The sequence below is a fragment of the Falco biarmicus genome, chromosome 10, assembly GCF_023638135.1.
Source record: "Falco biarmicus isolate bFalBia1 chromosome 10, bFalBia1.pri, whole genome shotgun sequence".
NCBI classification, from domain to species: domain Eukaryota; kingdom Metazoa; phylum Chordata; class Aves; order Falconiformes; family Falconidae; genus Falco; species Falco biarmicus.
In genome coordinates this window covers 10974779-11263136 of record NC_079297.1, presented here as the reverse complement: position 1 = coordinate 11263136, position 288358 = coordinate 10974779, and the positions used below count along the sequence as shown (strand labels likewise).

At 40.4% G+C, this 288358-nt stretch overlaps 5 protein-coding genes across 9 annotated transcripts; 2 read left to right on the top strand and 3 right to left on the bottom strand.

Annotated features, from left to right (window-relative positions):
- The first annotated feature begins 68670 nt into the window (after nt 1-68670).
- On the top strand, nt 68671-86211 carry APCDD1L (APC down-regulated 1 like). 2 transcript variants are annotated; one of them, XM_056353230.1, is made up of 4 exons: nt 68671-69395; nt 81925-82054; nt 82407-82965; nt 85227-86211. In XM_056353230.1, the coding sequence occupies exons 1-4, from the start codon at nt 69359-69361 to the stop codon at nt 85983-85985; spliced, it is 1485 nt and encodes a 494-aa protein (XP_056209205.1). In that variant the 5' UTR covers nt 68671-69358; the 3' UTR covers nt 85986-86211. The 2 variants fall into 2 exon arrangements, with proteins under 2 accessions (XP_056209205.1, XP_056209204.1); XM_056353229.1 differs by lacking the exon at nt 68671-69395 and having other exon boundaries at nt 69466-82054.
- A 2155-nt stretch (nt 86212-88366) lies between these two features.
- VAPB (VAMP associated protein B and C) lies at nt 88367-128166 on the bottom strand. 3 transcript variants are annotated; one of them, XR_008824200.1, is made up of 7 exons: nt 127876-128166; nt 111504-111656; nt 103569-103672; nt 101270-101350; nt 99516-99692; nt 95909-97385; nt 88367-92136 (listed from the first exon to the last, which is right to left on the bottom strand). XR_008824200.1 is itself a non-coding variant. In XM_056353231.1 (6 exons), exons 1-6 carry the CDS (start codon nt 127931-127933, stop codon nt 97227-97229), a joined length of 732 nt encoding a protein of 243 aa, XP_056209206.1. In that variant the 5' UTR covers nt 127934-128166; the 3' UTR covers nt 88367-97226. The 3 variants fall into 3 exon arrangements, 1 of the variants encoding a protein (XP_056209206.1); XR_008824201.1 differs by having other exon boundaries at nt 88367-89500; XM_056353231.1 differs by having other exon boundaries at nt 88367-97385.
- Nucleotides 128167-131932: 3766 nt separating this feature from the next.
- Nucleotides 131933-153162, bottom strand: RAB22A (RAB22A, member RAS oncogene family). The gene is made up of 7 exons (XM_056353191.1): nt 152964-153162; nt 151014-151093; nt 147008-147089; nt 142780-142851; nt 142548-142654; nt 140627-140736; nt 131933-139055 (listed from the first exon to the last, which is right to left on the bottom strand). The coding sequence occupies exons 1-7, from the start codon at nt 152997-152999 to the stop codon at nt 138958-138960; spliced, it is 585 nt and encodes a 194-aa protein (XP_056209166.1). The 5' UTR covers nt 153000-153162; the 3' UTR covers nt 131933-138957.
- A 112-nt stretch (nt 153163-153274) lies between these two features.
- On the top strand, nt 153275-179860 carry LOC130155694 (serine/threonine-protein phosphatase 4 regulatory subunit 1-like). 2 transcript variants are annotated; one of them, XM_056353187.1, is made up of 20 exons: nt 153276-153407; nt 153533-153577; nt 160338-160470; nt 160825-160931; nt 161504-161646; nt 162140-162286; nt 164252-164359; nt 165506-165571; nt 166139-166297; nt 166768-166961; nt 167300-167733; nt 169591-169823; nt 170903-170995; nt 171495-171680; nt 171964-172125; nt 172701-172801; nt 173941-174061; nt 174791-174925; nt 175670-175811; nt 176760-179860. In XM_056353187.1, the coding sequence occupies exons 1-20, from the start codon at nt 153401-153403 to the stop codon at nt 176912-176914; spliced, it is 2871 nt and encodes a 956-aa protein (XP_056209162.1). In that variant the 5' UTR covers nt 153276-153400; the 3' UTR covers nt 176915-179860. The 2 variants fall into 2 exon arrangements, with proteins under 2 accessions (XP_056209163.1, XP_056209162.1); XM_056353188.1 differs by lacking the exon at nt 153533-153577 and having other exon boundaries at nt 153275-153407.
- Nucleotides 179861-205121: 25261 nt separating this feature from the next.
- On the bottom strand, nt 205122-209485 carry CIMIP1 (ciliary microtubule inner protein 1). Its single transcript, XM_056354477.1, has 4 exons — nt 209427-209485; nt 208834-208915; nt 207677-207775; nt 205122-205277 (listed from the first exon to the last, which is right to left on the bottom strand). Exons 1-4 carry the CDS (start codon nt 209483-209485, stop codon nt 205122-205124), a joined length of 396 nt encoding a protein of 131 aa, XP_056210452.1.
- Nucleotides 209486-288358: the final 78873 nt, after the last annotated feature.

Genomic DNA, 288358 nt, shown 5'->3' with positions numbered 1-288358 from the left:
CCCGCTTCGTAGCAGAGTTGTGAGTGGGGCTGCACAAACTCTCCTGGTGTGTGTCAGATAGTGTTACAGCTTCGTTCCTCTGCTGCTGCCAACATGTGGCTAGCTGGGGGCTGCAGTTACCAGCATGTGATAACAGCTAGCGCCAGAAGTGGCTTCTAATGTCAATCTGAGCATGCTAGCAAAAGGGTGAAGAATTCAAGCTGCCTTTGGAAGCTCTTTGAGGGCAGGGAGTGCAGAGACTGGAATCACAGCTACTTTTATTTTTATTTCAAATGATGCTCTTGATAAGTCTTAGTGACGGCTAAATGCACTGTGCCGGGGTGCTTTTCTTCAGCTGCTTCTGTGCAGAAACCTTCTGGTCATCCTGGCCTAGGTATGCCCAGCTGACCCCTCTGTCTCAAGCCATGAAGGTGGCTACTTGTGGTGCAAAGACTGTTGCGCTCTTCAACATCACTGTGGAGACACGGGCATGGCTTAACCTCACTAACCTAGTGATGAATCTGGGTCTAGGCGAGTTTTCGGCCAGATATAGCAAAAAGCTTGACACAGCTGTCCAGAAACTATGGGCATGAAAAACAACTCGTCTTTGTCAACAAGATGCACAAGTAGGTTGACTGAATTCTTCACATACCTTAAAGCTGGAGCTGGAGTTTGAACATCAGGCTCAGTTGGAACTTTGCCTTCATTTTGAAGGTGTTTGCAGCTGCAAATAATAGTAGTAGTTATTGGCAGGTACCCTCAGGTAAGAAACATTTCAAATCCTCCAGTACACAGAGATAGCTTTGAAAAAGATCCACGTCTGTCACAATTGTGTATTGAAAGCCAAGCAGCATGCGTGCAGGTGTGGCTCTGTTCCCTTGCCCAAGCTGTCACCTGCAGAGTTCATGGCATTGTGGAAAATCGCATACACTGAGTAGGGGCATGTTTTGTTTATCTTGGTAGAAAATGTGACAAACAACCAGCTCAGGATTTGTAGTCATGTATTGCATAAAACGGTCAGTCACCTTCAGCCTTTCCTATGCCTGGAGGAGTCCGGTGCCCACGATCATTCTTTGCTCACTTCACTTGCTTTCGCTGTGAGTCCCATGGGAGGCTGCAGGAAGGCAAAATGGATGTAGCAACATTTCTTGTATATAATAATAACACTGTACTGCAGTGAAACCACTTCACTGTATTTGAATAATGAGGGATGCTCTAATAGCTCTTTTCCCCCTGGTGCTGAAGGTGATTCTCTGTCCTGTAGAATGGGATCAGCCTTGTGCAGCGGTTCTTCGGTGAGTAGTCAATTGGCCCATTTCTGACTGTGTGACCTCACTAAACTTGAAACCTTTTGACTGCAGGAGGAATGAATCTGCCAGGCCGGTAAACAGACAGAGGCTTTTTCACAAGGCATCTGCTTCCAGAGGAAATGAATTTTGCTTTGAGTTTCATGGCCTGTTGAGGGATGGGAGCAGCACTGCAAGGAATCATACGGGATTGGCTCAGAAACAGTTTAATGGTACAAGAGCATCCAAGGTGCTGTCATTTGAGAAGAGAACAAGAACATGCAGGTGACCTGTTAAAGAATATGTCTTGTTCCCAAAGCCTCCAGCTCTCATGCTGGGAAGGGGTATAATTGCAGACAAAATAGGTTTAGACACAGAATAACTCTGCATTCAGTATTACTCTAACTTAACACATTTTTGGGGCAGGGGAAGGAAGGTGAGTGTCCTGCTGCTATTCTTTGTCCGGCTACCTCTTTGCGAGCTGTTTGACCACCTCAGCTTGGAGCTCTCCTCTGAAATGTCTCAGCTGCAAAGTGCTGGATTTATGGAGCTCTGGCAATGGTAATAGATGAAACGTTCTAGCAGGGTGTTATATGGTCCTGCTGTCAAGTCCTTCACTGGAAACCCAGAGCAATTCCAGTGCAGCTGATGGGTTACTGTCATCTAAGTGCAGGCAGCGTTCATCCCTTGGACGTCACCTTTTGGCCTCTTCTGTTGGCAAATGAACCTGATGTAATATTGCAAAAACACATCCTTTGAGTGAAAGTGATAAGAAAGACAAATGTTTGACTTTAGCTAGAGAATTTAAAACTCAGAGTCCTTTGAAGATTGTTGAGTTCTGCGCTGTGTTAGTTGTCCATATCAATCTAAGAAAACACTCGTTTCATCACGGCTGATGACATAAATTCAGACTTGTGAGCAAATGGCTAGGTTGAGTTAAATCACCTCTCTATCTGCTAATGGCATTTTTGCCTTTGCTTGATGATGAAGGTTATCTTACTGTTTGGAAATTATAACCTACAACTGTTAGACGGCATTATCTGCAGACTTGGGTGAGATAATTTGTATGAAAAATCCAGGGAATCTGAAGCTTCTTGGCTTCTATTCACATGAAGCTGAAATGCTTCAAGACTCCAGCCGCCTTCACACACCATGTGCCTCCTGCTATATGGTGGGGAAGGAATAGCAGCTGGCAGATGATGGATAGCAATGCCGCAGCCCGCTATAAGCTTAAGAGTGACATCACTGATAGAAAGGGGAGCAGCTTGAGCTGTTTATAAAACTACAGTTGGGAAGTTTGCCCCAGACTGCATTAGCCCCTGTCCGCTGCCTACCCTGCTTTTCCCCACTCAAATTCCAAGCTCCTTCAAGGGAAACAAACATCTGCAGAGACACAATGTTAATTGTTGTACTTAGCGCTGCTGTTTACATTCTTGGTACAGGCAAGTCAAAGCATGTCAAGGCTATCCTGATGGGTAAAACAAGCCAGAAATCTTGTTCTGGCTGAAATAACAAGGAGCTGGATTCTGATCTCATGTACCAAAGCATTTTGCGTTGTCCCCAGAGGGCGTAAATCAGAATCTGCAGAAATCAGAGGGTGCAAAAAAAGTGGCAAAGAAGCTTGTTAGAGGGTGAATGGGATAGAGTCACCAGGGAAGCATTACAGGGCTAATGTCGTTTTCCATTATCTGAAAACAGTTGGGGATTACACTGCATTTGTAAGCTTAGAAAAGCGGCTTCCCTGGCTTCTGCTCCCATCAAAATCCAGCCTAATGGCTCCTTATCAGGAATGATGAATCGCTCTTGTGCCTACACTTTGGCCCCTAGTTTCCACTTTTCTTGTATCTGCTTAAAGTGCTTTTTAATTTTAACATGTACAGCAGTTTCTGCACCAAGTGTGGCCCTGGTGTTCATAGTCATCTGGTAATTACTGCACTCGCCAGGTCCCTTTAGGTTGCAATTTCAATGGGGTGTGACTTTCACAATATTTTTTTTCTTGTTGTTGCTCGAGCCACTCCAGGAAGGAGCTGTTAAACACGAGTCTCAGCAGGATCCATCATGACTGAGGACAGAACAGAATGTAATGAAACAGGGTGAATACGTGTCTTGCTGAGCAGGATATGTTCTCTTAGTTATATGGTTGATAAAGCTTTGGCTCAGGTTCAAAAAGGTGTTCAGCTTTCATCTCTCTGTCTTCCTTCCTCCACTCCCCTAAATATTAATGGCTGCACTCATACCTCCCGTGTTCGTGACTACTTTAATTGTTTACAGATTTTTTTAAAAAAGGATTTGACTTTTTGCCTTTGCAGTTGTATAAACCTTTCTCTGTCTTGACAGTGATGCCCCCTTCATCACAGCTTGTCCTTGGCTTCCCTGTGCCCTTGCTGGCTCAACCTGATGCCGTGCAAGGGACTAGACACTAAATCACTGTCATCAGAAATATCATGGTGCAGTTTCCTTGCTGAAGAGAAGGAGGGATGGCAACGCGAAGTGCTCCGCTCAGGGTGCGACCCCGATGGCACAAAGCCGTGTGTGGGCAGCGGTGCATCGGTGTCGCTAGTGCCAGGTCGTCTGATGGCTGGTGGCTTTGGCACCCTGGGCTGGCTGTTGGAAATCACACTTGCTCTGTTACTCGCCTTTTGGCTTGGGTGAGTGTGACAAGGCTGTGTGGGAAGCTAAGGTCGCATGGGAAGCATGTGGCGGTGCTGGGAATTGAAGTCACATCTCCTGAGCCCCCACCTGGTCTGTTAACCACAAACCTATTTTCCCTCATTACCTGAATACAAAGAGAACAGTGTTTTTTACATCATTTGTGTGTTGAGACAGCAGAGGCAGCTCTGTGAGAAGGTAACACGGCAAAGGAAAGCCAGCAGGCTTGTGCAGTGCCAGGTGACAGGGGGGTGAAGGTTTCGGGAGGGTCGGTGGGTGCCTGTTTAAACCTGAGCACCTCTGTAAGTGCAGCTTAGCAGCTGGGATCCCGGGGCATTGAGGAAGTGACAGGGCACCCAGGAGTGCAATGGCTGTCTATCCAGATGGATACCCATGCCAGGAGGAAAGGGAGGAGGTGTATCCCTTTAACTCTGGCTGCTTCTTCCCAGCACCAATTGCTTCCTTCATGGGATCCCATTGTCTTGAGACAGACTTCACAGGAATCACAGCAGCTGGGAGTAAAGGAAGAGAAAAATAACTCACACTGTTCTGCTTTGGTCACGTTGTTGTGCTATGTTTCTATATCGGCCAATCTCTGATCATGAAATTCTCCTTTGTCACATTTTTGGCTGTTTGCTCTGTAAAATTATGGTACTTGAATTAGGGCCTGTGTTTATGAAAAGAGATGAGAACAATTAATATTAATGTAAGCATGAATTAAATCAGTATTTTTAATCCTACAGTAATTAATTAAATCAGGGCAGTGACAAATAAGAGCGTAGATGCCCAATTAGGCGCTGTTGCACAGGCAACTGAAGAAATGAAAAAAATTCATCTGATGTGATGTGATTTGGATCAGGTCCTTAAGAAGGAAGAGCCTTTCTGCTCCAAATAATTAATTACTTTGATTGCTATCAGAACAGGAATTTAGTGTTGTGTCTCTGGCCAGCCTGTCCTCTGGATCCGGAGAGACTTGGGTTGCTATCCCCTCCAGCAAAGCCCTGCACATGTACAATGCAGCTGGAAAAAGCTGTGAATGAAGAAGTGTTAGTTTGGTATAATGTCGTCAATAGTTGGTAGCTGCGAAGGAGCATGTTAGTGATGAGATAGAACATTTGTTTTCCCTCTGAGTTAAGCATGTTTAGGGATATGCACAATGTGCAGGGAGATGAACTGGCTGATGAGCCACTATGCCCTGCTTCCTCGAGGGAGCGGGCGGCAGAGTCAGTTGTGCAGCCTCCGCTCCTGCTTCCACATCTGCTCAGGCCAGGAAGGACTGGGATTGTTTCCTTTCCTCAGCCCATCTCACACCACCCGCCTCGCCCCGGGGGCCGGTGGGTTCCAAAAGCAACCCTGGAGGCAGGAAGGCAGGGATGCTGGCGGAGCGGGGGCGATGGCAGGAGGGCCAGGGCTGAGCCGCAGGCGCTGGGAGCGGTGGCTGAGGCGTGTTGGCAGGTGACGAGCGCGGGGGCCCCGCGGTGGGACGGCAGCGGCTGCTGCTGCGAGCGGGGGCTGCTGGCAGGGCTGGGGGTGGGCAGTGCTGCCCAGCAGGGCTCAGGCTGGCCTTCTGCACCAGCATCAGTCCTGCAGCGCTAACTACCCACAGAGCGTCCAGGGAAAGCAAGGGAAACCATGCTGTGTTTGGGTTTCAGTGGCTGGCCGTTTGCATCTCTCTTTCTTATTCTTGGTCACGAAAGCAGTCGGTCTGCCGCGCGATTCACATCTGAATTCTTTAACCTGGAAGGCATTTCGTGGAGTGTAGCCTCTCCCAGCCCATGACAAAGTCAAGCATCACGCATCAGTGATCTTCATTTTCCAAGCTGGTAATTCTGGCTTACCAGAATGAAGAACAAAGGTGCTGAGTAAGTAAAAGGAATGGGGGTGGGTGGGGGTGGAGGGGGACACGGCACCCAGATGGAATGGACGTATTGGTTGAAACATCCCGTTTCTTGAAAAACTGATTTTGAGGTATCTGTCAAAGCAATCCCTATTTCTCATGATTATTATATCACATGGCCTTGGCGTGGTTTTCTGGTATTTTGCGAGGACCACCCAGAAGTGGGCCAGGTTTGGTTATTGGATTTACTAAACAGAACAAGAAACACAGAGCTCCTGCCGGCTGTTCAAAAATAATATCGCAAGGGAAGCAAACCACAGTGAGACCACAGGGAGGTGAAGCCCATTTTCCACTTGCTGAGGGAACTGCCCTCGCTTGCTGCAGAATGCAGTCTCCATATGCTGGGAATGATTCCCAAAAGCACTCCATCCTTGCCGACTCTGCTTCCTTTCAGAAGCTGCATCCACCGGGATGTAGGGTAAGGAAGTGGCTCTGAACAGGATACTCTGGGGTGTTTTCTCTGTGCAGTGAGGTGGAGAGAACAGCCTGTAAGAGAAAACACCAAATGGTGTTGGAGTGGAACAGAGAAAGCCTGTTTCTCCCTGTCAGTGTTTCTGAAATTACGGATCCTGGACCACCCGATGGCTGCAGAGCGCTTTCTGGGGTGCAGCACACTGCAGTAAGGGCTGCTCCTGCGCCACAGGCAGCTCTGCGTCCCCTTTGCTGTTGGGTCCCTGCTCCCTCCCTGCCTCAGCTAGAGGGATGAAGAAGAGGAAGACCATCCACTGATGGAGAGAAGGGAGAGAGTTTGCCCTTCCCTAAGAAGCCATTGAAATGACACATGGAAAATAGGGGAAGAAAAGGATAGGTAACCAGCAGTGGCTGGGAATTTAGGAGAGCTATGGAAAGCCAGGCTTCTCCTTGTGATCTGCAGGAAGAAACATTACAGAAAATTACACAGTTGTGAAGTAAATATAGCAGATAGTTTCAGGAAGAGAGACAACTCGCCATACTGAGGCCCTGAGGGCATTTGGATCTGAAAAGAGAGAGGCACTGGCTGAGTGAAGCTTTGCTTTATAACCCAAGATAAAAAGGACTTCAGGAGTCCCCAGCAGTAGCGGTGGCTTAGCAAGTGGCACACAGGTAGATGTGCTGTGTTGGTGGAACAAGCCCTGAGTGGTCTGGAGGAACCAGTGCGAAGGCCAGGGCTGCTGATCAGCTAGTGCAGGCGATGGGCAAAGTTTCCCCCAGCAGAGCATACGCTCATCCTTTGTGGGTCATTGACATAAGACACCGGCTACACTAAATCATGCATATGTTAACAGAGGTGTAATACTGCTGCATAGGCCAGAATATGTCAGATCTTGATTCCTGTGGGTAGCGATCTCAGTGATTCTTGTCTACACTAAGACATAAACTGCTTTGCAATACCAGAAAACCCAGTGTACGCAGTTAGATGCTGGTATGGATGGGAAGGAAGAAGGCAATGGAGACCTTTAGCCCTCCATACATTGACTAAGCAGCTACTCTTTCCGGCTTCTCAGTAGTTAAAGGGTTAATGAAAAAAAGCTCCCTCTCGTTGACCTTCCACTTCCCGAATGTGTTTGTTGATTTCTTGTTCTCCTAGGCATGATTTTTGTTTGGGAATGAAATGTGCTTACTCACTCGTATGCATTTATTACACAGACACCACGTTTGGGTACATCATCCATCAGTGCAAATGTCACACTGTGTAAAAGCCCGGTACCCAGAGTGACAACTGAGTTAGTGCTTGTGCTGTGGAGCAGCCTCCTCGCCAAGTTTCTGCAGCTGGACTGTTTTACACAGAACTCATTTACGAATAGATCCACCAGCAAAAGAATCTGCAGTTGCATGTGGCTCTTGTGGGAGCTGCCAGGGAAGGGCCACAGAAGGGGTTGGGAGCAAAAGCTGTTCTCAGCTGATCGGTGTTTGACTTCTCCTGCAAAATGACTCATTGCTCTCCATTCTGCTAAATAGATTTGAAAGGTGCTGGTGCTAATTCTGCTGCTGAGCTCAAGGCTGAGGATTACATGGCACGAGAACTCGTCACTGCCATTTCTCTTCTTGGATGGAGCTCAGTTTGGAGGAGCAACCTTTGGTATACAGCAGCGATGGCATGCTTACTTAGGCATATTCATTTCTCGGCATGTTATTTGCAACTCCTGCCTTTATTCTGCTGTGAAGACATCTATTATTTTATAACGATTTGGAGTTTTCATGGCAACAGCCGTGAAAGCCAATGGCAGTCATACAAGTCAAACTTCAAGCAACACTTTGCAAAATACACAGCAATCTATTTTAGTGCACCACATCATTAATTAGAAAAGACAGTCTGGGCAGGTTTGGAAAATATGATCTCTGGTGTGCAATTTTTAAAAAGGATTCTGAGATGGCCATTGAAATTCTCTGCATTTTCTATACATAGAAGAAAATACAGCTAGAAAAATTTGGCCATATATTGATTAATCTCAGAACTGAAATAAATTATTTATATTAGTTACCAGTGGACTCTGTTTGTGACAGTTCTGGCTATAGGCTTATTAACTTAATATGGTAATAATAGGAGAAGCAGAGAGAGGGATTAATGGTATAAGAATATGAAAATCCAAAAATGGTTTCTAAATCTATCCCCATAATTTTGTGCTTACAGTAATGAGGGATTTTGATTTTCATCCATCTAATTTATAAGACACATGCATCGTTCATGACAGCAATCATTTCAATACACCAGTATGTCACCACTTTTGGCAATGACTGTAGTTATAGTCCTACTGGTGACACTATGTTGGGCTCACACATCACAGGCTAGGTTGATGTCTATTTAAAACCTCTCCTTTTATAAATAAAAGCTAATCCTACTTGTAGTTATGACTTTTTTTTTTTTTTGAGGATTTGCTTTTTTTCTTGTAAAATTTTTAACAAGGTTTTCTGCTTAAAATCTTTTCACTTGAAATGTTTAGTGGGAGATTTCTAAAGGTAACAAAATGTCAACTGTTACCTCTGTTTCAAGTGAAAATATTATTAATATAAAAGTCTAAATTGTGCCTGGAAATATCTATTTTTTCAATAGTTAAAAATTAACATTTTCTTAAAATTGTATTTGATCCAACTCCTATTTTTGCTTTGGAAATGCTTTCAGTGAAAAGATTCTAACCAGGCTGATTTATTTTTAAAGCAGCAGTGATCATTGCAGAAGGGTGTAATTATCTTTAGTTCCAAGATCTTTGATCACAGTGTGTTCGCATCTAAATCTGAGTTGGGATCTAGATCTCTTTTTTATGCCTTAGGCTATAATTTGTGGGGCTTCTTTGACAAAATAAATTTCTTTTGTAAGATACACACACGCACACACACAGGAGCAGCACCACGTTTTCCCTCACTGTGTGGGAGTACATAACCGTATAAAAAAATGTATTGTGATTCCTTTTAGTGGGAAGGGAGAAGGAAGAGGTCATGTATTTCAGTCCTGCGATTTTGATATGTTGGAAACAGCGTTGGGTGAGCATCATGTATGCAAGGTTAATGACTGTGTTGTGGAAGCCCATGTGCTATGGGAGTCATTTGTTTCTTGCATAAAGAATAATATAGACGTTAAACTGGGAATTGAAAGAGAGGAGTGGTCTGAGAGCAGTGCCAGGGGGTTGACTGAGTGGTGAGTAGTTCACCACTGCACTGCTAGGATAGATGGCCACACATATGTGTTTAACTGCACGTCTCACCTGAGTCCGCAAAACAACTGAGGCTGTATATAGTATAACTGGAAAATACACAGAAATAATCGCAGAAATGGTCCAGTTGTTCAGCCACTCTTTGCAAAAGATGTTGCTGTATCTGTAGGAGTATTCTCTCCTGTTTAGCTTTAACTCGAGTCCCTAAAATAGACTGCTCATCTTGCCAGACTCCCACAGAGGGAGAGTGGGGCTCTCTGGAGGGTGAGTCAGAAGGACAGAGGGGTCCTTGGCTGGTGGATCTGCAGCATCAGCACGATGCTCCTCCACAAATTTATTTACCAAAAATGCCCATCAATTCCACATAGAGCCTCAAGAGTGGAAATGAACCTTTTCTCATACCATTTTAACTAGCCAACCCACAACTTTCCCAGTGAAAACTGCTTATTTGAATGCAACTGAGACTGGGATTCCTATGTCTTTCATAGGGAAGATTCCAGATTCCTCTGAACTATAAGGTACATCTATATTGCCACATTTTAGCTAACAGACCATAACATGAAAACCTTTACTTTTGAGTTCCCAAATTTGATTATAGTACTTCCATATTAAAAATTACTTTTCCAAGTAAATAACTTGTGTGACTAATATGTCTTTTCATCATCACCATTATTGTGATGATGGATGACAAAAGCAACTGTATTCCTGAATTGTTAGGTTTTGGAAAAAAAGGAAGAAAGTTTTAGATGTATGGTGTATTTTCATGTTAAGTCTGTGTAATCAAGACTGTACAGCCTCAAAGCTTACCACCCTCTACCAGGCAAAATAATTTCATTTCTACTGAAATCTTAAATCATTGTCTGTTTACAGAAAAATGTCAGATGACAGAAGCAGTGAGAGGTAAATGGGAGTATGCTGGATGCTATCAGTTTTAACTGAGAAGGCACAATAAATCTATTCCTAGTAAGAAGAAAATTGTACTGTCAGTGAAATAATATTATCCTGCCTCTTCCAATACGTTTTCACCTGATGGATCAGGGAAGAAAACATCAGTATTAGTGCACAATGTATTTTCCCTCTGAACGAAAGTGACTTTATATCAGAAACACATGCTAAATATGTCTTTTGCATTCCTGCTTATTTCTCAGATACAGCACTGGGCATATGCTCCTTATCTAATCTCAAATGCTGCATTAAACCAACACATGCTATTCTACTTGATCCTTTGTGTAATTTCAGACATGGTTTCTGTTTTCTTTGCACTTCACCAAGGTAGCATATAACTGCTTGGAAAACGTTAACATCTGCAAAGGGAAAAAAAAATGGAAAGGAATTTATCAAAGCCTTGAGATTTATGGGCTAAATCCTTGGACTTTGGTCCAGGTAGTAGGTTTCTCTGCTGCAGCAGCAGAAAGCAGCCAAGGTGCTGCCCATGCAGAGTAAAGGAGGACTGTCCCTCATGGGAGCCCTGGGGCAGGGCAGAGCTGCCCTGGCTGCCTCTCTGCTGTCTGTCACCCGTCCCTGCCTTTGCACATTATTTATCTGCGAGTTCTGATGAACTGAATATGCCTCCCCCTAGCATGGCAGGGACCAAATGGCTTGCTAGGAACATCCTTCTGATGCAAAAAAGAAAATTGGGTAAACATGGATACCCAGGGCAGATTTATTGACCTGTTGAGGCCAACGTGACCTGTGAAATCCCGGGGCTGAAAGCAGTTGTGCTGGGAGAGGCTGGGGTGCAGGGGCTCATTTATCTTCAGGCACCCTTGAAGCTTTTTGCAGTCAGGCTTTACCCCTGATGCAATGCCAGCAAAGAACCCTGAGCCTTGCCTGTGATGGTGTCACCTGTCCTGACATATCTAAGAAGGTAATTAAAAGCTCACATCACCGGTGCCTGAAAGAAATGTGGTCCTGACATGCAGCGTGTATGTTCCTCTTAAACGCTCCCCTGAGGCTCGCAGTGCTCCCTGACATAGCAGTGCTGTGGGAACCTCTTTGCTCCTCTTGGGCAGCTGGGAGGATTTACCTCTGGTATAAACAATTAGTAAAGAAATGATAAAACTTCCTAATGGAGAATGAGGCCTCAGGAAAAACCAGAACTTGAACAAATCTAAACTTGTGGTTGAGGTGTGCGAGGAGGAGGGGATGGGGCTATCTTCATTTGGTCTTTTTTCTATATTTCAACAATCACATTTTCAAAAGCTCTCCTCATTTTTCTTTTGTTACATTTTCAGACATTAATACAGCTGCAGGCAGGGCAGGAACATCATGTATATGCAGCTGCATGAGCTCTTTCTGATGAGGTAAAATGGAGACCCTGAGAAGCTTGATTTGAAGCCCTCAGGGCATGGACTTCCACCAAGGGTATGGTGAAAGGGTCACTCGATGGGAAAGTAGCAACTTCTGTGTGAACCTGATGGCACAGAAAGAAGTGGGAAACCCTTTGAGATCTTCAAGAGTTAAACTCAGAATCACTTTTTGACGATATCCATGGTTTAGTCATCAAATCTTGGGTCTTTCTAGACAGGATTGGCAAGATTAATTGCTGTGCCACGTACAGAAATTTAGTTGTGCACTGATGTATTGCTGGAAGACACTTCATAGTTCCTCTGCCATTGACTGTTGTTATTATTATTATTATTATAAATATGATTATTGTTGTTGCTATTATGTCTTTTGGGGGAATAAGAAGAAATTAAGATTTGAAATGGAAAAATCAAAGTTCTTGGAAATGTTTTACTATTCACAGATTACCTGTGTATTTGTGGTTTCACAAGTACCACTGGTACTTTAACAGTGATACTGTTATAGTCTGCTAGAAACATACACTCAGACTGGATACCCATTACTGGAAATGGTAGTGTGTGTCTGGAATGGAAATTGTATGTTCTTTTGAAAGTTTCAGTTGTCACTGTATGTTACTTGCAGCATTAATATTGCAAATTGGAATACAATGTAGAAACATAAAGGGATTTACTACTACAGAACTGGATGTGTTACGTGATGTAGTGCTGTGATATTAGACAGCATGACATTTCATGAATAAACCAAAAAGATCTTACAGCACTACTTATAAAGGGAAAAAATGGCTTGAAGCTGGTCACATTTACAGAGTGACTCTCCAAGGACTATTTCAAATTCTAGAAATTTAATGATGGCTCTTAAAAAATCTAATTATATACTGACTAAAATTAATAGAATCCACAGGAGCAAAGATAGGAATTAATGAAATAAGATCGGTGCAGATATACTGATGAACAAAAGGATTTATGTTAACATTTTAAAACCATAATAAAACATCATCTAAAGGCACACAAAACCTTGTTAATAGAACTTCAAAGAACAATGATGCCACAAACCAATAAAGATACTTCTTAGATTAAACATAATCTGTCTGTCCAAACGTTTGCTCAGCACACTGCAGAAAGGGGAGCAATAAATAGCTACTCTGGAGCAACCTCAGGGGTGGTAGCCACTCAACCAGAGGCGAGGCATGGCCAGCAGAACATCTCTTGACCACCCCTTCTCCTTCAATGTGTCCCAGCCAAGCCTCTTGCCTGCATGGCATTTGGGAATGGTGATGTGCAACCCCTTAGGTCAACTGCTCCCTTCCTTTGTGCTGCTGGAGGACAGCACCAGGCCAGCGTGGACATCATGATCCATCCCACAGATCTAGATAAACATGGTCTCTGTGGCTACCTCAAAATTTAACTGGCTAGTCTGGGCCTGTCCTGAAGTCAGGGGTATCTCCTAAATCCCAGAACCTTGCATTTGTTATTGCCCTTGTACGCAGGTTGGATTCAGCCTGAGGTGCCCAGAAATCCCACCCACCCTGGCAGGCAGTTAGCAGTGTGGGTCTCTAGGAAAGGTTTCAGGTGGTCTTGTCTGGCCGGCACTGATGCAGGGCACTGGTGCCCAGGCAGGCAGGGCAGAGGGAGGCTGCAGCGCTGGGCATGGAGCTCCGGGCCCCATATGTGGTGGGTGTGCTGTATGGTGCAGGGAGCATGTCACATCCCCCACTGCCGGCATGGCCAGACTCCCCAGAGCTGACTCAGGTTGCTACAGCAGCAAAGTGTAGGTGAACAGCAGAGCTGGCTTTGAGCCCAGCCTGGGTTGTATTTTACATAGATGAAGCCACTGTCCCTATGTGCCACTTCCCATGCAGTGCTGTGCAAGGGCAATGCATTATTCTTCCCGTTATTCTATTACCAGAGAATCATTGTTCTTCATTGAGGGAATATTCTCATGGCTGAGCTCAGACTCAAGAGTATTTTGGCTTCTAAAACTTTCACTAGTGTTGACATGGAATAATTTCCGCCTTATTAATCTCTGGACTTTGTGATTCAGTTGCATATGGAAAATATTAGATGTGGTTGCCTTCCTGTGCTTTCTATTATTTATGTTTTGTTTAGGAAAGTATTTACCCACATTTCTCCAAAGCCACCTGTTCAGTCATGGACTCGGAATTTGCACATTAAGATTTGTGGGTGCTGTCCGGCAGCACACAAGCCTAAGCACACATCCCTTTGTACAACTACTAGCTCACTGTTGATATATGATTGCTGTTGTTATTATTATTATACCCCACTGGGTAATTAATTTCATTATTAATAAGCAATATCATAAGCACGGCCAATTATCAGCATCTGAACCCTAATATCACAGTAATGCTATTCAGCTTTTAGCTTTGCCTCTTGAGCTTTCTTTACTAATTAGCTGAAGACTTACTACAATGAAAATATTTGGCATTACCACGGACAGCATGCCCGACGCAGGCTCTAGCCTTCGTACCTGCCATCCTCCACCCAAACCATGAGGCTATGCCGAGGAGGCTGTATTCTAGGACTCATGTACCAGGCTAATTAATCATGCTCATCAGCTTGCCTGTGCTTAATTAGAAGTTGATGTAGGTTCATTTGCAAAAACAAACTGCACTGTGTTTTAGCATCCCTGCTTTTATTATCAGCTCATAATCTATGATCCCTTTGTCCGCTGCACTGAATTGCTTTGAGAATATTTGTTGGGACCTGCAAGCATTTCTCGTGCTTACACTGTACACCTAAGCAACCCCATGGCAGCTTGTATTATCCTTCCCAGCAGTAAATGCTACGAGTATTGATGCTAGTAGTACTATGAATACAATCAGTGGCACATGTTTGCAGAACTAGGATTTCTCCAGTCTCCTCTTCTATTAGTGAGTTGTGGGGATGGAATGTGTTGGGAGTCACTACAGCAGCCATAGCAGAGCTGGAGAAGCCCTCAGGCTTTGGCATCTAGAAAAATTCCGTATGGTCTTGCATTCCAGGTTGGAAGCTTACTACACATTGGAACATAATTAATGGGACAACTACTGATTTTTGATCTTGAGGTTCATTTTAACCATGTTCAGCATTTTAAAAAGTTGAGACGATGAACACTTGATGTTGCAGAATGGTGCCAAAAATGTGAGTTTCAAGCATTCCTACTCCTGATTTGTTTTGACAGACATTTCATTTTCTGAAGCTGCAGTTAGAGAAATAAAAACAAAATTCACCGCAGAAAAACAAACACCAGCTCCCCTTCCAGCAAAACTGATATATTTTTCGAATGCTGGAAAATTGTACAGCTAGAGCCCATTGAATTTCCACAGGAGGTAAAGCTCATTAGCAAACACATGAAAGACAGCGAGCAGATTATTGCAAAAAAGGTATTTGTACAGTTACTTCAGTAACACTTTATTTAAAGTTTCTGGTTGCTGGCACTTAGACAGTATGTGTGACCTTGGTAAGGGAATGGTTATTGCTGAAAAACAGAAACTCTAAGAACCCTTACAGCCAGCAAGAGAGCCAGAGGGACGGAGTTCAGTGAAAAGGAGGGAAAACTGACATTTCTCTTTTTATTCCACCAACAGATCATCTATTTAAGGAGGTATACGGAAGGAGAAAAGCATCCCTGGAGTGGGAAAAGGAGGGATTGAATGGAGCATGCCCAGGATTGTGTGCTGCTAACAGGGAGGATCTCCAATTTGCTCCCAATCAAAGGGGATTTGTGCTAAGCCAAAGGATGCCGGTTGCTGTGTGCCTGAGGAGCACAGAGGAGCTTTCTGCTATAACTTCCTGTTCTTTGTTTAAAGAAAATACATTAACCAGAGGAAGAGAGTTCTCACTACAACCCTGATTACTATTTCCTTTAATTCTATCAAAATGACTTCTTCCCAACACAGCCTCCCCAGCCAGACGCTCTCCCCAGCCTGTGGAGTGTTGGAAAGCCCTTCATCTTCGCTGCCGTTAATGTTTTGCAGATTTCAGCAAGACTCCTGGGCTGTGTGTATAAAAGTACAGTTTAAGCAGTGACAAATAGAAAGCACATGCTTATTAAAGCTACATTACACAACTCCGTACCACTTTAATGTCATCTGCTCCTAAAACAACAAACCTGTGGGGAATTGAGCATGTATGTGTCTTGGAAAAGGAAGGTGGGTCTGAGGTTATGATGACTCATGAGGACAAGCCGGTGTATGGATTTGGATCCGCGCTGTATATGCCAGGACCGCTGTTAGCTTGCGGATGCATGGGGGCTCAGCCATCACCTGGTTAATAGACACACGTATAGTTCATACGTGTCAGGCTCTAGGCAGGAACAGCATCTGGCTCATCTAAACACATGACAGTGCCCTCACCATGAAAAATGAGGGAGAAATATGGGATGCTGGGCTGGGCGGCCAGCAGGCGCTCGCCTGATTTACTTGCTGATGCTGTACCAACACCTATCTGCTTGAACTCTGGGTTAAGCTGGGTTCAAGTATGTGAGTCCAGGCTCTTCAGGTCAGGTTCACTCTTACTTCATATTTCCTTCTACAGTGAGCAGTATCCTGTTGGCTGGTGGATCTTGCCAGGATCCACCTCCAGGACAGAGTGGGCAGTAGATTAACCTGGCGGTGGCAGATCCTCCTCTGCTCCTGCCCGTGGGGTAAGGGAGAGCTGCTGGGGAGTGGGTGGCTCTGCAAAAGCAGCAAAGAGCCCAGACACCTTCCTCCTCGCTTCTGCTCCTTCCCCCAAGCTTTCCTGCTTGGTGCCTAGCAGTCCTTGAATATTTTCAGCCATCTAACTTTGTTTTACTTAGAGTCTGAGGCAGGCTTCACAAGCCAAACTTGTAATCTTTTTGATTTGAGTCCCTGCGTGCTCAGCAGCACACAGCACATCATTGGTATGCGGCACTGGTAGCATTTGACTGAGACAAATGTTCTCTATGTGAACTCAGAGGCTGTGTCTTATTTAATTTTGTCATTTTCAATTAAACTTCGCCTGTCCTTCCATTACCGTTTTGTCTTCCGTTTAGTGCTAATATTTAATATACATGCACTTCAAAGTGTTTTTCTTATTTTAGCTACATATTTCACACATTCTTTCAACGATAAAAATAAAGTTTGATTTTTAGCTTCTTGATTTCTTTTGTAAGTTTTATCGTTGCAGAAATGTTGACCGATCAGTTCAATTATCATCATACCAGTATTTTCATATGTTTGGAGTGGGAAGGAAGGAGGACAGAAAAACAGCCAGTGAAGGCACTGAACACTTCTACATGTAAAACTAAGAGAAGGGAAGTGAAATAACATGGGATATTATCACAATTTTTTCAAAAATGCTTTCTGAAGTTATCTGTATATTTTAAGTTTCCCACAGTGATACACTTGAAGTTTTTAAAACAACACAAACATTTGCCTTGGCTAATAGCCTAGTGTAAAGAATAAAAATTATCAACACAACTAAATGGCTTAAAAAGACAAGGTATTGTCCCCAAGGAGAAGCAAAGAATGTAAAAGTAATCTGTACAGGCACAATCCTATTCACGTGTGGCCAGCAAAAACAAACCGGTCGAGTCAGCTGTCTCTTAAATGGAGAGATTTCTTTCTTTACCTGTCCATCATCTCTCTAGGATGTGCACATACCATCTTACTGGACTACTTTAAGTACAATTAATATTTGTTCTGTGTCTTGTAGGTGCTTTTTCAGTAATGACATGACATTTATTTATTGCTCTTCTCCAGGAACTAATAAAAAACTCAGAAGGGCTATGGATCTCCTGATCCACTGGCAGAAAGTTGTGAGCAGGTTATCTGAACCATATAAACCCCAAAAGGTCTTTTTTTTTTTTCATGGTTTGGGGCCTACTGCATTCACACAGGTCATCAAAATCCATTTTTAAAATCTCTGTTATTTATTCTTCAGCCTTTTTGTGAAAAGCAGCAATGAAGTTCAAACCTCTGCCACACTGAATTCTTTGGCAGCTTTTTAAAGCTGCCCAGAAACCATTGTGAAAGCTTCCATAATCAGATAATGACTGATATACAGTGCGTGTCGATAGAAGTGTTTGAAAATAAAATGTAGGGTGCTATAAAGTGGCTTTACTAGATAGTTAATAACATTTCAAATATGCTAGGGAATCACATTCCTGCCCTGCTTCCTCTCTGCTGTCCGCCTTCCCTCCAGGATCAGCTCTACTTGTGGGAAGTCCAGCACAAACTCAGATAGTTATGACTCTGGGGAATATTTGCACCTCTTCACATGAGACATAATTTTGGTGTCTCTGTTGGCTGGCCCGTCTCCCTGTGTGGCTTTCAAAGCTGATGGGAAGAGACAGACCCTCCGAAGTCTGATGGAAAGCAGGAGCCTCACTCAGGTTCCCCATCACTCTCACTGAGCACTGAAAAAGCCCAAAAGACCAGCAGTGATCCAGTCCTGAGCAGGAGGGGAAGCCATCCAACCCCTTACATTGTGCTGTGGCCCACAGCTTGCTGTTGCCCTCCTCTGTGCACTTATAACCTAGCAAATTGGCAGAGAGGACGGAAGGGTTGTATTGGTGGGGCATGCCCTCGGTTGGCGGTTGGCCAGCTCTGAGCCATGGTCCCCACCAGCCCCCCGCTGCCCCTCCACCCACAAGCTGCCTCTTCCCCGGCATTTCAGCCCTAAGCTCTCCAGGGGCTGCATTTGTGTTCTGTGTTCACACCAAGCCAAGCATAACACACCTGAACTATCACTTAATTTGTGTGTGCTACCTCATTTTGCAGTTGCCGGGTGAGCCTGGGGGGAACCCATTGCACCAAGAGCATTTAACAGGAGCTGGGGGAGGGAGGGGATGCAGAAAAATGGCCCAGCCTTGGCACCAGGGTGCTGGGTGAAGCTGGGGCAAGGGTGCCCGGTCCATTTGATCCTGTATTACCTCTCTAGCTGTTGGCTCAGATGAATATGAAGTGATGAGAGAGAACTTAGTCCTGATGAAAGATGAGTGCATGGAGTTACTGTCAAAGGTCTTGAGAGGCTGTTTTGCTGCCAAAAAGGAAAAAAAAAATCCAATATATGCAATACAAAAGCAATGTCTGATCAAAATGAAACTGTGACAGTGACCCTTATTTGCATGAAGTTACAGATGAGTGAATGACCAGTTAGGGGAAAATATTGTTTGCCTGGGAAAGCTTAACATTTGAATAAGGAAAAAAGACTCCTGCTTCTCTGTAGCAGATCACTGTGCCCTATTGAAAACACTGCTAGGAATTTTTCTTTCCCTCTCTCTGAAGCTGTTCTTTTTCAGATCAGGCAAAAGGGAAACAAATGTGTAATTGTCTCATACATAATCTCTGATTTCAGTTTCAGCACAAATACGTAGCAGTCTTTAACAGGGGAAGAGAAAAATGTGATTGTTTGGAATGAATGCTTGGTCGCCTCTGAACACAGAGACTATGGCATAGTGTTCATGTCTTGGGCAAAGGATTCTTGTAACTTCTAACTTGTTGACAAAACCGACTTTAAATGTTTTTAGCCAGCAATGAAAATTTATGGGGTCATCTTAGAGACTGGAGCATAGAAAAAAAGACCAAAATCTGTGGGATTTTTTGCATGGAGATGCAGGGAATGACCATTGCGCTGGCATAGGTATTAGTTCATTAAGGTACATATCTCATTTCTGTCTATAAACCATGAAAAATCAATTGAAGGTAATGAGAATACTCTGAGATTTAAAATAGAAGCATGCTTCGTTACTTCCTGGGGCATTAAATGGCTGCCTCAGTGTTGGCTGAGTTTCGGTAATGCTGAAGTCAGCCTACTTGATGCGTCTTGCCCTTTTAGTGTGAAATCACATGTGCTCTGCAAGAGAATTTTGTGAGTGCCTCTGAATGCAAAATCCAGCTTGTAGATGTGTGGATGAAAGGCTCTGTATAAATGTCAGCCTTTATTATTGTTACGAATTTCCGGCTTCTGTTATTAAGACATTTTATATGGATCTTTGTGTGTCTCTCTGTCTGTGAGTTTGGATTAAAAGCCTGCCACAAATCTCCCTGGCATCCCATGGAGGGGGTTGCTTTAACTTGGTGCTCTTCTAACCTTTCCTTCTGTTTGGGGAATAAACCTCCTTTAAAAAAATGACCTCATAAAAATGGAGTAAACTCTGAGCTCTTTGTTTTTCTCAGGTCTAACCTCCAGGAAGACTATAAATTCATTTATTCTATAAAACACGGAGAAGTAAATCTTCAGCATAATGTGTGGGGAATTAGCCACTTAACTCCCATTAACATTAATGGGAACTGAATATTTATTTGCCCCACAGCACATAAATCTTTGCCTTGTAACTTCTACAGTTTCTAACTAAAATGTTTCCATTGTTCTAGGGATCATGGTTGTCCTGCTGGAGTGTTTACTAGGTTGTCAGCCTATGGGAGATATATTGGATGTTTCAGTCCTTCCCTTCAAGTAAGCTGTAAAATGCATTGGGGCTCTGTAATGTGAACTTTCTGAAACCTCTGTGTGATAAGCTCAAATGATTCAAACCTCCCCTGCTTGGTGCTGGTCCCATCGCTCCTGCTGGAATCATTTGACAAGAGTAAACTGTTGTGCTTGATAGACTTTTGGTCCGCGTTTGGGGTGATGGATGGATGGGGCTGAGGCTGTCAGTGCTCTGCCATGAGTCTCTACCTCTTCCAGAATCTGTATTACCTCCTACCTTCCTTCAAACCTGTGTTCCCATTGCAAGACAATTATACTCTCAGCTTTCTTCTCTACTTAGAGTCAAGATCAGGCAAATCAGTCAAGCCCTATATAACTCTGCTCTAAGGACACCTTTTGTCTCTCCCCTGGAGGGGCCGTAGCTCAGCAAGACCTGTTGGAGGCTTCACAGTTGTTATGTGTATCTGGAAGACACTAAGATGCTCTCAGGATGGATGAGCCAGGGGACCCTAACGAATATATGCATATGAAAACTGCCAGTCACTGGCTGAAATCCAGGCTCTGTTATACTCCATGGAAAAACTTCCCATGACTTCAGTACACCGGGTTTAACTGGTGCATGAAACTACTTTTCCCTAAAGCACTCCATAGAAAGCTATTGCTCTTCTGTGTGGTTTATTTGAACCCCTCTGAGGAAGTTCATAAATCCTCCAAAATCTGGTTAAAAATAAACAAGTAACAATGGAACAAAAAGGCTCCATCTTACCTTTTATCGATTTATGAAGTATTTTAGAAATAAAGCCTTCCTCCGCACATAAGTGGATTGAGCAAAAAGAGGTGGGCTTAAACTGAAGCTGGAGAGTTTTAGGCAAGATATCAGAAAAAGCGTCCCAGGGGCGAGGGCTGAGCAGCACAGCTGCAGGCTCTGCAGGCTGCTGCCTCGAGGAGCAGGCTGGGTACCTCCCGAGGAAGGACCTAGAGGTCTAGTCTAGGATGGACCGTTGAAGAGGAAGAGAAGGTTGTTACATCAGACGCTCTCCCTTCCAGCTCGCTGGAGCAAGAGGGGATCCATCAGTTTTCAAGGTTGCTGGATCAAGCCTGTTTAGTTCTGTAAGACTTTTCAATGAACTAAGAAAACTTTATCTCATGCCATCTTTCAAACAGCAAAGAATCTGAATGTGGGGCAGAAATTACTGTGGAATATGGTGTTAAGAGAGAAGAAATCTTGGGCTGTGACTGACCTGTGGCTGAACTCATAGTGACAGTCCTAGGAAACTATAAAACTATTGCAAAGAAGAAAAGGCACGGAAACCTAATCCCCAGGTATACATTTCCTATGTGAACAGTTCACCTCATCTTCTGCTCTGACTTGCCCCCACTCTACATCGCTGTGAGCTTGGGGAGTCACACCTCGTGCCCGGTAATGGAGAACCTTGCCTTCCTTCCCCATTCTCAGCATGTTCGGGGGACCTGAGCCCATGCAGGCATCACACACACCAGCAGCAGAGGATCTCTTCTCTTACAGCAGTTTTACAGACAGCCCTTAACTGAGCTAAGTGTCCGAGCTATGCATAATGCTTTTTTTAACAGTGTACTGAACCTATGGCTTTTATTATCCTGACCAGCTTGCTCACTGCACCTGTCAGTTCCTCCTGAGACTGAAATGAGAGCAGCCTCTGCGCCTGTTTTCACAGCTCCAAAGCAGAGACAGGGATTTGTCAGGAAACCATTAAGCAATACTACACCATTTGTTGTGGATCCATTTTCTTTCCTGAAGCCAAAGTATTTGTTCAAGGTTCAGGGAACAGGATTCTGGTGTGACTTATGCCAATATAAATGCACAGGACCCCTCTAGGCAATTAGTAGAAAGACTCCTGATTCACACACTTTGCTGCACACTGATGCACACGCACCAGAATCTCGTCTATTTCTGGAGCTTTCAAGCCACAGAGTCTGGACCTACGGTTGGGCTCAGGGATGAGAGACCTCTGACCTATTAAAACATCAAATTGTGGATGTTTTTAGGTATTTAAGGCACTGCAATCATAAACGATAGGCAAACAAGCAATCTCCCATGTGCAATGTGCTAATGGCATGTTAAACACAGACCCAGGAGACAGCTTTGATTTCAGGTTTAGCTCCTGTGAAACATATTTACTCTGGAAATCTTTACTCAGGCATGACATTTTTTGTTTTCTCAAATATGGCACTATCAAAATCTTGAAAAAATATCAAACTAATGTTAACTGTGAACACGCACTATTCATACATGCCTCGCTGTACCACACATTTGGTGTATTCCTTCTTGAATGGTCCATTAACAAACTCTGTATTGAGTTACCAAAAGGTCAATATCTCAAATAGAACTTGCTTCACATTGTTCATCTTCCTTCGAGAAAGAAGGATAGGAAATGATGAAAGAGAAAACTAAAGCAAAAAAACAGATAGGATATTGTACATACATAATCTTAAATATTTCCTACAGAAAAGAACATGGTGTCTTTAATTATGAAAAGATGAGATCCCCATCAATCGTTTTGCCTGTCACCCACATTATGGTGCTCTAACCCTGGTCACAAAGGCTCCATCCAGCACAATGGTCACAGTAAATTCCAGTTGCAATGGGTCATGATCCCTTTGCATGATCCATTTCCTTGGAAACAAGGATGCTCCAGCTGGACTGACCCACCAGAGCATCCCTCTGGAACAGCCTGGTTTGCATGAACACACTGATCTAGCCTAACCTGGCTTATACAAGCTGATTAAGCCCTAGCTGATGGTAGCATGGCCATAACAGTTACGTGGTAATGTAAGACTATGGTTATGCTATTGGGCAATATCACTGAACTAGTAGAATTATGTATGTTCCACCAGCAGAGAAACAAACGCAGGAATCAGATATAACCATATTTCTCTCTCTCTTTTTTTTTTTTTTTTTTACCTTTTCTTTCCTCCCCCCACACCCACCCCCCTAAAGTGCTGGAGGGGTTTCCAGAGACAGATAAAATCACTTTTACAAAACTGAAATGCAGCATTTGTTCAGGAGCTTGTTAGGTCCTGAAATCTGTAGGTGGGGTTGGGAAAATGACATTCTCAGCTCTTCGCCAGCAGCGAAGCTATTAGAGCCTTTATAAATGTTACCCAGTTCAGCGCTGCTGCTTGTGCCATATTCCCAACAGCAAATGCAAGCATCGTCAGGATCTAACAGGCTCCCAAGAGTAAGCCCAGCAATTCAACTAAAAATAAATATAATTAAACCATAAAAAGAAAAATGTCTGTAAGATTATCATCCTTGCAGCTAGTTGGAATGTACTTGGGAAATATTTTTGTAGCCCATTGCAAATAAAATATGTTTTACATGGAGAGAATGTTACCAAAATAACATTAAATAGATTTATGAAAAAAAAAAAAAGAAGAAAATGGAAAAAGATAAAATAATACATGGACATAATTTTTTCACATGGTTAGACAAGTTACTTATAAATATTCTCTACTTCTGTTAGAATCAACTACTTGGTGTCTGGCCTAAGGTTGTGTAGATAGCAAACATCAGATGAATGACTCAAGGAATTTACCCATTTTTAGTTTGTTAATCCTTCATTCTTATGATGTTTTAATCATATATGACCTTTATCATAATCCCTCCCCTTCTAAAATTTCCACTGCTGGAATGTCTATGAACTTTTTCAGATTGACTATCAGAGATTTTGGATATCCTGTCTAAATCATATTGTATTGCTTCTGTTCTGTGTCTGGCTAAGCAAAACTTTTCAAACAGGACAGTAATGAACATTACACAAAAAATATTGTATGGCCTCCTTGAGTTCCTTAAATAACTGATCTCAGAGAATCAGTAGTGATGGGTTTACAACACTTCTGAAAATGTAAATCGTTTCATTAATATGTTATCTAACGTTGTCTGAATACTGATAAATGAATAATTTCATATAACACCCAGAAATAACTTCAAAAGAAAATGAGTCAGCAACGGGCTCAACATCTGAAGGACAGAGCCTCTGTCACCAGCCTTTAATCTTGTTAAAGATCTCCTTCTCACACTGCCGTGGGATGATGTCTGGACATACAATCACTGATATGCCCAACAACTTTTATAAGGGCTGATCGGTACCTCTGCCTCCCTTCAGCAAGAATGAATTCATTATCTTCACTTTCAGCAAAGTGAATGGTGGCACCGAGCACCTCTTGTGAACTATCAAACACCTCACATGTCTGGGCTCATTAGCAAGGACTGTAATTAGGGCTCCCATTGCTGTTATTGATGCATTTGATACACTATCACCACAAAGGCTTCCAGTGTTTATTTGTCAGATCAATTTCTCAGTGTCCAGTATATTGAATTCTTTTCTCGCTAAGAGCGCAGGTACGTGGGAAAGCTAACACATTAGGCCAGATTTGATTGCACAAAACCACAAAAGAAATACCAATCTATTGTCAGGTTTGGTGGGTAACTGAATGGGAATCTGACAGGGATTTAATTAAAAATCATGTCACATATGCCCGGTGCAGAGCCATGACTGGCAATTGGCTTTGAGGGAACTAAAAGGCTGAGCCCAAACTTTGCTGGAAAACTCCCTAAGGCCATTTCGTTTACAAAAAGACCAAGCTTTTGAGAGCATATAATTATCCTTTATTCCTGCCATCTTATCCTGCATTAAATTTAATTGCTCACAAAACTTGGCAACATTCTCACACCCATTTAAAGAAATTAAGTGGTTCTGTCATTTTTTAGTGCTCTTGATATGAAAGTGTTTCAACTTTCACTCTACGACAAGAACCTCTGCCTCCCCCCCTTCCCCCAAAATATACATTCTTCCTGAGAGAACTGAGCTCAGAGGGAACAGATGGGCTAAAAATAGTTGATTTTGGCCAAGACTTTCAAAAGTCACCAGTGATTTCCAGTGCCTCTATTTTTAGAGGTGAGTGCTGACCACTTACTGGAAGTCACATTCCTCCACGTTTTCAGAGCTGGGCACCCCATATCTTGCTCTGTCATTTCCAAAGTAACAGAATATGAGCAACAGTCACCCAAGGGCTGTGGTGGGACTGGTACACTGGGCTTTGACCCTTCACCCAGCTCTGCTGTCCCAGCTCAGCAGAAGCTCCCCGGAGCTGCTGGCTGTAGGGTTGGCCCATTGCGTCACTGACCCACCAGCGCGGTCTGATCGTAAGAGCACTAGATGTGATTTGAATTTCCTCTCCACCCTTCACTGTCAGTTGGTCATAATTTTAGAGCACAGTAGAGTCAAACCTGTTACCTGGAAATAAAAGACTTCTAAAATATGAACCACAGAGTAGTCCCAGTGGTATGAGCCATCCACACCCAGGCTTTGTTGCTGGTATGTGTACCAATTAGTTCATTAATACAGTCTTTCCTGAGAGATTGATTTGATATTTTCCTGCCCAGTATATAAAGATATTTTTTTTACAGGCCATGGAGAGGACAAGTCATTTAAATATGTTTCAAAGATAAAAGATGAACATTTGCTACTCCTTTCAATAAATGCGGCATGCGCTATGACAGTGCAATTAGAGATGGGGTGGAAATTTTGAGTTCACTAAGTGAATATGTTAACATTTGCTTTTTATCTACAGACCTACTTTTCAACTATGAAATGCTGTTAATCCATCATGAAGTCTTGTCACGTGCTTGCTAATTTTATGTTTTGTTGTTCTTCAAATGAAAACAAATTAATTTGGGTTTTGGGATGGACAGTGTGTTGGGGAAATTCATTGATGATCAATGAACAATATACTATTGGCACACATGACAATTAAAACCCCTAAATAGGTTTATAAGAGAAGTATTTTCCAATGTACTGAGCACCTACAGCTCCCGTTGTCTTCAGTGTTACATACTGAACTTGACTGGACCCAACACAGCACTACATTAAATAAATGTCAGGTTTTATGTACAGTGTGAAAGAGAATCATCTGTGAAGCAAAGGTCAATGAAGTCAGATTTTCTGCTGTGTTTATTGGCGATAAACATCTTGAGAAAGAATGTGAGCATCTACAAACACAGGGTTATAATGTTAATATAGTCCCTTATCACCTTATAAACGATCTGTATCCTGACACGGGAAGTGAGCTTCAGTCCCGGATGAATTACGAATGAGTGACTCCCTAATATAAATAAAAGCAGGAGGATGGGACTGGTTGAGCAGTCTGAGCATAAGAGCTGGAAATAGGAGCCAGGAACTTATCTCAGCTTTGGAAAGTGAGCTGCTTTGGAATCTGGTCCAAAGCTGGGTTAATTAAGTGGGAGTCTTTCCAGCAACATCAGAGGACTTTTATCACTCTTTATTAGGGCTACCATATGTCCATCTTTTGGTCTCACATTGGCTTCTTTTTCTGCCCCCAAGCCCTTTCCCACTGGATTATTGATAGGTGCAGCCCACATCCAAGTTCCCCCAATGCCTGAAGTGCCTGCGCACATGTGTAGGAGTGGATTTGGTTTGCCGTGATGGGCAGATACAGCATGTCAGTGGGTGCAGGCGGCTGGTGGATGTGGGGAGGTGATGGAGGGTCAGGGCAGGATGGAAAGTGCCGTGGGTTGCCAGAAGGACCTGTGCTGGGAAGGCTGGTAGCAGGGAAAAAGGGAAACTTGGGTATGAGGAAATGGGGAAGAAAAAAAGCTGGAATAGGTGAGGTTGCTGTGGTATAGGAGGCTCTGGGGTGCAAAGAGGGATATAGGGTGGGGGTCCTGGGGTTACTGCCCTGCTGTTTAATCCTTAGTTGGTTCTTTGAGAGGGAATTCCCACATCACTGCCCAGGCTGTCGCTTCCACTTCTCTGCCCCTGCCAGCTGCCACCGCCTGCCTGGGCTGGGGAAGAGAGTGGCTCTGCTCTGTGGCCTTGAAATGTCACCAGCTTCCCTGCTTCAATGCCTCACCTGCACGGCAGGATAAGTGCCATAGTCACCTTCCCATCGGGGCAGCTGTGAGGGTCAGTTCATGGCTGTGAAGATTTAGGGAGAGAATCACATCATGTTATTAAACTGGCCCCTTGGAACAACAGAAATAAAGGTCTGAAGCCTAAAATTTGAGGAAAAAAGTTGTTGGAATAAAATAGCTTAATAAAATAATATTTGGAGGTGAAGGTTTTTCTTGTCATAGCACTGCAGGTGACAGAGACAGTGATGTTTCATGTCCAGCCCCTTCTGCTCCTTGGGATGTCTGGCTGGGGTGTAAGATGTCCATTGCAGACCACCGTGCAGTGGGAGATGTCCAGGCGAGCTTTAGGTGACTTCACCCTGGTGCTGGCTCACCCTAGGCATGGGCACACAGCAATCACTGACACCAGGTGTTGGCTCCTGGGGCTTTCTCCCCACTGCTGTACAGGCACAGTCCCCAGGCACTGCACCCAACCTGCTCTGCAGGACGGGAAGGTGGCTCACAGCCACTTCTCCCCACTCTCTGCCACCATTTGTGTCTCTCTTCTCTCCATCACTTCAGGTCTCGCACAAGACATCCTATGATTTCATCTCTCCTCAAGGATTTCCAGTGTCATGGCTGAAGCTGAACTCCAGTGCACACATGTCTGGAGCTGGAGCTATTCTTTCCTTTGACAAATTGTTCAGACCTCACACCTCTACAGCTAAACAAATGTAATCCAAGCATCAGATCATAAAATCTTGGAAAAAAATTATTTGAACTGCTGGCATGGCTTCTAGTAGTACACTGGGGGCAGCTCTCCTTTCACATGTCCCCAGAGGCATGTAAAGCATTTCACTCCTAGTAACTGAGGTATAAATGTAGGTCTCAAGCAGTGCATGCTCCGTGTTACAATGTGAGAAACCTGAGGGCTTTCACTTTTTGTGCAGGAGATTATCAAAGCACCTTTAAAGGGAGCCAGATTTCCTGCCTCACCTTTCCTCTCCCATTGCTCCGACATCCACTCTTGAAGAAACTAAAAGGTGTCAAACTTTCTTCAACACGTACAAATGAGCCACATTGCCTGGGAAAACAGAGAGGAAAGACTTTGTTCTCTTGAGGGTTTTTGCCGGCTGCTCGCAGGCAGGTAGCAGCTCTCTGGCGATGTGGTTCTGCACTCACATTACCAGTTACAGAAATATGGAGATGAAGACACATTGACAGCCATGGGCATACAGGCTGATTTCCCTAACCTGCTTACACTCCATTGCTATGAAAACCAACATTCTGGAGAAAACAGGTCCCTTCATGTTTTAGGGGAAAGAATGTGATTTTGCAACTTGCTGTTCTGTTCTTCCCTCTGGTTACTTGTGGTGCAATTTGGACTTGAGGGAGTAAGAGCTGAGGGAAGTCGAAGTAACGTACAGGGCTGATCCTCACTCCTCACCCAGCTCTCCCACTCACCTGAACTGTTATTAATTAACTATGAGAAACAGTTTATTAAATGCGAACTTCTGGCTTGTCCTTGCAAATGACCTTGGGAGTTTCAGATGTGCCAGGACTGATGGAGAGGGAGCGTTGGTGCCAGGTCACTGGAGAAGCTGGTGGGTATGACTGTGAGTCGTCAAAGGTTCATTCCCCTACTCCAATGCCAGCGATAACCCAAACACCAATTACCTGCTGTGAAATATGCAGGGTCAACATCTGCTTTATTCTGCAAAGGAATGAAAATTGAAAACTTCTGGGTTTGTTGTTTGTTTGTTTTTTTTTTTTTTAGTTTGGGTTGTTGGTGGGTTTTTTCCCCCAGAAAAATAAGGGAAGTTTCTTATTCTGAATGAGCGCCTGAGGCACCAGGTTATAGAATCCATCTCGCAGGGGGTAGAAACCAGTGATTTCTTTGCTCCCTCATCCATTGGTTAGGGTACCGGGTAAAAGATTTTGCACCATTTCAAAAAAAAAGACTTGAAAATAACTTTCCATAGTGCAGGTGAGGGGCCTGGACACCAGATACTCTCCTGGATGATCAGGGCAGGAGAGACAGAAAGGGGTATGCTCCCACGCTGCTTCCTTGCTCAGCAGTTTCACACCTTGTCTTGAGTTAAATTTAGCAAAACCAATACATTTGCACAGAAAGCTTCAGTTCTAATTAACTGCCATTTTCCAACAAGACAAAACCCCAATTCACTGAAAACTTGCTAGTGACTTGGATATAACTGCCACTGGTTTGATGGTGCTCGTGACATAAGGCAGGATCAAACTCAGCAGTGGAAGGATAAATAATCAATTTTCACATGCTGGAGAAGCGAAAACGCAAACTTGATGTGAAAAGGCACCTGAACAACTAGAGGTTGACATACATAGCACTGGAAAATTCAACTCTAAGACTGGGCACTGAGCTTGAAGGAGCAATGAGAGGTCACACCGCATTTTTCTGTGGGAAGACAGTGCCTGCACCTGCCAGCCAGCTCAGCCTAACGAACTGTGCTGAGGCGGATGGACAGAGCTCAAAGATGTGCCAGTTCTTCTCAGTGAGGTGGCTTTCTGCCCACTGCAATTATGGAAGGAGGAAAACAGCAGTTTTGTGAATAAAGCTGGCGGCTATCCAATACAGCCTGAAGAAATAACCGTACCTTGGAGAACCCTATTTTTTTTCTTTCTGGGTTGGGCCAAGCTCTTTAAAGGAGTTTAGCATTCATGTAGGCATCTTCATTTCAAGATGCTCATTACTGATAAAACCTATCCTGGTCCCTGTGCACTCACCAGCCTGTGCTGGTATGAAATGCCCAAGATGCTGTGTGGGAGGTTTGCCTGCTCTAGACACTTCTTAATCTGTAATGGGTGAAGGTTGGTTTCAGCTCAGAAGCATTAGGTTTAAAAATACTTCTAGGATTTAACAGTAACCATTATAGCTCTGGACAAGTTTATTATCCTATATGGTTGCTGAACGAGCTTAATTCTTGACCACAAAGGCTTCCTCTGGTACTAAATTCTGACTTCTAATCAGGCTTCACATGGAAAAAACCATCCTTGGATCAGTTTTGACCACACTCCCTTTTACTGTGGCTGGATGCATGACGACTTTGTTTTCTTAGTATGAGACATCGTGCACAGAGCTCCTCAGCTCTCTGGATCATGTTGGCTTAAAAGCAATGGTTCTGAGCCTGCCTGTATCTCAGTCATTACAGTGCTTTGGCGGCATCCCCAAGTCTTCCTTCCCCTGGTTGCAAAGCTATGCTGAAATCTCTTTGTAGCCATTGCTGGGGTCACAGACTAAACCCATACACTTTGAGCTTCTCCCCATCATGCATTTTAGCAAGTTATTCTGCAGAGTGATGAGGCCATTGGCCACATCCCACACATCTCCTGACACCAGGGAAGTGAAGTAAAACACCATAAAGGAGAAATAATCCCCCTTATGCTGAGACTGGAGGGGGAGGAACAACCCTGCAGTTATTGCTGCATATTGGCAGCCTCCTGAAAAGTGCAAAGCCTCCTCCAATGGGTTTATGAATAAATCAAATGTATGAACATTGACACCATGTGGTTCTTTAAAGCAGATCTTTGTTCAATATGGTGAGAAACTGTATTACTGAATTTTTGCAAACAGAAAAGACACAAATTCAGTCTTCGGAGTAAGAGTTTTGACTCATACTGAGCAAAAGCCAACATGCATTTGCTGAGAGGTCCTAGAGGTTTTATCTATTCAAAACTAACAGGAAAAAAGATTCAAAAAGCGCAAAGGAATCATTAGAACAGAAGATGAAATGAGAAGGAACAAGAAAGGATGCAGAAAGTTAGAATTTGTTGGAAACAAAAGTTGCATAAAGGTTAAAGCAAAACTGCAGACAATAAAACCTTCGTTGTTGCAAATCCTTTTATGAAATTATGGCAGAAGCGCTAATGAGAAGAACATTATGCAAAGAAAATAAATACTGTAGAGAAAAAAAAGGTGAATCCAGGTTAAGGCAATGTAAACAGCTTTCTGAGATGCACATGCCCTTCATGTCATTCATTCCTTCTGAAGAAAAGTATTATATTTTAAAGTCAATAGATGTGTTTATCCAAGTCACTCCTAGCTCACTTCACGAGGAAGGCTTTGGGTTTTTAAATTTTTGGTTCCAGACAAAGTAATTTTTCTTTGTCTCTCTCTCTCTCTTTTTTTTTTTTTTCCTTTTAGAAAAATGTAATACATTTTTCATATTAAGAAAACAAGAGACTGAAAGATTACTTTTGGCACTTCCCATTCATGACCCCATTTGCTGCTTATTTGAGGGAAAAAAGACAGAAGATGGTTCTTGCTGAGACTGCAGCCCCTGCAATTACCAGATGTGAGTGCAGAAAAGAAGACACTTGTTAGCCTGTCTAAATCCACTGTCATCCCAACGACCTCACCGTGCCTGAAGACACCTGGAAGAACATTTAACCCTTGAAGCATCATCAGAGCCACCTCTTGCAATCTCCATTGCTTACTGCTGAATTTCATCATCCTGAGCACATGGCTACTGCCTGGAGAGGTACAAGCATCCCTGCCAGCACACCTCTGTGTACACAGCCAGCCCTGTGCCACATCTCTTATTCCGGGAAGGTTTGTGTCTTGTCTGTTTGCAATGCTTTAGCAATATCTTTTCTCACTATTTCCTTTGGCAAAAACAGCAGGCCTGCCTGAGGGAAGCAGCGGTACCCATCCCAAAGACAGAGCACCTCTCCCCTCACGCAGCCGTTCAGGTGGTTTTATCCAGTATTAGGAGGAGATTGCCTTTTGCCTTGCTCAGAACTGCTTGGCTGGGTAGGTCCTCCTAAAAGCAGCACCTCTCCTATCACAAGGCCTTTTTTTCCTTTTCCCAGTATCTTCCCCAGTGTACTTTATAAATCAAATTGCATAACACTGATCACAGAATTCCTGATGTGGCCAGATGAAGGGAGCAGTTATCTCCTTTGCTTTGTGACCTGGTCTCTCACCTTTCTGTTCTCCAGCCCTGTTTGCCTGCTTTGCAGCTACTGTTGCCAGCAGGTCTGTTTCCTCTTTAGTTTCCTCATGAACATTTCCATCCAAGGTGTATTTTGGATGTTTTTTGATGTTTATCAGTCCTCCCCAGACGTGTGGCCTTTCATCTATTGACACTGAATCCATATGTTAATCTCAGCAGAGCGTGCAGACTGCAGCACCTTCCTATGCATCGCTGTCGATTTTCCAGCTCACATCCCACCACCATCCCATGGTGCATGAGCAACAGCATCCCTTCCCCTGTGCCTGGACCAGGCTCCATCCTGCACATCATGTAGCAGCCCCCAGACCCGCCCTTCAACACTCCTTCTACCACAGCACTGCAACAAGCCTCTCTTGTGTTTTCCTTTCAAAAAACATTTCTCGGTTATGTGGTGACCACTACTGCCTGCTGCCCAATAGCCCAGAATGTGTGTGACCTCACTGGCACCCAGTGTGGGACCTTCAGTCACTTGGAGATGGCTTCAACCCTCACCAAAATCAACAGAGACTTTGTTAAATTATGGGGATGGTGCCCTCCATCTGCTACCTTGCTCCTGGTCATCCTCACTCGCCTGGTATCTGTAAAAGGAGCTTCCTCCTGCCCTCAGCAGTCGGGTTCCCCTCTAGTGGGAAGGGGATGACAGAGGGCTAGAGGTCATGCCCAAGAGTCCCAGTGTTTTTCCATAGCAGGAATGGGCTCTCCCAGGCTTTTTCAGTGGCTCTAGAAAAGCTCTAATCTATTTTGGCCAGGATTTTTGTTAAAATTCAACCGAAGTGAGGAGCATCAGAGGATGGCAGAGGTGTGGGAAGAGCTCAGCCCTGCCATGGTGCCTCAGATGTTCCTGAGGCATGAAGGTGCCTGGGAACACATGGGGCTGGTCATGCCTTAAAGTCGGCTTCTGGATCTGCTCCTCCGCTGTGGCATGTGTAGCTCCAGCTGACATTAATAGGCGTCACATGTACATCTGGATGGAAGAATTACAGAGTCTGAAACAAAGCCTCGGTGCATGGAAGTTCTCGCTGTTTCAAGGCCTGTTTCTTCCTTGCGCACAATAAAGCAAAAATTCACTTTTGCTCATTTTTGTCTTGGCATTTTTCACAGATCCTGATGCAGTGGGCAGCTTCAGAGCAGAGCCCCAAAAAGGGTTTCTGCTTTATTTGGATTGTGAACTAGTTGTCAGAGAAAATTATGCTGTAGTCCTGGGAGATACAATAAAGCTGCAGGATAGGCCCTTGCCTGTTGGAGGTAATTCTTAATGCAAATTTCACGCTGCATGTGTCACGTGCTAATTTTCCATGAATGATTCCTGAATTTCAATTGACCTTGGTCTTTAGGCTCATGGGACTTTGTTCTGCATTGAAGTCTTCTGGCATTGTGGAGTTTTGCCTGAATAAAGTAGGAAAGAGGCGTCCTGAAAAATAAATTCAGTATGGTTTTGCAGAGGGTGCGGCACTACCCTCAACTGGTACATTTTGTGCTACTTCTACTGAATGGGGAGATGTTCCTGTAGATAAGGTGCTAGGTTTTTAGAAATACAGATTCAGCTTGTACTTCTGAAAGGCCTTAGATTGAGCTTGTAAATGCTTTGGGACTCAACTTTTCTCCTGTAAATACAGTCTTTATTTTTCCTGTTGTGTCTATTCAGGCTGTGCTTTGCAAAGGGACCCGGGGGAATTGCTGTACGAGTCCCACGGAACAATAAGTCTGTTCTAGTTTCATTAAATGCCTCACTGAAGCCCTTTCCTGGGAGAGTAGATCATTCACCCTGCTTTCCTACGCACCGACCTGGTCCTATTTACACAAGCTGACATACTACCTGATGGAGTCATTATTCTCTTTTCATATATAGTCTAAACTATTTCCTCTTGCTGGGCACCGAACAGTTCTAAATCAAGATGTCTTAGTTCATGGAGGTTACGAATAGTCTTATAAAATGCCTTATTTCTTCCTTGCTCCTATGTAAATCTATTTTATTGGACAATTGGAAAACATAACACTTGGCTTGTGTGGATAACCCCCTATGTGCTTCCAAATACAATATACAGTATTTTTTTTTCAGAACAGGCTTTTCATGAAAGCCTGTTGTTCCTTGCATCCAGGCCGAGCTTTTGGAGAGCAACCTGCCCTTCTGTCCGAAATCACACCCAAAAAGCAACCCTCAGCCAGGGGCTCCGCATGAGAAGACATTTCAGGGCTGAAATTCAGGTCACATTGAGGTGGTTTTGTGTGATTTGAAGCTTGAGAATACAGGTTAGACCAGTGCCCTCATCAACGGAAAAACCTCCAAGGGGGTTTATTAGTTCTCTGTTGCCTGCTCTGCCTTGTGAAAGAAGGTGCCCAACCAGAAATTAACCCATAAGGCCCCCATGCCCATCCCTCTGCCACACAGCCTCTCACCGCTTCTCCCTGCCATCCCTCCCAAATGTGTTCAGGCACGCAGAGTTTGTTCTGGCCGGGAATTCAGTTTACAAAGATTAAAAAGACACTGTGTGGTGGGCAGCGAGCCTCAGTGAGTGAGGAGATAAAGGCAGCATTGGAGGCAGTACGGGCATGGTATGGATTGGGGGTGTTGGGGGAATGGGCCATCTGGGGACATGGGAGGCAGTTACACATCCAGAATACACATGAATTAATGATAAATGCACCAACCTCCACACTCTGAACAGGGTGAGCTGGCCTGCTCGAAGCCCCCGTCCCTTATATTTCAGCATCTGGCTCTCTCTAGGCTCTGGTGTGATACAGTGCAGCTGTTATGCTCTGCAAAACTGCTTGTCAACTGCCCAACGGCTATACAAACAAGGCAGGAAAACACTGCTTGAATATTTAAAATCAACAGGCTCCTTTAAACCAGTGGCTAATGCCTCTGGTTGACATTTAGTACTGTGCATTAAGAAAGAAATAGTTAACTGAAACACCACCTCATTTTTGCAGTCAGGCAATATCTTGCACTTACTGTCATTGTAAAATATTATTTTAGCTTAAACTATGCTACTGCAGCATAGAACACAAAAAAAAGGAAAGGATTTACTGCTGAATGCTAAGTCATACTTTATTTTGCTATTTAAGGAGCTAATAGAGTAATGTACTATAGCAAGCACACACCCAAATAAAAGTTCATATGTTACTGCCAGCTCCAGAGCAATTTAGTTTTGTGACTCAGGCAGCATAATTGTGAAATTGGCTTAGAACTCATTACATTGTTTTATTTTTATCTCTTTGTATGTTTAAAATGCATGCTTGAGGTTCATTGCATTTGCCTTAAGACTCAAAGTTTCATCTCAGTCGCATATTGAAGATTTTCAGTGTAATTGTATGGGCTACAAGGATATTTTTTATTGCTGAGCGGAGATCCTTTCACAATTGTCTGTATGATTTGGACTGTGAAAAATGTTAAATGCACCAAAACACAATAAAATGAAGAGGACATGGGAACCCTGAACACAGACACACTGTGGCTCTGCCCACCTAGCCAGCCAGCCACCCACCCTGTTCACCCACGGTTTGCGGAGGGTATGGGGTGAAAAGGACATGCAAAACATCTTAAACGCATTTCCTGAAAGGACACTGAGTATGGATTTAACTCAGTTTGTCTCCAAACCCAGAGACAAAAAATGTGAAATTCAAAAACATTAATTACAATGAGGAAGGCGACAATTTCGTATCGTGTTAGGGTGCTTTTCATAAGATGGTCTCTGAGACTGTGTGCGGGTGCTGAGTGTTTTCAAATGTAAATCTGATCACAGGCTGCAGCCCATGTGGTAGATAAACAAGCCGTATTTTTAAACACAGTGTGAAATGTGGGGGCTGACGTGACCATTATCAGAGTCTCATGCATGAGTTATGAGACATCATAAAATATTTTCATATTGCAACAATGAAAACTGAAGCTGCTCTGTGGTAGGCTTTTTTGATCTGATAGCCCACCCGGCTCCCTTTACTGGGTCTAGCAGGAGGGAGAAATGTTTCTCAAGAGCCATACTTCTGAATGATAGGCTGTTTCCTCATACATTTCTTACAAAGAAAAAAAAAACCCAAAACTTTCTTAGGGAATGACTGATGAGGAATTGACTATTAAGACAATGCAGGTGACATTTTCAGGGATTTAGGGGCATTCCACCCTGCCCATGAAGGAGCTGAACTATTCACCTTAAGCAGGCTGAAACAGAGTTGCAAAGTGAGTGGAAAGAATTAGGTCACCTCCTTTTATTAAATAGTTCATTAATATATTTTACTCTGAAAATGAGCATTCCTAGGGGTTCTTCAGACTAATGGTACATAGCTGGATGGATGTAACAAATGCACTCACTTCATCTCCTTCCAAATAAGCTATCTCCACCCAACTTTGAGACTGATCCTATAAATTAATGCCATAAATTTCCTTTTCCTTTGATGGTCCCTTTCATCTTAATTTATTCTATTGCATTCATTGTGTAAGTGATTATTCTTAGTCTCATTTGCATAGCCAGATTATATTTTACAGAATACCTGCCAGCTGAGTTTCTGTATGTTAGTGTTAGAGTCTGGGTGCATAGACCTTAAGCGTTAGGATTCATTCCTCCCAGTGACACTGCCTTCCTGAGTGATCTTGAACTAATCGTCTGAGTTCACTATGTTCCACTGCCACTGTGGCAGTTATTCTGCAAACACAGGAGATGCAGATGTCTCTGAATTTTGTGAAATTCCTAGCTCCTCCTAGCATATGTAGAAGCTTCTTTTCACACAGCAAAAAGTGGGGTAAGTGGGGAAGGAGAGCCTGTGCCATTGCTGCTGTGAGCAGCGGGGCTGGAGTGCTGCGGCTGCCGAAGGAGGAGCAGGGCAGTATGTCTGTACAAGTGTCCCAGGGGCATTTTGCACTCAGGCCAGCAACAACCAGGCATTGGCTTGCGGACTTGGCTTGGATCCGACCAACTTGGAGCTGTGGCAGCGTGTGGCCGGGTCTGGAAGGGCCGTCGGTGCAGACATAGCCTTCCAAGCAGCGCGTCCAGCTCTGTGGTTTCTGGCACTGCAGAAATGACTTCAATGGCATGAACCCACGGGAAGAGCTGGACCTTGGAGGGTATTGCCAAGAGTCTAATTCGTCTTCCTGTCATGGGCATGAGGTTCAATTACTTTTTCCCCCCCTCGCTCCATTTATTGAAGACTATGATAAAAATGCATGTAAGCTGTTAAATATTGTGAACTGTTTCAGCTTGGCGGAATATCCTTCTTGTCTTTTTTACTTTGGGGACGCACAGGCACGGTCAATTCACGTCTGTGGTGCTTTTGCATCGAGCTGATTCCAGTCAGCCTAATCACAAAGCTGGGCAATGGAAAAACTGAATTTTCAAACTGATGACACATTTATACCAGAATTGTAACTTTATAATATTAATGTATCATTTAACTTACATGTATACTTTGGAATGTTTATAACTACTGTAAATCATAGGCAAGGGCAGCCAAGAGAGTGCCACACAACATTCCTAGTACAACTCGTAAAATAAATACAACAATCGCAGGAGAACAACATTCTCTATTTCAAAAGGGGAAACATAGCTGCTCTGCCGCAGATGGGAAACATGCTCAGCTAAATCTCCACAAAGCCCAGGCAGACACAGAGGCAGCGGCGTGGCGTTCGCCCTGCCCTGCCCCAGGTGCTGCCTCTGTGGTATCCAGCAGAGATTTCAAAGGACAAAATGCCATCGAGCCAGCGCCACCAAAGTGTTGTGTCACTGGGAAATGACATCAGGCATTTGCTGGTGATGCTGCTTCGCATCATTATTCGCTTTGGTATGACAGCCCAGATTCTGTGACATGATCTCCCTCCCTGCCTGGAAGGTGACTGCTGGAAAGCCATCCCCACTCAGCGCGCAGCTCTCTGACCTCTGTCCACCTTGTCTGGCAGATACCTTGAAAAGAACAAAACCTGCTCTTTGCTGACCCATAAAATTCTGTGGCTGATTTCTGACCTATTAACCTTCAGTTTTTCCTTTAAGGTTTACAGTACTTCCACAACTTGACCAGCCGACTGTAAAATACACATTTAAATGCATTCAACTTAGATAGCAATCTCATTGTTAAAACAGCCTAGCTTCTTTGTTTGAGGTTAATCACACTCAAATTCTTCTGGATTCATCAGCACACTTACCAATACCTGTTTTTTGCCCCTGAAGTTGGCAATATAGCATGACACAAAGACCTTCAGTTCTTAAACGACAGTAAAAAAAGATTGCAAATCTTACTGAAAATTCCCCTCAACTGTAGAGCCAAATCTACAGAATAATCAAATCCTAGTTTGAATTCAGGATGCCTTCAAACATTAAAAATGAATAAACTTCTGAGATTCAGGTGAAAGGATAACTGTTTTTCTAGTTTTATTATGCTAAAAATACAGTTGAGCAGCAAGCACAATGTGGTAACATTGCATAGGCAGCAAAATACCAAAATAACACCAAGGACAGGAGACTGTTTTAATGTACTTTCTGGTAAGTTATTTAACATGCTTTTGTTGGCAGGGCAGATGGTTTGGGGCTTTGGATCAGGCCTGGATTACTTTGAGCAGGCAGTAGGCAGTGCCTCTCACGTAATGGTTGTTCCCAAATCCAGCTGAAAGCCAGTGTAATGGGACACTCGGTTCTGTTTCTCTTCTCTAACACTGACACCACGAGTATCCCAGCATGTCCTTAAGTTTGGAAGGAAAAAACCTCACTGTTTCATTGCATCTGCAGATGCTGAACTGGGGTCTTCATCTCACCAAGAGGTCCCAACTGCCCTTATCACTGGCAGGAAAGACGGGACCCAGAGCTCTCTCCTGGGCTGCAGAAGCCATATGAGTTATGTGGAAAGCAAAACTGATGTCAGAAAAGGGTTGGCAGAGCCCAGGGCAGGCAGTTTTGGCACTGCTGTCTGCCAAGGGCAGGTGGAGAAGAAAAGCCATGTACAGCAGAATCAGTACCTCTGTCTCCTTGACGTTGCTGCTCAGTAGCTTCACCCTGGAAACCTGTTGCCAGGTTAACAACCCAAAAAATGTGGTTCCTTTTCTCCCCGGTTACAAGTTTTATTTTAATACATTGCCTAATTTGCAATGGGATCTGTCCATCATACACAGAAATGCTCATTTTTTGAGTCAAATACAACTGTGCCTGTGCTCATACACTTTCTCTGTGCAATCCTTGGCCTCTGCATTTAAGAAACGTGACCCTATGAGGTGTTTATAGAAGGCTAAATATAGGTTTATCTGTTCTAGTCTTTCCATGAAAGATCTTTTTCCTTCAACACATGGAGATTAAATACACGGAGCAATATTGGTTAACACTTAAGTTATGGCATGCTGCGAAAAACGCCAGGAAATTCCGTTTTGAAGTTGATGTTTCAGTCCTAACTCCTGTTGACTTTATATTTCTTTTCTCACGAAGGTGTGAACTGAGGATAGGGTGTCGCCTGAAGCTGAGTGACACTGCTACAGACAGGCATTTGGAGAAGCACCTCACATTGATCTCTTTAAGTGTGCTCTGTGGGTTCATTCGGGCCACGGTGGAAAGCAAGAGCAAAAATCCCACTGTTCTCAGCAGCCCAGAACCTATCTAAAGCAATATCTGTGACTCCACTGTATTAACTCAGAGTTAAATAAAAGAAAATGAATGAAACTTGAGGGAATTTACGTCAGAGCAGCTGTTTGCATGCATCTTCTGCTGGTCTTAACTCTCACACTTTGGGCTTTCCTGTTAGCGATTACAATAACATCATTGCATCATGGTCCTAGTGTTTAATATTCCCTCTTTCAAAATATGAAGTTGCAGCTGACTCCCTGTATCCTTCTGGGATAAACGCAGAAAAAGTTTTACCTAACAGCTGCTATATATTATTATTATTACCTATTACATCATATCTTATTACAGCTCTATTACAAGTTTCCCCTAAAATCTAATCACATTCTGAAATTATTTACAGCGAAACTAGAAATGGGCTCGAGACATAAAGTTCATATCCCAGCATGGTTCTGAACTTTCTTGCAGTTCAGTTTTATTCAGATGCAGCATTTAACTCTCTTGCTCCTGAAAGATGGGAACAACTGCCATTTGGATGTGCATCACAGTACCTCAGCTATGGATACACACTGGGGACACCTGGGATGTGCCTGCAGTGGTGGCAGCTGAGACAGGGTTTTACTTTCTGGTGTGTCCTTGCTCTGAGACTGAAAACCAGAGAGATAAGGAGTGAACTTCTGGTCCCATATATATGAACAGCAAAACTTCCATTGATTTCAGCAGAACCAGAATTTCACTCAATCTGAAGAGATGGATGACAGACAGACAGATAGATACTAATTCATTAGCACATTTGAGCTAAGCTAGGTTTATGTCTTTAAAATGCAAGTGAACACTGACAGAAGTGTGTCATCATACCCATTTTAAGCTGCTTATGGCACATGTCCAGGAGCCTGACGTAGGGAAGGACAGAAGATTTGGAGCAGTTTGACGCTCCCAAGATACAGAGAAAAGCTGTTCTGTGCTCAGGTCTGTCTGCTGAAAAGGGTCCTGAGCCTGCCTGAACTTCCAGAGACCCTGTCCAGTCCCTTGGGAGCTTCACCATGATGCCCAAACTGCTCTTGCCTTCACCTCCCACGCTTCAGCTTTGTGTACACCGTGAGACAGCTCCTTGGTGAGACAGCAATGGTGTTGCTGGAGGGAAGCACCCGCACAGCTCTTACAGGAGCAACTCCTGCTACTGTGGGTAAATCTTCACAGGATGGGTCCCTTAGCAGAAGTGCATACTCATAAAGGTGAAATAAAAACAATCCAGGTCACTAGCCTCATCCACACACTGACATTCCTATAGGTCTTTGCTTTACAGCTATGATATTAAGTAGTTTGGCTAAATTTTTAGAAATGTTACTATTTTCTCGACAAAATGTCAAGTAAGTTTTCAGGGGGGAATACTTCATAACTGAAGTATGTTTTCCTAAGGGCAATAAACCACTAAGAAATGTACTTTTTTCCCACCCAGCCTTTGAGCCAAAACTTTCACATGTTTTTCAAAGAAATAAAATTATAGGTGTTTCTCTGTAGTAGGGTGAAGTACCACCTGGGTGGCAGCGGTAGAAAGCTGGGCAAACTTTATAAATCTAGAAGGGGGAGATTGTTTTGGCATGACTTAGGGTTACAGCCTGGGTTTCCTATGCATAATTTTAAAAGGAATTGCCCAAAGCATTGGGAAACTCTTGCCAGTACACTATAACCAGTGTACGACTCTTACCTCTTTAGACTCATGGAAGATTGCCATGGCTGAAGAGGACTTTTTCTGTGCAATGAACAGTGGAGTCAAGAGGCAGACATTTCATTATTTCTGTATCTGACAAACCCCCACCCCATGCACATGCTGGTTTAAGAGATCAAAAGAATGTAGAGTCAATTAAAAATAGAGAGCTGGTCAACACAGTTGAATTTGGTTCCTGTTCTGGTGTCAAGGAGGGACCCCATCGTCTGCTGGCCGTGAGGAGGGCAGCACTCCTGGTGTCTGGGACACCTCCAGTCTATTCCCAGCACTGCAAAACCAATGGGAGAGTGTGTGGGATCATTATAATTACTGGTAAATAGCTGAGGAACTGGAAATGATCATTTTAATCTCTACCATCGCAATGCTCAGAATGTGAGCGAATATTTTTCTGATTGAAATAATCGGCAAAATGAGTATCAGCTCATCCATGATCACTTTACATCGGAGAGGGAAGGTGTGGAAAGATGAAGGACGAAGAAATTTCTGCTAAAATATCTAATAGTGATGCAAACCAGTAAGAGTTACGAAGTTGCCTTGCTGGGCTGTCTGGCACCCTGACTGAGCAAGCCAAGACCTGAGTATTTTTTTTTAAATATTAAAAAACAGGCAACATAAAATCTCTCTCCTGGAAATCAAACAGAAGGAAAACTAAAGTAAAGCTACAAAGGAAATCTCGTTCCCTGGCCTGCTCTGCGTGCTGGCTTCCTACGTGCCGGGCTGAGGAAACTCTGAATCCTGTGGAAGAAATCCATGGAGAGGAAGCAACAGCCATCGCACAGTATAAAGGATGGGGCTGGTTTTAATCAAGGCTGACTCTTCACAAATAACAAATGGGAAGGAGAGGTTAAAATGGGGCATAAGGCTAAGCCAATAAAGCTTTTTTTGAGACAAAATAAGAAAGGCGTATTTCAATATGCCACAGTGGAGAGAGCGTCAAACGGACTAACGTGTCTAGGATGTACAGACACTGTCTGACTCCAGGCTTATGTTGCCTGTCCAGCTCACGGTAAGCAGCAGGCTCCTAAATTAGGAGGTCTGAGTAACCTTCACTGGAGGGCAGGTATCTTTGACTATGTAACCAGGACAGATCTTAATTGAATTAAACCTCTAAAATTAGACAGTGTGAAAGTTCACACTCCCCCATCCCCTCTCCACCCTCTCAACATACACATTTATCACTTGCCTGGGAACATCCTAGCATTTGCAAACTTTATTCGGGGGGGAAAAGACCATTTTTGGAACTTCAAATTAATGCGAAATGTGTGAACAAGAGCAGTGTTTGGCTCTGTCTGCGTCTAGGATGTGGCGAGCTTTCCTCCTCGGGTGCAAGCCGGGGTCTCCTGCCTCATGGAGTGGGTGAAGGGTGTTACTCATGCTGCTAGTGAATGCAGTGAAGGCTTCCAGTGGATTTAAGTGTGATGTGGATCCCGTGTGCAGTTTTTAACGGTTCTCCTACAGTGAGCATCTAACACTAGCCCTTAAATTGTCATGCTCCTTTTCCTTAAATTCTGGTGTGTTCAGCCACTGGATAATGAGGCTGGAAATGAGGGAGTGCTGGTGACAGAAGGCAACATTTTGGAAGGACATCTTGATTTGATGGCCATGTTGGGGGTTGGCACTAAATCATTTAGTGCTGCAGCACCAAAGGGTAAATAATGATTCCAGCAAGTTGTGTAAATGCCTTGGGTACCAGCTGATGTTAGGGGCCAAGGAAAAAACCAGCTTTCTGGATTCATGTAACAGATATTGGCAGCACCTAAAGCACAATCTTCCAAGACCACAATAAAATTTTCAGTGCTTACTGGATTTTTTTCAACATAAAGCTGTGGTTCATGTGGGTTGCTTCTTAGTGTCTTTCAAGTAACTAGCCTGCTGCTATACAAACATTTGGGGTATGCAGTGGCCTGTGTGGATGCTGTCTTGATTTATAGTAAACCCCGGGAAGAACTCCTGTAGCACCTGAAAGCAATCTTTCAGCAACTCAAGGAAGCAGAGTTGACTTTTAATTCCCCAGTGTTCAGTAAGAAAGCAGGAAACCATTTTATACATATATATATATGAGATAGAGTAGGGCAGGGGAGTTATGAAACAAGAGATATGTAAAATGCAAGCTATTAAAATGCACCTAATACTGACTACTAAATGGCAGGTGAGATCTTTTCTGGGTATTGCGGTATATTATTGGAAATTTATTCCACATTTTGCAACACTGGCTGCTCCATTAACTGATCTCACTAGGAAAAAATCATCTCATAAAATAAATATGACCCCATGGTGTGTGCTAGCCTTTCAAGAACTGAAATCAGTTCCTAGAGATCAAACAGTTTTCATAAGCTTGGAATTTTAAGGTTCATAAAGGGTGAATCTCAACATCAATAATCTTAAATCAGGGTCAAAATTAGCACAAAATTTAACAGGATGATTAAAAAAATATCCACATTTTCTTGATAAATTATCTGAAAAAAGTTGAATTCCCTAGGTATGCAGAGATTTTAATAAAGCAGATCACTGCATTTCCCTGGAAAGAATTATAAGTCACACTAAGCTGTAGGTGGTTAAACAACAGGAAGCTCCTAAAGCCAAGCAGAGCATCAGTGATCATGCAATTTTACAATGATTACTTTACTAACCTGCATTTGTATTGGACCAAATAGACCAAATAATGTATTTTCTCCCAGAGTGACCAAGACTAAAGGGATGTGTTTCTTCTAATGCAACTGCTCTTTGCTGAAGTTGATTTGGAACAGATCTTCCCAAGTATAAACCTTTTACTAAAAAAGAAATCATTAAAAAATGCTCACATCAAAGCTAGAACTCTTGCAGCAAGGCAGTGTTGCCTGCGATTTCCAGGACACCAGAGATCAGCCTGGTCTTCTCCTCAGTGACTCTTACAGTTTGCCAGAGCCCAACGGCTTGACTCAGAGTGAAACAAATGAGGGGTGCAAACAACTATTCATGCAGAAAACTCACTGGTGTAAGACTGTTCCCTTCAAAGAAAATGACTTTTCCAAGTCTGGGTTTTGTGATTCTTCACTCCTGAAGCAAACAATTTTCAGCAATAAAGAAAGGGAAAACCAAGTTGGTCTGGAGTATAGTTTTCATTCCTAGGAGCGAAGGATGGGTTTTGCCAAAAGAAAAAAGACTAAATCTGTCCTGAAGGTGGGAGGAAAGTGTGCAAGTGACACAAGCCAGTGCTTCACCTGCTCTCTGGCAGTGGCAACCACATGCTGTGGAAAGAGAAATCACAGACATGCTGTGAACCCACCATGCAGAAGGTGGGTTCCCAGAGCCCTTGAGGACACATCTGAGCCTGTATTTTAGTGCAGCTGAACCAAGCCATGTCCTCAGTCTAAGAAACTGCACTATATTCATTCCTATCATTAATCTTTCTCTGCACCTCATGTCTTAAGTGGTTTCTGAGGAGGCTTGTGTTGGATTTTTTTTTTCCCCAAAGAATGCAACTTCGCACAGCACGAAGGAAAACATTCATCCAGTAACACCATTAATTGTGATAGTGGCTCATGCAATTTGGATACTTCCAGTCTCTACCTGCTGCTGCACAGAGGGAAGTGAGACTTCCTTGGAGGCAGTGGCTTTCCACAGTGTCACAGGTGCTTCTCTTCACCCTGGCTGGGAAATCTGCAGTGTAGTCACTGAGACCTAGGTATTAAATTAACTCTTTGGTCTTTTGCGAGCTGAAGTGTTCAGCTCACATTTGAGCCCAGGCCATCTACAGGGAGAGCTGACTGGGGTCTGCAAGAGGGAGAGCAATGACATGCAAGCACAGGGGAATAGCCCCCTGGTTTGCGTTACCCCTTTGCTCACCCAGGACCAAGCCATGCTCCCCACAGATCTGAGGACACCCTGCAGTACTAGCAGTGGTTCAGTTTAGGCGCTGTTGAAGGGAGACTATTTGCTTTAATCCTTTGGGTATTTACACTTGAAGTATTTACCCAAGAAAGCATGGAAAACCAGCTAATCTCTACACCCTGAATAACAAAATCCCTCACACTGCTTCTTCCCTCTGTGAAACATGACATGTGGCCCGGTCATTTGGTTTTCCATCCAAAAACCCTGACCTCAAGTTCTGTTTTCTTAGGCACGCTTACATTTAATTAAAAGGAAACTATCAGACATAAAAGTAACCCTCTTAGATATGCTGTATGTAGTCCAAGGTTAGGCCTGCTCATGACTTCGCCATGTACAATTTCCTCCAGGATTCCACCCTAAACCAAGACCCGATGTGATGCAACACCACTTTCAGCACAGAAGATAGGGTAATGCTGGCTTGACAAGTGAAATTAATTACTGCATTCCATTAATTTTGAGTCATGCACCCAGCCCATGGAAGCTAGGAGAACCTTGTGAAAAACAAACTCACTACATTGTACTGTAATATTATTCTTGGCTGGAGTTTTGGGCAGCCTGCTGGGGTCCTCCTGAGCGGCTGAGCTCCGCAGTGGTTTCTCCAATAGCATCGGTAGAGCAGCTGTTGTCTTCAGAGAGAGAAAAAGAGGCTCAGTCTTCAGCTGGGACTGTAATAAGGACAGCAAGGGCCTCCTTGGGATCTTTAAATGCAAGCATGACTTGGGAGGGTGGTGATGTTGGCTCCCAACACTTCTGAGTGTTGAGCTCCAATTACATATTTACTTGTGATTGCTAAGTGACTGCTTTTGAGCATTTTCTGTGCAGAACTGAACTCCTGGAGCGTGCCATAGGAATGGCTGCAGCAGCAAAGGGGCTTTGATCCTCCTGAGAACAAAGTGACGTCCATAAAGGCCCCAAGACAGCTGCGTGAATTCTGCACCACAGCATTCAGCTGAAACCCCGCGGTAGCATCTTTCCAGTTGTAAAGAGGAATGGCTTAGTGTGACTCAGAGGGAAACGCTGCCCATCCCAAATGTCGCATTAAAATTTTGAGTGTGAGTCAGGCCAGTTCCCTCTGGGGAATACAATTACTGTCAGTGAGTGTCTGCTAAGCAAGGCCCTGCTCAGGGATCACATCCATGGGTTTCTCCCATGGGAACCTGTGCTGGAGACACCCAGGCATGGCGCTGGGCTGGCATCACATTGGTAAGGCTGTGACTCATGGCGGTGGCTGTCTTGCAATACTGACTTCATCAAACCACGGGGCAGCAATGTGGATCTACTAGACTTTGGAAGAACGGGATAAAACAGAGCTTCCCCGGCTGGTCCATAGGCTGACCTCATGTTATGATGGAAAGACGGTTTGATCCCTTCTCCTTCAGTAAGGAGAGTGACTAAGAACTGAGGGGACTAAACTAGTGGATAAGAATTTTGCACCATCACAGCAAGGAGCAGACACCAAGTCTATAACCTGCAGGCCAGGGCAACAATCACCATCCCAGTTCCTGATCTTTTCTTTTCGCTCTTTTTCCTGGCAGACTGAATTGGACTGGGCCTCTACATTGACTGACTTCACTCGCTTTGGTAAACAAAATAAATCTTTTGCCCCAGCTGTACAACGACTTGCACTTAGCAGTCCTTTGGGTCCCTTCCGTGCATGCCACTGGGTTGAGGAGACACAAGCCTTGCTCCTCTCAGAGAGCCAGGACCTGCAACGGTGGCTTCCCCAAGGCCACCCAGGAGCCTCCATGCTCACCTCTTCACTACCAATGTCAACAGAGCACTTCCCACCCCACCTCTTTTCCTTATCACCCATTTTCCATCTCTCTCTAACAGATAATGAAGTATATAAGTGCTGTCTTGTCTTGGGTATCTGTCTGGGGCATCAAAAAATCTTCCCTGCAGTGAGCAGAGGTGCTTTGACACAGTTCAGGCAGTGGCTGTTTGCACGCTATGGGCCGCTGGCACGCACCGCTTCTGGCTCTCCTGCTGATTAGCTTTCTGCTGTCAGGCTGCTTGTTTTGTGTGGGAAGAGAAACGAGGAGACTGGTGACAGAGATAAAGTTAACTGCACAGGCAATCTGAAAAGCCTTTTGCTGAGTGCAAGGACAAAGCGAGGATTTATCAGCAGGAAGGCAGCAGAGTGATAAAGCACCTCTCTATGTGCCCCGGAGAAGCCTCCTCACACGTGCCCCCACTCTGACCTTTTGGGACAAGCAGAGGGGATGAGGACAAGCTCCGTCCCCCCAGCACAGCACGGCCCTGCCATTACAGTGCCAGTGCTGGGTGCTTGGCACCTTCACTCCAGGGGTTCCTCCAAGCAGCAAAAAGGAGACACTGACCCCGGGGTGCGGGAGGCTTGGGAAGAGATCCTGTTGACACGTTTTCAGTTAGCAGTATTATTTTAAGGAGATTAGTTCTTTTCTCAGTGGAGTCCCACCTTTTTGAGAACTGAAAAATCTTTAGTCTTATTTCTTCATTTTTTGAGTATGAAAATTCTCTGAAGAATCTTCTGTGGAAATCTCTGGTGTTTCTGTGGCTCTGGCTGCTTTTTATCTGCTTGTCCTTGGAGGAAGAAGAAACAGAAGGACAACTTCCAGAAAGACAGCTTCCCTTCTGGTGAACACGGGAGCTTCTTTTTGCTTTCAATGTCCCCAGACAGGCTCTGCACTTCTGGCTGGAGAAGATGCTATGTTTGCATGCTGGTTCAGACCCTGCTCCTCAGAAGAAGCTGAAGCATCACAGTAAAGGCAATTTGGTGCACAAAGGGCATCAGCCACTTGCCAGCAGGATGCGCAAGCAAATGGACTTGCTGTCTTTAGTAAACAAACCTCTTGTACCAGGGTGAATGATAGAAAAGTCATCCCAATTTCTTGACTTTTCAGCTGAGCATCTCAAAGAAAATTTCACATCTGGGTGAGTAAAATTGCACACACTGTCTCCCACTTGGCAGCCAAGAATCTGAATCTGAAGATGACAAACCCAAACCACACGGAAGACTAAAGCCTGGCTCTTCCCATCCCTGCACTAACCAAGGAGCTGGCAAGAGCTGCCTGAGAGTACAGCCCTGACAGGCAATTCAAATTTATAGTAGCTCACTAACAGTAGGGAACAACCTAGCCTTCTGGGTGCAAAAATATGGGTAATAAATATTAATAGATCAAGGCTCTGAGAATAGCCAGGGAAAACAGATCAGAAACATTTTGCAGAATCTTATTGATTAAAGTGAAGTCTCATTTAAAATAGTCAATAGTGGTAGTTCTGCCCTTACCATTTCATTTCAGTAACGTCAAAATGTTTCAGTCTGGCAAGAAAAAGCAGCTTTATTTTAACACCAATTGGATTAGTTCTGATTTATGTTACACACCAATCTTAGAATAGGTACTGTTTTAGGGTTTTTTAGGAAGAATTGCAGCTTTCAACATACTGAGAGAAATGGGGGGTTTTGACCCAGGACTTTGCAAGGGAGGAGCTTTGTCCAGGGAGGAGCCAGGGCCACATTTACACTGGTAATTACAGACCCGTGATCATCCCACCAGGGCTGGAGCGGGGTTTTGCAGAATGTGCTGATGGATTTGGTAGACGTTTCTCCACATGCTGTGCAAACTGCTGTGGAGAAAAAACCCAGGGAACAACCATGATGGAGTGACTGCCTGTTCTCTGAGGACTCCACGTAAATCTCTGCAGCCTCTGTAACCACTGACCACGTGGTGCCCAGCTCTAATTAAGGCTTTGGAAGATTTTGGGGGCATACAGTAGGATGTCCCTTAATGGCTCCCACAGCAAAACCCCAGCCTCTGTCTTGCCAACCTCCCACACTCAACCGCCCACTGAAGTCAGTAGGAATTTAGCAGGCAGAGGTCTTGTAAGGTCAAGGGTAATATGGATTTTGATCCATTCTGGTCCCAGTTTTCAGGATGGAGGGGTCCAGCATCCACATAAAGGCACTAGCTCACTGTCTGGACTGTTGAACACATGTGAAAAGCACTTTACTTTGAAAGGTTCATAGATGTGCCCACAGTGATATGCTGCCGACTCTTTTATGGGCTATAGTCATATTACACTGTTGTGCAGTTGTAACTGATGGCAATAAAACTTGATGTATTGGGAGGACAAACAATTTTGCAAGTCTGTGAGAAACAAATTATAGCATGACACATATTCTACCAAAAGACTTGTTCTTGCAGAGACAAATGAATAGTTATAAAGGCCCTGAAATGGATGGTACGTACTATTTGATTTTTAAAAGGGAGGTGATCTTAAACCATATTTTAAAACTTATCAGTTCAACAGCATCCTTGGTGTAAAATGCCATGTTATAGTCATTAGCAGGTAGTTTCCTGGGATCACTCACCCAGGGACTGGCCATTTGATGCAAATCCTTGACTGTGACAGATTGTCTTTTAGACTTCTTCCTCATGTCTATCAGCTTGAAAACGCGGCTAATAAAGGCCAGATGGCTGCATGCTCCTTCTCGCACCCATAATATTGATGGGAACATTCTGGAGGGAGTGAATTCTGCCTGAGTCTTTGCCTTGTGCATGACATGATGATAACCACATTTCAGCCCTTGCACTGTTTGGTTCTAACTCGATTCAAATGTTTCCTGGATTTCTAGCAAATGAATGAAGTGCAGCTCAAAAGAAAATATACCCAGCCCCTATTAGAAAAGGTTGCACTCATCATGAATCATCTAAATACCTCATTTCTGACAGTGAGGAAATCCTTTTATTACTGAGTTTGTTTGGAAAGATTTTTAATAGTTGATTACAAAATTGCATTCATCTCTGCCACAACATATAGAAACAGGCCAAGGTCCAAAATCTGGCCATGGTATTTGGCAGAAAATGGCAGAACTACTGGGCAGAATACTTTGACCTAGAATAAAGTAGTACATCTTATCTGCTAATGTAACCCACTGAAGTATGCGCTCCAACACTGCAAAGGCCTTGAGTTTAGGTTCTGTCTGACTACACTAATTAAGAAGACTAATTAATGCCAAACTATAATTCTCTGGAATGCTGCAGATATCACAGATATTGTATGATTGCACAGGATATTGCACAGGATTAGAAACTGTCTCTGTTGGTAAATTCCTTGTTGTTAATAATCTCATCTTTTATATTTAGTTTTTAATAAGGAGCTGGCTTCAGAATGTTTAAAGCTGCAAGGAAAAAGTAATTAAATCTGACAGGACTCACTTTCATGACATATATTGCAGGCTATCTCATGACACAGAGACCTGGTCATATTTTTGTTATAAGGAGCTGATTTATTTTCATCACGTATCTCTACTAGAATCAGAGTTTTCCTGAATTCTGTATTTCTTTGGCTAAACAGGACCCGCTGCCTGCCTCTGGCTTTGTGCTCTGCAGCACTGCTGGCTGCACACCCTGCGTATGTTGACATGTAATGGTTTGAACATTTGACATTTATATGTAGCTGGCATTCATTTTGTTGCCTTGCAACCATCTGGTTCCAGAAGAAACTCATAAACTGATCTTGAATCATGCAACCTCCAGACAGCAAACAGATAGAGCTTTGGACTCTGACAGCACATTTATCACACTTCTGTGATAGCTGACACAAATATTGCACTGCACTCTCTTCTCCTATCTCTGTCATACAGACCAGCAAGGGCTGCATTTTAAAGAGGATTTGATTCTTCACAGCAGCTGGAGCTTACAGTTTGCACTGACTTTGGCACATCCCATGTTTAGGCTTTCTGTTAGCCTGTGAAAGCTCTGCATGAACCAGCATGTGCAACTGGGTCCCTGCATCTGGCATATGGTAACAAGTCACTTTGCCAGCCTGCGCTAGATGGGACAACCCCAAAGCCCAGATTTTGAGCTGCATTTTTCCAAACTCTGGAAATACTAGGGGTCAGATCACAAGTCAGAGCCTTTCATGCTTGCATATGAAAAGAAAATTAAAAGTTTGGAGCCCATGCAGATTGTGGTAGAGTTGGCATACCTAAGGAAAGGGGACTGGCAGTGATGCGCCATTGTCCCCTAGCTCCATCCCCCAGTCCAGAAGGAGGGGGGGGAAGGGGAGGGGGGGGGCAAGCCAGCCTGCTCAAAGGTTTCTACTGGACAGATAAAATTTTGTCCAGAATATTTTTACCACAAAAGCTATATTCTTTATTGTCAAGTAAGTGTTTTGCTCAGTAGATTAACTGATACACGAATGGGAAGTTTCTAGGAACAAAGAGTGTTCTTAAAAAATAGAACAAGGGGACTGCAGTTGCATTTTTCTTGGCTGTGGTTTATTTAGGAGGACAGTGGCTCCCCTGTCATTCCACTTGCTTGACCTCTCCTTTTTATTTTCAGTTCCTAAATCTCTGACACTGGTCTTGTGTCCATGAAGCAAAGAGATCACTTTTCTCAATAAATAGGAGAACTGAAAAATGCAGGAAGACCAAGTTATTAAACCTTAAGAGCTTTTTACTCATGCATCATGTAATACCAATTTAATGAGAATCTGGCTCTGTAATTAAATCCCCATAACTCATCATATAACTGGTACCTCTTCTTTCCAAATTAAACATTGCTTTTTCTGTAATTGGATAATATTAGACTACTAGAGCACTTTGGGTTAAGATTTCATCATTGGCATCCATTTTTATTTTCAGCTTCTAGAGATGTGTACACAAACACACATTACCCACTAATGCAAAAGAATAACTTTTACACTACAAGATTCAGCAGATAAATAGTAGCAGTCACTGGAGGGCACCTGCCTCAAATTCTCACCTGGTTAAATATGCCAGAAAGGAAAAGTAAGTACTTCAGGTGACTGGAAATACTTCCTTTTTAATTCCAATTCAAAGTGCCTGCAAAAATGTTTCATTGGGTCTGTACTGGGTTTCTGAATCTCTAAGGGGTGTGTGGGTGTGTGTCCATGTGTGTCAGTGATGGGAGAGGAACCAGACAGAAGATCTGAGTGTGAGCTGAGTACTCACATTGGATAACCAGGTACAGAGCTGACCAAGGTCAGCCAGGTCAGCATCTACATTAGCATTTACTCTGTTCATTATTCTTATGTTAAAAAAAAAAAAAATTAAATGGGTGCTGTATGCTAAGGTTTTCACAAACATCTAACAGGAATCCATTCCTGTGCCAGGGGTCCTTATATGTATATGGACAAGACAGCAAAGAAGAGGATGAATGTACAGAATGTACAGGCAGTTATTGATGCAAAGCAGGAACAGAGCTCTTTTATCAAGACTGGTCTGAACTTCACAGACGCAATGATTTTCAGTGCCCTTTAATGGTATTGGCTCTTTAGGGAGGGCTTAAAATCTTATTCTTGAAAACTGTGTCTTTGTAAGGAGTAGATAAAAAGAGAAGCATTGCAAAAAGCCAGGGAGCCACATCCAAGTCCTGTGCACTATTTACAACAGCCCCCAAGAATGTCTCTGCCTTCTGCTCTCCTTCAGGGGCATCCACCTCCTGCTCAGGTCAGCAGATCAAACTGTTTTTGTGTTTTTACTCTTTTACATCCTATATCAAAACAGTGCAGGTCACAGCATCACTTACTGATGCTCCAGATTACAAAGGTGTGAAATACTCATCTGTGTAAATGTTCAGAGAGTCCCGGACATGTGAACTCTCCCAAAACTAAGTCATGAAGAACGATCTGTTCTGCTGGCTGACACACTGTGTCTCTCCAGAGTTCATCACATCAGGCATCATCAAACTTCAATAAACAGATAAAAGGTGTCAAAAGGATTTTACAAGAAGAAAACTATATGCAAGAAAAGAAAAACTGCTTCAACTGAAGGACTTTCATAAGTTGAATTATTTGGACTTTAGTTTTATTTTAAACTATTGATTGATGGTTTGAATTCCAGTGCAGCAAAAAATGTACTTCTCTATTCTGTACACATACACTGGAACAGAAAGCTTACTAAAAAGCCAGTGGATGATTTCAATAAGCCGGGTCATTTTGTAGGCTAAGTTATCTTTAGTGAAAAACATATTTACTCTGTTACAATTAAAAGTTCTGTGTTAGTGTCAGGGATACTGTTCAGCCCAACACCAAAGTGTGCAGCAGTCATGGCTTGTACTTCTAGGCAGCATGAAGTGCTATATGCTTTCTATATAGTTAGGCAGAAGCGTTCTGCCTGAAATGAGACTAGCCTTCTCATAGAAAAGCAAAGCACTGAGAAACAGATATGGCAAGTAAATTAGGACAGTTACTGAGTATCTGCTTCCATGTGAGTGTGGCTGCTAGTGTCTATATCGCATCTACATACACTTCAGCAACGGGAGATTTGAGCCTGGCTTTTCTAAACAGCAAACCAAAGCCTGGATTCCTCTTGCACCACAGTTAAGTGCTTGAGCATCTACACTTCCCTCCTTTGTACTTTTTTCTTCTTCAGGTAATGTTGTGCAACTTGATTTAGTCTTTCCTTGTGAAAGCACACAGCAGAACTGCCCTCTGCAGTGCCTCATGGGCCTCGGTTGTTTTCCCACTCAGGCTGCATTAAGAATATCCTCAACACCAGGTATATTGTGTTTTTTCCCTGGCCTCTCAGTTTACTGAAAAGCTTAGATGAAATGCTTCACAAAGAAATGCAGCAAAATTACTCTCCACAGGGAAATTCTTCCTCTTTTAAAAATAAACTGAAAGGAAGAAGCTTTGTGAAATGAAGCTTTGGGAACTATTCATATGGCTGAGCTTTGCATGGCTATAGCTATCCTAGGGCTGGCATGTCACAAATATCTTTGAGTAAAATGACAGGTAAGAGCAACTAGGGCAGAGGAAACCTACCCTGGACCATTTTCCTGTTTGTTCAAACTCATATGCTCACTAGAGGGAACCACAGAAATGGGCACTTTTTATGATGTTATGTATTATAAACCTACATAAACGGGCCCATTTTATAAGCTTTTCACTGGAAACCATTCTTGTCCCTGCCAATACATCTTAGAAGCTGGGATGAAGCACTGGAACAATGGCAGACTGATGATTTAAGGCATGACAGTGAGGGGCTCAAGAGGGAGCCTGCTCCTGAGAGGCTAATGGCAGCAACATTCAAAACATACTGCAGGCTGCAATAACAACGTCTCCCAACAGCACGCTGTGTGCCAGCCTGCCGGGGGAGAGAAAGGGACGATGGCTGAAAACTTCCTGCCCTGAGAAATGCCACAGCACGGGGCTTTCACTCATGCCATAGCGGCTCTGGCAGCGATGCCTATTGCTCAGTAACTCTCCATCGTTGATGGATTTCAGTGATCCCCCTGCAAACTGCCCAGGTGCTTTCCAGCAGAGGCTGGCGCTGAGATCTCTCAGTGGACAGCGCAGCACGGCTGGCATTTAGAAGCATAAATGATGCAAGAGGATTTCTTGCTGTTTGTCGCGGTGACATGACAGACGCACCAAGGTCCTTTTCCAAACAAGACAGAACGTTCCCAAGGTACTTAAATCTAGAGGAAAACCTCTCTACCCTGACTTTCTTCCTGCATATGCCTCTCTGAGGGTATGCGAGCAGCAAACCACAACCAGCTGGGAATACTGGTTGTGAGGAGAGGAAAAAGAAATGTTCTGCAGGCTGCAGTGCAGGGAGGCTCTGCCAGAGCTGCCTGTGCCCTGGTGCCTGCCCCACAGCCAAGATGGGGCAGCTCCTGCAGGATCAGGCTCCAGGGAAAAGCCTGGTGCCTGTCAGCCTGTGGGCTTTCTGAGGAGCTGGGAGACGAGGGTTTGCAGCTGGCAAAAAGTTACTGAGCTCAGACTTGTGGTCTTGATGCCCTGTTGAGGCAGGTTACTGTGGAAGTGCTAACATACAATGTGCCCAACCGTGATTGTCATATGGCCTAGACCCCCTGAGTCCCATGCTCTGTGTTCCACCCTGTTCCCACAGGACCAATCTCAAGATTTCTGAGTAGCTGAGCAGAGGAACAGCCTGCCCCAGTTGTAGCTGGTTAAAAAACCACAAGGGATACCAGTAATTGACTGGGACATAACTCACTTATGCAAATGTCTTTATATATATTTCATCTCTTATCCTGTAGGCAAGAAAGCTTTAAAAACATTTATTTGTAGTTTATGGTGAACCTTCCAACAAATCTGTTACTGCAGAGACCTTGTTATGGCCATGTAATTTTGGTATCATAAGCGTTTTGTTTTATTATTATCTTACTGAGCAACTAATTTGTTTTATAAGTTTCACCTCCTGTATTTTTATTTATTTTCCTCATTTTTTGGTGGTTTTACGCTGGAGGTAAAAAGATTAATGTCTGTTCAATTTCCAGTAACGTAATAAAACACATATCTATGCAAACAAAGGAGAAGTAAGTTCCACATTTTTTTTCACCATCTTTGCAAAAGGAAAGACTGCATTAATTTTTAGAAGGGTTTTTTGTTGTGTTTGGGTTTTGTTTGGGTTTTTTTTCATTTAAACCAGACAACACAAAAGTCATTCTTAGGTAATATTTAAGGAGATATTTCACTCAAGCTCTGAACACTCTTGGAATGTTTTCAAAGGAGAAAATGAAGGAAAGTCCACTATTAACAGGCAGTTAGAGAAATTTTCAGATTACTTTCAGTTTCTTACTTATCTTGACACTCCATTAAAATAATTACATTTGCTGTAGTAACAGAGATTGATTAGACTAAAAACTTAATTGTTAGTATGTTTAACATTATATTTAGCAGCTTTTGATTCAGACTGAGGCACTAACAAGAAAAAATGGAAAGTAATTTCTATGAGGAAGCTTCAATTTTAGTAGCTTTGGTCTAATCACTATAAAGGGGAATTCTGCTTTAATCTAATTTTTCTTGGGATTAGAAGACTTTTAATTATTGCTTGGAATCAAGCTTTCTACCCTTGCATAAAGCTGGGATTTTAAAAGAGCCTAAGGAATATATCTATCATTAAAATTCAATTACACTGCTTAGCTCCCTGCCTCCTTTGAACATCTCAGGGTTTCCTATTAATAAAACAACATCTGTGAAATTCAGAAAAAAATATTAATTTTGACCCCCTCTGGATTTTAAATGGGTATATTGACCCAATGCAAACCTATCTTTCATTCCCACAAGCCCTTCCTGCATATTTCACTTCCCTGTGAGCAGTTTTCTTTAGTGTTAGGGCTTTTTCTTGCAATCCAATGTTTCTACAAAGCAGGAAACTTTCAGGACCGTAATGGGTGTATTCTCAAATAATTTCCAGAGACAGAGAGAAATGAGCATCTGCTTTGGTCGTGGACCACACGATGGAGTGGCTGCAGAGCATCACTGAAATGTCTGGTCCAGAACATGTGTCTGTGTGTGTGAGAGCAAGTCACTCTCGAGGACCTGAACTTATGCTTGTGCTAAAATCTTAACTTATGATGATAATTTTACACACTAGCTAAGTCACCCTCGTACTCTAGCAGACACTCCCAGAAGCAAACCGGCACACTTCTTAGGCAATACTACTGCTGATCAGAGATGGTCTCTAAGACCATGCTCTGCTAGACCCTATGAAATTTGCTTAGACAAAGCTTCTGCAATGAACGTGGCATTTATCTTTAATTCTTTCTCCTCCAGAGTTTCCACTGGATTCCCATTACAGACAGAAAACTGGCAACTGTTCAGATTAAACACCAGAGTGAATTTGCTTGGCTCCAAGGAAGACTTTTCTGTGTCAAAAGCTAAATTATGTTGCTCTTTTTTCACCTGTTAATATGTGGATTATATAATAGAGACTTTTCAATTTTTTTCTTTTTCTTCTTACGACTGCAATGATGTGGAAGATGTAATATTCACAGCTTCTTCTTTGCTTCAAAAAATAATGTCAATGCTTTTGTCAAAAAGATCAAAAAGTAATATCTGAAAACCATAAGGATTTTGCCTGCTGCTTACAGAGATGTTTTAGTGGTAAATCTTACAGAAATTTTAGTCCAGAGCCATTTTTTTAGGTCTGAATCTTTGGCAAAAAAAAGAGCTCAGTCCCAAAATTTGGATGGTTGTGGGTAGCACTGTTGGAAATCCAAAAGCATGGGTCCCAATTTGCATGTGTTTTGGGATGCCCTGACTTCAGGGTATCCAGGCTGTAACATCTTTTGGAACTTCCAACTTCCTGGGATGGTGTAGCCAGAACATTTGAAGATCAGTCCCAATACATAATGAAAGGGCAAGTACATGTGGTGAGATCCCCAAATCAACAGTCTTGACTTGCAAGTTGATAACAGGCTGTGCTATAACCAGTGTCTAACTATTTACTTCAATGGACTCAAGCTACACACACTGTAGCAGCATGGATGTCACATATTGAGTCCACTAATGCAGCTGGGCTTGTTACTTCTTAATCTCTCCTTAAACAAAGTCATAGCTCTTACACAGTCACCTCTGAGACAGGGAGAGAGAGAAATATTTTCCTAACAATTATTGCAGTTGGCTTAGCTGGGCATTTGAAAGTAACAGACATTTAAAAATATACAATAACAGTAATCTTCAAAAATACTTCATTTTTAAAATATTATTTGGGGAAAAAAAGCCCTTGCTCCCTTTATTCAGCAGGAAATGCCACACAATTATCTTTATTTTCTTACTGTTTGTGGGATGAATTGAAAATCGCTATTTTAGATGAATTTACTTAGCAGCAATTAACATTTAATTTCCTTTGAAAATATAGAAACAAGATTAAAATGCCCATTGAGGGGTCAATTGCTCCTCGATTAAAGTTTAGAAGTGACCAAAAAAAGTTGATGTTCAATGCATTAATCAAGAAATAAGAGAATGAAAACTTATGTTTGATATTCCAGAAGCAAACTTAGAAGTAGCTCAGAAACTGTTGTGGTTTTTCAGTGTCTTGCAGGTGTACAGAGGTGACCGTAGCCCACTGAAACAAACAGCAGCCTTTCCACCGAACTCAGTGGGCCTTGGATGGGGCAAGGTCAGAAAGACAGACTAATATTGGTACACTCAGCATTTTGTGTTTCCTTACATGTTAAAGGAAAGAAGGAATTTAAATGTCGTAACCTGTGAGATTCAAATTCTAATATTACTTATGATGATCTGTACTAATACATTATTTCTTACTGTGTCTGACACTAACCTCCTTGTGACCCTACAAGTCCTTGTCCTGGAGTTGCCTAGACAAGGTAAATATTTCTGTGCATACTGAAACCTTTTATCTCAAAGGTTCAGTGGGGAGCTTTGTGAAGGTCATTATATTCTCTTGTCCTTTATTTGGAATCCTTACAAAGAGAAATAATAAGAAACAATCTTGTAAAAATTCTAGAAGGAAGTATGTCACTACTGAGCATAATGATTCATTAAGTAAGGTGGCACTGCCAGGATGAAAAATGATATTTTTCAAGGGAATGTATGGCTGCATACCCAGCAACATTTATTTATTTAACAAAAAATATTAATTTTACACCTTCCTACTGACCTAGCTAAAAGGATTAAGTAGCATGTACATTCTCCAAGCTTAACAAGTTTTTAAAGGATGGCTATGTCCTTACAGTTGCACTGTGCATGGCAGTAAATGCTAATTGCTACATATGTTAACTGCGTTTGGCTGACCAGGATATCTTGAGTCAGTCTGGGTCAAGTCCACACATGAACACTCAGTCATGGCAACAGGCTGTTTGCTGGGGCTGGTCCTCCCCACATATAGTTACAGGGACAAAACCCAGAGCTCAGGCTCAGAGGCAACACAGAGAAGATTCCTCTCACCTAAGAAAGCCAGGATCAGCTTGCAGAGACAGCCAAACTCTCTGTGGTAATGTCCCCATCTTGATGCATGTTCTACTGAATGTGACCCCAGTTTAGACCAAGGGGGACCAACTCTCACTCTCAGCCCATGCTTGTAGATCATACACTGTAAGCCACTGAGATTTTTACAAACTGAAGCACAAAACCAGCTTTTTCCATCTCCTGTATTCTTGCATTGTCTTTCATTAACAACGATGCTTTTGCTGATCATATTATACCTTGTGTGGACAGAAACCACTGTGCTCAAACAGCAGTCTTTTCCATACTGGTAGCATACCGGTATGCAGTAAACACAGTCAGGCCATTCTGATCTCAATGGATCTATATTTTAACCTGCCCATCTCTACAGAAACCCAGAGGTATGCAACTAGTCTCTGTTTCTTCTCTGTTGGGATCTTACGCAGCTCTCTGCTTGTAGGACTGGGGACTTCCATGTACACAGCCGTCATGGAGTGGACGCATAAACATGCAGGAGAATAAAGATGAAGACAGAATCAGGACATTTTTATTGCATTTTGACTCTTTGCAGACTGGCTGAATGATTTGGAATCTGGTCCATGAAAAATAATGTTCCAGATTGTTCAAAATGCACATGCGATTGAATAATCGGTTCATATGTCCAATTATTTGACTTGTGAGTAGATTGGGTAAAACCTGCCATATTTTTTCCAGCATATGGTTGTACTAGCAACTTGTTTGAAAGAAAAAATGACCCAAAATTCATGCAAATATCTGTCCCACAGTTCTTCCTGACTGCCTAATTTTGGCTTTTCCCGACTAGCAATCTAGAGAGCCAATAAACTATTGAAGACTAAAGGCTGATGTAACTCCTTTTTTAGGACACTGATTTCAACAACAGTGATTGTGTGTGAAGAGCTTCTTTTAAACTAGGGAAGAAGAGCAAACAGCTAGAAAAACAAAAATGTAAAGTGCTTATGCAAAAATCTGTCACGGACATCTGGACCACCCTTGTCCAGCTCAGGAAATGTAACACCAGTCATGCTTCTAAGTGAAAAGAATCAATTGCACTTTCTGTTTTCAGAGGACCAAAGGTCCCCTGTCAGCTCTGCATTCAGGCTGAGCAGTTACTCAAAGGGCTGGGGGCTTGGTGTAGGTCTCTGTCTCCCCTCTCTCCTGCAGTACATCTGCCCCTACAGGCTCCTGCTGCTGGCATCTTAAGGTAGTTCCAGCATTTGGGTAGCTGTGACTTCTTAGCAACCATGCAATTGGGCAGGTGTGTTACCATGAGGCTGCAGTGGTGATGCAGAAAACGGGTAAGACTGGCACTGAAAGTCACAGAAGAAATCACCTCTTTCTGTGAAAACTTGACTCTTGAGCCCAACAATATTGTAATTTACAGCGCACATGTAACTCACTGACATACTGAGGTTTAAATCTTGCTTCTGTAAATGCAGAGTATTCCTGCTTTATCCTTAATATTTTGGGACAAAAAGGTAGAGAGCTCAAATCTGTAATTTATTTTTTTTTTAATAACTAAACTGTCATTGATGTGATAGACTGTATTGGCTCCGAAGGACTGGTGTAACTAGAAAGAGACAGTTTGATTTAAGATTAGATACTTTTGTACCAAGAAAGCTTTACAGAATATAAGATAAGGGAAAATTTGCCATATTTATACTTCAATCTCTCTCCCCAACACTGCTGGGTCTAGATATCTGTTTTTCATGCTTAAAATACAACTGCTGTAACAGCAAACCAGTTCACAACTGCAGGGATTGAAGTTGTCTAGAAACGAGAATAAAAATTACTTGTCCTCCACAGCAAGCAAAAAGCACGAGGAAAAAGTCTCTTGCTTGGAAAATAAAACTGGGTTTTCAAAATTATTACAGCCATATATAAGATGGACTCCCTCACCACTGAAGCCACAGGCTAAACGCTGTCTGGAGTACTTTTCATACACTGATCCCTAAATAGCTGGGAGCGATTGGGACATTTTGGGTCATAATGCTCGCAGCTATCCACACAACCACATCAGAAAATACCAAGAAAGGTTTTGTTCCCCCCCCCCCCCCCGCCCCTTCATTCCCCCAGTAGAAGGCTGTACATCCAGTCAAAAAGCAGTTCCAATCCATCACCACCTGTCCGAGATTACATCCATCTTTTCTCAGGTCTATTCTTTTTATAATGAACTGTGCTCTCTGCTGACTTAAACCTCATGAAAGCCATTGATTCACAGTTTCAAATGTAACATGGACAACATGAAAAGAATAATCTATAAAAAAATACATATGGCCAAATTCACTTGCTAACCTGGACAATATTCCTTTAAGTTTAAAGCCTCTATTGTGCTAAATACCCAGATGTTAACAATCTCTTCCAGGGGCTATTGAGTGCAGGAAGGACATGTTTTTTAGCAATTAGAAAAATAGTAGTACACTTACACATGGCAATATTTAGCAGAGTTTGTTTGGTTAATAGGTCAGCAGTTTGGGACAGTTGGTGGTTGTTATGGGGCAGCAAGGAGGGTTTGTGCAACGAGACATACTGGCAAGCATGCTGAACAGCCGGGTACCCATGGGGGACTCGCAGATGAAAGTGTGCTATGTAATCCAAGGCACTCAAAAGACATCCCTTATTCCATCATTTCCTTCTGCCTTTAAAAAAAAAAGCTTTGAAAACAGTTTGTGATAGATTTGAACAGCAGCAGGGAAAATGCACGTATATAAACCAGAAAAAAATGCATAGTTCATATCCTTAAATACTTTTTTGGGTAGAGCAAGACTTAAATAAGTGATTAAGTGCTCTCCTGAATAGGGCACAAGTCTTGGCTGCTGTTTGCAGACTCCTGTAAAGATTATTCTCATGCTTTGCAGGGATATAACATGTGAAGGGCTGGTCTCAAACCATGAGCAGGTGCATACTAACATTGCTTCTAGAATAGACATGTGTCTGCTGCAACAATTTATGATGCGTTCCTCACAGTAGCATGAATTTGGCTGGTGGCCTTCGTAATTTATCTTTACTGATATCTTTATGTGCCTTGAGAACATTTATCTTCCTAAACATAAAGAGTAAATGATTGTTTTAACAAGGAGAAAACAAGCCTTATTATAACAGCCCTGGACTAGGGACCACAGAAAGGCTTGGATTTGTAACACACTCCAATCTGTTTTAACAGCTGTTTATGGCTACTATAGTCACTGAACAAAGATACGGCTATTTCACCTTTCTTTATTGATGGCCCAAGTTCCCTCTTACTTGCTCTGTCTCTGCAGAATGGCAGAGGCCATGCTTGGAGCCACAGACCTTTGGAGTCAGCTGGACCTGCGCAGTTTTCTGCATGCAGTAGTGCAATTGGCACTCCTTACAGTGAAATCTTACACTGAAAATTGGATTGCATACAAGGATGCAAAAAAGGGGCCATATCCAATCTAAACAATCCATCCATTGATCTCAGTGGTGGTTTCCAGTCTTCTAGGATTCATGGACCCCCATGGAGTCACTAACAACAGACCTGCTTTTCTTGGTTATTTTTTGCAGAACCTTAGAATTAGTTCACAGCAACCACAAAGTCCATGGAAAACATACATAAAATCATGCATCTAAGGTATTTACAAGATGCTAGCACCTAAATTCCTACAGTCCTAATGGTGAACACTAATAAACCTTGATTAAATTTTATTACTTGCCCAGCAATCAGACTAGATATATGATTATGGTTGCTTGTTGTTTCTAAGCTGCATGCCGCCCCTAAAGAAACCAGTCTCAGTACAGACTGTCTGCATCTATAGTAGCTTCTCCTCTAAAGAAAGTCAGAGCTAGTCATGATTTTCAAATTCATAACAATAAAAGCGATTTCTTTCCAGATTGTTATTCTTCTCCCTTCCTGCATATGGGCAGAAACAGAAGAGAACAGAACCTCCCACTAATATGAAAAAGCTAAAACCTAGAGAGGAGTAAAAAGAAATTTTAATGAGGAACCAGGGCTTTGGAGGTGTCAAGTGTTGGGATATGACGGTCCCAGCTTTCATGCCACTAGAAGGAGAATGGAAATTAATGCTGGGCTGCTGGGATTGCAAGAAAGCAGCATAACCACAGAATCAGCACCATTTTTTTTGAATACGGGCCCAGGTTTTGCTTTGAAACAAGAACTTGGATTCACATGAATTGTGAGGGCTTGGCCTTGAAAAATCAATGGGTGCTCAGTATCTGGCAGGATCAAATCCATGGTGACCAAGAAACTTGGCCTTGATGTGAAACAACACTTCTTCTGCTTTCCAACCCCATGGTGTAACCACCAGACCACAAACGTCTTTCCCACTTTTTGCTGTTAAGAAGGAAGCGTCAGCTTTCAAGCTTGGAGAAATGTGGTGGACTGAGGGCAGGAAGGATCTGTCATTCATAAGAAAACGTGGGCTAGAGTTTCAAGATCTATTTAAATTTTAAATTTCCTTAATTCTGATAGAGTCTGGGGGCAGAAGAAGGTTCCGCTGCCTGTGGCTTTCACTGCAGCATGCAGCAAGATCTCTCCTCTAGCTGCCTATTAAAGCATCTGTAAAAACTAATGACACACTTAATTCCTTCACACTTCAGAAAATGGTGGCACCCTGCACAAGATAGAAAGCTGGCACATTTTTGATTCTTTCTTCTTCCCTTAGCCCCCAGAGGGACCTTGAATTAATGCACATTCCTGATTAGCATGATGATATAAATCACAGCAAGCTGCTTTCATGTTGAGATGTGAAGCCAGCCACTCCGTGGTGCCCTGCAGTGCATATATTCTCAACAACTTGCAGTGCAATGAAACCAAACAAAGTTGCTTCTTGTGTAATGTGCTACACAAACTGTTGCAATTATCTCCAAGGGCATGGGAGCTTTATCTGTTTCAGACCTTTGCTTCCAGTTAATTAAAAAATGTGCCAAGGGGGAGGCCAGGAGAAACCTTGTTAACCTCTTCTTTCTGTGGTTTTCCCCGCTCATTGCATTTACATTGGCCTTGAAGAACTGGGACATTTTGCAGATGGTTTAGGGTCTATAAATTCTTACTTAAATCATCAAGAGCCAAGTATAACAGGTAGCAGTCCAGACTTCTTTAGAAATGACAAACCCCAGCTAAGCATGTAAATAATACTCCAGTACTTTTTAGCATACAAATACATACACTGAGCCAGGTACCCTGGAAAGTTTATTCATATTTTCCTGTTGTTACTCTGTAAAGTGCACTGGGTGTGCATTGCATGACTCTGCAATACTTTTTTTTTTTTCTAAATGCTGTTTCTCAGTGAATAGCACAAAATAACAGGCTAAAGGAAGGTGATTATTTCCTTTGTTGCTTCACTGTCAGAAGGCCTCGTCTCACGTGGCTGGTAAAGACAACCAAAACACCAGTGATGTCTGTCTGCATTCACCAGCAGCCTCCAATGGCAGAGTCCAAATAGGCTATTGCCAATTATGAAAAAGCAAGAGCAAACTACCTGCCTGAGAACAAGCTGGCTTAAGAAATGAGAGGTGATCAAGGAGGGCAATGTTATGTTTGCTTTACTATTGGTGAAAAGTCTGGCAATAATACAGTACATTGCACAGCAGAGAAGTATTGTTCTGTGCTGAATCAAGAGAAACAGGGTACTCATAACTGCACATTATAGCTGGGAGATGTCCTGAGACAGGCACTGATGGCACCATTTACTTATTTGAGCAAAACATATCATCCCTGGCCCTAGTGGCCCTGTGGGGAAGATAATACTGTCTTCCTTCGGCCATGGTATGAGAGTTAATGAATGAAGGTTCTGTACACTGTATTTCTGATAAAGAATCCTCTGCACATAATAACCATTTTAAGAATGAAAGAAATAGAACATGCACCTTTTTTTGTGATAAATTACAGAATTCTTTGCAGGTTTGTTTATTTTTTATATTTTTTTATATCTTTTTTCAGTCCCAAACATGCCAACTCTGCATCATGGTCCATCTGTTGGTGAGTCAGAGTGTTAAATGTATATAGCTCCCTCCAGAGTTTCCCAGTGAGATTCAATGAAGTTCTTGCCATGAGGGATGCCTAACTCTTCTCCCATAAGCCCCCCAAAACAGGGATTTATTATTCATTCCATCTGTTCTTGGCTGAACCTTGACAAAAGAAGCCATAGATTGGAAGTCATTTACAGGCACTGAGAAAGATGTTGGCTGTGCCTTTAAACTCTATGCTGACGGAGAACATTTTATAGGTGATCATCCATAGCAGCTGAAAATACGTAGGTGAAAACAGAGTCTGAATGTTAAGATCTTTTTTAATAATGTACTTTCACTAACATTTTTGCAGTAGTCTTGTGCCTAAGCATATAGGCTATCCTAGAAAGCTGTCAGGGCACACCAATACCCATAGCCTGATAAAATACACCCCTGAAACTGAAATAGAGTGCAAGTGATTCTAACAGGCTAAACATTAGTTGTAAATGCACAAATGCAGCAGTTTCAGGTCACCCAGTATTTTCAGCTCTGCAAACATTATATCCCTTGGTATTACCTCCTAGAGACTGAACTCCAGAAGCAGAGTTGCAATGGATTATGGACATGGCTTTCTGGGGACCTGAGTGTCTACTCAGAGGATCCCTTTCTTCAGACAAACAGTATTTTCAGAGCTGTTGGCTTACTAATCTTTGGTTTCCTGGCCTGTTGCCTTCATGTGTGGTTGCCTGTCCTTGCTAGTCTGGCAAGGGGAAGAGAAAATATTTGGCCTTCAGGGGCTAGGCAGCTCGCTGCCCTATATTGCTGACAAGAGTGCATGATTCTGAGTTCAAATATTCTGTACCTGTTTTGCACAGGAATGAATATTACACAAGGTGCCAGGCAAATGAAGCATAGCTAATGTAAAAACACCTTGGTCTGGTTCCCAGTTACCCTGCAGCTGTGTTAGTATTTACAGCACCATGAGTAAAGTGCTCCTGAACCAGAATAGGAACAACTTATATTCATTTTGAATGCGTAAATCAGGCCACATAGTTCTGCTGCAATTACAGGCTATTTGCAATCATTTGTCTCCCTCCACGTGCTTTGCCCAGCAGGTAGTCTGTAATTATTTGATAATAAAAATTATAGGCATTTTTACATTGCTGGTCCTCTGCAGGAGCTGAAGATTACCCAGCAATTTTTACATGAGGTGGGAATTTAAGCCTGATGTCCTGGCAGACTTCCAGGTTGGAAGACTCGATGGCCTGCCTAAATCCTCCCGGTATTTCTAACAGGCTGTGGCACTCTTATCCTCCCGGGGCGGCACACTGTGAAACAGCTGCATTGCTGTGCTCATGCGGCTCTGCAACACAATGGTGGCAGGAAGAATTCTTCCAAAGAAAAAGTGCTTATGACGTGTTTACTTTGACAAAGTCCCTCAGGAGCTACAGGGATGAAAGAGGCCATATGAATGAAATCTATCGCTATGTGCCCTCTTAGTCTGACATATGATAAAAGCTTGTGACAGTTTACATATGATAATTAAAATTTTCAAACACCTGTGTAAAAAATATTCTGCTTTGATTTTATTCCCTCCCTCAAACAAATGTTCTTAAAATACTCCAAAAGAAATGAAGGAGATTAGCATTAGAGGTTGGAAATATCACATGAGAAGTACATAGCCAAAATCAAAGTTTGGTACCGGTAGATTACCTCTACCATCATTTTTTCTGGGTTTCAACCAACGATGTCTGAAAAGAGTATGTCCTGCTTTGTAAAGGTATCTTGCAAAATTATTCCTTTCTCTCTAGCATCTTTCTAAAGGACAACTTTTTTGCCTATGCATTTGATAATTTATGTATTTGTAAATATAATAAAACCACCGTGGTTTGGACATTTACCGAGAATGACTGGTTTGGGGAATTTGAGAAACAAAAAGATAAAAACATCAGCTTGGAAAAGGAGTGCCTGCATTACTAATGGACTTTGTTATTTTTATCTTGGCAAGTATCATTAAACTTTAATTCTTTATGCACCCATGACAGATAAGTTTGTCCCACTTCACATTAAAAACATTGTGCTTTATTTTTGACAAAGTAATAAACCCAGTGCACTGAGACCTCAGCCCAGCACACTGAAGCCTCTGCTCAACAAATATGTGATTGCAGAATCAGGCCTCAACTTCTCCTCATTGCAATCAGCAGGATTAATGCTGTGAACTAGGAGAGTAGCTTTCTTTTTTCCCCAACATTTCCCTTTACCCAGTGAAACAGCCAGTTTGCAGGGTCCTGGGGTTCTGCTGGGGGCATACATGTTATTTTAATTTCTTTGCTTCATTTGCAAAAACTGAACTTAGTTTTTCAGTCTCGAAAAATGCACTAAACTTCAGCCTTTAGTGCCAGCACCAGCATGAGTGCTAGACATCAGAGCTACAGTGGCTTGGCCTCTTCCCCTCACTGCTTCCAAGGGTAACCCAGCAGGCACATTATTGGGCCCATCTTGTTTTACTGTGCTTGAAGGGCAGTGAGCAGACTGGTTCATTGCTAATCAGCAATATAGGCAAGAAGTGTTGCTTTGTCCCAGCTATGTCTAAGTTGAAGGATGGCTGGGTAACAGGCATGGAAGGGAGCCGGCTGGTATGAACACAGGGGCACTGGGGAATGCTGCCTCAGGTGGGTACTACCGAGTTGCCTTCAAAGGATCCCATGATTTCCCAGCATGGGATGTTGACAGAGTTTCTGGTGGTTTCATTCTCTTGATGACCCCAGCAGCCAGGGCTGGAGATAAGAGTAGGGCTGTCAGGTACCAGGGCCTGCACTGGGCAGGTGGACCAGGCCATGGGGACATGAGGATGATCTCCTCACAGCATCCCACTAAGGAGAGCTGGCCCAGGCCCCCACAGTGGCCTATGACACCTCTGAGGAGCTGGACCAGCCCCACGGCACAGGTGGGGATGAGGCAGGATGACACCCGCCATGGGGAGCCCCTCAGGCACAGAGTAGCTCACCGCAGCAATGGTGCCCCACAGTCAGGGAAGCTGTTGGGCCTGCTCGCTGAGGGAGAAATGCTGGCCCCTGAGGGAGAAGCGCCCAGTCCCTGAGGGAGAAGTGCTCAGTGACTGAGGGAAAAATGCCCTGCCCCTGAGGAAAACAGTGTTGATCCCTGAGGAAGAAGTGCCCGGTCCCTGAGGAAGAAGTGCCCGGTCCCTGAGGAAGAAGTGCCTGTCCCCTGAGGGAGAAGTGCCAGACCCTGAGGGAGAAGTGCCAGACCCTGAGGGAGAAGTGCCAGACCCTGAGGGAGAAGTGCCTGGCCCATGACGGAAAAGTGCCAGCACCTGAGGGAGAAATGCCGGACACCTGAGGGAGAAATGCCAGCCCCTGAGGGAGAAATGCCCAACCCTGAGGGAGAAATGCCCGGCCCCTGAGGGAAAAGTGCCTGTCCCTGAGGGAGAAATGCCCGGCCCATGAAGGAGAAGTTCCCAGTCCCAGGAAGAAATGCCCGGCCCCTGAGGGAAAAGTGTTTGTCCGACTCTGAGGGAGAAATGCCCGGCACAGGAGGGAGAAGTGCCCGGTCCCTGAGGGAAAATTGCCAGGTCCCTGAGGGAGAAATGCCCAGCCCCTGAGGGAGAAATGCCCGACCCTGAGGGAGAAATGCCCGACCCTGAGGGAGAAATGCCCAGTCCCAGGAAGAAATGCCCGGCCCCTGAGGGAGAAATGCCCGGTCCCTGAGGGAAAACTGTTTGTCCCTGAGGGAAAACTGTTTGTCCCTGAGGGAAAAGTGCCGGTCCCTCCGCCCACTGAGGGAGAAATGCCCAGCCCCTCAGGGAGAAGTGCTGGTCCTTGAGGGAAAAGCGCCCAAACCCGGAGGGAAAAGTGCCCATCCCTGAGGGAGAAATGCCCAGTCCGTGAGGGAAAAATGCGGCACCTGAGGGAAAAGTGACCGGTCCCTGAGGGAAAAGTGCCTGGTTTCGGCAGGCGAAGTGCTCGGTCCCTGAGGGCGAAGCGCCCGGTCGCTGAGGGAGAAATGCCCGGCCACTGAGGGAGAAGTGACAGTCCCTGAAGGAGAAGTACCGGCCCTGAGGGAGAATTACCTCTCCCCGTGGCGGAGGTCCCGCGTCGTGGCGGAGGTGTCTGTCCCGGCGAGGGGTGCCGGCCCCGGCGCGGCGGCGCAGCCCTCCTCCTCCCCCGCATGTGCGATGCGCGGCCGCATGTGGGGCGCAGGCGGCGGAGTCTCCACCTCTTCTGGCAACTTGAACCTGTGGCTGCCAAGCTCCATTAAAGCTATCAGCAGTCGGGGGGACGCGCTCCACAACGAAGGCGGGGTGGGTTGTGGTGTTTTATTTTACGTACATATATTTTTTTTATTATTTTTTTTTTCCCTTCGCAAGGCTCGGGGCTGAGCAGGACGACTGCTCCGGAGCCTGCCCCGCCGCGCTCAGCCTCCCGCCGGCGGGCTGAAGCCGGGGTCCCGCCGCCGCGGGCACTGGAGCGCCGGAGGCGGCCCATGGCTGCCCCGCCGGGCGCCGCGCCCCGCTGAGCTCCGCAGGCACCGGCGGCCATCGGGCCTCTCCTGCCGCCGGCTCGGCGAGGAAACAGAGTGACCACCATGGTCCGGTGCTGGTGGCTCGCTGGGCTGCTCGTAGGTAGGTGGCACCGGCGGCAGCTGCCGTTCTGGGGCGGGTGGAGGGGAGGGGGAGCGGTTGCTCGAGTCGGGGTGGTCCGTTCGGGGGGCTGCAGCCACCTCCCTCGCCCCACGGGCTCTGCGAAGGGGCAGGAGAGGGCGGGAATTTGCTAGGAGAGTGCAAGAAATTAGGGTGCAAGGGGATTGTATGGAAAGTGCAAAGAAATGGCAAGGAGTAAGCAAGAAGTGTCCGAGAAGTGTGCAAGGAGAGCACAACTAAATGGCAAGGAGGATGCAAGAAAGCTGTGAGGGGAGTGCAAGGAGGGTGCAAAGAATTGGCAAGAGGGCTGCACAGGGGGTGCGAAGAGGGTGCGAGAAGATTGCCCGGAGGACGCAGGGAAGCTGGCAGGCGGGTCTCCGTGGGGCCGGCTCTGGGACGGGGTCCCGCGGGTGCCCCGCCGCCCCGGGCAGTGTTGGCGGCGGGAGGAGGCACCCAGCACCCGGCGCTCCGCTCGCTCCCGCCCGGCTGCCCCCCGGGTGGCCGCCCGGCCCGCGGGGCTTTCACCGCTGTGCACAGCGTGCGGCCGGAGCGGCCGCGGAGGAGCCAGGGCAGCGGCCCCAGGCTGCCCTGCACTACCTACTGCCGTTTCCCTCGGAGGGGACGGCCGGCGAGAGCCCCAGAGATGCTGCCGAGCTGTGGGGTCGGGGGACTGCCCCATCGCCGAGGGGCTCCCCTGAAGCCTTTCCCGTGCCCTGCCACCACCACCCCCCCTCCCCCCACCACCACCCCCAACTTTGAACGGCGTGTGGAGATGCCAGAAGGGCTGGAGGTCTGGTGCTGAACTGTCCAGGGCAGTGCTGGGTTGGGACTCTGCCTTTGCCTCCCACCCGAGGCTCCCCGAATGGTCAGGGTCGCTGTCCGTGCGCCCCCCGCCCCGAAACCCTGTCGGGCTTCCCCTGTGCCGTTGCAGCTTGCTCCTGTCCGGAGCGTGGAGCACGGTGAGCGCTGGAGCTGAGTTTAGATCCGGGAAGGGCTCAGAGCTGATTCTCCGTGGCTTTTCACAGTGAATTGGGAATTATCCCTGGGAGGATCCAGCACCTGCCCCAGCAAGGGACAACTTTGCAAGTAGTTGCCCGCTCCCGGGACAGGCCACCAAGCCCAGCTACACAGACAGACCCTCGGAGCAGTGCAGGCTGCATCTTTGCAGCTCCCTTTCAGAAAGGCATCTTTCAACCCCACAGTTCTTGGAGCAGTTTCAGAAGAAAAGGTTCTGGCTTAGGAGACCATATGGGAGAACAAAGACAACTGTGCTGTGAAAAAAAGCAAAATTATTTCTGTTTACAAGTAGCAGAGCCTGAGGGAGGCTTCTTATCCCTGGACAGAGTATTTTCCTAGGAAATGCAAGGGAGACCCTTGGTTGAGACTTTGCACCCCTGAACAGAAGGGGCAGGTGAAAGGAGGGTTGGGAGGGTGCCCCCAAGGCCCCCATGCAGTCTGGACACTGGAAATCCAGACACCTGGGTTTCCTGCTACTAGGTTCCTTCCTACCACTTAATTTACTCATCTGAGGTTTTGGGCAGCAAAATATCATACCAACTTGCCTCTCCAGCTCAGGGCTTAGTTCAGTGTTCATTGCAAAAGAATCGTGTAGTGACAGCTATTGGACGTCATTTGCATTAAGTGTAAAGGACCAGACTACAGGAAGAAATGTCTAAAGCATGGTACTTCTATAGGGTTACTTTTCTGTTCTCCTTACGTGGGCTCTTTGTCATATATTGTTCCCCTAAGATATGGCTGAACAGGTTGAGAAATATGTATTCTCCTTCTATATGTACTTTATTAGCTCCAGTTGCTCTGCTGAGAGATGTGTTATACTGCATTACGTAAGATTACTCACAAGTCAAATTAGAATAATTCTTTCTTAAATCCTCATACATTTTATTTTAGTCTGATCTAATTTAAACCCTGTGCTTCTTCCATCTGATGTCAGTGAGAAAATTTCCATTGATTTCACTAAGAACAGAAGCTGGACCTTAAAACATATATTTAAATAGCAAAGTGAGATCCACAGCTCATTAAAATCAAAGCAAGGTTTACCAGTGACTTCACTGTGAGCAAGACTGGCATCCCCTATTTTGCATAAACCGAACATCAGCATGAGCATGACACCAGTGCATACTTAGTTGAAAAAGCACTTTAGGTAGGTAACTGGATCTGATTTTGGAGTCTCCTCCAGAAAAGAATCACTCATTCCTGGAAATGTCCCCAGAGACTTGCTGAGTTTTACCTAAGCTTTCATTAAAGTCTTTACATTCCAGTAACACCACGCTGATATTTTTCATGTGTAGCTTCTCCTACGTGGTTTTAACATAAAAGATTTATTCTTGCTTTCAATGTTTATTTTTAAATTTGAAAATTACAGTGTTGAGGTAAGATAAGATCAGCAGTTGCATTCAATTATGGGATTAGGAAGAGAATCCCATAAATAATAGTACATTCAATATATATATATGTCTGTGTATTTACACATACATATATATGTACTTACTATTAAATTAACATCATTGTCTTTGGTTCAAATATTTTTGGGGGCAATGTTTACTTTAGTTAATTTATTTTTACCAGGTTGGTGGTTTTTATTTATTTCTCAAGCTGGCCAAAAAATCAACAACTAATGTATTATGCTGGATCATGTGATATGACTCTATTTGTTCTTTTGATAATGATAGGTTAGCCGTGTTTCAAAGTATATGGATATAGATAAAAACAGGGCTGAGATGTAAAAAAAGCACAAGTGAAAAAAATATCGTGTGGTTTCTATATTTTCCCCACAAGCACAAATTGTTGAGTAAGGAGATTTTCAAAACCCAGAAATTGCTGTGAAGAAAACCAAAGCTGGAATTCAATGCTAGGGAAGGCTGCATCTGGCAGAACAAAGTTTGGAAAGAGATTTTGCTTTCAATGGGATCCTGTGTTTCCCCACAACATAGCATATGTCATCTATAAAGACAACGCTTTCATGGATGAGATGCAATCACTGCTAAAATCAACCTCAAAATTAGGGAGCACCTATACAATGCTGTTACACAATTGCTGAGGAAGATAAAGCTATGAAAAAAGATAATTCCTAACTTCACTTTAAGATGGTGTATCTCAGAGAAACAATACCAAGAAACTGACAGTGAGAACACGAGAATTTTAATGTGTAACCCTTCTTCTGTAGCCTAAGAGTGCTGCCAGAAACTGATAATGTGTTTGATAGAACAGCTCCTTCTCTACCCAGTTTAAATTGTCTAAGATTTGAGGGGTTAGTAGTCTGTAATCTGTGGGGTTTTTTTTTCTTTAAAGAGTAAATAGGCCTCGTGCTCTAAAATGCAAAAATTAGGAAAGTTCTGTTTCCGTGTATTAGGAAAGAAACTCTGATGTCTATTTGAAATGCCAAAGCTCTGGAGTGTTAAGTGGTAAGAGGGTCAAAATCCGTCATTATTTTTGAGTTTTAGATGGTGTGATAATCATGTCTTTCATGCTATGTTTTCTCATTTTCATTGAATAGCTTATTAAATCATCATGGTTTGAATTCAGCTGAAACTGAAAATTCTGCAATGAAGATCATCTCCTGTGGCACTGTCAGACATTTGGATCAGTGCAACAACAGCTCTCGACTTACAACTGGTGTGATGGTACATAAATCAGCAGGAGAGGTCTCACCACTGAGTGTTTGAAGAGATTTGCTTGAGTTTAGTTTTTAAAATAATGGTTTAAACCTGAGTGTATCTATTTGGTCAAGCACTGAAAAAGTCCCCTATGGTTTCTACTGGGTTAATAGAAACTTTGACAAACGTGACATTTTGGACGTGTCTAAGTGAAAGACAGATCTTTGGAAGCAGGCTTTCAGCCTGTACTCTGAGATCAATGTATATACCAAGCTCCCCACTGAGACAATTGGATTCACCTTGTTCGCACTTACTAAATCCACAAGTGCTGGACACTGGCAGGTTATGGCTTTTAAGTGTCTCTTCTCCCCTGTTGATACAAAAACACAACAACACGTTATTTTTAAAGCTTTTCAGAGAAAAAAAAAATTCTTACCAGTTAGACTCCCTGGAAAAGGCAGATGAAAATACAAATGACAGCTAAGATTTCCTACAGAAAAACTCCTAAGTTTTGTTAGTTTTGAGTAGCACAAGTCCCATTATTAGATTATGCAGCACGTAGGTTGAATGTCAACTTTGATTTTAGCATCTGTCGGCAGTGTTTAAGAGAACTGGAACACATCAAAACTTGGCTAATGTTGACAGGCAAAACAGTAGACTGAAATTTCAGGCTATCTAGAAACCACACCCAGACCCCAAAACACATGTTAGAAGTAACTTTAATTCTGTGCCTCAGCTGAACAAGTAACCTTTTTCTGTGGTCAGTTGTGATTCTAAGTTAAACGTGTGCTTATTTCTGGTGTGGGCCATGTATCAATTTACCACCTTTCTGCAGAGCCTTTTTACTGAGGATACCTTCCGCTGTGACTGCTTTTGAACACTGTTCTCATCCTTGGCTTTGCAGAAGCCAAGTAGCCTCAGACTATTAGATCCTTTTAGATCCTATTAGATCCTATTTTTATTACTGTAAACAGTATCCTTGCAGCAGCACCAAGAATCCTGTTGTGTTAGGTGCTAAATAAGGAGAGAACAAAAGGATCCTTCTTGCTTTAGTGGGTTTTCTAGTTTCCTGGACTTAGATTTTCAACAATGAGTTGACATTGCAGGGACTGACTGGGATTCCCAGCTGTGCCCAGCAGTTTAGTACTTATTGCAGTTGCTTATGTCTTTACAGACGTAAACGCTTTTGTGTATCCATCCCATATTTCCAGACCCATGGAGGCCAGGCAGTGATTTTGATGAGCAGGATGGTGAACAATGTGCTTACACAGGAGAGCAGCTGTTTCCCGTGGGAGCAGAGAACTGGGACAGGTCCATGGCAGTGGGAGACTGAAAGGCCACTCAGAGTCTCCCGCCGACTCCCTGCCAAGAGCAGGTTATTCCCTGCTGTACTAATGCTTTGTTCGATCCCTCAAAATCCTGCCAAGCAAGTGGACTTGCACTGCCTACTAGATTGTGCCTCAAGAAGTTCACCCTGCTATAGAAGCCACATTTTTTCCTCTCTTCATTCACTCCCAACAGAACCTCTTTATTCACTGCAAGGAATCCCTTCCTTTCCTTGGTGTTTATGCTTTGTGAATATTTATTGGCTGTTATCATGCCCATCTTGCCTCAGTCGTCACTACCAGGCTACATATACTCTGCTCTTTTAATCTTGCTTTGTAACTCAATCCCGCCCACCCCCTAATCATTTTTTGTTGTTCTACTCTCAGTTCCCGCCAGTTCCAGTTGCTCATTTTGCTTTGGGTAAATGCTATATTTATGTTAACGTTATGTGGTGGGTGGTCCTCTCTGCGCTCATGGTCCGTATGAGTGATTTAGACATCTGAAATGAGGTTGGCATTTTATAGCCAAACCATGGCCTGATTACTGGTTCTGCTCTTCAAAGCACTCCAGGAAAAAATATGCTTAGCCATCACTATTAAAAATGGCCACGATAGTCACTAATAAAGTATCTGTGCAGAGGTTTGAGGGACTTGCCAGAAACTGCATGGGTGCTCTATACATTCAAAATGACAGTGTGGCATTAATTTCAAAACCATGTGCTGTATTTTCTAATGAGTTTCCAGCTCATCTAAATTAAGGAAGATAGATGTAATATTTCCCATTTGGTAAGAATATGCATTCCAGTTAGAATTTAACTGAGTCACAATAGTACCCCCAGGGTATGGTTCAGCCTTGGGCTGAGTTGGTTTGCTTTCCTTTTGAAAGGAAATGCTTTCCCCCAGGTGTTCTCACCAATGTCTCACCATCTAGGCCTAGAGGATTAGGGATCATCTCACTATGGTCTCACCTGCCTCACCAAATTAAAATTTAAACTTTCACCAGTGTTCAAGGAGAAAAGCTCTAGTATCACCCTTCTTTCCTTCGGTTTCTTTTGTTATTTGGTTATATATTTCTCTGTGCCAAACTTATGTGGCTGTTTAACATAAGATCAGAGTTTAACACAAGTCATGATGTGTTAGTGTAGCCTGGACCTATTTGGTTTTTCCAGTGCTTGCTGAAAAAATAAGGCACATAGCAATTATCCCATTAGTTCTTACCTCTCCTGATTAACTATCCCTCTCCCTCCAGACTCTGTCCTGTAGGTCTGGTGGAGGCAGTGAGTTGTTGCTGGGGAGCCCTGTGATTTCTCTGCTTTTTTGGCTCACAGCGGGACCCTGTTCCCAGCACTGTTGTCCGCTCCTCAGGACCCCCCAGCTGGACTGCCCAGTGCAGGGCTGGCAGCAGGACAGGGCTCTCAGCTAAGGACCAGTTACCGGTGAGCTGACCACAATGGTTCGGCCAACTGGGGCCATCAGGCCATATGGAATTGCTCAGCTGTTCTCCAGTAATCTTTTGACGTTGACCAGTTTAGATGTGGAGAAAGCATATGACTCCTCTTTCTGAGTCTGCGCAATATATTCTCGGGGTGGGAGGGAGAAACATGAAGTGAAATGGCTCGTGTATTGTATCTGTCAGGACAGCCAGTATGTGGTGAGTAAAGCTCTGTTGTGTAACTGAAAAGCGTGGCGTTTTGATTAACATTAACTGTAGGAGATCTCTTGAGAAGATGTACTCACATCCGCCTCTAGTGCTTTTATTTGTCATCACAAATCATCTAGGCCAACTCTTACATGTCTTGCTTAGTTCATTCCATCTGAGAATATCCCACTTCTCCTTTGTATCCCTTCGTTCTCCAAATGGAGTGTTTACTGTCAGTTTATGGGGGAGCATTTTCTGAATAAGGTGATGATGCTGTGTTGGTACAGTCATGGGATCTTTCCTGTTTACAGACTCCACTGAAAATGGGATCGAACCCTGCAGTCCTATTTAAATGGTCGGCCTGGTTTTCTTCTTTGGGGGTAAACAGCCAGAGAGGGCAGTTTAAGAAGCCATTTTATTTAAATATAGTTTATACTGAAGAAGATCTTTGTGGTACAGGAGAGAGTACCTTCTCCCTTCTTCTCTTCCCTACCACAAATCCTATCTGTCTTGACATCTATCGCTGGACGTGACACTTAAAGGAGAAGTAAATGATTCCGTGATTCCGAGAGCAAATTATTTACTTCTCTGGCACTTTAAAATCCTCCAGTCAACTCACCATGAGTGCTTTGCTATTTTGACTGTGGACATGGGACAAATTAGGCAATGATCACAGCCTCAGAATAAAGCTAGACTACAGCCACAGAATACAGTGTCTGAACCTATTTTCCAATGTTTTTAAAGTATGTGGTGAAAGTATGTTTTGAAAATTTCTCTAAAATCCTGAGCTGCTTGGCAATTTTGAGTCGGCTGAGTTTCCTCTTAGGATCTGCAGAATGTCATACATGATTATGCTCTGTTATGCACAGGAAACTCAAGGTGATGCTCTGTAGTGATAGCTGACATGTAAACACATTTATTGTGCCATCCTTAGAAGAAAACATGTAGTGAATTCAAAGCATTTTGCAAATAGCATGAACTGAGCATCAGGCTGTTGAAACAGCTATGTGTAATTATGCATGTTTTTATACATGTTTTACAGACAAATAAGAGAAAATATGAATAATAGAAATACTTTTCCAGAAGCCAAACAGTACTCCAGTGAAAGCACTGGCATCTTCTCTCAACCACTTGACCACATTCTGGCTTCAGTTCAGGGAGGCATTACTAATCAGGAAAAATGCTCATGCACTGGCTTAATTTCAAGCACATGCTTAAGTTTCACTGAAACCAATTAGACTTAAGCATGTGCTTAAGTCCTGTCCTGAACTGGGTTCAGTTTGCAGTCAGGCAAAATGCAAAGTTCTACTGTGATAGTTTTCCACTCCCGATGGGTTATATTTAAGTTTTATAACTTTATAGTACTATAATATAAAATGTATCTCTTCCCACAAATTGTTCTCTTGGGAATGACTTATTCTGAGTGAATTAAAAGCACCACTAACTTGTATTAGTGCAAGTTAATGCAAGAAAAATTGATTTGCTAAATACAGTTTTTTTCTTTGCTTTTAAAAGAGTGCTTACTCTTTTAGTGGCTGACCCAAAATCCATTCTGCATGCTCTCAGGAGAGAAAAATGCTAAAGAAACACTGTTTTGCTCTGTTAATGAAATCTGTGTGGATAAGTATAATTTGCTTATGCAGAATATATTGATACATTTCTTATCATCCATTTCATCTCACTCTGAACATTCCTTAGAAAATATCAAAGATTTTATGTCTTCTCTAAATGAAGAAATGTGTAATGCTCCATGACTTCAGGCACTGATCTTATCCCTGTAAATGGGTGACTAACTGAAACATTAGAATTATAAATGGGAATAATAAATTCTGGCCATAGGAGGCAATAACATATAACAGATTAAGCAGTGTAGTTTTGGAGAAGAGTTGATCTACAGTAACTAATTTGGTGCAAACTGTAATGCATGCATTTTCTCCTCCATTTATAAAGAAACAGATGTGTGACTCAACTTTGCTTTTTTCCAAAGTAATCTGCTTGGAGGAACACAAACAAGATTTGTTTCCAACAAGGCATATTACAGTCTTTCTCTTGTGGTTGGTATTTTTTTCCTTTAAATGTAAGAAGTGGATCTGAATCTAGAGCATACAGCAGTTATGTAGCACAAGCCCATTGGCATGCAGGCTCCTGTTTTCGGGCTTGGCCATTGCCTAGGAATCTTTCATCTTAATTTTACCAACAATTTACTTTGAGGAGAATTTCCAGTGCTGTCTTTCTATCATTTGATGCCATGGGTCTGATTTTTCTGAAAGTCATTTATACAAAAGAGAGTATGGAATAGTTGTTCAGTGATTGCTGCTGCTGTTGGCTTTATCCAGTTTCTGCTGATTGCAGTGATCAGCTGCCGTTCCCGGTTACCAGCTTTCCTAATTGCCTGAGTGCTTGTACAGCCACATTGCTCGGAGACTTTGGGCCAGTGCTTTGGATGCAGCACACACCGGAAAGCTGGAAAAAGATACTGTTTTGTCTAGCTGCTGTACTGAGGAGCTCTCTGGAAACGCTTGTGGTTAATCGATACAGGCACACGGGGTAATGAGTGAGTGGCAGAGATCACAGGGACTTTTTTAGATTTTTCCTATGAATGAGTATTTTTGTCTTGAGCATGAATTGTGAATAATTCCTTCCTCCTACCCAAGAACTATATAAAGCAGTTAATTTGTGTCTCTCTTAAGATGAAGAGAGGAGCTGCTCTGATGTGCTTCACCAGGGGCTGAGGAACAGTGACATATGAGTGACAGCTACTTTGCACTGCTCTTGGAATAGAGATGTGCCCTAACTACAGATTCTAGGTCTGGAATCGAACTTTTCCAGCTTGAAAGCATGTTTGGATCTGGTGGGGCTGAGCTGGAGTATTTGAGAGAGAAAAGCAGCCACAAAATTTGGACAGAAGCCAATAGCTTTTGGTTTGAGGATGCATCCAGTTTGGAGTCTTGTGTACAGTTAAGTAAGGCAAAATCCTTAGGAATTCCCATCATGTCAAATATTTACATTCTAGAGGCTTCCCCCCCCCCCCCCCGAGTTTGATCCTGATATAAAAAGTCCCTTTTCTGTCGAATGTGTCAAAATGTAGTGATTGCATTGCCAAAGTGACTGTGCTCTCAAACAATGCAGACTTTCAGCGTTTCAGCCAAAAGTAGCACTGAGGGTTCAGTCAAATATTGAAGCTCTTGCTGCAATAAACACACAGAGTGCAGTTAGTGGCTTGAGAGTGGGGCTATATTCTGTGCTGTTATTTTGGTATAGCTCTAGACTACACTGATACCTATAGAGTCTTTCTATGGTTATGAGCAAGAGCAAATCTGACCCTTGTAATCTGTTACTTCTAATACAAATACAGTAATTTTTGAGGTTACTGTATTCTCCAGGATAATTATTTCATGTTTGTTTTAAGTGTAATTCAGTTTGGACTGTCCTTGTACTGATGGCTCTCCAAAAGCTTTGGCAGTAATTAGGCCTCTTGATAGGGCAGTCAGATGAAACTTGGCATGTTCTGCAGGTGAGTAAAAGAAGACCTGCGAGGAAGAAGCACCCAGGAATGATTTGCCTGAGGCCACAGAGCAAATAGTGGGAGACCTGGGATGAGGACGCAGAGCCCTGACTCCTGATGGACTCTATTAAATGGGCACCCATGGGGCAGCCCGCATGCATGCTGCAGCTGCCAAATTAAAGGTTTAACTAATAGCAATGGGGTTTGTCATCTACTCTTTTCCCATTTTCATATGAAGACTCACAGGAGCTGCTTTTTAGGAAGCACTAGTGCAGCAGTTGTGAAGGACCTGGCTATGCCTGTTTGCCATGTCCAGCCCTTAAAGATAATAAAAACCGTGCAATTGTGAGTCTGCTCCAAAAAGAGCCCGTAACACTAATAATGTGTCTTTCCAGCTAGTTTATGCACTCCAGTGCATAGTGAGGTAACAGAAAATCCAAGGCTGGTTTCACTGGCCTTTGGGTAGGTAGGCTGCTTCTGTTACTGCTCTCCTGCTTCACTGGGGGCTTCACTTTCCATGTGTTTATTCCCTTTGTGGTAGTTTCAGGGTTTGCATGCTTACATCTATACAAATACGTTTCAAGGACTCTGTTGCTGTGACGTGTAAAACCTTTGCAAATGGCGGCACCATAGTGAAGTGACTGAATTTGTCCATCAGACTTAAGTTATATATTACTAGGCTAGTCATAAAATACTGTTTGAGTGGAAATCTCTCTGCTTTGCCACATGTTCAGGAGCCTCTGACCCGTACAGCAGACGTTTAATTACCGAGTTCCCATTTGACTTGGTCTGGGGCTTATATGCATGGCAAACTTGGATGCGGAAGATTTGTAACAAGGATTTAACGCTCTGTGTGTGTGTATGATGTGTTGATGCCAGCGATGAGAGGCCCCTGTCTCGGAATAAATCGTCTGTGGGAGTCGGAGGAGTCTCTCTGGTAGACCCCGGCTGTGAATCTCACCCTGAGTATTTATATTTGTGTTTTACCCTGACCTTGTGAGCCAGGGAATTCTGCTGGTGTCGCTCAGCAGCTCGTGGTCTTGCCCGTGGCTTGCAGCAGATCCGTATGCGCTACCTTCGTCTGCAAACACTTCTTGCTGGGATGGTGGTGGCACTCTCCGAGCTGGGCTTGGGCCTTTCACAGTCTCCCCTGTCACTTCTCTCACATGCTGCCAGATGGTTTGGGTTTCTCATCCCAGGGAAGGGTCTGGTTTAGGCAAATCTCCCCCTAAGGCAAAGACTGCAGGGTGGTTAGGTTATGTAGAAGTACCTGTGTGGCACACAGGGACTAATGAGCAGTTTTGACTCTGTATCTTGTGCTCCTTGACTGAGGCACAGGGTGTGCAAACGTTTAGCGTCCTCACTCTGTGGAAAGGTAATAAATACATGTTAGACCTTTCTTTCCAGCTGATAGGCAGGCTGGAAAGCAACCTGTGTCCTAACCATTGGTATGTAGTGAATAAAAGTTGTCTTGAAAATTTCCAGCACACTACTAGGGCAAAATGCAAAGTACAGCTCGAGCGAGCGCAGCCCGGCTGGGCTCATAAACCCACTGCAGTCCTGGGCTGGGCTGAACCCACTGAGCCAGGCTGTGCCGTGCCGTGCCGCGCCTCAGAAAACCGGTGGGGCTTCAGGATGAGCTTCACTGAGGGCTCATGTCATGGAGGTATGAAGAGCTGAACCCCGGGTTTCTTACTGAAGGCAACTCACTCACCCTGAGTGCAACAGAAGTTTGCTTAAGAGTGAATAATATATAGGAATATATGTACATATATATGTATGCATGCGAAGGTCTTCAGGATTTAGCTGAGTGTTCACACATTCCCTAAGCCAATAACATCCGTTGTTATGGGAAATGAGGTAAGTGACAGAATTACTGTCCTTATGGCAGGCGACAGGCGAGTCTAATGTTCCCATGCTGTAATTCCCTGTTCCAGTTACCGCTTCAACAATAGCTTGAGAGGGAGAGAACACGAACAAAGAGCGCTCAGTTTTATGTGAACATTTAATCTGAAAAATAGTTGGATTCAAATGAAACTCAAGTTGGAAAACAGTAAAATGAAAGAATCAGTGTCCTTAACCAAGAGCCTGCCGCTTCGCGAACCCGTTGGGGCTTTCCCTCTCGAGCGGGCCCTTCTCGGGAGCGCGGCCCGAGGAGCTTCTGGGCGCTGGCGCTGGCAGCGGTTCCGTGCCCGGGCGGCGGGCGGGGAGCGCCGGGCAGGGGCCGAGCTGCGCCTGCCGGTACCCGCCGGTACCCGCCCGCCCCAGCCCCTGCCCCGCCGTGTGCGGCGCGTACCCCGGCCAGGGCCCCGCCACCGAGCCCCGCGGCCGCTGCGGGGGTGGCTGCGGGGGGCGCGGGTGGGGGTGGGGCGGGCGCAGGCCCCGCGCTGCCCCGCGGTGCTGACTGCCCCTCTCTCCCCCCGCGCAGCCTGCGCGGCCGCGGAGCCACCGCTGCGCTGGGAGCCGCGGTGCCGGCAGCAGCTCCGCCACCTGCAGGACGGCGCCAGGATCGCGGCGCGGCTGCCGCCCCGCCTGGAGGGGCGATGGGTCTCCACCGGGTAAGGCCCCCCCGTCCCCCGGGAACGCGCCCAGGGCCCCGGGAGGCCCCCCCGGCCCAGCCCCGCGCCGCGGCGCTGCCCCGACCCCCCGGGGCCGGGCCGAGCAGCCTTGATGCCCCCCCTGCCCCCTCCGCTCCTCCCTGGGATGTGCCACAGAGCGCAAGGTCCACTGGCATGTTCTGGTAGCAGGTGCCCAGCTCTTCACTCAGGGGAGGCCACCGGGGGCGGGAGGCTTTTGCCCACGAAGCTGCACCCCCCCATGCTTGCCCCTCTCCTTCCCTGGGGAGGGATTTCACCCTGTGCCCCCCCCAGCCACATGCTGCGGGGGGCCCAGCCCTGCCTTCCTCCCCAGGTGCGAGGTGCGGCCGGGACCTGAGTTCCTCACCCGATCCTACCTCTTCTACGCCAACCGCCTCTTCAAGGCTTACCAGTTCTACTACTGGGACCCCTCCTGCCGCGACCCCTCCTACTCGCTGGTCATCAAGGGCAAGCTTCGGCTGCGCCAGGCCTCCTGGATCACCCGTGGGGCCACCGAGGCTGACTACCACCTCCACAAAGTCGGCATCGTTTTCCACAGCCAGAAAGCCATGCGGGAGGTGGCCGCCTGGATCAACCAGACGTCGGGCGAGGGCTGCAGCGGGTTCCTGCCCCCGGGGCGCACCTGGGCTCCCGGAGCCCTCTACGAACTGCTGAGTGCCAAGACTGAGCGTGACTGCACTGCCGCCTTGGGCTTCGCCATGCACGAGCTCAGCCTGGTGCGGGTGGAGAAGCATTACCAGCCCTTGCTGCAGCCACAGCAGAGCGGGAGCCGGCTGGTGGAGGAGCTGTACCTGGGGGACATTCACACGGAGTGGGTGGAGAGGCTCCACTACCGACCGACTGGTTATCAGCAACCTATGCAGAGTGCCGTGGTAAGGATGACGCCTTTACGCGGTCCCTTTGTCTGTTCATGGCCTTTGCCAAGCATTTGTTATTTCCCTACTGTTAAAATACTGCCTGCCTGCACTTAGCCCCCTTCTGCCCTAAGGACACGTGGATGAGGAGCATGGGGCTGTAGGTGCAGGTTCCCAGGGTGCTGCCTGGGTGATCTGCAGCACGTGGAGTTCACCCTCTCCCTTACCGAGGGACTGGGATGGGTGAGAGCTCAGCAAAACTGGCATCGGAAACAAGCCTGCGTTGGCACGGGCCTGCAGTTAATGGCTTTTCTTTGGCTCTGTGTTTTCCTAGGAAATGCAGTTTCCTAGTTTCCCGCGCCAAACTTGGTGACAGCTTCGGCCTGCACGTCCTTAGAGACTGCCTGCTCTGTCGTTTGTCTTCCTCCCCTCTCTTTTGCTCTTTGTCATGTCCTCCAGGTTGAGAGAGGAGCAAGGAAGCAACATCTGCCATTAAATCATTAGTCCTGGGTGTAATGCCATTAGAAGAGGAAGTTGCCCTGAATACAATTATGTTATTACACAGAAATCAAACTTTCATTTTGACATAAACAAAACTGAGCAGGAGACTTAGTTGCCTTTTATTTTATATTTTATGTGGCAGCAGGTTATTTTTTTTTCCAGGAAAGCACATTTGCATCTGAACCATAGGTAATCAATTCAGAAATGATTGAGCAGTGAGATGGGGTGACAAAACCTCTCAGAACTTTACCAGACAGAATCGAACTGAAAAAAAATTATTGTGGGGCAACATTTCCCCACACCCCAAACTACACCAACTGAACTCTAAAAAACACAGAGCAACACCCGTCTCCCCCATCAAAAGTAACATTCTCAAATTGGTTAAACTTGTGTTATCTTGGGCCAAAACCATATATGTGAGCAAAACCAGATGGTAAACATAAACACTTTTAAAAGCTAATTTCAAACCAAACCTAAAGATACTGAAATTCACTCTCTGAATATAGCACTGTAATTAATCAGCTAACAGCTCTCCAATGGACCAGCACATGATGTCACCACTTGGCGATAATTAGAAGCTGCCATATATTAGAAATAACTTCACACGACTGGTTTAAGCAAGCAAGATTTTTGGCTCCATGTCTATGGTGATAATTTTATTTGGCACAGGGTTTTTCTTCTTTTCTCTGAACTAACATCCATTTGCCTGCACTGGTGAGTTACACAGCTATGTAAGGAATTATTTTTTAACCCTCTTTATGAAAATACTACTCTTTTCCTCTTAAATTTATATCTGTTTTAAAGAAACCCATTCTCCCCAAATTACCTTTCATTATCAAAGAATTTCCTGTCTAAGGAGAGCATATATATTTGCCAACTTCTGGGATTGTTTAGCCATAATGTACTGTGTACTGTCAGCACTCATTAACGTGACAGTAGCAGTAAAGCAAGCTGAAAATGACTAAATTACAGTAGACTCCAATCAACGTGCATGTAAATTACCCACCCTACAGTTAACTACTGAGTTATTTAACCTTGTTGCATACGACAGTTCAGTAAAGATTGGCTCATGTTCTAGAAAACAATATAATGTTCAAACCCTGGTTACTTAAAAATAAATCAGTTGTGATATATGAAGTATAAGAAGAAATTCCAAGCTACACAAAAAACCTCCTGGCACTGGATCAGCCGCAGGGCTGGTTTGACTCAGAGCTCTTGCACGAAGCACAGGCGGAGAAGCAAAGGTCAGGTCCTCCTGCTGCAGTAGGCCCTTCTCCATCTCCAGCGCAGTGCTCATTCTGGCTGCTTGGCAAACTCCCTGCCCGCCTCGCACGGCGCCCTGCAAACGCAGCCACAGGGGTGGGGCACGGGCAGGGGCTCTGCATCCTTTTTTCTGAATCGGTGCAGAAATGCGGTGCTGTAGCTGACATCCCCCAGCCCCCTCATCCTCACCCATGGGTAAGCGCAGCAGCTTGCAGTGGGAAACTTGTGGGGGAAGCAACCTGGATGGCCCCGGGGAGCATTCCCTGCCCCTGCAGCCTGCCCATAGCAGCCCCGGCGCCGGGCAGGGCACAGCCTCAGGGCACAGGCCTCGGTCCTTCCCAGCACACTGGAATAGCAGAGAGCCAGGGCAGCGCTTTATCTGGCTTAGTCTGCTTGGGCCAAGTTCATCGCAGTTGGACACCCTGGTGCGGAAAAGGGGAATTTGAGCTTTTGAAATATTCTGAAAGGGTTTTTCGCTTATCAGTTTACAAAAACTTGTTTCTTGTCTCCTGCAGCATCACGTGCACCCTTGCCCGGTCTGTGGGATTATATACAGAGCTGATGAGCACCACCCACCCATACTACCTGTCAGAGCTCAGCTGCCCATGCAGCTCAGCGGCAGCTGGGTGAGCACCCACTGTGAGGTCCGACCTGCGGTACTTTTCCTTACCAGGTACTTCATATTCCATGGTAACAACCACACCTGGGAAGGTTATTACTATCACTACTCCGACCCACTCTGCAAACAGCCAACTTTCACCATCTACGCATCTGGGCATTACACGCAAGGTATCCCCTCCTCCAAAGTGAGAGGTGGCACAGAGCTGGCTTTTAAAGTCACCCAGGCTCAGGTGACGCCCATGGACCAGGTGACGGTGATGATGCTGAACTCCTCAGAACCTGGAAGCTGTGGGCTGACAAGCTCCTGGAGCGCTGGCGTGGAGCAGGATATAACACCCACAAATGGGTGTCTGGCTTTGGGCATCAAGCTGCCCCACACAGAGTACGAACTTTTCAAAACAGAGCAAGACATGAAAGACCGCAGCCTGCTGTACATTGGCGAAAGGCCCACGGACGGATCCAGTCCCGACAGTCCAGACAAGCGACCCACGTCGTATCAGGCACCTCTGGTTCGGTGTGCTGGAGCGTCAGAGGAATTCTCTAACTATGTTAGTCTAAAATACTTGGGAAAAAAGGATGCTAATGGGAGCGAAGCACTAAAACCTTTGCCTGTGGCCTTTTTATCATTTATAGCACTTCTGTTTTTAAGATAGGACTAATTATCTATTCAGGTACAGCACAGGATTCAGATAGTCTTGGTGCTAGCGTGATTTTTATATCCCTCAAATGAACACATCTGGAATCAGTTTTACTTAGATTTGGAAACATTTTTTAAAAACAGCCAACAACAGTGAGTGAAGCCAAGAAGATACGCCTGACTACATACTGTTTGTCCTGTGGCTTTATTGCCTAACCTTCCCTCTTTGCCTACAAATTTAATGTAGTGACACGGATGCGCTGCACATTGCAATAGATAACTTCGCAATATGAGGGGGGAAAAAAGCGACGTCAATTACAACTGCTGCTTTGAGCTTTTGACGTTGCTGAGATTTAATCAAGAGCTTGATTCAGATGTAATTCAGACATCCGGTGTTGGCTGCTGAGTTTCTTTGAGGTTAAGTTCCCTCCCATCATACTCCTTATTGCTGTTCTTGCAAATTTAATCTGCAGTCAGCAATAGATAAAAAAGTCAGCAAGTGTCCGTGGTAAGGGCACAGTTAATCGTGCCTTTCTCAGTTTACAGACATTTCCTGCAGTTTTCCTATGTGTGTGTGCACGCAAAGATGCAACATACAGTCTTCTACTTAAGTATGTACAAAAACCAGCCCTCACAGAGCATTACCTCAGCAGACTGTTAGGACCAACCCTGGTCATAAAAGAAGATGCAGTAAATGGAAAACACTTCTGTGCACAATGGCTCCAACCTTCAGCATCACGTAGCTGCAGACACTGCGCCCTTGCTGCATTATCCTGGCTTTTCCAGTGCAGTTCCTGGTCTGTGCTTTGGTACATCAGCAATGGCCCCACGTCGCTGCCCATCTTGTCCGGCAGAGGCACAGCCGGGCAGTCACGACTCCTACTCACCATGCACAGAGTGAAGCAAAAGATCACTTACAAGTCTTCTCAGGCTTTGTATTTTCAGTATTTATGTACTGGCATACCAGTTGTTAATCCTCCAGCTCTCATTTCTATCAAAATGTCACTTCAGCCTCATTCCTGTAAAGGTGTTTTTATAAATCTGCCTCTAGTGAACAATGGTCTGAGGAGTCACTCAAATCAGACAGCGCAGTCAGGTCAAACTGATTTCTACTGACAAGAAGGACAAACTAAGAAATTATATTCACTGTCTGCTGCAGCTAAGAAGCGTATAACTTGGAGAAGCCCTCCTCCCAGTAGCTAAATCCTCTCCAAATAAGCCTATCTATCTTACTCACAAAGGGTATTTTGTTAAACCAGCTATGCAATAGCTACCTTCTTAATGCTGTATTTACAAACTTGCAGCTTGTACTTATATAAATTATGGGGTTTATAAGATAAAAATACTTTTGGGGGATCTGTACATTAACTAATAATTCAAATGAGATACTTATTAAATGCATACAATTGTGACATAAATATTCTCAGCATGTTTGCATGTTCCAGGCATGATCAAGTGTTCATCACGCACATAAACAGTTACACTTTTAAGCTGATGCACAAAAAGGCCAAGCTTGGCTACTTTGCCTTCGGTTCCCTCTGCAACCAATGGAGGAGACTTCTCCAGGGGTTAGTTCAGCAGGCAAAACACCTGTTTCTAAGAGCTGCTGTGTTTTGTTGCCTGCTACTGTGTGGAGATCCATGGAGGAACATCTGAAGAACTGGCAGTGCATCTTGGGAGAATGTAGCGTCTCCCCTGGGACGCCCCCGGTGAGAGGCTGAGTCGGGGCAAGGCCAGGGCAGCACAGCTCCCTCTCACGTAAGCCACACACGGGGCAGAACGTTTTCTGCAGCAGAGCAGTTTCCCACCACCATGCTAGAGCGGTCACTCGCTGCAGCCCGGAGGAAAGGTTCCCGTGACTCCCATCAGCCAAGCTACGGCTGTTCTGCAGGACCCACAGATGTCCACGGCAAGGACAGGGAACAGCCTTGTGCTGCCTTTGGAGGGTGGGTGGCAGAGGGCAAAGGCAACTTCTGCCCTACATTAACCCTCAAGAATGACATTTGTCTGCAGATGTGTTTTTTTTTTTGTTTACATCGTACAGAAACGCATTAAGCTTCGCAAGTGTTTGGATACCGCGTGGTGTAAAATCCTCCCAGATCACAGATCCTTTCAAGGTGGTGACGGGATCAGCATGATGCAGAAAGTTACAAGACAACATCACCTGCTTATGCAACGTATGCCACGAGCCCTTGAGGGACTCCCACCTCCTCCCACAGCAGGTTGGCCGCCACTCGGCTGTGGCAGCACTGGGTGCTCAGCTCCACAACCGCGCGGCAGCGGGCTGTGCTGACTCAACTCCCCTGTGAAAGCCTCATCAGGAGCCTCTTTGTCCTCTGTCTCCCCCCACTTTAATTATACTTCTGAAAGAAAAAAAAAAAAGCCATGAAAAAGCTATTTGCATAAATATCATAACTTTTATTGTTCTGTTCACAGTTTTTGGAGAAACATTCCTGAATTACAGTTATTCTCTGTTAAGAATTTGTGCATTTTTCCAATTTGAGTTTGCCTGGCTTTGATTGCTAGACAGTGATTCTTGTGTTGCTCCAGAGCTGCAGTGTTCAGTATTTTCTCCCCGTGAAGGTACTCGTGCACTATAATCAAGACATTCTCAATTTTGGTAGATAAGCTCAGCCAACTGAGTTTTCTCTCTTACCCTCTCTAAGGCAATTTCACACTCCACCAGTGATTGTTTGAATCTTTTTGTGCATCCATTCTAATTACTCAGCTTCTCTTTTAAAATGTAAATATCCAAACTGCATCCAAAATTCCCAGCTCTCACAGCTGAGACATACAGAAGTATAATCACTTACTGCTAACAGTAATTAAAAACAAGAACACATTCTTATTCATTAGTCTTTTACCCTGGGACTGCACTGGGAACACACGTGGAGCTCTTACTCACTCCAGTCCTGGGTATAGATAGTTTTGTCGTGTTAACATTTTATCAGTAGTGATTTTTTATCAATTTTCACCAGTGATCTAGAACCACTGAATGGTACCGGGTCCCAGCAGAACCCTTCCATGAGCATCCCCATTTCATTGTGGTTCTCTTTGAACAACCACTTCTGACACGTGAGATTGTCAGAGAACACCAAGCGCTGAAAGGGCCCAGACATACTCAGTTCTCTAATCCCAAAGAAAACTGAAAACCAAGAGACAATGCAATGACATTATGTGCCTTCATTAACACTCATCTCCTTTCCAGCCCTTCCCTACTAGCTGTCCTGTCCCGTTGGCCATCTTTCCCACCAGCAGGTCAGAGACTGCCCCAGGCGTCTCCCTTAGAAATATGATACAGAGCTTCTAGACCTACTGAATTTAAAAATGTTCATACTCAACATTGCTCATGAGTGATGTCACCTTTCTAGTTCTCTTGCAGCATCACCAGCAGTTTTACCTACCTGCATCTAGTAACGGGTCCTTTATCCTACTGCCAAGATCTACAGATTTCCTCTGAACTTCCTTCAGCTCGTCATCACCCTCTCCAAGTGCTCCAACCCATACATTTTCTCTTCCTTTGGATATTGCCTTTTTTTTAAAATATATTTTATATACTTCATAACTCTCCTTTTGAGTCAATTGCTGCCTGCTTCCCTTTTTATTTGTTTATTACTTTACATCTAGTTTTTCCCTTCATTTCATCATGGAAACAGGGTGGGCAGTTAGCCAAAGTTGTCCCCCTTCTCGTTGCCACAATTATTGGGTTTTTGGCCATTTAATACCTTTCACTTAGAAGAGTGCCAATGCTAGTTCAGTTTCCCATCTAATTTCTTCTTCACTACCAGCTTTGATACAAAATCTGCTCAGCTGTGCCCTTTTGAGGCACCAATTACATTTATTAGCAGTTTGCACGGCTGTGTGTCTAGCCTGAACGTAATCAGAATTCCAACTTCTAGGTCGGCAATTCATTTACCTGACATAAACAAGACCAAACTAAGTAACTTCACATCTAACACTGCATTAGAAAAACAGGTCTAGGACACAGACAACGAACATCAGTCCTGATTACTGTGTTTCTTTCAACTGGAAAATAAATACATACCTTTTTATTGTACCTGTGAAGAAAACCCAAGCTAATATGCGCTGGCAGGTTACTACCAGTTGAAAGTCCGTGGTAACAGGCACATGTATGTGTCTTGGAAAACTCTTCCCCATTCACATCTTCTGTAATACTTTCCAAAAGTTGTAATTTTTCAACCATTCCAACAAGCAGAGGAAAAAGTAAAATAATTTTCAAACACTCCGAATACATTTACTAGCTCCCTGCACTTGAGTCTGAGCATGAGAGTCTTTTGTACCTTCTTTAATACCATAAGCTACTCAGACAAGCTGCCTTTGCAATTTTCTGCTTCTCTAGCAGGCACAAAAATCTAAAGCATGAGCCGAATTTGCCAGACACAAGCCGTGAGTCTGATCTCCACAGCTCAATTAATAGTAACCTGATTTTTCCAATTGGGCATCTTCATGCCCTCCTATTAAAAATACCTTCACCTGTATTTTGCATTCTGGATTTCCCAAACAATTCTTACACCGAAACAGAACACACAAAAAAGTCTTGAAACACTTTTGGGTACATGAACAGCATTGAGCTAGTGCTTCATTTGATGAACAACCCACACAGAATGTAAAATCCTGTTACTTACTTACTATAAATAAATACGCTGCATTGAAACAGCAGAAAAAAAGCTGGAGACCAAAAGAGGATGGGTGACAAGACTCACTGCTGCAACTCTACCCAGGGTGAAGAGAAGGAACAAACTCGCTGAAAGAGAAGCGGGAAGGTGAGTGGTGACCAGGAAGAGGCACCTGGGCCCGGAGTTGGACACGTGTCAAGTGAGGGAGCTGCCAGGCGGCCTGGGACAGGCAGGCAGGGAAGAGCGAGTCTGGAAGGGCAACAGGAAGAAAGAGACTGAGATAGAAAATAAATAGGCAGCACGGAAAACAAGCCATTTAAAGGCGCTCGGCTGAACGTCGGTTTCTTTGCCAAGGAGCAGTGAAGGAACAAGGATGACTTGGACTGAACCAAAGGGCCGAGGGAGGGAACAGAGTGAGATTCGACAGCTCAGGCAGAACAGATCAGAAAAGAAACTGGGGAGGAGAGGCTGCAGCCTTCACAGAAACACTCTTTTGTGCTCAGCCCGTAGCCAAAAAGTCCTGGCTCCGATCACACTTCTGTGTGGCCTCCCAGCGAAATGTGAAAACAAAAATTGCTGCTTCAGCTCAGTTACTCACCATTACACTGGACGCTTAGGTCAAGAATGGACGTCTACACGCAGAACATTTAGGCTACACCTAATACCATGATGCCATTTTTTTAAGTTCAAGTACTAAACCCCTCGTTATATGTATCTTCAGGGAACATAAGATTATATAAGGTCAGGCACACAAAGTCGGGCAGTTTCAGACAGCAACTGGGCAGCCCCAGCTCCCTTTTTGACCCGGTACTGAAGGCCCGATCAGATACTGCGACACGCTCACAACAAAAGTGCACAAACTTGGTTTTGCCATTTCCTAACTCCTCAGTGCTTGACTTTGTACAGCCTTAATAAAGGCCTTTTAAAAGGAGTTTTGTGGATAATTGTGTGTGGGAATTTTGCCAACTCAAACATGAGGGAGTTCAAGAGGCTTTTCTAATCTTGTGAGTTTATCCACCGAAGAAAAAGATTTGATTAAAAAAATGAAGTACAGCTAAACTGGGAACAATACTTCACTACAGGCTGTTCTTCAGTTCTTTGTGGCACTTCAAAATCTTGGGGAAAAAAACCCTCAAACCACAAAATTAGGAACTTATTAAATAAGAATGAAACGTACTGATGCAGAAACATAAACAGAAATGCCAGATATATAATGTCAACTTATAATATGCGGCTTCAATTAATTCTTCTTAATTCATTTGTTTTCTTAACTTCTTTTGTTTTGCCATCTGGAAAAAGCCATTTTCTAATGACAGATCATAGGAGGAAAGATCCAGAGTTCAAGTTTGCTTCAAGGGAAAGCAGCCCTGTTTCTGCGCTCGTAGGCTCAGCTTTCCTTTCTGTAGTTTTCACTCATGCAGAAGCTTCAGGACAAGCTTAAGCCTGGACTTGTAGGCAAAAAGATCTACATGGAAGTTTACTCAAGTTTTCAGAACGTTTACTCTTCAAACTACAAATGTGGAGGCAGTTCTGTAAAAGGAAATGCAGCCAGAGGAAATGGTGGAGTAAATGACGGGCATATATAGTCATTTTGGAAGTGTGCAAGTGCATGCTTATTAGAATATTACGTCTAAGATTGATTTCTGGCTGGCTCTTACTTGTGTTATTTTAAAAAATAATCTACATTTATCCAGTAAAAAAACCCCAATCAACCCATTAATAAAACAAACAAATTTTTTAGTTAAGCGGATTTGAGTATTGGAAACACAATTACTTTGTCCTCTGAAGCTAATCAAAATAAAGTTAGTTAACAGCACAATGAGTAATGTCACTTCTGCGCTGACAGTCTTTAGACAAAGCAATTCAGTATACATGAAGCTGTCAGCATAATACAAAGAAATCTTAATTGGCTGTGGTCAAAGGATCAGGACCGCCCCGCCTGAACCATAAATCCCACTATTTACCTAACTGTAACAGATGATTTATACCAGCGCTGTATTCTACTGTAATCTTTTAATGAAGTGAATCTAGAGACTGCTAGGTTTCACTATACCAGCGAGCAGCCATGCTCAGTATTTCCTTTCTTTCTAAAATGCCTAAACATTGGTTTACACAAATACATTCTCTAATCGGTAAATTAAATATGTAGACGTATACCTAATTACAAAGAATAGGAACTTCCCCATACGGTATCTGAATCAGCCTCACTCACATACAGCTTGCTTTCTTCTTCTTACATTAGTGTTTCTGACTCCCCAAAATCAGAGTCTCAAGTGTGTACACTGAAATTCACTCGCCACCTGCCCCTTCTCAACTTGCTCACTTGAGGATTTGCGTAACGGATGCTAACCCGTTTTCAAACAACGCACGAGCGGCTCTCCAACCCCCAGCTGCTCCAGTGCTGCTGTGAAGTACTATTGCAGCTGTAACACAGCCACAACAAACATGAAGTTCAGAGTGCTTGTTTTACATGTTCTTTAATTTCAAACAGAGGGATTCTGGTTGTGTTTTTTTCTCAGTTACTTTTATACAGAAAACAGAACTCAGGATATGGCATTTCAGGACATCATGTAGAGCAAGAGAAGTATAGTTTCAAAAACTTTGAATACTACAATTAAGTCACCATTGTGCCCGAGAATTAAGGAAGTGTTCCAATTAAGCACTGAAAGTGTCATATACGTTTCTAAAGAAAAGGGATGACATAGTCTTCTTTCATTAGGCAACTGCAACATCGAGTATCTTAAGACAGTAACAATCCATTTTTGCGTGCACACCACTATGTAAATATGCTGACTGCTAAGTCAAGATCAGAAGAATTGCAAATTTACATGTGCGGCGAATAGAAACCCTTATAGTTTATTGGTGACAAGAAACTCTAGCAATTTGCAAAGTGAGGTTCCAACTTTATCCCACTAACAGCATTTCAGGACAAAAAATAACATGGAATACCACCATCAAGCTATTACAATCCTGTATTTTTAGAAAATTACATTATGGTACATCAATCCCTCTCAACATGACACACGTGGTATTATCTTGCTCTTCAAGCCCTGAGGCTATTGCACAGAAACTTGAAACTGGGTGCCCAGCTTGCATCTGCAATTGCTGCAGTTGTGCATTCACAGCTGACAACTGCCTATGCAGAGCAATAGTTACGATCATTCATGCACGGAATATTTGCTTTAAGATGTGGGTAATTACATAAAAATAGTAGAAATAATTTTCCATTCACGTCCCAGTACTAGGCTTCGAGACATTTTAGGTATCTATTTATACCAAATTTGCTCAAAGAGTGCAGACAGGAGTGTAAAGCTCCACAAAATGAAGACTATCTAGGCAGCCTCTACTGGCTCTTACAAAAATTAAGAATAAATGTATATGCAAGTGGGCATCTTAAAGTAAGGATGATAATTAGATTGAGTAATAACTTTGATTTCTACTATCATGTATCAATTACAGTTTTCTAATATCTGGTGTTGTGTGGGGACACCAGACAATAATCTTATTTAGAAACTCTATGTTTCATGCATAACTTCCTAAGATATACAATGCCCTCCAGAATAATTCACTTTCTATGAACATTTCGTGAAAACATTCGCTCTGGTATCATCGTGTAAGAAACAACCTACAAAAGATCCAGGTGGCTTAAGAACACCCATCCAATAAATTTTTGCAATGTATCTACAGACTGGCCTTTTAGGAACCTTGGACATCCTCAGATTTCTTTCTACTGCATATGAACGAAGGGTCTGGTCAAACACAGGTAAGAAGGATTCCACTGATCAGCCAATTTATTTTCAGCTCCACAGAAGCAAAGCATTACCCAGACAATTCACTGCTACCGTCTGCTCAGGCTGTTGTCAGAAATGGTTAGGAAAGACCTCAGAATTTTGTAAAGTTCCAAAATACGAGCAGCTGATGGAACAGTCTTGTCCAGGATCGATGGTGCAGGTCAGCCCCAGCTACAGCTGTTACCAACAGATCCCTAACTAAGGTCCTCTGTTTGCTGCTTTTATCACCACACACCTGTAAGGCATCTAGCAAAACATCAGAGTGTTTTCCGGGATGTCGTTATAATCCTGGAGTGCAAACAACGGGAACAACTTTGCTCACAAATGATTTAAAGTTCCAAGTTGTCACAGATCACTAAGTGACTAGGAAACACTGGAAGGACAGACATTCTGCTGGCTTTCCGTTTCATCTGGGAGCTGCCTATGCCAGCAGAGTCAACTGTGGTAGCTAACAAGGTGTGTAAAATTTGCCTGGGACATTACTACAGATATGTTCACAAAGAGACCAGTTTAAAGCTTCGATCCTCCCCCTCTATCCTGCAAAAACAGTGTTTTTTTTTCTTTTTTTAAACAAACTTTTTTGAGGCTGTTTTTCAGCAGAACGAAGGGCTCAAAAAAAGTTTTGTTTTTTTTTTAAAGCAAATTAGGGATTCACATTTTTAGTGAGATCAAGATACTTGCAGCCTCTTAAAAAACCAAACCTACAGTCTCCCTTCACTAAAGATTTTCTCAAATATATTCTTCAACAAGTTTGCAACATCACGTACAACCTTGCCTTTCTGAATAGGCTCTTACAAAATGTTTCATGTAAGTCTTTAGCTTCTACTGCCCAGAATGTATCCTTTTCTTGATCAGTTCTGCCCAGTTTGTCATAACGCACTCACTCCTTTGTTCTTTCCAGCTCATCTCCCATCTTCTCTGCCCTTTACAGGCACACTTCAGCTTTATCACTTCCATCCTGAGCAGACAAGGCACTAGCTTTTTAAAATGCTAAAGATACACCTCTCATTCCTGTTGAATCTTCCAGGGGTACTCTGAGGGTTGTTCATAAGCTGAACACACTAGTTAAGAGTTTTGCCTCCTATTTTCTTGCTAAACCTCACATAAAATTTCACTTATTTGCACTTGCAAGGGCGGAAACCCTTGAGACACACAAGCGGAACAAATATAAAGGTCAATGGGTTTAGCAGACAGGCTGCAGCCCAAACAGCTTTCTCAAGAAATCATAGAATAATCAAGGAATGAGAGAAGTCACTTTAAAAAGATGTATCTTAATCCTGAAAGGTGTCATAAAACCCTTTTGTCGCTGATGGTTTTTGGACCTACCATCTAAGAACAAACAGGAATTTACCTGCTCAAAGGCTACTTCGTCTGCTGAAGCGCAGCATGTTAAAACATACTGAGTGTATTTTGTATTGAAACTATGCTTAGAAACAAAGTTACCTTAATCTTACTATGCTAACAAGCCTCTGAACTACTGAACCCAACTACACTGAAAAATGGGAAGTTACCTGGTGATGCAGCAGTCAGCATGGTTACTCTGAGCAACACTTGGGTCTATCGGGGCTCATGATGGGGTTGTTTGGATTGATTTTAAAATTAGGCTGGAAAAAAAAAAATCATCCTGAAACAAGGCTGCAAGTTTCCTTATGCAATAAACTCTGTTGACAGAGAATACTTTTTCCTTCCCACCCTCTAAAACTGTGAGAACATGACAAAAGTAACAAAGGAAACATTAATTTGGGGGCTTTATTTAATTTTTCTTTTCTTTTTTTTTTTTTTTTTTTTTTTTTAAGATGCTACATAGTCAAACAGGATTGGTCTTTTACGGCATAGGACTAGTTTACTACTAATATTTTTTCCCCTAGACAGACTTATTTACATACAAAAAGTTTCCTGACCACTGTTTCTCCAATGCTCAGATGATCAAAACTCCCAACAATTCTGTAGTGCCCAAAACACCAGGAGGCAGAAGAATCTTGCATCACTACAGCAGCAAATTTTTAGTTCTAGTCACTGGCTTTAAACAGGTGCCTTTTCATACCATATAGTATTAGTCAATTTTGTGACAATAAGGAAACATGAGATGAAATACATTAAATAAGTTAAATATGCATTAAACATCTCTGAATAACATTTTAATTCAACTAAATGAACCAACAGCAATATAGCTTGGTCCCTTTATGAGAACAAGGCATTGACCTTTATTCCAAACGAGCGTCATACCAGTCAATATATGCCTCTTAATGATGCCTAGCACATTCAGCATTGCCACATACAATTCTTTTCAGCTTCTCACTATTCATTTAAGTGCCAAGAAATTGGTAACTTGCACAGAGTTGAAGACACTGACAGAAACTGTTAAATTTATGAGCAGAATGGCGGATTAACGTATTTTACAGAAGTTATCAACACCTCCTGCCTAACCCAGCTCCAAACATCCAATAGGGCCAGCTCCAGCAGTGGAGGAATAGTTTTTTCTATTTTTCCTTTTTTTTTTATCTTTTTTTTTTTTAAAAAGAGGTAATCCAGCAACATGTACCAGGGTCTAAGAATGTTTAAAATGACATATACAATATTCCATTGTAGTGTTAAATCATTATTTTCTCCCCCCCTTCACCACTGAAGCGTATTCTCTTTCATTCATTCACTCATTGTACATTTTAAACTTTCTAGATTATGTTACATAGTATTTGTGCAGGGGTAATTTAAAGGCAAGACCTGTGAGATGTCATACATTAATTTTTTTTTAAACATTGTTATGAATAAATTTAATCCAATGATATGGCAGAACCATCAAACCAATTTACAATTTCCAGCATGCTGCCTCTACAAGGCTATTTTTCCTATAATTACACCAAAGACAAAGAACAAAACCACCAAAGCGAGTAGTCTGGAGCTGAGCCCTTCGTCCTTGACAGCAGCTGCAGAAGCAGATATTGGGTTGTTTGTCTGGGGTGCCTTCCTCATCCGCAGTCCATCTTCTTCCTAAAGGAAGATACGTTGATTATTTCTACTGAAAAAAAGCTTTCAATAGTCACCTTATCCAGTTCCTGTTTATTTTAGGTGGGCACAATAAAATAGGTGAAATCTAATTTAAAGCTTTACCTCCTAGATAATCCTAAGGACAGGGTAGTGAGGTAGAAGAGGAATTCTGTATCTGCCTGACTAGCAGAGCAAAAACCACGTGCTCTTGGTTTTTTCCTGCTGACTGAGGTAATAGGAGATGCAATGAGGAAGCCTGCAAAGAACTCTTCTCCAAAGCCTGGAGATAGCTCCAGAACACCAAAAACAACGATGGAGGGAATGGCATGAAGATGCCTTTCTTGCTCTGTAAACAAATACAGTGCTGTTGGGAAAAGTGCTTTTCCGTATAACTAAGGTAAGTTGTGAAAAATATGCAACTTTAAGGCAATTATATTCATTATTCCCCTTGTTAGGTGTCACAAGTAAATTTCACCAGCATTTGAAGGGAAATCTATTTCCCCCCATCATATTAATGCTGACATTTTGACTTGAAACTAATGGCAGTAAGTAGGATATTTTCTTGGTACGAGTCTGACAGCTCTCTTAACTTGAAGGTGTATGAGACAACACATAAAACAACATCACAACACTAATTATAATTTCCAGTGGAGATGGTGTTCCCCACATCTTGATTGAACTACTGTGCAGCACAGCCATGTGTTAGCGCACTCCACTCCACGCACACAGAGACCACTTTAGGAGATGGTAAAATGAGCCCTTTGTGACCCAACGTGTACAGCTGAAGCAACAGTGTTAGACTTTTTATGTGATACAGTATTATAGTGCAGAAGTAGAAGATACTGAAGCAAAAGCCTCCAGTCTATACACAAAAAAATGCTCAGGAAATAAAATTGTAAGAAGTTACTGCAGCCTTAAAAATTGCCAGGTAAGTGAAATTCAAAAGGTTCTGTCTAGGTCAGTGTTTCTGACTTCTGAATATAAAGGGGCACCTAATGTTCTGGAGGAAAACATTTTTCATTTTTTTGTTAGAAGTCACAGGCTACCACCTGATACCTCACTACTGCTGTAAGTCTGGATGGGGACAACTGACTTTTGTAAACAATAAAATGTTGTTCACCTATCCTGTAATTCTACTGCTAGGAACAACACATTTTCATGTTAAGTATTTTAACTCCCTTTAAACAGTGACTCTAGCCTGACACTGACAGCACCTGGTGGCTTGCAGCAATTTAATGTTGTTTTCTGATGCTTTACAAATATTTCTAACACTCCACAAAGGGAACAAACAGCTCACTTTTTTAACACGTTACTGTAAGACATTAACTCAATTCTAGATATTTCCTGTAGAGCATTTATTTAAGACAGATTTGAAAAAAGAAAAAAAATCATCATATTGTACTTATAATATTGTGAGACACTGGCAAAACAAGCACACGAGTAGTTAAGGCCGTGTCTCACCTATATACATATATTATTTCTATGTGCAAACCAAAACCTGCTTACAAATGTTTATAAAGTATTTCTGCATGCATCAGCCAGCCAAGCAGCATCAGAGCTGACAGAACAGGGTTCATTGGAGCTGTTATCTATGAAACTAGACATTTACAACAAATGAAACTACTGTAAAAGTGTTTCAGCATGGTGATAAAGGCTTCTCAATTACTTGATTTCACAGCGATGTGCTGCATGTGACAGGAAGTGTATTTCCTATTAATCTGTCTTACTTTGGTCATTTCAACTGCATATATTCAACAACTAGAACACTCAGTATTTGCACAACACTGCCCTCAAGCTCCCATCAGTTTGAGAGAACAGGGCCAAATGTAACACTGAATGCTTAATTCAGACTGAGAAAATTAGGTGGTAAAAAAAAAAAAAAAAAAGAGGGAGAAATTAGTTTGGGTTGCTATCCGATCAGTTTCTCTGACTGCATAACTTATACGCTCCTTTCAAAGGAAGCACTGATTTCAACGCTTTGTCTGTTTCTAGAAAGAAACCTGAATTATCCTTTAATTTATAGACAATATTAAAACATTGTGCCAAAGTCAGGCAACCAAACCTTTAGGTCAGAAGCTTTTTTTTCAGGAAAGGGGTAAATCTGGAAAAAAAAACCCCCGCAAGTATCTTTACCTTAAACTGTTTATTCTCCTCCCGTAACCTTTGAACTTCTACTTGAAGCCTCTTATAGTCTTCCATTACTTTCTTAACTTCAGTGTCATCCAAAGAAGAACTTATTGATTTAGACATTACAGAGGAATCTGTCTTTGTTGCAGTTGTAGATACAATTTTATTTATTTCTATGTCATGCTGTTAAAAAAGGATAGAGTGATTCTGGTTAGTTATTAACACCACACCACACACCTCATATGTAGGAGGAGAATCAGGTAAAATTGTCTGTGCACATGTGAAACGTGCCTGTATCAAAAGAAATAAACATTTTTCTTTCTATAATCTTTACTTCCCCTTTCTGTTTCACAGAAAACACCAGATCAGCTCCAATAAGTGCAGACGGAATGACCTCAACTTTTCAGTCCCTGCACACATAGAAAAGGAAATCTCCTTAGACCATGTCCCACAACATGGATGGGAACTTACTTGCTCACAGTCTGCTTACATTATATGCTCTTCTCACCTTGTGTCCCACCCACCCACCCCTCCAAGCACAACACAAGAAGCTACTCCAGGAAGCAGGGTGTTGCTAGGAGCTACCCACCTGCTCTGCTGTAGTTCCCTCTCTCTTCACTTCCCACAACTGGCTATCACCTCTCCATCTTTCTGCGCTTCTGTGGTGATGGAGGAACTTGCAGCCAAAGTTAGGAAGGAAGCTACAGACATCCAAACCCTCCTCTCTTTCCTGCCTTCCTCCCCATGTTCTGCACTTCAGAATGCAAAGGGCCTAACTCTCACAAAATACAAACCACTCCCCCCCCCCCCCAACCACCACCAAAGTGTTAACATGAAGATTTTATTTATATGAATAAAGAAATTGATCCTGTTACTGTTTGTGCTTTGTTTTGCCCTAATGAATTTTAGAGATTATAGAAAAAATTATGACTAAACAGAATAGAGAAATTTCATTTAATTTTCCTTCCTCTCATCACACCTCTAGACTGACAACGCAGAAAGTACCCTGGCCTAAAGCAGAAGCACCCACTTTTAGAGCAGGTGTTCGCTGTCCGGAGCGGGTAGAGCAGACATGGTGAGACTACAACAATAACATTATAACAGTACCATAATGGTAACTGCAAGCTGTCCAGTGGAAGGTAGTACAATTGTGCCTTCAGTACCTGCACACTAGGGAAACATTTTTCTGTTTATTCAATCCACCATCAGTTCTATGTTTGACACTACATCCTTCCACTAGAAATTGAGGCATTCACTACCCTAACAAAAAAGAATTCTACAGTATTATAGCTGCCAATTGCAATATAACCCCTAACTGCATTTGTGTCCTCCTTACCAGCTTTCTACCAATTTACTTGCTAAAATCAGTGTTGTATCAAGGAAACATACTGGAGTGTTGAACAGGCAAATTTATACTGCTGGTGGTTGTAACTGCTTCAGTATGAAGTCTGAGCTTTATGACCATCAGTCAGCATCTTTCAAAGTTTTTAAAATATTCTTCATCTGAAAACAGATCAGCTCAAAGATTTCTTTGTGCTAGTGTTGCACTCACATTGTTCAAATTAGCTGCCAGTTACATTAAGCATCCCTAAGATTTTAAATAATTTATATTGCGTTTTCAAAGGGTGATGCCATCCAGGCAGTGAAACAAGAGGATTCCGTCTTTTGCTTATATTATAGCTGTCTGTATAAACATGCCATTTTACATGACGTACTGTGGTATTAGGTTAAAACACTCAATAGCATCTGAAAATACTCACAGGCTTATCATTTTCCGCTGGTAGCTCAAACACACACCTAAGTTTCGAATCCATAAGTTCTTCTGGTTTTGCTTCTTTCCACTGGAATAATTTAATATTAATTTAATATTAAACATACTAGCATAATAAGGCAGATGAAAAACGCAGCGTATTAACTAAACAAACCACCACCATCTTACTCAGGAAAAACCCCACAGGCGTTTATATTGTTACTGTTAACCACATACATGATGAAAAATGAAACCAAACGTGTAAATGAGTGGTACCATAAAGACAGACCACATACTCTGAAGGAAAACATGCTAAATAGTCTATTAATTTGAGAGAACTGGGAATTGTGTAAGAGTAATTAGCATAGATAGGGGGAGCTATGGTCATGATAACATTAAAAAAAAACCCCAACCACACGAAACAAGAAGGGGACACTCAAAGGAAAGGAAAGATAGCAACACCTCTGATCAGTTCTAAAGTCTTTGCTCAGCAGAGCACCTATTCAAGCTTTTCAAATTTCACATAAAGTTTTCTTCCTGATTGGTATGAACTACCGGACTGTCCTTCCCCCTCCTCATTTTTCAGCATCAATTAACAGATGTGCTACATACAGAAAAAGGACAGTTTTCCCTCTCATCCTCTCCCCTTCAGCTAGGAAGCCTACCATAAAAAAGTTTCCGTCCAATATTTTAAATAGGGATTAACAGTTGTAAATCTTTGCTCGGTTGTCAGCTGTAACCCTGAACTGAAAGGAATGATTCATAGTAGTGATATACAGCAAGAAGCATCCACATTTATATCCCGGAGTTATCACATGCTTCTCTTCACTTTGACTATACTTCTGGTAGCATGGTATTGCTCAGCATATGTCAAGTAGGTGTCAAATTATGGCTAACCCCTGCGCAACCTGGAGAAGTATCTGTCTCATCCCAAATAGTTCAATCATACTTCAGCTCTTCTGCGGCTGAAGTCAGAATTCTATTTCGAGCTCACTGGCTGCCTGTGAAGCGTTGAAAGCTTTATAGTACTCCAGTAATTTGTCTCACCTGTTTATCCAGAACAAGAAGAGATTTGGAGAGTGGTAACTAAAAACTGAGAACTAATCAAGTGTTACAGAAAAGGAATCACACTGATCTGGAGAGCTCTGGAAAACTGAAAGGGCCATCTAGGTCTTAAAAACATTATGTGCTAGAAGAATAACATTTCCCATGGTATAAAGTAACTCATAAAAATTAAAGAAAGGCAGGCTGGCTTATCTTTCTAGTGATGCAGACATTTTATTACTACTGCTGTTTCTCCCACTGGATCTTATTTTGAGGCCATTAAATAAATATAATTCCATAAATCTCTTTCAGGAGGGAAATTTTCTTAACCCTGCAAATCGCTGCAGCTTAAAAAAGCTATTCAGAAGAAGATGCATATCGTAAAGACTACTATAAAAACACCATGATACATACTCTGAGGTTTTCTGGGTTTTTTTTTGTTTTTAAGTAATACAATGCATACAAACACAGACAAGCTCCACACTTTACAGCAATGGCCTTTTTTTCTTGTGTCCCCAATAGCTACTGGAGTATTCTCTCAGACTAACAAAAGCTAGAGAAAGCGTCCTTGTGCCTTCTTGCTGCAGCAAATCTTGCTGTTATAGGAAAGCCACCAGGCTGACATACTGGTTTGCTCCTTTCCAATTTGCCTTAATGTAGCCTGACATCTTATTTCTATATCTTTTGTCCTCTGCTTCAGTACCTACATGCTTCTGTTACTCTCATTTGTAAGCCACAAGACAAAATATCAGAGGGACTTTCATTTAACTAAGCCACAACAGACACAGGCAGGGAAAAAGAAAAATGCAATACTTGTAAATCATCTTCCTGGTTCTTGCTGGGAAAAGGAGCTGCTCAAGGGAAGACTCAAGATCAAGAGTAGAGGTATAAAATACAAAAGATGCCACAGACTTAGAAGTTATTATATATATTTCTAGAATATATAGTTCAAGTTGGTCCTTCCAAGAAGCGATACACTGAAAAAAATTACAAACTACTGCATGTTTGTTTCATGGCTTAGTATCCCATTACTGGCAGCAGCATCCTAAAGAAGCAACCACAGACACCAACTGTGTTTTTCAGTGCAAGATTCCTGGGGCTTGAAATAAACAGGAGACACCTTGCCATGCAGAGATGAAAATCTGGCAAAGCTTTCAAGGATCGTTCCAGTGTGGTTTAACAACAGCCCTTAAGCATCAGAGTAAAAGACCTTATAAAATTATACAATCAGAAAGAAAACCATTTTAATTAATTTCCATACTTACTACTGCTTCCATATCTGAAGTATCAGCTGGAGCAAACATAGACTGAACCATAAACTTGTGTTTACTTTTCTCATTAGGGTCATAGTCAAAAGGCTGTAGCATCACTGCAAGAAAAACCCGAAACACATTACGTTACATTGCTCTGATGAATAGTCATGTGCTGATGATACCATTCCCAGATCTGAGAAATACAAACATTAAAATGGTTTCAAGTAGTTTGTCCATTATGATCAAAGCAGCAGCTGAGATCAGGAACTGCACTTTAACCCAAAACTTTACAAGAACATAAAAGAGACTTCTTCAGTCCAGATTTTTGTCAGAGAGTTTTGGAAATGCTGATTACTGTACAATACTCCATACAGAACTACAGCAAGATAATAGTAGTAATTTAAAGTAAATGGGATAATTTACATATCTTCTGAGACAGAAGGGAAAATTCTCAGAGAAAGCTTATTTCTTTTTTCCTCCATCCTTGGGGCAGAAGTAACAAGCTGGCATTTTGATTAGCTGTACACACAGTACTGCTGATGGTTCCCAAGAACAGCTACAGAGGCAAAGTCAAACCTTTTAAAGCTTTAAGTTCAAGTCTCAGGATGGAAATTTCCTCTACAAAGTTTAGGAGTCTCATGGTATTTGTTTTATCAGGTACAAGTATTTCTCTTGCAAAACAAGTTGCTGAAAGTTTGTTACCAATTTACAGCTGTAAAGTTTATGGTTAAATGCTACATAAACTTCGCCTCTGAAAGGTATACAAGAAATGTGTTTCTCCCCATTCAAAAATTCAAAAAATTCCAGAATTTACTTATGCAGAAAATAACTTGGTCAGGGGGCAGAGAGCAAGGAACACTACATTGAGGCTGCACGTGTGCGCGCACTTTTAAAACAAAAACATTTTAAAAATTAACTTCATATTAGGAATTCCCATGTCTTTTATTTTTGGGTGAAGAAGTAACATGTTTAAGAAACTCAAAGAGGGAGAGTTAGGCATTTCATTCACATGGAGTATTCTTTAATCACAGTGGCCCCTCAGAACCCTACATTTTGCAAATGACACCTGCACATTCAGCTACTGTGACATTAACACACACAGGTTTAGCACCAACATGAGACAGAACACGTGAAAATAAGCAGTTTACACAAACATGTTATTAAATATTGCAAAAAGCTATTACCCACTCAAATTTAAAGTGAAGCTTGCATATACTGCAATTACTGCTAGCATAAAAAAAATAATTGTGTAAGGTTTAAAAATTCACATTTTACGACCCATAAAGGCTATTCTAGTCCCTCAATTCAACCACTAAGGGAAGCAGTTCAGAGTTAGGATTACTTTCAAGTACCAGTTCTATTAACATTATGTGCCCGAATTCATATGCACTAATCGCAGGGGTTTGACGTACCAAAGCAATATTCAATGATCCCATTTTTTTAGAAATGAAGGCAAAAAAATTTGCCTCCTTCAATGAGCAGAACATGTTATGGCTGTGCTGCCTTTATCAAGCACACAATCTGTGGCCATCAACAACCACATGTCTTTTAAAGATGGAAGAGAAGGAAGACAGCAAATTCTCTCAGATTAGGTGCTTTAAAAATTATCACACATTTTTAATTCACCTTACAGTAATCAAATACTAGTCCAAAACAAACATCTGCAAAGTACAGGCTACTTTTAAAACTTATCTTTCCAAACAGAAGTGCCTGTACTGTGAAAGCACACGTATTTCAACCTTGCATGATACATCACTGAAAAGCAGCAGCGTCATTTTTTCTCCCGTCGTAGAGACCTAACTGATTTTAAATCTACATGATGTGTAAGATCCAACTGAGTAGTCAAAACTATCTACTGTTTATAGAACTTCTCCAGATCTGAATTTTTATCAGTTTGCTTTGCCGAGTGCAACTATAAGCTCATTTGAAAATTATTTCCCAAGTGATAGTGCTGAAGCCATTCTCAAAAGCCAAACAATTGCTGCTCTGAATTCCATTCAGTGAATCGTAAGAGCAAGCAGCTAGAGAGGCCCTGACAGTACAAACGTTGTTAGCACTTGTATTTTTAGATCAATACATGAAAGCCACATGGACACAAATTATTCAGCAAATGTCTGGTAAACCAGATGGGAAACTCAAAAATGTGTACTTTGTTAAAGAGGAAACCAAACCATTTCAACATTTATTCACATACTATTGGAGGCTTCTGTGAAAGGTCACTTCATGTAACTGCCCTAATTGCTGGAGAATTCACTAGTGTGATTCTGGCTCCTCTGTGTTGTCTGGAAGTTTCATACCTTATGCAAGAATTATGTAAAAAGCGTATGTTCCTACAGAATGCCTTATCAAATCAGTCATCTCACCTGGTCAAGTTTCTGACCAGCTTTCATCAGAACCCAGAGTTCTAAGAAACTGAATGATTAACATGATCTTCAAGTTTACTAGTACCAGCATCCATTAGGCAGAGGTATGTACTTCAACCACTTTCTAAACTGATCTCATCACACCTAAAGCACCGAAAGTATTCTACCACAAGCAAAACCTGCAAAGTCATTGAGAAATCAATGGAATGAGGAGAAAGGCAAGTTGTATTGGTTAGCCTACTCGTCTGCCTCAAAATTCAAACACAAAGGACTGACCTTATGTACATCCTGCTCTGAAGTGTTTCCAAAGAAATGGATACCAGTTTTCTCACACATTCCTGCTATACTCCCAATGCTTTACGCAAGGCCCTCTGTAGATAGCAAAGGAGAGGCAGTGACCACCCAATATGCTCTTTCTTTTTCCTACAACAGTTTACTGGCAAAGTTATTAACAACGTCAGAAGCATTAAACACTTCTGGTTTTCCTACAGGAAACCTGCTTTCTCAAGGAACAGAGGAAATCTGAAGCAAGAAACACGGAAGGAGGCAAGATTCTATCCCATAACACCTGCTAGGATCTAACATTCCCTTCCAAGAGCAAAAGGAACAGAAAAGTCCCCCTGCTCAGATAGTCAGCAACCTTCCTCTAGTTTCCATCTACATTTACTAATGGCCTGTTTACTTGGTCCTGGACCAATACTGCCCTTATGCTTAAATATCAAAGAAGGGGAAGAGCCATTTACTTCTAGCGCACTCCAAGACATCAATCACAGCAACTCTTGGCCTTCTGGTAAACTAAGCACGCCAGACTCCGTGGGTCTGCTCTGGGCCAGGCTCCCCATTCATCCTCTGCACCCGTTCTGGCTTGAACTCCTCTGTATGAGCTACTTTGATTATACACTCAGGAAATTTTACTAGTGCCTTGGACAACAGCATTTATACCCTCTTATCTCTTCCATTTTCCAGCCTGTTTTGTCTTATGCACAGATACATTATCTCAGCATCCTGGTCTCCCTAGCCAGCCCCCTTCATTTAACAAGCTTGCAATTATAGCAGGAGTATTTTATTCGCCAAGTACATGATTTTGCAGTTTTTCTGATGAAAGTCATCCTCTGTTTCTGTTACTGTAGCTTTCAAGGACACCCAGTTCTGCTGTGTATCTTCAGCCTCCCAACTTTTCATCATCATCAGTGTTTTTAGCGTACTCTTTGTGCCAGAATTAAACATTAAACAAGATTAGCCCCAAGAATCATTCTGAAGAAACATTGCTAGTAACTTCCTGCTATTACATTTCCATCCACAGTGTTTACTCTTAAGTAGTCCATTCACTAGTCTGTGAATCTATTTTTATTTTCTAGCTTTAAAGATAGTTTTCCCAAATGGCACTACATGAAATTCTTTATGGTCTGGATAGATCCAATCTACCACACTTATGTCACCACTACATGAAACACCCCAAGCAGCCAGAGGGGCAAGCCTCAAGATCATTGTGCAATTTGATCAGCTCTGCTAGAGGTGAACCAAGGACACTTGTATCTACGCAAACAGGCAGAATCCACTGCACCACTCCACACTAGTTCCATGTTTACATAGTTCTTTCTGTAAATACTTCAATACTACTAAGAAACGTTGAATCTATGAAGATCAAGCTAGATTCTCCTAAATCAAGTGGATAAAACCAAACCGAAACGGGGCAGTGGCTATGCAGTCCTGGGGGAGCCGGACGCAGCAGTGATGCTGCCTTGGCAGAGCTGGGGGCCGCAGCAGCAGGCAGGACACCATCGGTGACTGTAGCAAAAGGGGCAGCCCCACTGCCACCAAAGAGAACAGCAGCTGCACAAGCACCCTCCTGAAGGCAATGCCAACCAACTGCCTTTTCAAAGTCAGGCAGGTTTACAAAAACCTAAAAATTCAAGGATATTCGACAGCAGCCTAAGGATAACGTCAGCTTCTCCCCATTTTTAGGAAGCATGTTCAGACTGCTGTCTTCAGCGGGACAGCGTGCACAGATGGTACAATCTGTACTTCCTCTCTTCCCTGTTATATACCTATCTGCAGACTCATCAGCATCTGCTTTCATTTTTTCACTTTTCCTTTGTAATCCATTCATGCCTTTTATTTACATTCCAACCTCTCAGAAGCCACAAAATCAGATATCTTTGTTGAAATAAGGCATGTTAAACAAAAATGGAATGTGTGCAAATACTCTTCGAATTATTTCAGACCAAATGCAATAAAATCCGATGACAGCACACACACACACTTCCTGACAGTTACATAAACTCAGCTGTTAAAATTACATGCAATTATGTAACAGGTGAAAACAGGGGCTACAAACCTGCCATCGCAGTGAGCAGTGCATGCTGACAGGGCCTTAAATGCTGATATTTAGGAAAAGCTGTGAAATGGCATAAGAAGCCAGTATTTGAGATTCCCTAGAATAAAGCAAGCTTTACTATTCCAGCATTTCATATGTTTCAAATGAGCCAACATACTAGTAGGAAATAAAGTGGTATAACATTCTGACTGCTGCCTCTGTCTTAGGGCAGAATATCTTCTCAAATACTTACATCGGAATAGTACAGCTATAGTTTCACAAGAGTGTAACAAATACTACAGCACAAGGAAGATACAACTGCCCCAAACTCAGCTTCGGTCAGTAATATTCTGAGAAACTAATAAATTGTTCTAGAGCTTCATGCCACTATGCTTAGACACTGATTTTTTGGAGAGAGAAGTTGCAGCACCAGTGCACTGCTACCAAGCGGCTGCGTTACAATTCCATCAGCAATTCTCAAGAGGACAGATTGCATATAGTAAATACAGCCCAATTAGTTTAAGTGTCCGGAAATTATTACTGTATTAACTATGTTCTAACAATTTCTCATTGGTAGTATTTTCACTAGTTTTGGAAGAATTCAAGTCCTATTTATTCAAATCCTATTTTTATGCCCTGTGCAAGACTTGAATTACATGACTGAAAAATAACTGACTCAGAGGCAAAGAAACAAATTCTATTTATTTTTCACTTCATTAACTCAAAAATCAGCCCTCTGTTCTTAAGACACTTTACTCCAAAGCAAAGGTTAAACACATCTCCCTCCTTTCTGTGAATTAGAAAACAATTATGTTCTGTAAGTTAATGAAAGTTCCCTCTTTTACACCCCCTCCCCAAAAGATCCCTTCTGGTAATCAGAACCAAAGACACTGCTACCTTTAAGTCCAAAGTTAGGTCCCATGCATGGTTTAAAGAAGCTACCGGGAGTGCAATATATACAGCTCTATTAAAGAGAAATTCAGCCACAGCACAAGATAGCTTCAGTTTAGAGTGTTTTAAGAAATAAAGAATTATATATATAACCCCAGAATTGTGCAACACATCTACCTATAAATTTACCTCTATATATTACCTAAAGAACAATGAACATGTACTGCTTGCATTTTAAAATATGTTAATGTAGAAACCAGCAGTTTAGGATTGTTATTTATTATTACTAAGTTATTATCACCATGAAAATATGTAGAACACAAATGTGAGCTTGTGAATAAATACACCATAGCCATTTGCAAAACTAACTGAATCATAAACCACTACAAATAGTTATCAGAAAAGGGAAAGTTTTTCAAAGCTACGTAAGCAAGAGCAAAGCATAGCTTAGGTTTAGCACAGCAGTCTCTCATAACGGGATACTTTCAGTCAAGTCTTGGACTAGATCCACGCTCTATCTGGTATGCTGCTGGGAAGAACCGGGCTGGAAAAGCGAGCGAGACGTAGGCATGCTGTCAGCGTAACTAAGATGGCTCATACAGCGCTCGCCTATACTGTATTCTGCTCAAGGTAGAGTGAAGGGTCATTGCAAGGAGAAGCTTAAGGAAACAATGTTGAGATCAAGGTGACATTTAAAAAAGCGTGGTACCTGCCTACAAAGGAAGCAAGCTTTTAATTTTGAAGTTCATCTGAAAGAGGAAAAGAATCCACATCTTTATAGCACGAAGATAATTTGTAGCTAGAAACCATACTAATTTTCATTATCACTTCATTGATTTCTATGCATTTAATATGCTTCCTGCAGCTAGTAGAGATATGGATGACAGACAGCTTTACTTGGGAATCATCCCGAGTTTTAAAAATCTCAATTTCTCTCTAGGGAGCTTTTTCATTTACGTATTAGTCATTTCAGAGCTTACTGGATATGTGCTAGCCCTCTCCTGAAGCAGAAATGCTTTGCCTGCGCCATCACATCACCTGCTACCACACTGCACTGGTTATCTCCTCTCCTGACACTCCCCGGATATTAACTGCGAGCGAGGCACAATTCTGCAATCATATGCATGCTCAATTTGACACAATAGAAATCCTAAAGACAACAGATCAATGAGTGTGCAAACGTAGGCATGCACAAGAAGACTTACAGGATTAGAGTCTCTTAATGTTACACTGCAAAGTATTTTTGGGATCAGTTTTTATTTTGTTGAAGCAAGCTCTTCAAGGGCAAAGTTTAAATATTTTACATTTTGTTGAGTAAAAACCTAAAGTCTTGACTTTTACTTTTTTTTTTTCAAGTGAAAAGCAGTAGTTTTAGCTCCCAAATTTTTTTTTATTCCAGGCTAGAAAAGTTTGGTAAGCAGTAACAGCAAATCATATAACCTATCAGTAAGTAATTTTTCTTATCATGCCAATATTAAAATTTATTAGAAATAGTAAAAAATATATCTGTATGTTTATAGAAATAATTTTCTTAATTAAGAAGTCAGACTTCACTCATGCAGTATGCCACTACTACATGCTTTGACAGAATTCTTTATTAAAAACATGGACTGGAGAAGTCATTGAGAAAACAGATCAAGCACGCATCATCAGCAAGTTAATATACAGACATTCTGTTTATGGGATATACTCAGCTCTTCGTGCTTTCAAAGTAAGCCACTCCTTTGCTTTTCCATTACCAAACTCAGGCAAATCAAGAGCTACTGACTCATTATAGAGAAAATCATTAATTTTTCCTATGGAACAGCAAAGATTTAGTCACTTGGCATTTCTAACACCAAAGCATGTTCTATCTTCAAAGAACACAAAACAAGTATGGTTTGAAGGTGAATGTTCTCATTATTAGTTGTATTAGGCAGTTTGGCAACAGCCAACGCTTGTCTAAAACCCCGTGGCTGCAGCCCGCTCAGTTATTCCTCCCTCGACATGCCTGTCCAAGCACTTGTGTGACCCTGCGGTGAGCTGGTTCAGGAAGTTAAGCTGGCAAAAAACTAACCGTACAAAAATAATCCCACAGGGAGGGCAGGGCTGCAGCAGTGGTGGTTTGGATAGGCTGGTAAGGCTGTTAATGAATTATCTTAAGTGATTTATGTATTTCTCCCTTTTTTTCCCTTGAAAACAAGATGTAAAACCAAACCTATTACTGCTAGACCAGGAATAAGGGAAGGATATATGAAATGGATGCTTCCCCACAAAATCACAACCTCTTCCTTTTATAAAGATTCAACAAAATACTTGCAGGTTGCCAAGCATTCCAAGGAATAATTTATTAGAAAAAGCTATTTTCAATCACCAAAAACTGCTTGAATGGCTTACCAGAAACATTAATTGATGTTCCTGCATCGATAATTCCACTGTTAGGCCTTACACAGTATCTACGTGGTGCTGTGGTCTTAACTTTGAAGCACACATTTTTGTCTGTAGGATTGCCGAGTTTCAGGTTTGTAGTGACAACATCTGTGAAAGGACCTGAGGAGAAGAGCAAAAGCAGACTTGAAATCACACAGAAAGTACTTTTCAAGCAGAGGCTAAGCAGGCTCTAAATCTCTTGTTCACAAATCTTATAAAGTAATTAGATGTTCAATTTCCATCTCTGGCACGTACAGATAATCGTGCACGCAAAGCTGTGAGGCCTCTGAGCATTCTGATGTGCAGCATGCTCCAACACTCACAGCACAACAGCTGAAGTTGATCATTAATAGCAAAACAAAAAGGGGGAAATCATTTATACATTGTGCCAACACAACAACATGGCATTCACAAGATGCCAAATTCTCTGCTGTGTCACAGTTACTCCATTCTAACTACTGAATCCCAGTAAACCCAGGCTTACAAAGATACCATATGTACCTACGTTAGAGATGATAAATAGGGGAGTACGGTACAGAATGTTACCTAGAAAGAGAATGATAAAGTGGCTACTACAGGTTCATCTGTATATTCAGGCTGTACATCCACAGAAGGAGGATTCCACTAGGTTTTCAGAAATGCCATACCAAAACCAGCAAGACAAGCATTTAGTGTGTATCCCCTTTTCCTTCCAAGTCTTTTTTTTTTTTTTTTCCTTCTTCTAATTATTCTCATGGCTACTAGAAATGATAAACCGAAAGAAATCTTCATACAATAGCCTACCTCGCCCAAGACAGGAAACAACCATGCGGAAATAGGAAAATTCTTGGGCGTTGAGAGCACTGGCAAAGATTTCTGTATTAGTAAAGCTAGACTCAAACCAATGTCAAGTTCTGCAACGTCAAGTGCAGGCAAATCGAATTCTCACAGGCTCAGCACCTAGTTGAAACTGCCAGAATCCCTCTGGTTACAGGAAAGGCTAGTTACTGATTTTCTACATGACACTGATAAACCAGACAGGTAGCATGCAACTACAGTGCTTGCTCAGATGGTAAGGAAATGTAATTACAAGAAATATAACCACACTTTGATCAACTGTCTTCTGCACAAGAGTAATTAATTTGATGCTTGAATAAAGTATCTTCATCTATCCTCAGGAATAAAAGCAAACAGGTCAAAAAAAAAAAAAAAAAGCATCGAAGCTTTTCTTGCAGAAGGGACAACCTTAATATTTAAAAAGGGTGAATGATGATGATGATGGTAATAAAAATACTAGCAGGCAACATTCCACCATCCTCTTCCTGCAGCATGGTTGGCTTAAAATAATGTTTGTTTCCTTTTCTACAAATTTAGCAGACAAATTTGTTTCCTAAGATGACATTTAATACAGCTGTAAAAGTATTACAGTCCTGCAACCTTTATCCTTGATCCAATTTGTTTTAAGTAATTAGAAGGAGACAAAACTCAAAACAATCAGACACCAAAAAAACCCAACCAGTCAAAAATGTAGCACCATTTCTGCCCGCACTCTGGAAAAGCCAATTTGCATCTACAATGAAACCTGGTAGCAAAAAAATAAAGCGGCAATAAAATTTTCAGATCTCATGAAACATTTCACTAAACCTGTGCCAGATGAAACACTGAGATGTGAAAAGAGAATGAAACACAGCTGTCAAGTTTTCTCTGTTTTCTGCATGCAGAGACAGACTTTAAGTCTAATGGAAAATAACTGGGCAGAAGCAGCCACGAACTGTTAAACAAACTACCAGCATAATCCAGCAAACATTTAGGTGTGTAAAGACTACGTAGCAGATCTTCAGACAGCTCTAACTGGAAGAAGTCTAACATTTCAGCAGAAATTACTTGATGCCTAAGCATTAAGGATGCATCTTTAGTAAAAAATTACAGCTTGAGCTATTCCAGCACAGAGGGAGGGTCGTCTGTACAAAGCCCTACATATGCAGCTGCATCCTCTATAGTGCTTTACTAGTCTGCATGCTGGGATAGATTTCCTGCGGGAAATACCATGTTTTTACTTGGTTGATCCACGAATGCGTGCAGGATTTTGTGCCCCAGCATAGAGCTGCTGTTTATAATAGTAATACGACAACAATTCTGCGTGTAAAATAATTTCCAAATGGAGTTACTTATTGCTAACACAGATCATACCAAAATACTTGGCAGCAAAACCTTTCAGCAGACTGAATTAATTTCTTCTTGTCTGCTTGACATTTCCTCTTCTTTTTTGTCCACTGAACTTCAAACAGTTTCTTTAGATCCATTTTCCCCAAATTACAGGTTTTACAGATTAGCCAGCACAATTGTACTAGACCTCTGCTTTCAGCAAACTTTTGTGCAGGCATGCTCCTTATGGCACTGCTGTTCCAATACTGTAGGAAAGCAAAACAGAGCAGACAAATGGAGGGTTAAAGTGACATTACTGGTGGTTTTGAGTGTATAAAAAAAGAAATGGACAAGAGAGTATTACTCAGGGGTAATTACGGCACGGCAGTGAAATATTATCAGCTTGGCTGGCCTGCCTTTTAAGAGCAAAGCCCATGGACTGCTAACTCAGACTGAAATGAAACCTTGACAGCCTGTTGTTAGCTTACTATAGCCTAAGTTAAGACATTCTGGGGGGAGGTTGGGGTATGGGGGGGAACTGATGCCAGGGTAAACAGAAGCTAATTCTGTACTGGAGATACACCTTTGCTTTCTGTTTGGATTTGCGCACTGCAGGTGAGCTTGGCTTGGGTATTTGGGTATTAAGAGTCATATGAGACACACATCTACCCTGGAGTTCCATTGTTCAATGCAAGGCATTAGGACTTCTGGAATCATACCCACAGATATAGCAAGATAAAATGCTCTACACTTCTTTCCAATGCCTTCGTCCTCATTGCAAATGGATGGACCACTTATACAAGTATATGCCTATGCCTCTAAGGCAGGCTGTAATTACAACCACAATGAGTCAAGACTGTGCATCCAGATGGTACCTGGGTAAAAGCAACAAGCTGACTCTGCAGGGAATACTGACATACTGTGTGCCTAAACAGAAGCTGCACTCTTTTAACACACACAACCTTTATTTCCTAACTTTCAAAACAAAATAATGTATTTTTGATTGTCCTTAATATTTCCACATACTTGAAACTTATATTGGGGCAGGATGCTTTCCAAATGACAACTTGCACTTCTTAAAGAAAAAAAAAAGTACTATTTTTCTCCCATGTTTTTAAAGATCATGAGAAAAATGTCACTGGTGTCATCCCAAGGACAAAGTTATGGGAAACTAAGGGTCTGTACATGCATCATCTGACATGGGGTTGTCATGGGAGCAAGCTGTCTAGAAGGAAGAATGTAGTAAACTGAATTTGGTAGTGGAAGTTTGGAAAATTCCACAAGGGCTCAATGATATTTTCCTGCCAGTTAGAAAAAAGTAAACTTGTGTTAATGAAAACTGGGCATCTAGTGATATGCAAACTAGCAGTACTACTTAAAGAAAAGGAAACACGGCCTCATACACTCATGCAACAACAAACAGCAAGAGGTATCATGGTTCTTCATAGATTCGCTTTTCAGCAGTTTTATTTTCAAACTACAAACTGCAGCTTTCCACCCAGGAGCTACACATACAACCCTTCATGTCTGAAGATGACAGCATTGTCTCAGAATTTGCCATGCTCCATTTCCTATTCAAACACCAGTGCTGTATCAATCTTTCCTAAGAGTTCCATTCTGCAGTGTGCTGCATCATAACATCCTGGATCATTTTAGTAAGAATACAGAAGCCTGGGAATTAGGTCAAAAGAATATGATGTCAGCTTTGTTTAAAATTTAAGTAACTTTCATTGCAATAAAAGTTGCCCACAGTTGTACAAGCAAATCCAGGCCAGTAACTTTTTGATCAGCACAGTACTCAAGTATAAGTTTCTTGCCACTCACTAGTCACAGTAGCCACGTTACACACCTACATCATTTGTACTGAATCTTAATATAATTATTTTCACCTTAACCGAAATCCCATGCTTTAGCTTGGCAAATAAACAATCCTTATACACATCTACTTTCAATGCAGCAAGAACACTGCTGTTGCACTGTTTGGCCTGTGAAAGCAGTCAGCAGTAGCATCAGCAGAGGCACTGGCTTGGGCAGGAACATTCAAACCAGGCACAGTCCTCTGCAGATTTGTATGTGCAAATACTACTACATCTTTAAAATTAACTACACGCAGTAGGTGAGCCACAGTCCTAGGATTGCTTTATGCCTGCATCAGTCCATCTCACTCTAAAGGGGAGGTGGGATAACTTCTAATCTCCACCAACTGCTTGTGCTAGCTGCACCAGTGCTCATCTGCTTGCGCTGAGCTGAAAATTAATCCACTTAGAAGACAGGGAGGGAGGGAGGGGGCAGCAGCAAAGAGACAAAGGAGAATCAGTTTTCAGCCAGATCAAGCAGCACTCAGACACTGGCATCAGGGAAACTGCACCTTTGCACACAGCATTCTGCCAAATTGAGAGAACAAGGTCTCATATTTAGTAGGTTAAAGCTAGCACATCTAGGCATATGTGCTGCAGTCACACTTCTAGTGTTGGCATACTTGTTGGAAGTAATTAAGGCACGTGCTTAATTTTTTTGTGCTTAAATCTAATGCAAATTCTCATATGTGTAAAACCAGGCATCCCCTGAAAAATTCAGTGAAATGGTGCTTTTCAGAGCAAAGGCACTACTGGCAGGAGCACTTGATAGAATCGTAATCATGTTAAACTGGCAACTGCTGATCAACAAGATTAACAAAAATTCTCATCAAGCTGCCCATGTTATTCCTAGAATGTTTCAGATGCGCTTTCATCACTTTCCCTCAACAACTTTTGCCACCCCAACTCAGCCCCACAGACACATATCCAAAAGCAAGGTAATTGGAAACAGGCAGAAATACAGGCAGAGCTTCTAGTGAGACAACCCCTTTTGTACTTCTTTTGTTGAAAGCAACAATAGGAGTGGAAGGATGTATTTCACCATGGTTTAATCCCATTGATGTGTCAGATGAAAGTCATTAATCACCTGACATATTAATCAGCCACAGAAAAGTAACCAAGGTATCTTTAATAAGGGAGATGGTGAAAAGCAGTAGAAGGGAAATTTAAACTGTTTTGTGGCTATTCTCAAGAGCCCAAATCCTACATGTTGATATGCCCCGACTAGTAGATGTCCACATGGAGCAGTAATTCATCCAGCAAAAGAGCTACATTGACCCTGCATGTGTGAGTGGAGAGGGTGGGGGTTGAACATGATACTTCAGGCTCCCTTCACCATCACACACACCATGCTGGCTCCTGCTCCCACGGCGTGAAGTGTCCCCCCACCAGCTCAGTCAGCCCCTCACACTGGGGGTGCACCTTGCCCTGCTCTACCATGTACGAACCTGCCGCAGTCCTACGTGACAGTGTAAAAGCACCACTAACAAAACAACCACCACTCAAGAACACAGTCATCTCTCTATCTGAGTATTTCAGCCTTTCTACTTATAACTTTTCTTATCATCATACCTGAGTTGTTTCTCAGTTCCTTTACTGTGCTTCTGATAGTAACCAAATGATTTCATTTTATATCCACAATTTCTCCGATTTTATTTCTGGGGGTGTCTTATCAGCAGTAGAGAGAGACAGTCAAAATAAAAATGCTAGCGATGAGCAAGAGGTTCAGTAACAGGTGTAGGCTTGACTTACCGTACACTGCTTTTTGAAGTTATATATAAAGTTTATGACCTTTGAAGATACACACTAAAATGAAAAAAGCAGAAATGTCAAGCAAGACATCTTGAGCTATCAGCCAGGTGCCTGCAAATCAAGAACACCCAAGATCCAATCAAACTCTCCCACCATCTTACTTGTCTTTAGACAAATCACTTAAAGACTTGATCTTCTGCTATTAAGAGCCTTAAGAGTTGACAGCAGCTCCACAACAGAGGCAGGTTTGGACCCTTACAGTTTTCCTCTCTGTGAAGTCAGGAGAATACTTATCTAATTACAGAGAATCTTGTGAAGATTAGTGTTTTAAAAAGTACTGTATGCCAAGTTTTAATCATCATCATCATCTGGCTCTGGAGACATTCATAATTAAGTGAGCATCCACAACTTTTGAAATCAAAGAAATCAAAGAAAGAGAAACAAGAAGCATCATGTTGCACAAACATCTGCTTTCACAAGTAATACACTGAGAGGACCCAACAACCCACAACCCCAAATTTGGTAATTATTTTAAAGAAAAACTTAGGCCACTCTTAATGCTTCTATAAACCACTCACAAACCTTTCAATCTCAGCTCAGATTTCAAATGGAAGTAGCCAGAAAACCCCACCCCTGTGGAATCAATTCCTTTACTCTTACCATGACTGTCCTCACCCTAAAGGGCCCTTGAAGCAAAGTGACAGGAGGGAAGTGGTCACTTCCACTTCTGCTGTGTCAAACAGTAGAAGCCCTGATGAAAAAACATTTAAAAATAGATGTGCCATGCAAATCATTCCCCTTGCAATAGATGATGCATTAATTTTTTTAAGATGTATGCAATCAATAAAATTATCTAAGAGAAAAAAAAGCGTAGGAAAACAAAATTACATGATACAGATGCCAAAGGTGGAGCAAGATTGGCAGTAAATTATTCCATTTGGATGGATTAATCTCTGTCCTCCTCTGGCCTATTTTGGCACAAACTCTTTTTTCCCAGAGCATGCCTCATGCTGAATAGGGGAACAACAAAGACCCCCAAACCTCAAAACAACAACAACAACAAAAAAAAACCCAAAACCCAAATATGAGACTGGAGACTATTCTCAGGGTATCTACTAGTATGTAACTTTTGTCCTTTTATTCCTCAGAGGATCACTAACAGTTTGACTTCACAGTTGTAAGAAACGAGAGGCCACACATAAGCATGCCAAGAAACATGAAAGAATATGTCCTTCAAATAATTTTGGTAGAGTGCCATTTGTTTTTTCCAACTGGTCTCTACAGAGTTTTATTACACCCAAACATTACTTACAGCAATCTTCAGCAACAAAACCGCACAACATACAGTATTTTCTCTACATCCTAAACTTAAAACAGATTTCTGCACACAATTCATAAACAAGAGACTAATAGCAGAGCTGGCTAGCTTTTAGAGGCATATCTCTGTTTCAACTATGCTTTCATATTCTTTCAGAACCGAATGCCAAACATATCGTATTACTTTGTTCACTCACAAATATCACATGTACCAACTCTCTCCAGGTATGAAAACAGCTCAGAAAATAGCAGCATACTATCTTTTGACAGCGCAATAGTAGCTACACCTCTTTTGATAAGCACGGCATGGCAAAATGTAACAGTAAGACAACTACTCGCCCTATGTGGCTAGAAGCCTCATTCATGGGGGCTGCTGGGTGGGTATTGAAAGGGTGCAGAACCAAAGCACAGCCCCCCAGGGAGAAGGGGGGATGCAACTTCGAGAGTGGAGCCTAGCATGATGATGGCCTGACGTGCAAGCTGCCCTGGCAAAACCAGTGCTGAAGACAGAAGTCAATGTAGAGTCAATCTCCCTGGAAGAAGCATCGTGATTTTAACCACCGTCCCAAACTACACTTTTTATTGTACTTCTTGAGAAGTCATTTTTCCTGGACTGATGTATTACATCACTAATCTCCATTTCAAATGAACAGTAAAATGGTAGGGAAAGAGCATCTTAACTGCTCAAATTTTATGTTCATATATACTCCTCAAACAGACAAATTTAATGTGCAATTTAAACAGCAACTGAGCAAATATTTTAAGTGCAAAACTATGCATAAATTGGAAATACCAGAAGAAACAAGCAAAACCAGAGGGTTTGGGATGCCCAATAAGTAGCTGCTTTTCTAGTAAGTTTAAAAAAAAAATTACAGGCAGTGAGATACTAACTATAGCTACAAATAAGAAAGGAATCCTGAATTTAGCAAGATACATTTCTGAGGAGCCACTTGAAAACTAATCTATTAACTGTGCTCTCAGGATCAAAGGAAAGAAAGTAAAACACCAAACCAAAACCAAATCAGAAATTTAGTCAGAAGCAGCGAGAAAACATCAGGAAAAAAATACCTGACAGCTTACACTGTCTGGCACAGAACAAGATAGAGATGTGAAGTTGCATCCTCCAAACCTAATAAACCTCTGTAAGTGTTATCTGCACCACCGTATGACGTCAGTAAGTATAGTGTAAAAACAGCTATACACCCACCCCCCACCCCCAAAAAAAATCATCTTACTGCCGTTACACTTTTGCTCCTAGTCTGGTAAAAATGTAGGAAGGTCAGAAGACAAGACCTTGCAAACCAGGGGAAATTACGCACACAAGTATTTTGAGAAGAAGAAGATGCAAATATATTGTTAATTCACATACAGCAAGCAGCAGCAGTTGCAAATATAAACAGGCAACAGCGGCAGTCCAAACATGAAACTGCATATGGGAGAGCTGAACTTCTGCTTGTGTGAAACATTAGAACCACCAGTTAAGGATGAAGTAACTGGTTAGATAAAAAGGAGCAGTCATAAAAAGTTAAATTATTTATTTTTTAAGAAGAATTACATAGGTATTTGACATGCCTTCTACAAGCACAACTAACTTGAATTAGGTCTTTGAAATTGTTTGCAAAAACATAAGATTTGGCTCCATAGCAAGCCCCACACCTACATGATTTTATAATTTGCATCATAAGTAACTGGATCACCAGGCAAACCTCCCCCTTGTCTATTTTTTCCACCCCTGGTGGAAACCAACCAAGAAAACAGGATTAAATTTAGAACGATAAAATCTTTAATCCACAGCACCATGGAATGAGGGGCTTCGTTTACAGCTCTGAGAACTAGACACTAAAGGAGTTTTTTAGTAAAGAGATTATTTTCATAAAGTATTTATAATAATGTTGGATAAAGTACTGCAGGCAGCAGCAGTACCCAATTTGTACAAATGTTTTTGAGGCCAGAAAAAGTTGAAGCAAGCAATTTTCAAAACAACTTTAGTACAGAAAGGACAGAGTTGGTCAACTCTCAGACTGGATTGTCTTGCTAGTGTAAACACTCAATCACTTCAATCGATGTACATTTTAATCCTGCACTGAATTAAACATGGCAATGGTGATTCCCTTTGCATACATTTTCAATGACAGCACGACTGTGACAGCTGTTCCAGACTGATGGCACAATCCCTCTTTACAGAAGGTTGCCTAGCAGGCCAAGCTTTAAATTCAACAACATCCCAGACATCTCAGAAAATATCCTATATGCCTCTACAGACACCTGAGTCTACAAAGCATGTATGAAAGGAATTATATATTGAATAAATATTGGCTCAAATGCCAAAGGAAGAGACTTGGCATGAGTCTGGCCTCTAGTTTAGGTAAACAGGTATTTTAATATTTAAATATTCATGTATGTATGTAGAATAGGCTTTCCTTCTGCCTCTGGTCATCACACAGGAAGACAATTAAAGGAGGCCTCAGTTTACTTCTGGTAAGAACTATGACACCAGTGTCAGAGTTTCCTATGCAGAGAAGAGAGAGGTCTAACTAGAAAAAGAGTTCCTAACTGGGAAAGAGTCCCATACCTAACAAATCAGTGAGGATTTACTTGGAGTACAAGAAAAAACAAACAAAAAACAACACCCCAAAAAAACCCTGGCTCGCAGTAGCACGATCATAATGTTAAAGATCACGTTCCCTACCAATACAATGGTGAAATTTAAGTCTGAAACAACAGCTGTTACCACAAGCAAAACTGTGGCAAACATCATCAAGAAAGCTTTCAAAGCCAACCAACTACACTGACAGAAAAAGCAAAAAGGCTGTTATTGTACCAACTACAAAATGCATTCGGTAGTTATTAGCTGTTCCCAGCAGGGAGCAAACATAAGACCAATATGGTAACAAGATAGTAGAAAATGAGTGTGACTGCAAGATGTGGGCAGAATTAGCAAGGGTCATTTGACTCCTGCATTGTCTCCAGCTAGGCAGAAAGCTATGTTTAGAGGTACTCCAAAAGCAAGAAACAAGACAAACCCTCAGTCACCCAGTTTTCTGCAAAAATTGCATTATAATATACGTAGAAGGTGCTCATTTGATTCAAAATTCATTTGATGCACTCAATACCTTCCAGAGCTGGGTGCATACAACAAATTAAGCTTCTTTTAAAACCGGGTATTTGTTCATAGATGTAAGCTGACCTGAGCTCATAAAGTTGGATCATTCACTATGGTGATGATGCCTTTTTTCCAGCTGAGTTTCAAAACAGATCTGACAATCTATTTAAAGTCTGTAATTTTTACCATCCTAATTCCAAATTATAGTGCAATTAAACAAAAATCAGCCTTGTATTTAAAGGTAGCTAACATATTTTAAAAGAAACAAAGCACTGCGTGACTACTGGTAAGTTTTTAATTTATAAAACTTATGAAGTGAGGAAAAAGGCAATCGTCATTTCATTTCCACTGAGAAAGAACTATCAGAAACTCCTGTGCAAACTTCTACTCCACATTCCTCTTTCACAGGTGCTAAGACATTGCACATGGCATGCAGGGTGGCAGTTGATAAATAGTTTACTCCTAAGCTTCCATGTGAGCCTGCACCCACTACGATACATTACCTGTGTCTTTATTTTGACATGACAGCCACGCTCCTAGGACTTAAGCCAGCCACCCCTTATCTTACATTTACTTAAGTATTTTCAATATAATTTGTAATCAAATATATTTTCTGAAGTGATGAATAGAGGACACATCCCATCAACCAAATCAGACTGGCAGTCTGCCACTCTGATGAGCTTTAAATAACACACGTGACAAACTTTTTCATGTATCATTGCAATGCTTCCATAGCTCAAAGTGAGCTGAAAATTGATGCACAAACATGAGATTCCCAAGGAACAGGAAATTATGAATTGATGTGTTCCATCCCTTACAATAAAGACAAGCAGTCAATCATATTAAAACCACAAAATCCCACAAAACTAAGAAGTAACCACCAAGTAACAGTTGCTCATGCTGATTTTATCACTGCATTAGGACCTTCCTTGAAATAGTAATACTTTGATCCCATTAATGCTCAGTACTTCAGCTGCAGTTCTGAAAATCTAGGCAGTACAAAATTATTCAGAAGTCCTTAACCCATAAGTCACATTGGCCAAAGCCTTCAAGCAGATTGTGAGATTTTTGGAAATATATCTTGAGACCTAAATACATTAATTAAATTTAACAGAAAATGCAGCTAAACCTCCCTGACTGCTTCACACATCTCAAATAACTGTTATTTGGCTCTCTAATAATCCTATTCAAAGTTTCAAATTTCTGTTAGCCCACACGTGTACAATTCCTCCCCTCTTTCCCAGTGGACCTGTTAGTGTCATGTCTCTAGTGTACAGGACACCAGCAGATTAAGGAAGCTCAACAGAAGCACTATCTCCAACATATACTTTAACTTTCAAAAAAATGAGATGTCACAAGACACAATGCATCGCTATCTTGCTTTTATCTCCAGTTCTTCTCCTCCAAACACTGCTCTTTTAAAGTTAAGTCTATGCAAAGTGATGAAGTAATTAAAAAACGGTGCACATGAAATTAGAATAATTCAGCGAGATGCAGCAAGTCTGTACAACTATAATGAACACTTAATAGTTAGAATAAGCTATTGGTTTTAGCAAAGTTGCAAGAATAGCGAGCATAACATGAACTGTAAATATTTAAATGTCACCAGAAAATGACTAATTTTGTTTGATAATTGGGCTACATAATTAGATTTGTTTAGATTTAGGAAGCCTGCCTGTTATTTAAACATTATGTCCGCTTTTTAAGTGTCTGACTTGATAATCAAATTCAACTATGTGGACAGATGTGAAAGTTTACTCGTATTTAATGCAGTAACAATGATTTCACTAGGAATCAGGCTAGACAAAGTGAAGCACGGACTGATAAATTTTCCAGCAGAAACGTAGACAGCCATTGACACAGCAGCTTTCAAAGAGTAAAGAAACCCTAGGACTGACTGCCATTATGCTGTGAACACCGGGAGGGCTTTCATAGTTTAAAGAAAACCACATATAAATTTTCAGCTTAAAAGATATGTATTAATTACATGTAACAGATAACTTCTCACAACACTGCCAGTATTTTACGTCCTTAAACACAGCCTGTTCCAGTGGCAGTGACTAGAAATCCCTACTTATCCAATACAGAACAAACCAGCACAGAGTCAAATCCCTCTGAATATCTTCAGTGCAGGAGTGCTTCAATCATTACAGACAGATCCTGACAGGGACAAAGATGGAATTATTAGTTTAGTTGCAATGTCTGACTAAGTCCTTAACTTCTCTTCTGAGACCTGACAACTGCAGGTTCAGTGAAGACTATAATCTTACACTCCAAACGTTACTGAACTGTTGGACTGAAGAGCCTTAGCCTAGCGCCTGGTAAGAACTGGATATTCATGTCAGACACAGGTTTTGCACACCTACACTGCAACGCACAGATCTGACTATAGTTTACACAGACTTTCCTGAAAGAGCTCAAACTTACCTTATTCGGGAGCGGCAGCCACCTAACCACAGTAACGCAGGTTACACAGGCTGCATGGGACTGTGGCTGAACACTAAATGCTTCACTTGCAGCGCTGCAGATGCACTGTTGGACTGTGCAGATCTACAGGGGCCGAGGCCACACCTTTGGACTGTAGCTCTGCTGCACCCAGGGGACACAGTCGAGCAAGTGACAGGTGACAGCTTGGAAACAACACTGCCAGGCCTCAGGCCAGGTCTGAATCAGTACTATTGGGACTGGAGAGTATTGGCTATTCTGGTTTATTGCTGTGCCCTCTGCAGAAAGCAAAGTTACACAGTGACATATTGCATACGCGCAGGTGCAAAATCACACACTGGGGACAGGAAACAGCATTTCCAACCGGCAGCAACTTGCACGGTTTTGCGAGGAATGAATCCCGCGTTTGGCAGTACTGCTATCTGCCACTTGGGGCGCACCGCAACAGAGTGCTGAGTCACAAGTCCAGCCTAACCTGTGGCAAACCTCTGAAAACATCGCTGAAATGTACCTCAGCCCACGCCACCTCCGGTTTTGTGCTTGTCCCCTACTAAATACCACTCCCGACACTCTGCATCTGCAAAAAATGCAGCAGCGTTTCAAACACCTAAAATCCCAGGCAAGTTTCTAAAACTCTTTACATTTAAGAAAATTTTACTTGCTGACACTAAACAAATTATCTCTATTCCAGACAGGCACATTATGCTGAAATGACAGATCAGCCTCACTGGGTAGCCGTCCTATAAAAGGCATGAGGCAGTGCCCTGCAGCACTAGTGTGGCACTGTCATTAACAGCTGTACCAAAAAGCACCTAGCAAAAGGGGCCAGAACTGCACACCCTTGCCTAAGTCTAAATCTAGTAATTCCTGAAGTCAGAGCCTTGAACACTGCAATCTAACCAATTCTTGGCAGGTTATCGGATGTCATCTCCTAGATTAAAAAAATTAAAAGGGGAAAAAAAAAGATAAAGGAAATATAAATGTAAATGGTGTCGTATGTAACAACAACAGTCTTTTTTACAGCTCATTACCAACAAAGTCTGAGCAGTAAACCTAGCTTTCCCACCTAGGCTGCAAGTCTACATCAACCAAGATGTGGAGGAAGCCACTGGAAAGACAGTAAAGCTCCTATTTCACATGGCATCAAAGACCAGGGCAGGGAAACGGGCACCTCCGGCCACATAATGGTGTCCTGCCTCCCACTGTTCACAGCTGCATTTCACACAGCACATGCTGATGCTATTTTGGAGCATGTGTGTTATGGTGTAGGAGACGTGAGGCGGGGAGGAAAGACACCCCCTGCTCATATTCACACGCTGCAAAAAAAAATATTCCAGAATGAAAAACTCCTTTGATATTTTTGCAAACAAGTCACAAACACAGTATTTTGAAACAGAGTACCAAACAAATCTAGGTTCACTGCAAACCAAGGGGCCGCAAAAGCTTCTTAAAAAAAGGTCTTTGATCCTTTACAAATGAAAGTGCTGGCTAAAGCAGGTTGGTGACAACCCCGTAGTGACTGGGACACATTACAGAAGAAATCCTTGCTTAGGTATCTTACTCCCCCCATCATTTTGCAGACCTAATACTCCCCTCTAGATTTTGTATTTAAGAACTACAGAAAGCACTTTTAACAGCATCAGAGGCAACTCTTTTATGCTTTTTCCTATCTGTATACATTTTTATTTGATCCATTCCCAGTGTCTGTGGAACTTGGTTTGCAGTCCTACCTTACTGCCATTGCTGCCCTGCATGAAGCATCAGATCCTTCAGCACACACTAGCAGGGAAGCACAACCGTACCTGTTAGCAGCACTACTGACCTCTGTCAGTTTGCATCCACTTGTACAGGGCAAAGTAATGCTCTGGAAATAAATGCAACTATTTGCAAAGGTGAGAAAATCATTACTGCCATATTACCGGGCAATACGCCACCACAAAACCAGTAGGACAAGAAATGCTTAGGACAGAATTTACTTTGGTAATACTTCAAATTGGCCTTTCCTGAATGAAGGACAGCGGTCAGCACTGCTTGTTAGAAAGGACCGTAAGACAGAATTTATTGCCAAGGCGTATGAAGGCTATACACAGCATTAAGTCTGTTTGAACATCAATATTTAAACATACTTCTAAACTTAAGCCATTTAATAGCTGCAGTTAGTCAAGTAACATGTTTTAAGGAGTATATGCTGCTGGCTAAAGATTTGGCAACCAAAATCTATATGGTTAGTTGATTTAACTTCAACAGTTATTGATTATTTAGCCCAGAACCTCAACTGAAAAGACAGGCAGCCTGACAAATTATCTTTATTTCAACAAAACACAGAGCTTGGCTAGGTTTCTACCTATAATGAAGTGCAAAAAACCCCCGAAACCCTGAATCACAATTATGTCTCATTAGCAAGTCAGTACCAGTTATGGCCCCACTTTTTGCCCACCTGAGTTTGGATTCACTTGGTTTTTGAAAGCAGTATTACTCAGAACAAGAGCTGATTTTCATCTGATCATACTTAACATGAAGAACGTTAAAACAACAATAGTTTCCCTCTTAAGCATGTTTGATACTGCTGCCATAACAACACGCAAATACCTCAGCTTGCAACAAAGATACATTCATTCCACCCAGTGTTTATTACCATGGCTTTGATAACTCCACTTTATATTACTACTGCCAATATATTTACTAATAAAAACACATAAAGACTTCCCTTACATTTGAAAAGGTACATCAGAGCTTCTATAAGTATTATTTTTACTAGAAGCCAGTAAAGAAATCTGGTTTGTTTGTTTGTTTTTTTTTTTAAATGTGTATTTGCCAGATATTCAAATGAAGCTATAAAGCACCTCTGACTCTAGCAGCATAAATAAACTTGCTGAATGCTTATTTGTAATCCCAGAATATTGTATTACAGTAGTGCGGTCAGGCTACACGACAGGAATTCCAATGCTAGCGAAAATTCAAACCCATTCAAGATTTTTATTTAAAGAACGGACAGATTTTCGCGCACCCAGCGTATTCACGATTGATTTATCTAGATAGCTTGTCAAATTATAATAACAGGAGAAAGGCAGGAAGCGCTGGCCGGCGGCCCTGCGCCTTCCGCCCGGGCCCGGCCGAACCTCCCGCACCTCACGCCCGGCCTGACAGCGCGGGGAGGGCTCGGCAGCCCCCGCCGCAGGGCCGGGGTCTCGGCACCGCCGAGCGTCCGCACCTCCTCCCCTACCACCGCACCTCCGCGGAGGCCGAGGGCCGCTCCCGCCGCCTGGGATACCCCCCCCCCCCCGCCCGGGAGGCCCCGCGGGGCTCAGGGCGCTGTCCGCAGCCCTCCGCCCGCACCCCGCGGGGGAACGCGCCTGCCCGGGGCGCGCTGACCCGCTGCTGGCCGCAGAAGGCGGCGGCCCGGACGCCCCCCCCCCTCCTCCTCCCTCCTCCCCTCAGGCCGCCCTCGGCCCTGCAGCAGCCGCCCGCGGCGCGGGTGGGGGCGGGTGGCGCAGCCGCGGCAGAGGCAGGCCCGGCGGAGACCCCCGCGGCAGCCTCAGGGGGCTTGGGGGGGCCTCCTCGCCCCGCGGCAGGCGGGGGAGCCCCGGCAGGGCGGGGGGCGGCGGCGGCGCTGAAGGACATTTTAGCGGCTGGTCATTTTAGCCCCGGCCCCCGGAAAATGGCTGCCGCTGGAGCGGGGCCTGCGAGCGGCCGCCGGCCTAGCGCGGGGAGGCGGCGGGGGGCGGCGACGGCCGCCTCGTACCTTTGAATTTGAGCTCGTGCTGCGGTTCGAGGCTGAGGACCTGCTCCGCTTTCGCCATGTTCCTCCTCCTCGGCGGTGGCGGCACCAGGCGGAGAGAGGAAGGGACGGGGAGGGAGGGGAAGGAAGGGGGGAGGGAGGGGAGGAGGGAAGGCGGGCGGGCAGGCGCCGGGGGTGGGCGCGCCCGGCTGCTCTATCCGGCCCCCGCCGAGCGGCCCCGGACCGGCGAAGGGAGAAGCGCTGCGGGCGGCGGAGGGGGGCGGGCCTCGGGGTGCGGGCGGCGGCTCGGCGGCTCCCGGCGCGCACGCTGCCCGGGCACGGCCGCGGGGAGAGGGCGGGAGGCGGGCCGGGGGCGGGGTGATGCAGCACGGCGGGCCCAGAGAGAGGCTGCGGCTGACGTCTGCCGCTGGCACCGCCGCCCGCCTCCCGCCGCGGTGAGGGGGCCGGCCCGGCCCGGCCAGCCCTCGGCCCCCTGCGCGCCGCGGCCCGCACTGGCTGCCGGTAGGTGCCGGGCCGCGGGCCGGCTGCCTCCTTGGTAGGGTGCTCGGCCGGCTCCGAAGCTTCTCCCTACACCTGTAACCTCATGAGCGAGAAAGAGATCTCATTAATATTAATGAAGTCCAGTCACCACAGAAAATCACTGCTGGCAATAAATGCAGCACTTCGGCCCGCGGCGGGGAAGGAACGTTCTAGCCCCCGGACAGTCCCAGCAGCCCATACCAGGCTACAGGAAAGACCTAACTTTTTAAAAAATAAAGCCAGGATTTCAGATCATTTTAGTGATTTTAAGACACACATACAACCTTAATTAAACTGTAATCAAAGTTTTGGGGCATTTGTTGTTTATTTTTTTTTGTCTTCAGGTTTTTCTTGTTTTGTTTTTACTCCAACTAGCATGACTTAAAATATCTTTAGAATTTACAGTTTGGTCTAATACGAAGTACTTCTAATACAAAGCACTGCTTTATTGGTAGCCTTAGGCCAGTGTAGTTACAACAGCAGCATACTGTCTTTTTCCCCTTCCCCTATTCTCAGGTTGTTTTAAACATTCTAAAGAGTCCCTAAGAATGTATAAAGCATCCTTGTAACCTGTCAGAGTCGGTGGTGGTGGTGTAACAACGAAGCAGGAGTTTAGGATGCCGATGTTACCAACAGAAACATATTGGTCTTAAAAACTGGTCATCTACATACACCAAAAAGTATTCATTAGACAACTAGACTTAATATATACAGTACATTGGGAAGAGATGCCATTTGCACAGGTAAAAAGCAATTGTATTGACATGAATCAGCTTCCAAAGAACAGCAAGCCAAGGCACAGTTATGCTGAGTAAGTCCTAATCAGCTAAGGAGTAAGAGGTCAATAAAAACATGGTGATAGCAAAACATTGTGAGAATTCATTTTAGCACACCAGTGCCATCTGTGCAATGCAGTGCACCTCACACAAGTTCTTTGTATCATGAATGCGATAAAAAATTTATTTCATCATTGCCAAACACACATAAGGTAGCTAAAAAGATCTGGAATTGGTAACAAAAGGGATTGTTTTCATTTCTGGCAATAAAAGCAGTGGCAAATGACTGATGTATGTTAAAATTAATACCACTAAAGGGGATGTGGACATTCAATGCTCTAAGCACATCTGCAGTATTTATACCACATCTCAACACTTCAGCTGCTCTTGTCCATGATAATCCCTGGTTTTCAGCGCATCTGCTTAACCGCCTCCAATCTCATTTTTTATGTCTTGTTCTGAGACTGCTTTCATTCCATGCCCAAACAAGTCAAACCCATTTATATGTTTAGTATAACTCTTCGTTTTGCATTAAAGCAAGTGAAACCTGCTAACTCCTTCTAACCAACACATCAGGACCAGTTTTTAAAACCTTCGGCAATACATGGCAACACACTCAAATGTACTGCTGTTCCTCCTTAAATTCCTTCTTTGTTGGAGGAAACATGGTCACAATGTCATGAAGGTGTGCATTTTCTTTTCAAGGTCCCCGTTATTCTACTTTGCTTGCTTAGATTTGGAGCCTAAGATGTTCTTGGCTTATTTTTGCTACTTGTGGGGGTTTAATTCATAGTATAAGCTACAGATTATGTCATAACATTTTACTAGATCTCAAATCAGGAGAGAATTTGAGTTCTTACAATTTGGAGTGGAGCTTTCTTTGGCCAATGTTCCAGAAAGGTTATTTTCTTTCACCTAATCTCAGGTTTTATTTTTACGAATGGATTCTCTCACTGAGCTAGGCATTCCAAGTCAGAAAAGACAAGCTTTATACATATCTGCAAGTTAATGGGAAACTAACGGTGAGGAATAAGACAGAGGAAACTTTATACAACATAGTCATACATAATAAAAAACCCTAAACTGTTCAATGTTGCTGCCCAGATCTTTCAGAGTTCTCCTTTTCCTGAAAGTACAAAGAACACCCCTTAAGTGTATGATGATTCACATCTTAAAGGGTTTGGCAAGTTGTATCATCTTACCACAACTGGCGACTTTGAACTTACCTGCTTGTATTTGAAGGACTTGCCCATGTTTTCATCCAGGCTGAAGTTTTTATAAAGCATAGCATTGTTTACTCTTCAGTTGAAAATTCATGAAGTCTAATGAATGTAGGTTGTTAGGCTTTTGTTACATGTAAATAACGTGTGTACATTTAACATTGTGCAGATCAGGTTCATTGAAATGGGCATGCATGAAAGCCACCTGCAATACCACATCCTTACCAATTACACAAAACAATCCTCACTGTATTACCAATTTAGCCATGACAAGACTAGATGGCAACTTGTTGCCCAGGTGGGGTTTTGATTAACAGGAGAAAATAGGATGAACACTACCAGGAAATGCTGAAGAGCACCTGAAAACTTTGTACTGGAACAATTTTAAAGATAAGTTTCATCTGTTGCAAAACTTTTACCTTAAAAGCTATAGAAGACTTGATCCAGGTAAAACATTCTCTCATATTGTGTGCATGCAAATTAGGTAGTCTGCATTTAGTTATCTAGATTCCCTATGCAAACACATGTAAATGTGTTTTCCTCTCTTTTCTAGTACATTCCTTGTGTTTACCCTTCTTACACTTGCTCTGATGCACATTCATACCCCCTTACATAAATATATTTGACATTCTTCAAAAGCAGTTTACACACATTTAAGAGGTTAACTTAAAAATAGCAGGTACTGAACGATAAATTTCAGTTACTCCAGGTCTCTTAAAAAGACGACAGTATCCATTCCCTGCACATGAACTACAACCAGTTGCTTAGTAGAAACCTGTATCCAACACTGTCAGGTGAAATAGTGTCAGACAGGACTTTTTTTATTGATGCTTTCGAAGGCTGCCATTAACTGAACACGTTAGTCTTGCCCCACACATTGAAACAAGAAAACTACATCTTTTAAGCATCAGATAAGACAAGTCAGGTAACAGTAGCCAACTCCATGTTTTCCCACTCTACACAACACCAAAGCAGTGGTGTAAAGAAAAGCAAGCTACCAATCGGCTGGCTGTATTAACAAATAAGAAAGGTTCCCTTCCCAGCACGACAGGCCTCCACAACACTATACAGATATTAAAAGCACTTTACAGTTTTGATTGACAGGAAATTGGCCTAAGCAGTCAAGAATTTCACATTTCATGCAGTCTAAAGTAAAAGCAATATATTCAATAACCTCACCCTGGTAGAATTTGTCAGGCCTTGCACTGGTTTACAAGACTGTGTGTGGCCTGCAGTTTCTCAGACATCATGCTGCAAAGAAAGGAAGCATTGCACAAAAGCTGCATTCTCTCTGCTGCTTTTCCCTATCCCGCCTTTGTACAAGTTTGTCTTCTGCCTTTGTCTGTGTATACATAAACCAGGGAAAAGGTTCAGTTTCAGAATGACTAGCAGTCAGCACTTTTTGGAAAACAGCTATTCAAATCATCACTTAGATTAATTTCTGCCATGGGATTGCTTACATTCCCCTTCTATAATTCTACTGCTACAGAGACTGTTTAAGATGTTGAGAATTTTGGAAGTGTTTATAAACAAAACCAGCACATATATAAACAAAGCTTTTTATTAATAAAATGTTTACACCTTTTTTTTTCCACAATACATCAGACTGGTAGTGATTTAGCATGTTATTACACTATAAAAGTTTATTATGAATGCTTAGGCTGAAAAGGCTGTTTACATTATGCCAAATCAACATTTCTTTATTTGCATTCTATGCACTATATGGGAGTGTAACAATTCAAACAAAAAGGAGAGAACAAAAGCCTGGTTTTCCTCATTAGCATCTACAAACCAACAATACAGACCAACCTGTACACACTCTCAGGACCAGCCCAAGAGAAGATGAAAAAAAAAATCTCAAAACATTCATAAGCTTGGGAATTCATCACTACAATATTTCATCACTAGTAATCTGACTACATTTCATGCAGTGAAGCAATGGTTGTAAATTTGTGCAGTTTACAGTGCCGCAAATGCTCTGTAACTTTGAGCGGCTTAAGTTTGTTTTAGTAAGAGATACTATAATAAGAAGGCACAGACCTCTCAACCCTTGTAACAGGTTAACCCAATCCTATAATGAAAAAGGCAGAACGTTCTTAAGAGGGACAAGAATTGCTGATACAAAGGTTAACCTTCATGCTTAATTTTACAGGCAAACATTTATTACACTGCAAGGGCTATATGCATATCAGGTTACTTTCGTGCCCTGACTACACAAATGCAATGTTTCTTGTTTAGAAGAAACCTTCAGAATGATTTCTTTTTTTTCTTCATTGTACTGGCAGGAGGGGGATACGAGGGTAAGATTGCCAGGAAGTCTTAAGTGTCTTACACCTACAGAATCCATTTCTGTGTCTTAAATCAATTCACTGACACAATTTCAATGTTGGATACAAAATATTCAGAAACAGAAAGTACAAAAAAAGTTAAAAGAGAGTAGCGTTTACATTGTGTTACTACAGCCTTACAATAATTTGCTCCCCCAGGTGAATGTGCTTTTAGCCTTCCTTTTGTGGTATAATAAAGTAGTGGTGTAAGTCTCAGCTGCTACGTTTTTGTAACAGTTTTGTAAGGCTGTACTCAATGAATTACCATTTTGTTTACAAATATTTGCCACTGTGACAGACACTTCCAGAACCTTTGAGAAAAAAAAGACACCACATATTCTTGGCTAAATCCCATAAGGAAACAAAGAACAAATTATCATAAAAACATAATGGATTTAATAGGAAATACATAGTGTAACATGAGTAAAAGCCAGACAAGATAGTAGCAGTGAATCTATCTAGGTGTCAGAGTTACAGCATATCCAAGTGCGACAGCTGGATGGAGTATCACACTCACACAGATGAGCATGACAAAATGAGTGGTCTGTATCCTTCAACATTTAAAAAAGAAGTAGCAGTTGGTTTGTTCAATAATACATATGTGAAAACATATTTGAATAAAACTCACTGTTAGTGTTTAAGTAAAAATCTAAGAACCCCAGCTTGCAAGATGATGTAAGGGGAACAGCAAAATCGTCTCTTCTAAGAATTCTTTATCCTAGAATGAGAGCAGTTCAGCAAATGCTGTCCCAATTTTTAGGGGGACAGATCATCCTACTGCCTTGATTTTCCATGTAAAATAGGAAGCACCGAATAACTCTAAGCCACTAGAACTTTTTAAGTATTTTTAAAGAGCTGTTTATAGCATGTACACCCTGACAACACTATGTTAAAAATTCAGGGTTGGGGCGGGGGGGAAATGGGTGGGGGAAGGAGGAAAAAGCTGACCCTAGGATCATTTTGATATGTCAGAGACTAAGCCCATCAGTATTCTTGGGTTTCAGGATAGTCTTATATCCCTTGAGAGATTTGTTATCCGAGTCACTTTATGGATAAAGTTTGATTTTTTCCAAGCCATGCATTTTTAATTCTAGCTGACCAAGAAAAGATTTGCATTCAAACTTCCAAGACCTCCAAAATATCAGAAGGAATTTTTCAGAAACAACCACTGGTGTCAGAAGGCCTAATAATTTTAGGGAAATATGTTTTGGCACCTGAATACTTGCATGAGAAACAAAGTTGTAGTTTCAAGCATACTTCTTTTGACAAGTTGGAACCATATGACTCTGAAAAGGACAACTGACGTGACTTTTCTTATACTAGAACCTGTATTTCTATCTTAGATTGGTAATTCACACCAACATTTTACTTCAATAAAGCTTCTGTCACCTACCATTACTAGGGCTGTGATCTATTACTAGGAATGTAATCTGAACATAAGATTTTAACAGTTTTCTTTAGAGAATTTTGTGCAGATTTTAGAAGCTTAATTCCATGCACACAATTCTCCTGCTTCAAAGAACTGACTTGTGGCATACAAACAAGTCTCAGGTCACTGTAAAACTTCCTCCTAAAAAAGAAAGTTTGTCCTCCCTTATCCATGATCACACCAGCCTCTCTTTTTAGAGGTTTAAAGAGAAATATACGAAGCTTTTTAGAAAATGAATAGGCAGTGTAGAAGTTGAAGTCTCAATTATTCAGGTTCTCCTCACATTTGAGATGACTTTTTTTTTTTACTTTATGTAGCTATTGCTGCTTGTAAGTGAGGTTTACTACAGGGTGACTAGCTACACCATTCAGACAGCTTCTGTCCTGTAAATCAATTCCCAAGATAGTCTTTGCAGATTGCTGACATAGCACACTACAAATAGACACCATCCTTAATAAACACTAAAGACTGTTTCACAAGAAACACATTCAAACATCACTGCTAAAGCTTCCTTTTCCAACTAATACTCAATATGTTATACTGGAAATTAACAGTAATGTTAAGGAATAATTTAGCATTAACAGTCTAACAAAAATCTCATTGAGGTCAGCTTTTAAACCATTCAGTATATTCAGCCTGATTTTTTTTTTTTTGTCACTAAAATGAAGCTTTTACCATGAATGCAAACAACTCCCAATGAATGCCGTATCTATCAACCAGGTTAAAGGATTAGACTTCCAAATCAATAAGCAGGCAGTCTGCTCTCTTCTTACTCTCCTCCCAAGCATGTAAATAATCTCTCTTTAGCAGGCTGGTAGCATTAAATTGGTATTGTGTACACCAACAAATGCCCCTCTAAACTATTAACTGTCTGATCCTGTAACACTTAAAGAAAGGGTCTCACTCATGTCAGTAGGGATTTGAAGTGCAATGATTTGGCTTGTTTCAACATGGATCTAATAATGTAAACAAAGTCTTTACCTTCCTGGCAATGGCAAAAGTTGTTAGAATTATCTTAGAATTTTTCAAAGCACCTATAACAATTTTCAGTAGTTTGACCACTAGATGCTTCTGTTATGAAACAAGCTTCCAGATTTCACCTACTTAGGCATTTAGTACACCAGTTTTCAGCATGTATATAAAATATACTACAAAACTACCTAGAGCACAGATTAAGAGCCTGGCAAGTCAGCTAAGAGACTGCTGTAATTTAGAAGATCAGATGAAGACATCCTCCAAAACTCAGGGAGCACATTTAAGTTGCTCCAAAGCTTAAGAACTAAGCATTTATCAAATGTCATTTTTCTACAAATCTGTAACTTTCATGGGAAAGAACTGGTGACATTTAGAAGTTAAAGTAGTTGTATTTTGCCAGTTAAAAAATGTTCGGGATCAATGAATGCGATATGCGCCTTGTTATATTTTTATGTACATGATACTTTACCCTTCCAAACTTGTTGTGCAACAATTAATTCCCTCCAAGAGTATCTGAAAGCCTGGTCTCTATGACGAGCTCTATTCATTTAACAGAAAAGCATTAGTGGAATGAAACTTCAGTCCTCAGCTTTTCCAACAATTTCTTAACAGAAAAGTTATTAAAAATTTAGCTGGAATGGTGATAATCAGCACTCCAAACAAAGGCCAATGCATCTCCAAATAGAGAAGCTATGTTAGAACAAAAAATAACCAATTCCAGCAAGCCTAGTGCAAGATGAAAGCAGATGGCCTAACAAATTAATACAGAAGAAACAATTTTTCTCCAACAAAAGTCAAACAATGAACATGTGCATCTCATCCAGGGAAGATTGCATTCGAGCTTTCAGCTAGGGCCAAGTGATCAATAAACAGTTATCTTGGCTCAAAAGAACTTGCCATCAACAGTCTGTTATTTTAAATAGGCACAGGTTAAAAAGCAGCCTCACTTCAGTGTTTGCAGCTTGGACAATCTGAAACACTGGCTATTTCCATGTTTTCATTAACTGCAGTAATTCAAGACCAGAACTGAAAAAAAGGACATGAAGCATGCTGGCATTCCACTCAGACTGGTTAACAAACCATAAGGAGTTTGAGGCACTAAGACTCAGCTACATTTGAGAAGGGCCAGATTGTTGCTGCTTCTTTATAAAGTTTTGGTGTGGGGTTTTTTTTGTTTGTTTTTAAAGTCTAATTTTGGTGTATAGCAAATAAGTGAAGAAAGATCAGAAAGCCATTCATAAAGATTTGCTAGGATAAATGTATCTCTCCCCTGCCTGAAGAGAACTACAACTACCTCAATACTATCCTAGCTCTCAGCCTTGCCTGGAGTCCAATGTTTTCTTTTCAATGAATGTTGGATAAATACTATTAAACCATTTTTATTATCTCACTGAAAAACAGATTTAAACTCCATTTTCACCACATGCTAACAGGCAATAACAATAATTTAGAAAGTCTGACATTCCTTTTTCCTACTAATCTACATGAAAGATATTCCCGATATCTGAGACTTTCCTTCTCCTACTATGATCTTTCTCAGTTGAAGAATTTCCAGATTTATTACTAACCAACTTTAATAAAAGCAGTAGTTTCTGTATCACAGTTAAGATACTACAGTGCCCAGTATCTTAGTATAGAATAGACTTCTGAAGCACTATGAACACAAAATGCTTTAAAAATCAGTTGAATTAGATAACCACACAATTTATTTTTTTAAAAATTTGGCAGGAGTAAGAATTGCGCTATTTCAAAGAAATTAGGGATTTCCATGATTGCCACTGTGAAAGTTCTATATTTAATTGCCAATCTGCATTTTTTTAAATTAAAAATATGCCCAAGAGCAAGTTTACTCTGTTCTTTCTTTATTGGCTGTATTTCCATTAAGCATTTTGGAGGAGTGCGTAAGTTTTCTGTTCATAAGTTATTTGCTTTGAGTGATAGATAAAAAAATATATTATACATCAGGCTGAACACCAAACACAAATCTGTCTATACTATTAGATGCCTTCTTAAGGACCAATGTTTCAAAGGGGCTTCAAAAAGCCTTCATTTGATGATGTACTACTTGGGCTCTTTAGAAGCATGTTGCCTGTACAACTGCAGGAAAGGCGGCATAACTGACAATGCAGGGTAAGTAAAAGGTGTGATAAAAATGTAGTCACCAAATTTCATTAACACATACTGACCCATCCAAAATCTCACTGTTACAGTTCACCTGTTTTGCTCCAGAATAGCTCTACAACAATTTTCACTAATACAACCTAATCTGTCCTTTCATTTCTTACAAACTTTTCTACCTTTCCTTCAGAGAAAATACTTGAGATAATAGAAAACCACATTACAAAGAAAGAATAAGCATCATCAATGTGACCTCATTTTGATACTAAAGCTGAACAACATTTTAATATATACTGAAGTCTATTAAGCTCTTTTTCTTCAAAAGTATAAAGTCTCTCACTAGTGCTGGTAGGAAACAAAAAGTAAAAATAAATAAGATAGCACAAATGGGTATGGTCAACCTATAGTTTAATTGAAAGCGTACTAAACGCAATACAGAATAAGCTAAACACTGATCTGCTAAAAACCCTCAGAGATGAAAAAGCCCAGGAACCAAGAGGTAATGATCTACATTACCATGTCTTAAGGTTACTTCCTATTTGTATTTTTGTGCCCAAGACAGGAAAGACCTGGTGGACCACAGATGAAAACTTGTTTAACAGACAGTCCTCATGCTGCACCAACAGCATTCTCTATTGGCCCTTGCAAATGTTATTGAAAAAGAAAGAATTGCAGCCTGCCTCTGGATGAACTCACAGTGACAGTACCTACAATACAGGAAAAAACCCCCACAACCTGATGGAGATTCCCCCCAAGTTTATCCACAGGTGTGGAACGGAAGGAGTGTATAAGATTGCATTATTTTTTACTGTTTTTACATAATTTATAGTACTTTAAACACTGCTCTCATAAATATAATATGAACACTTTACATATGCCAAGCAATTAAAAGCTTTCCCCAAAAACTTTTAGGTCTTATCAGAACCACTGGCATCACCTGTTTACAGCAACTGTTTCTAGTCAGTAACCACTTAGTCAGAACTACAACTAAGTTTTCTTCAACCAACATCTCAGTATTAAAATACTTGTAGGAACAAAAAGATGCCTATAAGCATATCAGTTTGCCTTAAAGTGATTAAAGTCAGCATGAAAAAAAGATTGTCTGTGATTTAAAATCTGTTGCTTGTGTCCCCACCCCCAGCGCATATCATCTTTAAATAAAAAGTGCAAATGGGATTTGGGGACTGGATGGACTGATTTGCCTATTATTTGTCTTCAGTTGCTTATTCTGTAGCCACCTCACATCAACTGTCCTATCATACTTTGGATTAGCTACAATGAAATTTAAAATAAGGCTCACTGAAGAAAAGGAAGAAATGACATCTCACTTCCAGACTCCTCCCACCCTTAAGTCCCACAAAGTGCTCATTTCCCTTTTTTACAAAAAAAACCCCCAAAAATCTTGATTACAAAACTATTAAACATTTCAGTTCTACCATCCATATAGTCACCTTCCTGTCAAGCAAGGCCAAAAAAGTGATGATGGATTCCCTTTGAATGCAAGAGATACTACACTTTTTCTAAGTAAACAGGCTGACATTACAATTGCAGTCTCTTCTGCGAGTGTACAGATGTCAGATGAACCAGTCCATTTTTGTGGGACCTTGGCTGTATGAACACCGGCAGATAAAGATCTAAGACTGATAATATAAACCCAACATGAACTATTAACTTCCAAGACCACCTACTGTATAAACAAGTTTGATTTGCTAAGGGATCAGTCAACAGCAGCTGCGCTTTGTCACCGATGGCTGTCTTCTAAGTTTGAAGCCCTTACCACTAGACAGGGGGTTGGTGTCAGTTGACGGAATTCTGCGACCTGCAAGAGGGCAGAAAAAAAAATATGGTAAACATTATACTTGAAACTAATTCTAAGCATTCAGTGTATGCTTTGTATACAAAACTGCATCTTCAATTGGTTATACGTCATTAGTGATGACACCCCCGCATAACAGACGAACAGCAGTTAACAGTCTATACCAGGGGTCCTCAAACTTTTTAAACAGGGGGCTGGTGCGCAGATGAAGTGGCAGGCAGCCATCTGTGGCTGCTTGGTTTCCCCCCCCAACCCCCGGCAAGGGGGCGCGGGGGCGGGGGTTCTGTAAATACCAGGGGCCAGACTGAGGACCCTGGGGGCCGTATCTGGCCCGCAGGCCCTAGTATGAGGACCCCTGGACTATACCATGTCTGTAAGAGGTATGGTTACACAAAAGACAACTAGAGGCAGTTTTAAGCTAATTTTGCAGCATTTACGCTTCAGGCTAATCTAGACTTGGAGAACTAAACTATAAAAGCACCCAGAGAATATACTCTGCAGAATGCCATCTGGAATATCTTCACCAAGAACTACCATCTTGACCTTTATTTCCACAGCAGATCACCTGCATCAGGCTTAGCACATAACTGCTTGTAAAGATAGCTGCTTTAGTCATCTAATCAGGCTTTTAAATTGACTATTCCTAGTCAGGTATTCTTTTCTGAGGAGGATTTATGATTTTTGTCCCCCCACAGCTTATTCAAGATCAACTTCAGAGGGCAACTATTAAGTCAGTAAATCAGGAAGCTGATCTACAGCACATCTAACATCAGCTTCAATATAGGGTCCTTATAAGCAGCTGAATATCTTTTTCTCAAGTCTAACATTTCTGTAGCTTTCCAAAGCTCAAGCGCAGTGCACATACACACAAGAGGAATGGATTGCCGTTTGTCCCCTTTTCACAAAGAGGCTGACATAACCTGCACATTGGTGCTGCTGCCTGAACATATCCTGTAAATAATACTGCACGGAATTCACTTTGGAATACTGTCTGCTTTTCATTCACAGAAAAAATTGTCATTTTCATTCCTGCCACGAATGAGACAGAAAAGATTTGCAATTTAATTAAAAAAAAAGCAAACACCCAGGGTATCACAAAAATACTTGTGGAAAAAAAAAATCTACACACAATAGTTGCTGTTTCCCATGCAGCAATCTTGCATTTATGATTTGTTGTATTTTTGGAAATAGACTGTTTTAGACTTCATTCTTTTTCTCAGCTGTATAACGTTTGGATCTTCCTCATGCCATTTCCTTCCCCTTCCATAACCTTGGAAGTACCAACTGCAACATTCAATAACAAATACAGTAAGATGACACCGACTTCTGAAATGAGTCATTTGCTTGCTATTTATCCAACAGCATCACAGTAAGCTTAAAACCTCTAGAAGGAATATTAAGAGGTCATTAGATGACTAAAATTTTATATAGCTTGTTTTGCAGTTTGTATTCATGTCCATTTATAACAAATTCAAGTCAGTATAGTCTCACCTTAATAGCACAAAAAATACAGTAATCAAATCTCTACTTGAACTTCTTTCAGAAGGAAGCACAGTAACTGTTTAAATACTTACTAATTTCTATAAAGAGTTCATTAATGTTTATTGCATTTTTCGCACTTGTCTCTACAAATATTGCATGAATGGAATCTGCATAGTCTTTAGCATCTTTTTCCATGACTTCTCTGGAAAAACAAAGCAAAGAAAAAACTGTGAATGCAAAAATATCCTATTATTCAAAATCTTAAGGGATAGGTTAAGCTTTTAAGTGTCTTATTAAATGAGTATTTTTATTTTACTTTTTGGCATCACAGTGCTCCCTCATCCTGAGACTGATGCTCATTCTTTACTCTATGCTGCCTCCCTGCCTTGAAGTATGAGCATCACTAAGCACAATTAAACTAAACAAGGCTTTAATCTATCTGACAACATTAGTGTGGGGTTTGTTTCTTGAGTGCTCTAAGCGTAGGTCTGCAGTCAATCATTATAGGGTGCTTTATTCTTCACACACACAGCAGTTTTAGATGTACTGAGAAGATCCTAAAGCATTAGTTGCACTAATCCAGCTGTTTACAAAGCCAAGTATCTCACAACGCTGCACAGATCATTAGTATACCTTATACATTACATGAAGCATGGCGACATAGCTATAAACAGGAACATATTTAGACTGAGCACACAACAGAGCTGAGAAGTGAAAAAGTTACTCCGCATCCCTAAGTAGTTAAGTTGATAATTAAGTTTGTTTCCTTAAACAACATGAAAAATCCAAACATCATAGGTGGAGAGAGGACCGGACTATACTTGTATCAATTTACATACAATTTCTAAAAAACATAGGCTACTTGCAGTAACAAGAGACTTTAGGATATCAAAAGCACAGACTTTGATCAGTGACTCAAATATTGCCTCTGACTATAAAGTACAAGGAATTTTGCTCATTAGCTTGAACAGTAATGTTTACATAATTTATGATACCACCTAAGCACCAAGAAACAAGCATTGAAACTTAGTACTGCATACTTTATATTTGTCCTCTATGCCGTAACTTTGTAACTTTATGCCGTATTTCCTTCAAGAGATGTGCTACTTCTAACAAGTTATTAGAGCTCACTAGATAACTGCTATATATTAAAAATTTTTACAACTATACTAAGAGCCAACTTTGTAGTGGTCCTTTAAATACATAACCATCCTTTAAGACACCAGCTGTGGTGCCTTTTCCAATGAAATCAAAATCCAAGAAGTTTGCACACACCTTTCTGAATTTTGGTTTAACCAGGACATCAATCAAAAAGTGCTTCTTTTGTTTTTAGTACATGCCTTATGTTCATAGTTTCTCAAGAATTTTCCCTGCTCCCTGCAACTATTTCAGCCACAGCCAATTCTACCCCAATATTTAAGCAGGGAATGAAGGCACCTGAAAAAGCAAGTCAGAAAAACCTACACAATGCTTTCCAACAGTCTTCTTGTTTTTCCTACCAAAATGAGGTGCTACAGACTGACAGGAATACTTCTTATAAAGTGAGGTAAACATCTTGTATTACACTGTAGTTTCACAGGCAGTTTGGGCTTGTGTAACTTAGCACTGCCACCAGAAAAGGTAATCCTGTCTCCCTGTAAACTGCTCATTCCCAAACCGGCTATCTCCCCTTTGTTATGCCAGCAAGTGTCCATGGTGTGAGAAAAATAAATACACTTGGATCAGTTTTCCTTTTTCTAAATGGTTAGTTTTAATCTGAATCCATTTTACAGTCTGATATACTGCCCAATCACGCACATACTCACACCAGCACAGGGGAGGAAGTGGGCAAGACTGTCCAAGGGCAGACTCCCAAATCTTCTGACAGTCGAAACAGCTCAGACCACTTGTGAAAATACAATGCTAGTGCAAGACAGTTTAAATTGCTTTATACCTTTCACCTGCTCTGAAATCTTAAAATATTTAGTACTATGAGCTTAAGTGAAAATCTCCAACCTGCCAATGATTATTTACCTTACATCATTAAGATCACACTTATTTCCTGCAATAGCTACAACAATATTTGGAGGTCCATGCTGTCGAAGCTCTTTAACCCAGTTCTTTAATGTTGAGAAAGTTTCCTGAAGGTGAAGAAAAAAAAAAAAAGAAAAAGAAAAAACACAGAAGGAATTAAGAGTCAGAACTGGCCTGTGACAAAAAAAACACCCTAGAAACTGTAATTCTGGGTCAAGATCAAATTTCTTACCTCTTTTGTGATGTCATACACTATAATGGCTGCCGCTGACCCTCTGTAATACATGGGGGCTAAAGCACGAAACTGAAAGACAGACACCATACATAATGAATCTGATCCTCCACTGAGCTCCATAATTTCCGTATTATTATTATCAAATAAAGTGAAAACTAGCTTTAAAATTCACATTACCAGAAAACTTTGTTCTTTTCAGTTACAGACAGGCTTGTGCAGTAGAGTACATAAACATCCATGAAAGTACTGTTTTACAAAGGCCAATCAATAAATAGTTTAGGGATCAGCAACATACCTGCTGCAAAAAGCAAGAAGCCAAACTTGACCCCATTTTGACTAGATTAAAATCTCTGATTTAAAAGACTGTAGATCATACATAGACACAAACCCACAGGATATATGCTAAAGTTTAAACACCAAAACTAGTTGCAACCCGAACTCACTTCTTCCTCTAAGACACTCAAGCTTTTGGACAAAAAAAATACTTCCAAGAAAACTAGCATATACTACTGCTGATCTGAAACGTTCAGAAGCTGGTGTCAGTCAACCTCTAGCCCCATGGATCCATCATGGCACTCTTAAAAGCTAGAAATGTTGGTTTCTTCATAATCTAACAGTTTTAGGGATATCTCTTACATTTTTTGCCTCAGAAGTTAGAAGCATGTTTAAAACTAAAAACTGCAAAAGCCCTCAACTACGCGACCTGTTGCAAACAGAGCTTTAAGGAACACGTTAGATAGTAAAAGGCTACAGTAATTTTATTCTAATCTTCAGAATTAAATCGACAGCAGGCATATTTGGTTGATAGTGGGTTAATAACCCAGAGTATAAACCAGACCTGTACCTTTGCATGGGCAGAGTGTTATGAATCCAGGACTGAAAAAAGTGACAGTACACAATTAAGTTGCATCAAAAATATCAGTCAGTCAAGCATTCTTAAAAAGTGAGACATTCTGTTGATTTAAAAACAACGAGACAACTAATCTAGGAACCAAAACTCTCAGTCAAAGCGCAGAGTAAACTGTATGTACTGCTTCAATGTCAGCATATGTGATTTAAAGCTTTTGTGCATCTTATTAGTCAGCATGAAAATCATGACTAGAATAAAGTTTTTCTCAAAGGCTTATTTGGTTCTAATAAAACACCAACTTCCTTTTGCTTAGTACAGTTCAACTGTGAGCAATATTATAAAATCATAAAAATCTTGCTATAAAGCAGAATTCCAGACCATCTACATTTGGCTCTCAAATTCTGTTTTGAAAACAGGATTTTGAACACAAAGGTCAGAATATAAAAATATTTAATAGTGGGAAAGGGAAACATGGGCAGGCATTCAGTTCATGATGGGACATAATCCCTCTCTTCCTCCTAAGTACTAAAATGTAAAGGGAAACATATTTGGTAAACCACCACTTGGACTGGTTGCAACCTGGCTTTTTGATTATTTGACTATTTACATTGGGAATAAACCAACTTTCACTTGCTGATTTTGTATTACTCTCATTTCCTGCCTGCTAACACTTAGATACTTTTTTCCACCTAAGAGCAGTCAGCAGATAAAATACAGTAACAAAGCAGATGTTACCAGAAACACTGAATTTTCCTTTTGCTATTTTTTCAAAGACTTCAGCTTGCCCTCCAGCCTCCAATTTGTGTTTTGGCAGAATTAAGATGACATAATGTAATTATCCAGAAAAACTCAAAATTGTTAAGAAGGCAAAATCCCAATTGCTATAAGTAATCTCCTATCAACTTTACTCAGTGTAGAAGAAAGAGGGTTGTGTGATGTGGGGGGTGTGTGTAGGGAAATGAGCTGTTGTGAAATGAATTAGTGCAGGGTTCCACTTTCAGAACAAAACTAGCCAGCCACTCCCCGAAGCCATTTAGATCAAGTGGATTGCCCAGTGTAGTGCAGAACTATTCACTGCTGGGCTTTGGAGGTGGAAAATAGCAAATGCTCCTCAAGAAGCCAGGACTATGAATTCTGTGCATTACACTTCATAGCTCAGCAGAGACATTTTAGTTCCAAGAATGGTGTGGATGTTTTTGGTATTTGAAACGTGGACATTGTTTGGTGTTCACCCACCATGGAGGGGATCCCTTTCATAACTCATTGTCAGATGAGTTGCATGACCAAAAAATTGTGCCAGATTTCAGGGCAAGGCAGGTAGGTATGCAGACCATTTATGACTAGCAGTAAGTGACAGTGGTGTTCTGCTTTGGAGGAAAAAAAGAAATCTATGAAGATACTGGCATCATTTCAAAGTAAATAGCCTTGTTTCCATTTCACTGGTTTCCTTGGATATGTTGGAGCCTCACAGTGACTTCTCTCAGGTGTGGAACATAAGCTTCACAGATATCACAGCTCCTGGATCAGAGCCCAGGTAAGACATTTTTCCTTTTTCAATTTCAATAAAGATACCACGTAACTTTATGGAAGAAAATTAAAGAGGTATTCCTCAAAATCCAAAAACAGGACGACAAGGAACATGCTAGTCGTGCACAGAGATGCTTCCTCAGATTGTATAGTGTTCTGAATCCAAATTACAGTGTTCTGCCATTGCTTGCAAACACAGCTGAAGTGAAGAGCACGGAACGCTAACATGTAATGGACATTTCCTGCCAAATTGCAGCATGTATGTTTATAAAGCTTTCCATTTAAGAGTACCAATCTCTTAAAATTCATACTCTACCTCTTAGAAGACTCATATTCCAGCATTAACTTTTCAGAATAGACTAGGATGTTCACTTAAGACACTATTTACAGCAAATGCTGACTGACTGCTAGTAATGGAAGGACTCTGATATTTCCGATAACATGGATTCTATTTGACATATCACTGGGACACATCCCTGACAATGTAAGATTGCTTTATATGTTGCTGCTGGAAGGAAATAAATTGTCACTCAAAATCTAGAGCACTGAAATGCAATACAAATACTCAAGTTACCTTCTAGCCATCAAGGCTGTTCTCAAGCTGAAAAGCTAGCAAGTCAGTTCCACCAGGAGTCCAAAAGGTCAAGTGACCCTCAACAGGGATGACTGAGCCTTTTCAAAGGTTTGGGAATTTTTTGTTTAGTATTTTTTTTTGTTTTGTTCTTTGGTTTTGTTGATTGGTGGGTTTTTTGGGGGGGGTTGGGGGATTGGTTGATTGGTTTTTTTTTTGCTTGGGCTCTTTGTTTCTCGAGCCAATCCTGACAAATAGTACAGTTGCCTTTGCCAGTCATTATCCTGAAGTAATAAACCAACCTGATCAATCTGACCCTTACTGGGGACAGCTCTGGTGTCTACCTTTGTTACAGTTAACTCACATCCTAAATAAACTCATCATGAATAACTGACAGCTACCAGTAGTTAACAGTCAAGAAACTGCAAGAATAAGCACTGTTAATACAGCTGCTGTAATTTCTACAACTGTTACTAGCAATCCATAAACAAGCAAGTTAACTAGCAAAGCTTTCCTTTTAAATTTTAAGTAAAAATCATGCAAATTGTGATTTCATTTTACTCATCATTATCTTGAAAGCTTTTGTTACCTCCCCTCAGAGCCATGCATGCTGCAGAGAACAAAACCCCAGACTACCAAATTAAAATTTAGATTTCAAAGTTTTCTTGACATGGCTAACACTATCAGATTTGAGAAGTAAAACTTTACAAAATAATTAAAGATCAGTTAACACCGATAACACTGCTTGAAATGCTGCTTTTGAAAGCCTAAACCCACATCCTACTCACATTAATAATCGTAACACTGAAGCTAACAGAATGTATTAGCCGTTGTCTATTTTTCCATAATCAGGGCCTTACTTGTACTATGAAATACGATTATTCATTTAACTTTGATCCTCACATTGCCAGTTGCACTGGCTGCAAACACTGCAGTTGAACATTTAAAACTCAAGTAGAAATAGTACTAGAGACAGCTGGGGGCTTCCCCCTCCCCGACCTTGTTTTCTTTTGAAATGGCACTCCCTTTCAACGCATCTAAACCCAGTCTTTTGTTTTATAAGCTCCTCTTCTTGGGTAATCATCCTTAACTTCGTACTTTAACTATGATAATAAAAACATATTTACAGCACCCATATCTTGATAGAAACCTGCATAGAAACAAACATTCTAATACATGTTTGTAAAACCAGATCACACTGTGACTTTCAAGGGCAAGGTTGAAAAGCAGCACGAACTCTAGCCAAAACTATCACCACAGATATTGATTCTACTTACCCGCTCCTGTCCAGCTGTATCCCAAATTAGGAATTTATGCAGCTCATTTTGATACTGTACAGTCTTGGTCATAAATGAAGCTCTGGAAAAACATTACAGCTTATGCTTTTCAGAATATACATTCTTAGAACATTACTACTAAGAACTTTTAAAATGGTTTACATTCCAATAAAAGCGTTTTACACACACACACAGAAATAATGAAGATTTTCATGCATAAAGGCTGAAATTAACAAGGTAAAAGATCTCAGAGGATGAAATTTCCTTTTAGAGGATGAAATTCAACTATCAAAACAGAAGTAACACTAATGCAAATTATAAGCTTTTATTGTTGATAAGCTTTTAATAAAAGGATGTATGACCAAAAATAATCAGGAATGTCAGCCTTTTTAACAACATTCTTCCTAAATGGGGGAATCATCACACCAAATCATTCAAGTGTATATCGGAAACTTCCGGAAGGGAGGAGATCAAATCCTCTCCTTTTGTATCAGCTTTTTCTATCCCTGTACTAACATTCAGATAAAAGCTGTAAAGCCCATACTTGGGAATAAAATATGGGAGATTGTTATCACTATTGGTAGGTATTAAGAGGACACAGAAATCAATGAGTAACTTTTTGTTTGTTGTCCGTACAGCTCCCAAATCCTACCTGTCATTACACACTTCAGTCTGCAGACGTTCTTGCACTTCTAAAAGATAAACTTTCTTCCTGTGCTCCAGCTGCCTCCCCTGCCCCCAACTTTAGATGTTTCACACTAAAATATTGCAAAACATTACAAAAATACTTTTGTGCTTTATTTTATCTTCTTTCATGAATCAGTGTACTTCCCACAAGGAACAGGAATCCAGAGACCTAATCTGCAAGAGGGAGTTTTTTGCTGTATCTATTATGTGTAGGCACATTTTTTTACTAGAAAAGCCCCACAGTGAATTCAAATCCTTGTAGAAGAGGAACTATAGGTGCCATCATTATTTTAAGCATATGACATTGTATGTTATGATCTTGAATATCTTTTGTATGCTTAGTCCCTGTCAGTTGAAAATACTACAGACTTCCAAACTTGTTCTACTGTCAGTTTTGGACAGGATTCAGGATAGGATCCTAGAGGTGGCCTGTATTGAAGCTTCTTACAGTACACTAAAGCTTGCTGTAGATTCAGAATCAGAAAGCAAGAGTCTTTCAGCATGATCAACAACATTAAATACCTGAGTCCAAGATTCAACTTCAGTTCATCTTGGATCTTAAGTACCACCAAGGCATAGATTTTCACAATGCCCATGACACTTCTGTAGTTAATATAACTGGAGTCTTTGGACACGTTTCAACATTATAGGAGGACAAAAACCAGCTATCTACATTTTAAAGAAGGAAAGGGAGCAATCACACAATGCTTTGAACTGTTAGGAGGTAACCTTCTCCCCATTCTTTAAGCTCAGACGATTTGCCAAATAGTATGCCCATCTCCAAAGCTGATTACTTTTAAGAAGCCAAACATAAGGTTGCAACATCCCTAAAAAGAAAGAGTCCAACTGCAATGCATTTCAACACAGTTAACTAGATGATGTATTTTAGCAATGAGTAACAGAAAATAAACTGATAGGAGTTTCTGTTGTAAAGCACAACAAAGACTTCCACTTCCTTAACACTGCTGCAAATTAAGCATCAATTCTGAATTCTCTGGCTGATATGGAAACAATTTCCTAAATCACAGATTCCCGCTGAAAATTATCTTACTTGGTTCTATAAACCAAGACATTCCTGTAAGTCAACTTGAACTGAACAGCTGTGTTGTTCTATTTCACATCACAACTAAACATCCCAGATGGTAGCTGACAACGGAGGTTAAATGCTTCTACTTTCAAAGAATTTGAAGAAGCTTTCATTGTGAAAAATGTCCATTACATAAAAAAAACCACAAAAAACCCCAACCCAAAACTCACCAAAGAGCTCAAAGACAAACGTTGGGTCAACAAAAGTCTCCAAACTAGAGCTATGTTCGACATCTTCTAGTAAGAAAACAGGCATTATCCCTACTAAATTTTCTAGCTGCTTTTCCCAGCCAAGTAAGCAATAGAACTGTATGAACAAGATGCACCTGAAAATAGTTTTATACTCATTCGTAACTCCTTTTTGATACTGTGATGAAAGACTAGATATTCTACAGTACCTAGAGATACGTGCTGGTCAGGCAAAGCAGAATGTGTCCTCAGCATCCTGAGGACAGAAGTTCCAAGACAGGGTTTCTACATCTGCCCATATTTGAACCTGAATGATGAACATTCATGACAACAAAGTATGATAGCTCAGATTGCTAAAAGGAATGGGAACAGGACAGGAAACAAAATTGTATCTCATTAACTCAAACCCAGGAGTAAACGTATGAACATTCTCATCTTTAGTTTTGTAAGATGCTCAAAACTCCTCTCTAATCCTTGCTTTGTTCTTCCCACCTCCTAGTCTCAATTAGGAAATAAAAACAAGATGTAGAAAAAGTTTCAAAATGAGTTTGTTTAAAATTGTGGGACTGTATCTTACTGGAGATTCATACAATCCCTGCATTTGGGAAGTTTTGATTCATTTAAACTACTATAGCAAACTACCAAGATACCAGGTCCTCAGACTAATGAATGATTTTGTTAAAGACTGAAAAAATAGATTTTTTTAGGCTGTCACTTCAAGAAAGTATACTCGTATACCAGTAAAGTGTCCCAGTACTGTCATTAGGCCCATGAAACAAATTTTATTCTACACATTAGCCTCACTACCAGAATGGCTAGCATCTCCTAACAGCACCTGACTATATAGTGACATATATATCTGTGACAGACATTCCTCTGGGAAGACATGCATGTGATCTCTTTGGGTTTCTGCCTTCAGATAGATGCTATGTTGGAGGGAGGAGTAAAAAGAAAAAAAAGAAATCAACCCACACACTGCACAGTCAGAAGACTACCAGATAAGAGAAACTAACTTTTGGAAGGAAGACAAGATTTGATGAAGTTCTTTCCAAAGGCTACTTTTGTTTACAGGGAAATTTAAACAAAAGCCTACTTCTGACAGCATATCTTATACTTCAGTACCAGTATGTACTCTGAAAAAAAGAAGGGGGGAAGAGACATATCATGGAAACCACATTTTTTAGGACAGGATGAGTCACAGCTGATCTTTATCAGCAGGATCTCTTTTGGTCAAAGCTGTAGTAGAGCCCGGTATGACACCTGAGACAGGAAGTTGCACTGACACCCCCACTCACACTTCTCAGCACCAAGTGAAGTCATGTCCTGTAAGTAAAGAATTGTTTCTGAGCAAAGCAACCCATAAGACACTTGCAAAACAAAAAAGACAGAAAAAGAAATAAAAAGATCCAACCACTCCAAGAATTCCTGATGCTTGCCCTTTTATCCATTTGAAGATTTGAGCTTGGTAACATTGCTACTCTGAGGCTCAATTTTCCAATATCCTTACCTGTGAGACCAATTGCATTAACAATTTCATCGGCTACTTGTGTGTGTATTGCATATAGATGTATAACGTTAGAACTAATTAATGAAGGGAGCTACAAGCTGAATTAGTATGTTAACTACACTCAAAAATCTAGGAGACTTGTTATTGTACTTGACTCTTAAAAGAAAAATCATGTAGTTGCATAACAACTTGGAAATTTAAGAGTAGTGCATGAGAAAAAAATGTTGTTATTTTAACAGAAGCATCTACAGTGCAATTTATTAATAACCCAAGACTCCTAGCAGGATGTTGTTAGCTTAGATTAACAATATACAAAATAGGACCAGATCTTACACAAAAAAAAATGCAAACTACAGGAGTGCACTCCTATATTCCCTAAAGTAACTCACAAGCTAATTAAGGCTGCAGTTGTGTTTATTACCAAATTTAGCTGCCGCACATGGAGAAACCTCAAGTGATCTATTCAGGAGGTACAAATATATATTCATGTAATTTGGTTTTATTCTTGAATAAGTCACCTTTACTTTAGTTTCTTACCCTATTGTTGGGTTGATATTGGGATCAAAGCTATCTTCTACAAATCTCCACACGATGCTTGATTTGCCTACACCAGTGTCCTGAAAGAAGAACAGAAAGAGTTGAGAGACACATTAGTTACTATAAACAGATGATTCTTTTGTCCTCAAATTTTGCAATACACTGTGCATGAATAACATGTTCCTCAGAGATTTTTACAGAAATTAGATACTGAAATAAATACTTCAGGTATTATATTAATTTAATAAAAAAATAAAAGGTTTCCGATAACAATTTTGTTTAAAAAACCTGTAGCTTAAGATGTTTATATGAATGACTATAAAAATCTGCATTCATGCTTATTATTAATTATACAAACATTTTCTTTTTTTCCAAAACCATGCAGAAATTGCATTTGTACAGGAGCAAGGAAAGACCATCTACCACTTTTAGTAAAATATACAGCAACTGAGTATGGTACTCCATCTTTGCAAGACGATTAAGCACATTAAATTATACAAGCGTGACACATGCATTTCAACCTCTGACTAATGCTGTCCCACCCTGCTTAATGAAAGACTTGAAATTTCTTGTGACACACCTGAAACATGTTTCTAATGCAACTCTACAGAGCTACAAATGGTAAAAAAGGAAATGTAACACAAAAATTATGTCATATTTGTATTCGCACCAACTCCATAGTTTAAAAAAAAAATAAAATATAGAACGCATATTTAGGAGTGAAATAACTCAATAAGCTATTAGCAGTTCTGTTTTCCACAGCAGCTGGCCATTTTAAATGGTTATTTAATTAAGACAGGTGAAGACAAATTTTTTGCTTTACAGTCCTTAAAATTTTAAGGGCAAAAACACAACCTGAGGAACTGCTTCATTGAAAATGAAGTTTTATGCCATTCATACATCTTCTTGAACCTTCTGAACATTGTAGTAAATCTGGGTACAGAACATATGCTTGTGTTTATCTTTTCAAGCTGTCTTCCTCTCACAGAAAAGTGTATTATTATCTCAGTTCTGTATTTCACAACATTTGCAGTCTCAATAAGCAGAGCAAGTCTTTTTAAGAGAAACACCGATGCAGTTCCTGGTTCTGGGAGTTCAAGGACCAGTTTTCCTGGATGCTTACTCTCCTTATGTGACAGAAATACCTTCATCACACAAAGAGCATAGAAACACGTAATTATTCCCTCTGAAGGGCAATGTGGGCACTTAGAAGCAGAACACAATTCTGCCAGTTGTACTCTGTACAACACAGGATTTAGAAAATTGTTGTAATATCTAAATTGTTGTAGTCGTAGTAACAGGAGTTGTCTCCACCTGTTCAACCCAAGGTTATCCAGTGAGGCCCTCCGACCAAACCGTGCCAAGACACAGCTTTACAAGCCTTCATTTTTTTAAATTTCGACATCAGGTTGCTTGGTATCTTCTCCTTCCACCACCTGTGACATTTAGGGCACTTTCAAATCCCACATATGTTGCATCAAAAAAAAAAAAAGTTCAGGCCCCTCCCTCTCTCCCACGAGTTTGATTCCAGGTGCTTTTATTTATTTATTTTTGTGAACTCCAAGCCCCAACCAGCTTGCAAGGAAGAGGGATGCATACGTTGGACGTTCATGCTTCCTCTCCTTTCTTTTTTTAAAGGAAAACATGGGAGAAGAAGGAGGGCTAATTTCCCTCAGCGAACGCCTCCCCGCCGCGGAGGGGAAGGCCCCTCAGGCCGCCCGCTCTCCTCAGGAGGACGCGGCCAGGCAGCCGGGCGCGCTAGCAGCTCTCGCGGGGCGAGGCCCACCCTTCTCCGGGGAGAAGACCCCCGAGTTTGCAGCCCCTCTGGGGCTCACGCCGAAGCTCTCCGCCACCAGCGAAAGCTTTTCAAGCCAGCCCCTCAGTGGTCTTCCTCCCGCCGCCCCCAGCCCGCGCTGGGGCCCCGTGGAGAGCCGGCCGCAGAGAACTTACCCCCAGAAGGCAAACTTTCAGCTCCCTCAGAGCCATGGCCGGCCAGACTGCGGCTTTAACGAGCGCCTGAGACGCAGCCCAGTACGATCATAGCCCTTCCCGAGGCACGCGTTCACCCGAGGCCTGCGGGGACAGCCCCCCGCCTCCCCTACGCCGTGGTTACCAGTAAACCTTCCTCCTCAGGCTCCGCGGACGCGACGCCATCTTGGTCGGCCCGCCAGATCACCTGACTGCACCCCCCGCCCGCCGCCGCGGTTTTCTTCCCTCTCAGGAGGCGACGGCGTCTGCTAAGGGGCGACTCGCCCCCCGGCAGCGGCTGTTTATTACACCGGCCGTGTTTCGGCGGCGCGGGGGCCGACCCGGGGGCAGGAAGTACCCCCGGCTCCTCCCTTTGCCCTCCCGCTCCCCTCCTCCTCCTCGCCCATGTCCATTCCAAGATGGCCGGTAAGTGGGGCTGGCGGTCAGGCGGGCGGGGAGCGCCGGGGCGCCTCACCTGGGGGCTGCCGCTGTCCTCGCCGCAGCCCTCCGAAACCAACCCCCCGGTATCTCTCTTCTGTTCTTGTTTGTAGGGATCCCTTTGTATTTTGTGGATTTGCAGGATGACTTAGATGATTGTGAGTAACTGTTTTTTTATTTTTCTGCTCCCTGGTTAGGCCCTCCCCCGCTCTCCCACCCTGGGTCCTTCTGCGTCCTGTTTCTCTCTCCGTCTGTTTATCCAGGTTAGGCTGAGGGGAGGATTTTGAGGCAGTTTGTGCTGGTAGGTGAAGGCTCGCAGGGCGTTAGGGCTCATGAGTTAACGAGCTGTTTGTGTGCCCGCAGGAGCGGGGCGCTGGCAGAGGGAGCGGGCTCGGTCCCTCCCTCAGCTCGGGCCCTGGCCGGCGGGCCCAGCCGCCGGGGGACGGGCGGCTGCTCCGAGCAGGGTTTGGCGGGGCGGCTGGGCCTGGGGTGGCGGCTGGGACCGGCCGGCCGAGAGACCCTCCTCGCTGTTTCAGATGGGCGCTGGACGAGTGTAAACAGCACCTCCAACAATGGCCCGCGATGAGCCTCTGGGAAAGGAAAGCGGGTCTGGCCGGCGGTGCTTTGAGGGGGTTAGTTCCGCGGTTGTCGTCGGTGGAAATGACCCTGGGGTAGCCGAGGGATTTCCTCGCTGCAGTAGCTCGGGCGAGCGAGGCTGCCGAGTGCTGCGGAGGCTGCTGGGGCCGCCGCGCGTTTTGCTGCTCCCGCATCCCTGCGGCACAGGCGCTCAGCGGGGGGCGGCTGCGGCGGGGGTAGAAGGAGAAGCGCCGTCGGGTGCCCTCCGGCTGGCTAACGCGGGGGGTGCGGGCCAGGTACCCGGTGCCCTCCGGCTGGCTAACGCGGGGGGTGCGGGCCAGGTACCCGGTGCCCTCCGGCTGGCTAACGCGGGGGGTGCGGGCCAGGTACCCGGTGCCCTCCGGCTGGCTAACGCGGGGGGTGCGGGCCAGGTACCCGGTGCCCTCCGGCTGGTTAACGCGGGGGGTGCGGGCCAGGTACCCGGTGCCCTCCGGCTGGTTAACGCGGGGGGTGCGGGCCAGGTACCTGGTCCTAGACCAGGCAACAGCTCCACCTCCAGCCGGTGTAGTCCAGAGTTGTGTTAGAGTTGAGCTGAACAGTTATTAGCGTGGTAAGAAGCTGTTACTTGAGGAGATAAATGTTTTTGACTAATGGTTTCATGAACTTGTGCTGCTTTAAAAAGCAGCTGTGTACGTGGGGTGGTTTCATTGGCACTTTGGGTACTGGATTGACTTTTCTGTTAAAAAAATACATGGAAACAACTTGAGTTTTTTTCTTGACAGAGTCTCTTACTTGCTTACCACAGTACCGTTATTCTTTAATAGTACTTGAAAGCACGTAACAGATGGATTTGTTCGTTCCCCCCAGTCTGGCATGAATAAGCTAATTTAGGAAGAAAATGGTCTTCAGGAACACCGGGGAAATGTTAGAAAAACAGATCTAAAGTATTTACTTGGAAAGATGCGCACAGATTTTACCTCTGTTGGGCAGGAGGTCATTCTGCAGGATTTTGTTAGTTGCTCTAAGGTGTTGTTGCTCTCAGTCTTTGAGATTTCTGCATTTCCCTAGTAGTTAGGCAGAAGAAAAGGTGCAGTGTTTGTATTTTGATGAAGTTTTAGAAAGAAAAGCTTAGGGTCTTTTGTGATGTGAGTGATGTATAAATGAGATTGTGTATGTAAGAGTTCTTGGTTAGTTTTATGGTTGTATTTTTGTGTATTTGAAAAGATTTTCAACATTTCTCTTATACAGATAAATGCTAACTCTTGAGTCGTAATGAATGTAAAGCTACAATTAAAAAGTATCCTTAATACATTTATCTATTTGAAAAACTAGAAATCTAAAAAAAAGGTAGTAAGTGGGGAGGCTAGTACCTGAAATTTAATACACAAGGATTTAAAATTTTGATAACGCTGTAAGAAGTTGCTTAAAAAGAGGTACTAAAGGTTACTGCTTGCTGCAGTAAGTAAATGTAAGGAGTTTTCAAGTAGTCATCACCTTAGATAGCAAAAAGCATGTATGTGTTGAACAGGATATAAGTGAGGACATGAGCTGATACATCTCAATGTGCTTATGCCAGTTTAAAGACTGTTTTCAGTGAGTTGCAGAAGAGCTGCAGCAGTTGTTGCTGTAGGACCATATTTAAGAGTTGAGAATATCTCTGCCCTAATTAAAAAAGCAACAACAAAACCCTGAAACCCTTGATAGTGCTAATGAATGCTTAGCTATTTGAATTGACTGGGTCTGAATTGCTCCTGGTTCCCTTTCCAATTTTCTTGTCTCTCTAGTAAGAAAAAACAAAATAATAATAAAACCCAGAACACCTAGCATGTCATTTGAGTTCTGTTTGCTGAGTGTGTAAAGTGCAAGCAGTGAACATAAATGCAAACTTCCTGTAGTGTTCTGGTATGGGTCTTGGCCTTGAACCAGGGGTGACTGTCACTAGGAGTTAAGTATTTGTTCTCCATTAATGTTCAGGCTTCGGCTGTTCTGTTGAGACTGTAATGGATTTGTCTGGTAAGTTGATTAAGAAGTTTGATGCTTGTAGGCAAAACTCAATAGTTTGAGTCACGAAGTTAATAAAAATGTTGAGATAAAGAAAATTTTGCTCTAAGCAGTAATTAATAAGCCTTTTATATGGGTCACTATAAATCACAAAAAAGATTTGTGTAAAAGAAATCAGTTTCAGGATGAGCATATAAACAAAAGTGCCTTTTAGAGCATTACTAAAATCTGATTTCATGATTTAAAAATATTCTTTAAGTTCATTAATTTGCCAATGAAGTTAAATAATAGCATTGAAACTGTCTTCTATTTCTGTTAGCATAGTTCAGGTGTCCCATTAGTCACTACATTAGCACAACTATCTCGGTCTGGTCTGGCAAAGAGTTCATGATGCATCTTAGGAAAATCTCAGTGAAATCACTGGAACTGGATTTTTACTTAACTAAATTGGTGAATAGCGTTATGCACATTGAGGGTCAATTAAATTGAAACAAACGGATGGGGGGTGTGTGTGTGTGTGTGCTCCTCTGAATATGGGGAAAAGCTGTGGTAAAATCTACCGAAATTCATTAAGTACAGCTTGAAACTTGTTTTTTGTAAGATGAGATATTGGATCATCTGGAAAAATAAGCTTAATTATGCCCTTCTTACAATAAAGAATATACATTTTAAAAATTGGTTTTCAGTCTAAAAACAGCAGGAGAGAAAATTACTTCCTTGAGTTCATGAAATCCTTGCACTCTACGCTAGTATTTACTGTTTTGTATTGGAAAAAGTGCATAGTGATACTAGCTAATGATGTTGAATTGCATAAATTCTGTCACCCTGTAGGTGTTTCTTACAGACTCGAAGCAGCCTTTGAGTCCGAGTCAAACTAAGGTATAGTGAACTCAGGTTCAGCTGTGAATATTTTTACATTTACTCTTGCTTATTGATGGACAGATGCCATTTGGTTGATATCGTTAGAGGGGGAAAAATACTTAATGTTTGATTCACCTATGAAAGAACATTAGATACGCAATGCTAGTTCATTATTTTTCTGCAATTTCTAGTACTCTGGTATATTCTGAAACTTGTAAGTACTTAGGGCTTTTTATTTTATGGAAAAAGAAAATTCTTGAGAGAAGACAAAATGGATTCTGCCATGACTGTTCTTTACTTATGTGTACTGAGAGTGTGTGGAAAAAATTTCAGGTATTTAACTCTCTTGATCCTGAGCAGTAGTAGTTTGCTCTGCTTCCCCTCTAGTCCTAGAAGCACTGATGTGTGCTTAGCTAATTTGAATGAGTAACAGAAGTACTCCAAGTAGTAAAGTTAAGCATATTCATCATGTTTGCAAAATTTATTCCCAGTTTTAGTATTGTAGTCAAAGTTAGAATTGAGATTTACTTCATTGTTGTTTGAATTGGTAGGGATTCTAAAATATTTGAAGTGAACTGCCAAGAGCCTTCCTTTCTAAAATGTTTCTTACTTCAAAAACAGGGGGGCACTAGATGAAGTTAATGGCAAGTATATTGGTTTTTATTTTGTTTAAGCCCTGATAAATCTGTCTTCGTGTAACAGGTGGTTAGCCTCAAAAATTAGGTAGTGAAAGTGTGTCCGATCTGTGTGGATTTAAAAATATATATATGTATATATTCTAATTGCATAGATAATAAGGATGGTCAGAGTTGGGTTTGGATACGGGGAGGTTGCAACCTCAGAAAGGAAATCCGCAGCCCTACATCTGCTGCCTAACTTCCTGTGAGCTTTCAGTAATACAGTAGGTTTCTTCTGAAGCAGCAAATCCTGGATGCTACCTCTTCAGATGCTGAGCTTGGTGGGAAGGATGGCCCTAGAGCATGTGGGTAGATCAATCCCAGACAGACCTGTGCAATGTAAATTAAGTACACTGGTGCAGATGAATGTTTTGAACCTGACGACTACTTAAAGAGCAGCCACTAGAATAATACTGACTAGTTGAATGGAAGCAAGGGTTCAGTACAACATTATAAAAAGCCATGAATAATTAGCATATGTTTCTGATGGTGTAGATGTGGGTTCTCTTGTAGTATCTGTATACATTTGAAATGTATTTATTCTAATCCCACAATTTTCTTCTGTTTAAATTCCATTAAACTTGTTGCTCAGATCATATTGTCTGCAAGAGCAGCAGAATTCAGAATTGCTCTAGTCTTTTATGCAGCTGGGTTCCTTGGAGACTCTCTGCCTTCTTAAACCAATCTGCTTTTTGTTTTTTTCCCTGAAGACCCAGGTATAACGTTTTGCTGCAAGTATGTCAGGATGATTTCTTCTTTAAATGAACTGTATTTCTGAGAAAGTTTTGGCTCATGTTAAATAATTGGAAAACAGAGTTTTATATGTGAAATACGAGTTTTTCTGTAGGAAGAAACCTGAGGCTTGGTACTTCTCATTAATAGCGGATTTTTTAAATATAAAAAGTGATTTATAATGAGTATTAATGTAGTTTAGAGCCGAAGTTCACTGTGCCAGGTCTCAGATAAGAGATTCTTCAGGGAAGACTGTTTATAATATGAAACTGGTAAGATAAGACTGACGGTAGAGCTGAAGCTTAATTATCCTGCTTAAGGTACAGCCACTTCAGTCCTGAAGAAATTGTTATATTGGAAATCGTGGGATTACATATATATGTAATTTAACCCACTGACAATTTGAGTCCGTTATGAAATAATACACTTTAAGATGCGTAAAAGGTTTGTACTGGTTGGGATGACATGTTGGGAAGGACTATAGTTATTTATATATTGTTTTTTTATTAAACGAGAATACTGAAGATAGGGATTTTATAGTACCTTATATACACATTTCTTAATCTTCAAAGTGTGTCAGTGGGAGATGGTATTCCTCTTCTTCCCATTTTACGAACTGGGGGAACTGGTGCTATAAATGAAACTAGTCCTAGTTTGCTTTTGGGTCTTAGGCAAAGCTCTGATGTTTTTTAATAATAAAACTCTGTAAGTGCCAGTGCGCAAGGACAGGAGGGTTCTGCCTGTAGAGGCATAACCTGCAGTGCTGAGACTATAGTCTTACAGGCACAGTTTCAAATACAACCTATTTGGCTTGTCATTGTGCTTTGAAGTTATTACCTGTTTTGTGCTTTCTTCACTGATTTAAATATCTAATATTGTCTTCTGTCAAGTCAGAAACTGGCTTGTTGTCTTCAGTGGTTTTTATTCTCCTCACATATGCTGGTTTGAGAGACTTACTTCTTGCATATGAAAAGACCTATTGGCACAATTCGCATGTACTTAAATAATACAGCAACTGAGATCATACTTACGTGAACAAAGTGTGTATAAATCTAGGAATGCTTGATTGGGGAAGTTGTAAACCCAGAGCAGGAGAATCAGCTACTTTAGTACAACTCTTCCTGTAGGTTTGGTCGCTCTGTGTTCCTGTATCTGTTGCTGAAATGAGAAAATTTGTGTGAAAGATTGGTGTTACAGACACGTTATTTCACTGTCTTTGTTTAAGGATGAAGGATTACAAAAATTTGGCAGCAAAGTTATCCTATTCCCTCTCCTCTTCAGTCTTACTTTTTGCCTATAGTCTGTAATCGAGTGCATGTTACTGGATAAGGTGACTTAGATTTGGTGAAGCAGACATTAACAGTTGATACGGTAATATTTGGTAAAGTCTGAAGCTGCAAATACAAAAAAAAAAAAGATTTAGAAAAAGAGTAGGTTTACATGGGAAAGTCTGTAGTTGATAGGCCTGCAGTAGAAGGCTCCCAGTATGTTCCCAAGTAGAGTAAAGCTGAAGTTTTTCCCAGAACTACCAGTCTGATTTAGATGTATGGGACAGATCCAGTAACTACAGTGAGAAAAATGTACCTTGATAACTTCGAAACAGACCCAAGAATTTGTTTTTTTAAAGTAGTACAGTTTGGGATTTTCTGTCTTTGTGAACATTTCAGTTTCTTTTAATGGGACTTACTTTCCTTTTGAATGCATTGGTCAGTTCGTGGCATGCAATTTTGTCAGCTGAGCCCTCTTTTAACTCGTAGTACATGTGGCTAGTCCACTGAAATTGCAAGTAAGATATGTTAAAAGCCAAGGGGTTTATGACCTTTTGAAATTAATTACATTCCAAAGCTTGAAGTAACAGGTCTATATGCAGTGTTGCTCTTGACTTCATTAGGTACAATTCAAGACATGGGGTTTTTTGTAAGCAGTTTCCAGTGATGTACAGATAATTTTCCTTTGAAGAATAGCTCTGAAGAGAAATAGTTACTGCTCTGGTGTATTTTTCACTGTAACATCTCTTGCTGACTCTTGGATTTTTTTAAATTTTTTTTTTTTGGGTTACTCGTCTTTCAAGTTGGGTTTGAAGATTATGGACCAGACTGCGATAGCATGAGGATAACTGCTTTCTTGGATATTCCTGGACAGGATAACTTGACTCCACTGGCTCGCCTTGAAAAATATGCCTTCAGTGATAACATATTTAACAGGTAAGGGTACAATGGCTACACGTTATATGATAATTGAGTCTGATAGCATTGTGGATGTTAAGGTGTCACTACTTCTGTTGTTATTCTAAGTGCATGCCTACTATTATTCTGTTTGAGTAATTTCTGTATAAAATTTCCATAAAAAGTTTTATTTCTTGATTATCTGAATAAGATCTCTCGACTCCATCTTTGTTTTGTTGGGATGGTGGAAAAACTCTTAACTAGTATGTCTGAATGCTCAGAGAAGAGCTTGATCTTTAAACTGCCTATTTATATCTGACAAGTTCCTCTTGCATGCCATCTACATTTCATTGGCAAGCTATTAAGGCAATTAATATGTTGTTCACTCCACAGGCAAATTATTGCTAGAGGTCTTTTGGATGTCTTTCGAGATTTCAGTAATAATGAAGAAGACTTCCTGACTGTGATGGAAATAGTTGTCAGGCTCTCTGAAGATGCAGGTTTGAATTTTTTTATTTCATTAAATTTCTGTAACTTCTTTTACATAAGCTGCAATATAGAAGGCAATGAGTGAATTAAAGAAACTAAATCATATAACAGCAGTATCTGTCAGTGAAGATGACATTAATTTTTTTCTCTGTTTTGAAGTACTTTATATGGTAGGTGCATAAATGAAAGGCCCTTACTTAGTATAGGGCCTGAAGTAATATTTTTCAAGCAATTTGTTACATCTAAACGTTTGTGGTATTTGTGGCACAGAACAGCTGTGCATTTTAATGCTTCATACATTCATGCGATTGGGTTTTCTAACTGGTGCTTTCATTTTATCTGATTTGTTTGGGAACTGATTCCAAGTCTCTGGACTGTGATGATGTATGTAAGGCTGTTCTATTTTATTTAGCTTTCCTTTTAAGTAAAGGCAGTCTCAGTGGTGATCCTTCTTTAATGTTCTGAGTATTTTAATCTTCCTTGTTTTAAAACATTAAACAAAAAAACCCCTATTTTTTTCTTAAGGTTCTTGATCTTAATTGTTTATTTACTGATGTAGCTTTTACTTTCTTTTTATTACTAGAGCCAACTGTACGTACAGAGCTGATGGAACAAATACCTCCTATTGCCATTTTTCTGCAAGAAAGTAGACCAAAATTCCCAACAGCATTTTTTGAATACCTTATGCCCATAGTAGTGAGATACCTCACAGATGTTAATAATCAGGTAGGAAAAACAGACAACATGAGTTTGAATCATTGGAAAATTCTTTGTGGTTTAGTGAATTTAAGGCATGAGGAAGAGAGACTAGGAAGTTCTGTGTTGCTTGATAGCTTTTACATGGTGCTTTGTTTATTGGATTCAGCACACTTTGTTAGGGAGTTCTGAACTATTTTTTTGGGTATAATTTCCTTAGCAGAGCATGGGAAACGTAGAGAACTTGCCTAGCAGTATATTGACACAGTCTGTTACAGGAGTCCTGACTTACAAGTCCTGTCTTCTACTTGATCATTTGGCTTCTCATCAGAATTTGATGAAATGTCATGTAATGATTATATTTGAAGTTCTGTATTTACTACTAATTCCTTATGATGTTAAAACTGAGAGGGTTTTTTAAACTTGTGTCTGTGTGTTCACTGAAAACATGCCTTTTATGGTTCCTCTATCAGCAAATGTTTTTATAGTGACATACTTTTTAAATATTTGTTCATATTAATAGGTTAGAAAGGCAGGTCAAGAAGCACTGCTTATACTGCTAGAACAAGATCTTGTTGCTCAGAGTGACATTGAAAATAAGGTGTGTCCAATTCTGTTGGACCTCTCAGCTCCCGACAGTGATGATGAGTACAAGGTGGAAGCTGTGAATGTAAGTGAATTTGGAAGACATCTTTTATCTTTACTCCTTCTTTTTTAATTGCTTTTGTTCTTTATCTTTTAGCAGTGCTGTAAAGCTCTTGTAGAATATACAGCTTTGTATGAGATAAATTGTACTTGCATTCTTAGTGTCTTGAGAGCTTTACGTTAATCATTGAACTTAAATATCATTACTGTTTCAGTTTGATTTATTCCTTCTCTATTTGTTAGTCAGTCTGTGAATTGAGAACCTGCTGTTGTGGTCCAGTTGACGCTGAAGTGTGCTAAGCCATTAAGCCTTGAATCTGTAGGTTTCCTAGTGGTTTCTAGAGTTGAGTACCATTGTTTCAGTGTGAACTCTCAACGAATTTGAACAGGGTCAAGACCTATTGCACCATACTGAGAGGTTAAAAATTATATTAACTGAATTCAAGAAGAAAGCAGTTGCCCTCTGTTGTACTGGGTACTACTTACTTAATGCCCTTGGCTAAGTGTAGAGGTACTCCAAGTAAGCTTTCCCTAGGTCCTGTATCTCTTGTGAGATGAAAAAAATTTGGGCTTCTGCATCAATTAAGTGCTTGAAGAATCTTTTTGAAACAGTGGTTCTTGAGAATTAAACTATACAGTAGAGTGATTGGGAACAAGAATGTTACTGTATGCTTAAAAATGTAAAGTATCGTATCTCCAAACTCAGCAAAAGTTTTTCCCAAAATGTTGAGGGTCTTTTTCCTGTAGATGATTGATGATACTGAGGATTAGCAAGAACTGCTCCTTTTCACTTACAACAGTAATTAAGATGATGCCCAGGAATAATGCTGATGTCAAATAAAATAAACAATCAAACCTTTTGTGTTTATTGATTGATATATTTGAATTTTTAGTTTAACACAACAAATCTTTCAGTTTTTATTCTGAATTTTTGAAAAAATCACGTTTAAAGAGACCATCTTTATACTTCAGGATGCTAAATGATACCAAAATGGTAGCCAAGTAACTTCAAAATGCAGCTGGTTCTTGGCAGCCTTTTTTTTAATTCTTCAGATTGTTATGTTCCCCCACAATGTCTTTACAGTTGCACTACCAGGTTTCACAGTAACGCTTTCAAAGTATGAATCATGACCTGATCTTAATGCTTAAGCATTTTGGAAAAAAAAAAAACCAAACCAAACATTCCCTGTTCACTTTCAAGAAGTCGGTTGACTCCACAGAAAAGGGCTGGTGTGTAATTACATTTCAGCATGGATATCTGACACTTGACCTGTAAAATAGTTTTACCAGCTAGATTTTCCTCTTACTTGTTTGGGAGTTGTGTATTGCTTAGGCAGTTTTCCAGGGTGACATCTGAGCACCAGATGCCTTTTAGGAGTTCTAAAAGTTGCAGGAAAGTCCTTGAATGGTGTCTTCCTTACTTCTTATTTAGCATTCTATTATGAAGGCAAACATTTCTAGGAATAAAGCTTATTTTTGTGGAGGTAGAAAACTTCAATAACTTTGTAAAAATAAATACAGATGAATACAGTTAATCTGACAACACTTGTGTAAGCATTTGAACAGTTCTTTTAAAGCTAAGGAACTTACATGCTTAAGCTTGAGATATTTGTAATACACTTAAAGATTGTGGCTTGATATGCTGGCTAGTGCAATGGAACTTTAGTCTTCTCCATACAAAATACCAGTGTATGCCACATTGTAAAACCCCTTGAAAATGCACTTAATACTAAAAGTCTATTTAGCAGGATAAAAAGACAATTAATTACGTGCAGAAATGTTGGGCACAGTGATGTTGAATGATTTTTAAATAAAAATTATAGTTGTGCTTCACATAGAACATATTTGAAAATACAAATAATGTGTAGCAGTTAAATCTGTTTGATGGATGTTGCTTGTACTTGGAGGTAATTTTTAGGAGGAATATTTGGCTGTGTTACAAGATTTATAATTTTATTTTCCTCACACATATTCCTTTCTTGATTTTTAGATAATCTGTAAAATGGCTTCTATGTTGAGCAGAACAACAGTTGAGCACATGCTGCTTCCTCGTTTCTGTGAACTGTGCAGTGATGGGAAATTGTTTCAAGTACGAAAGGTTGGTGTGTTTTCAACCCTAAACCACTTAAAAATGAATTTTTATATTGCTGTTCAGATTAACTTCCTGAATAACGTAGTCATAACTTTAGCTGATGAACTTTGAGAGAGTCTGGAAGAGCAGTTCTAATTTACTGACGTGGCTGTAGTTTCTGTAGTACAGTAAAGAAACAGGTAACAGTCCTTGGTGAATAGCTTTGGTGTAACAGTTAAACTGATCTTGCACATTTTAATAGTTTTGTACAACCTGTTTTTTTAAGCAACCATGCTTGGTTATAGGATGCAAACAAGCTACCTGATCTCAACCATCATATTTCAAAATGAGAAAGTAAAAAGTAATGGATATTTGAGACATCATTCCCTTAAAGGAAAAACAAAAATAAATCTGGTGTTACTGAGAAATCCCAGAAGTGTAAGGCTTATTCTTACTCATAGTCGAGGGCGAAAGGAAACTTACAGCATAAGTCTTAAAATGTTTGAGTAGACTTGAGTCATGCAGAGCTTCAGCTTGGGTCCTTATGATAAGCTGTACTTGTTGTTGGAATTGGAGCTGCGTTGTGGCCTTTTAAATAAGCATAGAGAATAAATAAGTCCTGTATTAATACAGTGCTATTTTAATTGATTTCAGATTTTGGCAACCTCTTTCTCCAACATGAGGGAATGTCCCTTTTGCCTTACATTATATCATTTGTAATGTACTGTGAATGCCACTAACTTGAGACCTTGATTAAACTTCGCCTCAGCAAAGTACTTAAGCCAGTCTCAGCCATAGTGAAGGTAGTTCTGTCAGTACACCTAAGTCCTCACCCTCGTATCATATTTTAATCTGCTTTGGTTTTGACAGCTGTTGTTCAAAGTAATTTAAACTTTCCAGTAGGCTTATTGTCCCTTTTAGTGATTACTGAAGTAGAAGATACTCTTCATGCAGAAACCTTTATTACTATTGATTTCAAAGCCATGTGGCTTACGGAAGGTTGCTCTAAGGAGTCTTTGCTCAGGATGAGTTAGGATTACAGGATGTAGTTACATGGCTGAAATTTGAATAAGCAAATGTGCAGTTGTTACATGGGATAAATAATGCATGGTGAGGTTGACAATAAGACTAATGCACTTGAAAGAATAAAAATATTTTTTTATTATTTCTTAGATATGTGCAGCTAATTTTGGTGACATTTGTAATGCAGTTGGGCAAGAAGCCACAGAAAGACTGCTGGTATGTAAAATCAAAATCAATTTACAAAACTTGTATTTCTCATTTCAACAGGTTTAATAATGAATTCTTTTATTGTCTTCCCTGTAAATTAATTGATGTGCATACGTATTTTTTTTAATTGATTTTGCTAAGGCTTTGGTTGCAATTATGTAGCAAAACTGGGAATGAATTGAAATGCAAAGTACTTGTTTTGTAAGACATTTTTAAAAATATATTTGGCAGCATGTATACACACATGTACTCTTACTTTAGAAATACTCATTTTTTTTTTCTCTGAACTAGACAATCAGTCAAATTACAATTTCAGGAAAAATAGACCATTAGTAATTCTTTCTATTTCCTAGTGCATAGAGTTATCTATAAAATCCTAACGAAGTGGGACACAGATAGTTTTTCCAGTGTCTTCAATTAATATATTGTTTTTAACCTGTCCCTGTTTCTTCTTCTGTTCTTCATTTATTGTCTCTTGAGTTATCATTATCTCCAGTTTTCAAATATCTTGATAGTATGTTGCTGCAGTCTTTGTTTAGTCTTTAATTAGTCTTGATTTTGGCTTATTTTTGGCAGATACCCAAGTTCTTTGAACTATGTTCAGATAATGTTTGGGGAATGAGAAAAGCTTGCGCTGAATGCTTTATGGCAGTGTCTTACACCACATCCCCGGAAGTTCGCAGAAGCAAACTATCGCCGCTGTTTATCAGTCTTATCAGTGACACTTGTAGATGGGTAAGTAACTCTATAATTGATGCATCTTCCCAGGCAGATCTTACACAAATAATGGCAATTCAGAAGTGTGCTGTAAAAATTCTCTGAACAAAATTTGCTGAGATTAGAGTAAAATCTACTAAGATCTAATCTCCTCTGATAAGATAGTATCTTATTTTTCCTCTCTCTTACTACTTAGCATTTCTATCAACAGGTTTTCTTAGAACAGGTAGCTTGTGTTAAAGGTATTAGTTGAAGTAGACAGTGATGTCCTTCAAATTCATAGCTTTTAAAAAAATCTCCTTACTATGATTGTAGATACATGTTTAATATTCTGTCTCCATTTGCTTATGTGTCACTTATTTGGTAATTGATAGTTGCTTATATTTGATATTAATCTGTTCCAATTGGTAAGAACCAAATTTTTATTTTTCAGCGTTAGCTCTGTGGGAGTTGTATGAGTCCTGACTGTTGTCTTTATGCTATCACAGGTTCGTCAGGCTGCTTTTCAGTCTCTTGGCCCATTTATTTCTACCTTCGCAAACCCTTCAAGTGCTGGTCTTTACATTCGAGAAGATGGGACACTGAGTATCCGACCACCAATGCAAGATGTGAATTCCAGTTCCTGTCAGCCAAGCAACAACATAACTTTAATGTCCTCTAGTACAAATGCTGTGTTGCCCAGGTAAAAGCATGGGAAAGATGTGTAGTGGAAGGGAAAAAAAATAAGATACATCTTTTTGCTGCTCTTCAGGGCTAAAAATACAAACTTAAGAAAAGGTATGAAGAGTGAGGTCATGCATGTGTCTGTTTAGGTGTAGTCACTTCATTGAAAAATTCACTTTGGCTTGTCAGGAGGGTAAAGGGAAAACTAGTGAAGTAAACCATAGTGGTAACAAATCCTGTCTTTCTGTAGAGAAAATAAGCTTCTGTAGTTGATGCTGTATTTTATGAATTATTTCACTGAAAACTACAGAGTACTGTTAAGTTTTATTTTGCATAACTGTGTGTGTCTGTTACCAGTTCAGAACAGCCAAGGGAAATCAAACCAGAGTCATCGACTGAGGAGGCTTCAGCTGAAGTTAATGCAAAGCTCTCAGTTGAGAACCTAAAAGATACACAGGAAGAAGGTTCAGATCGTTGTACTAATCCTGGAGAAGATGTGTCTCGATCGTCTCAGGGTGACAGAGTTGCTGCTGGTGTCGTAGAAGTCACTAAGGACAGCAGTTTTCCTGGAGTGAACTCAAGGCTACAGTCTGCTGAGGATGTATTTAATACGTTTCTATACTGGCGCCCTCCTCTGCCTGATATAAGTCACGATCTGGAGTTGCTTCAGTTCAAGACTGAAAAGCACAAAGATAGCTGTTCTGTGCCCTGTAATAACTGTGTTGCTAGTAATGAAATAAAAAAAGTTCTAGAAAGCTTACAAGAGCACATAGATGATCCAGATGTTCAAGGTGAGATTGTAACAGTAAAACTATGTTTTCTCTGAGCAGGTTTTCTCTTGGCCTTTACAAAACCCTTGACTGTATTTTAATTGGCTTGGTACTCGTAAGGTGATGATACTTCCTTGAGTAGTAAATTATAGTAGAAAGTTATGCAACAACCTTTTCCACAAGACCCAAGTTATTTCTGGAACAGGTGGGGAAGTGTTCCTTGCTTCTGTTTGCATGAGAAGTAATTTGGAACTACAAAAGGGAAAAGAGCTTGTCTATAAAAACTGTCTTGTAATTTTAAGTACTGTAACCAAGTACGGTGGCTTTAGGGACAGATCTGTCTTGTCAGCTGAATTCATCTGACATTTGGTTGAATGAGAATAGCCCTAATTTTATGTCATCTTTTCTTGGTGTCCCACATACAAGCCCATTGATGAACATACTGAAGTGGTGATGGCCTGGTAGTGGGATGCATATGTGTTTCCTGGGCCAAATCCCTCTTGACAAGCCAATCATCCGTAGTCAACTCAGTTTCTTGATCCACTAAGTTTGAGTACTCTAGTGAGTTAACAGTTTTCATCTGCCTGTTTGTTCATCCCTTCTCTGCATGCAAAGTCATACCTGCGGGAACTGCAGCATCATTTGGATTCCTCGCTGTAGCAGTAGTGAGTAGTAAGCTGTCTGGCAGCATGGCATATTTAGGTGGCTCCGCATGGCCATTTGGAAAGGTACCAGGAAAAAGAATAATTCTTCCTGTGTGAGAGGCAAAGGATCAGAGGGGAAGGGAAAGATGTAGAAGTGGAAGAGATGAAAAGATTGAAGTAGTAAAGGAAAAAGTGGAAATGGAAATGAACGAATATAGGGAAAAAGTGAATTTTGGAAAGAAGTCAGAGTAAAAGCAAAAAGAAAAGAGCAAAAACCCCGTTATGTAGAAATAAGACAAATAAAGAGATGTTAGCTTGACAGCTGTACAGTGAGAAACGAGGGGTTCGGAGAGGTATGGGAGAAAACAGTGAAGATTTGAGATGTGCACACAACCCCCATCCCACCCCGAGTTTAGCAGAACAGTTGTCCCTCCTTTCTCAGAATAAGGAGATGTGGATGTTAGTTTCTGTTCTTCCTCCTGCTCTAACTGCTAGAACATTCATAACTATACTTGTATGTTCTGCCTTTTTGTCTGTTTCCTTTATTTCTAAAGTATTGTAGTATTCTTCACCTTCAAAGTATGCGCTGATGTTTTGTGTTAAGACTGTATGTGCTGTAGGCTTGCGCAGATGTAGCTAGCAAAATTTCTGCATTCTAAACTTGGTAACTTCATGATCCTAGCAGGAATGTAGCGTAATGTCCAAATACAGTTTGTCCTGACTTTATTGGTGATACAGTGGTAAACCCGACCTTTTGTTTTCTTATCTGCTTCTGCAAAAAAATTCACAGATGGGTTTACTGATTCCCTCCTCTGGATAAAGTTTTTCTCAGCAATGTTTTAAATGCACATTGATGCCTTTTCCAAGCAGTAGAATCAATTAAACAATAAAACAGAAGAATTTGTATTAAAGTGTTTGACAGTATGAAGAATGGCAGGTGAGCCAGTATGCTGCAGTACCTCATTATAGGGGTTTACTAGAAATCTCTCTCAGTAGTAGAAATTGGTAGAATGGTTCTGCTCAGGATGTTAATACATCCAAATTGTTGCTCTTAATTTGCGATGGTTTTGTGGAAGAGTAATGGGCCTTTTCTTTCTAGGAGCCAATGTTTGCTAATATGTCGTTTCTGTGTAGCTCAAACTGGGCTTCTTTTTATCTTTTTGGATTAACTAATTAAAATTTTAAAGGTTTTAAGTGTGGAAGGGAGACTAAATAGCTGTCTTGTTTTATACAGCTCAGGTCCAAGTATTGTCCGCTGCTCTCAGAGCTGCTCAGTTTGATTCTGTTGGTGACTATGAGACCAAAAAAATGGAAGAAAGCAGTGGCAAACTTCAGAACAAAACAGTTTCAGATGAAACAGCTGTTTCAGATGCTACCTGCAGCCAGGTGGTGGAGGATACTTTCTCATCCGCTGCTGGCCAGGATAACATCAGTGATCAGGCTACCACAAGTATCCCGAAAAGCACAGTAAGTATGCGTTGTGCTCCGTGTCTGAAATGAATTCTTATCTGCTGAAGTACAGCGTGTGTTCATATTTGAACATAATTGACCCACTTCTGAATCTAAAGCCTTTGAATGTTACCACACCATAGCTATCATACGCTACTTACTTTAATTAAAAAGAAAAGCTATTGGGGGCTATTACTTCTGTTTGCACACAAGTTACCAAAGAGTTAAAGTTTTGCTGTAGTCTTGTAGGTTTTTGGGTTTGGGTTTTGTTTTTTTGTTGGGTTTTTTTTTTTCAAATTAAATGGAGCCACTACCTTCTTGCCTCTTCCTGTAATGAATCTAAAATTAGTTTTTTATCTCCAGACAGGAGGCTGAATCAGTTAGTGACACATACTCAGTTCCTGGTTACTGTTTCTTGGTTATAATGTACAGATAGGGTTGGAAAAAAATAATGGTTTGCACAGTTGCTGGAGCTAACTGTGAAATATAAAGAAAAGCTCTCCTTGTCTATGAACGACAAATTGCACATAAAACCTGTACAAATGAAAATGTAAAATACTGTGTGAGCTTTTGAACTTTGGATGGTTTTGGTCGCTTAAACCTTTAAATTCTTCTGAATTTTTTGTTGCTATTTGGGGGGAAGTGCATGCTTCATAATTTGATAGGCTCAGGATGTATGTTCTAAAATAATTAAAACTTTTATCGTGGTATTGACTGACTTGGATCGACTGTTAAGCTGTCTTGTTTAATACAATTTCAATTGATCCCAAGAATAAAAACTATTTAAGAGTATGGTAAAAGAAACCATCCAGAATCTGTATGAATGTTGGGTTTATTGTCTTAAATTAGATTGCTTTTTTTTAGAAGTAAATCTAGCCTTGTTGCTGCTGGGGTCTTAACAGTGTTTGCCTTGGTGTACAACTCTTTTTGTACTTGTATAATACAGCACACTGAATAAGGCTTTGCCTGTGCAAGGCATTGTCTGTGAAAGGCTCTTCTGTATATGAGTCGCATTGTTCTGTAGCGTGATGCTTTGAAATAACTGAAACAGCAGTAAGTCTTAATTCATTTTCACTAGCTAGTACATCCTTTTACAGGACTCGGAGGAGCAACACAGAGGAACCAAAGTGTTTTTAAAGAAAGAACAAGAAAACAATTCACCATTTGAAGATGACAAGTCAAAATTACAGGTGATTAAAACAGCATCTAACTGCATTAGTGAAGTAGTTGATATAGTTAACATACAGCAATAACTTTTGCAATTGATCAGTTGCCAAATATGAAGAAATGTTCCAGCCATTTGAGGATAACTATTTTAAACCAGAAAGCTAGAATAATTTTCGGTGCCTTAGAGGCAATCTGTGCAACCAAGGTGGGCACAAACTGGACTATTTTATCACTAGATTTTCTGTTTGTCTTCAGCAAGGAAGTAATTTTCAGTTTGGTTTGGTGCAGCACATTGATAAAGTAATCCTTACAGTTCATTGCTGCCTGCTGTGTCCTAATGAGTGGACAAATAACTATAGAGGTCATTTACACTTTGTAAAGCTAACACATAAAAGGGTTGTCTTGCCACTGTGTGTGTTTTGTTGTTAGCTAGTTGGTAGCAAGAGAATACTGTAGCACAACAGATGTATTTGCTTTCTGATTTTAAAGTGTGTATTGCTGATGCACTGTCTTTGTCTATAGGATATCATACCTCAACCTTTATTAGACCAGTACTTGTCAATGACCGACCCAGCTAGAGCCCAGACTGTTGATACTGAAATAGCCAAACACTGTGCGTATAGTCTTCCTGGGGTGGCCTTAACACTGGGCAGGCAGAACTGGCACTGCCTGAAAGATACATACGAGACGCTGGCCTCAGATGTACAGGTAAAAAAAAAAAGTTTTTAATGATAAATCAGAATTTTGATTAACTGCTTTGTTCAATTTTCACTGAAGTTGTAACACTGTATACTTACAAGAGATGAAATGTGCACTAAAAATATGAAATTCAGGATTTAATCAGACTTCATAAATGTGATTAACATTTTCTATTGCTGTGTAACTAGCCCTGTTGCTTCTGCTCTCTCAGTCCTCACACAGGTATAGTTCAAAAAGCTTCTTTATTTTAGTAACAGTGCCTAATCTAGTTCACTTCTTAAACTGTTTGCAGTGGAAGGTACGTCGGACACTAGCTTTCTCCATACATGAACTAGCGGTTATTTTGGGGGATCAGCTAACAGCTGCTGATCTGGTGCCAATCTTCAATGGATTCTTGAAAGATCTGGATGAAGTGCGTATTGGTGTCCTTAAACATCTGTATGACTTTCTGAAGGTAGGAAAGTGTAACTTAATTTCTCAAGATAAATTTTTTTCTGATTCCATTATATTAAGAGAGCTTTTTAATGAGATGTGCAGGTACCAATACTTATTAACATGTTCAGTTTTGTGCAATACTGCCATTTTCTGTGTGTCCCCCATTGCTTTCTTAAGGTCCCTCACTTCTTTCTCATATCCCAATAAAATCTCAAAACTGGAAACCCTTTGTTAATGCTACGACCTGTTGTAAAGGAATTAGTATTTTGTGCTGTCCAGCTGGGAGGTTGGACCACTAGCAGTTTGTGTTTCGGGGCTGGGAGAGAAGAGAGCAGCTTCTGGTGAGCTGCTGTGTAATAAACACAAATTTTTAATTTTTGGTTGCTTGGTCTTATGGCCAGAGATGGTGCTTCGATGGGCATCCTTGCAGAAGTGATGACTTAATGTGCATATTCGGGCACTTGACTGGTTGTGTGCAATTTTTAGTAAGCATCTTGTGAATGATCGCTTGCTCTCAAGTAGGAAAATGCATATAGAGAGAACTGCAAGTATTTAATTTTGTCAGTTTTATACTAGCAATATTTTTCCTTTTAGTTACTTCATGCAGACAAAAGGCGAGAGTATCTTTACCAACTTCAAGAATTTGTGGTGACTGATAACAGCAGGAACTGGAGGTTTCGTTACGAGCTGGCGGAGTATGTATTTTTTTTAACTTCTGATTTTTAATCTGTTACTAAATTGGGAATAGGTAATTAATTACATTGGAGGAAGTTAGCACACCCTAATTGGGGAGCTAAAAGATTACAACCATTCTTTATCAGGGAACTGAATTTAAAAAGCTACTGGTGGTTGGTGGTTGGTTTTTTTTTGTAAGCTGTGTTGTAATCAAGTGTTACAAACTTAAATGTCTGTGATTATACCAAAATGGAGATTGGGTTTGCTTGCAGTTTATGAAATATGACAGTCTGATAGATACTATTCAGTGAGGTTTCAGATTTTATTCAGTTCTAGACTGCCTTGTAAGAATCAGTGAAATGTATGTACAAAGTAACTTTTCTAATGTGTATGAAAGAAAAAACAGTTCTTAAATTAGTTTATTCATTACATATTTCCATATGACTGGTTGTAACGGAGATAGAATTAACATCTGAGAAATCTTTTTCTACAAGTCCTGTTTATTTGAAGATTTATTTATTTATTATTCACCCAAAGGATGTCCATAGGCATAGTTTGCAGCTAAAATCTGAACGTGATGTTTTTGGGCTATTGAGGATTTACTCTCCCCTTGTAGTTTGGCACAACAGACTGGATCTCTCTGTGGTGCAAGAATGTCGTGGTAGTTCCCTGACATCTAGTGGAGAGCTGTCACTCAGCACTTGGTTTGTGTGTGGCTGCTGGCTGTGGTGTGGCTGGTATGAGCTCTGTGCAGTTGTGAGAGAGAAACAGAAATATTTCAGAAATAAATATTTCAGAAATATAGATTTCTACAAAAAAATCTTCGATTTTTGCTTTGCAACAATGTACAGGATATTGGTCTGAAGTTACAAAGAAACTTTTCTGTTTGTAACTTTTGTTATTATTTGGGATAACTTTGATTCATTGGTTCCTGTAGCTTGGATAAATTTTCTCTTGGACTCTGATGGATTAAAGCACATGCCTCTTTAATATGCACATGTACCTTTATAAAGTAAAGAGAAGAACAAACTGTTCCAGTGTTTTGTAATAACCATGGCATTTTTGAGGCTACAAATGATCCTTTCCTATAACAAACGGCATAGCTGCAGCAGGTTAAGTGTCGCACTTGCTAGAGTTAATCACTTTCTCTGTGTTCCAGGCAGCTGATCCTGATACTGGAACTCTACAATCCCAATGATGTCTATGACTACTTAAGACATATTGCACTAACTCTCTGCTCCGATAAAGTTTCAGAAGTTCGGTGGATCTCCTTCAAACTGGTAGGGGGATTTAGTTCACTTCCTGGCAGGAGAGGGATTCCTGAAATCACTCTGTTTCCTTTCAGACAAGCAGGGTGAAGAGAGACATGGTTTTGATAAATATTCTAAGTGATATGGAAAAAAGTGAAATTAAAAATTCATAAAAAATACTTTGAGTTGTCAGACTTCCACAGATGCTAAAATCTTAGTCTGTTGGATGTATGTGACTGATAAATGTATTTTCAACTCTATCAAAGCTGGGGTGTAGAAGATTTGAGAGACCTTCCCTCAGTTCTGGGGGGTGTGTGTGTGTAAATAAAAAAAAAAGCAAAACACCCAAACTGATCTTTTCTCAGAGTTAATTTAATTTGTTGGGAACTTCATAATAATGCCATCATCCCATAAATGTCCTGAAAGACAGCAGAAAGATTCTTTCAATCTCTTATTTTCCTTCATACCATTGAGGAAAGGGGCATTATTTTAATGGTTGTTTTAATTTCTTTTAGTGTTTTTTGTTTAACCTGAACACATAGCTTTTTTTAAAGCTTATGCTTTCTTTTCTCCAGAATAAACACAGTAATTTATTAAATCCTGCAAGCACACCTGATTATGCTGAATACAGTTTTTGGTGTCCCTTTGTTAGAATTTAAATGAAATTATGCTTTTTTAACTTTAAGGGGGGCTACAGCTTAAGTCTTACCTTTTTTTTTTCCACTCCTTTTTCGTCTTCCCCCTTCCTTGGCTTCACAGGTTGTAGCAATACTACAGAAGTTCTACGCAAACAACGCAAATGCACTGGGATTAAATTTCATTAATGAACTTGTTGTACGGTTTCGTCACTGCTCCAAGTGGGTTGGAAGACAAGCTTTTGCCTTCATCTGTCAGGTTGGAATGTTCTCTCTCCCTGGGTGTGCATTTAATTCGGACCTGGTTTGGGGCTTTCCAGCAACATGGGCAAAACTGACATTTGGACTCACCATTTTTTTTGTCAATCCATGGGTTCTGGCAGTGTCAGGGTCGCTCCGCTCTGAGGACTAGCGTATGGCTACCCAGTTTCAAAGCTGTGGTCCTTGTTTTGGTCTGTGCCTCCAGCTGAAATAGCCGATCCTTGCACTTTATAGTATCCCAGTAGCAAAATTGAGAATTAAATCCTAAACGCAGACGCATTTTGTAATACTTTGATGTGCTAGGAGAGAGATTCGCAAGAGTGCTGCAAACTGCCAACGGGTGCCAGGCACCAGGAACCATTCCCCTCTTCATTGCCACTTACCCACCCCTCTCCAAACCGAAAATGCTTCTTACTTCGGTAGCAGTGAGGAGCAGGGGTGGAATGTTGGAAGGCAAAAGGCTGATGATGGGCAGAGGAGCACTATTGCCTAAAATACACTTGAAAGAAAGGTACCTGAAAGGTACCCGCTCTCAGTGGGTCATCTTCAGAATGGTGAGATGTGTTTTCGTAACAGTATTTCAAAGGTGGTGCTTGTTTCACCAGCATAGGGTGCAGTTGTGCAGGGTGAAACACTGGCTTTTTTAATAGACGGCCCAAATGAAGGACAAGGTGGAGAGGAATGGCAGCTAGTGTATTTGTAACGTAAATCTTGTTTCTCGTGTTCTGTGTTTATCCTGTAGGCTGTAGTAGAAGAAGAATGCATGCCTGTCGACCAGTTTGTTGAACACTTACTCCCCAGCCTTTTAAGTCTCGCTTCAGATCCTGTGCCAAACGTCAGGGTTCTGCTCGCCAAGGCTCTGAGGCAGACGCTGCTGGAGAAAGGTGTGCTCGCTCGCTTCCTCTGCCAGAACTCGGTCTCTCGAATGCTGTCCCGCTGCTGCCGGCGCAGCTCTATACGTTGGCGCTGCTGGCAGAGGCCGTTTGGGTCTGGTTATACGGAAGCCAGAATTATAGCCTGTAATCTGGGACGTTGCATTTAAATTGGGGTTTAGGAATATAGATTTAGAAATGTATACTACAGTGGCTTTGCTTTTTCTTGGAATACGGGATGCTCGTTCCCGAGGGCCCGCGCCCGCAGCCGGAGGCGTGTCGCCTCTCCTCCGCTAGAGGGCGGTGACGTCCCGCCGTGCGGGGCGCGGCGGGGGCTGGGGAGCGTTGCCTTCCGGTAGGCTGGGTGTGTATGTGTATATATATGTATGTATGTGTGTATACATATATATACACATTTCTGTTAAGTGTGTCTTTGGGGTCCTCCCGGTGAAGCGTTACACCTTTTTCTGAAATGGTTTGCTTTGTCATTGTAGTCGCAAGTGAACAGTTGCACTGTATTTTGTGTCCTGCCGCAATTTCTGGTGTTACGTCCAGTTCCTTAAAAACAAATAAATCAGCTGGTCTCTGATTATGCAAAGGAAGATGCACAGAAATCTCTACTCCTGCCTGTCTTTTTTTCAGAATAAAGTATGGAGAATGTTTTGTAATGCATTGTACAGTGGCAGTTTCTTGAGCTTGCTTTTACTTATTGATACTTTTCTATTTAGGGCACAGCAAAAATAATTTCTCTTAGTAATGTTTAAGTACATAATAAGATGAGTAAGAAGCAGCATATTTGTCTTTCTCTGTCAGCTTCCTTAGCTTCCTGTAGTTTCTCTAAAGAACCTATAAATTGGATGAGTTAACCCAGATGTTTTTGCATCGTCTGTATTTCAGCACTACTTAGGGGTTTATTCTTTTGGCTTTGATTAAAATTGTCCTTTTCTCCTCTTATTCTAGCTTATTTTAAAAGTGTTGGCAACCCTCATCTAGAAGCAGCAGAAGAGACCATTCTAGCCTTGCAGTCTGACAGAGATCAAGATGTGTCTTTCTTTGCCACCATAAAACTGAAACAGGGTAACGTGGACAGTACTAGCATTGAAAAACAAAGCTAATGTCTCCTTCTGCAGTAAACACCAAACATCAAAACGGTTATTCACTTTGTTCGCCGTTAGTATGAATAACATGGACAAATAATGCAGCTTTTGTTATGTACTTGAGCTGGAAAGGGTATATTGAGAAATGTCACTGTCTTCCTTTCATGACCACATTTCATCTACAGCTGTGTGTTTATCTGAGATGTGTGAGTAATTCTTTTTGGTTTTTTTCTTTGTGAGTGGTAACTGATCTCACCTGCAGTTAAGTATTATATGCAAAGTCCTGCATCATACTCAGTGTTCCAGTGTAACTGAAATCCATATTTCATTTTTTAACAACACATTTCCTGTAAGAGAGCAGTCTGCTATAAGCTTAAAATGGTTTCTAAATCTTAAAACCTGATTATAGCAAACTTACATGAAGATTTCTTTCCTCACTTTTGTTGTAGTTTTTGAGTTGTTTCAAGTATTGCGTTTTAACAGAAAGAAAGGTGTGTATATATGTGAATAGTTTCAGATTTTAACAAAAAATTACAAACTTCTATATCAGTGGAAAAAAGCTCAAAAATAATTTCATTTTATAAAGTAGTTACTGGAATTAAGGCATGGTTAATTTTTACTTAATGTGATATTTTTCAAAGCACAGAGAGCTCAAGATTCTTTGTATATGGTGACTTTTCTATTAATTTGTTATTTCTGAGCTATACGCTTACAGGTGTGCTAACATGTCTGGTTTTGTTACTGCTGGCTCTTGTAGTGGTAGGTAGACTGTAAATTTCCCAAACAGAAAATTACTCATTCTGCTCTAGCAAGAATAACTTCATTTAAGGAATTCAGTTCCTGCAATATGTGCGGTATCTGTAGAAGGGTATTACAGAATTTTCCAGACTTCAGTGTTTGTTTGTTTTACATACACACGTTATTTAAAAAACACCTTTTAGCTGGGTCCAATCCCAATGTTCAAATCCCAAGCAGCCCCAACAACGCACCTCTAAGTTCTGAAAAACCCCAAGTAACAAATGTTGAGGGGAAAGGCAGTGATGCAGTTTGATTTGTAACTTCCGTTGATTGTATCGTTTGTTTTGGGGCAAGCAACGAATACAGGTTATTGAGATGCTTAAGTAGGACATCATCTATGTATTTAAACAGGTCTTTCAGAAGAAAGAAAGGATATACAGATAGAACCAAGTTCTGTTAAAAAAAATGGGATATTTTCTGACCGGTTTAAAAAACTAAATTGGATCCCATCTTCTGTTGTGTCCCAAATCTGTAGATAACGCGGGGCCTGGAAAAAAAAAGTCTGACTTTCTAAGATTGTGGATTGGGACTTTGTTCAGTTCAATCGCTTGAAGAAATGGTTTTATGTAATAACAGTTACTTTCTCTCTGTGAACAAAATACTTCATGATAAATAACCTGTGTAAATACTGCCTCTTATTTCACTGTTGTACTAGTAAGTAGTTCACATTGGTGAATGTTTTTTCAGACGTTACTTTTTCCTTTGTGTTTTAAATCAGGCTTGGCTGCAATACAGCAAGTAGGTTCCTCGGCTGGGTTCTGTATTTTTGGAGGGCTCAGTTTTGTGTAAGTTTAACTACTCTTGTAATATAATATGTACAGTATTTGTAACAGATTGTTTTCTTGTGAGATCACAAAATGCTTTTTCAAAGTTGCAGGCAGAAATATACCCCTGCTATTACAGCAAACAGTATAAACTCTGTAAATTCTGCAACATTCTACATTTAATTTTTTACAGTTTTTTTATAATTTAAAACAAATGCTTCTTCAGTACAGACTTTTTATGATTGCAATTTCTTAACAAAAAGACCCCTCAAGTTACTTTTTTCTAGTTCTAATATCTTTTTCTAATGCTGGCATTATACGTATTTTCTAACAGTTCAAATTTTCTAAGGCCTTTCTGACAAGGTTTTACTTCTGTTTTTTATTATTAGTTCTCAGCACTGAACAAATTTTTCAAGTGTGTGTATATGTAAGTATGTTTGAAACGTCCTGTATATAAATTAAATACTTTGAGTGTTAACCCAACCCAGGTTTCTGTTTGTCAGATAATCTTAGTTACCTTTACTTGCAATAATCCACTGGAAAACACAAGCTTCCATATGTTTTAGCATGTTTGGTTAGTGTTCACTAAGAGGTTTTAATTAGTATGTGTGAAACAGTAAGCCACCAGCTATAAAAGTTCATTAAAAGGCTAAACAAAGTTCTTTGGTAACAACATTTTGGTACCTCTCTGGCTCCAGAAGTCATGTCTGTTTTAAATGATATGATTTCAGTAGAGTGTTTGAAAACTGTTGTTAAAACTCTGCAGTTGCATGCACTAATGAGGGTCATCACAGTTTTGGGGTGGGGTTTTTTTTTTTTGTAGACAATGTGCAGGTCTAGGAAACAGATTTACCCTCTACAAGGTTGTCTTTTTGCTTTAGTTTTAAACTAGAAATTATTTCAGCATGACTTAAGACCACACTACGTCTTGTACTAGACAAACGTATGCAATGAGTAAAGCGGTGTGTTCACGTACAATTCTCTGCGTTGTTTAAATTATGCAAAAATTTGTATTTTAAAGTCCAGATGGAGCAAAGTTAGGTAGTTGATCCACTTTCACAGCAGCAGTAAGAATATCACTTGTAAACATGTCTAGCTAAGGAACATGAAGGTAACGTTAGTGCGTGCAATATTGCTTGGATGCTATAGCAAATAATCGAGCACTTGTAATCCAAAGCATGTTAGTCATGTTGCTTAGAGCTGAGACTCCCTGGTGTCTCCTGCGTGATGCACACGTGGCATCGGCCAGGCTGCTGCCCTAGAGGCAGCGGTGTCTGTACACGGTGGTGGTTAGAACCCAGTTCAGTGGGGACACTCTGGAAGTGTCATTCCTTTGTCAGAACAGAGAATCTATGTAACTTTGTATTTATCTCAATAAATCCTGTGACTGTTTTATAAACCAGCTTGTGGTAACTGACTTTTGTCATAGGTGGGGGTGAGTGTATTCCTTCGGTGAATGAAACCTCTCCCTAGTGTAAACACTGTCATCTGCCCCACCAGGGCTGAGTGTGGAATTCTTCGTACTGTGTAGTAAAAAATTCACTAGATGTCCAGAAGTTTGAAGTAGCTCTTCCTGCACTTTTTCCTTGAAGTGAGCATGCCAAAAGTGCTTTGAAATTCTGACAAGGTATTTTAAACAAAGAGAACTTGCATGGGGTGAGCGAGACTGGCGTTCAGCTCTTGATCTTAAGTCCTTCCCTCTCCAAACACTAGCCTGGAAAGACATTGTGGACATTTTTTTTTTCCCCAGTGTGGCGTTGCACTCTGACATCCTACTTTAATGAACTCCATGATTACGCCTCGGGGAGTGTGTACATGGGAAATGAATGGACACCTGTCTGGTTGCTTTTGCTTCTGGTTTCAGGAGTTTTCTATATCCTCTGCTGCTGCAGTCGCCCTTTTGGCTGTTTCAGGCCCTCCCTGGCTGCCCCATCCTGTGCTCTAGAACTGCTGCAAGGGAGTATCTGAGCTCCCCTCTTTCTTGGTGGGATTTTAGCTGATGCAAAAGTGAGGAGAATAAACAGTGCCTGCACCCCCTGGTGAAGCCTACCCATATGCTCCGAGTTAGGGCACAAGACCCCCATGTTGTAAACTGGGAACGCAAATTAAGCAGCCATATGGTGTTTTTATTATGCATTAGACTAAACGGGTAGATTGAAATCTAGACTTTAATGAAGAAAACAGGAACATGAAATACAGGCAGCTCTGGGTATTTACCCAAGTTACTACTTTGTTTTGCTACTGCTTGCCTTCCGAGTCGGTTTATGCCATCCTAGTGAAAATCAAATGATGGGCAGGAACAAAAATCCTTTTGTAATCACTCTGGCGCGTTACTTTCTGTGGTGGTCTCTAGCCTGTATAAGCTATTACATCACACACGCAGGCTCTATGTCCCTGATGTCGGTTTATACTGCTCGGATACTGTGCTGTGCTTATGGTACACGGGGATCTGTACTTGGAGGGCTTTGGTACGAGGGGAGGTCTAGGGGAGGGAGGACTTACTACCAGGTGTAGACCCCAGTCCTTGTAAGGATTCCAGGTCTCACAAACACAAAGGAACCACTTTGTTGCCAAGCTGCACCTGGCTGAAACTACAGAGATCTTTCACTGTCTCGATGCCAAAATAACTTGACTGAAGAAGTATGAGTCCCATTTAGGATTGCTGACTGGGGTTCCCCCTTCATTTCCAGTGGCTTCAGCACCTGGATGGAGATGAGAACCTGGAACTGCTGGGAGTCATGGAAGTTATTCATAGTATCTTTACCTGCTGGTTACAGCTGCTTTTAGGTCCTGGATGAAGGTCAGGGTGCTGCCTCCCTCTCTCTACTGTACTGCACTTGGGGTTCAGCTCTTGACCGGACCGTTAACTTTGCTTCCTACTCCTTAAAGGCCATGGCCTGCACAGCAGCATCTCTTTAGATTAGAGATTACGCGGGGATTTCGAGGTCAGCACAGCCTTGCCACCGGCCCATGGCGGTGCCTGGCTGGGTTCACCTCAGCCTAGAGCAGCCCTGGCCGGCCCCTCCGCAGTCGGACACGTGCGGAGCAGCAGTGGCTTTTCCCATTGTGAGCTGAATGTGTGGTGCTGGAATACTTGGCTTTGGAGGTAACAAGCAGAGAGCCCTTCAAACTTGTTTATTTTTTTTCTTCTTATTTATTTTTTTTTAACACTTTTTTCTTTGATTTCTCAGATCGAATTTGCTGCTTTGTTCTTAGAATAAAGACCCCATGTATGTATGGATACATTTCAGTTATGTTTCTCCTACAGCCTTGGTACTTCATGTTAACTGTGGCTTTCTGTGGGTTGCACCCACAGTTCACAATGGAAATTATAATTTCAAGGGGGCTGGTAATCCAAAACCAAGGGGTCAATCCCTAATACAGTCTGTTCAGTTTAGAAATAAGACTTTTTGGCTGTTACTAGTAAACAGCACATATGCTTGGAATGAAAGTTCTTTTCACTGTTTTATAGCTTGATGTGAGTATACTTTCAGAGTACTGTTCTTGTCCCTGCTTATCCTGATGTCTGAAAAATGTTTGCATTTTTCATTCAGCTGCCTGCCATTTACTCTTCTGATGTGTTCTCAACAAAATATACTTAATCCCTGTGTTTTTTATATGGACAGGAGAAATAATACAAAGTATGTAAACAAGACCTTTTTCTTGGCTGTCTTAGAACATCATTAGGAGATCGAGATTATCTGTTCTTGGGTGTTCTGGTGAGGCAGAGTGCCTTGTCTGTTACGAGAACTGGAGGCAGAAACTGTTTCAGAGCCCATCCCCCTTCAGCCATGCTGACTCTGGAATAAGAATGGGACTCCATATGTGACAGTACCAAAATCAAGACTCGGAAGTTGTTCTTCATCTCATCCACTTTACCTGGTGCCAGTTTACGGACCATCTTCAGTTTACGATCCTGTCAAGTCTGACCACTAAGAAAGCTTTGATTTTTATAGAACAAATCGTTTCTGTGGTGCTTTGATAGAGGGCATGCTGCTTGCTTGATTTAGGACTGAAGTGTTGTCTCAGCAGAAAGCCAACGTACTCTAGTGCTCTGTGCTGTACCCCTTCAGGCCTGAGCAGATGTGTTCATGAAATATCCTTTGGCAGCCTTTCATGCAGGACCGTTATCTGTTGTCCTGGCCAAATTCCGACCTGGCTCATCCCGTTCTGTTCCTCTGCGTTTCCCCAACGCTGCAGATGGGTACCGCTGGGTCCTTCTCTTCCTTTTAACTGTTGCGTAGTGTTGCAGTTCATTGGCAAGCAGCTGTTCCGCCTCGTGCCGCAAAGGGCTTGTGTTTTCCTACTGGGCAAATTGTTCCTTTTGTTCTGTTTGGGGTTTGCCCATGTTTTGAGTTCCCTAGTTCCCTGTGTATTAAAGATTCTTCCTACTCAGTGTAGAGCAGGAAACAGAAGGATGTGCCACGAAGATGAATGGTTTCTTTTGAAATGAAAGGTGTCTTGGCATAAGAGCCCCACAGAAAGCTTGTTGACACTGTTGATTTTCAAATTTAAAAAAAAAAAAAAAAGACACCACAAACCCAAAGCTTCTTTTTAAGAAATAACCCTACAGCTGTTTTAGTAATGGGCTTCCACTTACCAAATGAGAACACGATGGCACACTGCGGAGGATGCACCCTGACATGGAAATGGTTTCTCAGGAAGAAGAGCAGCATGAGGCAGCTGAAAATTGTTTCCAAAATGCCTCACAGCAACACTTGGGCTGGTGTGTTTGGGCTTATTACAAAAAAAAAAATGTTCCTCCTGGGAAAGAATGTGATAGAGGACTGTTCCCTGAGGTGGCTGGGGTTTGAGTTGCCTGCTGGAATTAAGGTCCAAAGTCCCAACTGCCTCCTAAGGAACCTGAGCTTACATGGCCAATGCTGAGTCCTCTTTCACTAAAAGCTCAGGTCAGTTCCCAACAAATTTGAGAGAAGGACAAGGATTGCAAAAAGAAACAATTTCTAGAAGATTTTGTAGTGCTGCTTAACTGCATATAAAAGGAAAACCCAAGTTAACATTCCCTCCGAGGGCTGGCTATGGATAAATACCATTAGCTAGTACAGAATCAAGATGGGGCAGAAGAGTAAGAAACAGGTATTATTTAGCTGTCTTGGAGTGATGTATGCAGTGTGCAAGCATCCCCTAAATACAGGTATGACATTTTATTGATACCTAAAAAGAATCAGACTACTGTTGTGAAAGAGACTGGAAGGTTTGTGCTTATTCTGCAGCAAACACCCCACCTGGCAGTTAAGCAGCTTTGCCAGCACCGTGCCATACGTGGAGTTACTGGAACCAGAGCAGAAAAAGGAGCGGGCAGCGCACCGAGCACTCGTGGCACTGCTTGTGGCCAGCCACAGAGGTCGTGGTGAAACTGCCAAGTTTCTCCTGAGACACGGTAATGTTCTTAGAACTCTTCTCCAGCCATGGCTGTAGAGCACGCCACCTTCCTGCTCACCCAGGCCATGGATTTTTACCCAAATGGCCTCGCCTATTTTGTGTCTGAGGTGGAGAACGTACTCAGCACATCAGTTCTGATGGAGGCTTGAAGACAATAAAAACTGCTGTTCATGCTGAGTGTAATGACTTACGGTGTTGGAGCAATTCATACTGGCAAACAGGATTCTGATTATTTACTTCCCTCTTTGAGTCTCATTTATTTATTGCTTTTTTCTTCTTACCTAGAAACACTTCATTTTTGTTGGCCGCTGAAATACAAGAAGAGTGGTAAGCACTAGTTCTGTGGCTCTGACATTTGGGGAGTTTGTTGCTTTGCACTAGAAAAGCTGCCTTTCTCCAGAAATCTGCATTTGCACAACAGACGGTCCTTTGGGTTGGCTGAGGTCACTTTATTGTCCTGAATAAAAAGACATTTGTTAATGAAAGGACATCTGTTAATCACTTTTTTTTTTTTTTTTTTTTTTAAATCATCGAAAGGGAGTGCTGAGCAGGAAATCCCGCCTTGTCTGACAGTGCTCCCTTCAGCCCGGGTTCTGGAGCCTGGCCTCCTCAGTTTGTCCCTGTGAAAGGACGTTGCCCTCTCCCAGTACATGAGAGCTCCTGGTGTGAAAGCGATGGCACTGCTGCGCTGTGGCCACGCTGGCCACGGTCCCCTGAATGTCAGCTGCGGGCAAGCAGCGCCAGGAGCGCTTGTTCACTAGGCAGGTTGGCTCATCCCACCGACTGGGTGTGACTAAACCCAACTGCATCTGCCTTCGGAAAAAGCTGTGTGTGATGGCCCGCAGGTGGCATTACCTCCTCTCGTATGCCTTGTCCTGCTCGGCCAGGTATGATCATTTGCAGGTGCAGATGTGCCTTCTAAAACCCACTGGGAAGGACTGCACAGAACCGCTCCTGAGCGATGGGCGAGAGCTCTTGGCCCTGGTGGCGAGGGACAGAGGGGCCAGCCTGGCCCGCCTGCGTGGCCAGCAGCAGGGTGAATGCACTGGTTTGTTTCCAGTGGCGGAGGAGATTCCCTGGCATCGTGCCACCCTCCAGGCTGTGCCCTGGGCCTTGCAGCAGGCGTCTGGTCCCGCACCCTAAAATACCTGCGGACTAACTTGATTCTGGCACGTTTCAAGGTACGGTCGGTGAGTTTCCCAGAGGTCCACACTTCAAATATAGGTCACTGGGTGGGATCTGTAGGTTTTAGTTATGACATAAGCTCGTGTACTTGTGATGTTGCAGCTAAGATGACAGCTCTCAAACAGGCTTTTAATTTGTAGCTTAAGTATTCATGGCGTTGTTCTCTAGCTAAACTGGCCGTTTAGTTACTACAGTTTGTAGGAGAGCTTGAGCCTGACTGCACTTTCTCTTTGGAATGCTCCTTGCTAGGGTAATTTCCTAATAGTTGGCAACAGACCAGGGCAATAGAGTTTTAATGGGTATTTTCGGGGGACTGGAAATCCCTAGATCTTTAATCCAGTTCTGGCCCTGACTGGCTTTATTGCCTCTGGGAGATCAGTTAAGGGTTATTTTATAAGTAGGGCAGCTTGTCTGCCATGGGAGAGTGCAGGCAACGTTGATGTGCATGTAAATGGCTAATGACGATTGCCCAGTGCTTGCTTAGTTGTCTCCAACATTTTAAGTCCCAGGGCTTTGAAGGCTGGGGTTTCCTAAAGCCAGTGATGGGGTGAAGGGACTTCCTTGCCCAGCCACTTTCAAAGTTTCTTAGTATCCCAGATTCCTTAGATGCTTTAAAAATAACAATACAGTCTCCTTATGCCTTTATGATCAGTAGAAGGAAGCTGAGCTTCTGGTTTGTTTCCGAAGGGCTTATTAAGGACTCAGTCTTGAGTAGTTTCCATTGTTTTGCTTAAAGAGACGTTTTTCCAAAGAGCTTGGCGTTTCCAATTAACCACAGAAGAGGTGGTTCTCAGTGGGAACTGAGCACTCCTGAGAACTTGGCCCACCACCTTTTTGCTTGCAAAGCCCCATGCATGGCTGGGAGACTCCACAAATAACTGGCTACGGTTGTTCCTGTTTCCTTGCATCAGAGCGTTTTCTTCAACTGATACCAGGACTGCTACAAAAACATCCAGGTGATTAGTGAATTTTGGCCTAAATACTTAACTTTGTGTTCCAGGTCAGTGGTGGGAGCAGCCATATCCAGAATGTGATGAAAGTCAGGTCTTGTTGTGCAGCGTTATCTTTTATGAATAGGTGAAAGGAAGATCAGGAAGATACTGGCTGTGAACTTGGATACCTTCAGTTTATATCCCTTCAGGGAGAGATTGTGGCTAATGATGTGGACTAAGAATTGACTGGGATGCTCTGCTCCCAGCTTTGCTTTGTGTGCACTGAGTGAACGGAGGCAAGTTACATAGACCTAGCACTGTAGGAAGGGCTGCAAAGCAGGACGTCGTAGTGCCCAAGCGAAGGTACTAAAGAAAACCCAGGAGATCTGATTAATGTTCCCACGTACGTTTCTTGTCAGATAGTTCCAGACAGAAATACGGAGCGTTGCTCAGGGTAAGCACAGTAAGTGTGACGTGGCAGGTACCCAGGCATGTGGCTGCCCAGCTCAGAGACAGATCGTTGAGTCTGTCCAGGGAATTGTTTCCTGGGGCTCACAATCCGCAGCTTCCTGGAAGTAAGTCCCTAAGCCTAGTTTCCATGTTAGTAAAGTTAAAATACTCACCTGGAATGCTTTAAAAATGCAGCTGCATCCCCTAAGCACTTGTCTGCCTGATTCAGGGTGGAGGGTTGGATGGATGCCCAGTCTGAAAGCAGGACTTTGCGCCTTCCTTGGATGTTCCTTGCCACTGGACTATGCACTGTTCTGCGAACAGCCTGCGTGAACCAGGAATGGAGACTGAGAAATGAAAAACACAGATCCAGCCTCTAGAGTGACCTCGGAAAAATATCCCTTTACTTCAGCTTTTTTTGTAAACTGAAAGGGCTTTGGGGTGATGGTTTTACATCTTTGCTGCTATTGCTTTCCTTCAGTTTAAAAGGGCACACAGCCTAAAGGGAAAATCCCTAGTGGCTGTTTTGAATAGCCTGAAGTTACGCAACAGAGGTGGCAGGAGTGGGAAATGGCCGCAGTGGGCAGGAGTGGGGCCTCTGGAGCAGTCTGCGTGGGTCTGCAGGATGCGTCTGCCCTCTTGTCCTCGTGTCTGTGTCATGTTCACCATTCCTGTATGAAAAAATCACCGTATGCTTTTCTTGAGCCACATCTCAGTTGCATCCAGCTGTGAAAATAATAATACCCAGAGTTTCAAAGGCAGCAGCCCTGTATTCCTTCTGAATTGGTAATTGTGCTTAGTCTTGCAAAACTAGGATGATAAATTCTTCTTATCTTTCAATTCCTCATTTTAATCAAGTAATAAAGCAAGGTCCAGAACTTCAGGCTACAGGAAGTACTGCTTCTGAAGCCAGTTACTGTGATTCTGGAGGACACGTAGCAATGCTCACACATGTTGACATCAGCCTGAACAAATAAGCACAGAATTCCCTCGGTTTGAGGGGACACTTTCATGGTGTCACTTAAGCAAAGTTCACTCAAGTGGGGTTTATGCTGATTATTAATTTTATGTGACTTAAATATATAGTTGTTTAATAAGTGCTTAGGAGAGTGAGAGGATCACAAATTTTATTAAAGTGATTGGTAGACAAGGTATAAAGGAGATGGTGCTTCTGGCATTTTGCTAAGCAATTGAATATTGCAAGCAGGATTATACAGAAAAGTCTTTAGAAATCCTTTATTCTTTCTTCCTATTGTCTGTCTAGACTGTCTAATCTGTACCCAGGCTTCCAGAAAGGGGGAGAGGATTTGTCGTTGCTTTCAGCCATTATGCAGCATGCTGCATAGCTCTGGGGAAGAACAATGAATGTCATATGGAGAGAACTATGTGACCTCAGGACAAAGATGCCAGGAACGGCAGGAAGTTATGTGCTATGTGATGATGTAGTTAGGGACAAATATTAAGTATTTTTTCCTGGAAGCTGGAGGCTCATCCTTTGGGAAGAACAGAACAGAAGTCACCACTGTGTTGCAGCTGGGAAATGGATTGGTGTGCACAAATCGGAATTTGATTAGTGGAACAAACCAGAAAAGAATTAATGCCTGGGTGAGACAAGCCCTGGAACAGTGTGTGTGGTTCTGGTTAGGTGAGGAAGGTGAACTGAAGCTAGAAGAGATCCCTAAATTAACCAGGGGAGAGAAAAGAGTTCCTCTTCCTGAGACAGCCAGGAGGGTAAAGCACGGCTGACAGAAAGGACCATGCAAGGACAATATTGCTCTCTATCTAAGATGATAAATGGCAGGGAGATAAATGAGCTATTTACACTAAAGGAAGCTGCTGAGATAATAAGACCAGAAATCAGAATACACTTTGCAGGTCTTCTTAGGGAGGAGCAGGGCAAAGAGACCTACCCAAATGTGTGCGCCTTTAAGAATGCTGTTGTGTGATATAATGGTCTGGAAAACTGTTTGGACTGCATGGAAGCATTGTTGGATGCTGATTTTATTTGTTGCAACATCATGTTTGTTGTGTAAGGTTTCTATTCCAAAGAATAAAAATTGGATGTAGACAAAGCAAATTGCCCGTCTTAAAGTAACCGGCTGTGCTGTAGTACCCATGAGAAGTAGATGCTGGGGAGACAGCAGACTGTGATGCAGAGCCAAGACAGAAATGTGGCTGTTGAAGAGACTGAGGCTCTGGATTCCTGAAATCCATGTGCTCAGCTCTGCCACTGCTTCATACATGATCTGAAGAACTTGACTTCTGTCTTACATAGTATCAGGAGTCCCTGCAAATGTAGTTTCTCTGTTTCACTGGTGTGGAATAGTCTCTTTCTAGAAGGGATGCTGTAATAATAGCCTTTGCAGTAAAGGAAACAAACATGCAAGCAAAAGATCAGTGCATGATTGCAGCCATTGCTTTTTCTCTATGCTACAGCACAGGGAAGGACCAACCTCCAGAAGACTTTAGCAAGGACTTGTTAATGTATGTTGGGTTCCTCAGATAAAGAAACAGGGAGATCATTATGGAGAAGAAAATGCACTAAAAATGCCTTGAGTCTAATTATGCCCAGGGCAGGACAAACGTCACAACTGTCTCCTAATATTAAGAAATCCAGAGCAACTCTTTTGGAAGGACTGTGGTTCCCCTGGATGCAAAAGACAGTAACTTAAATAAAGATGACAAGCACAGGAATAATTCATCACACTTTCTTATCATTATCAGCTCACCCACTTCCCTTGCCTGGGCAGACTCCCAGTATTGCTCACAGCCGTCACGCTGGCTGCTGTCCCCCCAGAGCCTTGAGAAAGCTGAGGCCTGGCCAGCCTGAAACAGTGACTGCTGCTGTTTAGACAGGGAGGGCCTTGGATGTCTCTGAATTGTCACCTTTCATACTTGCAAACATTAATGAAATGTTTCCCAGACATTTCCTCTTTCTCTAGAAATGTTTCTAACTTCACCTGAGTTACACCCCAAAGTAAACATAAACAAGTTTGTCCCTCCAGGCTCCTCCTGTATGGATGCTGCAGAAGAGGAAGGCTTGCTGCTGTTGTCAAAAGTGAGATGCTACGTGGATGTGCATAGTGGTGAATGGATATATCATAAGGGAGTAGAAGTACAGCAGAGTCTATGTTGCAGCATGAATCTTCAGGCACCTTGCTGCTTCATGTGCCAAGGCCCCCAGGTGAAGGATGTGTCTCCCTCGGTAATGCGTGGATCCCACCCACAAGAGCTGGGCAGCAGACCGGCCTCTCCCTCCGCTCCCAGCTCACAGCCCTGAAACTCCTTTGGCATTAAAGTTTCTTTCAATGAGGACAGAGAGGTCATTTCTTTCAAAATGTGCTATTTATTGATGGAACTTTCATAGCTGTGGGGACATGTGCCCCTCCAGACTCAGGCAACACCTGAGTAGAGTTTTGTGCTGATGTATGTTATCAACACCCCTGGGGCCTAACACCACTGTTAATCTTGTGAAATGTAGCCTACAGCAGACCTCCCTGTGGAAATGGAATATTAAAACTTGAGAGCAAAGACCTGTCATTACTTTGGCATTGCACAAATAACTTGTTAGCTCAGTGAATTTTTAAATAGAAAAAAAGAGCAAGCTTGTTGTTATAACTGTTCCATATTTATCAATAGACAACAGTAGTGCAGAACGTTGTGGCAATCATTACATTCATTTCTTAAAGTGAATCAAATGAACAGAAATTGTTAAATGCCAGAGTACAATATAGCTTATAAAACCCAACAGACATCAGGAAACTTGCACTGATTGGGCTCTTAGATGTTGTTTTCCTCTAGCTTAGGAAAGAGAATTGTAGTCAGCTTGCAATCTCCCTGACATTGTTCATGAAGGAAGCAGACAAAAAGTACCAATGAAACAGAAGGGCAGCAATTTAGTTAATTTATGCAAAACAATCAGCATTCAAACTGGGAGTTACCAAGCAGGAATGTATTGATAGAGAAACCAAAATATTATCTGTGCATAAATGGTGAAATACTGAAACAAATTTTCAAAGAGACTCCTGGAACTCTTTCTGCCTCAAATCCCTGAAGGCTCCAGTCCAGTGTGTGTAGTTTACCTCTGTCTACAGCATAATCTCTGTCTCTAGCAGAACCCGTGTATGTATGCTTTCTCTGCCTCAGCTTGTTGAATTTGCAGTGTTCCCTGAGTTGTAACCACCAACTGTGTTCAAAAACAACCAGAAGCCAGTTGTGAACCATGTCTGAGGATCATGCTGACCATTAACATTTTGAAAGGATAGCGGTTTGCGGAGGGAAGCCAAAAGCTATTCATTTTCTACTGCGCTTCCAGCGTCCCGTTTAGGTTGGTTTCATGCCTAACCTAGGCTGCAATTGAGGTTAGTGCTTTGGTTTTCCTTCAAGTTCCAGTTCTCCATACACTGTTCTGTTTGCCACACTTGCTTGACATGACTGTCTGGTATGGTTTGATGGTGTTTTGCTAGAATTCCTGTGTGTACAGAAGCTAATAAAGCAACTGTCAACTCAGAAAGCCTATCTTAAAATATGGTCCTACTGGCTTGGGATAAGAAATGCAGAGATCCCTTGCCCAAGCCTCTTCCATGGAATTTGTGATGCTATTTCAATTCCTTTGGTTTCCAGTAACCAAACAACCATTGGGGTCAAGCAAAAGTCAAGGTATAAAAATTCACTGCTATGAGCCTCCTTACCTTAAGCTGGCCATATGTTAGAGAAATGGTCTGGACTATAGTAGCTGTCTTCTATCTTGATGAGTCTTTGTGTGCATAATTCAATTGTGTGTGTGTTTGAATTCCAGCTTATATTGATTGAATTGGTCACTGATAATAAACATTATAAATAAATCAGATGGGAGTTAAAGCATTGATGTGCTGCATGGGGGGTGAAGGGGGGGTTAAATTCAGTGCAGTGACCTTGAGTAGAACATAATTTCAAAAGTGCCTTAAATATGCTGATGACGTCCAATAAGGCTGAGGAATTTGGAGGGGCAGGAGGGTAGGGGGCAGAGGAACAAAACAAACATTCAGAATTATTTAGATTTATCAGGATTGCAGGCAGATAAGTGGCTTGTACAATTTATTGTACGGAAATGTGAAGTAATGAGACCACGGACCAAAAGTAATCAGACCCTAGTCAGCATGAGGGCAGTGTGGAATACAGATCAGAGCACGGCAAAAAGGGCACATGCAGCACTGGGGGAAGTCTTGTGTAAGGTGAATAGCCGTCTTCATGCTTCTCTTCGTACAGAGATCAGCTCTACAGCTGCACTCACTGCAAGGCTGAGAAATAGCTGGTCCTGCTGAAGAATTTCCTGTTCAGCATTGTCAATTCATGAACTGGCTTGTAAGTGAGAGCTGGGTTTAAAATGATCTTTCTCTTTGAAGATCTCCAAATACAGTTGTACCTCTTTCTGGGAGTAATCCAAGTAAAGCAAAGAGGAAGATGGAGGGAATACAGCCATGCCAGCATGAATTAGAGGGACAGAGTCAGGCCTTCTCTACTGGTGTGAAAACATGCAGGAATTCTTTCATGCTGGTTTGACCAAGCAAAAATCCTTCAGAGGCTATAAGATGCATGTGTGCTAGCCGCAGATGAAGAGAGGAGAATCCAGTTTTTGATGTTACAGGAAACATGATCTGTAACTGAGCTGCCTAATAGTCCATCACACTGACTTCAGACTAGCAAAACAAAAAAATGCGTTGTTTCAGACTAATAAGCACCCTGCTGCGCTGCAGTACAGCAAAGAGAAATTGGTGAATCTTTCCAGTTGGCTGATCTGGAGGTAGATTCCATGGTTTTGAAAGTACTTGTTTCCTTCTGTCTTTCTTTCCTTTTTTTTTTTAGTCCTAATGTCTAACTTCATATTTTAAATGTTTCATTTGTTCCCTAAATTGTAAGCTTTAGATTTTTCTCAGTTGTGGCCAAGTAGCTTTGGAAACCCAATCAAAGGCAGAGATAAGTCTGCATTGAAGCCTGTTGATGCTCTCACAGCTTGCTTTATTCTGTTAGGTAAAATATTAACCACCCCTGTTTCAAAGTGCTTTCTCAGACTTGACCCATATCTCTAAACATAAGTTTTACATTTATGTTTCCCTGACAAAATTAGATTATTTGAAAATATAATCTTCCTGTCTTACCTTTCGCTGTCCCAGTTTAATTTATGTCTAGAAAGATTCCCAATAGTTGATAATTTCCAGTATCTTAATACCTAGGGTATATCAATAACACATAGACTTCTCTTTTTGAGCCCTCCCTGCTTGGTGCCACATTAGGTGGAAATCCATTATTGTCTAGAAACTTGGATGTGTTATGTTTGCCACAGTTGAGTAAGGCTGTGAGGAGCTACAGGAAAAGCTGAACTGGGAAGGACAGAAGCTAAGGCAAGTCACAAATGATAATTTGATCTCATACCCTAAATCCTATGTCATATCAGAATTGAATCATGAATGGGGAGTGGTGAAAAAGCCTTGGGAAAATAAGATATGCACTCGGAATTTTCCTTTTTTGAGTCTCTTTAGGTTTTTTTGTGGCCTCTGATTAACATGCATTCCGGTTTGGTGTCTCCGCCTGGGATACTGGAAGCATGCTGGATGTGCTCTACTCCCACCCAGAGACATCTATCTTCCTGAGATTGCTTATGTTGTTGTAATAATAATGACGAAAGAAAGATGACTTCCATGTACTTGTACCCCATCTTGCTGTTATCCATTGGTTTGCCACAGCAAATGGTCAGTGTTAGTTCGAATCCGCATGCTTGGAGTTCTGTTGTCAGTTCGGGCTGTTGTCACACACTTAGCTAATACCCTCTAGTAATTTTATTTCTTCTGCACGTGCACACTTAATGTCCTTAGTCATTAGACTGAAAAATGTTAACCTTGTCATACTTAGTGACTGGAAGCAGAAAAGTTCATTTAATTCTCAGGGGAATGAATTCTAATTTTCTGCTTGTCAGAAAGTGACATTTTACATATTTTTCTCCTTTTTCCCACCAGTTTAGTGCTAATTTTAAATGTGTGTGTCATAGGAACAGACCTTTTGCCTGTACTAAAAACCCCAAAAGCTCTGGCGGGTTTCCAGTGTATAAGACTCTTGACCAATAGCTGCTGCTAGACCTCATTTCATGCACTGGAGAGAATGGGAGGCGAGAATGAAAAGTTAGAGATAAGAGGTCATTGCAGAGGGCACATTAGCATTGCACGTCAGAATGCATATTTTTCCCCCTTGCAGCTCATCTGGAATAAAATATCCAATGAAGAAATAAATTACGTTAATCAAGCAGGCTAGTACTAATATTTGTCATTAAGATGTGACACCCATTTAATGTCACAAACTACTGGGAGCCTTTGAAAAATGTACTGGTTGGAAGGCAAGTTGTCAGCAGATACTGAATTCACTGGTCTATGAAAGGGAATAACTTGTGTCTTGAGAAATCGATGGCATTTACAGCAAAGAGAAATAATCCTCCCACAGATTACAGCTGTTCACTGTGTTGTTGTGCTGGTGGTCTTATCTCATCAGTGGATATTTTATAAGTTGTTTTTTTTTTTTTCTGATACATTTCCATAAGGCTGTTCTGAGAAGGACATTGTGTGCTGGGAGATGGATGTATTTTGAGAAAGAGACACTACTACAAAGAACTCTGAGTCTAAACTGCAAAGATGGATGAAGTAAAAATGAGGGATGGTTATTTTGCTTTTTACAGACGGGAACTGAGGCAGGGGAGAGTGACTGTTGTGGCCAAAGTCACCCTGGGAGTCTGTGGAATTGCATCCTGATCTTTGAAGTCCAATTCTAGTATCTTTACCATATATTGTCTTTCTGTTCCCTTGCTGCTGAATGTAGATTTAATATGCACATGTGTAATGAGCCAAACATGTTCTGCATATGTTTAGCCAAATTCTGACCTTAGGGACCATGAGGCAAGCTCTCCCTGATCTAGTTAGGAGTGCTTTCATGTCTGAGCTCAGCCCAAGGACTGCAAAACAGTGTTGGCATTTAGTTTATGAAACTAAAGCCCCTCCTGGGCTTGAAGTTCAATTAATCTCCCCGTTTGGTGTTTTAACAAACTCAAGGTTCTCTGTGAGTTCTGGGGAAGAGATGGCAGGCCAGTGGGTAATAAACTGCATGGCTGATTGTCTGACCTCTTGTATTGCCTGCGCACCAGATGCTGATTGATGATTAGCATGTAGCAAATTAATAAATCAATACCACAAATAAACCATCCATTTCAGTGGCCTGTCAAGTCTCTCCTCTGGGAGAGGAGACAGAGACTTGCAGGCATTACATTCCTCACGTATTTACACATATGTAAATGTCCCTGCACTATGTGGTATCTTGACACCTTGCAGGTATGACGTACAGATGAAATCAATTATATTCGATAGGTAATTTGATATGTGCTGAAAAAAAAATCTCAAATTTTTTTCTTAGTTTTGTTCTACGCAGATGTTCTTGAAGGGAAGGGTGAGTAGTCAGCACAGTAAATGTGGGCTCAGGAGGAACAAGTTCAATATATTGTCTTGCTGTACAGCCCTGACATCTTGTCTTGAAGGGGTTACCTACACTGGCTAACTCAGACAACTACCTTTGAAGTCTAAAGATAAAATCTTATTGCCCAAGCTCTCTGTAGCTTTGTAGAGAAAGCAAGGATCCTGTAGTGTATCATTTAAAGGTCTGAATGTGGACTCCAGTCCTGACTCATAATCAGAGAATTTTCAAATTAATCCATGTGAAATACCAACCATCACTGACTTCAGCATCTCTGATGCAGAATCAAGCAGCAAATTTGAGTTACTGCGTTCTCCTCAATAGGCTGTTAGAAGCACAAAAAACTTTGTGCATCTGGCCTTATTTTTCAGAAATAAAAAACATTTAAAGGTGTTGTGATACATTACGGAATACAGCTAATTAATGCCTTTGTAACAATCAAAGATAAATTCAGACAGAATTCAGAGGTGGTTTCTGAATATTTACAAACACCTTCAAATCCAGAATGAGATAGGGCAGTAAATAAATCCCTGACTGGCCTGACTGATTTTATTATTCTCCTTACCTAGGAAGTGTGTATGTACTTTTGTGCAGTTCTTTGGGCATGATTTCTATATTCCAAAAATTAACAAGTGGATGTATGCATAATTAGAAGGGACAATAAAGAAAAGCAGTTGATGAAATTGAATTATGTGTTATAAAGCTGTAACTTTATAGAGAAGTCTGTAGCCATCAGGAGAGAAAGTGAAGCTTGCTCGTTTTATTAGTGTTGTGAGAGACCTGAGCTGGAACTACAGTCTTATAAGCTTTAATATTTTATGATATCTCATTGTATTACACAGAACTTATTTTCTCACTCTTTATTTCACCCATTTGTGGCCTTTCCTAAAGCAGAATATCCTGCCCTGCACTCTAATCTTACTGGCTTCCTATACTTTTATGCTATTCCAGCTCTGCAGGCCCTGGGTCAACTGTTCTCTGGGCTTAGTTTAAGGTGTTTAAGTACGGCTGTAAATCTGTTCTCTGCATTTTGGACAGATATGATCCTGCCTCACGTGGCAACTTGAACAGAAGATGTGGGAGCCAGCTGAAGTCTAAATTCAGAACTGTTTCTTAGGACAGAGCTGCGGACGTTCACAATCCAGACCAGTGCTGCCAAATAGTAGGTATGATGTTATTTTATGTCAGGTATCCAAAACCCACCAGGTTTTGGTGGTAAGACCAGATGAACCAAAACAGCCTTTTGGAACCTTAGGTATAGGATAAACTCTGCAAACTGGCTGTCACCTGGCTTTATGGGGACCATTCACTATGCATAGGCTTACAAGGCAACAGTGTGTATTTAGCTACTTTTTCACATTAAAAATTGTGAAAATCACCAGCATAGAGCCCTTCTTCAAAACAGAAAAATATTTGGCTCACTAGGTTTGAAGCCCCTTCTCATATTTGGATGCTTTTATCATATCCATAACTGCTATCTGCATGTGCATTATTCAGCTCCAAAACAACTACAGCAACACTGCCAAATACACACATGAAATGGATATGAAATACATTCCAAATAATTGCAGTATTTATGTAATTTGGTGTCTTATGTGTTCCAAAAACCTCAACAGACTGTTAACTCCAGCAGAACCAGCAAGCCGATAGGTGCACACAGCAGTACAGAGTCTGGTTCCCCAGCAGAAAACAGTATGAGCAGAACCAGCCTGCTAATGCCTGTCACTATTGACAGTTAATGACTGAGTAGCAGTGACTCCAACAGTGCAAATGGAAGGAGAATTAAAAGCAGATTTAGGCAATCCTTTCTCCTTCTTGAGTCCTTTAAGTGTAAAATACTGCACAAATGCATGAGGGACATTTTAATTGCGATTTGCTGAGCATGAAGAAGGTTGTTCCCTCTCAAGTTAAAAAGCACTGACCCAAGGTGAAGGAGTTCATCTTGAGCTGTCCATTGCTAGCAGCTATCCCGTTAAAACGCTTATTTGCTCAGCATTCCCACATTAAACAAATAGGACAAACAAATGTGAAAAACTTGTTTTGGTCAGAGCAATGGTGAGAGCTGGTGAAACTTTTCATTTGCATATAAGTAACTGAAACTATTAAGGACACAGCTTCTTGGAGAACAAAAACCTCTGCAGTGCTCCTTGAGAGCCAAGTTACTGTCCAGTTTGCACAGCAACGGGCTGCCTTTAACCTGGCACTGTTCCCTGGTAAGAGCTGGCTCAACACTCCCCAAAAGTGTAGGCTACAGTGAATTTTCCTACCGTAAAGATTCAGGGCCCATCTCCTGGTGCTCTGCGCTCCAGGGGAAGAGCAGAGGCTGTCAGAGTTCTCCCTCCTCCTAGTCCCTGACCCAGCAGCCCCACTGCTCATATACACTCTCATTTTTCCTGTGACAGAAGCAGCACAGCTAGCCTGACTTCTTAGGGCTTGTGCTTGAGCAAGAAGGGCTATTCTGTTGCCCCTACAGCTATGCTGCCATTGAGAACTCCCAACTTTGCCTGTGACTACAGCCAGGAAGGAAATGAGGTGGGGGGCAACATCTCTGTCCAAATGAACCAACAAAGTGTCCCTCCATACTTTCTCTCCAGCCTGTCCGCTGCATCTTGGCTTCTACTAAAAGGCTGTAAATATGGGGTTTGTTCATTAAGCAAATATAATTCTAAGATGGAAGCTGTAATGCACATGATGGGGAGCACAAGAAATTACTACAGCTTCTGTTTAAACAAAGGACATGACTGCTCTGGCAATAAGAGCATAATGGCTGCTTAATTTTTCCAGACAGGGACTGTATCTCACTGGGTTTTTTTGGGGGCTCTTGCTTTGTTTTGTTTTCGCTCCAGCTTTTAAGGATGAGAATGTTGTGTCTGACGCATGTCAGCAAGCAAAGGAGATTCACTAGTGTAGCTGGGTTCATCTTGCTCCCCGGTGAGGAATAAAAGCATTAACCGTCTCTCACTTCAGGAGGAGAAGGGGGGGGGCTGTTTTCAGCCTGCGAGAAGTGAGAAGGCATTGTCAGGTTTAGGTCAGGCTGGAGCACAGGGCTGTGTGGGCTCTCAGCAGGACACATTAGCTGGGTGTCACACGGCAGCCTGGAGGCATCAGTTGGAAAAAGCATGAGACAGAAGTGTGTGGTGTGTGTGTGTGTGTGTGTGTGCACGCGCACAGGGTGTGGGGGGGTGAACGCTGCCATGTCTTGTTTTGGTGCAAGGCTGTTCTCTACAACAATGATCTTTCTGGAAAGCAGACAAAAACGGATCGAATAAAGAGCCTTTATCTGCGAAGATAAAAGAGAAAATGGCTGCTTCTACACTCTCTATATTAGAACTCTAAATAATGCTGTTATTGGAGCTGTCAAAAATATTGCTTAGCAAGAGTCGTGCCCAGCTGTGTTTAATCCTGGTACCTGCAAGGCCTGATCCTGTAGTCAATTGCACCCAGTGAAGCTCGTGTCAGCAGAGCCACCTAAATGAAAAGGATGGGAAGGATGGGTGGGGGGTGGGGGGGTGGGGGGGTGAGAAATGAAGATTCTTCTTGTCCTGTTTATTTCTTCATGGTTGCATCTATTTTTGTGCTTTGCAGTGCTCAGGTTTATTCCACTCTTTAGTGAATCTTTTGTTTACCTCACCTGTTTAATGAAACAGATAAATCATGGAGGGGGAAAATATGAAAGAAAGGGCCAAATCCAAAATTGAGTCAAATTTGGGCAATGTATGCAATCTGTGACCACAAGGCCACAGATATTATTATTTAATTAATAAAAACACATTGTACTGACTAATCACAATTTCAGCCTCAATTCAAGATAGCTATGTAACTGCAGTGTGTACCTCACCTAAAAGAGGATGCATAAGGTTATCACATGATAAAGAAACAACAGAGCTTGTAATAGAGACCTAGTGTGTTGCCTCACAATAAAAATGGTAAGACTACACCTCTGTTACTATTACTTATTTCCCGGACTCCAGGTTTACTGATGCAATCCCTTCTCTCCATTCCAAAATAATACATGAATAAATACAAACTTGAAAATCCCTAAAACAGTAGCTTCCTCCTTATTGCAATAAGTGTGCAATGGGCATTGAATGGCGATAGATTTAAGGTCCTTTGACTTATAGTGAATTCAGAGCAAGCCTTAGCAACTTCAGTAGGTTAAACTTAGGTTTTCTGCCTGTTCTGAAGTTTGCATAGGTATCCAAGTATTCAAAGGTCTGGGTTCCACAGGGCTTCAGGTATGCTTCAATATGGTTTGCAGTGCAACACTGAAAATGCCTGAGGAATATGTAAGGAACCCTGGGATGCTGCTGTCTTCTGTGTCTTACAGACACCTATGAAAGTTGGATTGGAAGGAATTTTTGGACTATCTTCTATTTTAGCCTTCTGTCTGTGGCTGCATCAGTTTAACGCCCGTAGCCTGTAATAACTTTATGCTGTTTAGTTTTAAAACTAAACCTAGTATTTTAAATGTATTGATTTACTGTGGATCATTTTAAGTTGTGGAAAAATAAAGTAAAAACTTGGTCAGTTTTCTTAGTTTGTTACCAGGAAATTGCAAACTTAATATTTACTGAAATAAAAAACAGAAAAGCACCACTCCTGTGAGAAATATGATTACCTTTTTCTTAGCTATTGTTAAAATCCTGAGCTTTTTGTTACTGACACAAGTCAGGAGTAATAAACTTAAATGATATAAGAGATATGACAGGTAATTATCCTCAGAGATACTCTCTAAAAAGATACTTTAATGTATTGTACTATAATATACTTAGCACATCTCTTCCATAAAATTTAACCTCTATTATGCATTTCCAAAGAGTAGGAAGTATGCTTATTCTAAGCTCTGATTCTTCATATGCTCTCATGCCTTAAAAAAAAAAAAAAAAAAAAAAAAGAAGCACCAAGAAGTAATTATCAGCCTGTGATCTATAATTTCTGGTGCTGTTGCTAAACATGCAGTGGATTTTTTGTACTTTTAGAAGGTTCACTAAGGCTGTGTAATGTTACTTTTGAGATCAATTACTGATTTAAGAATAACTAAAGCATTAAAAGCTGGAAAAATCTTACACTGGGGATCAGATATCGCGATGTTCTGAAGAATATGTTGCCTCGTGTTCCAGCTAGAACTTTGCATGTTATAGTAAGTACAGTTGCATTTGCTTAAATGTTCTGACCCCAGCTCATCCTTCTCTGAACATCTGGTGAGTTGCCTCCCTAAATGGTGAGATGCTGTCCATAAGCTACAGCATTGCACAGTGGCCATCTGAAGCCATGGCAGTTTGTGGATGGTGTAGAGGAAAATGCAGATGCCTCAGAACACTGTTCATCAACACAATCTTCAGTTTCTCTGCAAGCCTTGTGCTAGATGTCCAGTGGCTTACCACCATCCAGGGATGGTTCTGGACATTTCATACTCTATCAAAGCCTGTAAAACACAGTGCTCAGACTGATAAGTGTGTCTTACTTCAAAGGTGGCAACACTACATATTTCTGCACTGAGATGAAAAGCTGCCCTGTGGTGTATTAAGAGAATTTCCAGTTGGAAAGCCTTATGGAAATAAATCCACCAGAGGCTACAAAAAAAAGATTTACTGAGGCAAAAAAAAAAGAGCGTTTCTTTAATCCCTTTGAACTGTTCTCTGTGTAACAGAGCAAGTCTTCAGATGTGTGTGAGCAGCCTGAAATCCTAAGGTCAAAATTATCTCCAATTCATCTGACAAAAATAATGACCCTTTCCAGTGTTTTGTTTCAACGGTGCAGCATGAATCTGCAGCAGATTTGTGTTGCTTTCACAACGTTTCTGGGTTATTTTTAATTATTTCTCAATACTGCTGGTCTTTTCCATGTATGGCACAGCAGACTGAAGGGGCAATGTTTTGTTCACTGGCAACCTGATTAGTTTCACAGGGGAATAGTATCATTTTCTAGTACAGTTAAATTTATTACACTGTGGTCCTATGAAATGGTTTAACACACTTTGAACTAGTTAAATAACAATCTGATGGGATGTGAAAACCACAGGAGTCAGGAAGAAGGTATTAGTCTGTGAGTGGACCTTACCTGTCTGGCTACACTGACACTTATGGTTTCAAGGGGAACTAAATACAACACATTCAGCAACCTAATGCAAGAAGTGACCTTGGTTGGGCTTCATATGAGAGTAGAGATTTCTGGTCTGGTTGCCAATGACTATTTTAGACTAGTGTTTGTCACTGTGGTAGTTTGTGGAATGTGGAAGAAACCACAAGGAATCTTTCACTAATGAGGGAAATGGTGTGTGTGAATAGGGAGCCTGCAGTTTCCAAAAAGAAAGAAAAAGGATCTGCCTCTGTTTTGTAAAGCAAATTATCTCAGAATTAAAGTTACTTCAGTCTGACAGAGTAGCCAATAGCAGGAACTGGAGATGGTAATTTCTGCACAAACTTAGAGGACTGCAGTGGGTATCCACTAGGATAGTCACAGCATGTAAACTTGTAGAAATGTCTCATACAGAATAGTGATTACATTTATTCTCTAAGTGGCCACCTTTTACAGTAGGTAGATCAACTGCTTGGCTGCTTTTCATTTTGCTTCTTTCAAAATGTACACCACCACTTGCATGGTGACTACAATTTGAGTAGTGCTACTTACTCAGAATCACCATTTCACTACCATCTAATAAAAAATCTTTATTCTCCGATGCAAAATGAATTTAAAATAAATTATAATCTTCCAATAATCTCTGAGCTCCCAGTAAAATATCTTAATGAAATTATAAACAGCAAGTGCCAATTCTGTGCCAGTTCTAACAGCACAGAAAAGAACACATTGTGAAGGAAAATGCACCAGTTTTTTGTCACCCAGTTTTGTTGTTTATAAAGCAAGTGCTTGTGAGAAGGAATTTCTGATTTCATTGTTCTTTAACTTAAATGCAGCTGTCATTTAAGCCTCTGTTATTTCATTACACACCCAGGAAAGTATATGCAGGCACGCATCAACGGTGGCAAAAGAGGTATGCCTGACTTATTTTCATGTATTGCTGTGGTGACTGTGTATAAAGTACAGTAAAATTTTTGCATATGCAATTCTGAAAGCATCATCCATTGTTCCTCTTTAAAATGAGCCTGTTACCAAAGAACTAGTTTATCTGAAAATAACAGTCAAAAGACAAAGATGACTTCAGTTTTCTGAAAAATTTTAGTCAGCTAAAGAGGAATTGATATGCATACCAATGCTAATGTGAACCTTAGACCACCAAGGGCTTTACAAAAGACTACAGCAACTGAAATTTAGATTGAAGCACAGAAGATATCTAAATACAGTTGCATCATGTTTTCAAATTTTGGTTAAAAAGAAACTGCATAACTTTTTATATATGTTTAGAAGCATCCCATTCTGCTCTGACTTGCACAGAAGCACAGGTCTAAGACTTTTTATATAGAATTAAAATTGTCTGGACTTCTACTGCATTTTGGAAATGGTTTAATTTTGTTTTGAAGCATTTCGCCAGTGTGCACACTGAGTTTACTAACACTGTCTTGACCTTGGAGATAGTGTGATATTTTACGGTGTGCAGTGACATTTATGTGCCCAACTTGGCTCCAATAAGTAGGTTAATTTCTGCAAATTACATTACAAGACAATTAAATAATTCTGTATCGGCCTTTTAGATTCACAATTGGGGCAGTTGACTGGGCAGTCCTTTGTCAGCTGCAAATCCACATCTTCTACACAAGTTTTTCATGTATAAAGGGTCAAGCTAAAAGTGTTGGGAAAAGAAATACTCATGTTTATAGCTTCACATATTCTTGAATACCAAAGCCCCAAATACATGGACCAATTAACAACTAACAGAATTATACTAGAGGAATAATGCAAATTTTAGACAATACTCCTTAAATATGCCAAATTAGGCTACATCAAAGTATCCCCTGAAGTAAAGGTACCTGAAATGATAGAAAGTATAATAAAAACCCCTTACTGTTAGTATAGAGTTAATATTCAGACACTGGGAATAAGAGTAAGAAATGTCCAACTGTAGATGCTGGATAAAGAATTTATTTTAGTTTTAAAAACAAAATCATGACTCATATGGATTTGGATTTTACTTCATACAAACATACACTGGATATTAGGTGCCAGCCTTGGTTCTTTAATATAACATTTTATTAAAAAACAGTGGTCTTGAAGCTTCCCTTTCATTTGGCCTGAATTAATGTAATTTTGTTGCTACTAAATTACATATAATCTTTACTATACCTGTTTATATAAAATCAGACAAGAATAAGAGGATCTATACATGACCTCAAAATAAACTGAAGGACCACATGATAAAAAATAAATAGAGCTACAAACCTAGCAATGACAAGAAAGCACACTGATTTAAAATATTGTTCTTACAATTATCTTGCTTGTTCAAAGAACAGTTTACACAAGTTATAGTGACTAGCTAAACTCAAGTTTATCTTAAATTTCCTTAAATTAGAGTCCGATTCCAACTTATTCTTTATCCTGATTTTTAAGCAATGTGTCTGAAGTTACTTCTGCTCTGTATTCTCACTCTTGGGTAATCTTTCCAAGGGATGTGAGTCACTTCTCCATTATTTGTAAAGAATATGGAAAAAGTAAAATATTATTTTGTGGGCATTTGGAGCTGGATGGAAAAAAAAATAGGTGGGATGTTGATCATTGTGAGTCATTTCTTGGGAAGAAGAAAAGAACAAACACTAGCTGCTGACCTGCTGCTATGAAAGCCAAGGACTTACTGCTGACTCAAGAAGTAGGTAGAGATAGCTGCAGAATACAAAGGAGATCTTGCAGCAGGATTAACAAGGAAAGTCTTTCCTCTTTAAGTAATAAGGATTTATAAGGAGCTGCCTGTGTTGATTTCTTGGAGGTTGTTATTTGTTTAAGCAATCTTATAGTTTAAATACGTTTGCCAATTAGAACTATATCCTGAAAACAGTTGCTACAACTAAATGAGTCTCCTTCTGAGCTTCCAAAAAATCCTGGCAAATCTTCAGGTAGGTAATGAAATGCAAGACTGAACTCCATAGCACCCAAGTAGCTACACCAGTAACTCCCAGTGCAATCCCCTATTGTTTCTGAGTCTTTCACCAGTTCTGGTTGGTATAAACAAAATTGAAGCAACATAAATACTTTGTAACACATTTGCATTTTGATCAACTAACTGAAAAAAACCTCTGTTTTGATACCAAAACTGATTTTTGAAAGTGACTTTTTGTCACTGTGGACTTTGTATACTTTATTTATAGCAATCAAGCAGCTGCCCCAGGAACTCCTGAATTACTTATGTGTGTAATTACACAAAACACCTGTAAAGCACACATAACACAAAATTATATTAACTATTTTACAAATACATATATTATATATGTATATAATATTAATAACTATAGTTATGATTTGCCTGATTTTTTCAAGCTGCAGTGGACACACTATGATGAAGCCTGATAATTACCTTTTCTGCAGGTGTTTGTTAGTTTGTTGTGTTTTGTTTCTTAATGAGGAAAACTTCTTTTCAAATGCAAGGATGCAATTCCATGGCAGCTTGAACCAATTTAAGTCATGCCTGCTCCACTCCTCTACCTCTTCTTAGTCTCTTTCTGTACAAAAGAGATGGTTTTGTACTAGCACAGGCACTTGAGCAACTCAACAGTGGGCCAGTTCAGACTGCTGCTTGAAAGCTAGTTCTAAACACAGGCAGGTAAGCAACGAATTGTGAATGTACAGCAGGGTAGGATTGCCAGGAACATGGCAGTCTGTATTTATGTTTGAAAAAGCTGCTGTAAAACTGAGTCTGAATGGAGGCTTTCATGGAGAAACAATTATAAAAATGTGCTCTGTCATCACAAAAAAAAGTTTTTTAAATACTCCCAATAAATATTTTAAAATCATAGTCTTATAATGCTAATAAAAGTAGTACTTGCTCTGTGATCTTTCTATGAGTTTATTCATCATTACTTCTAAGTAAACCTGAAGCGGTGTTAACAGCTTGGATGCCACAGATTTCAAAAAATCAGTAACAAGTAAAATGCTACATTAAGATGTTTGCAGTTTACCAAAATGATTGTGGATGTTTACATAATTTTTTTAAAGCATAAATTGTTTTATAAGCATCAATGTTTACCAGTCCAACAGTCCCCTATGGAATGTTAACTTAGGGATGCAAATAGATCTATGTGTCTAACTGTTAATGTCTTAATGTCAGTCAGAAGGCTCACATGGCCACTTCAAATCCTTAAAAAAGGTACCTTTACAGCTTTGGATTTGCAAACCACGTTCAAGTTCCAACCCCGGGACAGCTGACCTCCAGCCAATAAATCCCTGGGTAGTCTTAGGTACTGGAGGAGATGGAATCACCTATAATAAAAGTAACATGTACAATTCAATGATTAAAAGGTTTTTCGTTGTAATTTCTGTCATGCAACATCATATTTTGTGTTGTAGTGTGAATGGAAATGAGAACTTACAAAAAATAGTGGTTTTAAAAGCAATCTGCTGAATGAATATCCCGAACACACACGGACCGTAATGGAAGGAAAGAACTTCAAAAGATAGCCCAGTTACATGCAAATTTGATTTATAATACAGTTTTAAAAATAAAAAGTAATTAGAATAATCTAGGTTCCATTCTATAGCAAGGCACAGGGAAAGAGAGAAGTAAAATGGCCAAATTCCAGTTAACTAACTTGCATTTACCATCCTTTTAAAAAAAAAAAAAAAAAAAAGTCTTTTAGTGCCTACATTGGTATGTATAACAGGAAATAAAAAAGAAAATTATTGTTTAGTAGTCGGTGTTAGCATACCTTTTTTAAAAAAAGTTTTGCTCAATACTTTTTCTAAGGGCTTTACTGGCTTCACATTATAAGGAAAATTTTATCTTCACCTTTAGCTTTTTTCATTATAGAATAATAATACTAATAACAACTTCTCTAAACAGGAGAAATAGTATTTTATACTTGCTGTACTGTATTTGGTAGCAGTGCAACTATGGAATAACAGTTTTGTGCCCAAATGCTAAAGATGTTACTGCCCAAGCTGGCTTTTGCATCAAGAGCTACTTATTCAATCCACCTTTTTTCTACTTTAAAAGATGCATAAACATCAAGTTAATCTGCAACTAATCTAGCTAAAAAGGAAACAAAACAAAAGCCAACAGTCTCTGTTCACCGACTGCTGTGCTTACTTTGGCTGAATCATCTCAGTTGGGCATGTTATATCATTTTAGCATCTGGGGACTTAGTAGAGAAACAGTCAGCAAGAGAACAATGTTTCAGTTCTTTTGCCAGAGTTGCTTCACTTTGTTCTGTGGCCAAGATTAGAAAATGTTTATGATATTTAGGTGGAACAGTTCCTCTGAAAAGATAATTTTCATGGCCAAAAGTGCCACCCACTGAGAAGGATAATGAAGGAAATCATGCCCCATTTACAATCTGGGGGAAGGGACTATGAAAAAGCAATTATTAATCTAACCTAGAGAGAAGAACAGATATGATGACTGTGATCATAAAGGTAAACGTGCAGAAAGACACGCAGTTCTGAATAAGAGCGTAAGAAACTTTACTCTGAATCTGTAAAGAGTGACCTAAATCACAGCTAACCTTTACCTTCCTTAGCAAATAAAGATTTGATGTGAAATTGAAACTATGATCCCTGTTTCAGTATGCACCAGGCTATGCAGGCTACTTTAGCAGCTGATAACTGTATGCGTGATTTGTTAGCATACATACATCCTCGCTGTGCTGAGGCAGAGGTAAAATTGACTGAAATTGGAGGCTTGAGACAAAAACTGAAGAACAAGTAGCGCTAATGGCAGAAATGCTGCCATTTCATTTCTTTGCCACACTCAGCACTAGCTCTTAATTTTTGTTTCAATTTAATCTCCGTAAAAGCTTTTACTACTTCCTCACCTTATCTCCTCGCCCTTGGAATACTTTGAAAGAAAGCTAGTTCAGTAAGTAGGAATTTCCAATCTCTTTTGTTTCCTTAATCTTCTCTAGGTGGACTAACTTTCCCTTTTGTTAGCATATTCTGCTTCCCCTTTTTACAAACATGTTCCTCTCCCAGTGTCACTGATTTAGCTGATTTACTTATCCTATTCATTGGTGATTCTGACACTGTATATTTGTAAATCAAACCATCAGTCACATTCCACTCTCATTTCCAGCTGTTTGACAACTTTTAGACTCTGAATATATTAATATAAATCATATAATGTAAACTCAAAGACTTATGATTGGCTCATTAGAACTGACTTCTTACTAATTTGTGCCACTGAAAAGGACAGTGGCATTGTCTCTGCCACAAAGAAGACCATCTTAAGGTTAGAAAAATGACTGCATCTTAACCAGTAGTTAAAACTGAGAGTTAAGGTTATGATAAGACTTGCAGAGAGACATGTGTATGTATATTTGAGCAATGAATGGTCAGCAGTCATAGATGGCTCTGTGAGCACTCTTCTGTACTAAGCTGTACAGTTGACTGTTTTGTTAGTGGATGTCACAGAGGAGCGCGTGGGGGAGGTGCTTCACAGAAAGATGATCATGTACACTGAAAGCTCTGTGAACTAACAAGCATATCCAAAGGGCAATCCCTTGTCTTAAATGAATGCTTTTAAAGCATTGCTTGAGTTGCAAATACAATTTACTCTGACCTTTAGTTAAAGGCCCACCTCTACAAGACAACTGATTTTTTAGACCTTGTGTGGTTTCTCAAGACAGATATTGCTGTATTGCAATTTTAAAATCTAATTTTCTAACCTTAATGTATTTTTCCACAGGTGTCACAGGTCGAACCTGAAGATGCTCAGGAAGCTGTATCTTGGGCTTTGTATTTTCTTTCTTTTCATCTTCAATCAACTAAAACCAAAACATCAACATTAAAACCAGGACTCTCTGTTTCCTGAAATAGGCTGTAATATCCTGTATCTACACCATACCCCTCATTGTTGCATCTGAACTTCCTGTTCTTTCCCTCTAAAATAGGACTACTTATTGTAGTGTTTTGGAAATTATTGTAACTTATATTTTGGTTTCAGAAAGTGATGTCATTCCAAATTTCAAATGAAAGCCTAAATATTGCTGAGTGATTCCAACTCTCTTAACTACATCACTGGTCCAAGAAGGGCTAGAAATATATGTTATGTGACCAGAAAAGAAAGATTAAGAAATGGTAAATACACATGTTCACTAATAGTAACAATGCATAGTTTTTCAACTTTTCAGCTGCAGATCTATTAATACTGTACAAAGGTGTTATAAATGACAGATTGTAGTTATCAAGGATGGATGTTGAAGCCTAGAGGACCAAAGTTTTCAAAGGTGCTATCTGGATGCCTACAGGAATTAAAAAAAAATCCTCAAACATATTAAGTACTCCCAGCCCCTTGGAAAGTACATTTGTAACTAATTCAGAGGCTGCATCAATCCTGTTCTTTAGCAGCAAAATGCTGGCATTCCAAATGTAACATTATGTGCTACTATATTCTAATATCTAAACATCACTGAGAATAGACATCTCTCCAAATATTTTCATTTGTTGTAAATTCCCCCACTGAAAATTTAATTAGCTAGAACCTTTTCCCCTAGATTTTTAAACTACCATATGGATAGTCAAAGGGGAAATATTTTCCTGTCAGTGTGCATCTAGTACTTGTTAACACCATTGGGAGTCATGTTTCTCAAGAGAAATATACCAGAATATGCACAGAATATAAATTACCACTTGCTGTATTTTATTCAGAGGAAAACTGAAACTCTGAACTCATCTTAAAAGTGGTACACTTGTTACCTCAGGACCTAGCTTAGTAAGGCATACTCAGTACTTTTCTAGTCATTGGTGCTCTCACAATTTCGTGTCCAGATGAATTTGTGAACAAGTAAATTTCACATGTGGCTTACACGCAAGCCAATTTTACCTCCTCAAGAGGTGTTTTCAAGAATCCCCATTTGTGAGACCATCTTCTCGCAGCTTCTAGTTCATGTTCAACGTATTTTTTCCTGAAACAAACAGGGAAATATTTAAGACTACTTTGAAAACTTCATTTAAAAAACCCCAACAAACCACATGCAAACTCAACTACTAATGTCACAATGCACAGCACTTTAGCATGAATCTTTAGACCTTTACCTCAAAACAGCAAGTTTGTGTAAGAGTTAACAATTGTCTGACTTGGGGGTTACGGCTGGAAGTGAAACAGTGAGCGTGAACGCGTTTCCTTCCCTGCACATCATGTTTATGTTTAGAATAAAGAGGAGGTTATGACACACTTTTTGACAAATTTGAGGAAGTAAGCACCGATGTCCTTTCATACATCATTTCATTTAGTACCGAGCGATGAAATGGCCTCTTGTCCCCACTCCCTCTCACCCCGCGAGGCAGGGGGAGGCCGGTGACAAACACAGGTGAAGGGAACATCGGCACAAACTCCTCCAGCCGCTGCCTGCCCGGGCGCGGAGCTGCCGGGGGAGGCCGCCGAGGGTGGGAGGAGGAGGAGGCTGGGGCCGTTACCAGCAGTTGTCCCGCGCCACGAAGCTGCAGGGCGGCGGGCCGGCGCTCCGCTGCGCCATGGCCGCTGGCGCGTTGCTCAGCGGGGGCGGCGGCGACAAAAGGGCGGGGAGGGCAGGCGCGCGCCCCCTCAGGTGATGGCGTTCCCCGGCCGCGAGGAAGTGCACTTGGTCTTGTCAGTTGATTTTTCCTGGTGTGTGTCTTGGAGTGGTTTTGGGTTGGTTTTTTTTGTGGGTTTCTTTCTTTCTTTCTTTTTTTTTTTTTTTTAATGTTATTCAGTAGGAAAGGATTTTTGGATTAAGCTGATGAACAGCTGTTGCGTTGCTCGAGGAGTTAGCCATATTTCAGAGGAAGAGGTGTTGTCTAAACTCTGTAACTTACCGATTAGCCAGGCTCCCCTCAGAAGAAAACAAATAGCTGGACACCTTTCAGGTTACTGAGTTGTTAAAAGTCTATTTTAAACTTGGACAAGGGAGTTTTTCAACAGCCAAAAACTTGCAGTATTTTTAATCCTTTGTAATGAACATGTAAAATGGTTGAAGGATGCTGTGGGTTTTTTTTTAATTATTTTATTTTGAGAAGAATCAGCTTGTTAACCTGTGCAAAGCATGGACCATAGTATGTGCTATGATGGCTGTTTGCTCCTGTTTCCTAGTTATTTAACCTGCTATCTCCACTTCCTACACTTCCTAGCTCCTCTTGGAAACTATCTTTTGTTAATTTTAGTGGGAAATAACACTGGCCCTGTGATGTACAGTGTCTTTCTGATCTCTCTCTTTTTTTTTTTTCTTTTTTTTTTTCTGGTAGATACTGTTTATGAACTACATGCTAATATTAGAAGTCCTGAGAAGGACCTCGACATACTTTATGGGTTATATGTGAGGACCCCAAAAATATTTACAGCTTGTAAAAAGTTCACTGTGTTCCAATATATTAATATTTTTGGCTCTCCATCAGTTTTTTGGTAACTTTATTTTCTTGCAGTTGCTTTATAAAAGTTTTCAACAATTACTGTAGCCAACTGGCTTTTTGCCCTTACGGGTTTGAATAGTTCCCTGATCCCTTTCTTTTTGTCTGGAAACTGGCTTGTGCAAACACGCAGTAAATAGTTAATGTGACTCTTTCACACCATTGGACACTTATCCTTATTATAAAATAAATGCAGAAAGGTTTTGACTTGAGCTGAGTGGTTTATAGGTAGTGTGTTTGAATGCTTAATTGATAGCTTTTTATTTGTTTTTTTAATAGAGAAAAGGATCTAAAGGCCTTAAATGTTTGAGTATGAGAAGGCGGTATATACATTTATTGGTCATTTTAGAAGTACTAAGGACCCCTATTTGAGTAAGAGAAGAAAAAAACTCAAGGAAACTTCTGTACTCCTAAAATAGAAATTAATACTGCTCTTCTGGGTCTCTAAAAATCATTAAACTATCAACAAATAGAATATTTCACTTACATGCCATTTCTTGATTCTCTAACGATAATTAGACTAGCAATTAAATCAGCTGGGTCTCCTATCACATCCGTAGATGCTTACTCATTGTCCCACTTAATTAAGTCCTGCTGCTTAGTCACATTTATTTCAGGAGCCCTCTCATTACAGCCTTGATGCTTTCTGTGAAAAAAGTAATTTGTTAATGAAAAAAATCAAATTTATATTTTTCTGTGTGTCAGGATTTAAACTTTAGTAGCATTTATCAAGAAAGAGTGAAACTTCTTATACTGATACTAAAATAGGACTATAATATTATTTTTGTACTTTATTATTTTTCAGATGAGTAGTTTTAGGTCTTACTAGGTTCTTATGAGCACAGGACAATATTAGAATTGCGCTTGCACTATGAGAAAAGAAGTGAAATCTTGCACTATGAGAAAAGAAGTGAAATAGGATTTTAATGAGTTAATAACTGTACTGAATAACTTAGCGGTACAGGTCCATTGAGATTCAGAAGTCATTTGCTGAAAGTCTGATTCTTGTAGCTATGTACAGCAGCATTTGTCATTACATAGCAAATGTTGAAGTAGACAGTACATCATTCAAAATACATGTTTAAATAGAATCAACACTAAATACCTTAGTGCTTCAGATCTTCTAAAATGGGTAAACTCTAATCTGGGTATGGCCATAAATGCTGAAATCCTAATGCTTCCTGCTTTCTTCCAGTTAGGAATTATCCAACTGTTGAGAGTTGCAGATTACTATCTTGAGCTTCAGAAGGCATCACCCTACCACTGGGGAAGTAATTTCAGTCTTGGTTTTTTTTCAGACCCTGTAGTCCCTTTGCTCAGCACATAGTAAAAGTGCTTGTGGTGCTATGTTCTGATGCAGACTGAGGTACTGGTATGGATTAAAACTAACCAAGTGGAAAACAAGACGCTTTAACCCAAATACAGTTTTTCTGTGTAGCTGTACAAATGCTTCCACTGGCACATCATGGGGTAATGTGTGAGGGTTTGGAGGAGGGTGGTGCAATGCTAGGTCCAAGTTTTTAGAAAGCTACAGCCTTAGGATGTTGTGTTGACACAAATATAGGTGGTACTGCTCTGCAAAATAGGTCAGGGAACTAAACTGGCTTAAATAGACTGCAGAAAGAGAAAGTCAGATTGCTTTCTTAATCTGTTTCACAGAACCGCTACACAAGCAGTCGTGCTTCTGCAATCAAGGCAGCAGACAGAATGGAGACAGGAAGAGGTGATGCCTGAGTTGAAATGATCAACCTAGGGTAGGTGAATATCTTAAACATCTACTGCTGCAAAAGACTTTGTGTAATGCAGTGATGCTTTGTTAATGTCATTCACAGTTTTCAAGACGAGTTAATTTTTGGTTTCTGGAAATCTCATGCATCTACCCTGATATGAAAATGTTAAGCCTTTTTATATTGCTTATTTATGGAGAAAATCATCCAAATTAGCACACAATAGCTTTCTGTGTGGTAATATTTGAAATTATTTGAAAAGGAACATTTTTGGGCTCTGTGTGTTTGTAAGTGCTGTTTATGAGCATCTCTACTCCCACTGAATGTGCTGAGATTTTATTCTGGATGATACTTTGGCTTAAGTGCTAAAGATGTAGGTATAAAATACCTTTTGCTTTACAATACTCTATACCAGATTGTCTGTAATTTTCAGCTTCAGTTACAAGGCCAGACCTAGATCATGTTCCTAATTCCAGCATTATGTTATCAACTATGCAGGTTTCATTACACTTAATGCTCTTGCCAGTAGAGACTGGTCTTCTGCCTTTCATCAAAGAATGGGTAGGAAAATTAAAGCAGCAGCTTACTTTTTTGAAGGGTATTTTGAGTATTTTTATATTCGCTAGTTCTTAGGCCACAAATTATTTTATGTTATTCATCACAGAATCACAATTAGATCTAAATCCTTGATCTTGTGAAGAGCTCTGCATTATTCAGGTAGGACATTAACCCCATCCCTGCTCCCAAAAGGCAGATGAGAATCCCCTCTGAGAAGTACGGAGTGATGTAAAAAAATCTCTATTGCTATTTTACTGTCCTACATACAGGCAAGGTAAGCGTAGGCAGAGCTGGCTTGGGGCACTGCAACACCTAATACTGTGGTTGGGCAGGACAGTCACTGAGAAGCTGATCTGCTTGGCTGGACCTAGAGGAGGTCTTAGCCAGGTAAAGACTGTCTCAGCTTTTGGCAGACCTGGGTGTGTAGCAGCATAAAAGTGCTTGGAAGACTTTTCATCCAGTTCTGCCCTCATCCCATGTTATAATGTTGTACTTTATCATAAATGGTAGTAACCGCCATAGTCAATGGGAAAGCAACAATGCAAATGAAAAAGTATGACTGTTTTTCACCTTTGTGATTTAAAAGCTTCCAAGTTGAAAAGCATTTGTCAGTAAATGAAGCTTTGGCTTTTGTACTTGTTTTCTGAACACTTCTGAAACAAACTAGCAACTGTAAAGACCTGCTATAACAAAAATACATTTTCTTATGAAGAGATGGGCATTATAGATAGTAATTCTTTCTTCATGGGAACAGCTATAGCATGGGGGGCTGTGCAGCTTCATTTCATTGTGTCCTGCTGGGATAGATGTTTGTAAATGCTGTTTTCTATCTGAGAAGTTCAGACAATGCAGTGTAATACATGTGCTGTGAATAGCACATGCTAGTGATTTGGGGAATTGTCCCAGAGCTGTGTTGCAAAATAGTATGTGATCAGTAAGTCCCATACGTTCCTGCTGTGTTACAGCTTTTGCTGGATGTCTGGCAGGTCTGTAGAGGCAACTGTCGGTGCTGACTAGGCTCTTTGATGGCTGGAAAATAGAGCAAATGCTCTGCACTGATGGGAGATAATAGCAGTGAGGGAGGGGAGAATGCTAATGTCCCTAAGGAAACCCACAGTGGTGCGTACCAGTCCATATTCTCTGGTTATGTTTCTGAAGGCCTGCACTTCACACTCTGCCATCTTCACATCTGAAAACTTGAAAAGAAGCTTCATTATTTTCTTTCAGCTACACTGATCTTGCTTCTTCCCCTCCAATGTCAGTGGTCAGAACTGCTGAAAATGAAGCTGATTGCTGGAGTGTTTATATATCTGTTTGTGTACCTATGCTTAGACTCTTGCATTGAAAATGTTTACCAAAATGTACTAACTAGTACTGGCACTTCTGTGTTTGCTGCTCCATGGTTTGCAGTATTAGGTGTGGAAGTCTAATAGAGGAGATTATAAACATAACTTCAGTGTCTTTTGCTAATGTTTCTAAATAATATTTCAGATGTAGGCAGCCTGAGTGGTAGACTGCTTTCTTATGATTACTTTGACTTGAGTAAACAAAGTCCCCCTGACACTATAGACTCTGGCTTCATTCCAAAAAAACCTGCTAAAGTCTATCACATCAAGAATATGTTAATTTGAGTTCCTGAATTTCCATTTATGAAAGGAACCCAATGGCCTGGTTAGAACCATTATATGTTGTAGCAAAATTTAGAGATGTCATCTTATTGTGGCTGTAATTATCCAGTGACTTGTGAACAGTGAGTGGCATATCTGTTTTCGCAACAATAATGTTTTCTTTCTATAAAATGGCACTTACAGCTACAGCTTTATGCAGATTTCTGTGCTTGAAAGGCATGAACAATCTTAATTGAAATTAGATACTGTTCAATAATTCCTGGAGTTTTATTTGGTTTTGAGTAGATTAATTGCTTTTTGCTCAAACTAAGTATTTACATGAGATACTTCTTTATATTGCACCTGATGGATGCACTTATATTTGTATTGCACCTGGTGGAATAAGTATACATGCCCTCCAAATAAAAGCGTTTCTGCTACTGACATGGAGGGCTTTGTCACTTTCAAATTGGAGGATATTTGCATTAAAATTCTTCATTAATAGGCTTTGTCTTTGAGCACTACTCCACAGCTCTGTTTGCAGACAGCTTGCAGAATGTTGCCTTATCGCAATTTCAAAGACCGTGGAACATGACCACCACTTTAGCCTGTTCAGTGTAAATATTTCTTGTAAATGCTGATGTGCAACGCTTACCAGAATTTTCCCGCTGATACATGCTGGAGTACATAGGCACAATATGAATTAAAACTGAAAGAAAAAGACCTAATTTTGAAATCAAACTCTTCGTGGTCTTTGAAAATATTTTTTGTTTCAATACTGTGCATGTTTCAAATCAGAGTCACCTTTTTTTCCTTTTGCAAGAAAGGCAGGGGGTCTAGAACATTTTAATAGCTTTCATATCCTACTCTGCAAATATATTATTGCAGCACAATAGTTTCTTTGCATGAGAATTGCTTAAATGATTCAAAATGGATTGAAAAATATATTTCAAGTTTTAATTTTATGCACAGAACATTAATGAGCAGTGCCCCTTAGAGACTTGCTGTCAGTTTAACATATTCACAATAATCTCAACACAGATGTTATTCCATCGAAATCCTTTTAAAGGGAAGAAACTAGTAATTTTTCCTTGGAGAATGTCAGAAAATATGTTATTGTTGAAATTACATTTTGATCCCAGAATGCTATGTAAAATATCATTACTAGCAAGAATAAGTAGCACATTGTTTCTGAGGTAAAATGCATGTGAAACTTTTTTGAGACTCCTGTAAATTTTAAAAGCGAAGATTTTGTTAGTCCCATGCAATTTTGCTTCCCTTGAGGGTGATTGTAGGCAATGATGGATATCGGCATCTAATTGTATTCTAATTTAAGAGAGTATTTGTTATTATAACAGATATATTCAGATATAACAGAAATATTCAGATTTCTCTATTTACAGCTGTAATGTGATGAAGTTACTGTCTTTTCAGACACATTTTCCTGTGTGTTCTCTGAGCACATTAAATAAAATACAATAAATGCATTAAAATACTTGCTAGAAAAAAAATACATAATTACAATAACAGGGGTTTTTTTGTGGGAAAATACTTAAAATACTCGTTCTGTTTTGTGTTCCGTGATATACCTGTGTTCTGTTTTTTCATGAGTTTGGTGCACTCATGTTGCTTAGTCTTACCTGAGTACAGCTCTGACAGTGAAATTATGCTGATGCTATGTTGGTTAAACCACAACATGCTGTAAGAGTGGTAAGTTGGTAAATACCTTGTGGTTACTATCTTGCTCAGTATTGGAGGAACTCCTTCTATTCCACTTAATCTTAACCAAGGTTGATCTTCAGTGGAGAAGCTGTAACTAGTGCCCTGTATAGACCCCCAGCCATATGTAAGTGGTGCATAACTAATGTGAAAGAACATATTGAGGAGGGTGTTGGATGATTCAAAGCAATGGTTCTGCAAATTCCCCAGGTTCTTAGAACTCTTCTAGGACTGGGTAATTACAAGAATAATACTTAGAGTTGCTGATAGTGGAATACATAATGCATCACCAGTTCTGTGCAAAGGTAGCTGGTTAGAATAAACCCCATCAGATTTTTCAGAAGACTTTTGGAGGAGGAGGGAGGTGAAAGATGGGGTGCATTTCATCCATTACAAAAAGCAGAAGGATAATTACCAGTTCCAGTCAAAGAAATGTTCCACTCAGTTCTTGGGAAAGAATTGCCACTCCCACAGCTATTTTGTGGGGACTATTGACAACTACAAAGGTGGCAGTTATGTAATACATTAAGTGAAATTTCAGTTTCAAGGCTGAACATTTTATGAGTCTTGATGCACAAAATGGCAGGGGATATGACTTGCTGAAACTTCAGGATAGTGAAATGGAATATCCTTTATAAAAGTGTATTTATTTTTCAAAAGCAGATACCTTGATATGAAATAGCTGTTCATTTCTTTACCCTGCTGTTAAGAATGCTAAAGGGAAAATGATTGTTAATATGATATAAATATCTGCAAAATGTAAGTGAATACAAAAAAAGTCAGATAAAATTTCCAAACACAGCTGCTGGATTTAAATAGAATATATGTTTTTTGAAGTTAAAAATGAATCAGAATCCTATTCAAATGTAAAGGTAATTTACATAATCCTACCACTAAATTTTTCAAGCTACTAATGCATTTTTTGTTTGAACTTGTAAATGTAAAATTTTGACATGTATTTATATATTAATAGAAATTTGTTCTAGATAGACAAATATATTATTTTGCATTTTTAAAGAATAAAGAATATCATAATTTGCCTACTTTTGTAGCATATTGCTTTAAGTGTATATTAATAGCAGTAAAGGTACACACCACTCTCTTTGGGCTCACTTTATAGTAGTTGATAATTTGCTTCTATTGGTCACACTTACTCCATCTTTTGTTTACATGAATTTTTGTGTGGTTGAAAAGATTTGTACCTCTTAGATGGGACTGAATGAAGTGCATGGAACTTCTGGATCTACTTCTTAAAATCTTTTTTTTTTTTTTTGTATCAATGAAATTTATTAAAATTCCCAGCATTCCTTACATACTTTTAAGACAAGGAGATAGTTACTAAAAGAAAAAAAGCCCCCAAAACAACAAACAAGTCATAAGAAGTGGAAAATTACAGATGTTGGAATTTTTTTCTCATTTTCTTAATGACCTCTCAGTAAATAATTTTAAAGCTATCAGAAGAACATCCTTACATAATTACTGACATTAATAAAAGCACAAGTATTTAGAAAACTGTAATCAGAAAGTAAAATATCAACTGGACATATACTCAATGTTTCCAATAGAAAAGTATTAAAATAATATCTTGGCATTCAGAAGAATCTTAAGACTATTGATATAATGTTTTCCCAATACATGGCTATAGATTATGAATACAATTAATATTTTGCAAGTGTAAGGAAAGGTGAGTTACTTCCAGGAGCATGCTATGCCGCTTTTCTATTAACACCTACAATAGCAATGTACTGGCCATATCTCTTTTCTTTACCAGCCCACTCTGATAGCTGTGGAGGTAACAGCAGAATAAGAAGTTCAAGACGTTTGCTGTAGTGAAGTTGATTCAATGTTCAGGCAGTGTAACTTGTGCAGTGGTTAAGTTAAAATGACATACTGTTTTTACACTGAGAATGGTGAAAACTTGGGATTTTGGATCTGTTAACACATCGTGATGAAGTAAGCATCTATGCAGAACATTTCACTCCTTGTGGAATTCACTGACTGGTGAGTTCACCAGTGAAAAAGATCAAGGTTTCAGTAACAGCCGCACAACTTCTGTATGTTTTCATGGGTGTGACTATTCTGACTTGCTACATTTGATGTTAACTTAAAACTTTCAGGTACTTTGACAGATTGAACCTGTTACAAATGACATTCAAAGAATTATGACATGCAAAGTTTGCTTTGTTTCTGTAGGGAGATAATAATCACGTAAAATTTTGTGACTTGCAAGAAGAGTTCAAGCTTCTGGAGCCTTCTGATCATGCCTGTTGTTCCTAGTGTGGTTTAAATAAATCTATAGGTTTTGTGGCTTTCGACTGTAGTGGGAGAGCAATGAATGCCGTGCTCTTTTGCAAATACCACTGATGCCACCAAATGGAATATCATGTTTTGTAAAAGATATGGGTCTCTCATCTCCCTTTTTTCTTGTTGTCTTTCATTAATCAGTGAACAGTTCTGATGTCTTCCATGCTTCCTGGAATTCTAGTGATTCTGAAAGATATTTTGCTGCTCTCATACCCTTTATATTTGCATCATGTCTGCAAGATTTATTTGCACTTGCAGCAGCTAGTAATGCTGTCTGAAGGACAGAGGTTTTGGTATGTCCAGAAGTGTGCTGAGACATCTTGATTTCTGAGTCAGGATATAAAATTGCTCCCCTTCTGAGAGGTGGGCCCCAGATAGGAAGGGTCTAGTTTTGACATTGCAATGGCATTAGGCTGTAGTCTTATACCAGGTCCATTTCTCATGTTGATGCATGTCCATCTGACACTTGGTAAACATTTCTCAGTCTATCCCGTTTGAATTTTTGGGAATGTCATGTTTCCATATGGTGACTTAATCTAAATATTCCTTTTAAAATTGTACCTCTTAACTTATTATAGGAACTAAATATCCTATAGATTTGATAAACTAATTGAGAGTAAATTCTCTGCCAAGAAGTCATTGAGCTATTTTATGAAGTTAAGCCACTTTCCTTCTAGCCTCTAAATCTATAAAGCATTCTTTCAAAGTGACCATCATTTTCAGTGTTTTAAAATATTTAGATAGCCAGTCTTATGCTGTGTTTTTACTTTACACTCAAAAAGCCTTATATAGGTTCAGTCTGATATAGAAAGTTCAAAGAGAATCACCTGCAGCATATAAACCTCTGTGGTCCATAATGAGGGAATATTGATTCTGAGCAGAGTACCTGTATGAGACCTCCATACTGTCTGAGTTCAGCTTGATGTATGTAGGTCTAAGCAGCCTTCTGGCCTTGAGCTAACCTTTTCAGTCCACAAACTAAGGACCTAAGACAAAATAACACTATATATTGCTGTCTGTGGAACTGCCTGTGATAGAGGATGTTTCATCATATGGAATTAAAGTGTTATAATCAGTTGGCTAAATTTTAAATGTAACCTCCAGAGGGCCTCTGAACTACTGAAAAGAGACCATGGAACCAAATGAATCAGCTTGTGTGTAATACAGGAGTGGGAATTACTTGTACCCTGCTGTATTAGATTGTTTGTCTTTACTGGTTCCTCATCATATTCTGAGCCAGAGTGTAGTTTCAAGAAATAAAGCTGGTATCTGGTTTGTTTCAGTACATCTTAACCACTTCTGTTGGAATTTTTATTAGTTTACATAAATATAAATTCTACAGTATATATACTTATGAAATAAGGTGTTTTCTATCCACTAACAAACCTATTGAATTCTTCTTTTGGTCTAGGAGCCGGTCATAGTTTGAGCAGCTTATGTGATGGGGAAGAAAAACAGATAAATCATTAGTAACATTAGGGGGGAAAGTTTTCAGGTATAGCAGGCTTAGTTTAAACTCCAAAAAGAAAGCATTGGAAGCAAAATTGTATTTAAATTCCCTTGGAAAAAGGGAAAAAAACACATCCTTGTGCTGTGAGGTCTTCCCAGAAAAGACAAATGTCTTCTGCTGAGAAGGCAGCAAATTTTTTCATTGTTTTAGTCCCAGATACTGAAAGGTGATTTCCTCTGTGCCTAAGAAAAATGTTTTCTCTTTCATGGTAAAAATGTCCGTCATTTTCCCACAGCTAGCCACAACTGTAGAGGCTTTGCAAGGTCAGCTTCCTAAAATCTTTTCTCCTCTAACCACTGTAGCTATATCTGAATCTTTATCCTACTAAGCTTGAAGGGATCCCGCTGCTTCTACTGTATGGATGGATACTCATATTAAGATAGATTCTCACAAATAATAATTACAACTTCTTCACTATGTACTTTAAAGCCTTACTGTCTTGAAAAAGTTTAGTCTTTGGGAAGATGTTTCTTCCAAAAGCATGATGATTTTACTTATCATTACTCAAGAAAATTAACAGGCCCTTTCTGCCTATGTGAAATGGCCATGTACACCTCAAAAATGCTGTTGTGTTTCTACATTGTGCTAAGTAGAGAGTGATTTTAGCAGTTATTGTTAGCTTGGTACCTTACTGCTGATAAAAACTGTATACTGGTCTGTGATCATCTATGGAACGGTGTGCTGTGAAAGATGCTTCTCTCTTAAAAAAAATATTCTTGATATGAATTTCTGGAAGGCTCTTAGGATCAGTCCCTGCCTGGAGAATGACATTCAGTTCCTCAATACAATACAAAGCTCTGCATGGAGAATGAAATTCTGTTCCTCTGTAGAATACAAAAAGAAAGAAATGCACTGAGCAGCAGTCTGGGCTTTTTTAATAGTAGTTGCGGGAGGTCATGGGATTTAAAATATTTACAGTGTCATACTTAGTTGCATTCAAAAGGTTCAATATTTAGACATATACTCTATAGCTAATGTTGCCACAGTGAAGAATGGTTGTACAGTGACTGTGTAGTAGAAAAAAATAATGCATAAATCAATTTAGTATTGATTTGGGGAACATATAGGATGTTGGTATTGAATTTAGGTTAGGATTTTGTTGCTTTTGTTTATCCTGAAAGTGAAAAATATTTCTTTTTCCTTTAAAAATTTGGAAAATTTTGTATTGTTATCAATTACTTTATTCAATGTTTGGCAGCTTTCTTTGATGAGATTTGCTGCTCCTTATGTAAACTGCACCTTAGACCATAACCTGAACAGGTTCATTCCTGTAAGGAAAATGAGTGTTTAATGAGGTACTGTAACAAGATATATGCAATAAAAAGGCTAATGATGAAGCATCTTAATGTAGCTATAAACTTTAATTTAATAGATTTCTTACTAACCCAGGCTATGACATATAATTTAACACACGTATCCCAATTCAATGAAACCCTTTTTCAGTAGCATGTTAAATAGTACCCACTCATGCAGGTTTTCCCATTAAAGTAATTATGGGGGAGGGGGAAATTATAAGGACAGAAAGAAAGTTTACTCTTCCTCTTTATAGTGAAAACAAATGTGTTTTCCTCCAGAATCTGCCAAGCCTGTTTTAATGATTTAACAGATGGAGTTGGCACATGTGAACCTGGAAGATGCATCTGTCTGATTTTTCCAGTCTGAGGATTTTTTAACTGCATTAATGGCACAGACAATGGTAAAATATCACCTCCCCAGGCTGCTTTGCTCTCCTAACACATAATGTCTTTTAAGGAAAAAAAAAAAAAAAAAAAAAAAAGTGATAGGAGACTGGGGTGAGGAAAAGGCCAGAGAAAAGAGGATTTGAAAAGTTTAATATTTTCTGTCTTCACTGCATTAGGCTTTTAAGCCTTTCACTTTGAATTTCATGGTATACCGTGTGGAAACAGAAATTCTACCCAGGCAGCATTATCTGTGATCCCAGGGTTTGGTTAATTAATTGCTCTAAATAAACACCATTTGAATAAGGAGACCAATAATAACTAGTGTTTTGCCCTTTGTAATTTAAATAACTTTGTTGCATTTTCAATTTGATAGTTTTACTTTTTTTTTGTTAATTTTTGCAAAAGTTCTGCTCATGTGTAACTTCAGATTTTAGCAATCTCATTTAGTCACTTTTATTGTTCATTCAAGCAGGCATGCACATGCTTAACTGTTTTAACTGTATGGAATGAGGGATCCTATTTTGAATTTCCTTATCTTAGAGTGGAATCCTTAGTGCTCACCTGGACTTTCTACTGAAAACAATGATATGACTACCTGTGTTAAAGCTCCTGAAGACTATTCATTAAATGCCTCAGTAGTGCATAGGAATGGACTAAATTACAGGCTCATTCATTATACTTCTGCTTCTAACCGCTTCTGCAGGTAGCTCTGTAAGAAAGTCCCTGTTCTGAGGAAAGTATTGTCCAAGGGCCAGATCAGTACTTACTCATGTAAAATATCCAGCTGGTTGTGCTAACACTACAGCTAAGCACTTGCTAGGATATGGAAGGGCTTCTCATTCCCTTTCTAAAGAAAAAAGTTGTGATGAAATAAACTAATCTGCAGTGAGCTCTGAACTGTCCAGTACTTGCTTTAACAGCACCATACTTTCTGGTTCACTTCAGCTTTACCTTACTACTGCTGAGAAAGAAGGAGATACAAAGAGGAACAACTGTAATTGTTAACGAAAGTAGCACAGATTTTCTGTCTGACATATTGAAGGAATTTAAAATGACAATGAAAATGGCAGCAAAACTATTGCAAATGCTCTAGAGCTTTTTTGCGGGAGGAAAAACTCTAGTTATACAGATGTACATCAGAAATTACTCTAGTCACGTGCTTCACTTACATGTGGAATCGAAGATACACAGATAACACAATAGGATTTACTAATTGGTCTAATGAGTGATAGTACCTCTGTCTATGAACTTTGCCTTGCCAATGCTATTAGATGATTATGGCTAAAAGAACAATACACAGATGTACAGTTACATATGTTTACATTCACAGACCTATTTGAGACTTACATTATTGAGACATATTTTTAAATAAACATTTGTTGAGACTGCTTCTCCATTTCCTGGTATTTTGTATAGCTTGCATTGCCCCATTTTACGTGTCTAAAAAGAGATATGTAGATGAACTATCGGCATGTTCCACTTGCTGTAGGCTATCAGCCATCATAGGTTTCAGCACCCTTTGGAGGTGCCTGTTTCATTTGGCAATGCAGCTTAGGCAGCCACCTTCAAATAAATTAATAGCTTCTGTTTGAAGTTAGGAGTGCTTAACACTACTTCTGCTGTCTATCATGTAAGATATGTCCATAAATAGGAGGGTTTCAAAATGCCTTTGCACAGTTATTAAAAAACCAGACTTGAGCAGTATATAATACACTTATCTCAATAGTCATACCCTGATTCATGTAGATACAAACAGAGAGTATCTTCATTTTTAGTGAATCAAAGAGTGCTAAGAAACTACTTTCTTCAGAAGCACTTGAGTCCCAAAAAGAAGGTGCCAATTTCCTATAAGCCTAGGACACTGGGAATATCATTGCACTAACCTAGCAGATATCACTAGAACTGTTTGCTTTCTTAATGCCCTTTTGTATTTTAACAAATGACTGTAATAATTTTATTCACAGTTTTTAAAGTTTGATTAATTGGTTCATTGTGTTCTTTCTTCAGAAGAAAATGTGTTACTGATATCCCTTGGTATGAGTGACATATGGGTTCTAGCTGAAGTGATAGAGCGTCCTTTAATTTAGCAAAACAAAAATATGCTTGGCACTCTGTTCTTCTTTGCTAGTATTCCAGCCAAATTTAATTTGCAAGAGTGATGTGGCTTTTTTTGTCATTGACTATGGTGACAGTACTTCATCTGGATGAGATTCTTCATGCTTGTGTGGTGTGGTCCGCAGGGTACTAGCAACACTGAGAAAGGTGACATTTCTCTTGCACTGCTCTCTTCTGCTGAAGTTTTTAATGTTGCAGCTCCAGTCAACCAACAAGTAGAAAAGGATGGAAATACCTGAAAACATGAAAATACCCTAAACTGAATAAGGTCTTTCCTTCCTTTCTATGTTTTCCTTTCAAGTTTTCTGGTAGGTATTTTTCTTTTTAAAATGCTGCAGGTTTTTTTAAGGGACATCTTACAAAACACTCTGAGGTAAAGTCCTTGCTAAGGGAGATTTGTTTGAAATGATGTAATGGAAATTATATAGTCTCCAGGATTCAAACCAGTTAATAAACTGGATGATTCTGAAGTGCTTGTACATGCTTTACCATATGTAAGAGGACATACCACTAAAACCATCCATTTCAAACCAAAACCTTCTCTCAAAATGTTGAACCCTATTATAGATGAACATGGTACTCTTTGGATTGTATCATGCTGTTTATTCTTCGTGTGCTTGTCTCAGCACTATTAATTATGGGTGAACATTTTAGAAATCTTTTGAATGGCATGTACATTTTACCTGTCCAACAAATTCCAAATTGTGAGTGTGTTGAAAGTTCAGGAATTTTCATTAGCTTTTAATTCCTTTTTCCATTATTTTTTCTGAACAATGATAGGTAGCACACTTCATTCATTTACATTGACAGTAGAAAGGAAAAATGTGCCTTCTCCTTAAAGGTAATGCTCACTCTATGTCCATTCCCTACCAAGCTAGCTGTAACCATTCAAACTGGTTACAGTAACAGTTGCAGTGCTGGTTACTGATCAGGCTTGTCTTCATAGGTATTAGGCATTTTGGTCTACTCTAGTTTTCTCTCTGCTATGATATTAAGGAATTAAACAGGATGTGAATATAAGTGACTTGCTGAGCAGTCCTTTTTCTTATTGTCAAGACTCAATTTGAAAGGCTAGCTATACCAGAAACACTGAATTTGTAGGACAGAATGAAAGAACAGATACAAATGTGAGAAATTTTTGATGAACAACTTCCAAATAAATGCCAAGGAGTGAAAACATTACAGAACTTGGAATTTTTCTGCAGACTAATTCCATCATCCCTGGAAGTCAGTGAGACTTTCTATTGATAAATCCATAAGTATCTTCTGCGTCTTCTGTAGTTGATGAAATGTAGCTTTCAACTGTGTAACTGAAATTAATTCCATGCTTCAGAGAAAAGGATTTTTCCATTGCTGAGGGACATCTTAACTTAAAAATATTAACTGCATCATGCAAGCAAAGTATTGAATGTGCATTTAATGTCCAGTCTAAGAAGGGTGGAGTTAAAAACTGCATAGAATACAGGTGGCTGCCTCCCAACTGTAATTGTCTTGTTTGGAATTTACAAGTATGACATGTGAACACCTGCAAGCTGTTGTGCTCAAGGCCATTAATTCCTAGAAAATGAATGAAATCTAATATTGAATGCACCATAAAACAAACAAACAAACAAGAATATATTTTTATACTGGCAGTCATGATTATTGGTAGTTCTGACCACAGGAACTTCTTTGCATGTTTTTTCCTCTACCTATGTCCTGTATAAGGAGAGGTACCTTGGCGGCAATTTTAAGAAACTTCTGAGAGATCATGATTCTGTATCAGTGTATGTTGAGAAACCGTTTGTACTCAAGCATGGGTTTAGATATTTTTGTGTGTGTGTGTGATCGGTTTATTAATTTTTTTCCAAGGAATAGAACAATTTGTGTGGAAAAAAGAAAAGTTTAGTCAATGTGCAAACATAACTTCAACTTCCCCAATCTTATAAACCTCCAGTTATTTAAAGAACGAGTTAGAATGATGACCTGGCACAACCAAGTTTAAAGTATGATAATACCCCATATATGGCCCACACTTACAGGATTTTTTTAAAAATAGTTTACATCAGCTTTATCAAGTACTAAAAAAATAAAAATTAATAAAAATAGATCCCATGGGTCTAGCTTGGGGAACCTGAGATCTTTTTGGAGCTTAGACAGTGAGTTGTTGTATTAGTCTGGTTAAATTATGTACTTAAAACAAGAAAGATCAGAACAAAAAAAAGGACGAGTACTAGAAGAATTTTCTTCCTATCCTCAGTATCAATATCATGATAGAATTAGGTTTAATTTAGTCTCTCAAACAGCAATTCTTTGTAATCAGGAAAGAAAAGAACATGTCTAGGAAGATGAGAGCATTCTCTATTTGCCATCTAAGTTTATCTGGAAATAAGAGGGCTTATGTTTTGTTCAAACTGGTTGTCTACAGTGCAAAGCCAGAACATGCTAGGCAGGGAAGTCATGCTGAACAGGGCCTTAACTTCTTAGTCTTGTTCTTTTTATTTTCCAGTGACCAGATATATCCTTTGAAAACTGCAAAAAACAGTGACATAACTGGATAGTATTATTTAGGCCTTCACATACAGGCCAAATGAACATTGCTTTCTAGAAATCTAGACCTGTTGCTAAACTTCTCCTTTGTTAGCTAAGCATATGCTATAGGTTTGCATATAATGGATTACTTATTTGCTCATCCTTCTGTGTGTACCCCCTCCAGATGGTTCTGCTTGCATAATCACTTTTTGCCTTTCTCTACTGGGAAGCTGTGGGGTTTTTTTCAGCCTTACTAAACTGGCCTTTAAGACAGCTTCTTAGCAATTCACAGTGAGTATCCTTAGCAAGTCTTGCTTTGGTTCTGTAGCACCTGCAGTTCCAATCTGTTATGGATGCCACTAGCAAAGAGGAATACTGTATATTCTGACCCAAAGCAAATTATTAGCAATACATATATAAGGTAAGCTCACCAAATAATAACCTCTGCAGTGGATGTGGCAAATCTGTTACATGTACGGACAGAAAATTAGCTTTGAAAATGAAGTGCTTGCAAACTAGGGAAGTAGTATATAAACACAAGTTACAAAAGGTCTTCCAAAAGTTTATTTGCTATTTGTCTTTAGTCCCAACTATAACATGAAAATTCAGAAAGCACACAAGTCAGCTTTTTTATTTTTTCAAGGCTTCTTTTAACTTGCAACTAGATCATGGGTCTAGATCCCATGAGTCTAGCTCAGGGAACCTGAGATCTATTTGGAGCATAGACAGTGAATTGTTGTATTAGTCTGGTTAAATTATTTAAGGTTTTGTTTCAGTCTTACATAGAGAGGGTATAACAATGCTTCCTTATTTCCATTTCATTTATCTGATACCTTCTTAGGTATTCAGGACAGGACCTCTGTCTCAATCTGTGTTTTTATAACATCTGAGACATAAGGCATCTGATTTCAGAGGGGACATTTGGGTATTACTGTGTAGTACTGATAATCAATAACAAATAAACCAGGCACTCAATTTCCCAGTCCTCACACTCCCTACAACCAGAATGTTTGTAGTTTCTTGTTTTAGCAGCCAGGGTATGCTGTTCAAAGATTTTTGTTGCCTGATTTGGCAGAGTGGACCAGGTAATGTGGAAAATACTTGCTAATCCTTGGAATATTGGGTGTTGTTCTGTCATAGGAAAGGAGATTTTCTTTTGAATAGTGCAGTAGTTATAGTTGAAAAGTGCTGTTTGTCATAGCTTTGAGAATTGACATCAATGCAAGATGAAGTTAGTTTGCATCAATATTTGTAAAAGTATATTAAAACACAGGCTCTATGACTGGAAATGCCTTATGTCAGCTTACATAAGATACTAGTGGAAGAATGTGAGAGCCAGGCTAACCCAATCTATGAAGAAGTCTTCAATCAGTAATTTGAATAAGATGTGTCTTTCACTGTAATCAACAAGCAAAAGAAGAGAGTCAGCTGATAGAAGCTTTTAGTAATAAAGTGTAACTGATGTAAGAGAAATGAACAACATCATGAAAATGTTGCTTGCCATCTCTCTAGTGCTAAATACTCTGAGAGAAGACAAATACTTTCTGTAGCGCACAGTGTGACTGAGTGCCTTTAAGGAATAGGAAGTGCTAAATGACCTTTCATCACTTTAATCACTTGACTGGGTAGAAAAATTTTTAATGAAGGTCATATGGCTGGAAAAGTATCATAGATGATAGTGTAAGTGGCATATTCTTGACTCTTACATGCTCCTCCTGATTAGGGTCTTTTCCAAAAAATTTTTTTGCAACCGGTGTCTTTTGCTTTGGAAGATTATACTTCAGCACAATAATAGTAACAGAACCCTAATGTACTGTGTGGTGTCAGATGGTGAAGACTGGTGATTCCTTAAAGCAGTGGTTGGTGGAAAAAAAAAAAAAGAATTTAAAGACTGTGTTGATTGTTTTTGTAATTTTATTTGAATACCTTTAATCCTGTTCCCACTGTATAAAATAAATCAATGATATAATTACTTGTGCTTCTAAAAGGTCATTGTGGCCTTTAGAAACTGGGCCAGAGAAAACAGTTTGACTGTACACTGCTTTTTTAAAATGTAGTGTCTTTGGATTTTCTTGTGGAGCAGACAAGAACTGTAATCCAGTTACATCTAGACCTTACACATAGGTTGCTTATCTTTATAATGATAATAATTACCCCTTAAAGTGACAATAAGAAGCCTCCTGGGTGATTCTTTTTTTTTTTTTTTTTTTTTTTTTGTGGGCATGAATCAGATGATTCTGTGGTCCCCATTTAAAACAAAAACATATGGGGTGGGAAAGGGCAAGTAGCTCAGTTAAGAGATTAAGTTTTCATAAGATATCATAAGAAGGGGGGATGAAGCCATATAATAAATTGTAGGCCCATGACCTATTGAAGACAGGCTTGGAAGGAGTAGAGTTTAGAGGTTTGGCTTGACATCCAAGTAGAGTTGCTCAGTGTAATCCTATAGGGAATAAGTGCTTATTGTGGACTGAAGAAAAAACATGATATATTGAAATTATGTTAATATTTTCATTTTGGAACATTAGCTCGACATAAAGACCTCTGCCCTCTCCTCTGTAACTATAAAAGTTGAAAGTAAGTTTATTCAACTGAAACATGGTTGGTTTGCAGTTCTGTTTCTTTATTGAAGAGCAGGAAATTGTCCATTGCTGTCAAGAAGATGATAACTAAGAGTAAAAGATAATTCACAAGTTAAATATTCAAATGTAGTAGATCCAAAGCAAGATGACATTCAGCTTTCAGAGACAGCTTAGCTGGTTTTTGTGTAACTCTACAATTAGAAACACTGGTCATCGTAGTGCTGAGACTACATTGTCTGCTGGTACACCCTTCCAACTCTGATTTACCTGGACATCATGTCATGGATCAGTGCTGGTAATTTCTGAATTTCTGTCCAGTTGTGCCTGTATTTTCCTTATGGTCTGCTACTTTCTGATATTCTGAGCACTCTGTTTACATTTACATCAGCATATTTCACAAGATTACCTTTACATATACTTTAAGACTCCTTATACTGTAATTTGAGAGTTGCTTTGTTGTTCCTTTTCTAATTGGTGCAATGAAAGCAGTCTTCAATGAAAGCAGACATCAATATTAAACATCAGAAGACAGTTTTCTAAGTAGAGCATGCATCTGATGAGTCATGTGAGAGAGTTGCAGGGAAATAGGTCTATGCTGGCATTAAATAGAAACAGCCCACCTTGTTTGAACAGAGACAAATGAAACATTTGCATCCTTGCTAATTTGGATGCTGGGAAAGAAGCCTTGTTTGTCAGTCCTTTGACTTCAGACACTGTCATATAATTTTCACTCAGAAGAATATGTACCAAAGAAAAAGGAGGGAAGAGTATGTTTATTATTTCTTTACATGTTCAGCAGGAAGCCAGTGATTTGTTATTCAGACACATCACATTGTTATGCTACACAATGCAATACCGTGAAGTGTGATAGGTCTTGAAAGATGAAAATGTCTCTGTAGGATAATCACTCTCAGGGTATTCATCTATCAGTTTGTATTGTGCCTTTCCAAGTCAAATCAGAGCAGCAGAAATCCCAACATCTGTGATGCGTGTTCTTACTTTTTACAAATCAAATATAAACATAAACAGTAGGAGTCCTGTTCCTAAGATGAAAAATATAACTTTGTCATAGTGTCATTAATATTTTATGTTTCTCAGCACATGCTGACTGTTGCTTTGTGATGCTTGGCATTTGGGCTTCGGAGGAACTTGTCTAAATGTTGCCTTTGGTTTCTGTGTTATGTAAATTCATTCCTTTTGCATCACTTCTTTTCCACCATATTTTACTATCATTTGTAGTTTCCAGTGGACCCAGGCTGAAGGTAGAATGCAACTGGAGAAGTTAAGTTTCCATCTGATTCTGCATGAAAGGCATGTGTGCACATGAATTTTACAGACTCAGCACAAAAACGTAAGGCCTTGAAATTCACTTAAGTAGGCCCAAATCACATACTTGCACAAAGCTCTGCAGGATTTAGTGAAGTCTTTTTACTCAGAGTTTGTCACCTAATTTGGAAGTTTAATTACACTCATGAAACTGCTGAGGTTATTATAATTTACCGTGTTTCCTTAGCTGCAGGTGAGGCAAGGGAAGACAGCAGAAAGAGTTGTGGTAAGGAGACTTTTACTTAATATGCTAAGAGATCTTCCTGTGTTTCTCCCATGACAGCTTGTCTGTCAGTTTACATTCCTGAGCTTCAAATATCACTTCAAGCTAGACATCTCTTGAAACCTGACCCATTTATTCCTTTCCTACTCATCACATTTTGGTGAGGAGGCTAGATTCACATCTAACTGTAGTCTGCACAGGAAAAAGCTAGAGGAAAACACAACTTTCATAAATTTTCACTGAAGGGGAAAAGCTGCCTTGCAAACTGGAATTTTTCTGATTGGGCACTCTGATGAGCATGAGAAGAATGTGAGAGAAAACAGTAAGAACAAAATTCTCACTTTTATGAAATCTGTTCTGTGGTGCTGCAGTGAAGCAGAAAGTTCTTAATGCAAATTAAAATCAAGTCCTAAACCCATATTCTTTTCAAACTATTTTTCTACCTGACCTTGCTGGTGCTGCTTTCTATTTCATTGTTAAATCTGAACTGCTGCATATATGCAATCTTCATGAATAAATGTAAGCTTTTTTTCTATTAAAAAATTGTGAATTGTCTGCTCTCTTGACTTTTCACAAGCATTTTAAAACTAACTTTTACTTACATTGTAGTAGTGTCTGGGAGCCCCTAGCAGTGGATCAGGATTGTATTGTCCTAGATGCCTTATGAATAGAAGTGCCAGCTCTTGTTCTAAATAATTTACTTTGGCCATAGGCACAATCAACTGGTTTTATTTGGCTATATTCTGTGGAACCGTTTCAGCACGTTAAGTGTAACATTATAGAAAACTGACTGTGCCAGTTTCTGGATTCAAACTTGGTTAGAAATTGTGGTATGGGCAAGTCTCAACTATGCATTTTCTACTTTAATGTAAAGATGATCAACATATTGTGGTGATGTCAGTATTATAGTTTTTGTGTGTACTTAAGGTTTTGCTCAAATCTTCATTTCTTGAATTCATGTGGTGGTGATTTTAGTTTACCTTTTAAACCAAGTTTCTAGACTTTATGGCTATTGAGAAGCTGGAAATTCAGAGTAAAATAAAAAAAGTTTTATTTAAACATTTTATTAAAACCTGATCATCCTAAGCATTGTAATTTCTGAATATATGAAAGAACTTAAGAAAATCTCACCGTTTTGTCTAAGAGGGTCTTCAGGTTCAGGAATAGCTTGTTGAATGAAAGTCAGCCTGGAGCAGACACCCTGTGGAATGTATCTGTATTAGTACGTGTACTTGAAGGAGCATGTAAACAGAATGGGGGCTCCATTCAGCTAGCTGTCTTCATGTGGGTGAATTTTACCTAGTCTGTGTGTATCCCAGACGGTAGCAACAGCTGGTGGTGTTATGTCATTAAATAGAAAGTAACTTCAGAGACTCAGAGTCACTTGCCACTTTCAAAGCCAGATATGTTAGACAGATGAGGGAATGGCAGATTGCCTCAAATCAGTCTTTGATTAGTATCTCCTGGGCTATTCAAACAATTTTACAATTTTTACTAAATACAATCTCCCTGTGCTTCATTGATGAGAACAGCATGACTCTTATTTTTATGCCCAGATCTTGCTGAAAGCTAATGCCACCTGGCATAGATGCTGTCTTGTGAAGCTTTTCTTCTGTTCTTTTGCAGCTGCTGCTTCTTTAAGTGCCCACCCCCTGCCCCCATTTCTCTATCTGCAAACTGATTCTATAAACTTTTCTCATGAGCTGCAGAAAACAATGCTCCCAAAAGGAATCAGATGGCATTTCATGTGAGACTAGCCCTCGGTAGGATCTTGGAAGGAGCAACCTAGAGGTTTCTCTTTGAATCTTCACATCTTTTTCTGTGGCTTCAAAACCAGCATTTGGGCATTTGGGAGAGAATGGTTTTACTGACTGCTCAGGGAGGAGTTGGTGTAGTTCTGAAAAGAATTGTGGTTACCTTTGAATTAGAGGATTAGCTTATTCTACAGAAGTTTCTGGTGTTTTTTGGTTTTTTTTTTTGTTTGTTTGGTTTTTTTTTTTTTTTTGAGATAGCAGCTAGGACTAGGGGGAAAACATATTGCACATGCTTCTGCAAATTGTACTATTTTTTACTTTTTGACCTCTTGGACAGTTTTTCGTATGATCCCTTTTACTCTATGACTGCTTCCTTAGCTGGGAGGCCAGGTTAACATGTTCAGCTGGGTCATCTTTGTACATTATCGTATGTAACAGCTGTGCCACTGGAATAAGCTGATGGTGTTTTGATAATAGCTATGCTTTTCCACATCTCACATGAAGGCTGGACAAAAAAAATGGCATTAGTAGCCTTATCTGATGCAACATAACAGTTGAACACCAAACGGAATGTCTCTTGAATTATCAGTGTGTGCAGCCGTGTTGCAGCTATCATGAAAATAAACCAAAACAAAACCCCCAAACCCCAAGGATTTTCTGTAACCAATGTAGACAAGGATGGATCTTAAATTTTGCATTCAGGCATAGTCCAACTGCCACTAAGAAATAAAAGTCAGCATAAAACCTGCAGAGAAATGTTTTTAAGTGTAAATTAAATGTAAATTTACAAAAAGAAAGGTCCAAAGGCAAACACCACCACTCATCTGACATCTGATGAAGAAAGACAGAAGCATGCCTATGTGCAACTGGTGAAGACTTGCTTTTCAGATCTGTGCAGTATTTCTAAGTGAATCTTCAGTTCTCCTAGGAAACCATTATTAGGCTAATTGAAATGCTACTTGTACATTTAAAAGCAACAAACAGTCTTTCAAACCATTGCATGACATTCTTGCTAGGAAATAAGGTACAATACATAGGAACATTTCAAACAGCATGAAATAAACGAAATATTTCCAAAGCCAACAGGCTTTCCTTGTATTTTAAACAGAATATTTTAATGATTTTACAACGTTGCCCAGCAAGATGAGGGTAGAAGTAGAACTTGGTCCCAGACTAGGGACTTCTTTTCTAAGGAGTATTTAGCAATGAGAATTCTTTTCTTCTTTTTATAGGGCAAATGGCTCACAGAACAGTTACTATCACTGCTAGTATATTCCTGTCAGTTGAGATAATGTTTCATCTTCTGATTGAATAAAAACTTGGAACTAATAATATTTTAAATCTTTATGCAGCTTCTTCTCTTGTTGAATGTTTTACTTGTTCACACCAAGCAGCCAAATTCTCTAGTGCATATGTATGCTTCAATGGAAGATAATGGCTGCATATGTTAGAATTAAATTAGGCCAACAGTCAGGAAACTTTACTGAAGGGGCTGATTCTTTTTTCCTAGTAATAACTGAAAAATATTTCTAACAATAGCCTGATACAAGTTTGCCCTCATGGTGGTACAGGATCTTAAAGGCTCAACTCACTGTTCCAGTGAACACTGGATCAAGCTTGATTTCCTTGTCTTTATGTGCTTTTTAATCCCCCTTTTTGCAGGTGCATTCAATATCCAAGAGCTCTTTTGCAACAGTTATGAATTACTTCAGTTCTTACCCTACCACCTGTGAATCGTTATTTCTCCTGTGTAACAAACAAAAAAAGGACATTTCGGACTGTTCTTCATATTATTGCTGCCTCTACGTACTGCTCTTTGTGTGACATGCTGGAAATTAAAAATATTCCCTTGTATTTCCTTTGTGTGTCTCATACTTACATAGGAATGTGAGGCTGAGTATGTTGATTCAGTTTTACATCTATTCTGTGTGGATGCATGTACAGACTTATGGTGTATCATCACCATTGTATGTTACAGTAGATGCTGGCTTTACTTTCAGAGCCAGAAACTGTGTGAATACATGTGAAGTAATAGACATGTGTCTTGCCAGTGCTTACTAGCTTAAGCTCAGTGCTATGTTCATTCAGTGTTAGTCAGCTTGCAGTGTGTGTGGAAGTTGCTGGCATCTTGCAAAGTACTCTCTAGCACCATTGCTAAATAGCGGTTCAGTATGTTACCCTTTCTTTAAGCCCATGTATGAATTTCATACTTTTCTGAACAGAGGGAAGTGAATGGAAAAGAGGTAGTTTGGAGAGAGGTATATGAATTGTACTGAATGTGCATGCTCATTAAGTGCACAAGATACCTCTTGAGAGTTAAGTTACGAATGCTGTTATCTACCATCGATGATATTTTGCAGCAAAGTTAACCTTTTAGTGGTAGCTGGATGGGAATAGTAAATATCTATTGAATGTGGCTGTTGAGTATCATCATCTGTGCATAAAAATTGTTAATAATTTTTGGAAAGAGGCTTAGAATTTTCTTAGCAAGCCTATGGATGTGGTTTAATAAACAGAATAGTCTGTAAAGAGTCAACTGGGTAGCGGTGATCTTACCAGCAAATTTGTTTATCTATTTACATTTGAAAAAATTAATGTTTGGTGCTTAATTTAAAATGTTATATTTTTAGCAGAGATGAAAGACTGTCCCATGCGGACTAGTCTTTCTGTCCTAGTCAGCTGTCTGCCAGGGAGTTAATTTTTACACAGATACTTCTGGCATGTTTCTTGTATAGTCCTGTAACAAATGAGTCACAAGGAGCCACATGGAGAAGTCAAGAGGCAACAGGAAGAAGTTTCACCAGGAGAGGCTTCTTATTGATATAAGAAATTTTTTTTGCAGTGAGAACAGTCACTCACTGGAACAACTTTCCCTGGTATGTGGTAGAGTCCCCATCACTGGAGATTTTCTAGGTGCAATTGTACAGGGTGCTAGATAATCATATTTAGGCTCCCTCTCCCATGAAAGATTGGACTAGATGATCTTTTCAGGTCCCTTCCAACTTAGGCTGTTCTATGAGTCTATAATCTGCAAGACTCCCACTCGGAGTTCACTACTGGAACTTCTTTTCAAACAGTTGCTTTCTGACCTCTGTTGCTTGTGTTGCACAGGAAGGTTAGAAGTACCAAAAACATGATGTAGTACCAGTCTGTCGGGTGTGTAATGTTACCTCCTTTGAAACAGCTAGGTTTATAGTTGCAGCTGTAGATGAATGTTGAATCTGCATGGACTAGTTCAGAATTATAATTTGTTAATTGTTCTGTGAGCATGGTCATCCTTTAGTGTGTTGATTGGTCTGGACTAGCTACAAACATTAGCTTTTTGTAGTTACAGGTAAGCTTCTATTCAGGAAAGAAAAGTTTGATTTTACTTTATTAATTTCATATAACAATTTTATATTAATCATGGGGGAAAAAAGCATTTTTATCTTCTGGTCTCAAGCAAATAAATGTGTGGTAAATTGGGATGTTGGGCATACTGCCATTTTGAAAAGGCTAGGGAAATGTAAGTGCTTCAGTATTAAAGACAGAATATTTCTAGTATACATGCTTATTTAAGTAAGTATTAAGTCAGCTTCTTGGCTGCTGCTAGTCAATATAGTTCCTTAGGAACATGAGAATTTACCCAGCAGAGCTTGTGGCACTGTAGTATCTATCACGTAACATCACATGAAGTCTTCTGGAAAATGAAGACTAATTTATGGAGGCCATAGTGTCTGTAAGCCTGACTCTGGACATAAACATAGCAGGCAGTTGTCATTAAACGATGGGTGTTGGGATAAAACCAATCAGGATCTGCTTTGAGGTGTGTAAAGGCTCAGTTGCTGCTGCCAAGGGAGAATTTAGGGTATGTAGGCTACAGACAACTGCCCTTCTGACCTGTGTTAGAGGTGACTAGAGTAGCAAGCTTTTTGTCTTAGCACCTTCTGTCTTATTGTGGGGTGGGAATGACATTGTTCTTCCTTCTTGAGACCATCAAAAGTCCATTTGGCTTGCTTGGTGGACAAAGTGTGAGCCTAATTGAAAATGAATGTATTTACTGTCTTAGAAATTAGGAATTGTTGCTTAATGTCTTGAAAATAGAAACACATTTTAATGAAATCGGGTCCACTTTCTCCTACAGATGGTGCTATTTTCCCATGAAAAATTTAAAAGTTTGAGAAGTCAAATTACTTCAATGCAAATTCATTTTTAGCCCAAAGAAAAAAACGCAGGGTGTTGCAAGGACTATCAAAAAAAATATGAAGCTGTATTGCTCTGGAAGTGGATGAAAATCAAATGGAAGCTCCCCAGTAAGCTCCTCAAAGCTATCCCTCGCAGTTTTGCCCAATCAGCCTCTCAGTCTGAGCTATGAGATGCTGTTACATACTGGAGTAGATTCATGTAGTGCTGGGATTTATTTCTGTGAAACTAAGTTGTATTATTAACGGTTCACACATGCACACAAGTGGAAACTACGGCTTCCAGAACTTTCCAAGTCTGTATGATTCTGGATCTAGTTTATCCATCCTTCTTTGTCATGACTCACACTTTTACTGCTTTGAAATATTCTATAGTCAAAGCAGGGGAGTTACTGATGGTGTCTTACGTGTTCATTCACCAGCCCAGGAACTAAACAAATGTTAATGTTCTCTTGCAATACAGCTTTTATTATTAAATATAGTAGATAGAGACCCTGTATACTGACATTTTCAGTGGTCTTGTGCTGCTCAGTCCTTTTCAATCTTCTGTTACTACCTTAAAGGACTTAAGTGATGGTCAGCCTGATAATCTGTTCTGAATGATGCATTCTTACTACCATTTTCTTTTCCTGCTGACAGATCTTTAATTCAGTCTGTTCCCCTTAGAAAAAATGTCTACAGCTATTTCTAACACATAAGGCAAAGAGACTGATCCAATTTGTTTCATGAGATTGTGACTGCTGGTTTCTGTGTTAGGCCGGTATAAAATTATATGTGAGGACACTCCTTGTAATAACAGCCTGTTACCCTGCTTATGTCACTCTGTACTTTTTCATTTCTGTCTTAAGTGGAATTTGCAGTCCCCTAGGTTGCTACTCATGGGGGGGAATTTATGCCTGTATTAAAAAGCCAAAAAAAAAAAAAAAGAATTTGTAGATTTAAAGTCAAAGTAAATTTTAAAAAGGCAGCAACAGCCCATATTGTGTTTTCTGTCACTTTCTGAAAATCCCATTCTTGGTGTGTGCTGTGAACAGGTCTTGTTGCTGCTGATTCAGGCTCAGGCTAAATCAGAAATTTGTCAGGAGAAATTTCTGATAAAAACCCTGAAATGTCAACAAGGCAGCACTGATATTGGGAGGAGTTGCCCTTCTCTGAAATCACACAGTGGGAGAGCAGAAAGGAAATCACATTTTTTCTCATTCCAGACCAGTGAGGGGTTTGTTTTGGGATGGGGGTTTTTGGCTCTTTTTATTTTTTTTTTTTTTTAAACAAAATGTGTGTCATGGGCTGGCGAAGGCTGAATGTGTCCCTCTGTGAAGACAGTCGCTGCTGGAAACAGGCTGCTGCCAGCAGTGTGTGTGACCAAAACAATACAGTTTTCTCTCTTCCTTTTTTTTTTTTCTCTTTTCAGAACAACTCCTAGATGTTCTGTATACTGGCAGGCAGGAGGAACAGAGACAGATGGTGTGACAGTGGGAGAACAGTCTTATGTTAGCACTAATAAAAATGGGTATTGAGATCCCTGTATGGCAGAGAAATTATAAACTGGGAATGCCAGGGATAAAGCAAGACAAGGAGTGACCTTTCAGTGTTACAGAGCTATACAGTGATGTTTTTTCTTTTGCACTTGAAATTTACAGTTTTAGTTTCTCCTTCTGCAAAATATGAATCAAACCAATGGTGGTCCTGATGTACAGTAACTCATCTTTCAAATAATATTGAGCAAAATACAATTTGGTTATAGAAAGTAAAATATTCCTATGTTCGAAAAGAAGGCTTTTTCCACCTGCATCATTCCTGTGCCTGCTTGTTTTGCACATTTCCTGTTCTTAAGTATCAAAAAAAAAGGCATAAAAATGGATGTTCACCCCATTTTGTGAACTCTAGTTAGAGTTCATGCCAATTCATCTGTCTTGTGGGTGTAGCAGTCACTGGGCTTGTACGGTTCTGAGTAGGTATTAATAGCTGGGAAGGAGAGAGTCCTTTGCAGTTCCTGTGGGCATTCTCACTGTATAGCTCTGTGTTTGATTTGAGGTTTTTCCCCTTTAGTACGTTTTACTGTGAGGGGGTGAGTAAGACTGTAGCATGAGCTCTTGTGGAAGTAAAATAATGGGATTTCTTGTTTAGTCAGTCATGAGGTCTCACCTCTTCCTTTGTATTGAGGTTCCTATAGCTCCAGGGATTTTATATCAGTCTGCAGAGTTGGTGACTGTAACTGCTGGAGGGGATAAAGGTTGTCAAAATGAAACCAAGCTTCTGCTTGGGAGAGCTTTTACAGGTCAGCATGGCTAGGCCTATCTTAACTGTTTCCTTTGAAGGAAATCACTTTAAACTTCCCTGAAATTAGTGCATCTGACAAGAGGGAAGGAGGTAGTGATGCACACAAGCAAGACTAGATGAGCTGCTAAGAAAGTATGCGCTTCTGCTGGCTGATGCCAACAGTCTGTCTATCTTCTCATTGGTAGGAAGGAAAAATATTTCCCCTCTTTTGAAATATACATACAGCTAATTCCCTGTAGCTATCACTTGACATCTTGCAGATTTGACATCTGCAAACTGCTTTAATTAATATTTGGGCTACCTCTCATGAGTATGTAGTGCTTCCAACTTACAGAAGTGGCAAGGCTTCAGTTGATAAAATAAGTTGTTTCCGGAGTTGCTAAAGATAAAATCATCTAAATAAGTAACCTTCTCTGTTTGCTGCTGATTTAGTTCTCATACCATCACCAAGAAATATCTGAGAAACCCCCCCCCCCACACACTATTACATTTCTACGCTTTTCTCAAAAGTGTCATCTGTTGAGAAGAAGTGTCTGACTTTTATGGACAGTCCCATCAGGCTCAGCAAAATATGAGATGTTGACAGAAACAGAATGGATATTCTTAGAAGGGTGATCTCTGGCATGCTTCTGCCGTGCTTTGCCTGCAGAGATTCTGCAGGCAATGTTTCCTGCACTTCTAAAAGTTTTGCGTGCTACCCTATTAACTAAATTGTAGGCACAGATGTGTGTTGTATACCACTGCTCCCAAACTGGCCTGCTTCTTCAAGAATGGAAGAGGGGGTATAAAAGAAGTATTACAGAAGGAAGGAAGTAACAGAAGCCCAATTCTACTCCCATGAAAGTCTACAGGAATTTTTCTGACGACTTCACGAGAACTTAATTAAGTTGTTGGTAAGAAGCCATGTCCAAAAAAACTCCAGACCCCTCCTCTTCTGTTCTACATCTGCACTGGATCTGTTGAATTTATTAGGAATAAAAATCTAGCTTACAGCATGTGGAAAATAGAGGGGGTGAAGATTATGAGAAAACCCCAACTTATTGATGTGGGAGTGGAAAAGTCCTGCAAAATAAACTGTTTCAACTATACTAAAAACGTACACACACCCCCAAGTGCACAAAGCCTTCCTGCATTCATAGTCACTGACTTCATCAGTTTCACAGCATTACTTTTCAATCAGCAAGCATCATAAAAAGAGGAAGGCAGATTTATGGCTGTTTATTAGCCAGCACCATTACTGTATTTACTGTAGTGTGAAAAAGGAAATCAGGGAAAAGTGCTATAAATCTTGGTGGCTGCAACCCAGATGCATTTATTTACTTACTGGATACTTCACTAGTAGCTTAGCAGATGCCTGCTAGTTTACACATATATTTTGAGCATATCAGCAGAATGCTCTAGAGGGATGGGTGTTAAAATTCTGCTGGGGTCTATTGTGGGCACTGCTAGGAAGAAGCTAGTGAAATGTGTTCAGTTTAAGTAGTTAAAGTAGTTACTGAAGGAACACCAATGTGTTAACCAGTCACTGCTTATTTAAATGGAGCATAATTATAAAAATGTAAATGTATAATCTTGCAATAACAACAGGAAGATAAAGATCTAACTATTAAAATAATAGGAATAAAAGCAAAACACCTGTCTCGTTAACATTAAGTTATTCTCTGTTCAAAGAGGAACCACAATCATAAATCTTATCTGAAGTCCTGGAGCTGTAATATTGCACTTGTTCTGTGGGGATGAATGGTATCAGATATGGAATTCTGTTTCCTGCAGGCCAGGCCCAAAGGTTGTACTTTACCATTGTAGATATAATTGTAACTTATCCCAAGACAGTAAGTTATCTGACTCTGGATGACCTATTTCTATCTGCAGTTGGAAAAACTGTTATCTGTGAACATGGTTGTGTTCAAATGTGCATAAATGCACAAGTGCCTTCTTTACAGAAAGCTTCAACATTGTTCTAAGCAAATGTGTTCTTTAAAATATGGAACGCTCCTTCACAACAGCAAATGTTGCATTGGCTAGGCCTGTTTTTTACATCTTCATTCTCTAGAAAAATCTAATTGATGAATGGAAGTTGGCTGAATGTGTTTAGGCCTCAAGTGTGTCTGAAAGATTATTTTGTTTGTTAACTTTTCAGTAAAAGCACAGGTTATTTTATTTTATTCAATTCAGGTTTATGGTCAGATGCAAAAGGCTGGATCTAGATTTGTGTTTAAAGTCCAAATGTAGTTTTCCTAAGGGGAAATCATGAATCCATTCGAATCAATTGAAATATTTCCATTGATGTTTAGTGAACCAGAAAATAAGTTCATCCCAAAACCTAAAGGGTGCAACATCTCTATAAATGACTTTGGTTTTAATTGTTACTATTGTCTTTTTTCTACTTACTGTGGCTCTTATTGTTAATGCTGTTTTAAAATGAACAGTAAAATGCAAAGAGTATAAATTATAAATGAACAGTTTCAATGAGGCTGTTGATTGCAATGACTGAAATCTAATTAAGCAGTTTAAGATCTAAGTGATATTATTATTGAAGAATTATGTTAACAGAGCATTTGATCAGCCTCTTAATTTGTTTTATGTGAATTATACTTATGAGATAATGTGATTCAAAGTGACAAAAAGATCAATTCTTTTTCTTTCCTCTTTTTTTAGGGGAAACTAATATGCTATATTTAAATTGAAATAAATTGACAGAGGAGTCTCAGGGAACAGAAGCTCTATTTTGGCATCTCAACTTTGACTTCATGTAAATACTAGTACTGACTACTTTTTTTGGTTTTGATATGACACTATATGAAGTACTTTTAAAAGAGGAGCTGAAATACGTGTGCAGATGGATGTATGCAGATATGCTTACATTTTTACATAGACATGCTAATTTGGTGTGGTGACAAGCTTATTACCACTAGCCAGCGAAATGGTTGTGCCACACTACCTTTTTGCCTTGTGATATCACTAAATATCTAATTTTTGTGCGTATATTTTTTCTTTACAATATAGTGCAGTGTGTTTTTAAACCAATGAGAGTCTATTTGGATGCACATTTATTATTTAATTTACAAGTACAGTTTGTACAAATGTTTGAACAGATTGGATAGATTTCTTTGTGATGGAGGTAAGTAGCAATCATGGGGACAATGTGATAGATAAATATATCCATTATTTTTGGAAATGGTGTCTGTGCTAGGAGTCAGTCTTGGTATGGTCTAATTAACATTTGTACTCCTCATTCTCTGAATTCCATCAGTCCTATCCTCCTCAGCTATCAAGTACTAGCTGAGCATCACCTCAGCATATCTGGGCTAATCACACGTTACACTTCCATGTTGTACACAGATGTTGCCTAACTTAAATTTCCCTAATTTCACTGTCAATTTATTTTCTATAAGAAACCTTTCCAGCACTTCGGTGCCTCCTCCCCTTGGATGCTGAAGTGCTCTTTTGAAGTCTAAACAATGTTTGTGTCTAGAGAATGTGAGTCTTGTCCCATCTGCCACAGAGGGTTTGGAGGCATGTTGGTGGCCTCCCAAAGATGAGTATGCAATTGAAGGAACAGAAAAAGACAGAAAAGGGTCATTCTAAATACAAGTGGACACCAAGAATTAGTGAAATAGTATATTTTTGTAATGAATTGCTTTGATCTTTACTCTGTAGCTCTTTGTTTGTTCCTTGGTTACTGTGAAAGGAAATCAGGCAGGATTTCAGTCTACTAAAATTTCAGTGCAGTATAACTGTTAGCTTGTTTGAAACCAACTGTTGTATTTCATTGCACAGACTGTCTAGTACTCTGGGAAAATGGGCAAAATTCCAGGGAGACAGTCCTGTTTCCAGGTTGTTCCTTGGTCACTGCTGCATTGACCTTATTTTGTATGAAAGGACCAGAGGACCAATGTAACAGTCTTAACCATTACCCTGTCTACCGCTCACAGCCCCCCTCCCACAGACATACCTGGAGTCTTAAATCAGCTCCTGTAATCCTCTTGATAAATGGCTCTAATTCTGCTGCTGCCTATGCCCTCCCAGTTTGTGGACATCCAGTCAATTTAATTGAAATACTGTTTCGAGGAGTTACTTGTAGTAGATGGTCCCCGGCACACATTTAAACTTTCAAAACTGAACGGGGGGGGAGCATATCATGGGGAAGATTGAGATATGATGCACTTAAAACACAGAGAAGGGGTGAAGGTGCTAAACACTGCAGAGGAAAGAGAAATTCATGAAACAGAGAATTCCACAAAGAAAGGCAGCATGCCTGGTTGATTCACTCTTTAGCTGTGCTATTACTTTGTGTATGTTAGGACTCATATGCAATAATCATAACTCTCTGCCCTCTTATATTTGTCGTGCCTATTCTCACATGGTTTGTTTTGCATCATTCCTTGAAGACAATCTCTAATAAGCAAAAATGTGTGGTATTATTTTTGAGTACATTCTTGGTTTTCTTTTTACGTCTAGAAGGATGAAAAATTAATGTTGCTTTTGAACGGGTTCAAAATCTTCCTCCCACACTGTGGAGCCTGGATGTGGTGTTGGAAGATGGTATTTTCTGGCTGCAAGCATCAAAGTGAGATCCAAAGGGCAAGCATCTTTAAATATTTAACTACTAATAATCTGGTTCATAAAACTGACTGGGTGTTTATGGAAGACAGCATTGCTACTTTATGCTATTGATCTAACAGATGCAGTTAATCCTGTATTTTTAGAATATTAAAATGTGCAAAAGTAATTTTGGATAGATAAAAAGAAATACTCAACTCAGCAAAGTGCTTTTAAATGTGATGTCTCAGCAGCCTTGCTATTTGTCATTAGCATTTTTTCTTTATATCTTAAATTTAATCGATACTTTTTTGAGGTTATGATCAAGTAGCATAAAACATTTTACAAATTCTGTTTGCATGTGATATATTTTGTGTTTTCTGAAGGCTCTGTGTCTAATAGGTGATCCAACAGACAGCATTAGTAACTACTAACAATGGCTTAAATTTAAAGGTGAATGACCACTTCCGGCGTTTTTAAGTTTTAAGCATTAAACTAAAAATACTTTTAAAAAGGTTTAATTTTCACTGGTCAGAACTGAGTTCTTTCCAGAAATCAGGCAACCACCAAAGCCTCCAAATCAACTTTTTCACTGGCAATCACAAGAATCCCGTAAGAATTTTAGGGCTTGCTGTTTCTGAAACACCTTGAGATTCTTAAGTTCAGGTACAATAGAAGAAGAATTGTTGTATAGTATGTAAAGTGACATGTTGATAGATAGGTACCTCCTGAATGGTGGTTTCTAATATTAAATGATGATTATCCAGAGCTCCAAGGCACTGATTCTTTGAAAGGGTTTTCAATATTGTGGGAGTAGAATGACAGGAGGCTGATTAATACTGAGCTACTAGTCTGTACGTGCTTTTGTTCTTGACAAATAGTATAAATTAAGTCCCGTGGAAGAAGGGACCATCCTTAAATTTGAGGCCAATAGAAAGCCTGGTTGAGTATGAACTTGCTCCACCGTGCTCCCCAAGTTTCCTTCTTTGAGCATCTCCTAGCTTCAGAGACACGCTCCTCTTCCAGCAGTCTGCGGGGGGAAACCGTTGTGTATGCACTGTATGCAGACTGTAGGAGATACCCATAGCCTAAAAAGCATAGGATGTAATTAGGTAAGATAAGCAATGTGTGAGAAGAAGGAACTAGAATTACCTTTGTTTATTGTTTATACAGATAGCATATGATGCACCCACTCTCATTGAAAAGCGTGGAGGATTAACAAAATGTCTATACTTATAGTCCTAGTATAATAATGTAACTCTTTCCACCCTTTCTGTACCTCTTATTTCAACTAATGTTATCATGGAAATCACGGGTGAAATAGTAATTTGTACAAGAAAAAGAACAAGCCCCAGTATGACTATAGTATATTTTCCTCCCCTCTAAAGGTCAGATATCAGTTCCTCTTTGTTATGTTCTTTGGCTTTTATGCAAGCAGCTTCTGCTTGAAAATTTTAATGTATCACTCATGCATCTGTAGGGCAAAACATCTCTCCTAGGCATCTATCACTCACTTGCAGCTGACACATAGTCATAAAGGTGACCTATTTCATATTAACAATCAATTTCCTTTCATTGTCACCACCAGGATATCTTCTACCATTTCACTTCCCTTGTCAGAAGTGTAGACTTAGGGGTCAGATTGAAGAATCTTTGAAGTTAAAAAGGGTGATTGTTTGATTCTATGCATCACTGAATTCTGTCAATTTTATTTTAATGCTGAGGAAAAATACCCAAACAATACTTTCTGACAGAGAATAATAGAGCACAGTCATACTTAAGTATCAAACTTTGTATGCAATCTTGGTAAAATTGTTTCCGTAATACAAAGAGCGTTATATGAATCTCATAAATTTCAAGACATAATAGCATGTTACTGGAGTTTTTTGTGGGATTGCAGTGCTTTGTGTCTTTTATATTACTTGAATCATGGTGTTGAATCATGGAAAAATTAAAAAAAAATATCAATTTTAAAAAGAGATACTCCTGCATGTTACAGAAGTCTGTGTTATGCAAAAGAAATAGTATGCATAAACCTACCATGTTCCTGACATCTATTTGAATTATTGAGCAAAACAGTCTGTGTTCACATTTTAGGAGACACAATAATTCACCAAAAGGTGCAATCTGTCTTTGGAGAACCCACAGGTTTGTCACTGAATTTCATTATCCATACAAGGCTTTTTTTGTGTGGAAAAAAAGGGCCTTGAAGGGAACCGTCTGTAAGAAGAGGAAGATAATCTCCAGAATAAAGATGCTTCTGTGTGTTATAAAGTCCTCAACAGTTGATCAGATTTAGCTGTAGTGTGTATTGGATTAGATTTTTACTTTGGAGTTTTAAATTCCTCTTCTCTCCTGTACTCCCCTTGCCCCATCAATTCCTCTCAAAGTAATCTGGAATAATTTTTACTACTTATTCTAGGGTTTATTTGAACACAAGTTATGTAGAAAATTCATCCACCATAATGTTTGCCTAATTTGAGCTACCTACTTTCCTTTTGCTTTATTCTGTGTAGATAAGCATGCACAAGGTAATTTAGAGTATATTTTTCTCACAGTAAAAACTGTACTGGTTTAATGCAGTTATCTTGGATGTCAGAGATCCAGTCAGATCACTGGCATAATAAATATTGTGTATTTTTGAAGAAAAGTGGAAACTGAGAAAGTCCTGTTGCTAAAACAGCAAAAAAATTACCTGAGGAAATTCTCATACAGAGAAATTTCAGGGCTTGGGAAATACACTTCCCATTTTTCACCTCCACTTGTCGTGCAACATAGATATAGTCTAACATGATTACTCACGCTGTGTGCTGCCTTCATGATTTGTTCCACTATGTTCCACTGGACTTCTCAAGGGCTAATGTACCATTCAGATTGAGTTAGCATACCAGAAACGGGTCCTAAACAGAAATATTATTCTTAGGTTTGGCAGTCTTTGCTGGAAACTCCGATTTAGAGACTTCTGGAGTAACCTGCAATATTGTTGTGAAGTATAAAAATTTGCATTGCTCCCTGCTTCTTGGCAGTATTGAAACATAGTTACTAGCATGTTTGTCCTGAAGTATCATACTCTTAGTTTATGATTCTTTTTAGCTTTGACCTTGAGAAGATTCTATGAATCACTTTGTTTTCAGTTCCGTGAACTCTCTAAAATTATGCAACGATAAATGTGTGGCAAAGGACAGTACATTTGAGAGAGAAAACAAAAGAAGAAAAAAGCTCACAGTGCTGGAAGCAGCAAAGCAGCCACAGAAGTGTTTCATCAGTAATGAGATGAGAAAAAACACCTCACATTGGCAACTTTCTGAAACCAAAACAAAGGGAAAAAGATTCTTCTAAACCAATATGATGTATTGAAGAGTCTTTTTAAGCCTAGATCTAATGTGGAAAGAGAATGAGTCACCTGGAGGGCCAAGAGGGCCAGAATACCTTACAATGAAATATGTCAGAGCAGACACATGGTGTATGAATTAATAATTTTATATTTGAAACCAAAATTCGTATAGGAGACTGAGATAATTATTTCTGAAGAATCAGAGAGGAAGTTTCTGAGAAATGGTTTTGAGTATCTATTGAGATTTCATTAGCATTTTCTTGCACTGCTAGCTTAAGGAACGACAGAATTATCCTAAATTCACATGTTCAGGCTAGTGAATTTTAGCAGTAAGAGACTACCCTCGTCTGAAACAAGGAACTACCAACTGTCTGGACACAAAATTCTGAAGAGTTTGTGCTCTTGCCTGAGAGGTACTTCATGTTTCCATGGGATAGTTTGGAGAAACTAAAAAGGACTGGGGCCTTTTGAGGAAGGATATCATCCTTCATGCTGTACATTAACAACATATCCACAGAGAATGTGAAACAGATTAAAAGGACATAAGGATTAAAAGAAAAAAAATCAGATTATAGTAAAAGTGGTATGTCTTTGCCATTGCTAGTCCATGTATGCTAGAATATTTTATATTCAGTGTCGGCTACAGGCCTTTCTTCTAACTTTCTTCTAAAGCTGAAACAATGGTTAATTCTTCTCAAAATTAAAATGTTCCTAATCAATACATGTTTTGCATTTCAGTGTTTTTCCAGCTATGAGAGCAGTATAACCGCAATGGTTGGCTGAAATTCTTTCAAAAGGCAAAATAAATCACGATCATTCTTTTAACATATTCATTGAAGAATTAGCACAACTCTTAAAAAAAATTTCTGATCAGTCATGTATATTTTCAACTGTTTTAAATATATAAAATAGAAATCTGTTACCATGATTTTCTGTCAAATGAAGTGGACAGTTAATAGATACTCATAACTGCCCTTCTTTCCATAGTCTTTGAAAAGGGTAAAGCCAATAACTTAAATTTTATCTGTGCAGCAATAAATCTTAGAAATGAAGTGCAAAGGCTGAGGAATAAAGCACTTATCTCATGAAAGGCATTAGGTACTGATCCTTACATAGATGTAAATGTCTACACTCTTCATAAACTAGCCCCTATTTTCACTTTGTGCACTGGTGTCTTCGTAGCCAATGTGAAATTCAGACAAGTGTTAATGTGAATTAAGCATGAAGTTATGAGCTGAAAGCAACTACTTTGACGTGGAGTCAAAGTTTATCACCAAGTACTTCATTTCCAGAATGTAAACTATTACCAGTTGTTCTTTGGCTCCAGATATTGTGGAAACACTGTGGTGTGCTTTGGATGGTGTTAGGCAAACGCTGTTTACTTCTGCTTAGGCTGATGTGGCTAGCACTAAATGATGAAAGGGAGAAAGAAATAGTTTCCTACTTGTTCTCTTGCTCAGACTGTAAGGCTATCTGCATTGCAGGACAACTGAGCCTACAACGTTTTGTGTCCTGGTTTTGAAGCATTATTTACTGTCCAGGGTTGCTTCTGCATGCATGAGAACACGTGCTCTGCTGTGTGCAAAGAAATGTAGCAGGTTCCCCTCCTCACTCTCAGCAAGAAAGGCACAGAGGCAGAGAGCAAAGCTCTGAGCTACAGATTGTTCTGTACAGATTGCGCAGAAGCTACAGGTCTCCTCCTGAGAAGGTACTGCAACGTGTGCTAAAAGTGGAAGAATTGTAGTTGTCATCTTCTGTCTTCCTTTCAGACCGGTGATACTTCATGCTCAGGAAGAGACTAAGGAAACAACAGCAATAAGTAGCTGAGTAATGTTAGGGATATTAATAGAAATGACCACTCACCTCATAAATGTTTGGATAATTAAGATACAATTCAGGATAGATGTCCCAAGTAAATATAAACATAGTCACAAACCAAGTGTGTTTCTATTTGGGGCCTCTTGGACAGCTAAAGGTAGATTGCCATCCTGATTTCCTAGACACGGTGAATGCCTTTCACTTTGTTAAAGGAAAAACAACAAAAAGGGAAAAGGAAACGAAGTTGACACCATATATGAACTGAATGATCTTTACAAGTGTAAAGATATGAAAACTTAAGCATTACAATTGAAAGTATGAATTTGTGATTAGCAGGTGTATTCACTGGCTAATGAACAAAAATCTACAATACCTTAGAGCTTGTTTTATCAGAAATATGAGTGCATTTTTTTGAGGTCTTGGTCTGCAGGTGCAACTAAGTATTAGAACGTGCCTGCAACTTGCAGCGTGCCATGCATGCATATTTTATCACGTCCAGATGATTCAGTAAAGCTTTGACATAGACAATGTTTTTTAACTGTGAGCATTTTATAAAATTTGTGAATCCACCATGGTATTAGAGCCAACATCATGGGTGAGACCCAGGTGTAAGTGTGGATGGCCTCTGCTTTCATGTTAGTGTGTGGTTAGGTAAATAGTGGGGAGATTTTACCTCATTTATAGGGTTAATCTGGTTTAACAGATCTGAGGCTTAACAAAAGGATTGTTGTGGTGTTTGTAAATTACATGAATGACATCCCTGGTATGTTTCCACCTGTGCCTTTGCCGGTGTTGGTGCAAATGGAAATGGTCCATTTCACCATCATGGTTTTAACAGAACCTGCAGAGTCGATGAAGCCCTACCTCAGGAGACGGCAAGAGCTGCTTAGCAACTGGTCAGTGGTGCCTGGGTGAGGGAGACCTGAATGAACAAGCCTGTGAATGAAGAAGTTGTCATCCATTCAGAATGAGAGACTACAAATATTCCAAATTTTGTGGTTTTCTTTGCAGACACCACAGGACCACAGAGTACTGGCTGCTAGATTGTAATTCTGATACCGTAAGATCCTTTATGATGTTGTGTTTGAGGCTAATGTTTATGACTGGTTTATGTGTAGCCTTTCTGACATCTGTGATAAATTGCAGAATAATATTGTGCTACAAAAGGAGGTGTGAACTAGGTACAGATAAAGAATGACATGTGCGTTGCATTATAGCTAAAGGACTGTGGCACAAAAAGCATTTCAATCTTTTTAGTATTCTTTCTTCTTAAGCCACCCACTTTATTATCTTAGGCTCTGCAGATCACTTCAAAGACACTAAATGTTAAGCTGGTATGCAATCACCTGTCATATCTATCAGGTATGCAATGGGCCAACATTTTAAAGCCTTTTAAAATTCTGTCAAATCTTTGAGAGAACCTTGGTATCTGAAAACCATGCATATATGACATAAAGGCACCTTCAGACACAAACAGGCTTGTACCATGAAATGCTTCAACTTTATTCCAGCAAAGCTCCCACTGAGGACAGAAGTAGGTGAGCAATTAGTATGTGCCTCAGTTTTGTCTCATTATTGTTTTTAGGTACAGCTGTATTAGGCTTACACATGATAAACATTACAGTCTGAAAGTTTATATAGCTGCAAATGGATATGCTTGCAAAATCTGAGAATCTTGAAGAATCTGCTTTCAGTGTGTGTTCAGATACAAACAGATGTCTACTATATTTTTGATGTGGAGAAGCTTAGGGACATGTCGCTCTTCTAATTGGTCCATTCACAGTATTTATTTATGAATGCTTAATTCTTACTGTATTTCCATGTTCTAGCAGTGTTTGTAACAAAATGTTATTTTTACTATTCTGTATCATTACAGAAGACTATTGTATCTGACTAAATAACAAGCATGATAAATGTTATTACATAAACTTGGTTGTGCTTATGGATTTGAGCATTCTGCTGTTGGGAACAACTGAGATGGGATTCTTCAACATGTATTCCTAGTTTAACTGAAGATGTATCTCAATGCTTTGTTATTAGGATTCAGTCAAACAATTTTGGGTAATTATATTCATTGTCTTTTTCTCTCATTCATTCTGTCTTATTATTTCTTTTACCTTCAGGAAAATCTCTGAAGTGTTCAGATTGTGAATTTGCTGTCTCAGCTGTCTTTGCTCTTTCCTGATGCTTTGTGCTCTGAATTGGGTCACATACAATTTTGCAGTAGTACACTAGTCCTTTTATGTGAGAACCATTCCTTCTCAACTTGCTTCCTCTGCATCTTCAGTCTGAAGACTATAAATAGAAGATGCACTAAAAGTAAGATAAGATTCCTTTCTTTAGCTACATATTTCAGGATGGAACATTCATACTACTTTTGCCAAAGTCTGGAAAACCGCTGTTTCAGCTTCCATGGTCTGAAGAATTTAAGCAGATACTTAAGCTTCAAAACAGAGATATGACTCACCCACCATGTATTGTTTTCTGTGGCAGTGGAGGAACTGGTGTTAAATGATGCCCCTACCTCAGTTACTGTAGGAACACTGTTGCAAACTCTGGAGAACAAACTTACTCTTCCTGTGGCAGCTAAAAGTTTTGAAGTTTATTATGTGAGGGGGCAGCATATCAGGTGAAACTACAAATAAATTAATTATAATGCTAAGACTAGAAGTGTACTATTGTATTGTGATGGCTATGGGCATCTAGTCCAACACATGCCTCTGACAGTGGCCAGTCCCATGTGGCAAAGGAAAAGCCCTACAGCAGACCATCCTGAAATTATATGCTCAAAAGGGACCATCTGTCCTAACCTCAGGCATGTAGAGGCTAGCTTATACCCTCCAGCAGGAAATTTTTATCTGTGATTTTCCCTCTTTAGAAAGATTAAAGTACAAGCTTTTCGACACTACTAGATCTCACTCGCTCAGTTTTTCTAAGGTATTGAAGAGGTGTGAACACCGTATGTGATCTGAAGAGAGTGTCAGTGGGAAATCAGAAATCATAAAAACTACTGAAAGCAGCAGTGTGTTTCTGAAGAGTTTGATTACTGCCTTACTTGCTTATTGCAAGGAGCAGAGAGAAGAACCAGATGATACATGTCAGAAAAACAAAGACCCTCATTTAATCACTTTGCAACAAGAACATTGCTGATTTCCCTCCGAATGCTTAGGAAGCTATTGTAAAAAACGTCCAACATAGACGCTCTGCTAAAAGTCTGGGTGCTACCCAAGATCAGACTCAGCAATGTCAGCATGGTAAAAGACAGGCTTGTCTCCAGGAAGTTCAGAAATGAGGAATCCTAGAAATCTCACGAGGTAAGCCAATCTATGAGAAACTCAGATAAACTATCAAAAACAAAGATGTTCAGACAAGTATAAATTTTTAGTCAATTGCTAAATTATGATTATTTGTTTCCAAACCTTTGGAGAGTCATTGCAAATAAGCAAGTGGCTTTTGCTAGAAGTGTGACCAATGTCATACCTGTTAGACGAGAAAACAGCAGATACTATATGAGCGAAAAAAGGCATAAACACAAGAAAATCAGTCTCACAGATCTCACAAGAAAGATCAGGCAGTAATCATATGGTTGGACTAATCAAGGGTTTTGAACAGTAATGTTGACTTTAAATCTTTTACAATCTGATTCAAGCAATAGGCTGTCTTAACCAGTCTTTGATTATAGAACTGGTAGACTAGTTTTCTGGTTTCTGCTTTCAGCTTGTGAAAATTTGAACAGCTGAGAATCTAAAACAAGGACTGGTATAGAAAAGTTGCATAGCCTTTTAGCATTTTCTGCTTGTTTTACAATTCAGAACTGCACAGTGATATACAGCTTGCAGTGCTGATGGATGCAAGTGTACATATAACATTGAATGCATGCATTTGTTGCCTTTGGGTGAAAAGCATTCAACCCACTTTTTTTTTTATTATTTTATTTTTTTTTTAGTCATGTCTTTAAAAATGTACCCTTTGAGGCTTTTTTGGGAAAAGATAATTTGATTTCTCTCATCCACCTACACAAATTAACTTTAAATGAGGTTTCAGAAATTGGGAAAACTGCCTACCTTCTTGCTTATATACAGTGAATGTTTTCTTGTGGGATCAGATGTCTAGAAGCTTTTACAACATGCACAAAACAACTTATGACAGAATAACAAGCTGCCCTGTGCCATCACGGCAGCTGGCAGAGTGAGTCATTGCTTCTGGCCCTGTAATGCAGACTTTGCGTGTCTGGGAAATAATGCCCAGCCAAGTGTGATTGCAAGCTATTATTAAGGCTTTATTTGTGAAATTGGTGTAGTTGAGGTCAAACATCTTTCTTGCTATTTTCATGTAGTGCTTTTAGACAGCTTTCAATAATGATTCCATAATACCCCTACTACAAAGATATTTTACCTCTTATACGGATTGCTGGTTAATTACAGAGTTGTTTTTCACATCTGATTTTGCTTTTGAGTAAGATAGTATGACATTGAGCCAGAAGCAACACTGACAACAGAAGAAACAGGGGGTTTGAGTTTTAAATGAAAAGTGAGTACAAGAATTTCTGAAGCAGATGAATGCAGCCTGAGTTACTGTAGATATTGAAAATGTGTTGTCTAGACGGTGAAATTATTTAGAAACAGTAGTTTACCTGCAGGTCTCCAGGCAACGTGTAATGTTGTGTTTGCTTCCTTTAAATGTTTTAGGTCCATTTTATGTGATAAGGAGCTAGAGGATGATTTCATTTGTAATATAAACCAATTCAGAATTATTCTCTGATTTACATGCCTTATAATGTCTTGACATACCCAGTAACTCAGAAGATAATAGCAATGTTTATTTTTCAAACCTTGAAAAGAAACAGGCTGAACTGTATTGGAGATGTCCCTCCTTTGGCCACAGTTTCAGGGAACATGTAGTACTTTGACAAGCTATTTTTGCAAAAAGAATGGATTTAAATGAGTTGCCCTTGATGATTTTGGGGATATTAGCATGTTGGGCTACCCACTTCATCTCATTTCTGGTGTCTGAGATGGAAAGAGAACACAGATTACTCTATAGTCAGTTGGGAAAAGTAGGCTCATATTTTAGGATATCTAACCTAACAAGTGGAGCTTCAAGAAAGCAATTTAGGAAACCTGGAGCCTTGACTTTGCTTCCTAATGTAATGCCCCAAGTGAGACAATACAGATAGCCTCTTCCATTCCATGAACTTATGACAACACCTGCATCATCAGTCTTTCTTTTCATCTTCCTACTTCCTGTAGAAGCCCATCTATCATGCACATAAGCACTGTGTATAGGGGAAAACAGAATGCTGTGGTCTGAGGAAATGTAGGATCCTTTTCTGCTTTTTGTTTCCCAGTAACCATCGTACACTGAAGCTTGTGAAAAGCTTTCTTTATAGGAGCATGGGATATATAGGCAGTAGCCCTATACCTTGCTGGAGCCCCCAGATTCTGTGTAGCTTAAGGATTTTATGCTTTGGGTATTCCACTGAAAGAATGGTGGCAGAAAACCAGTGATGAAAATATCCAGATTTTTGAAAGGTTTTTCTGTCACAAAAGAGCAATTTGACCTTGGAGACAAAGCTACATGCAGAAATGCAAGCAAATTGTGTGTGTAGTTACTTATATCTCTGTACCTCCAACCTGCTTGAAAATCTTCTCAGAAACAAAGCCCTTTAAGCCTAAAATATAATGTATGTTAATCTTCAAGCACTAGTTAGGAGATTTCAGATACAGGTGGATAATCTGGTATGGCTGAAAGAGGAACATTTCTTCAGAGAGGTCACAGAAAATATGTAAGTTAGCACGAAAAAGCTATTTCTCACTGGGCCAAAACATTTGTGATCTTACTGGCTGGTGCTAGTACATGAGAGGAAGAACCATGCCAAAGGTAGCCCTCAGTTGGCTACAGCTAGCTGGAATTTTTTTTTCCAGTTATAAGTACTAGGGAAAAATCTTCATAGTTTATGCATTTTCTTCTAAGAAAGCTTTTTGATAGGATTTGCCAATGATAGGATTCTAAAAGGAAAACTAAGGACTGTGATGTTCCTGCAGCTATCATGACTGTATTATGCAGCACCTTGCCCTCTTCAACATTTTATATTTATACAACCCCTGTGAGACAGAGAGGACCTGTCACCTCTGCCTTATAGTTCTAGAAACAAGGCACAGAAACATGTATGCTCTTGGGAATACTTACTAGCTTTTTAGCTTTACTTCTGAGTTTCCTAGTGACTCCTACTAAGGTGGTTTTAGGCATTCTTTTCCCAGCTCTCTTTCTGTTTGGCAGCCCAAAGCTACCATGCTGAAATTGGACTGGATGTGAAAAACGACCTCATTCCACACTTCAAGCTGGTACACCAGGCTATGAACAAAGGTGGATAAGGTGGTGTCCTTACTTTCAGAATGGTTTCTTAAGGTCAAGAGCAGAGAGCTGAGAACAGTGGAACAGTGTATTTTAAAGCATCCCTGGGTTTACGGTCAGAGATATCTGGGCTGACTCTTTCTCCAGATGTTCTTACTTCTGTTCTTTGACTATGGAGGAAATCTGCACAGTAGGCACTGACTTTTAGATGGGACTGGGTAAGAGAAATACTTCCCTCCCTCATTCCCTGTTTAAATACCATAGTACCTTGTGTAGGTGGCCCTAATAGATGTATTTCAGTCACAGAGGAAATCTGTGGGAAAACAAGGATTTGAATCCTAGGTCTTCCAAACACTCAAACTGACAAACTGTAAAGCATCATAATTCTCAGTTCATTGGGGCTTATATGGACATTCTCTTTAAAGCCAATAACAATACTAATGTAAGTGAAATTTGTAGGATTAAGTCCTGAATTTCTGTTGAGTCTGAATTCTTACTGTTACAAAAATGTTGATATGTCTTTTTCCTTAAAAGAACTGGGCAGAGTTGTAGGAAAGCACCAGCAAACAATTTAGAAAAGCGTGTTGTGATAGTAACCTTGTACAGAAATACTGACTTACAGTACTTAACAACATTACCTGCCAGAGGAAACTTGGCAAGTCTAATTTGGTCAGTGAACATGGCTAAGGAGAAAATTAATTTAAGAGAAATTCATAGTTCAGCAGAAAGCACTCTTGGGCTTTCAGCTGTGTACTCTGGAAAGAAAATATTAAAATAAATAAACTCAACTTTTTGTATTTATAAGAGGAAAGGGACTCGAAGGTCTCTTACAGTGCTAGTAATTATCTGTTATGTACTTTTTCACATATCATTGTTTAGGTAATAGTTCTCGTAAAAATACCAAGAAGACTTTTCTATCACTGGAACTATTGTCTTTATTTCTGCTTTACACTGTTGTAAGTTATGAAAGAGTCAGGTTCTCAGCATTTGCTAGGCAAAGTTGACATCAGTGTCACTTCATTTAGCCCCTTGATATCTGTGAAGTAAAGTTTTTCATTTTGTTGGTGAAAATAATGTGGGAGAGAAATCTGATTTTTTACCTCTGTATAAATCCATTCATGCCGAAACAGATCATTCCAGCAGAATTGCTCTTAAATGATTCTTAGGAAAATCTCTAAGGTCACACAAGGATGTGATGGCTTCAGTGCAATGCAGTTAATGAAAGTAACCAACGCAGATGCACATCACAGCTGCCATTGTAAGGCCTAAAGCTTCCACAACCCTAATCTTTTGTTAACCCTTTCTTATTTTAAATTATTATAACCTGTTTTGTGCTTCTGGAGAGATTCAAATTTGTCATGAAATACTCTTTTCCTCCTCCGTTAGTGTTCATCCTCTTTTCTTCAATGGTAGCACTTCTTCCTGGCTTTGGCTGAGTTATACCTATTTTGTTCTGAATGCCTTTTGTTTGGCTCCTAATCATGTCTGATGTGCACGAGCTACATTCTTTCCCTCAATTCTTTTCCAACAGTGGTTAACCTACTGCAAAGAATATTTCATAGTAAAGAATACCTATTATGTTAAGGTAATTCCTTACTGGGTTCTCTTGGAGATAGACATATGCAAAGAGAAAGGGGGCTCTTGGTAGAAGGCTAATTAAAAGTTCACAGGCTAAACTTTTTTTCTGGAGTAACTCTACTGAACTCTGTTCAAGTAAGATTAGATTAAAATTTAGCCTTCCATCAGGAGAAACCTTAGTAAGTTGTTTAAAGGTTACTGTGCAAACAACATGAAGAAGATTCTGTAGGATGAAGATCTGGTTAAAACAACCCAACAGCTCTTCCTTCAAATTGGAACAAAAAAGGCTGGGTAGATCACAGTTTTGGCAGTATTTGCAGTTAAGAACTTTAATGCTGAACTTGTTAAGTCCTTTGAAAAGCCATCAGACTGCTACCTTACAAAGCTCTTTAAAAAAAAATAAAATTAAATTATACCAGTCTTCTGTAGAGGGATGATTTGCCTTAAACAGAGACTCTTGTGATGTCCTAAAACCCTTTGGTGATTCCAAGGAAACAGAAAACAAAACAAAACAAACCTCAAACAGAAAAAAAACCCCTAAACCCAAAAATGCATTGTTCAGGGAGGAGGTATTTCCATCCATACTAAGTGCTTCTGCCACCACTGTGCTCAAGGATTTTGGGGGCTTTCAATGTCTTTGTACCCACAGAATTATCTTGCACTAATGCAACAATATATCAGTTGTTGTTCCAAAAAACCCTGGGCCCAACTCCAGATTCGTCATGTGGACTTGAAAAAGCCAACATGCTTTGGAGTTACAAAAATAGTACTGGATTATTTATTTATATAGCACCCATAAATTCGCAGGTTGCTTTACACTCCAAAAATAAATTTACATCCCTGGAAGGGTAGTGCCACAATGAATTTTGGCTGCTAGGTCTAAATAAGAAAAACTCTAAGAAATTCTGAGATTATTATTTTTTTTAAAATTTCATAACCAATCTCTAAAAACCTCTGTATTTGAAATATTTCTGCAGTGAATTAATTTAATTTCAAGACAAAATAAAATGCAGAGAAGAATTGCCCCAATATCTCCTAAAAAAAAAGAATTGAACTAGCACACTGGAAACATAGAACTCAACCATCTGTTGCTGGGTTGTTGAATCAATGTCAAACTCAGCAGCATATGAAACAGTGACGTACAGTCTATGGAACAGGGCAGATATTTTTGGTGACATCTGGATGCTTTTTATCTACAACTCAAACAAGGATTTTGGGAACAGCGCTCTTAATCATATGTGCTTAGAATATCTGCAAAAACAGGCACCACCACCCCCCCGCCAGTGTTTGCTCCCCAAATTACATATTTCTTTCTCTTCAAAAGGCCCACTCTTTAAGGAGGCAGTCAGTTATAACAAGATATATAATTTCTTTACTTTCTCAATTCTTATTTCTGTTGCACATTTTCTTAATGAGTTTGAGTAAGGTGGCCAACCCCACACATCTTTTCCTTGGGTGACATTCACTTAGGGCTTAGCAACTTGTCCCTGACATCAATGATCAGTGCCCCTGCTGACTGCCATGTAAAATGTTTACACTTTATGGTTACAGCTCAAGTACAAGAAGGAAAAATGAAGCACCACTGAATGAAATTTGGAGACTTGGTATTGAAATACACAATGGTCATATTTAATCTTCTTACAGTTGGCACCTGCTAAAAATTTACTGTTCCAGAGGAACTGGTAGTAGTTCTGTGCTGACTTTATTGGTGTAACAGTGACAAAATTCCAGTGATTTCATTGGAGATCTCTGTAATAAATTTTTTTCTTTAAAATAGTACTTTGAGGTGGATGACGTTTGGGTGCTGTTGTTCATCGTTTTTTTTTTTTCACAGTGGCATAATTATTGGTCATAGTCCATGTGAGAAAACAATCCAAACACCTGCAAACAAAGGAAGTGGTTTCCATACATTGTACACGAGAGTTCTCAGAATAGCTCCTTTACTGTTATTCAGCTGTCACTTCAGTTAGGTTTGAATTTACAGAAAAGAAAGACACAGCTGGTTCTTACTTTGAGTTCTCCATGTGAAACACAATAGCAGTAATTTCACTGAAGAAGACTATCTACCAGTTAGCGATGATGGGAGTATTTTGGATTTATTTAACTATAGACTGGATGCTGTTCTTCTTCAGGTAGCGGTGTCTCAGATTTTGGTGTACATTTCTTCTTCTGTCCAGGCTCACTGTATGAAAGAACTTGAATGAAGAATTCAACCATGAAACTTAAAATACTGCGGTGTTTTAAAATTCTTAGGTCAGTTATGGACCTCAGTTAGGGAAAATAAAGGTACACATCAGATGTTTTCCCATTAATAATTATTAGGACCTGATTCTACTTTCTGTCTCATTTAAAACATAACTTCAGTGGCCTTAATGAAATCAGGAAAAACGGAATCGGTGTTTTCACATGTTTTCCTGATGGAAAGTGATGCACTATTTCCCATGTCACCATTACCTCTTACGGACCTGAATTATTGTCCATTTTTGTTTTCTTAGTGTGATTTTAGTTAATCAGGAGGTTAATTTGGAAGTTACTTGTAGAGGACATGTAAGTCTTCAGGTCTTGGTGAACCTGCTGGCAGACAAGCTCATCTGTTGTAGGAGTTGCTTAGTGTGTTGTCAAATCAAAGATGAGAATTTTAAACAACAAAATTAAGCATTTGTTTTTCAGACCTTGTAGAAACACATGAACATGCGCGCAGCTGTACCGTGTCAGCTCAAATGCCTGTCAGTCCCAGTATCCACTCTCTGCCAATGGCAGTAGCGGTGCCAAGGCAGTGGTACTTTTTTGGTGTGCCTCCCATATGAAAAACTTCACCATTGATATTAGTATTTTCTATATTGCTTTATATTGACAGGCATGACTTGCTTGAGCTGCAGAGGTACCTAACAGGAACTCAAACAGGAGAAGATCTATTATTGTTGCTGGTTGTAGACGGAGGTCAATGGCAAGGGAAGTGAAGTGATTGTCCCAAAATAAAACAGGAATTCTGTTCGTGGAGGCCTGAGTTGAAACCAGTTCTTTAGTTTCAGTCAGACATTTATGCTGTGAACACAGTTTTTCCTCCCCCAGGGTTCATTTGTTTTGCCAGAATAAAAAAAAAGAATCAGGAGCCTTGGGGACTGGTCCAACGGAATGAGTATAGCTGACATTTGATGATCAATCTGACCTTTAACAGTTTTTCATGTTATTAACATAGAATGATTGCTCACAGTGCTCTGAATAGGGCCAGTCTAAAACCCTATCCACTCTGAATCATTCTTTATTCTTTTCTTGGGAGCATTCCTTCTTTACTTGTTTGTTGGTATCTGATATTTTATGCTGGTATAAGAATAATGATGATAAAAATGATATGATTCAGGAGTAAAATATTGTCAGTCAAATTAATTTCTGTATGGTTAATTGGAAGAATTAGTACTTCTTTGTGGTGATGTCCTAGGCATTGAGATACTGAGAGAATGATGGACTTTGAATGGCTAACCTGTATTGTCTTATTCTGCATTCTCTGGACAACAGAAATAGGAAGGAAGAAATTGTTCAGTTTTCAAAACTTGCTTTAAATAAATAGGTACTGATATCAGTAGTGAATACTGTTGCTTGGGTGCCCAGTATTTGTATTTAGGAACTCGCTAACTGACATCCTATTGTGATTTCAGGAGTGGCAAGGTGTTAGATTTAAAATACACTGGACTTTACGTAAAGATCACTATTTGATCAAGCTAATCAGGTGTATGTGCATCCTGAAAGCACATCACTATGTCAAAACATTAAAACACAGAAACTTAGGATTTTTAAATTGTTTTAATCAATTTTCTTTGCAACCTAAAGTCTATTCCTGGCAAAGTATATGTTTAAATTCACACACATGAATAACTGTATTGACTTCAGTGGGATGTAGCTTTGAGCAACCTGGTCTAGTGGAAGGTGTCCCTACCCATGGCAGGGAGGCTGGAACTAGATGACTTTTAAGGTCCTTTCCAACCCAAGCCATTCTATGATTCACATCCATGATGTTATGTATATGTATAAAACCTATTTGAACTAGCTTTATTTCATGTGCCATTCATGCAATCTGTTGGATGAGGAAAGTTAAAAAAAAAATAACAACACTTACAGCCCTTAAGTAATTGAAATAAGTCATATTCTCCTTTTATTTATGTATCTGTACAGCTATGCTTGCACATGCAGTTACTGGGAATGTAAAATGAGGCCAAGATCAAATCCAGACAGTGCCCACTTGAAAGAGGATATTGCTTCTGATCTGCGGATAGTAGATTTCCTTTTCCTATATTGATTTTGTCATTTCGACTGTAATCCTTTCTTATGACCTTTTATCAGACATTAACTTATTAGGAAGGTGTATTACAGCCTGGATGCAGAAATTTTATTTTCCTCAAAGCTGCTACCTGTTTGTCTACTGCATCTTTGTCACATGGCAATACAAATATAGTTTGGCCTCTTCATTTTTATATACTGCAATTCAACCAGCAATGTTTCTTCTACATTCTTAGCATTATCTGTCCCAAATGTGGTTGGTAGCATGCTTTTTCACTTCAGAGAGCTCAGTCACAGTGGACCCATAATACTCTACCTTAAAATATCTTAAGCTTGGAATTCCATCCCTTGCTTTCAAAGCTTCTGACAGGTGACACACCACACAACCCTCCCCAGTTTTCTGATTTCCTCCACTTCTCTCCATCACGTAGAGGTCTATCCATACTAGCTTCAAGGAAGATCTTTCTCTTATTATTGTTTTACTCTTTTTGAACTCTGCCTATTCCTGTCCCTGACAATCACTAGGAAACACTTCTTTGCCAGTGTCATTTAAATGCTGTACCTCTGTGAGCCATTGTGTATTACTTGGGATAAGGAGGGATGACCTATAAAAATAAATTGCATTGTCTCCCTGGCTTTTGCTAAGCAAACTTAGCCTTCACTCTTCCTGTTCATCCTGGATCATACTTCGTGTTATTTTGGTAGGAGCTATTTTAGTCCAGGTGTTCTCTGATTTGTGGCTGTCCTTATCTCATCCTTACAGGTGCTAATCAATATTAACTAAGGCTAAACAGAATCAAAATAACAATTGCATTATTGTTCATTGTTTTGTAAGTGTACACCAAACTGCATAGAGCAAGCACAAGACAAGAAAAAGGTATGAATATTGTATATTCCTTGTTACATGGTACTTAGACAGGCTTTTGTTTAAGATTCTGTCCTGTATGTTCAATCCTAGTTTCCATCATCCTCCTTTCCCTACCCCCTACCCCCCTCCAAAAAAAAAAAAAAAATGTCTTTGGAATGCTGTTCTGTTTCACAGGATGCATCCTCCCTTCTGAAAGACTTCAAAGAGGTAACAGGCTATGCTTTATGGGGCTTCCATTTGTACAGCATCAATTTTGGATGAGTAACTCATGCGGAGTTTTTCTGGAAATATTGCTTGTATTTGCAAGAAATAGAATTTACAGCCTCAAGCCTGATTTCTAAATCTAAATTAAGTGGAGACAATTTCTTATGCTTAATAGCCACATTTCTCCACCTGGCTTACAATTTTGTTCTTTTCATTTTGCATGCGTACCCAGCCAGCATCAGAGAAAAAACCATGCATTTGCAAAAGACAAACTGAACATGGTAATCAGTTATATCTGCAAAAGTGGGTATAAAATGTTGGAAGAAAATGTAGTTCAAAATATCTCAAAAGAAAAGAAGGTAGTTAACATGTTTCATTAAAAACTAGAAAAGGGGTGAATATGTAAAGATTTGAGTTTAAAAATTAAGCTATAAAGAGGTGTCCTAATGAATTAAAGCATGTGTCTTCACTCACCAAGTGCATGGTGACCTATTACAGTACCAGCAGAAATGTGTAAGCACTCACAATGTGAAGTATGATCAGTGCGTCCAGTGCTTCCTACAAAAATCAGACCTTCTGTTCATGCTCAGTACAAATTGTCTGTGTGAGAAGCCTGATTGCTTTTGGACCCCTTGTGCATGTGCAGTAGAATTGATATGTACTCATGCTGTCTACATGCCTGGATTTCCGGACGTCTGGCAACGGGGTTGGAGCTTCAGCTTTGGTGTTGCTACTGCCAAGCATTTAGACATCTAAGGCAAATATCCAAGATCTTCAATTTCTATGGGAAAAGAATATCCAGGAGAAACCCAGATGTAGTCTATCCCTACCTATGTGAATTGCACTGTAGAATGGATATCATATGTAGAATTGAGATGCTTATGTCTTTGACAACAACTGTGTTTATTGAAAGCTTGACTGGTGAGCAGAGCTGTATAGTACAACTAGTTTATTGACAGCAGTTATTTTCTGTGGGAATCTGGAGGGTGACTGTACTAATTTTAGAGTTGTGGTATGTATTTAGTGTGATTCCATGGATTATCCCTTCAGCGCTTTTGACTTCCAGAAAAAAACCCAAACACAACCCTGCAACCCTTGAAAAATGGAAATTTATAATATTAAAAATAATTTTCAATTTCAATGCTGAAACTCAATTTTTCATTTGAAACTGGGTTCTGTTCATATAGTAACATATTCATGGAAATAAAGGAAACCACAGACTAACACAATCATTCCAGCAGAATGCCTTTGTTTTGGCAAAGGGATGTAGATTAGTTCTACCAGTTGGGTTCTGAAATTGAAAGGGATATGAATTAAATATTGAAGGTAAACTGTAAAAGTTAAGCTGTAAGAGTCTTATATGGCTAACTGTGAGAGCCTTATACAGCTTTGTTGGACACATTCGCATTGGAATCAGTGAATGAAAACTGACTGAAGACCCCAGGATCTGATTTTATTTTATGAAGACACATTTTTTTTTCTTTTTAAAATTATAGGCTATTTCTCAAATCCCTTATAGTCCTTCTCAATAAAAAAGCATTTATGAGATCTGTCTGGCTGTATCTGGCATAAAATATTTTTATTTGCTGTGAATTTGCAGGCTGCATTTGGTAGATTGTGTTATACAGATATTCCCTTTTTCTTCATTTTCTCTCAGCTGTGGATTTTAGGCAGGAGTTTAAAGTTGCTGCATCTAGTAGAAAGGTCAGGACTTCAATTCTTCCACAGTTTGTGTGAACAGAGAAAGAAAATAGATAGACCTGCAATTAGATTTTCAGAGTTAATGAATTCAGCTTCATGATTGCAAGACAGTTTGCTGTGATCAAGCCAGGTGCCTTTAAACACTAAGGCACAAAGCAGTTTCTCCACTTTACAAGGAATGCATTCAGAGTATCTATTCTTACTTCTGTACTATCTGGTATTCTCTATGGTACAGAAAGTTACTCCCTGAAATGTGTAAAATAAGAAATTAAAATTAGAAGTCTCTCTTCATAGTTTGTCTCATGGTTTATCACAATCTCCCCAGGGTTGTTTCCCCTGTAAGGCTGGGGTTTAGGTGTTCACACTTTTATAACAGAATTCTCTCCTTCAAAAAGCCAAAAAATTTCAAACATGTAGCACTTACTGCCTTTGAGAAGTATGTAACCTATTGTTACTTGTTGTGACACAGGTTAGTCTCTTCCTGGCAAGACAATGTTTCTTTGCCAATGGAAGGCACTGTTTCAGGATTTGTAGTGTGGAAGAAAAAGCAAAATGGATCCTCCTCCCGTCCTGCTTCCCTAACCCCATCATGGATTTTGTTTTACTGCTCCATAAGACTTAAGATTTTTATTTGTTTTATGACCATGTTCTAGTCTCATTTTTCATTTCAAGTTTGATGACTCCCTTTTCACATGGCTGGTTGTCTTTAATATCTTGACATTGGTTTTCTATAGTATTTCCAACATAACTCCATTTTAGCATACAACAGTAATTGTAATTCTTCCCATCCTAGCATACCCAGATGACCCACACCCATCTCTTACTTGTTTCAGCAGAAAATTAGCCCATCAAGTACCAGCAGGTCATAGTACACAGACAGGAAGGCTGCCACACTTTTTTTATGTAAGTAATATCATTGCTTCCTACACTCTCTGTGAGCACATTTGGAACCACAGTTTAAAGGTTCCATTCCATTTTATCAAGTCTAGTGGATCTATGCAACACTGAAGAAGGAGTTCTGCAGGCAGAAGTAAATCAGTTTGAGCTTGTTGACTTGCAGAAGCTTTTGGTTACCCTTATTGTCCAGACAGAACTGAGTAAATGCAGCAGTTCTGGAAATCTGGCCTATAGCATAATGCAAGTTTTATAAATTTTACTTATTTCTGTGGTATGTTTGCTAGAGTTTGTTTTGAAAGAGATACGGTTCCAGAAAGTAATTTATGTATGAAATCCACAAGGCTTCCCAAGGCCTGAAACAGCAGGATGATAATGATTAATGAAGGCAGACAGCATGTGGCCATGGGTCCCAGCATAGCTTACGTACTAGGAGTGTTCTTCTAGCTGCATGAGAAGCAACGAGAAGTGATCTGCTGAGACGCAGAACTTTGACTCTAAATATTCTACTAAGGATACATGCTGTGTTTGTAAATTACATATAGGAGGATTATATGTGAATAGATTTTCTTATGAATTACAGTAAAATGAGAAATACAGCTTTCTAAGAGTAGTGAAATCTTTACTGTATGATCAACAGGTAGCTGTAAAATGAGACACTTGCTACTGTTCTTTTGAAATATAGCTATGAAGGTTTGGATAGGAGCTATATACTGTTACTGTCACAGAAGATCTGGAGACTCTAAGTGGCCTCTGGCACCCAGAATTGTGAAATGTAGAATGGGAGTAGGTCTTCATCCTGAAGCACTTGCATTCTAAGTAGCACATGAGGATGAAGTGATGATCCAAAGATTATGCAAAGGAATGATGGCAGGCAGAGGATTAGAGTCCAACTGTGTTGACAACAGTTCTAGCTACATTGCTTTTCTGTAGGGCTTTGGTCATTGTCAGTGTTGCAGCTGCTTTGTTCTGAAAAGACAATGTGCATTAACAGAAGCACTGTCTCCTTTAATGGTCTGTCACACACCCAAGATTACTAAGGCAGTGCAAAGTCTTTGCAAAGCTGAAACACAGCTGCTCTTCATAACCAGATATGCAGTTGTTAGACAGGAATGTGCCGCATAGCCAAATGAGAAGGTTTCTGTGTCAGGGAATGACTCAGAAAGCACAGGCCCACAGTTATGTGTCTCCAGTGAACAGAAACTTCTTAAGTAGAGGTGTTGTCTTTGGATGAAGTATTGGCAGGGTGTTATGGTAGATATGGTGGTTTTCCTTGTCCTCCTGGTAACTTGAAGACAGAATGCTGTAATTAATCCCTATTTATTGAAGATACATAGAGGTGTATGTTGCACAAGATGCATTTCCAACTTTCCCACTCCTGTGCTCATTGCACTTTTACTTCTGCTGAGCTGAGTAGTTCTCACTGTAGGACTAGAGAAGGTGGCTGCTATCAGTCTAGGTGCACAAATATCAGACCCATTAGTGTAAGCATGCAGAGTCATTGAAAAAAAATCTCTAAAACTAGTTTGCAGTACTCATAGAACAGCTACCTCTGATCCTGAATAGCACCAGAATATTTACATACTGAGCTGGATAGTATATGTAGTATATTGTTAGCCACAATATTTCAACCTAGATTTCTCAGCTGAAAGAGTATGGTGAGGTTACTGGGCTAGTTCCACAAAAAGGTCTGTTAATGGCAAATAAACATGCAGAAAAAGATAGCAAGAAGGGTTTAATATTCGGAAGATGTAAGCTCATTGGACTTCACAGCAGACATGCCAGGTTCTGGCTCTTCATTCTTGGTCATTCTCTCATTTGCTGTATTCCTGTACAAACATGATGATGTGTATATAAACATTTAACATTATCTACATACCTAATAGCTTTTCAGTGGGAGGTCTCATATCAGTACTTCTTAAAAAAACCCAAAAAACAACTGTTAGAGCTAATGGTAATTCTGCCAGCTTTATGCAAAAATAAGTGAAATTATCTTTGAGCATGGAGCTGACATCTCTGGATGCCAAAACAGTTACTGTTTTGTGTGAGAAATCAGAGTGCCAAAAAATTCTTTCTTTTCTCTTTGCTCCTCTGTTATTAAAGCTCATTGAAAACTAAAAAAAGAAGAACGTAGTGTCAAGAAGAAGAATAATTGTTAATCTTGGATTTAAAAATTGCAACAAATCAGTGTCACATGACAAAAGGAAAAACTATCTCCTCATCAAAATGATACCTATTGGTAAGAACATTTTGCAGAGGAAGTCCTCTAAATATATGGAACTAAATCTTGTTCCTCAGAACAGTCCAGCTTAGTTTGCACAGCACATCTAAAGAAACCCACAGGCAGACAAAAAACCCAAATACCCAGTGGTATGTACTATAAAGTATACAGCTTTGTCTCACAACATTTGCAACCTCAAAAACAATGTATTATCTTGTTACAGAACGCTTCATCCAGTTGTTGCAATGCATTTTTCTTTTCTGGCTGCTGAGGTCCAGTGTCTACACTTTTAGGATGTGCTAAGGTAGGCTGATTCCTGTATTTTCATAGTTCCGTGACTTGGCTATCCATTTCTGGGGCATTACAGTTCCTATTTTTGTGCCCCCAACAGAGTGCAAAGCATACGCAGAAACTCAGCCTCCTTTAATTTCTTACTGCAGATTATGGGATAAGTGTCATTGAGAAGAGAGAGGATTTATGAATGAGTGTAGGTGTTTTTTTTCATGATTTATTTTAAAAAGCAGAGACTAAGATTGTCAACCTTATCCTGGCATAAAGAGAGGGGAGTAAGTTTTGAGTCTGCTGTCTCATTCTGAGACCTTCCTTTTAAGGAGAAAAATGGACTGAGAGGACAGAAGTATGTGTTTCACCACCAGAAAAAGCCCTAGTGAGTCATGAAAGCAAGCTAAGTAGAAATGGGGGACGGCTTGGGTGCATACCTGCTATAATGCAAGGTTATTGCCTTCAGTTGCTTGCTTACTGAGCTCCAATGGACTTACTTGTGCTGCTGCCTTCCTACCAGAAAGGTACCCTTGTCAACTCATGGACCTTCCAAAGACTCCTTTCTGGCCCCAGTGGTACTGTCCATGCCTGACTCAAAAGAGTTCACTCTGCAGAAGGGACAAGAGGATGTAGGCTTTCCCAGCCAAAAAGGAAACTATAACAACAAAAAGTACTGGTGATCCTGTACCTGGTCTATAGTAACAGCTGAGTTCTCAACAGTATCTTAGGTGAGGTAAATGTAAAGAAAGCATTTAATAGAGAGTAATGTGAGGTATTTGGTAGATTTTTGTAAGGATTTTCTTTAGAAAATGAACACTGTTCTGAACAAATCATTCCGAACCACCACTACTCCCAGTTCTTCCTCCCCATGTTTCTTTCTCAAACTCCTACTCTGTATTTTGTTAGAAAAGTAGAAGTTAACCGTTAGGCCATTGTGTTCTTCAAAATGAGTCAATTCTGCCATATCCAACAGAGTTCAGTTTGAGTTTTGCTTTTGACTAAGATGAAGTACAATTAAAATGGGGCAAGTGGCACAGTGCTTAGTACTGGGTCTGCTAATTGCTCCAGTACTTTCATTTATTGTGACAACTCTCTGTGATGCATTATCACTCTGGTGGCTTCCCACCCCAACCCCCCCAACCCTCCATCCAACCCTTTAGCAGCTTTTGCTTAGATTAATTTCTGAGTGTTGCTGCACGCTGGTGTGCTGAGCACTTGGAACAATTTGCAACGATTAAGTCTGGTCTTGAGTTTGTTACTATTAATGTTCATATTTGGTCTTCTGCCTCTTATAATGACAGGAGTCACGGTGGCTTTGTTGCTGCTTAGATGTTCCCCATTTCCCTCCTCTCTCAATGCATTACAAACAAATTCTTACAGCCTGAGTGAATTGCAATGCTGCAGAGTATGAGGCAGGAGGGCTAGTGCCTTGAAGGTAAAACAAAGGAACAAAAAACTAAGAAAGCAAAGCTAAATATTACTTAATGCACTACTTACAGAATAAAAGTGTTGGTATGCCTGAAAATATATGATTTACAAAATGTGTATCATCTATAAAGTCTACCAGGACATTGACTTTGCAGGTTATTTGTGCTGCACTTGCCTACTCTGTGCCAGGTGCTACGCTATCAATGATTGCTTGAAGAGCACGAAGTAGCTTCGTATTAAGTTCAGTGGGAACAAAGGATAGTTTTGGTGTGAAAGGAGACAGAACAAAAAGAATCAAACAGGCAAACCCCTTCTCTATACTGCACTCAAGAAAACAGGTTTAAATGAAACTGTGGTAGGAACTGTATACAGAGGTACAGTTTGCAGCATTATTACTAAACCACTGCTCGGTGCGTATGACCCAATCAGTATCTCATCATCACAGGGAATGTATGTGGCCTCTTTACATAGAGCTCTTTAGGGTCACATTTTTGTGTTTAAAGAAACAGATAAAGAAACTAGCTGGAATTTGAAATTTACTTTGAAGTCAGTATGAGTCAAGTGCAGAGGGGTATTTTTGACACTGTAGAGAGGTACTTACCTGAACCTTTACACACATAGGTGTATTTGTGCAGCTCTGGCTTGCAACTTTTTAGCTCAGCAGTAGAGGTTCAGAATTTCTGATTTAGAGATTGGGGGTCATAGTGGTATTTGAGTTAAGGGATGCTATGCCTGGCCATGTGTCATCCTGTTATATCTCATTTTGTAGAGGAAAATAGAAAAATACTGAAAATGTTGGCAAGTCCTCCTCTACACTTTAGGTTTTAGTTCCCATGGAAAAAAAAATCAGTCTTATGAAAACCACACACACATGACACTTCAATAGAGTCAAAATTAAAAATGAAGATTCCTTGATGACCCTGTATTTCTGGTTTTTGCAATTCTATCCTTTGGTTCTCTACATTCTTTCCAACATCTGGATTTTTTAAAATTTTGTTTCCATTCTTATTTTTGTGTTCCACAATTTCCTTCCCTGGGTTTTTTTCCCCTACAACCTTCTTGAACTCTTATTTTTTGCCATTTTTCCCCATTGTGTGTCTTTCCATTATGGTCTGCATCATTTCTCTCAGTCACTGTTTTATTTCTCGTCTGCTCTTTTCATCTAATGTGGAGTCATCCCAAGACTTTCAGCATTTAAGATCTGGGTTGGAATTGCAAAATGTAAGTCCAAAAGTAAAACTTCCCAAAGTTCAGAATATTCAAACATGGGAGGAGAGAGAGGGATCTAATTTTATGTCTTTTTTATTTAGTTAGTATTAGGGCAAGGAATGCCTACAGCTCTGGTCCTATGTAGTAAAAACAGTTCTTCACTTTGTGATTTAATTAACTTTCATAAAACAGACAAAGAAAGTAAAATGGGAAGTTGGGGGATTATGAAGGTAGAAATTATTAACTTCTTTAGATCATGCAGGAAGCCTGAAATTAGATCTTTTGGATCCCATTCTGGTATCTTAGTCACTTCTTTCTTTCCTATTTAGATCTGAGACTTTATGTCAAACTTCCCTCCTTCCACTCTCTTCTGGGCTAAAGAATCAGATATTCATATGCCAATCTTGAAAATGTACCCTTCTGGAAAATTATGGCCAACTTGAATTAGGTCCAGGAATTAACTCTGCATTTCTTATGGAAAGAGCAGTAATCTCAGGGTCTGGTTAGAAGAAAAATGTTGCTGAATGAAACATGAGCTGCAAGAGCCCCTCATCCTGTGGGCAAGACCAGCTGTAGAGCCAAAGGGTCTATCCCTCATTTTAGGAATAAGTACCAGACCAAGCTCTGGTGTGTCTCTGTTGATTTTTTTACTTAAACTTCACTCTCCATTATCATTCCATTGGATAAAGTCATCTGCCCACATAAGTGCCTGAATCAAACAATTATTCCTACACAGATTACAAATTTAAAATCAGAGAAGTAGGCATTCTATCAATGGTTAAATGACTTATTTGACAATAGGCCATTCTTTCAAGAATAAAATGCTCAGAGACAAATGAGTAGGCTCAAAGGGAGGCTAAGGCTGTACATGATGCCAAGAAGTACACATGGTTCTCACATAAATACATCCTTAATAGTTACTCTTAATACTTTGTTGATTGATAGGTCATAAACTTCTGACACTAGAAGTGCAGAGATAACGAAACAAAGGGAGTTTGAGAAATGGAATGAAAGCCAGGGCATTTTTCCAATTCATTTATTGAATGTACAGGTCTATATTTCTTTGTTTGTAGTTCAAATTCTCTAGCTTGCCAGATTTGTGAATAAAAATCTTTAGTCCTTGTCCAGTAAGTATCTTGAGAATATGTAGAAACAACAAGAATGGAAAACACTAATGCAGCTAAATATTCACCATGTCCCTCTATTGGTAACAGGAGAAGGGCTCTGTTAACACAAAGACATGATGTTAGGAGTTTTGGTGACATGATCCATTTCCAAAAAGAAATTCAAAAGAGGCATGTTAGGTCCATTTAAACACACATCTAAAATATCAAGGTATGCTGCTTCTAGGGAAGAATTAGGATGCAGAAGTAATGGATAGCTGTGCTGTTCTCACTGTATCTGAACCACAGAAATATATACTGCCAGCTACTGCCAGGGCCAGAAATTCGATAAAGAACTTGTATTCCATTTAGGAACCCGCATAAATGTCCAGATTTTGTAAAGAGTACATGTCAATAAATGATGTTTTTATCAGATAGCATGAAGCATTTTTGGAAATTTGGCTGTCCTGTAGGTGTTTGAAAGGGAGATGAGCTCTTCTGTAAGATCTGTACATAAAAATTCATTGTAAAAAGCCTTTGTAATACATGACTGATCAGATATGAGCATTTCAGACTGACAGTACCAAGGTTTGTTTTATGCTGGTTTAAGACCATACTTAGCACATAGAATCCTCAAACCGTAAAGGCATCAGGAAGGCATCTACAAACTGGCATACCATTTCTCTGTAGAGGTTTTGTAGCTGCTGCATTTTGCTCCACTAATTCTATCTGCTCTTGGTTAAGACCCTTTTCCCTACACCCCTTTCTATCAAAAAAAGAGATGTCTGGAGGAGAGAACTCCTTCAAAATGCTGATGGAAAAAATAGCAATGACCGTACATACATAGTTCCTCCTGGACAATATGCAAATGACACTCAGTTCTCAAATCTGAAGTCTAGATCAAGAAATTCTGGCTTTGTCATTTAGTATGTTTTCCTTCATTGTACTCACAAAGCAGGAGTTTCAGATGGCTCTGTTCTTCTGAGGTGAAACTTTTTCTAGCACCTCTACTATTTCCCTTCTCTTGCCAGAGATAGGCGACCATTCATTTGCAAAAAATAGTTGAGTGGATGCTAGGTTAGTCGAATTGTATGTTATTTTCTTGAATTCATACCTTTACTCTTCTCTCGTATCATGAATCTTCCTATCTCTCTGGCACTGACATGACCTACATTAATATAGCATCAGGGAAACCTTTTGTTCTCACATATAAAGGTAGTAGGACAGAGCGTTGCTATCACCATCTTAGTCTGAACCACAGAACATATGTGACTGTAAAATACAGCACTGTTAAACCGCCGGTCTGTCACCGGTTCGGCTGAGCACTGCTCTGTCTTGAAACACAGCCTGGGCTAATGAGGAGAGTAATTACTCACTGTCCACGCGGTGGCACCCTTGGCAGGTACGTGAGCCCGCCGCTGTTACCGAGCCCTTGCAATCTTCATTTGGCTTCTTCCAAAATTCTGGGGTTTATGAAGGAGCTTGAGAAAGCGCAAAGGTCCCTCTGAAGGAATGACATTTTGTCAAGGTGTAAGCTTCCTATCATATCAGAGCTGCTACAGCCGCATCAGGCTTTTGAGGTCTTTTAAATCGGGTGTATTTTCTCTCTCCATGAACTGGCAATTTAAAAATCACAAAGAAAGGGACAAATCCCACTTTACTCTTTCCCTATATAAATCTCTAATATCTAACCAGCCTGAATTCTCATATATTTTTTCAGCCCTGTGTCTCCTTATTGTGCCTTCACGTTTAAGGCATAGTGTTTCCTTGTAGGACTGTTTTCTTAACCTTTTTGCATCTCCTTTGTTTGGCTCAACATACATCTTTCAGCAGAATCAGTGTTTGTGCCTGCTCTGCACGACACAGGGATATCAGTTCTCAAAAACTCCTATTCAGGAAGATTTTTCTTTCCTATGCTTCTTCCTATGTGCTCTTTTCATGTGGTACCATCTTCTCTGGTGAAAGCATGTCTTTGTGTTACTGATGTCAATGCCACATTTACCATTGTCTTTAATGAGGCCGTGGCTTTACCAAAGCAGTAGGGCAATTGTGTGCAGAGAAGTAGAGGGGAAGTAAGGGAAAACCAAATGTGAATTTGGGGGAACACTCCTCTGAACAGAGCTTACGTTACTGCTAGTAGAGAATCTGGTCTGTCTGATAACAGTCTGGTTTGCCTCATTTCTAGTAGGTAGTCCCTTTGAGGTGAATAACAACACTCTCTCAGGCAGCGGTAACAGTGAAATTACAATAATGGGAAACCAAAGATGGCAAGTAATATTCTGGAGCTGGCCCACCTACATATTGTTTGTTCCAGATGTCTGTTCCAGTTCTTTAACTGTTGTGACATTTATCATGGAAGTTAACTATAGCAATGAATGGTATTTTTGTTCTATTGGTCAAGATTTTAAAAAAGGTAAATAGTTTTTCATGTTTTCAATTAGTAAGTGCCAAATTTAAGAGACTCTGAAAAGACTTGGTTCTCAGAAGTTCACCTAAGAAATACCTTCAATTCTTAAAAATTTATCTCCTCAAATGTATTTGTCGACTGAGACTATAAGATGATGCCTTGTTGTTGTGGGTGCCTGTGCTGAAAGATGATCTTGGAAATATAGGTAGTGCTACAGAATTAATTTGTTTATTTAAGTATTTCACACAGTGTTAAAAACAAAAACACAGGGAAAGCTAACAGATATAAGTTGGATCTTACGTGGTTTGCAGGTGTACTGCTCAGGCAAAACCACAAACTATAAATACAACAAAGATTCCCAGAACTTTGTCAAAAAGACTTCCAAATTCTTCATGTTATGATGTAGGCTGTTGGTTTTTAATATTTTTTTTTTTTGCAGAGTCCTTTGCAGATCTGAATCTTTCCTTCATGAAAGCACAAGGCTTGGCTCTTGGTTCCATATGTCTTTATAAGCCCACACCCTGAGCACAAAATAGTGTTGAAGATCACTCCCTTGTCTTATCCTGCCAAACAAAAACTTTAAAGAGGTTTGGGATATGGATGTTCTTCTGGCCTGCTCAACAGACCCCTGACTGAGATAATATCCTTAGGGTTATGAAGTATTATTGAAAGGAAGCACAAGAGCACTGTGCTGTAGTTCTCCTGCATGTGGCTTTAATTACAGATTCTGTTGAATCCTTTTCATACCTGCTCTTAAATTTTTTTCTTGAAATCTCTTCCACTCTGGAATGATTCTGTTCAAATGAGTTACTAAAACACTATATAGGAACTAACTGGACAGACCTAAGGGATCCTGATACTACCTTTCATCTCCTTGTTTCTAATTCAGCCTGACAAACTGTGCAGAATGGCTTGAAGAACTGGGGCTTCATCCTCATGAAAACATCTGTAAATTAAAAGCAAAGGAGTTTGAGCTGTTTTTCATCATCCTAGGTCCAATTTACATAGGTCCAATTTACATCCTAGGCTGAATTTACATACCAAACAAACAAAAAATCATCATCTAATAAAATAATGTTTGGGCAAAACATAGGTTTCAGAATTATTTTTTTATTAAAAAATAGCAGCACTTTGTTTCTTTTAAATAAATATTTATACAAGCATTCACTGTAAAACAAGATAACCTAGGGTCTGAGGCCCTTCAGGGAAGTATCTCATATTTTCTATGATGATTTTTTTCTGAGCTGTTTTATAAATATTAACCACTGAGATAGTTAAGAACCTAAAAAATATTTTTGAATACTGAAAGAACAATTTCCTTTCTATAGGTGTGATCTTACTCAGTGCGAGCTATACCTGAGCATCTAAGAGCAGAATCTAGTCCTCTAGAAAGTAGAGGCAAATTAAGCCTTAAGTAAAAATAAACTGTCCATTGACAAATACACTGTGGAACAGCTAGATTTCCAAAATACTTATAAGGCAGGATAAATTTCACCCCTAACTCCCTTCAGGTGTCTTAGAAGCTTTTGGTATACTGGTGCTATAAGAATATTAGAAAAATTACACTGAAATATTTAAAGCCAGCAAGGTATTAGTTTTAGGTAAACACCCTGCCCTCCCCACCCCACCCCTTGAATTCTTTAAGTACATAAATTCAAGGAATGGATCTGAAGATGAGCTGGGAACTCAACTGTCCTGGAAACTGGCCTATTTTAGGGCAAATCATTGTATCTTATTTGGTTTTATATCTTTTTGGTGATGAGATTCCATTGACAGACTTGGTCTTGTCAATAAAAGACCAGACAGTGTTTACTGCCATATTCCAATCTGCATTTTTCCAAACAACTTGAGTGCCTTCCGTACCTGCTTTTACAGGCATTTATTATGTTAGCAGTTGAAACCAGGGGCTGGATATTTCAGCATGAAGGGTGGTAGTTTCAAAAGCAGTTACGCTTCCAGCTGAAACTAAATTGGATTATACAGCAAAGTGATATTTTCAATATCGGTTTACTGTATTATATGAGAAACATAAAAGCAGATAACCATTTGCAAATCTTGCCAAGAGGGGTAAAGACACTAGTTTGTGGTGTGGAAGTTCAACTCCTTGTTTTCATGCAGGAAAACCGAGGGAACATCCTGAGTGCCCAGTTAGTCTCTTTATTTCAAGTTCATTTTTCGTAAAGTGGGAGAATAGTAGTGCTGTCTGCTTCAGGTGGTGGGAGAACCTTAGAGGAGAGTGGAGGACTGTAGAAATACCTGAGAGAGTTTGTAGTCTGATATTTCCTAAAAGTAACACCTCTTCCATAATGCTGGGGACAATCACTGATGGAAGGCAGTATGTCCTTTGGCAGCCCTGCTGAAAAGAGTACCTTGTTTCATTTGAACGCACATGCCTTCTTAGCTTCCCCATTCCCTGTAATCTTCCTGTGATGATACTATATGTTTTTCCAGACTGCTGTATTCTGTGGCATTCGAAGCTACATGTAAGAGCAGTGGTAGGCAGCACATTAATCTCTGTGTTTTCTGGATAAAATAGACTGTGCCTTTAGTTTGAATCTTTTCACAATTCATTATTAAATATATCAGTTTGTTTTAGAGTAGTATCAGAAGCAGGGACCTGAGATCAAATCCTGTTGTGGCAGGTTTTATAAACATCAAGCCCAGAAAGGTTTATCCTGTTTAATAAACAGGAGAAGGTGAAGAAAGCCATAATAATTGCATATGTAAAGCAGGGAACAGAACACACAATGGTTATGGCTTGTTTTCTCAAAATGATTTAGACACCTACCTCTTGTGGATTGGTACTTATTTTCATGTAATATATTAAAACTTACAGCATGAAAACAGAAGCTGGGACCCTAGATGGAAAGTAGCTGCCCAAATAACTTGTCCAAATCTATATAGGAAACTGAAGCCAGAAATCGAGCAAAATTCCGTTGCAACTTAGACATTAATCACAAGCCTGTTGCCCCGTAGTGTATGGTATTTCAAATGGATTAGCTGGGCATCACAGACAAAAATAGCATTTCTGCAGCACAGCCGAGGAAAAGATGGTTTGAGAATAGGCCATCTCAAATTCTGGGTGGTCTCCTGAGTCACGTGCAAGTATGATCAGAAGATTTACCATCCTCATGCTCTGAGACCATATTCTGGGATATAGATTTCTTTGTGGACAGACTGTTAGGATAACTCATTTGAAAACACAGAGGGTCCCTGAGCCTGCACATAAGATAGTGCTGGCTTTAGAGCAAAAACTTATGAGCTGTGTATAACTTTGCTTCAGGCACAGAGTCCCCATTTTGGTAAGTTTTAAATTTTGAACAGCAATTAAGTGCCGTTTATAATCTCATGTCTATAAAATATATCTGTAGCTGTTAGCTATTTGAGAGAATTATGTTGTCAACATTACAGAACTATTAATTATCCTGAAATTAGAACATGTCTCAGGAATGTAGAATAAATGAACGTAAGGGCTTGTCAGACTGCAGTAAACTGTGTGTGGTTCATTGGTAGTTGGTTGAGGAAAAGTCCTATGCAGTAGAATTTAAATGATAGGGTAACCTGGAATGTTAATTAATCACTTACTGTCTTTTTTGCCTGATTTTGGTTTTAAAATTTCTGTTATTTATTGGCAAAAGGCCAGGTTCTGGTAAAGTTTTTGAAAGCTGGGGGATATATTCTGACCTATGCTGCTTTTTGATTCATTCTTTTCTGTTCTCTGTAGTTTTTCACACTTTTACATAACAACTGGGTTCCAGGACAACACTAAGAAAAATAATTCACACCTGTGACTTGAGGATTGTTCCCATCAGTCTTTGAGCAGTTTGACCACAGTTGATTCTACAAGTTTTAACTGAGTTGAAGGCTTTATTGCTCTCATACTAGCTTTTTTCAAACCCTGTGAGTGAGGAACATTAAGAGTTCCTCACTTAGCTGTTCCAGCATTATTGAACAGCTTACTCTTAGTCCTATTCCTGGAAGTGAACATATTTGCATAGATAAAATAGCTTGCTAAATAAAGTAAATTCAAAAGTATTCCTATTCATAACCAATTCAGATGTGGTAAAAGAAAAATATAGTGATTTTCTAAAAATTTATTTTGCACTCATTAAAGAAATTTTCATCTGATACAAAGTCATTGCACAATACTATGTTCCTGTGAAAGACTGAAAGAGAAATCAGTGCATGCAAAATGGCCTAAAACATCCACTGTAATCAGTAAAACCGTTAAACTAAGGGAGTTGTGTAAAATTTGGTTTTCACAGTTGGCTGGCTTTATATGTATTTTTTCAGTTTTGACTCTGTTTAGAACTGGGCCAGAACCACAACTGTGGATCCAAATGCCCACAACTCCTGGCCCAGATCTGAATTTTTCACCTTGAGCTCATCTCTGATTCAAAAGAGTGCCCAAATTCTAGACAAAATTCTATCAAAACTGCTAAGCTTCATTGGCTGGAGTTGCAAGACACAGTTCAGTCCAGGTTTGTTTGAAAATGGCTTAAAACTGGTCACAGATTCTGTTGAATATGACCCAAAGTTAGATCATAATATTTAGAAACTTCAGCAAATCTATGCAGAACTCAGCATTTGCAGTAAAACAGAAACTGAGAGAGTATTGTGAGGTCTTAATTTTTTTCTGTAGATATTTCATGCGTTTTTGCAAACCCATCGTGAGAACAGCACTGATTCAGAGGAACTGGTAGTTCGGAGAACTTGTGTGCTTGAGAGTAATTCTTAAAGAGCTGAAAGAAATGATGGAAAAGTATCAGTTTCCTCTCTTATGCTTTTTCCATTTTTAGTGGAGTTGCTCTTGTTCTGTTCTGCATTCTGCACAATTAAAATAAAAGCCTTTGAAGTGTCTGAATTTGCATATTTTATTTTTTTCCAGAGACTTTGTCACAGCCTCTTATGCAAGTGATAGCATTAAATTGGAGCAGCACAATGAATTTCAGGAAGCGAGTAATCTTCATTAAGCTTGTTTATTTGCAGGAGCTCCATTAAAATAAGAATCCTTATCAGGATATGTCTGCACTGATGAAACTAGCTTGACTGTTTGCGTGAAGGATTGGTTTCCTACCTGACACCTTGGGGTCCTGGACACTAATCATGTGTTTGGCAAACCCAGATCATTAGTGCAGAATTGGCATTTAACCTATTGTACAAGAACAGTCTTTATAGTAATTTTACATGGTCTCCATTTTACAGATTAAGAAAGAAGGGTACACAACAAATCATGATTTAAATCAAGTCAAAGGAAACCTGTGGCAGAGTTTGAAAAGTAGTATATATCCCTGTCCAGCAGATCTGAGTCCCCTGACTTAATTTCAAGATACTTCTGTTGTGGTCATGGCAGGTGCAGTTTTGGCTCAAGTTTGCAATCCAGCGTGAGTTCTCATGAGCCTTGCCCTCTGTATTGATCAGGCCTTAGTAAACCTGTTTGTTTTCCAATGGGACTGTGTGAATGTAACGACTGTTATACATGGATACATATGCTAGCATGAGTTTTAACTGCCACAGGATGAGACTTGCTGGCCCAGGAGGATCCTTGCAGGCCATCATTCTTAAATAAAGCAACAGAAGTTTATCTTAACTCAGAAAAGACCCTTTGATTCATTACAGGGCAAAGGATCATCATTCAAATACATCTACATATTTTATTGAAATCTATTTCTAGTCAGAGCATTGGGACACAGTGAATGAAATTGCATTCATTGAATTCAGTGGCAGAACTCCCAACTGATGTTAGAAAGACTAGATTTTACTCATGCATTGATCAATGAATCACTTAGTAAACACATAAGCTATGTTATTTAATTTTCTGTTTGTAGGTCTTCATGGGCTTATCTGCAAAGGTCTGGGACTCACAGGCAAGACAGCTTGTATTTCAGTTTTCTGTTGCACTTACAGGATGCATAAGGATGCTCCATGCTTCTGCAGCTAAAATGTCTGTAGTCTCCGGTGGCAGCAATCTGTGTTGTACACATAGAACATCTTGATCTTAAGTGCCGCCAACGTGATACTTCCAAACATTAAGACCTGAGAGAGGATGTCCGTAAATATCTGGCTAAATCTAGTTTTACTGTCTTGATTTCAGTGTGGCAGTTATACAACTTGGCTAACAGGTGCCATTTTCATATATCTGATCTAGCCTGAAAGCATATTTATATATGATAGAGATGTTTGTCTTAATCTGTCAATAACAAAATAAAACTAAATCTCATTTGAGAAACTTGATTTGTATTGAGAAACTATCCCCCTGCTCCCCATGGTTTCCAGACAGAAGACTTATTTTGTTTGTTAGTTTTATGTTAAGCATTACCTAAAACGTGTTAATTGTGAAAGGCTCTAAGTGTTGACCCACTTTGGAAATCAGTGCATTCTAATGAATGTTTGTCGAATGTTACAAAAGTTTCTTGTTATGACTTCTTAACTAGTAGTGATGATGCAGTGAAAATGCAATTCCTGATGTTTTATCATCACATGATTTGCACTGTGTTATTCCTCTTGAGTCTAGGAAATGTTGCTAAGGCTATGAAAAAGAAGGAAGAGATGTCAGATGCTGTGAACATTTGAGATTGGAGAATGGGCACTTTTAAATTCAAAAGCAAAAAAGAAAGATTGATCAATTCATAATTAAGAATTAAGAACTACAAATGGCAGCACTCCAGTCTAATACCTTGAAAAGGAGCTTGTAAAACAAGAAACCAAATTTAATTTTCTACTAAATGTGTTTAATGATGAGTGTAAGTCACTGGTGAGGTTTCTTCTCCAAATTACTTAGGCAGAAATTTACACTTTTAGTGAAATAACAATGAAAATTGTTTTCATGTGTGTAAATTCTGCTGCACTGCAACAAAAATATTTGGAAATATTCACCCTTCTGAAAGGGTCATTATTAGCCACAGATAGGAAGTCTTCAAAAAGAGGGCTCCACTTAAAAGATGTTTGTGCTCTCACTTAATTAACCCAATGGCATTTGATTCCATCAAAACTGTTCTGCTACATAATGACAAGAATCAAAACTGTTCTGCTACATAATGACAAGAAAAATGAGGTATTAATGAAGATCTGGGAAGAGATGAATACACGTTTGTTTGTATTTGCCCTCCTGGAGTGACCCATCAGGTTGCTTTTTTAAAAAAATGCTGGGAATTGAAGATTTTCATGAAAAAACCTTATCTCCTACTTGAAAACATAGAAAGGCTTAATGGAGAGAGGCTGAACTTTTAAATGCTTGGGGTTTGTATTCCTGTTGCAGGAGATGGGTGTGCGTGCGCTTATGTGTATGTAGCGATTACAAATATATATCTGCTTTTACAGTGACAGACTCTTTTAAGGTGGCTCAAACAGTTACTGGTACCAAAATGCTTGATAATGAATGTCTGGAAAACTGTGATGACAGATCAAAGGATCAGCATTTTAAGTTTCTATTCCTGATGTATCTAGTTTAGATTGACTGTAAATAAAGTTCTACTCAAGTTCCAAATGAGCAAGGCAGGGTCTTGCAGGGGAGGGTATCATTATCCTAGAAATACTGCTAAAACATCCTTCTGAAGGGGTTTATTTGTGTGAATTGTGGAGGGATTGGTAAGCCTTGATTTTTAGTGAAAATTGCCTAAAGCAATATAAATTGAATATGCATCTTTCTGATAAACATACTGTACTTCTGAAACTGTTGTTATCAACATGACAACAAATGAGCATGGGAAAATAAAATCCCTGAGCAAGAGGCAGATTTGCTGATGAGCAATTCTACTGGGAAGTATGGAGCTTGCCATTCCATTTTGTAAACAACTGCACCAATGTGGCTGTATCAGATGGACACTGTTTATGTGCAGTGGTCGTTGGGTTCTGCATTTGTTTCACAATGAAAGACGTATGAAGATGAAAAGTGATGGAAACAAAATTAATATACAGAAAAGGACAAATATGATTCAAAGGCGAGAAGTAACTTAGGAAATTACATCCAGCCTGGTGTATGCTTTTGCACTTTTGGGGTGCTTGAGCCACTCTGCTCTAGATTGCATGCACTGCAAGGTGAGGATACATTCCTGAACACCACAAGCATGTTGTTTCCTACTTGAAATGAATGCTTCAGTGTGAAATCAGAATATTCCTTCTCTGAATACTTTGTTTTGCAAAGTATACAACTTCCATGTAAAGAAACAGTCTCAGATTAAACCACAGTACAGACTATGATTGAGTATGGCACAGCAGCTATAAACTGCAGTGAATGTGTTAAAAAGGAGTAGACCAATCCCAAACCAGTATCTGTTCTTTGCTTGCTTTGAGTATTTTTGCCTTTTGCTTTTAGTTCCTACATCTTGTCTTTTCCATTAACAGCTGCTTTGCAATTTTAGATGTTAGATGAGTGCGCTGGTGACAGTGCTTGTTCAATGGGCAGCTTCCTCTTGCATTTTCTCCAGTGGCAAACACACAGAGTAGCTAGTGTCATTCCAGCGGGCACTAGTCTTAACCAACCGTCCCAGAAACAGTGCTGCTAGACATTGCCAGATGATTGCACCTAGCTGCTTTGGTGAATGAGAGGCTTGGCAAGGGTTGAGGTTATATATCGAGAGGTCGGAGAGGGGAAAGCAGGAAATCCTTAAATTTGCTTCTGCTACTGAAGAAGCTGTAACGTAGTAGTGCACTCTGAGATGTTCATTATAATGAACACTAAAGCAATAAGAACACAGAAAAAAAAAAAAAGAAAACCAGCAAATGCACTTGGCAATATTACCTTATGAATTCAACTCCAGGTTTAACTAATTGTACATGGTACTGTAGGCAAAATAATTTCAGCATGTTTCAGACCTTCAGTGTTTTATCATGAAGTTTTTGGACACCATAGATGTGGTTTTGTTTGCACACAGAAATGTGCCATGTGGTCAAGCTTGTGTCATGCAGGGGCATAGTGGTGAAACAGACTTCTGTGGTACCAGTGTAGCAAAAGTATTTTTCAGATTTAGAGGTTTATCCTTGAACTTTGGTCTGTGAAAGGAGAAACAAGAGTCTGTTGCTGGCAATAAGCCCAAACTGGGAAGAAATCTATTAACTGGATTGTGCCATATTGAAAGCAGCAACAATGCAAGCTGCGTAAGTCCAAAACCTCATCCATTCATATGTATGAGTTATATGAATGTGGCTGGTTTAGATCTGAGGCCTTCTAGCTTTGACAATGCCAGCATGAGAAGGCATCCTAACCTTAAGGAGAATCTGGCTCATACGTTTTGAATGAATTTGTAGAAGATGCCTATGAAACTTGTATAGGAAAAAAATAGGGAAATTTCACCTGGAGTAGCATATTTCCCCCCTTCTGTTTGGTAGGAAATAAGAGGGAACTAATAGATCATTGTAAGGAATTATGGTATTTGTCTCAACAGATTTAAAGGGAAGAATCTAATTCTGTCACTAGAGTGACAGCTTAAAACCTTCTGTTTGGATGGACAGGTACTTGTGGGTTGAACTGTAAAAAATGCTCCTGAAACCTGATGAAGGACAGTGATATTGGGCATTTAATTGGTCACCTGTTGTTGTTAACCATGTAAGGAGTCTTTGTGAAGGACTGGTTAGAGGTACAGTGGTTTTGGGTTGTAGTTTAATGTAATAGATTAGTAGCAGCCTGTTATAGTTTATTTCCTGTTTAGGAAGTTGTTTTCCTATTTGCTTTTCCCATAAGCATGGTCTTCACTCAGCATAGCTTGTATCATCTGTTGAGGGTTCCTTCTCATGTAGTTGTAGAGAAGTTATTTAGTTATATACTCCCTTGCTGTAAGGATCTTGAATAATATTTCTTCAGGGTTTCTGAACGATATGAAATATGTAGCTGAAGAGAATGCACTTATAAAGGTTTAGGTTTCATGCGCCTTTAAATTTGCAGGATTTGGTTGTATTGGTCTTCCATGTATTCTAGAAAGTATATAATAATTTGGAAATAAGGATAGAGAAATCCAGCCCTATAGATTGCAGCTGAATGACAACTATACCTACTAACACCATGATAACTAGAGTGAATTTGAAAGATCTATTTCTCCCTGTTCCTTCTGCCTTTGTACAGATGTGTATGCTGTAAAAGTTATTTATAGGGTTCATTTAAATTCCACATTTTTTCCCAGCACATTTTCCACCTTCTTTTTCACAGTGCTTACTTGTAAAATCAATACCCTCAAACAGCTTTCTTTTTAAACTCCCCCTACCTTCCTTTAAAGCTATCTTAGAGGGCTCCATGTGTTTCCATGGAGCCACTTTTAAAGCATATAGAAACAAACTCAAGCACAAAACTTAATTTTTAAGGAAAGCCAGTGCTGTTGCATACTACCAAGAGCATAATCACACTTGGCTTCTGCAGGTGCAAAGTTTAAAATGAAATCATCAATATTCAAACCACCTGGTGCATATTTTTCTTCCAGGTACATTATGTGGTTATACACTATGATCTGTGTAAAATATCTTGGGAAAAGGACTTCATAGTCTCCTACAGATTTGTTTTTAATACCTCTCTTTGTTTATAAGATATATTCCACAGCATCTAAATAACAGAACTAATATTACTGTTTAAGTACCAAAGCATACATTAAAGTCTATTCTACAGGTTCCTGTGTCCATGCTTAAGCAACTTAACAATCTTCAGGGTTTAGAATTGTTGAACACCCTGTAGCATTCATTGAGCAGATGTAATTGTAAAGATACTGGTAAGAATGGGAGCTGAGGCCTCAGAGAAATGTTTTCAAGTATTTTATATCTAAATGAGTAAAAATAAAAAAAACAGAGGCCAATCCAGAAAAAACTGACTTATATTACAGCAGCACTAAACCAGGGCCAACTAGGAAGAACTAGCATACAAAATAGCAAAATTCCATAAAGGCCTAATTTTGGCCTCTGCTGAAGCCATTGTTTGAGTTAACTGACCAGCCTGTCTCATTTATGCTGCATACTGCTTTTGATTGCACATTTCCAGGTAGGGCTAAGAGGGTTTACAGAAGTGCTCTGTTTCTTTCCAAGTTTCCTCTTTCTTGTCAGCATGTTGCACTGACACAGATACTTGGAGATGGTGCACCCTGCATAGGTGTTATCATTCCTCTCCTTATAACTCTCAGGCTGTTGCGTAGCGTAGTGAGTTTTAACCAAGTCCATCATGGTTCTATGGCTTTTTCTGTTGTGATAATCTAGACAGGTTGGGTGCTATAAACAAGATACAAAGTCAGTGTTTCACAGAGCTGGGACGCTTGGCAGGGCTTGCTGAGTTCTATCTTTTGCTATCTTTTGGCTCAGCTTTTAAAAAAGGCAGCAGCATGAACAGCTTTGAGTTTGCATTCAGAACCAGATCTTCTGTGTTCCTCCCTTCTAAAGCTTTCCATTTCTATAATGTCTTTTATCCAGAATCTCAAAATCCTTTGGATAAAACCAGTGAATTAAAACTCACAGTGAACCTGTGATATAGAGAAATGTGAGATCTATTACTATTTGTGACAGGGTAACTAAATTTTAGAAATAGAACAAAAGAGCACTTCTTCTAGGGCTAATACTTTTGATCAAATGCAACAGAGGAGCAAACTGAGGCACAGAGTTTAGGGTTTGCTGCAGTGTCATCTTGGGTTATCTCTAGCACAACCAGGAAGAGTCTCTGCTTTCTTGTAGAATCATAGAATCACTGAGGTTGGAAAAGACCCTTAAGATCATCAAGACCATCCTTATATTATTTGAGCTATTACTTCATCTTAAATTCAACCTTAAGCTATTAGTTCAGCTAACGTGGAAACAATACTGACAGTCAGTACCCAGTTCTTCAGAAAGAGGCAAAACCATCTCCTAATGCACGCAGTAAGTCATGCAGCAATGACCCGTGTGCACTAGCAATTAGTTGCCATTGTGCAGTATGCATTTTGGCTGTTAGTTCTGTAGTCTGAACACAAGTGGAGTCACAGACATGCACCTATATGACTACCACCATCTTTAAATTTCTGTGCCTGGAACCTTTTATTTATTCTGCTGGCAACTGATGACAACTTGAGCGCCTTCAGTTCTCAAGTCCCTGTCCATTGTGTTAGGTAGTACAAACGAACATGGCAAAATATATTTTGCAACTGAGAATGTTCTGCAAATATAATTAGTTTTAGTCCTTTGATAGCTTTGCAAAAATGTATTTTATATTAAAATTTTACAGGTGGTGTTATCTCTAAAAAAATAATAAAAATGCTAAAATAAATGTTCAGTGATCCCCTTCCCAACTTACAGCAATTCTGGTATTGAAATCCATTCTATATTTGTAGGTAGGTATCTTTCCTTTTACATGACAATACCCACTTATTATCAGAGAGAAGCAAAATTGCAGCAAATAGGTCAATTTTTTCAATGTGTAGAAACCATAAAGAAGAAAGGCAGTTTATTCAGTGGCTTGCTTGCTGCCTTGAACTGGGCTTTCTTTTACTCTTTTTCACAGTACTTGGAAAGAAACTACACATTTTAAGTCAGATTTTCAGCTAAGCATACTTCCTGTTCAGACCCCAAAACAAGCAGCCACAAGTGTTACTACTGAAATGCCTGGTAGCAGAGGAAGGAAGTTTATCTAGAATTTAATGTGAGCTGAGCTCATTTTAAAATCCCCATAGGCCAAAAGCATATGAGGAAAAAGTTCCTAAAGCTGGAAAAACAATGTAAACATCAGAGCATTAATTAAAATTACATTAATATTAATTATGAAGGATAAATGATATTTGGAGGTTTCTCTGCAGAGAGGTTTAGTCTAAATACAGTGGACAAGATTCTTAACTAATGTTCCTTCATTGAAAGGCAGTGAAACTGAGTCAATTTACGCTTACTTAAGGCTTGGCCTCTTCTATTCAGAAATTCCCACATAATTAAAAAACAGTTACAAAACTGAATTTGACTCATAACAGAACCAAGATTTCTCTTTTGATTTCAGATTTACCAAAACAGTGGCTTGACAGTTGCTTCAGTTCACTATAGTTATATGAGCTATATTCACAGTTGTTTCCTCAGTATGGGTTTGATTTCAACAATTCTGGAATTCAGAGCTTGTCAAACTCCTTTGTGATTGACTTAATCTTTCACAGAAGGATCTCATGGATTTATAGCTGAAATCTTGACTTCAAAATCTTTTATATTTTTCAAAGTTGACACTCTTAGTTTTAAATTCCACGCAGTTACTTTTCTAATGCCCCTACTAAGAAAAGAAAGCGAATAGTGGGATTTTTACAATTGTTTATAGCGTAACACTGGGAAAACTTCAAAGCACAGAGAGTGATTATGCTTGCTTTCTTTTCTTCTTTTCTTTTTCTCCCCCCACCCTCTTTCAAATTGTATTTGTATTTGCCTCTGATTCTCATGTTACCATCTTCTTCAAGCTGCCAAAAGTCTTCAGCTGTGGTACTGGAGATTAAATGGCAAATTTCTGGCAAACATCACAGGGCTTTGTTTTCAATAAAGAATCACATGTAGCCTCTGATTAACAGGAGAATCATTTTACTTGCACTATCATTTGTGTTCATGGTTGTTGGATTTGTTGTCATTTGCACATGGAAACATAACATTTGCATATGTAGATAGTGCGTTTGAGTGTCTTGTGCTTTCAAAACAATACACAAGGTGCAATACCCACAGTGGTCTAAAGAACAAACACAATCAAACTAGTAGCTAGTGAAGAACAACAGGGTACTTATGGCAAATACTCTGACGGAATCAAGAACATTATTTAAAATATCTGTTGTCAGCAGGATCAGCCATAGAATCCTTATATGTTCCTGCACTGCGCCCAGTCCATCCCCCACATAGTTTTATCTGGGAGGAGAGAGAACTGACACTGCACCAACAGCCTGGCTGGGCATGAAAGTGTTTTGCAACAGCCCTGCTGATTGTGCAGATCCAGAGAATTATTTTGCATTTGTTAAAGTCAAAGCAAATTATGACATTAACACGAACAGGAAAGAGGAAGAGGAAAGCAGAGGATAGTGAGACCTGTGGACATCCACACCGATGTTAGTTACCCCATACTGCAGGAAATGCTCCCCTAAACTATCTTTAATGTGTACACAGATTCTATACGAAGCCTTTGTAAAGGAGGCTTTGATCTATTCAATGAAGCTGACCTGCTTGCTGTGTTTTAAGCAGGCAGTGGAAACAAGACATGAGACATCAGAGACGGATGATAGGAAATGGACTCTTAGAGCAGAAAAACTAGGGTGCACACAGATGTGCTTAAATGTGCCAAAAGTCTGCCTAAGACAGAAGCTGAGCTCCACATATCTTTCTTTTAAGATGTATTGAAATAATGTGAGTCAGGGTCGTCTTTAACTTTTTACAACAGAGCGTGTGAACAAACTTCTCTGCTTGCTTCCCTCTCCCTGTTCTGATAACTCTAAGAGGAGGCTTGTTACAGAGAGGAGAATTCTGAAGGGAAATTCATGTAGAGCATAGTACCGTGCTCAGAGGAGATCTTGGGTAAACTGGTCTCTGGGCAGTTTAGCTTGAATTATTCTGCAAGGAGCAGGTCTGGTATGGATCAGAGTGATAAGGGACTGCAGCCACTAACTTATTGATGTTCATGTTGAAGTCTTCTTAGCAGCTTCCAGCTCTACTCTGTAAATCCCCCCAAGTAGATTTTAATACAGCTATAGTTATAGAAAGTCTGGATACATCCCTCTCAGCCCTCTCAGTCTCAAGCAAGCCTGGAAAAGTCTTCAGACTGCCTTTTCTGTATGTACCATACCACAGGCCACAAAACACTTCCCAACAGCCCATACCACACATAAGATCAATAGTGAAAGACCAAAAGCCACAAACTATGATGTGCCTCGGGAAGGGAGCAGAGGAGATCAAGGGACTTGCCAATGTGAATGAAATCTACATGAAAGAGCCTTCGTCATTGCACTGCTTTCATGGATTAAAGGAACAATTCAGCAGAAGAATGAGAAGGCGGTGCCAAGAGGAAGAGAAAATATCAAGGAGGGAAGCTGGGTTTCTCTGGTTAAACCATTCTAGTCACGTTCTTGGCGCACAAGCAGAAAAGCACAGCTGCTTTACATCTGCTACAGAGCACTGGAACTCAACATGCACAAATATAAGTATTCTCAGCCTGTTCAGATGAGTTTTTTGTTTGCTCTGGTATGGATACAATACTTTTTGTAATTAGTAACATGGAAAACTATTTTCTAATGCCTCTGCAATAACTGATTTGACTTATAAATGTTTTCTTTCAAAGGTCAGGCCTACAGGGACTTACAAAGGCTAATTTTGTCACTAGAAAGTCAGACCTGATGCCCACCTTGGGAGACACAATAACCACTGAATTACACAATTTAAATGTTTTATGCTTATATCCATGAAAAACACTGACAATTTCCTTTCATGTAGCATCCTGATTATATTTCATGCAGTAAATCTCTGAAGCATTTTAGGGCTTTGTGCCTAAAGTGAGGCCCACATCCCTGGATACCAACGCAATAAAAAAATAACAATAATAATACTTTATTTCTTTCCCTGATTTATAGTCTTTCATGCATATTTTGAGTATGGCACTGAAGTCTCTTTGCTAAAATCTTCAGTTTAGCTAACAGGAGGAAAGCGCATAAAAATGCAACATGAAGAAATCTTAAATCCTAGCTCTGTATCTCTGATCCTATCCAACACCCAGCAACAGCCAGGAGGTAACAG

What these genes read in the sequence shown, in the direction of transcription:
- APCDD1L (XM_056353229.1), top strand. Translation starts at nt 81,528, where the DNA reads ATGAAACTCAAGTTGGAAAACAGTAAAATGAAAGAATCAGTGTCCTTA. An exon ending in GGGCGATGGGTCTCCACCGG is followed by an intron (nt 82,055 to 82,406) that starts GTAAGGCCCCCC and finishes CTTCCTCCCCAG; the next exon opens with GTGCGAGGTGCGGCCGGGAC. An exon ending in AACCTATGCAGAGTGCCGTG is followed by an intron (nt 82,966 to 85,226) that starts GTAAGGATGACG and finishes TGTCTCCTGCAG; the next exon opens with CATCACGTGCACCCTTGCCC.
- VAPB (XM_056353231.1), bottom strand. Translation starts at nt 127,933, where the DNA reads ATGGCGAAAGCGGAGCAGGTCCTCAGCCTCGAACCGCAGCACGAGCTC. An exon ending in GCACGAGCTCAAATTCAAAG is followed by an intron (nt 111,657 to 127,875) that starts GTACGAGGCGGC and finishes TCTTCTCCTCAG; the next exon opens with GTCCTTTCACAGATGTTGTC. An exon ending in AGGAGAATAAACAGTTTAAG is followed by an intron (nt 97,386 to 99,515) that starts GTAAAGATACTT and finishes ATCTTCCTTTAG; the next exon opens with GAAGAAGATGGACTGCGGAT.
- RAB22A (XM_056353191.1), bottom strand. Translation starts at nt 152,999, where the DNA reads ATGGCTCTGAGGGAGCTGAAAGTTTGCCTTCTGGGG. An exon ending in TGTGATCTTAATGATGTAAG is followed by an intron (nt 140,737 to 142,547) that starts GTAAATAATCAT and finishes TTGTTTTTCCAG; the next exon opens with AGAAGTCATGGAAAAAGATG. An exon ending in TGAACTCTTTATAGAAATTA is followed by an intron (nt 139,056 to 140,626) that starts GTAAGTATTTAA and finishes GCCCTCTTGCAG; the next exon opens with GTCGCAGAATTCCGTCAACT.
- LOC130155694 (XM_056353187.1), top strand. An exon ending in ACAAATGCTGTGTTGCCCAG is followed by an intron (nt 166,962 to 167,299) that starts GTAAAAGCATGG and finishes GTCTGTTACCAG; the next exon opens with TTCAGAACAGCCAAGGGAAA. An exon ending in CTTTTGCCTTCATCTGTCAG is followed by an intron (nt 174,926 to 175,669) that starts GTTGGAATGTTC and finishes TTTATCCTGTAG; the next exon opens with GCTGTAGTAGAAGAAGAATG.
- CIMIP1 (XM_056354477.1), bottom strand. Translation starts at nt 209,485, where the DNA reads ATGGCGCAGCGGAGCGCCGGCCCGCCGCCCTGCAGCTTCGTGGCGCGG. An exon ending in GTGGCGCGGGACAACTGCTG is followed by an intron (nt 208,916 to 209,426) that starts GTAACGGCCCCA and finishes TGTTTGTTTCAG; the next exon opens with GAAAAAATACGTTGAACATG. An exon ending in TGAAAACACCTCTTGAGGAG is followed by an intron (nt 207,776 to 208,833) that starts GTAAAATTGGCT and finishes TTTTGGTTTTAG; the next exon opens with TTGATTGAAGATGAAAAGAA.